We start from the raw sequence: 288358 nt of genomic DNA, 5'->3' as shown, positions 1-288358 counted from the left end.
TATGGGTTGGGCTGTTGTGCAATGTATGTGTGCTGTAGGCATGAGTGTCTGAGTATGACTCTGGTAAAGATGTATCTGGTGGTGTGTGATTGTGCATTGGGCAGCTACAATTAGTTGGGAAGGCTATTCTCCTATGTGTGTGTTACTATACTGCGGTTCAGAAGATGACATTAGAAAGTGAGCTGGTGGTGAGGATAAGCACTAATAGTAAATCAAATGGTATAAAATTAAAACAATTCTTTGTTTTTAATACTAATATTCTAGGGGCTGAGTTATGTTATTTGTGCTCTGAAAAACGGGGATTTGTGTGCCATTCTGTGTGCTAATCCCTGTTTAATAAATGGTGATTTGTGGGCAGAATGGTGCACAAATCTTTGTTTTTTTTGTGCATAAATTACATGAATCACCCGCACAGTGTGTTTGAGTAACACATTTTAACAACAAGAGGATACATATAACAATTAACATTATAACAGTAACAGTGGAAGCAAAGTAAAATTGAGAATCAGACCAAGAAAACAGTAAGTAGAGCAATTAAACTGAAGGGGAGAAGGAGAGTAGTGCAGTATAAGTGAGAGAGAGAGGGAGGGAGGAGTGGGGAAGAGGAGGAGGAGGAAACGGATGGGGTTAAGGGTGAGAATGGGGGGAGGGTTAAGGGGAGGTAGATGATTAAGGAGAAAAGGCAAGGGGGGAGGGGGCAAGAATGAGGAAAAGGTAGAAAAGGTAGAAATAGAGCGGAGTGAGAGAGGTAAGGAGTTCCAGTGCAGGGGGGCTAGGAGATGGAAGGAGCGGAAACAGGATGTGGCACGAGGGGAAGGAGGAACAGTGAGAAGAAAGGGGTCAGCAGAGTGAATGGAGTGGGAAGGAGTGTAGAAAGAGAGGAGAGATAAGGGGGAGCAAGATTGTGGAGAGATTTAAAGACTAGGCAGAGAAACGAAGGTAGTATTGTACTTACTATGTTTTTGTGGAATGAGCAGGTTCCTTTGTAGTTGGTGTTTGTAGTTCAGATGTTGCTGTTTTCCAGGAGAGTGGTCTTCACTGCAATTTTAAAAGAAAGAAGTTAGTAATTTTGTGTGTTTATAGCAGTGATGTTAATTGAGAGGTTCATTTTTATGTCTTTTTAGTAGTATTCTTGTTTGATTTCTGAACAGTGTATGCATGCAGTTTCATTTGACTATGTGCAGCCCTTATATTTTATTTATATTATGTTAGTTCAACATGCTTTGTAAATGAGTAGAATATTAAGTGTCTGAAATTCACTTGGTTTTTTAAAGCTGTGTTATGGAATGTTAGGAGAAAGAAGAAATAATGTTATATTTATTTTTCAATTTTTATTAGGCAAATGGAAGAAACTGTATAGAAAGCATGGAATATATGTATTTATGAAGATGTGGGTAATAAAGTAGAAGGATGTGATTTACAGGTGGTGGTGTTATTGCAGCTGGGAGCATTTCAATGAAAGTGTCTATGTGTGTGAGTGTATGAAGATGCATGACATTTTACTGGCTGTGTGTCATTTTATGATACACTACTAAGTGTTTTTCCACAATTATATTGTCATTTCTTCCATCTTCTAATATTATGATTTTTTAGATAGGTGTGTGTGTGTGTAAAATAAAAATTAGATAGCAGACAGGTGTGGAAGTGACAGTTTATTATAGCAGATGGAAAACATGACAATACGTGCATTTTATAGGTTATACAGGTTGAGTGGCATTTACTCTGTTTATATGCATTTTTAAGAGTTGTACATGTACTGCGCAGATAATATACATTCCTTTAGTTTGTATTCATACATGTGGATATGCATGCAGCTGCAAGTAGACATCTTGGAGACTTGTAGAGTGGTTTTTGTAGTAGGTGCTTTCCAATGATATGAGACGTGTACTCAGAGTGATCAACAGTACATTTGAAGTGCTGAACTCTGATGATGGAGTTAGATGTAGAGGTCTTGGATGTGATTGGTGGATGGTTGTGTTACTGCTTAGCTGTACCCAATGAGGGAATGGCACAGAAAGTAATGTGGAAAGGGTAGAAGGGCTGCCTAAGAGTTACGTGCTCCACGGACACCGCGGCTGTCCGCGGATAGGGCGTGCCAAATGCAGGATTTTCCAGCAAATGCAACATGTAAGTGAAGATGGCAGAGTGTAGTGAAGATGGCAGAGGTGGAGAAAGTCAGGGTGTTGGTGCTTGGAGATATGTTTGTGCATGGTCTACATCAGTAGGCTCAATGCAGGCATGTGGCAAATAATTTTGATGTTAAAGGAGTGGAGGTGGTGTGGAGCACTGTGTCTGATTGCAATGTACAGGGAGTTATATTGGGTTATGTCAGTGCCCTTACTTTGTTGAAAGATATGGAATACTTGGTTCAAGCAGTAATGAACATCCTTCCAAATTGCAAAGTAATTTTTTCTGGATTATACCTAGGGCAATATGGGACAATTGTTTTGTTTTTTGTCCTCAGCAAAACATTGCTAGTTGTGCAATCAACCAAGGCATGTGTGCTTTCATGCTTAGAGCTGGTATGTTCTTCTGTAATAATGAGAACATTGATTCCAATAATGCTGTTAATTTTAAAGAAGATGGTAATTCCTTATCTTTCTTGGGAAATGCTATTCTGTTTTGGAATGTAAGGGTTGCTTTGGAGAAGGTTATGTGAATATTTTAGAAGTAAAGTAAGGAAAAAAAACAAAAATACAAAATAACAGGTGTTTGTCAAGCATCTGCAAAAACCCCAAATAAATGCTCTCCTCAGAGCCTACCGCAAAAGGAAAATGGGGCACACTATTTAAATTTACATTCATCGCGCGCAGATTTTCAATATGTCCACGCACATGGCAGTAGTCCGCGGACACCGCATATTACATACAGGGATTTTGGGGTGGAGAGGCATGCGAATGAGAATGAGCAGAGCAACTGATTGGTCAGTAAAGTTTAGTGGGTGTGTTGTGTAAGGAGAGAGTTTGTCAGAAAGACTTTTTCCTGAGAGAAGAACAGTTAGCTATGGCTGTGTTTCAGAAAACAGATTGTCTGGATTTTGGGAGACTCATGGATACATTGGTTGGAGGTGCATGCAGAATGCTGTGGAGTACCTGCAGATCTTGGATTCCCTCATGTGAAAGTGCACTGGCATGGAGTGCATGGAATGAAGTGGCTGGACTTGGTACCTCTCTGTGCTAGTTTGGAGACAGAGCTTCATCCAGACATAATTATAATTCATTGTGGAGGGAACAGTTTAGGACATGGGTCAGGAATTTCTTTGCAATTTGCGATGAAAGAAGGGGTTGGGCAGGTCATGGTCATGTTACCAAATTCCTAAGTAATATTTTCTCGTATTGAGCAGAGACAAATGTGGCTGCGTTCTTCTTCATTTGGTCCACAAATAGAGAAAGCAAGGCGGAATGTTAATAAGGCTGTTTGTGCATTTCTGAGAGATGTTGGCATGTCCCCTTTCCACAATGAAAATATTATGTTTCGTAGCACATACATTTTTCGCAGAGATGGAGTTCATCTTACTTATGCTGTTAATCAGATTTTTCTGAGAAATGTACACAATTCTTTGCAACCTTTTGTGGAATTACAGCCATCCATTTTGCAGTAGGTGTTGACTATTTCATGTTTTTGAAACACAAAAAACACCACCAAAAGGCTCTTTTCAGAGCCAACCCTTCCTCCCAGAGAAAAGTGCAAAGGTTTTGATAGAGCAGCACCCGAAAATTTTAGATGTCTGTGGACTGTCCGCGGACTTCTAAAAAAAATGCAGAGGGCCCTGCTCCATTTATTTGTCACTTCTATTTTTAGACTGTGAAAGGCGGCTCTGAAAAGAGCCTTTCTTTTTGGATTTTTGTTGTTTTATATTTTTTCATTTTTTTTTTACACACGACAAACTAGGAGAGGAGGGGAAAGGAGGGTAAGGGGGGGCACCAACCACAGGGATAAGAAAGGGTGGGTGGAGAGAGGAAGATGTAGGGTGGGCCTTACTCAGGTAGTGGGCAGGTCTTCTCGTGCTCTGAGACCGTAGTCCCAAAAGCACTTTGAAGTCTCTCCCCCCTGCAGAGTACTGCATCTCAGTACATACACAAAACTGTGACCCTCGAAAGGTAAGGGTCATCAGCATTGTGAATGGCCTATGAGGCAGCTAGAGGAATGCGCTCTCCCACAGGAGTGTCTCTTGTGGTGAGAGGAGTGGAAGCGGAGGATGTAGTAGAGGAACTCAACCTCCTATGCTCCTCACAAGGTACAACCTTACGAACGGCCCCATCGTGGAACCACCTTCATAGTTGTCGTACCAAAGCTGTACGAACCAAGCCTCTCACGACTCAGCACCATTTTGCACTGGTTGCAGGTGACTTTGTTTGCATGCGCCTCGTGTACGTTACCATGAATGGTAAATAACCGCCACACCCAAGACTCATGGTGAGTGCTGGTAGTAGGAACTTCCACTACCTCATCCACCTCATCCTCTTCATCCTCCTCTACATCCTTATGCCTGTTCCCCTCTTCAGGCCCTTGGGGAGGTGGTGGTGTTGGAGGGGATGGGGTGGTGCTGAGGCAGATGTACCACCAGGTGGAAGTAGAGGAGCCATGGATGCCATCAGGTTTCAGCAAAATCTGGAAGATTGGCAGCCAAAGTAGACAGTGCTTTGTCAGATAGCCAAAAGCACAATGAGGATGAGCTCTGGGGTGTGGCCTTTTATAGGGGTGCGGGTGCATGCTTCGCGGACACTCGCGCTGTCTGTGGACAGATCGAACACCCCAAAAATGCTCAAAAAGTTCCAAAAAGTATGTAGAAAGTCAGGGTCATTGTCTGGGACATGTGCTATGCTGAATCTTTACTAGAAAATACTGTGGATTGCCTGAAAAGGTACATTTAAAATGTTCAGGGACCCGGACAGTGTCCGCAATTCAGGACACACGCTCAGCGTGGGTGCCGTCACATGATGACGTCGCGAACATATGTCCGCGAAGGGAACGGGTGCATGCGCGTGGGTGTTCTACGGACAGTGTTCGGATCCTGCAACTATTTAAAAGTGCGACACAAGTGAGATGAACAGTTACGGACAGGCGCGATGTTTGGAGAACTTACGGGTGTGGTGCGTATGTGCGTAGATGTTCTTCAGGCAGTACGGACAGGTATAGTGTCCTCAGGACACCTCCATTTTCATTTAATTACGGACATCCCAGACACCGTATTTGTTCTTAGAATAGTTTCAACTTGCCTGCGAACAGTACGGACAGGTATAGTGTTCTTAGGACACCTCCATTTTCGCTTGATTACGGAGATCCCGGACACCGCGTGTGTTCTTAGCACAGTTTCAACTTGCCTGAAAATAGTATGGACAGGCATAGTGTCCAAAGGACAACGCCATTTTGGTTAATTATGGACATTCCGGACACCCGCGCTGTCTGCGGACACCCCAACTGCCTTTTTCTTTTTTAAAACACAAAAAATAACTGAATTAAAACACATATAATATTTTTGTTTTATTATATATAGCTGTACAATTTATGAAAGAGAAGGGGAAGCAGAAACTGACACAAACACAGGGGAATTGGGGGTTTCAAGAGGATGGATAGTAGGAGATGAAGGGATGGAAGTCTCATCATAATGCCTTTCTTCGTGGACAGGGTTTGGGGATAATTGACTGGGATATGGATAGGGGGGACAGGTGCATGTGGGACAATGGTATTTAATTTTTTCTTTTATTTGGTCCTCTACAAAAATTTTCAAATGGTTGAAATTTGCCATGAGCATGTCCATTTTTTCTTCCATGTGCTGGAGAGTCTTTTCCAATGTATCTTTTGGTGTACTATTTTCAATGTTTGTATGGTCTGTTAAAATATATATATATATATATATATATATATATATATATATATATATATATATATATATATATATATATATTAAGTGTACATAAAGTAATGCTTATTAATTTGGTTATATACAGAAGTGTCTACCATTAGTATCGCTTCCTTCAGACATTTCCTTATGTGGGAAATTCTCCTCAAGCCATTCTAAAGTACTGGACATTTCTGTGAAAAAAAAATATATATATATTACTTTTATTGTATCTAATACATACATTTTTTAAATATATAAGAAAAATGAAGTTTAATTGCTAGCTTCTGGTAAGTTGTATTCTTACTGGTCTGTAGATCTGCTGTTGCTCCTAGTTGTGCAGTTTCTATGAGGTAATTATGTTGGAAGCCTATCTTTCTTCTTTTGGTATATTCCATTTTTAGTACATATGGTATTTAAATGGATGGTTGATGTGTTAGATATATAGGTTCCATTTCATATTTATTACTACATATAATGTCTTTATGTGCTTGTTTTTTAACTTGTACATTGTTCATATGGCATGATATAACAATTTAAGATACCCCTTCAGTTTTTGGGTAGTGTTGCTGTAGTCCACGGACATATGCACAGTCCGCGGACATCAAAATCACCTGCTAGGGGTTCAGTATGTTCTATGTTACATGTATGCAAAGTCAGGGATATTATGCTTAAGTTGTGGTACTAAAAACCTATAAAATTCAGTAAGAAAACATTGTTAAAGGGACATTATGATTAAGTTGCGCTACCAAAAACCTATGAAATTCAGAAAAAAATACTTTGTTAAAGGGACGTTATGGTTCCAAGTAAAACCGAAAAACCCCTGAAGTTCACCAGTTATGGTAAGCTAAGCAACCATAACTCGCACCACCACCGTGCACTGCTAAGACTAACACCCAGGACCCAGAACTTGTAACAACAAATCCCCAGTATATAGACATTTTAAGGAAAATGGACATAACATCACCCAATTAAGATGTGTCATTCTAGAAGTGATTCTCCCCTTACCAAGAGGAGGGGATCTGGCAAAAAGATTGTCCAAGAGAGAACTCCACTGGATACACAAAATGGATGCACTAACACTGCATGACCTTAATGAAGATTACTACTTAGGACCCTTTTTATAATGATTCTCTATATCTGAAATTATCTCCCAGGTATCACATATTACATAATACCCGAGGATAACTACAATCTAAATAAATTAAAAAACATCCTGCCCCCATATTGTGAGCTCCGACCAGGAGACAGACATTATTATTAGAAGCATATCACTTCTATTGAATTAGTCTTGAACACTGTATTACTATGCTGACTCAATTTTTCCCACCATGGGTTGTACATTTTCCATGCTCAATTTACATAGACCTGTTCAAAAGGTTTTGCTCTGAATTATTATCACTAATAAGTTGTGAGAAAACTTATTTGATGTACCTAACAAACATGTTTTTTATCCTATGGGACAACCTTTGAACAAGCTTAATTAGTTTGCGACTACTCCACTAATGAGACAGATAATGTGTTTTCATTTGCCTTTTTAATTCCATTGATGTGTATATTACGTACGATTCAATGATACTATTACCTCCATAATAATATCTTGAATTAATCAGATAAGATCAAGATCTATTGCAATATGCTTTCACGAACAAGGAATGAATCGACCTCTATCCCAACTTATTCAGTTCTCTATATTTAGAGGTATGACTACTCGAAATATTTTTCTATTCTATCCACAAGTCACCGCTAAAACATCATATTTTGCCGTATTTTCCTTTTGTAATTGCGCTTTTTTCTGCCCTATCAGCAGCCACAAGAAGAACTAATAACAAATACGTCACAATCAGCATGTGACTCTTATTTATACAAGTGAAATCATCAGCAGATCAGGTAGTAGTCTCTTGAAAACTAGTGAAGACCTTATTTTTCAGCAATTTGCATATATATAAGAATAACCTTTTTCAGATACTGAGACTAATAGGCCTTATTTCACGGTTACAAAAATCTTTATCCAATTCATCTGCACACTTAAGGCTTTATTACTTCATCCTTTATCTCTTTAAAACATTGAATGTTGAAATTTCCATTTTTCCAATCATAGCTGCACACCTAATACTTAAAATTGTCATGGAAAGCTCACGTTGTTCTGTTTACAAAAGTGATGTCATCAGCTTCATTGACGTGATGAAGTCACATCCCTAATTCACATTCTTAACCGGCCATTTTGGAATCAGCCAAACATCTGCGAATGAGCTGGATACTCCGGGTTCCTACTCGGGGTTCTCCTTTCACTCAGAAGTAAGTACCACAACTATGGGCTCTCTCTTGATCTTAGCCCCCCAAGTATAAGGAGAGCCTTGCTCACTTTATTTACTTTTTTTAGCATCCAAATCAGACCGCTGGCTTGGCCTCATTTGAATTGACTGCTACCTTAAAAATGTGTGTTGACCCATGATCCCCAGATCAGTGTGAGAATATGGGACTCTACATGTCCCTCCCAATTAACTCTCTTTCCAAAATCCCACTTGATACTAAATGGACTTTATCAATCTTTTTTGTCATTAGTGACCATTGAGATAAGTTTGCAGAACTATCTATTACTACCCGAAGAAACTGAATTTCCCTACCACCACAAGTGCCTCAGAATTACTAACCTGACTGAAAATAGATGCATCAAGTATCTTGTATTGGTTGGAGCTTTTTCCACCTCTATTTCTAAGATATTTCCTATTACTTTAATAACAATTGCATAATCTAGTACCATCTCCCTTAATCTATCCTTTAATAATAGGCTCTAACTTTTGGAAATACATGACACAACATGACACAACATGCCAATGAATGTCAGTTTCTACCCTATGAGAACAGCTATGATTAAAGTGGTAATAATGCTACAACTACACTCTGTAAACAGTTTAGGTTTAGTTAAAGAACAAGGCATTGTCTAAGAGAAGTGAATTAAAAAAGAGCAATAGTGCTTAATCATTGGACTAGTTGGTTCAGTCCTTGTTTCCTTTGATATGATTGACTAGAAAATGACCAAATCTAAATTCAACTCATGGTTTTATCATTTCCAAAGAAAAATGACAAGACTGGTAAAATGTAAAGTCTTAAATTATTTTTCTTTTGCTCTCACTGGAATTATTGATGACCTATTATTACTATGTACAGAAAACGTGTAATTTAGCATATCTCTAATTAAGAAATATGTTTGACTGTTTTTTTGAACTAGATTGAAAATCTGAATGTATCAAACGGCCCCTGAAGAAGAGAATACATCTAGAAATGCGTTGGGCAACTTTCCCATTGATTAATACATTTTATGAATAAGAATTAATAACTTGTTATTGAATTGTGATTTATGAATCCATATTTACGCGTGTCTCGTTCCTTTTTGGATGTTACACATGGTAACTATGATGATAACTTTTCTCACGAAGTCTGAACTACATCAAAACTATTACTCAAATTACTTGGCCTGTTTTGCCTTTCACAGTGTGCAGCAGACGGGAGTTCCCTAATTGTGAACGTATCTTTGTGCAGTTCACTATACAACCCATATGCCAGGGTTGATGTTCTTTTCCCCCACACCTTGAATAACCCTAAAATCTACTAGTTAATTCCTTATTAACAACATAACTTTAACTTTATTAAATCAGGTGTACAAGTGGGTGATCTTCTTTTCCCTACATAATTAAGGCCCACCCAACATCTCCCTCTCTCCGCTTGCCCCTTTGTCCTGTTGATTGATGCCCCTTCCTTGCCTTCCCTCCCTTGCCTCGTCTTTCCTGCGAAAAAAATCCCCCAAAAAATATAAAACACAAAATACACACAAAAAAACAGTTCCTTTAGGAGCCACCTTTCACAGTTGAAAAATAGAAGTACCAAAAACAGTTACAGGCCCCTGTGCAGTCTATGGAGTCCGCGTACAGTGTGGCAGTTCCCAGAAATCAGAAAAATGTGTGCAGTGGTGGAATCAAACACATTTCACTCTTGTGTAGGGAAGTGGTGCCTTTGAAAATAACCTTTTTTGTATTTTTAGTGTTTATAATGTTTTATCAATTTTAAAGTAAATTAAAGAACACTGTACTAAACTGAACTACTTCTTTAAAGGTGCAAAAAAGTAGACATTTTGTTTTCCCCGGGTTTTCATGTATTTTTTTTTGCACCAACTGAAGAATGCTCTGTATATTTACAAAAACTGCTTCAAAGCATTTTGAATGTTTTGCAGAAAAAATCTGATTACCCCCATCAATAAGATATACTCCATCTCTGCAGAAAATGTTGGCAATGTCAAAATTCAATATTTTCATTATAAGACATCATGTCAACATCTCCCAAAAATGCACACAGCCTTGTTGACATTGTGCCCCGCTTTCTCCATTTGTGGACCAAATAAACTGGAGCGCTTCCACATCTGTCTCTGGGCAATGCGAGGAAAAATCAGTCTTGAATTCAGGACATTTCCTTCAATTTGACAAATGTCCCCTTCATTGCAAAACGGCAGTGAAATTCCAGTGACATACCCTAAACTGTTCCCTTCACAATGAACAATGATAATGTACGTATGTTTCAATGTGACCATATTTACAAAAAATGGGGGCAAGACCACCCGCTTTATGCCGTGCACTCCATACCATTGTACATAACCAACATCAAATGCAAGATTTTCAGCCACTCCACAGTGCTCAGCATACACCCTCAGCCAATGGATCCACGGGTTCCCCAATATCCATACACTCTGCATCCTGAAACACAGCCATACCCATCTGCAGTCCTCTGAGCAAACAAAGCTTCTGCCAGACTCTCTCCTTGTACAGCACTCCCAGGAAACCTGATTGGCCTATCCCCTGGGCTGCACAGTCCCATTTCCATGCCTGGCATCCTCAAAAGACCCGGATGTGGCGTGTGCCATCTGCGGACTACTGCGGTGTCCACAGACAGACCGTCCAATTGAAGGGGGTGGGGAGGGAAATTAAACACAATTTAAGTTATTGATTCTTTAGTGGTGGCTCTGAAAAGAATCTTTTTTTCAGTTTTGATTTGTTATGGTGGCTTTTTCATTTTTTATTCCTACAACTACTCATATGCATTCTACATCATTTCACAGGAACTTTCTGAGTGCATTTTTCATTATTTGAAGAAAGATTGCATTACCAAAATCAGTGAAAGTCATGCCATCACTGAATAAACTATGTCCTCCATCCCACACAATGTTCTCATTTGGAAAGGATGTCATCCCCACACCATTCAAAAATGAACATACCCCTTTGTTCACAAGTTGCCTTACTGCTGCACTAGGAGGTATGTGTGAAAAGATTATCTTTCCACGTGGAAATAGGTCCATTAGTGCTTCCAGCATATGTTTCAATGCGATCTGGGAAGATATTGCATTGATGTAGCCCAAAGTCTGTCCTCCACAATGTACCACAATGAAATCTGGATATTTGAAAAGAGACATCTTTGTGCAATATGCAAATAAACTCTCCCAGTTTTGGCCAGGCACACCATACCATGAAACCTCTCCCTATCGCCAATCCAATATTAGCAGAAATGCCACACATTTCTGTGTACCTTTTCAGATTGAGCATACAAGAATCTCCCACCATCCACACAGTAAGCCTTCTCGTCTCAACAACCACAGCCATCTTCCCTACACACAATAACTGCTACGCTCTCTTCCTATAAATCACTACCGGAACAACTGGCTAATCGCACAGTCCCCTTTCCATGCTGGCCATCCTTAAAAGACCTAGATGTGGCACGGCCTGTCCACGGGCTACTGTGCTATCCACGGAGCCCATAACACAGAGCAGTCCTTATTCCCTTTCCACTTTAATCTTTGTAGCACTCCCTCATTGGTTACTTTCAAGGAGTCACACAGCCACCCACCAATCACATCCACAAACTCTACATTTAACTCTGTTATCCTAGTGCAACACTTCAGATTTATTGTTGAACTCTCAGAGTACATGTCTTCTGTTACTCACACAAGCACCTGCATCAGAAAGTACTATAACAGTCTCCAAGACTCCTATTGACAGATTCAACCACATCTGCATCTATCAAGACAAAGTACAGGTATGCTTATATTTGCAAAATTATATTTCCAACTCCTTTACAAATGCATGTAAACAGGATTCCTGTCACTTAACCTGCATTAACATACTCAGTAATCATACTCTCTTTTGTCCATTCTCCTGACCTAAAGTGGCAGTTGCTGGATGGTTAAAAAGTGTTCTTTTGATGAGCATTTTCATCACAGTTTAAAAATACATAATTGCAATTCCAGCACCACTGTCTGTTTATTTTTTGTGAAAGAAAAGAAAATCACATGTAAAACATATCTACAGCATATTGAAATGGCAGATCATGTGTGAAAGCTCAATATATTGACAGTGCATGCATACTGCTGATTATAACCCATTATGACCTACCAAGTGTTTTTTTTTCCTTTCATTCTTTCACTTTGATACCACTTCTCCCACTAACAAAGTTACACTAGAACTCTCACAATCCAAACTGAAGACGAACACTGCAAGTATGCTGCTAAAGTATGGCATCTACATGGAATGAAAAATGGGAAAATGCAATGACATATTCATTTTAGCACCATTCCAAGTACAACTAATAAATGCATGTGTTCATTTACAACAGTAGTGTGTGCGATTTCTAAAGAATAAATCAAAGTGATTGGAAACGATTTGTGAAACATTTTTAACTAACACTCAGTGTGTGCAATTGTATTAACTTTGATAAACATGCATACAAATATTCCCCTTTCTAATCTGTATGTGCTTATTGGCTCCTACATTTATCTCTGCATTCTGGGACTTGTAATGCACCTTCCCTAATGGAAAAAGTGCAACCGGAGCTCCCACAATAAAAACAAAAGCACCATCACTTAATAAGCAACATCACATTGGCAAATATGCATGCACTGAGAACATAGTAAACATTCACACAAGTGCCACTTAAAAGTATTGTTCAAATGTTTTCCATCTCCACTTCTTTTTTAATGAAATGAAAAAGTCACACATAGTGCTGCTATAAATCCACAAAACCATTTCTCAACTTTCATGTACAGCCTACCAAAATGGACAGCTTTTAAAACACTCAGCATTTTCCATTTTGCATTCTATAAATATGTCACACTATTTGTGTCATACTTATCATGGGACCAACAGCCCCATTACCAACTGAGCCAGTGCTTCTGTGTCCCGATTCCAGTAGAGTCCTATGGGATTCTACGTGAATAGGGACTAACAGTTCCCGGCATCTGACTTTCCAGGCCAACAGGACTTGTAATGTCCTGCTGGCACCGGGAAGCTAGGTGCAAAAAAATGATTAGGAATTTGGTGGCAACCCATCGGCAGCACTGCCAGGGTTACCACCATACTCATAATGAGGGCCAATTTTATTAAGCTTTTTTTCCAACAACTCCTCCTACATTCAAAAATAAGTCTTCCTGTTCTAGAATTACTTAACCTCTACCATATATAGCCAACAATTTTCTTCTTGTGCATTTACAGTGAAGAGCAACCTCCAGGAAGACAACAATCTGAAGGCTACTACTTGTCACATCCTACAAAGTAAGTGCATTACTGCAGTAGTATTCTTTCTGTTACTCATACAGTGTAGTTCAGATGCATAGTAGCCCACAAAATTCCTTTCGAAACCACAATAAGTATTTGGCTATTGCTCACTATACCTCAGCATGTACACTCTTTCTATGATCACCTAAACGGTACAATGTCCTTTCATTGTGGGATTTTTTTGCAGGGGTTTTTACCTCAGATTTCTAAGCACAAAACTCTGAATTTTTAAGGGGGGTTAGAAAAATATATATATGGGGTGAGGGTGTTCGAGAATAGCAAATATAATTAAAGGGGATTGGGGTTGGGTGGGGAACCTCCCCAAAATAAAATTAAATTCAAATTGTTTTTTCCGTAAAAAAATCTGCAGTAAATACCCCTGCAATGAAATGATATGGAACCCACCTTAACACCATTATTACAACCACTATTATCCTGAAAACATCCTAATGTCCTTACTTGTTCATTAACACTACCACTGTCTTATGCACTAACCCAAGCCCTTCACACAACTACACACACAGCTACTCTTACAACCTTCCCAAACACAAGTATCAACCCATTACACAATCAGATAGCCTCTGTCTGCCATCATGTGCACACAGCCATTCACAAAAAATACATATATACTCCACAACTTTCCAACCTACCCTTTCCATTTCTTTCCAACAGACAGAACAGAATGCCTACTAAAAACCAACTCTGTAGAAAGCAAAGAAGAAATAGAGCCGAAATAAATAAAAGCATGCCAAATACTCATCCACCAATAGCAGAATTTATAGCAAACATTGAAACAAAACTGCTAATACAATCAGTCAACAAAAGTAAACCAGCAACCACTAAAACAACTAGGGCCCCTCTTTGAAAAAAGAGAAAACAAAATAAAATGTATAAAGAAGAAGAAAACTGTTAATGACCCTACCACTATATCTAACAATGTTAACATCGCCACAGTGAAGGATTCCGAAAAAAGTAATTTTACAAAAAAATGTCCACTGCAGTGTACAATCTTATGAAGACATCTGAGAAGTCATGCTCTACCATTAAAAATTACTGCAGAAGACTAATGCTGGAAGCTCTAATTGACAGCGCAATTGTGCTAAACGAAAATTGTTTATATTAATTTTAAAAGAAATGAAACCACTAACAAAATGAATCCATAAATTACAAAAAGTACTTATAAACATCCACAACATCCACAATGTCAACATAGATAACTTTTCAAACTTCTGTGAAGGTGAATGGATTCACACAAGCAGCCCAGAACCACATTTCAATGATGAGGCTTAAACACAAGAACAAAAAAACTTAATTGCCATACATAGTAATGAAATGGTAGAAAACACGATTATTGCACAAGAAACCCTTATCGAAAACACATCTCCAACAAACTTTCAATCAACTGTTCCTTTCCAACCAATCCGTCCAGTCTACAAATGGCCATGCAGCTCAATGTGTAACGTACACCAAAAATTCTTCCAATCTTTACAACAATTGCTCAATCACTATGTGAAAGTGTAAGACAAAATTAGAATACAAACCATGGACTCCTGTCCATTGCACAAATACACTAGACTGCGAGGACATTCATTAGCCTGCTTTTCGGGACCTGCTTGCAAAAGCACCTTCCACCACATCAAATTGTTCGGAAAACACCATTCCACTATACAGAATCTTCTGCAGAGACTGTACTATGCAAAAACTCCAGCTTTAAAACTGCAACATTTTAATAACATTCTCCTACATGGAACAGCCAAAGAACTATAGCACACATCGAAAGTAAATATTTTCGAAGTGAAGATGACTTAGAAAATTCAATAACTTTAGAGAACATTAGCGAAAGCCTTACAAACATCAATCTTCTAACAAACACATACAGCAAAGAAATGGCAAAGTTTAAAAGCACATCTGCTAAAGTACAAAAACAAGTATGAGTGTTTTGTTGCAGAAACTTTGATAAAAAGAACATACACATTGTAGATATGACTTACAAAATAGAGGACACTGAGGAATCCCCAATGGTTCCAGTTAGCTTTACATCTTATAACAGAAAATAAATACAAAATAAGTGGCCCATCAATCACCCTACTGCAATACAAAGCTTGATAATAACCAAATGAAATCACGTGTTGTCACTAATAAATTGCAAATATTCCCACTTCCAAAACCTCCCCAACAGTATGAGAACATTATAATCCAAACAGTACACCAATTTCAAGCTATAATACGGCATCAGCCCAAAACAGCCAAATTGCCTCTGAATTATTAAATTGCATTTGTGGCAAAGTAGTATATTTGCCATTAGATGAACAAAAATGTAGAAACTCTAGGAGTGCAACAGCCAATAGATCAATCTTTGTTTATCCTAGTTAATGGTTTACCAACAAAAGACAAAATAATTTGGCGACAACTAGTAGACTTAAACAAAGTTAGAAAAGCTGTACAATATTTAAAAGAAAACCATGAGTACGACAAACATACAAACATTGAAGAGAACTTAAGAGAAACCACCCAACTAATTCAAGATTCATCATCAACTGGCCAATTTGAATGTGTAGATCGTATTACTGCAGCTAATATTTTGGACCTGTATACAATTGGATGTTGGGTGACTCTGGGTAAACACTATAGTCGTTGCTGTTGGTAGACGTGATCCTCAATACACCAATCGCTCCGCTTTTTACATAGGCATGGCTATAACTTTTTAAAAAAAGATCAGAGTATGGCATATGAATAACTAAAGAGACATTAGTAATACAATTAAAGTTAAAAGATCAATACAGTAAATGACTGCTCATGGAGTTATGTAAGGTAGATGATGATAAAGAGAGCAGAGTATACATGACAGTAAAATAGGTGGGGATATATTAAATGGGTAAAATTACACAAGATATTAACATGGGTGAGAATATACAGGCTAAAATACAGTGCATGGGACATCTAAAACTAGAGTAGGATGGCTTGTATTGATTTTTTTAAACAAGGTTTTTCTTTTTTTCTCCACAAAAGAAAGAAAAGTCTGAAAAGACACAGCCAGAACAGATGAGACTCCCCCCAAATACCTACTGTGTCAATGGCCATGGGCAATTTTCATCCCAGACGTCACTTTACCTATGGGCACAAAACTACTCATACCCGCGGCTATCTGTAGTTCTTCATAGCCTCGACTATAGCTGCGATTATCAGAAAAACGACTGAAAAAAAGCTTTCCTATCCCCCTCATCTGTGCCAGCTCCTCCAACTCCCCAGATGGCCACCTCACCTCCCCTGCCATCTCTGTTACCCCCCACAACACACGTTTCTGAGACACAGTTTTGTTTTGAGATGTCGACTAGTCGAGGCTATATCCGCAACTACACAGACCTTTGTTTTGCAAACTCAGTCCCTGGACCTGCTATAGCTCCCAAATGTCAGTTGGTGTGCTCCAGTAATCTCCCCAGCTCTAGACTAAAGTCATTTGCAATTATTGTAACCTGCAAATAGCTTTTGAATTACTTTTCATTTCCCGTTATCCTCAGCTATAGTCGCGGTTATCTATCGCATCGAGAGAAAAACAAGATGGCGGTCGTGTATTTTCTAAAAAGAGCCAGTTTTGGGTAAATTCCAGAGATTTAGCAATGCCCCCTTCTCTGTCAAATATTTTTAAAACTACAGCATAACATAATCCCAAACTACAAAAAGGCCTCTTTTAAATGCTTTGTGCCCAAGTTGTTTCAGACTTGGTCAAAATTCGTCCAGTGGTTTGAGCTGTGCGCTTTGGCAAAAATGGACCTTGTTTGTTATTGGGAAAATGAATGGGAAGTAGGACGCAAATAGGGCAAACTTTTTTTTTGTCTTATTACTAACTTTCTTATTATTTAACATATCTTTATGAAACTTTGTACTCTGGGGGGTCCTTGTTAAATCCATTACTCAAATCAAAAGTTATTAACAATAGAATTTTAAGGGGTTCCTATGGGAGTCCGACTCACTGTAACTATAGGGTGGTGATCGCTGCCCTAATATATATGTATATATTTGTTTTTACGGGGCATGCAGTAACAGACCTGTAAGTTAGGATTAAGTTGCTCAACCCATAGGAAGAGCACTTTTTGGGTGGCTTATAACTTTCCCTCCACTGGACAAATCCTCACAGAACTTTGCAATAAAATTATATGACCCTTTTAGAATGATCCGATTAATGAAGTTTTGTCAAGGGAGGCCAACGTTAATGCAAAGTTATAGGGGGGTCCCAACATTTTGGGGTTTTCCCAGAAAGGCAATGGCAAAATAATTTTGCTCATGTCCACAGCCCAAACCGCTGGACGGATTTTCACAAACTTTTCGACAGGAGTGGGGAAAGTGTGATTTTGTAAATTTGGTGTAAATCCGTCCAGTAGTTTTTTTTTAGAAATGACCAAAAAGTAGGTACCAACAAATTGGTGATATCTGGGTTCGGTCCATGGACTTACTTTCCTGTTCGCTCTGCGGATAGGCCTCTGATTGGCCCAGAGGGCGATGTGAGGTACACACACAGCTGACGTGCCTGATCATTGGATGGTGAAAAGCATGAGGTGCACCAGATTTTTGGAAACGGCCGCCATGTTTGATTCGTTGATAGCGCCCGTTGTCCGCGAACATCGCAGTAAAATCATATTAAACAACCCCTTTGTACAGAGCCCCACCTTTGTACAGAGCCCCACCTTCCCTATCCATGGTGGCCATCATGGAAAAGGATTTTCCTTCCTACAGTGGGACACCAAATGCGTCCCGGTGCAGGAAGAAAAATCCTTTTTTTTAGCACCCTGGGTCACTGCTTTGGCCTTCCATCACTCGTTGCGGGGGCTGGAACGGGGGATAACGGTACGGAGCCCTCTCTATCCACCTACGCTTTGGGCCGATAACTTGGGATGACGCGCCGTTAAACCCCATTACAGTCCCTGGTATGGGGGATTAACGCTACATTATTCCCATTTGCATAACACAAAATGCTAATGGGAATGTTGGAAAATCTTATTGAGTCTATGTACTTTACTGAGAAATGTAAAGTAGATGGAGTCTATAAGATCTGTTGTTTTTAGTTATATTTTTTTAACTGTGAAAGGTGGTTCCTAAAGGAACCTTTTTTTGTTTTTTTGCAGGAGTGGTTAGACGTAAGGTGAGGAGGGAAAAGAGAGAAGAGGCACCAAGCACTAATATGGATGGGCAGGTGGGCAGGGCAAGATGTTGTCTGTGTGTTACATCTAAGGTAGGGGGCAGTGTTTCTCATGCTCCTCGATTACAACTTCAAAAACACTTTAAAATTGTTCCCCCCTGCAGAGTGGTGTGTTGAAGTATATACACAGGACTGTTGTCTTTGAAAGATATGGATCAACAGCCTCTTTTATGGCTTGCTAGGTAGCTGGTGGGATTTTGTGTCCCACAGATGTAGGCTCTGTGGTTACAATACTGGTTGAGGAAGATGAGGAGGAGGAAGGCAGTCTACTACTTACTAAGAAAGCAACATCCTTTATGAGAGAATTGTGGTGGCTGGATTGGGTATGTGCATCATGAGCTGGGACCAGACCCTAAGCAAAGTACTTTAAACACCTATGACAAGGTTAACTTCTCGATATATGGCACCTTTTGAATTTTAATATTCTGACCGTCAGTGAACCAAACCACCTGTCCTAGATATGTCAGTGAACAAAAACAAGGGGCCCAGACATGTGATGTCATCAGCGATGTCATCAATGACATTTGTGATGTTATCTTTGATGTCCTGGGTGTTAGTCTTAGCAGTGCACGTTGGTGGTGCGAGTTATGGATGCTTAGCTTCCCATAACTGGCAAAGTTTTTTTTTCGGTTTTAATTGTAACCATAACCTCCCTTTAACAACGTGTTTTCATTGAATTTCGTAGATTTGTATTAGTGCAACTTAACCATAATGTCCCTTTTACAAAGTTTTTTCAGTGAATATATATTACACGGCCACGGTAGTGGCCATGTAGTTATCGTTAATATGCTAATCCCATAGGAAGAGCACTTTTTGGGCGGCTTATAACTTCACTCTCCATAGACAAATCCTCACCAAACTTTGCAAAAGTAGTATATGGCCCACTCTGCAGTTGTTTGCAAAGTTTGGTGAGGTTTGGTCCAGGGGGGGCAAACTTATAGGGGGGTCCTAAAATGTCTTTTTTCCCATTTACAGCCCAAACCGCTGGACGGATTTTCACCAAATTTGCGGCAGGAGCAGCGGCTTGATCCTGAAAGCGTGCTTTTGTAAATTTGGTGAAAATCCGTCCAGTATTTTTTTAAAATGACCAAAAAGTAGGTCACAAAAAAATAAGTGATATCTATGTCCGGTCTGCGGACCCACTTCACTGTTCGCTCCGTGGACAGTGTCCTGATTAGCTAATCGTCTTGCGTCATGTCCGTGGACATGCAACGTGTTCACTGATTGGATGGTGAGGAGCGTGAAGTGCGTCAGATTTTTGGAAACGCCCGCCATCTTGGATTCGTGGACAGCAGCCGATGTCCGCGGACATCGCGGTAAAAACATATGAAAAAACACAGCATTCCACTTGTCAAACTTATCAAATAATCTCTGGGGTGATGAGGCGTGATGAGGATGAGGAAGGGATATGGCTGCAAGAAGCAAAAAAAATTGGTGTTTTTTGCCACGAAAGTCCGCGAACAGTCCTGATGTTCGCGAATAGTCCTGTGAAAGTTTGTGAACACCTTGGCATTAAAGGGTCGGTGAAATGCAGTTCTTGGATGGCTTATAACTTTGGCGCCACTTAATGGAACTGCATGAAATTCTCCATGTATATTCCTGGGCTGCTTCTGGGTGAGTATTCAAAGTTTGGTGGGATTCTGTAATGAGGGGGCAAAATTAGAGGGGGGTCCTAAAATAATGTAAAGGGTTATAAATGAGGTGCCATTTGATGAATCCTCACTTAATTTGGGAAACTGATAATACATTTAGATATGAATGTTTTCCCGAAGTTTGGTAGGATTTTGTGAAGAGAGGGCAAAATTAGAGGGGGGTCCCAAAATAATGTAAAGGCTTATAAATGGGGAGCCATTTGATGAATCTACACTTCATTTGGCAAACTGATAATAGATCAAGATATACATGTATTTGCGAAGTTTGGTGGTTTTCTGTCAAGAGAGAGCAAAATTAGAGTGGGGGTCCCAAAATATTGTAATGGCTTACACATGTGTTGCCATTTGACAAATCTACACAAAGGTTTGCAAAAAGATTATAGATCTAGATTTAGATGTTTTCGTAAAGTCTGAATGGATTTTGTCAAGTGGGGGCTAGGTTATATGACGATTGTATGTGCATACATTTGACACTTTTGAAAAAATAAAACATGGGTGGATTTCCAGAAAAGTTGCATAAGGAGCATTGGCAAGGACCTACATGTATGGTTTTGCAAATGTGCCAGTGTTTTAGTATTTGACAAGTGTCATAATGTAGCTACAAAAAATAGCAGTATACCTTTAGTGACTGAGGGGTAGCCTGTGGCCATGGGCAGTGGCCAGATTGTCCGGGTCATGAAATAAGGTCATGATCCAGACAATCTGGCTACTGGTCATGACCACAAGGGATAAAACATAGGATTAAAGTGGCATGTCCACCTGGGACTTGCTTTGTGGTAAAGTTATTCGAAATAAGGATAGATTTGAAAGGGAAGAAAACTGTGCTTGTGGTAATATGGTCATAGGGTTCACTTTTTGCCTTCTGCAGGCTGCTATGGAAAATGAAGAGGGGCCCTGTATGGAACCCTCACCTTCTCTTTCCATGGTGGCCATCCTGGAAAAGGATTTTCCTTCCTACACCTACACTTCCTTTGGGAAATGAGGGAAATGAGGGAAGAGCAACCAAACACTAATATGGAGGGGTAGATGGACAAGGGAAAATGTTGTTTGTGTGTTATTTCTAAGTTAGGGGGCACTGTTTCTCATGCCCTTGATTACAGCAGTGGTGGTTGCTCTTGGTGTGGAGGGATGGCATTAACTGATGCCATTTTAAGATAAATAGCAGTTTTGCAAGTATGTACTGTGTACTAGATTGTTAATGGATAATGAGTAGGAATAGGTGTTGGAGCTGTGCAAGGGAAATTTTGAAGTTGGAAGTTCCTAGATCAGTAGAAAATGCAGTTCTGAACTGTCCACCAAGCAGAGATCTTACCATGAAGTGCGGACGGGTTCTCAGACACGTCATCATGCCGTGCGCCAGCATATGGTCATGTGGCACTGTCCAGAAGGTCCGCTATGAAATCTGATGTTCGTAGATGTCTACGGATGCAAAACTAGTTGAAATAGTTGCAAGAAGTGTATAGAAGTGTTAAAAATTATTCCAGATGATGGGAAATGGTTTTAAGGTGAACTTTGGTAATTGGAAACAAATATTGCTATATTGGGTAAGTATGATATTAGTAAGTTGTAGGAAAATAGCATGCACTGGTAAAAACCCATGAAATTCAATAAAACAACTTTGTTAAAGGGACATTATGGTTAAGTTGGACTAATAAAAACCTATGAAATTCAAAGAAAAAACGTTGTTAAACGAATGTTATGGTTCCAAGTAAAACCGGAAAAACCCTGAAATTTGCCAGTCATGGTAAAATAAGCAACCATAACTCACACCACCACCGTGCACTGCTAAGACTAACACCCAGGACATCAAGGATGACATCACAAATGTCATTGATGACATCACTGATGCCATCACATATCTGGGCCACTTGTTTTTGTTCCTTGACATATATAAACCAGGTGGTTTTGTTCACTGGCAGTCAGAATAATAAAATAAAAAAGGTGCTATATATCTAGATGTTAACCTTGTCATATGTTCTTTAAGTACTTTCCTTAGGGTTTGGTCTCAGCTCATGGTGCGCATACATGGGGAAATGAGCAGGCCTCAAACACACAATTCATTTGTATACATGAAGATCAACTTTAATGTCATTAACATTTTCTTATGATGCAGTTTCTTTTTTCCTTACTTTAGTTTCCCTGTATGTGGCTCTGATTTGTATGCATTGCGGTGCTTCATATGTATTGTTTGTACCAGCACAAGTTCTGTAAGTGCTGTGCAAATATTGCATGTCAGATATAAAATGTGCAAACTGCATAACATCTTATCAGAGAAACAGAATTTCCCTGTTTTTTTCCTCCGACTAACCAATACTCTAGACATTTCAGAAAACACATGAGTTCTACAAACAGGACAATAGCTTGGCAATGACCAAATAGATTCCTCTCTGTGTATGCAATCTACCTATGCAGATAATAATTTAGTGCATGACATTAACCCTCTAAAATCCAAGCAATATTGAAAGTTGGTTTAAAGAGAAAAAACACATAGAACATAAGGATTTAAATACAAAAATAATAGTCCCAATCACTAAACCTTATACCAAAGTCACACCCAGACCCAACTTAAATAAGTGAAAATCTAAATCATAAATCATGAATGAAAAATCATAAGAAACAAAGTCAATCCACCATATTAGTTGCAGTTCCTGCCCACGCATTGCATCACATACGTAACAACATGTTATATCCTGCAACATAGGAAAGCCATAACAAAATAGAGGACAAACCAAACTAGAAAACAGTGTTCCTATCTAATAGTGAACACATTAGGTAAAAGAAGTATGTATGTTTAGATACTACTATCACTATACCCAAATTCATTGTACTTTAGAAGAAATCTCCTAACATTGGATATAGCAACACATATAAAGCTAGCCCAAAAACATGTGCAACTCTTCATCCACATTATGTCCTATTCATTTTTTTTGTTTCAAAGTCAATGATGTATCGTGTTTCTTGTTGACATATTAACCATTCCTTATTGCTTCATCTGTGTCCGATCTCAATTTTGTGAATACCAAAACATCTGAAACCATCAGGATTACCTTCATGAGCTTCTTCAAAATGCTTTGCAACTGGATATGCAGCATCATGGTTCTTAATTGCTCTCAAATACTGCAAAATACGACCTTTTAATTTGCATGTGTTACTCCTGATGTACCACTTGTTGCAAGGACACTTAAGGGGGTAAACTACAAAATCAGAATCACAAGTGATTTTGCTGTTGATCTTCATCGAATGACCCAATACCAGATGTTGATACATTGCACAATTGGGGGTGTACTTACAAACCTTACATCTCATGCATTTAAAAAGATCTTACACAGAATTATTTAACCACATATTCACATCACTTGTATCTTCACCTTCCATAAAACTACTAAGCAAGGTTTCTCTAAAATAACGATGTTTACCTAAACTGATGTCAGGATATTCATTGAGAGCATTGTTTAAATCTTTATCAACCATGATAATCTTCCAATACTTCTTCAAAACACTGCAAATGAGTGATGCCTGGGTACCGAAGGTTAGGAATAGTCATGTGACATCTTTTTTTGTTTTTCCAATGTTAAACCTCACATTATCAGATAATCGGGTGTACCTGTCAAATATAGGGGCCTTAATATATGCTCATTCAATGATCCTTTTGGGGTAAGCTTGTTGAAAACACTGGGCACTTGTTGAATGGAGAGGGATGTTAGAACCTGTTGATTTTCTGTAAAGCTCACTCATTAACTGTTCACTCTCCACTATAATTAATAGTCACATCAGGAAAAACTATAGAACTTTGACTGTGAACTTGAGGTTGTATTCATTATCATTCAGTGATTGCACAAAGCCTCCCCATGCCTTCTCACTCCCTCTCCAAATCATAAATAAATCAATCATTGATGTAGCGAAGCCACACCACAATTTGTGTAGGCTTCAATCTCCTCACGCTATACTGCAAATTGCTCCCAGTATCCCATAGTGAGGTTTGCATAGCCAGGGGCAAATGTAGTTCCCATAGCTGTTCCTTGTAAGTGTCTAAAAAAGTATTTATTAAAAATGGAACACATTGATCGTAAGACATAGGTCAATTATAGCCAGGACCATTTCTGCATGTCGTAAATAGTTGAGCGACTGTGTATTTAATAAAAACTCACAAGGTTTTACACCAGAACTGTGTTGGATGGATGTGGATGTATACAATGATACCACATCCATAGTTGCCAGGATATACTCTTGCTCCCACAGTAAGTCATCTTCCTTAGATAACAATTCTTTAGTATCCTTAAGATAGGAAGGAAAAGAGGATACACAAGGGAACAACACCTCGTCAATTTAGTTGGACATATTTTCAAGTAGTGAACCCACCAAAGTGATAATTGGTCTACCTGGGGGTCTGCTCATGTTTTTATGCAACTTGGGGAGAAAATATATTGTAGGGGTAGTAAAATGTGGTATAAAAAGAAATGTACAATACTCTTCCTCAAGAATTTCATTGGTTTCCCATTCTGATAGAAATGTCCAAACCTTATTCTCCAATTCTTTTATGGAACTAGAGACACATTTTTCATAACATGTTTCGTCATTAAGTTGTCCACTCGCCTCCCGAATGTAATCACATTTTTTCACAATAACAATGTTACGGCCCTTATCAGAGGGTTTGATTGTACATTTTTAACAGTGACAAAGCTTGTACAGAACACTTCTATTATTATAAGAAAGATTATCTCTGTGCTGAATTTTGTTGCACTTTCTTATGGTTTTAAGATCTTCTATAACATGGTTTTGAAAGGCTTCAATATTACTGCCTGATGTCATGGAGGGATTGAAATTAGATTATTATTTCAGTCTGCTTTTTTTTATACCATTCTTCAAAATCAATGGGTACATCATCTAAAGCTGAGTCGCTTCCCTTTTCTAGATGTGCCAGGGCTGACAAAGTGCTAGGTTCCCCAATAGTAATGTCAGTCTTACCTTCTTGTATGGGGGTAGGGGCTTTATAATAAGCATGTATTGCAAACAACATTTTTAGCTATATCCTACATGTATGCCCATCTCTTCAAAATCAATGGATACATTGTATGTAGCAGAGTCACTTCCGTTTTCTAGATGTGCCAGGGCTGGCAAAGTGCTAAATTCCCCAATAGTAATGTCAATCCTACCTTCTTGTATGGGGGTAATATATGTATAATAAGCATTTGTTGCCAAAACCCTTTTTAGCTGTATATTGCATCTAAAATGATCAAAATAAATACTCGTTTGTTCATAGTCATATGAGGCAGTGGGGCAACAATTCAGTCCGAAACTCAGTAATTTGGATTGGTTATCAGTTAGAGTATGATCTGATAGATGGACCACCCTCCTTTTCATGCTCTCTTCAATGATTTTCTTATCCACTACCAAGAGCTCAGAGACCTCCCTGAGATACTGTTGATTGTATTTACTGCCTTCTGCCCCCTCCTTGTTTTTTTCTCCTCACTCTCCCTTGTCCGTGGGTGTAACTTCCCCCTCTTGGTTATTTGCCTGCTCTGCATTTAGCAGACCAGGAGCATTTCCTCTACAAAATGTAGTCATACCGTGGGTTCCTCTTTTTCATTACCAGTGATATCCGACTCTGAGTTAGATGGGCTCAGGTGTCAAACTATCTGTGTCCTTGTCTATAGCGCCTCAGATTAGTGCAGTCTGCCAAGCTGGTAATTTTCAATTGAAAATTCTTAGGAAGGTTCTCCAATTTATTCCTGCCAACCTGCAAGCCCCTGTATTCTCTGCTTTGGTCCTCAGCAAGATTGACTACTATAACTCTCTATATCTGGCTCATCCGGATTGCAACTTTTTCATATCTCAAAAGCCTTTCTGCTGCAATGCACTGTGCGAGATATACCTATAATTCTGCGAGAAGGGGACACCCCTTCTCTGTCAAATATTTAAAAAACTACTGGATGCAATTGCCCCTGTACCACCCCGATAATCGAGTGCCCAAGTTCTTTCTTACCTGGCACCAATTCCATCCAGCGTTGGTACAAAATTGTCTCCAAAATTTCAGCTAAATCCGTCGTCCGTACGAGCCAAAAGTGATTAGCAATTCATTTTTTCGATTTCATATGCATCGTAATACTCAACTATGGTACGGCAACAGCCGCATCATAATATACATATGTATGTCTATAATAGCCAGTGGGAGGAACGCACCCCAGGGACCACAAAAAAAAAACAGTCTTGAAAAGTCTGAGATATAAGTAACATGATGTATTTTAGCAGCAAGCCTCAGGGAGACAGACAAACTAACGGGATTCACCCCTCTAGGTCCTTGATCACACAAATAATAATGTCCACACTCTCAAATAAAGAGTGTGTTTGTCTTTTGTCTATTTCTACATGTAATCATAAAACACAGTGGATTTTTAGCAACCATGGCGTCCCTCCTATAACATCCTAGCCCATAATGTATACTGTTACACACTCACAAATACACAATTTCATCCACAGCTGGAATAGAAAATAATGTGCAATAAGGCAAATGGTAAATTCATCATTGGATAAAAATCGTCAAAAATCCACAATGTCACACACTTAACATCAAAATATCAATGTGTACAATAGCAAGCGACATGAATAAAGTGATCAGTGCATCACTCGATATTCAACTGTACGTCCACATTCCCAGATTGTAACTAAAAGAATACCTAACTTGTGCTGCGCTTGACGATTGGCAACACGATGCCCTAAACCAACTGCATAAAAACACTACTGCAATTTAGAACACAAAGTGCCTAGCCGCTGCCAGGGGTGTTGTCTATCCTCAGTGACACACTAATGGTGCCAAAATGCAGCCTGCAAAAAATCAACCGCCACTCAAAGTGCAAGGTGTGCTCAGCCAGAATGATGTACTCAATCAGCACCTATGAATGAACCATTGCTACAGATACCCCAGAATTCAGTCCAATCATGAATGTAACCAGTAAATTGCTGAAGCTCGACTCGTCCATAAATAAAGTGCAAAGGGAATAACGTGTTGTTACAATGTAGTGCTCACCTTAATGTCCCTTCAACTACATTATATTTCCTTGAATTTCATTTTTTATTCCTTAGATTATAGAATGCTTCCAGGCCACTAGCATGGCATTCTGCTATCGTCTGTCCATTTTAAAACACTACCAAACCACTAGACATGGCCTTTCGCCATGGCCGGTGGGCACAGCCACTCTATTTTAAAACACATGCAACCCATCGCTCGTAGACGTTCATCAATCACAAACTGATTTTGTCCTGTTTTGACAGTGGTATTGTTATGTATAAATGATTGCAGGCTTTGAGAACTCAATGTTTTTAGGCAATGCACAGTGAGATTAAATTATTTTCCATGGACCACACACGTTGGTTAAGCAACGTGCTCCAAGCCCCTTGTTGCATGGCTGGTCTCTTGGTGACTGTTCGGATACATCGTACAACCCCAACTAAGCACATTTAAGCAGCACAGAAATGGGAACAAAATGACCGACTGCAAGAATGACATATGCCCAGGTACTTTCTGCACCCATAGCAAAAATCAAAAGCTGGCACCCATGATATATGTACAGTAAGTGAACATATATCTTAAAGTTAAATATACAAATGTAGTTCATTAGACCTCCCCTTAGAAGAAAGTGTGCAAGACAAAACAGCATTGGACTTTAAAAAAAAGTAATGAACACCAGAAAAATAACCTGAGAGAGGAAATGTTCCAATAAATATGCTGGCAAAGTATAAAACATGCTCATCTTATAAACCCAGAAATCTGTGGTGAAATATTCCCTAGTAAACAAAATCCCAATACGAAACAAGAGCGTGTGGTCTTGTGGGTAAGCATCTGCACCAGGAACAGGACACCATGAGTAAAATCCTGGTTGGCAAATACTTGAGAAAGCTTGCCAACATAAACAAAAACACATGTTTGGGTCCGCCCTCTGAAAAAAAGTTACGCTCTTCGCCCACATGTGTCCTTTACTGCACCCTGACGAGCAGCCACAATCGGAGGTGAATAACTGCACCAGTGTCCACGATTGCAAACTTTCTTGCCATATCGTGGGCAAATACTATTGAGTTACTTGCCCTCTCATCATTTCAGCTCCTCACCATCATGTCTGGCTTTCAACAATACTCTGCTTTATAAAGTTAACTTGAAAAGTACTCCTTCCATAGCGTCACTCAAATATATAAATCCTTATTGAAATATGTTATACAAAAAGTGTTCAACTGCGCCATCCAGCAAAAGGCAAAAAATATTGTCTGAGTTCAAAACTTTCAAGGACTGACAGTAGCAAAGTTTTGAAAAAAAAAGCAGATGCCATGTGTTTTCTTAATGTGTTATGAGAATTTAAAAAATTGAAAACGTATGGCACCACACTGTGGACTGTCTCCCATCCATGTAGTAACTGGGACTAACCCTGCTTAGCTTCAAAAGGATGAAGGGGCCAGACCACTCATGCCAAGTGGTCTTGTAACTTTGTCTCACTTATAAACCACAATACATGAGGTTTCCTTGCTTTGAAGATAAGCAGGGTTGGTTCTGGTTACTGCATGGATGAGAGACCTGGGTCACCAGTGTCTTTTCACCCCCAATGTTACTGTAGCTGTACAAATATCATTAAAAAAAATATATATATATAATATATTGCAGGCTTTGAGAACGCCTAAAGTTTTAAGTTAATGCCCTGTGTGATTACATTATTTGCTGAGGATCATACACTTTGGTTAAGCAGTGTGCTACAAGCCCCTTGTTTTATCTCCGGTCTCTTGGTGACTGTTGTGATACATAGCACAGCCCCAACTAACTGCATTTAATTAACACATAAAAGGGAAAAAATGTCCAGCTGCAAAAATAACATATGTCCATGTAAGTTTGCCCCCATAGCATAAATCAAAAGCTGGCACCCATGAATATATGCCCAGTTAGTGCACATATATCTTAAAGTGAAATATACAAATGTAGTTCAATAGACCTACTCCTTAGATAAAAGTGTGGTACACAAAAGAGCATTGGACTATAAAAAAATAATGAACACCAGAAAAATAACCTGAGCGAGGAAATGTTCCAATAAATGTGCTGGTAAAGTATAAAAGTTCACCTTTTAAACCAAGCAAATTTGTCGTGAAATATTCCCTGGAAAACTAAATCCCAATACGAAACAAGTGCTAGTGGTCATGTGAGTGAGCATCTGCACTGGGAACATGACAACCTGAGTATAATCCTTGCAGCCAAATACTTGATCAAGCTTGCCAACCTCAAAAAACCCAAGGGGCCTCTGAAAAAAGTTACGCTGTCCACCCACATTTGACCATCAATGGTGCACTGAAAAGCAGCTGCAATCAGGGGAAAGTAACTGCACCAGTGTTCAGGATTGCAAAACTCTCTTGCCATATCGTGGGCAAATACTCATGATTAACTTGCCCTCTCATCATTTCCCCTCCTCACCCCCATGTCTGGCTTTCCACAATACTCTGCTTTTTAAAGCAAACTTGAAAAGTACTCATACCATAGTGTCACTCAAATATATAAATCCTTATAGAACTATGTTAGGAGAAAGTGCACAATTGTGGCATTATTCCCCTCATCTTGACTGTGAGACTCCAAATACCAGAATGCAATTCAACAAACGGCAATAAAATGGTCTCTTAGTGCAAAACATTCAAGGACTGAAAGTAGCACAGTTTAAAAAAAATAATTATTATTTGCATGCCCATCCATGCAGTAACCAGGACTGACCCTGCTTACCTTCAAAGTGGGACCGACCCTGCTCGGCTTAAAAGTAAGGAAAGGGCGGGCCCGTTTCTCCAAATGGTCTTGTAACTTTGGCTCATTTATTGGGCAAAATGGCCTGAGGAGGCCTTCCTCACTTTGAAGCTAAGCAGAGCCTGTCCTGGTTACTGAATGGACGGGAGACCTGATTGGCAATCATGTCACTGGCCATGGTCTTTTGGCCATGACCAGTGACTTTTCACCCCCAACGTCATGATAGCTGTCAAAATATATATTTTTTTAAACGTATCGTGGGCATGGAACTACACTTATTCGCAGCTCTCCGTAGTCCTTTGTAGCCATGAATATCAGAAAAACAGCTTACAAAAATGCTTCCTGCCCTCACCAACTGGCCCCTCATCTGTTCCAGCTCCCGGCACTCATCATATGGCCTCCACACTTCCCCTGCCCTCTCTCTTTCCACACACAACACATGATGTTTTTGTGACACAGATGTTGACTATTCGAGGCTATAGCCGAGGCTACAGAAAGCTTTGTGTTGCAAACTCAGTCCCTAAAGCCCCTCCAACTCCCAAATTTCACTTGGTGCCCTCTATCCACCCCCTTGCTCCACCTATAGTCTGATGGAGAGAAATGAGAGATTGAGAGAAAAACAAGATGGCGGCTGTTTCATTTCTAAAAACACCCAGTTTTGGGTACATCCCTGCAATATAGCTATCCATTTTTGAGAAGGGGACCCCCTTCTCCGTCAAATATTTGAATAACTACTCCAGGGAAATTACCCCAAAACATGCATGGATCATGAGATATGTTATAGTATTCATGTCAACGCTTTGTGCCCAAGTTGTTTCGGACCTGGTCCAAATCCATCCAGCGGTTTGGGCTGTGCGCTTTGACAAAAATGTACCCTGTTTGTCTATTGGAAAATGAATGGGAGGTAGGCCACACTTTTGGGAAACTTTTTTTTAACAAAACTTTGCAGTCTGGGGGGGGGGGCATAAGTCCTTAATCACTTTTGAAATTTCTGTCAAATCTGTTGCTCGAATCAAAAGTTAATGACAATCGAATTTTGAGGGGTTCCTATGGGAGTCCGACTCACATTAACTTCAGGGCGGTGATCGCTGCCCCATAATATATATATATTTCACAAGACACTAAACTGGTGCAAAGGCACCTTGCTAATAATGCACTCCGTCGGCTTGCTCCAATCTGGATATAAAAAGAAGAATCATCAACCGAAGTCCTTTAATCATAAATCGCCATGTCCTTGGTGGTGAAATCTGCACAGATTTAACATGTTTCACTACTCACTTGCAGCTTGCTCACTTAGATTATATATATACATATATATCAAAAAACAAACATTTACTCTGTGGCTGTAGCACTCCAAAAAACCACAGCAGGTAATGTGTCAAAGAGTACCAGAACACATGACCAAGCTACCACGTTGTTAAAAATCTCATATTCTTTATTTTAAACACATTGTGAAAACACAGTAAAAAGAGCAAAATACATTGGCTCTTAGTCACATGGCAGACCAGATGAAAAATAAGTCTAACCCCCTCCTGGCAGGACACGCCACACGTTCCGCCCACTTCATGAGCTTCTTCAGGCTTTAAAGCATCCTTTTTCCAGAACAAATTTTCTCTTGTTAAGTAAACAGTTTCGTATGCAGACGTGACTGACTCCTCCTCTCCGTGACTCAAATTGGTGATCACTACATATTATGTTGAAAGTCTCTTTATAACGCCATCCATCTTGGAATGGTGAATTTTGCGCTAATGCTAATGCCTTATTGCAAATACAAAGGCATATTGCCCGCTCATGGGGAATCTCATGACTAGAAATTACTCAGATTGAGGAGCCTGTGTCGCTGCAGTCGTCCACCGTTACTTTATCTAATTCTGTATTCAGAAATGTTATTTTATCGTTTGTGCGCTAAGGCGCTCTCATATTACACAGGACCACATTCTACAACCTCAGTGTTGCAGATGCGTCCTAACATCCCAGGGGGGAACACTTACAGAAGCCAGACTTGCAGCTTCCCAAACCCCTATGACAGTGCAGGTTAGTGCCTGAACGCAACTCTGTGCTGTTATCTGTGTGATCTCCTTAACATTCTAACGCACATGAGTGGATAGATAAGTATCTATCAGTAATTCCATATGTAATCCCATAATCATGATTAGCACAATCTGCCTGATCCTACCAGACCATTGAACTAAAAGACAACAGTAGAGAGCAGCAATCGAAAACAGCCCACCAACTCATTCATATTAAAACTGTATACCATAAAATTCCTGTGTGTGTGTAAGAGAGCAAAACATATAATAAAGTGCAAGTGCAACAATACCATAGTGTCATTATATATTCATTCTTCGTTCCTTACCAAGATGTCTCTGCTTACAGATGCCTTAATATGAAAAGAGTCCATGCATGTAAAGTACATCAGTATTTAAAGTGAAAATGCATGTAAAGTGCTAATGCTGCATTTCATGTATACCCGAAGGGCTCCCATTATTTCAACAACAGCATATAGAAATAAACACAATATTGAACATTATTGTAAAAACACATACATTTCTGAATCAATGCTGAGGCCCTTGGGTCTCAAGGTGTCATATTTGCAGATAAAAGAAGCCTCCAATTGCCTCAACTTCAATTCTCTGTTACCCAACCTTTTGTATTCGGGCACATGGGCCAAACCCAAGAATGACATTTCTTTGATGTTTCCCTTATGTTTCTCTAGAAAATGTCCTGTTAGGGGATAAGTCAGATCTCCATTTTTGATGGCCCTATAGTGTTGCATTATGCGCAGCTTCAGTGGTCCTGTGGTGGAACCTATGTAATGAGGTTCATGTGTGCAAGTAATCACATACACCGCAAATTTGGTGAGACACGTTATGCTTGAACTTCCATGTCAGTCTATTACAGCTGCAAAACAGCTTCCGAGAGATACAAAGCTACACATTTTACAATTTGCACATTTCCGAAATCCCATTTTCCTAATTTGGTTAAAGGGACAATGTGCAACAGTTTCATCTCGATTAACCATACTAGGTGATAGAGTGTTTTTGAGAGTTGGAGATTTTTGATATGTTACTCTGGGTTTCTGTTCTAATGCCTGTGACAGATCTGGATCAGTGTGTAGTACTTTCCAATGTTTTTTTAACTATACTCTGAATGCTTTTCACTTCATGATTGAAACCTGTCACAAATCTAATGACATTGTCCTGCTTCTTTCTCCTTGAAGCTAACAAGCTGGATCTTACCACTTGCTCAGCTTTATGATAACTCTCTGTAACAGTTTCTCTTTTATACCCTCTAGCTATAAATCACTACAAGCTCTCTTAGCTCTAAGAAATTCTCCATAAGGTATGGAATTAATCAATGATGCGGGGTGATGACTCCCCGCGTGAAGAGTTGAATTGGAGCTAGTCTTTTTTCTGTATAGCTTTGACATCAAATTATTGTCCACCACCCTAAATTCCACAACAAGAATGACCAGCTCAGTTCTACTGGACACTGTGCTTAACTTCAGATTAAGTTCATTGTCATTCAAGATGTGGACATATTCATCTAATTCCAACATGGTACCATCCCATATGATAAATAAATCCTCTATGAAACGGTACCATGTGATGATGTGCTGGGTAAACAGCTCCAGTTCTTCTGTCCAAGCTTGTTGTGTCTCCCATATAGAGATTCGCATAGGTTGGGGCCATACAAGACCCCATCGCTGTTCCCTGGGTCTGTGTGTACATTTGATTTCCATATAAAAAATGATTATGCTCCAAAAAAAATCTCAACATCTCAATAAGCATTGTGTGATGATCTCGAAAACTGATAGATCTCCCTTCCAGAAAGAACTGACATGCAGCAATCCCTGCTGAGTGTTGAATCGAAGTATACAAGGATACTACATCTAGGGAGACCAGAATATAATTGGCTTTCTAATTGATGTTATTAAGTTTGTTAAGCAAATCTGAGGTATCTCATAAGAAAGAACTGCAGCTAAGAACAAAAGGCTGAAGAAAGTAATTGTCATGATGCCTACCCCCGGAGCATCAGGCCAGGCCCAGCACCCCCGGAAGCAGGCATCATGTTGGACATCAGTCCTGGCGCCATAGGCGCCAGGCTCATAAAGGGAGGTGTTTTGTGCACTTACCTGATGCAGACCATGCTGCACGCTTCAGGCCTCCCTGAGACCTGAAAGGGACTATTTTTTCATAGGGACTATTTTTTCACTCGGGCGTGGCCAGGGAAGGATACATACCTAGTTGGGGAAGGATACATACCTGGGACTTCTTTGGAGGCTATTTAAGCCAAGCTCAGACAGCAGCTCATGCTTCGCGTTGTTCTGCTTCCTGCTCCTGGACTACAGCCACGCCCGTCTTGAACCTGGAAGACCTGCAAGGAAGGAAGAGAAGAGAAAGGTGAAAACCAAGGATTATTTCAAGCTTCTTACCTGCATCCGGAATCTTCTCGCCAGCATCCCTGAAGGAAGACTTCAATTTAAAAGCATTGCGTTGCTCGCTGCAGCGCCACGCTTCACTCACCTGTCCTGTCCTCGAGACATCTCCCGGCTCCATCGCGGCTGTCCGCATCGGACGCCACATCTCTGCACCTAGGGGAGAGAGGAAGAAACAAAAGGTGAGCAGAAGGACACACAGAAGGAAAGCCTGATTAACAGCCATAATACTTACCGGCTTTTCTTCCACATTTCGGGTCGGCGCAGCCCCGTTGGCAGGTACCGTACCCCAGCCCCTATGGGGAAAGGACTAGAGACATTTCAGAGGAATGATAAGGACATCTAGAGGGATCGCCCTCATTACTACTCACCTCGGCAGGTTAACCCCTCGATGCATCGCCTTCATTCTGCACCTGAAATAAAGGACAGATCACAGGTGAGAAAGACAGCATAAAGGGGGCCTCACTTGAACTTTGAACTTTCATACTTACGGCGCATCGCTCAGGAAAGTCAAGTGGATTTTGCCAGCGCCATTCTGAAAACCAGTGAAGTAACTGGACGAACGCGCGCCCCTGCACCAGAAGCAGGATGGAGAGTTCAACCTTCCAAACCATAAGGTGAGCTTAAACCGGGTTTGGAGGAATAGAGAGGAACGGAGGGGGGAAGGGGGGAGCTAGCACACCATTCTACAGACTGTTAATCCCCTTTCTCATCTGCAGAAGGATATTCCTACGGGCCAAGGAAGCACGATTTGGAGGTCCTGTCCAATCGGTGTTCCGGGTCCTGCGCATCACGCTAGAAGAGGCCGCAGTAATCCAGACTAGATCAGCGCCCCCGTGGGAACCAGGTGGGCGTTACAGTAATCTAAATATTTAGAGGTATTCTCCAATAGGCTCCCAATTGAAGAAACTATTGGACGACCTGGAGGGTCCATGAGGGTCTTGTTTATTTTAGGGTTAAAGTAGATGACCAGTGTGACTGGATATCTATTATTTAAGAAAAAATATTCATCATCACTGATGAGGTCCAACTCGCACCAGTTCTGAAGTTCTGATAATGTCATCCAACTGTCTCTTGGCTTCTGTTTCATATTTGATTTTATCCATAATTACTAACCTTCCACCTTTATCAGATGGCCGGATGGTAATGGTATCATCTTGTTTCAGCACTTCTAAGGCCTTATATTGTGCAAAGTCCAAATTCCTCTTGGAGGATGGGATTTTTGTGTTTAATTTCCGTAAGTCCATCATAACCAGTTCTTCGAATGTGTCAAAGGCACCACATACTATATTGGGGCAGAAAATTGATTTGGGTCTGAATTGACTGGGACAGTTCATATCTGTCTGTATCCCAAACTGTTCATTGAGTGTTTCATTGTCTATAGTTCTTATGTCTTCCTGGTCAAGCGATGCTGATTGATCCAAATTGACTAGACACATGAGTCCCGTGATATCTTTATCAGTAAGTGGAGATATCTCTCCAATCTTGGTTGTCTTTGTTCCTATCCGCTTCTTAACTTTAGTAGCAAAGAATTTCCTGAGTTTTAATTTTCTAGTAAATTTGAATAGGTCAACCCTCGTAGATGTATAATCAAATGTATATGTCGGGCTGAATGTTAGGCCCAGAGAGAGAACAGATCTTTCCACTTCTGTTAAATCTCTAGTTGAGATATTAAAGATCTTTAATTGGAGGTCTTCCTCCCTTTTGGTCTTCCCCTCTGGTTGGAGCCAGATCGTGTGGTCATACTTACTTGCTGGTTTGTGCTGGCGCCCCCGCCTTGTTTTTGTTTTTTACGGCCTTTCCTGCGGTTCCTCTTCCTTACCCCGCATATTGCCCCCTTCCCCTTTTGTCCAACCTGCTGTCTAGATGTAACAGCTGGAACTCTTCTAAAAAATGTAGCTTTTTTGCTGTAGGTTGCTCGCCTTCTAAAGTATCCACCTCCGAGCTACTTGCTTTTTCTGTGGTGGATTGTGCCTTCGATTGAGCACTTGCCTTCAGTTCCATTTTCTGTTTAATGGGGACATCAAATCGTTTGGCAAACGTATATATTCTTCCTTGTTCATAATTAATGCGATCCCTTTTGAACATGTGTTGTTTTCTAGATCTTATCTCGCCTTCGTATCTCTCTAGATTTTCCTCTACTCGGGACATCCTTCTCTTGAATTCATCACCATCCTCCGAGTTAAACAATTTCTCTTCCATTTCGTCAATGTCTTTAAGCAATTTGATTCTGTCTAGTTTTGCATATTTGACCAGACTGGCAATCATCTTGAAGGAGCATGTATTTGTATGATCTGTCCATTCTTCAATTAGGCTCGGATCTATGTCCTCAAAGGTCGGATGGTGAGAATTCTCAGACCTCTAGGGATACGATGGACATCTAAGTACGTTTGCAATGTCATAGCTTCCCACCATTTAGCTATTTCTTTTTTCTTAATTCTCTCCAGTTTGTCCAATTTTTGCTGTACTGTCAGACTGGCTGGTAGACTGTTTTCTGCCATGCCTCCACTGTTGTCTTCTCTTGATTAAAAAGGATCTGGGCTACCGCCCGTCTTTTGGCTTCAATCTGGTCTGCCATGACAAACCCTGAAAGGAACGTATTAATTCGGGCACAGGAAAAATGTCCCTCTGTGTTTGCACCTATTGTGGTAGATCACACTGAGCTGACGGGATAGGTCAAACCTAATCTCGACTGTAATGCATACTGTCACTCCACATATGTGGATGCAGCACGCTCTGCTCAGTGGGTCACTCCCATTCACAACACAACACAAAAAGTGTTTGTGCCTTTTGACTATTTTCCCATAGGTACAGAGAAAATGTATTATTGCAATAAAATTGCTGTTTGTGATTTTTGTGGGGGGCTACACCATGACTCTCTGTGTGTTTCTATACATAGAAATTAGTCTCAGAACAGCAGATATCTCTAGTCATGGGAGGCGGCATCTCATGATTAAATGTGAAACAAAACACAGTTAGCCTTTAAGTGCTCAGCCTACATGTAGCTGGTGCTGCAAAGTACTGAAAGCTGGCTTGCTTTCTAAATTATATCAAAAAACGAAAATTTACTCTGTGGTTGTAGCACTCCAAAAAACCACAGCAGGTGATGTATCAAAAAGTACCAGCACACATGATCAATCTACCACGTTGTTAAAAATCTCATATTCTTTATTTTAAACATATTGTGCAAACACAGTAAAAAGAGCAAAATACATTGGTTCTTACATGGCAGACCAGATGAAAAATAAGTCTAACCCCCTCCTGGGAGGGGACACGCCACGCGTTCCGCCTACTTCATGAGCTTCTTCAGGCTTTAAAACATCCTTTTTCCAGAACAAATGTTCTCTTGTTTAAGTAAACAGTTTTGTATGCAGACGAGACGGACTCCTCCTCTCCGTGACTCAAATTGTTGATCACGTGATCGCTATGTGAAAACAAATCAAAATATCGAGGCTGAGTACCCCAAAAGGAAATACACTGAACACGGGTTACAAAGGAACATACAAAGATCTTTTTATTTTATACTGAAAAGTAACAGAGAAAAAAGGTAACAGATAGCTATCGGCCCTCAGTACAACACAACAAACTCAAGCGTGGTTCAGTGTGCTTAGTGAGAGACGCTGTACGTTAGAATTCGTTGCTCTTTTATACCATTTGCGAACATGATGTCCACCCCTACTATGGGTTAATATTCCTCTAATACATTACTGATCTAGGGTTCATGCCGAGTTCATACCACTATATGCATAGGGATTGCCTTTAATACATTTGCCAACAAGCCTACAGAGTAACAGTGTATTTTAGGATTTCTCATAAAGGTCTTCTCAAACATTAATACAATGTAGTTAAACAAGTGTTCTTAGTTCAGTATTTGGATACATTGTTCTTAACATATGCTCGTGGATTAGTTTAATTGCACGAGTAATCCTTTACACACAGGTCAGCGAAGGACAAGGTCTCAGTTCACGACCCCAACAAGTGGCCTGCAGGCAAGTTACATATTAATTATACACAGAGGTCAAGACGGCCATGTTGTATTTCGTAATGACATCGTCCACCATTTTAACTCACAGGGTGACTTTACAGAGAGAACCTAAAATGGCGGATTGACCTAAAATGGCGGTTTACTTTGATTCTAAGGTCCTGACCTTGCAACACGGATTCCTTCTCAAGTGGCTTATAAGCAGCTTGGCGTAGGCCAATATACATATATTCATTGCAATAGGAGGTACGATATAATTTCCCGTTTGACAAACCCTCCTTTTGGCCTATGCCAAGTGCTAAATCTACTTTGGATCTCCTCGCAAATAACTCCATGCATCATCGTCCATGCACCCTGAATCGCTGTCAGAAATATCTATTGCCATTAGATCATTCGCTAAAATTTCCTTTAACACGTATTCCTTGGAGGTTTTATCTGGGACATACACTTTATGTCCTATCGTACCCATCTCTTGTGCGCAACATCCCCCTAGCATCGAACATATACTAGGTAGACACTGGAACTTAAGAATCGATAAGAGTTATACTTTTACTCTAATGCGCCAATCACTGTTTTGTGATGCATCCGGCGGCACTCTGCTTTGGAACCTGGACAAAAGCAGGATTTTGAGAGGAAAAACAAAGCTAAATAACAAGAATCTGAAAGGAATTGACAGCAGAGGGCTGCAATATTAACAACAGTGTAATATACAAAAATAAATAAGGATTGAAGTGAAAGTAACCCCAAAAATTAAGGGAAATTTAAGAATAAGCTTATTTGGTTATACAGATTAAACTCTCCTGAAGAACCATTGCAAACAGTGATGGGGAAACACGTGTAGAGAGTATTTGGGAATTGGAATCTATTATATGGAAAATTGAAAAACACATTCAATGGATAAGTTCGCATGTGATGCTAACATGTGTAGCCTACAATAAATAAATGGAATATTGGAACTACAAAGTTGACTACTTGCAATTATTAATTTGTGGAATTTTGCTTTTCATATTTTTTATGAGAGTATGCACCGAAAACAAATTCAACACAAGTGGTTGGCGCATTAGAGTAAAAGTGTAACTCTTATTGATTCTTAAGTTCTAGTTTGTTTCTGTGCAGCAACCACACATGGATTAGATAATGACTCATGCTGACAACCTTCTAATTAAAAAAGTGAACAATTTTGACCACATAACTGTCGTCAAGGCAAGCTTTTTTGTTTGCTTGCAAACTTCTTTACTGAATAGGTAGACACTGGATACAACAACAAAGGAACAACAGAATTCCCAAAATGATCAGTAAGACCGAAAGTACCTTCCAACTACAAGATCGCAAGAAGTCCCAGAACCAAGCACTAAGATCCCAGTTTCCCTCGGGAACATGCACTTCTGAACTAAGGACGTGCAGATTCTGTATTGCCTTGAAGATAGTTGGGGAGGAATCTGGCACGAAAACACAGCAAGCGGATCCCACTAATTTACACACTCCACCACGTTCAGCCAGAATGACATCTAATGCCATCCGGTTCTGAAGCGCTACTAGTCTTATCGCTTTCTGTTCTAATGTCATATTATAGAGTATGTCCGTGGTCCAGTTGATGGTTCTCTCCAGTACTCTTGCTAGTCTTCTGATATCTTCAGAATTCGCTATCTGTCCCCTAAACAGCACAAATGATTTTGATACATCTCCCAAGACCTGTGCTGGAGTGTCACCATTCTCGTCCCGCCGTGGGCGAGCCTTTGAAACCTCTACTGTACTAGCTATAAATACCCCAGGTAACAGGATACCTAAATAACAGGTTCCCTGCCAATCCCTGGGCAACCATGGAAATGCTACATTACCACAAAAAAGTAGACAGGTTCGCCTACATACAAAGGTCTGTCTTCCCCAGTCAAATTTGCAACGTTGGCACAACCTCTAAAATCTCCCATTAATTGAGTACCATTCCTCTGTATGCAGAAAGAAACTGAATCGGGGCTATGGTTAACAGTGTAAGAAGGAGGCATGGCATCCTTATTACCTATCAGAGCCATCTTGAAGGAAATCAAAGATTGGAAAGGACGAGACAGTCCATCAGAAGGCCTAGTAGAAGCGACTTTAAGCTTACTCCTATTTGCAAAAAGTGAGCATCCCAGGGGAGTCAGAACACATTTCTCAAAGCTATTCAAATTAGTGCCATCAAAGTTCCCCGAGATGCTATCGTTCCAACGGCCAAAGAACAGTGCTCTAAGAGAAGCATAACAAGCAGTTGTCAAAGGTAAAGGATGAATATACCAACCTAGCCCCTTATCTTCGTGTTGCGGTAAATGTGAGCAGACCCAACAGTTGGACTTATTAAAAATGGCATGCGTGGCATTTATGATAAGTAGCAGAGTATTATTGTCGTACCTTTGTCTATGCTGGGAGTCCCTAGGGGACAGAGTATGCAAATGTACAAAGGGAGTAGGAACAGTAGATACATTTTCAGTCCGTAACAAGGACTCTAAAGGATGAGTTTCCTCGAGGTACCATAAGCCTAAGATAGTGACTATTATAAAACCAAATATTATTATAAAAACACAGCAATACATTTTCGGGGCCCAAGTACTTTGTCCATTATCCCGGTTGGTCACACAATCATTTACAAGTCCCATACGAGTGGAAGCAGTGGCAGGCATTGTAGTCTTCAAACAGAAAACCCCAATGTTCGTTGCTGGCGGCCTCCCGGCCGCGCAACTTCTTAGTCCTTCCACAACCCTAGCCAACAGAATCCCCTTTCTCAAATTTGGGCAAAAACAAGCCCTCGATGATCCTTTCTTCTCCGAATGCACAGCCAAACCATGCCGTAAGTCCATCAGATGCACAGCAAAACCGTGCCGTAAGTGTATTTTCTTGGACGCAGATTGTACCTTGCTTTTCCCGGTACTGATTGCTCCAGAAACAATGCGTCACTTCCCGTTGGAAGCAACGTATCAAGAGCAAGTTAAGATGCCGAATTTGAAACAACAGTTTCCGGAAGCAAAACTTTTGGAGAGTGTGGAGACAAAATGGCAGGTTTTCCAAGCCTTGCGGGCTCAGAAAGATTCTCTGATACACTCTCAACACTATCTACTGTTTTGGGATCATTGGTTGCAGCGTTAGCGAGGGGTTCTGTTTCTTCTGTATCGTGTGGCACTGGGTGAGGACGTTTCTTGACGTGCGACGCGTGGATCCAGTTCTTTCTGCCAGAAACCTGCACCGCCGTCTGTGTGACCAACAGGACCTGGAATGGGCCCTGCCAGCGAGGTGCAAGGCAGGAGGAACGCTCAAATGCCTTGATGAGCACCCAGTTCCGAGGCCATATGCTGTGGCCCGGGCCCTCGTATCGCACAGGTAAAGCCTCTCGCACCAGGTTTTTAGTCAACTGGCTGCAATAATCTGAAAGTAATACATTTTCAACATTTCTCAAAGATCTACATTTAGGAAGGTTCCAGATATTGGCAGGTCTCCCCATTACAACCTCAAATGGAGAGAGCCCAGTCTTAGTTTGAGGGGTTGTACGCATGGCTAATAACACCATCGATAAGGCGTCCGGCCATTTTAATTTAGTGCCGGCACACATTTTAGCAAGCTTGTTCTTGACGATACCATTGTGTTTTTCTACTTTTCCGGCGCTCTGAGAGTGTCTGGCCGAATGTAACCGTTTGCCGATTTGTAATGCCGCACATATCTGTAGAATTACAGCAGCGACAAAATGTGGACTATTGTCTGACCAGATGACTCTTGGTAGCCCGAACCGTGGGAAGTATTCTTTTAACATGGTTTTCGCAGTAATCATGGCTGTAGCATCTTTGACAGGAAAAGCCTCAACCCATTTACTAAGAGCACAGATGACCACTAATACATACTTCATATTGTTGCACCGTTCCATTTCAATAAAGTCGAAATGGATGACTTCGAAGGGGACAGAGGGTGGCCCAAAACTTCCCCTTGTAGTTGCTGTCCCCTTTCCCACATTATGTTGTAGGCAAATCATGCAGTCCTGGATATAGCGCTGGGCAGTTTTCGAAATTTTGTCATTTGCCCAAACTTTCTCTGACATTTTCGTGACTTTCTGGGCACATATATGCGTAGGACCATGGGCCATGATGACCATCATCATTACATAAGCGTCAGGGAGTAGCCATTTCCCTTCAACTATGTCCACCCAACACCCATCATCATCGAGTTTCCCCAAGCCTTCAGCCCACCTCTTGGATTCCTCTAATGTGGCATCGGTGTGGCTATCCCGTACAGACCCAACACCCTACTCCATTGCATAGGCATTTACAGTCTCCCTTGAAACATACATCTCCGTAAAGAGATCGGTATCAGTTTGTCTAGCTATCTGATCAGCAAAAGCATTCCATTTTCCTATGTCATCTGTAATCTTTCGATGTGCTGCACATTTTATGAAAGCTAACTGAATAGGGAGCGCACGTGCTGAGAGTAGTTGTACTATTAGGGAGCCATGCTGGATTTTTGTGCCATGTGAAGTTAAGAACCCTCTCTCTGACCAAAGTCTCCTAAAGTTGAGAACCACCCCAAAGGCATACTGACTATCAGTATGTATGTTTACTGTAAGACCTTCGGAAAGTTCACAAGCTCGGGTCAATGCTATAATCTCTGCGGCTATGCGTGAGTCTCTTGGTTTCCATGACCGTGCTTAATGGGGTGATTACATAAGCAGCTGTGGATGTACCATCCGGAAGTTTGAAGCAGGAGTCATCAAAAAACAGCTCTCCTTGTGGATTATTCAAAGGAGTGTCTTTCAAATCAATTCTACCCTTTGTCTCTTGTTCGGTAGTATACAGACAGTCATGTGACTCTTCATCGCCGCAAGCAATACCTTGCTTGAAAGGTAGGAGTTCAGCCAGATTAAGAACACAACACCTCTTAATTTGGATGTGAGGAGCAAACAAGATCAATTCATATCTCGTCAACCGTGCAGAAGTGAGGTGTTGCGTTTGGGTTCGGTTCAGTACAACATCTACAGATTGAGGTACCATTAGGGTTAGATCATGGCCTAGGACCATTCCCTCACTCCGTTTTACAGAAGCCGTAGCAGCAGCGACAGCTCGCAAACATCTTGGCAAAGCGCATGCTACAGGATCAAGGGCGGAAGAAAAGTAACCGCACAGCCTATTCTTCCCTCCATGTTCCTGCGTTAATACAGCCAAAGCACATCCATCACATTCATGCACAAACAATACAAAGGCCTTTTCATAGTTTGGTGTGCTCAAACCTGGTGCCGAGCATAATGCAGTCTTGAGCAAGTCAAACGATTGCTGGTGTTCCGCGTTCCACGACAATGGTGAAGAAATGCCCTTCTTTGTCAAAGCCAACATCAGTTTGATCACTAGTGAGAAAATTGGGATCCACAACCTACAGTAAGAAGCCATACCTATCAAGGCTCTAACTTCCTTCTGTATATTTGGGACAGACATGCCAGAAATGTGTTTTATTCTTTCAGGCGTCAATCTGCTTCCCTCCTTTGACAGGAGATAGCCTAAATAGGCGACCTCCTGGCAACAATATTGAAACTTTTTAAGCGAAGCTTTGTGACCATCTTTAGCCAGATGAATAAGCAACAACACAACAACACAGTGCCCTCCTTGCAGGAACTTTCAGAGTCTGCAGCTAAAAGCAAGTCATCAACATACTGAAGCAATGTACATGTAGAGGGCAATTCAAGAGCATCAAGCTGTTCTTTCAAAGCCCTACTGTAGATGCTAGGACTCTCTGTGTAACCTTGAGGTGCACGAGTAAATGTGAACGAGCGTCCCCCTAAGGTGAACAAGTATCTACTATACTTGTGTATAGGAATACTAAAGAAAGCATTCTTCAGGTCCACAACACTAAAGTAAGTAGCAGTAGCTGGAATCATGGTCAATATTGTCGTCACATCAGGCACAATTGGAAATTGCGGAGCGAAGACTTTATTAATGGCACGTAAATCAATTATGAAACGGAATGGAATTGCATTATCACCTTTCTTGTACACGGGTAAAATCGGACTATTGCACAAACTTCCTGAAATTTTCTCAATCACCCCGCGATGCACAAAATCGGAAACAATGCATTTCAAAGCTCGCTCGCCCTCAACTGAAATCTTATACTGTGGAATGCGTGGCAGCTCAATTCATTGTTTCAAGACTATTTTAACAGGCTCAATCTGTAAAACACCGACATCATTGTCGTCAATTGCCCATAAACTCTCTGGTACATTAATGAATTCTGGCGGCAAAGGTCAAGTCAAGAATTGCGAGACAGAAAGTTGCTGTGGTGAAATCGTTAAACGCACTCTGTCAGAAGAACCAACGAATTACCACAATCAATTCTTTCAATAGATTCAACCCCAGCAAATTCTCTCCACAATTCGAAGTCAACAGAAATGGACAGTGGTCCATAAAGGGACCCAAAGAAATAGGTACCGGCGAAGAAACTGGACAAACAACTGGTGTGCCATAAAACCCTACAGAAACATTGGTTTGCCTTGACAGTAGAATGTTTGGAACCCGAGAATGATCAATGGAACACTTCTGTGCTCCAGTATCTATTAAAAACAGATGTTTCCTATTTCCCACTACCATTTCAACATAGGGACCTTTCTGATTGACGGGAATAGGTGTAGGTTCCAAACCCTGCTTTGGGCAATCCTAACAAAACAGAATATCATCAAAAGGAAGCTCTTCAGATAGATATGCAGCAGTAGGCTGATCAAATATGTCCCTAGTATCCACAGTCGGAGTCTGATTATCCTGTGAAAAAGGTTGCTGAGGATCCTGTGTAAACTGACCTCTACCAGGGCCCCCTACACCTGGGCAACCTCTGGATCGTCTACCCATATTCTCAAATGTGTTATTTGACCTCTGTCGAAGGACGGGGCATTGTGCACTCCAATGACCCTCTTGTCGACAATAGGCACACTGGTTAATGTTCACAGGACCCAAGGGCACATTCCCTTGCGGAACAAACTGACCTCTAATCTGTGAACTACCCCCTCTGGGGCCTCTAACAATTTGCTGTAATAATACATTAGCCTTTAAATCTCCTTTTCGTTTTTCAACACTATCTTTTTCATTGTTGACACGATTCTCATAGTACTGAGCCATGTGCAGTACTTCTGAGTGGGACTTCGCTTGCCAAGCGCTCTCAGAAGACATAATTTGTGACTGGATGTTGGACAGCAATCCACGCACTTATTTGTCCACAAATAATCTTTTCCCAGACTCTGTGCCTAAGTCTTGTCCGCTCAAATCCGAGAATACCTGTTCAAACCGATTAAAGAACCCGGTAGCAGCACCCTCAGACTTCCCTTGGACACAGGCCATAAGTTTGTCCCAAATAATTCTTTTCTCAGGAATTATGTTTTTCAATTTTGCAATAATTCTATCAGGCAAAGTTAGTATCACCTGGGGCGGTCTTTCGCCAGCTGGCCTTTCTCCATCGAATCTAGTTATGTTCGGCCATGTAGCTCCCAACCCTGGTACGTTGTCTATAGTCCTAACTTGTTTCCACAAATCTATGGGCAGGAGTACAGGAAATAACAAATCAATATCACCTAGGGTGAATACTGATGACTGCAAGACGGACTCTATTTCTTTATAGAATCCTGTCGGATTTTTCCTAATATCAGGAATAGATTGTCTAATAGTATTCACTTCCTGTCTTGAGAACGGGACATGAACAAACTGCGATACATAATGTGTAGGAATGTCCACAGCGACTATACCCGCCGCAGCATCGGCCACAATCTCAACCTTCGGGACAAATGTCAGAGGAACCTCTTTCATAGGCAACTGAGAAGTAGGCAACTCCGAACGCTTACTAAGCAACAGAGCTAAGTCGAGCGCTAAAGCAGTCGAAGAAGTGTCAAGTGAAAAAGCTCTCTTATAAATACTCAATAACTCTGTGGGACAACTAATTTTTCTCTTTACACAATCATCCTGTAGGTACTCTATCATTACCTGTATCACTTTCCTCTGCATTTCTGGCGTATACTGACTGTATGTATCATATACCTCAACTGGAGTTATCGACATATCTGAAATCCATCTAAGCGCGTCTTTCGTACAAATTCGTGCTTCCTCAGATATCGATTTTCGACAAGGAAGGAACCGTTTCTGTACATACATACTTTCCCCCTCGTCACCCTCATTCTGTAACCTTTCCAACTCCTTTCTATAATCAAATAACCTCTCGACATGCTCATTACATTTCTCCACAGTGTCTCTTGAAAACACTAAAGTGTTTAGATCCCTTAACCCTTGAGGGAGATCTGTATTATTTAATTTGCCCCACATTACACTTAAATGAATCCCTAAACATTCAATAAAAACATTTTTCTCAGGAAAATTATCCATATTAAAAAGTGTGGCAAAAACATTAGCTTGATCATCTCTCTCCATACAATGCTTAGCCCATGCAATTAAATCCCGTTTCTTATCTGGCGGTACAGTATTGCGGGTGGCAACCCTTGACCCCGCACCCTGATCGGCTACAAGCGGCACAAGACCACTTGGAAGAGGGGGAGCAGGTAAATTCAATGCAGGTACTGTTACTGGTGCAAAAGGAAGGGGTGGAGGAATAGGTGGAGGAACAGGAACTGGAGGAAGAGGAACATTAGGAGGAGCAGGAACAACGGGAAGAGGCAAAGCATCGGGAAGAGGAACATACGGAGATGCAGGCCTTCGTTCATTTAACAATTTGTCGATGAATTCGTCGGAAACATGAAGGTCTTTAGAAGGATCCATTTTCTGAATTCCAAGTGAGAAAGCCCTATCCATAGTCCTAGTCGACTCAGAATGTTTATCTTGGTCATACAATAATGCTTTTTCGGCGTTTGTTTTATGACGGCGCACATGTTTTTCTCTACTTTTAAGTTGCTGCAACACTTCTTTTTTCCAATTCTGCAAAACATCGAATGCTGCAGGTCTAGCCTTTTTCTTTAATACAATTGACTCTAAATACTCAATACGAGGGATTTCAAAACTACCATTGGTTGGCCACGGAGTTCGGAGGCATGTCTGGTTTGTCTGTGCCAAATATCATTAAACACTGTACTTCCAATGCCATACTTACAGTACATAGTACACGCCGTCAACCCCTCCTGTGGTGCTGGATGGCTAAATTCCAAAGATTGTCTATCACTGCGGAACAATGCCCTGAAGCAGGTAGACAATTTCCAAGGCATATCAAATTATTGGTGTTACCTGGTCAATAATTGTGTCTGCAGATACAATACGCCAAAATCAAATTATCAGGATATTTAAGAATCCGGTCACGACTCACCTGATCAATCCTAAGGAGGTCCGATCGGATTACAAAGAATCTTACCTAACTAATCGTACCTCGTGTTTGGTGATTTCGGCAAATCTGCCCGCCTCGATAAGTCGACCCTCATCAAGATGCCGTCTCGGACCACAAGCTAGTCGTCCAGGGATCGGGTCGTGCAGCGCTGCTGAGGTGTCGTGTCTCGTTCAGAAGGGGCCCCTTATTTTGTCACACCGTCCGATCCCGGTCCGATAGCGTGTGTCAACCTTCGACAATCTGGCATCAATCTTGAGGGTCCCTATTCGGGTGCCAACTGTGAAAACAAAATCAAAATATCGAGGCTGAGTACCCCAAAAGGAAATACACCGAACACGGGTTACAAAGGAACATACAAAGATCTTTTTATTTTATACTGAACAGTTACAGAGAAAAAAGGTAACAGATAGCTATCGGCCCTCAGTACAACACAACAAACTCCATCTTGGTTCAGTGTGCTTAGTAGGAGACGAAGTACATTAGAATTCGTTACTCTTTTATACCATTTGCGAACATGATGTCTAACCCTACTTCGGGTTAATATTCCTCTAATACATTACTGATCTAGGGTTTATGCCGAGTTCATACCACTATATGCATAGGGATTGCCTTTAATACATTTGCCAACAAGCCTACATGGTAACAGTGTATTTTAGGATTTCTCATAAAGGTCTTCTCAAACATTAATACAATGTAGTTAAACACGTGTTCTTAGTTCAGCATTTGGATACATAGTTCTTAACATATGCTTGTGGATTAGTTTCATTGCACGAGTAATCCTTTACACACAGGTCAGCGAAGGACAAGGTCTCAGTTCACGACCCCAACAAGTGGCCTGCAGGCAAGTTACATATTAATTACACACAGAGGTCAAGACGGCCATGTTGTATTTCAGAATGACATTGTCCACCATTTTAACTCACAGGTGACTTTACAGAGAGAACCTAAAATGGCGGTTCACATTAAGGTCAGGACCTTGCAACACGGATTCCTTCTCAAGTGGCTTATAAGCAGCTTGGCGTAGGCCAATATACATATATTTGTTGCAATAGGAAGTACAATATAATTTCCTGTTTGACAGCTACATATCATGTTGAAAGTCTCTCTATAACGCCATCCATCTTGGAATGGTGAATTCTGCGCTAATGCTAATGCCTTATTGCAAATACAAAGGCATATTGCCCGCTAATGGGGAATCTCTTTACTAGCAATTACTCGGATTGAGGAGCCTGTGTCGCTGCAGTCGTCCACCGTTACTTTATCTAATTCTGTATTCAGAAAGGTTATTTTATCGTTCGTGCGCTAATGCGCTTTCATATTACACAGGACCACATTCTACAACCTCAGTGTTGTAGATGCGGCCTAACATCCCATGGGGGAACACTTACAGAAGTCAGACTCACAGCTTCCCAGACCCCGCCACTTAAAGGCTGTGTTTTGTTTCATATATATATATATATATATATATATATATATATATATACATATATATATATTACATGGCCACGGTAGTGGCCATGTAGTTAAGTTGGTGTTTCCATAGGAAGAGCACTTTTTGGGAGGCTTATTTTTTTGCTCTCCCTGGACGAATCCTCACCAAACTTTGGGTCACTCTGAATTTTCTTGCAAAGTTTGGTGACGATTCGTCCAGGGAGGGCAAAGTTATAGGGGGAGTCCCAAAACTTTTTTTTTTCCCCATAGACTGAATGGGACAGCCCAAACCGCTGGACGGATTTTCACCAAATTTGGACCAGGAGCAGCGGCTTGGTCCCGAAAGCGTGCTTTTGCAAATTTGGTGAAAATCCGTCCAGTAGTTTTTTAAAAAATGACCAAAAAGTAGGTAAAAAAAAATTAGTAATATCTGTGTCCACTTCGCGGACACACTTCCCTGTTTGGTCCACGGACAGTGTCCTGATTGGTCCATTTACTTGCGTGATGTCCGCGGACATGCGACATGTTCGCTGATTGGACGGCGTGGAGCGTGAAGCGCATCAGATTTTTGGTAGCGCCCGCCATCTTGGATTCGCGGACGTCCGCGGACAGCGCAGTGAAACTTTGTTCAAAATTTGTATTTAGTAGAGTGTGTTGGTGTGTAGGAGTGTTTGGGGAGGGTGGTGTCCACTCGCGGTGTCCTGAAATGTTCACAAATAAACAAAATGGGGGTGTCCTGAGGACGCTGTCCGTATTGTTCTCTGTCAAGTTGAATGTGTTCTAAGAAAACTCGCAGTGTCCTGAAATGTTCGCAAATATACAAAATGGGGGTGTTCTGAAGACGTTTCTAAGAACACTTGCGGTGTCCTGGAATGTTCATAGGGGGTGTCCTGAAGGCATAGTCTGTATTGTTCGCTGGCAAGTTGAATGTGTTCTAAGAACACTCGCGGTGTCCTGAAATGTTCGCAAATAAACAAAATGGGGGTGTCCTGAGGACGCTGTCCGTATTGTTCTCTGTCAAGTTGAATGTGTTCTAAGAACTCTCGCCTTGTTCTGAAATGTTCGTAGGGGGTGTCCTGAAGATGCTGTTCGTATTGTTCGATGGCAAGTTGAATGTGTTCTTAGAACACTCGCGGTGTCCTGAAATGTTCGCAAATAAACAAAATGGGGGTGTTCTGAGGACACTGTCCATATTGTTCGTTGTCAAGTTGAAAGTGTTCTAAGCCATTTGGCCATGTACCCAAGACTCTATGCCCTGGCCACAACCACCGCAGCATATCACATTCATATTTGCTTATAACTTTGGGTGAAAAACAAATGTATAAGGAACAAAGGTATTAGATACTATGGATGTGATATGCTGCGATGGTTCTCCTTATTAATGTATACTTACTGTTTGGTCTAGTAACCGGAGTACATGTATTTCTTGTTAATTTCTGTGATAAAAGAAAATAGCATGTTAGTATTAGTATTTTGTAATGACTTATTACATTGTATAATCAACATACTTTTTTTTTTTTGGACCCTCATATTTAGTAGGTTACAAATCAGAGTACTGTGCAATTTGCTCCGTTTCGGTTTTTGTTGCTAAAATCATTGGGTCTGTGGGAGAAAAAAAAATCCATGTTGGATTAAAAAAAAAACCTTTTCTGTAATGCTACAGTTTATTTGTTTGTTTGTTTTCAGTGTTCACTTGTTGTTTCTGGCTAATGCTTTATACTTTGGCTTGTTGCGTTTTTTTGGAGCAGTAACATATTATTTATTTGTTTGGATATTATAAAATTTTGGAGCAGTTAGATACCAATTGGTGTATTCTAATTGTCTATTTTTTTGATATATTTTAGTGGCATTGATTTATCTATTTGGATATTGTTAAATTTTGGGACAGTTCGATACCAATTGGCGTATTTTAACTGTGTATTTTTTGGTCTAATTTAGTGGTATTCATTTATCTGATTAGTTGTTGTAGAATATTTGAGCAGTTAGATAGCTTTTGGAGTATTCTAACAGTTTATATTTTTTTTGACGCAATTTTACTTAGGGTTTAAATACAGTTTAGTTATCAAATTTTGGTTTTAAGAACATCAAATAAGCGTTTGTAAGATTTGCTGGTAATCTCTGCTTTAGAGTAATGGTACTATCATTACATTCAAAACATCCACATTTCTTTTTTATATATGCAGTGTAGTGCCCTGAATTGGTTGTGGCTCCTGAGTGGTAGATTATACCTATTGTTGTGAAGGTTTTCTTACCAAGTGATATTTGACCATGTGTGAATCCAGTCAGCTTGCAGTTGTTTTTGGTACCATCTGCATTGTAATGTAGAAGCATTAGTATTATGTATTTACTATGTGTTTGTATTACTAACGTGGACCGATTATCTGAATTGCAGGTAGAGCATAATCTACCATGGTTTGCATTTTGTACAAGTCGCTGAAATGGAATGGATTCACAATTTGCTATTGATATATATATGAAGCGTTCACTGGGGATTTCTTCTTGTGTCACATTGTTGCAGAGAGTGCATGTATGTTTCCACATGTATGAAATCTGGAAGATTTCATTTATAGGTATGTTTTTGTTTTCCAGTACTTGTAGTAAGTACATTAGAAATTCTTGTGGATCTTCCTGTGAGTTTATAGTGAATTTCACCATTCCAGCACAGTAGTCCAATTGTTGTCTTATTCCATACACACTATACGTGTTGTCAGGATTATTTGCTGCATTTCTGTGAAGTACTAACATTTGCAAACACAATGGGTCTGTACTGTGTAAGTAAATGTTGTCAACAATTGGTGGTAATTGAAATAGAATATTCATTGCTACATTTGCGTAGCAACTTACACCAACTATATTTGAGAATTTAAATGGTCCAGGTAGTTCTGTATCTAACTGCTTTTTTTGGAGTTTGTCTTCCTTCTTTAAAGAAGTACCTGGTTTACTTTCCCTAATTGATTCTTTTTTGCTTGTGGAACTTGATGAAGTATTAGTTTCTTTTACTCTCTTCGGAGGATTTGCAGTGACATCCTGTTGCATTTCTGTTTGATTTATTTTTCTTTTATAACGTTTTACTTTTTGTGGAACAGAATATGTGTTTAGGTAGGGGTGTATAGTGAGCGAAGTCTATTGTATTCTTAAATGCAAGGAATATCAGCGTTTATTTTACTTGCATCAAAGTTGATTAGAAATGGACCGTCAAGTGTACCTAAGCGTGATAGTGCTACTTAGCTCATGCCTTCTTTAAAGACTGTGTTACCAATATCTATCATTGCTTTGTCTAGGGTAAGACCTTGTGATTTATGAATAGTGACTGCGTATGCAAGAGTTAGAGAAAAGTGTTCTCTGCGTACATACACATCTTTGAAGAGAAGGAATCTAGCTGTTGAGCATCCTATCCTTTTTACTTCTGAAAGTTTGTCAAAGAGTATATTGACAAACTGAATTTTGTTGTCGCGTGGGTATGTTTGAAAGCCAACAACTGTACCCAGTGCTCCATTCACTAGTCCTTGGTCCACGTCAAGGTTACGTTTAAGCATTACTCTGCAATTTAAGGATAATTTTAATATCTTTTCTAAGCCTGCTGTGTTTGAGATCGATTTTTCTAAACTATTTAGTCTTGTTGTGGCTTGGTCACACATGGGTAGTGTCATACCATGTACATCTAGTTTGTCTGTGGCGCTAATTTCCATGATTGGTTGCATTTCTTTACTTAGCATCATTTCATTGAATTTGAAACAGCTTGCAAGAGTTGGCATTAAGGTCATACAATTGACATTTTTGTGGGCTAATTGTTCCATAACATCTGTAGCACATGCATTATCGCCATAAAGTGCATTAATGTGGCGGGTTTTCAATATTGCTTCTGCTTCTTTAGAAGGTATACCAACTCTGATACTTTTTTTTAAATGTTGGCATAAGTGAGATCTGCAGATTGCCGCATGTTTTCTGTTAATTCTCTGTATTGGAAATGTTGCCAAAGGTTGACATTTCCAATGCTGCCAACAGTTTACGGCAGAGTTTGTGTCCTAATGTTTTAAAAATAGGCTCACCTTTTACTGGTGTTAATTGAAGCAGATCTCCAAAAACAATAATGTGTTTTCCTGCAAAGAGCTCTTCATAGTCTGTTTTGAGTACTTCTTGTAATCTGAGGTGAATCAAAGCTAACATCAGGTTAGAGACCATGCTCACTTCAACTATTAGTAGCATATTCATTTGTTTCAATACTCTGCGTAGTTCCATTGCAGCTTCTGCAGAAATAGTCTAATTTGTTCTGGTGTTCTACTGGTAATAGTAGTAATCGGTGTAATGTAACACCACCTATGTTGTAGGCAGCTAAACCTGTGGGGCAGTGACAACAGCTGACAGTTTGTTGTTTCTCAATTGTTGAAGGAACTTACTAATGATTTTGATTAGGAATGTTTTGCCAGAACCAGCTTCACCACTGACGTACAGTAGTATAGGTTTATAATTATGGCAGGAACATTCTTTATTTTCATGTTTTACACCATGTGCAATTTGTTTTGTTACTTCTTGAAAAATGCTACGTTGCTCATTGTTTAGTTTTGATTGTAGTATAGTTAAGCCTTCTTTATCTTCATACTGACAGATGGTGTTTTCTACTTCTATCATAGCTAATTCTGCTCCCAGTGGTTCTTGGCTTCCTGTTACAGAAGGTTGACTACTGTCAGGAGTGTCCTTATCTAGTTGGGCTTGGAGTTCTTCTTCGTGTTGCTGTTCATTGTGCAACATTGTTTTGCACTGTGTAAAGTTTACATCAGTTATAGTGCTTTCATTTGCTTTGAAAGCATCCTCATTTGAGTCATAGTTATCTAGTATTTGTTCTTCTTTTCTCCATGGTTTGAAGAGTTGTAGCAGGGACATGTAATATACTTCTTTATGTTGAGGAGTCTTTAATGACAATTTGATATGATTAATTACATTTGGTTCAGTGAGTTTAACTAAGCTGCCTTCACAGTTTGTCACTCTATATTTACCTTTTTTTTCATCAGGTTTCATATTATTTTTCTATGTGTAGTTTTGGGCTATGTGGTATAGACATGTTTTCAAAAGTATTACTTCTGTTTGGGTAGTATGTGTCCAATAAATTGTTTTTTAAAATGTCTTGGCTGTTGGGATCACGTTTGGCTATTGTTTCTATATCTTCATATGATTTTAGAACTCTTTTTCTAGATTTAGCTGGACCAAGACTTAGCCATACTATATTTTCAGATTTACCATACAATGCAGTACCAGTTAAACGATCAGCTGCTTCATATGATCCACATTCTCTATGGGTGAGCATTTTTATGCCCAAGCTGTATAATTTCTGAGACACTGTTTTGTCTGATGACAGGTCATTCCAGAGGTCTTGGAGCTCTGTCTTTTCTGCTTTAGTTAAGTATGCTGTGACATATCGTGCAACTGCAGTAGAATTGTCTGCAATGTACTGCACATCTATGTTTGCATTCCATAAGTGGGCAATGATTGCATTATAATCATTGATATTTTTTTCTTTTATTTTTTTTCTTTTATGTAATATGTATTTTTAGGTGACTTACATTTAACACTATGTCTAACTGAAGACATGAGGTTGTTCACTTGACCTGTATTTGTAACTGGTCTAGGGAAACCAAATCGGCATTTGGTGTAGTATTTCCCTTTGTTTTTGTATTTGCGACGACAACATTTTCCACATTTGTGTCTTTGAAATTGTAAAATTTGTGCATGAAGATCATTATTTGTGGCTTCTGATGGAATTTCACAAGTGACATGTAAAACAGTGGCATCACTGTCTTGACCAAATTTAGGAGCATCTTTAATCCATAAAAGCATGTGGATATGTGGTGCTCCTCTGGCTTGGTATTCTTTTTTCCAAAAGAAGTGTTGCACTTCTCCAAGGGGAGGAACAGTTTTATTACAAATAAAATGTAGCATAGCAATGAAGCGATAGTGAAAATATCTTGAAATAACAGGATCCAAAGAACAAAGTTCTCCAGGTGTTAGTATATCTATGTTTGTTTTATTTTTATTTGATATGCGTAGGAAATCATGTAAATCTTCCCATGCATATTCTGCACAACTTAATGTAACAAACCAAGTGGGTTGGCCAAGGTTTCTGATCATACAACGTACATCTCCATGACGTCGAAACCAGTACTCTTTAGTACCACGCATATTTGCTAATAGATTTGTAATATTTGATTGTAAAACCTCATCCTTTTGTTGCACTTTTTCTAATAATTGTGTAGCTGTCATATTTTGAAAGTGTGATCCTGATTTTAATATGTGTGCAACTCCATTACATAAAGTTGCTAGCTCACTTTCAAAGAGTAGGTGGAATACGTATTCCACATTTTGTCTAAATCTGGGATCTTCAGTATACATCCGTAATGAGCGGTATTCTGAAGCTGATATTTGAATAGGTCTATCATAATACCTTCCTCCTTTGTCAGTAGGAAAGAGTAGAGGAAAAGCACGTGCTTCTATACTTTTTTCCCATATGCTGATTGGCGATCCTTTTGTTTGATGCATTTGGTACGTTTCCAGTACATCTTCTATGGTGTCATTAGAGTGCAAAGAATGAATTGTATAATGGTCTAAAGTATTTGATATTGTAGCAGGATCTAGTAGCTCAAATTGACCAGCTTCTTGTGTTTCTTGAATTATTTCAGTTGTATCTTTCAAGTTTTCTTCAATATTAATTTCTTTGTAATATTCATTATTCTCTTTAAGATATTGGAAGGCTTGTCTAACTTTATGTAAATCTACCAGCTGTTGCCATATTTTTTTGTCTTTTGTAGGTACTCCATTTACTAAGATAATTAAAGATTTTTGCATTGGACGTTGCACTCCTAGAGTATGCACATTTTCTTTTAGATCTAATGGTAAATACACTACTTTTCCACGAATACCTTTCACTAATTCAGAGGGAGGTAATTTTGCAGTTTTTGGTTGAAGGCGTATTATTGCTTGAAATGGGTGTACTGTTTGAATTATGATGCTCTCATATAAATTAAGTTGTTGTAGGGGTTTTGGTACTGGGTATAATTCCAAAATATTTGTGATAGCACGTGAAGGAGTTTGGTTGTTGTCAAGTTTTGTAGTGCAGTAACTGCAAAGTATTAAGGGGTCAGTTATTTCGTATTTGTTTTCTGCTACAAGGTAGAGAGCAAATTCAAACCATTTAGAATCTTCATTGTCTTATATTTTGTATGATAGGTCTACAGTTTTTGTGTTACTTTTATAAAAATGTCTACGGCAACATACACATACATGGTTTGGTACTTCAGCTGATGTACTTTTTAGTATTTCTTTTTTGTATGTGTTTAGCAAAAGGTTGCCATGTTTAGAATTGTTGCTTAATTGGTTTAAAGCTATTTCATTCTGTAAATGGCTTTCACTTCCAAAATATTTTTTCTGGATATAGTCAATTTCTTCAAGTAGGTCTTTTGCTGTACCATGTAGAAGGATGTTATTTAAATTTGCTAGTGCTAAAGCAGGACTTTTAGCATAGTACAGTTTATAGACTAGATTTCTTATAGTTGAATGATGTGTTGATATCCTTTTGATATCATGGAAAGTGGTTTTACAAGTAGGTCCTGTAATGCAGGCCAATGAATGTCCTTGTAGTCCTGTGTACTTGCGCACTGGACAGGTATCCATATTTTGCAGTAATTTAATTTTGATTTTGTCTTTGCTTTTTACATATTTATTGAGGAATTGGCGTAAAGATTTGAAACATTGTTTGGGAATGTTACACATTGACGTGCATGGCCATTTGTGCACTAGACATTCTGATTCAGTTGAATGGAGGGGTAAATTCTAAGTTTTCAGGGCATGTTTTTGTAAGGAGTACTTCTTGTTCCATTATGGTATTATTCACTTTTTCATAACCTCGACCACTGCTATGTATGGCAATTGTATTTGTTTGCTTTTGTTTGTACGCTTCTTCATTAAAATATGGTTCTGTGTTTGTAGTGTGATTCCATTCACCTCCGCAGATACTTAAGAAGTTCTTTCTGTTGACATTTCGCTTATTGAGAAGTCTTTTTTGTAATTTAGTTATTAGTTTTGTTAGTGGTTTCATTTTGTTTAACAGTAAAATACATAACTTTCTTTTGAGAAGAATTGCACTGTCCATCAACGCTTCTAAGATTAATTTCCTATGATAGGTTTTAAGCATTGAACCTGATTTCTCTCCTGTTTTTATAAGATTTTGAAGGACTTTGTGACGGTACATTTTGGCTAAAATACTTTTCTTGGTATGCTTACTTTGCACTATATTAAAATTTAAAGAAGTAGTTTTATCTGTAGTGATAGCTGTTAATTGTTTTTTGGTTTGTTTTACATTTTGATAGAGGAGGCAAAGTTTTTGTACTGGAAACATCTTGTGTTTCACTAAATGACTGTTAGCTGTTTTTTTTTCAACTTTTTTTTACAAATTCTGCTAGAGATGGATGCTTATGTTGGACACTTTTATTTTCATTTGCTCTACTTCTGCGTTGCTTTCTACGGACTTGACTTTTGGTAGGCATTCTTTATGGTCTGTTGAAAAAATAAAGAAGGTATGGGTTGGGGGTGTTCTGCAATGTATGTGTGCATGAGTGTTTGAGTAAGATGATAAAGATGTATGTAATGGTGTGTGATTGTGCATTGGGAACTACAACTAGTAGGGATAGGTATTCTTGAATTTATGTGTTACTAAAATGGGGTCCAGATGACAAGAAAAAGTAAGCTAGTGGTGTGGAAAAGTACAAATAGTAAATCTAATGTATACAATTAAAACAGTTGTTTGTTCTATAATATGAAAATTGTAGCGGTTCAGTTGGGTAATTTGTGTGTCCAAACATAGGAATTTGTGGGTCATTCTGGCTGTAAATCGCTGTTTAAGACATGGAGATCTTTGGACAAAATGGTACACAATCTCTATTTTTAGGCACAGAAATAGCTTGTATTAACTTTACACTATGTTTGAGTAATAATACAAATATTATGGTGATATTCTACTTACTTTTTTTCTTAAATTAACAGGTAACTTCTTAGTTCTTCTTTGTTCTTCAAATTCGGCTGCTTCTTTTCAGGAGACTGGTCTTCACTGCAATTGCAAAAGATTCAAATTAGTAATTGTGTTTGTATATAGCGCTGTTTTTAATTTAGATATTGATTTTTTTAATTGAAATCCTCAGCGCCTTCTTCAAAACCATTAAACTAATTTATTTACATAAGATACATTGCATCATTTCAGTACATATGATATGTTCTTAATGAACAAATTGTATTGAATGACTAACTGTAGCAAAAAAAATATCTTTACTATGTCTTGTGAAATTTATAATATACCAGTGAATACCACTATTTCTGTAACTAAGCTGTTCTAGGTAATAGCACCTCAATGTCATGTCTAAATTAAAGTAATTAAGTAAATAAACAAATAAAAACAAAAAATATGAAATTGTATTTTTTTAAAGATTTAAACATAGAGATTGTGCTTGCATGCAATTTTGTTTGAATATATGTAGCATACATATTTCATTTAAAAAATGTTAGTTTAACATGATTTGAGTGTGTGTGTATAGAGAAAGTAAATAGTATAAAGGTTTATAAGTGATAGTTGATTTTAGGAAATTGAAAAAAATACAGTAAATACATTTTACAGATTACACAAGCTAAAAGTCTGTTTGAAAATGTGTTCATCTACTGTACAGAAAATATGCATACCTGAAGTTTGTGTTCATGCACATGGATATGCATGGAGCTGCAAGTAGAAATCTTTGAGACTTGTACAGTATTTCTGGTAGATGGTGCTTGCCAATGATATGACACTTGTACTCAGAGAGATTCACAGTACATTTGCAGTGCTGATCTATGATGATGCAGTTAGATGTAGAGGTCTTGAATGTGATTGGTGCATGGTCATGTGACTTCTTAGCTACATCCAATGAGGGAATGGCAGAGAGAGTGAAGTGGAAATGGTAGAAGGGCTGTTCATGTTACGATATGTCCACGGACATGGCGGTAGTTCGCCGGCATCGGGTGTTACATCCGGGGATTTTTGGGTTCATAAGTCATGCAAATGAGAATGAGTACTGAAAGGGATTGGTCAGGAAAGTTTAGTGGGTGTGTTGTGCCAGAAGAGAGTTTCTCATATACTGTTTTTGCTGAGAGAACAACAGATAGCTATGTATGTGTGTTTTAGGAAAAAGCATGTATGGATTTTGGGAGATTCATGGATATATTGGTTGAAGGTGCATGCAGAAAGCTGTGGAGTAGCTGTAGATCTTGGATTCCCACATGTGGAAGTACACTGGCATGGAGTACGTGGAATGAAGTGGTTGGACTTGCTACCTCTCTGTGCTACTTTGGAGACAGAGCAACATCCAGACATAATTGTAATTCATTGTGGAGGGAACAGTTTAGGACATGTGACTAGATTTTTTTTGTAATTTGCTATGAAAGAAGGACTTGGGAAGGTTATGGACATGTTTCCTAATTCTCAAGTGATATTTTCACGGATTGCGCAGAGACAAATGTGGCTTTGTTCTTCTTCATTTGGTCCACAAATGGAAAAGGCAAGGCACAATGTTAATAATGCTGTTTGTGCCTTTCTAAAAGATTTTGGCATGTCTTCTTTTCACAATGAAAATATTCTGTTTCGTAGTACAAACCTTTTTTGCAGAGATGGAGTCCATCTTACTTATGGTGGCAATCAGATTTTTCTGAGAAATGTACAAAATGCATTGCGACCTTTTTTGGAATTACAATATCCATTTTGAAGTAGGTGTTAAGCATTTATAATTTTGACTTACAAACACCTCCCAAAGGCTCTTTTCAGAGCCACCACTTCCTCCCAGAGAAAATTGCAATGTTTATGATAGGGTAGCAACCCAATTTTTTAAATGTTCACGAACTGTACGCGGACTTCTAAAAAATACAAAGGGCCCTGCTTCATTTATTTTCACTTCTATTTTTTAACTGTGAAAGGAGGCTCTGAAAAGAGCCTTATTTCTTTTTGATTTTTGTTATTTTGTATTTTTTTTGGTTTTTTTATACACGACACACTAGGAGAGGAGGGGAAAAGAAGGTAAAGGGGGGGACACCAACCACAGGGATAAGAAAGGGCGAGCTGAGAGAGGAAGATGTAGAGTGGGTTTTATTTGGGTAGTGAGCAGATCTTCTCGTGCTCTGAGACGATAGTCTCAAAAGCACTACGAAGTCTCTCCCCCCTGCAGAGTACTGTGTCACAGCACATACAAACAACTGTGACCCTCGAAAGGTAAGGGTCATCACCATTCTGTATGGCCTGTGAGGCAGCTTGAGGAAGACGCTGACCCACAGAGGTGGTCCTTGTGGTGACAGGATCAGAAACAGAGGATGAAGTAGAGGAAATCAACCTACTACGTTCTTCGCAAGGTACAACCCTGCGAATAGCCCCAGAGTGAAATGACCTCAGGTGTCGCTTCATAGTAGTGGTCCCAAAGCTGTACTTACCGTGCTTCCTGCGACTGAGTATCATTTTGCACTCATTGCAAGTAACACTGTTCGCACGAGCCTTAGGACCATTCCCATGAATGGTAAATAACCGCCACACCCAAGACTCACGCCTAGTGCGGGTAGTAGGGATTTCCTCTACCTCATTCTCATCATCCTCTTGTTCCTCCTCTGCATCCTCACTCCTATTCCCCTCTTCAGGCCCTTGAGGAGGTGGTGGTGGTGGTGGAGGGGATGGGGGTGGTGCTGAAGCAGGTGCAGCACCAGGTGGCAGTAGTTCAGCCTTGGATGCCATCTCGATGATGGTGTAATCTGCAGGTAGCAGCAAAAATCGCTGTGTTCTGAAGAATAGCCAGAAACACAATGAGAATAAGCTCTAGGGTGTGGTCTTTTATAGGGGTGCTTGTGCACGATCCGCGGACATGCGCGCTGTCCACGGACAGATCGAACACAAAAAAAGTTCAAAAAGTTTCAAAAGGTATGTAGAAACTCAGGATTACTATGTGGGACTTGTGCCGTGGTGAGATTTTATTGAAAAATATTATGGATTAATTGAAAATGTAATTTTAAATTGTTCGGGGACACGAACAGTGTCCGAATTCAGAACACGCAATCAGCGTGGGTGCAGTCATATGATCCGTTCCATGTGATGTCATCTTTGATGTCCTGGGTGTTAGGCTTAGCAGTGCACGGCGGTGGCGCGAGTTATGGTTGCTTAGTTTACCATAACTGGCGAATTTCAAGGGTTTTTCGGTTTTACTTGGAACCATAACGTCCCTTTAACAAAGTTTTTTCACTGAATTTGAAAGGTTTTTAGCAGCGCAACTTAACCATAACGTCCCTTTAACAAAGTTTTTTCACTGAATTTGAAAGGTTTTTAGCAGCGCAACTTAACCATAACTTCCCTTTAACAAAGTTTTTTCACTGAATATAAATATATATATATATATATATATATATACACATATATATGGAGAGAGGGAGGGGGAAAAAGAGAGAGAGAGAGCGAGAGGCAGAGACAGAGAATATCCTCAAAATCTTCTTTGTGGCTTGCGATTGAAAAGCTACATATTTCATAATAAAAGTACCAATTTCCCCTGAAAGCCTATCACATCTTAATACATTAAGTAGAAGAAATAAAAGCCATCTATATTTTACTTGGATAGGCCCATCACTTCCTATATATTTCTTCATGATCCACCAGGCTTTTTTAAGATACTGGGATAGTGCCCATAATGCGGATTCATCTTTAGATTGTAAACAAAGAGATATAGCCTGTTGTACAGTATTCCTAAAAATCAGAAGTAGTAATTGTTCCACAATGTTAAGAATAATGGGCAGCATACAACAAAAAGGGCAGAAGTTATCTTAGGTTTTGATAATATTTGCATTTTTCTGAGTTTCCTATATGCCACTTAACTGTAAATGCTGCTAGGGTAGAATTCCCAATCGAAATTTGTAATATAACATTTTTGCTTCATTGTCCTCCATCTTATCCAGATCCCTTTCATGAACTAGATGGTGTTTTATCTCCAAGTGTCTAGCTAGAAGACCAGTTGTCTTAACTTGCAACACGTTAAATGTATAGACCCATTATTCATATCTGAGTTATTTGGGCTTTAGAGTGGACAATGCTTCCAACGGTAATTGGAAAATATGTGGGCAATCTGATTATGTTTAAATTGAGATTAACAGCCAATTCTCAAACATACCATCCCAACCAAAGGTTTTTAGCACCATCTTTTATCCGCACATACCCTAGTGCTCTCTGGTAGTAAACTAAGTAGTTTGACATCCATAGCTTGTGCGAACCAAGTACAGGCTTTATTTTGGCTTCACACATCACTCCATTAATACTCAATTCTAAGTGAAAGATAGGCCTGGAGTGCTCTTCGGAAATCAGAACATCTTTTTTAGAATATTTATTTCCTAATTCTCCAGACATTTAAGGTTGGAGTAGTCCCAAATCTCTGCCCCATAAAGAGATGATAAATTTGTACATGCGCCCAGAACCTCCAGGGATTGGGATGTTACTCTTCCTTCACAACATCTAAAGAAATAAGTTATAGCTCCTTGTCTCGCTAAGGTAAACACAGAGTTGTTTCCTTGTTTTCCCCAGAGGCCTCTTTCATCCATCGCGATAGCCACATAATCCTAAAGATCAACTCTTCCAGTTCTGTGGTCACCTAGAAAAAGTGCAAAAGCAATTTATTTCTTTTTGGACAATATGAGAAATTTGGTTTTGAGGAAATTGATTTCTAGTCCCATGTTGCTGCATTTACTTGCAAACACTGTTATGCACTTTTGGATGCTGTCTGGGTTTTACTAATCAGAAGGGCATTGTCTGCAAATAGCAGGATACCTGCCTTGATCCAGCTAGTTTGCGAGTTGGTCTATGAAATTTGAAAGCTTGTTTATGTATAGCTAAAATCAACTGCTACCAACCAGGAAGAAACATAGGATCGGGAAATGACGTACAAATAGAAATGAAACACTATGAGAAAAGGAAATTCAGAGGAACTGCATTCTGCTATTTGATAGCCAAACTATGGAACTCAGTACTCAAGGAAATAAGAACCACTGAAGACCACCTAACTTTCAGAAAATGACTGAAAGCTTGCTGATTCAACTCACTGAGACAAGCATAAAAAACGTGCACCTCCACAAACCATACTCTGAGACCAAAGCAAACATGGCACAATACAGATCACAGAACAAGCAAAAAAACAACCACACACTCCAAGCCAAACAGAGACCAACAAATGACTCACCTCCTCTTTTCCACACCTGCATACCTCTCACATACTACACTAGCCCAAAAGGGAAAGCAAAACCACACCCAAGAATGCACAAACCACACACCCACTGCTAACCAAACAGTTGCAAACAAAAAACAACCCAAACAAGGATGCTACCCTTGCGGACACAAGCGCAATGCACACAACAAACCACACCCAGAAATCTGACACGCACAGTCACCTGTTGCTCTTGGTTCTGCACGCATCAACGGAAGAGCACAACTTTTATCCCATCCCTATTCCCTCATTAACCAGCCCCACCCCATTTCTTATAAAGCCCTGTGAGCCCCTAGAGCCCATGCATATGGCACAGGCGTGCGATATAAAAACTACCATGACAGATAAAACAGCACTGTGGCAAGGTCACAGTCTTGTCTGACTCCTCTGTGACTGAAAAGGTTCTGTCATTTCCCATCCTAAATATAATTGCACATGTGCATAGTTCACTGAGCAGGGATGTAGGATGACTGCCAACAGATTTTTAGGGACTCCAATCTCCAATAAGTAGTTCTGTAACTCTCTTGGCACCACATCAAATACGGTGCATAGATCTACAGAGACCATGTAAAAGTTATGATTGCACAAATGTATATATTTCTCATGAAGGACATACAATCAAAATGCCTTATCCATTGGGATGATGCCTGCCCTGAGCATGCTTGTAGGTTGTTTTCTTTTACAAAGTCATCCAATCTTCACTGCAATATTATGCTGTAGATTTTCACACTGATGTGTGAGTGAAATTGGGCAGTAATATGAGGAATCATTTTGATTTCCCCTCTTATAAATCAGGATAATTACTGCACTGCTCCATGTACTCAGTACATCGTTACTTTTTACTATGCTGTAAATAGCTTCTGGTGAAAAGGACACAGATGATCACATTTTATTTGTAAAGTTCTGTGTTAAATCATGACCCGGGACTCTGTTCCTATTCTGAAGGCAAATTGCCATTTCAACATCTTTTTATGAGATGTTGAATTCATAGACATCTGGAATAAGGTTTTTGATGTCCTTTAGTTTGGATGGATCAGGTTTATTTCATAGATGTGGGATGTATTAACCCACTCTGCTATACTGCGGCTTCACTCTGCTATCTATGGTGCGAGAAACAGTAAAATGGCGGCAAAACCACTGTGTGCGCCAAAACCGCATTTTTTTCAACATACAAAAAGATGGCTGCACAACCTGTCACCCATGGTGCGTGTGTGGTGGACCAGAGCCCACACTGCAGAAAATGTGCCAGTGGGCTCCAGGACAAGTAAACAGAGTGCAGAGAGAGAAGCAGTGCTTTGCAAGTGGAACTCCAAAATTTGCCTGTAAATGACATTTACTTTGCTGCTGAAACTTCAAAATGCCTGTACATAACATTTTCCAACACTCAAAATCTTGCTTGGTGCTAAAATTCATTTAATCTAATGAAGCACTGTAAATTTATAAGGTCCTGAAATGTTAAGAGCAAAACACCTTCTCAGCAAAACTGGATTGCCTGTGAATGACAACTCCTGTCAAAAAAAAAAAATCTTTGCGCAGCCACACTGGGCTACCTGTTAGTGACAGCCCCTGTCAAATGGGCTCTCCTGATTAAAATGTAAGGTTATCTAAACTAAAGGTCTGCCGGATTAGCAAACATAAAAGGACTGTTTCTGAAAGGAACACGGGTCTCAGTTGTTTTGATTCCACAGGTTAAATCAAGAATGTAAATTATATATGTTATCGGATGCAACAAATTTGTTTTATCCTGGATTTCAGGTCAAGAAATTAAGAATTAACTTAGGCCGTCTGGGCCTGCAAGGGGTTGACAAACAGGTTTCCACCCACAGGGAGGGCATTGCTCTCAGCAGATGCTCACTGACACATGATTATTGTGGGGTATGACAGACTTGTTCCCAGCGACTGAACAATGGCAGATTCTCCAGGCCAGGAAATGGACGTGTGAAGAGGTCAAACTAGGCTTGCAGAAGGAAATCCCAAAGGTGGGGGCTGCTCCTTGCATCCAGAGACAGACAAAAGACTGACCATTTCTGCTAATGAATATGTAATTAACATTTTTTAGAGATTTATAACTCGCTATCAGAAGTGGTGAAAAATATAAAATGGGCAGATTTGTTAATCTATTTTTTGTCCCTACAGTTGAAAACTTGGTGGAACTATGTAGCATATTCTGAACAGGAATGGCAATATATGTAGTTTTATGGGAACTGTATTTATGCTAGAATTGTTAAACTTTGCACACACATTCCTATGGCAAACGTGCATATTTGTGGAAATTTGGAGACATTTTGGAAAATGTTTCAGGGCGAAATTGACAAAATGCTGCAGAAAGGCGAAACAAGGTCTCACAGCTGTGGGATTTTGAAGAACAGATACTCCATAAAATATGTAATCCTTGTATATGATTTTCGTAGAGGTTGCAAATGTATAAATATGTATTTAGGACAAAATTCGATGTTGATACTAATGGCTAGGGGAGGTTTCTTGAAAAAAATCAAACCATAAACCTGATATCATCTGTCTTTGATCCAATCATCCGGATGCAAGGCGCAGATGAGGCTCTGATCCAATCCCATTTCACAGGGGCAGGGTTAGTTAAGCCGGTACATACACCCATTGGGTGATGTTATTTGACAGGATAAATAGGGACATCTGACAACACATACACACACTCTCTTCTGATTCCAGCAAAGCATTTTGATTTAGCATTCAATATCCAGCCTTCAACATCCTTCTAGATCCAGATGCCAACTACCAGGCCAAGCAGTAGCTGAACCATTTTCAGCTAGGCCTCAATCCTCAACTAATCCTCATAACTCAGTGAAGCGCTGTGGTGGGGGGAAGCATCCTGAAACTATTTGGCATGCTACCATAAATGCTTGCCTGCAGAACTCGCCATCCCGCTGATCTGAAACAAAAAGGGCAGATCCCGTGCAGTCCCAGTGACGGGCCTAGCTGATGTGCTGTCCTTCCCTGATAGACACGATCCAACTGTCCAAAAATCTTAAATCCCATTGGATTGTGAGTATTAACAGGACACTGGAGAACTATTGAATACCTTGCCTTATCTTGTTCCACCCTAATCTCTGAACTATCACTACTTTCATAACCAGTAACAGTGTCAAAATCTTTAGTGCTATCCTATCCTGTCCATTTGCTAAAGCATCATTTTCAAAGTCATTTTTATTTGTGCAACTCTTATCCATAAATCCCACTTCGAGTGTTTGGACTGGTTCTGCCGGGGAAGGCGCTGTTACTGAAGTCATGAATCAGTCTTAGAGCTTACTTCGTCCCAACCTTGTTGTCTAGTTTGAATTCTCTAGTCTTGAGTAAAAGCAGAACCCATATTTTCTGGTTTTAAACTGAAGTCCTTGTCCAAATTTGCGTCTTTATTTTTGAAAAACACCTCTCACTAAAACCTCTATAACTCCCTCACTTTTAAAAATAGAAACACAATTTCAACTCCCACTGATACCTAAGATCGTTGGCTATCTCCACAACTAAAACCAGCATCGCGGAACAGTGCATTTGCCCCAGTGTTTCTTCAATCTCTCATATTAAAAGTTTGCCGCAAATTTGCAATTTCAGCCAAAGTACACGTGTCTTTTGCCCATTTCAAAGTGCTTTTTCCATCCCATCCTGATCTGAAGTGTATATTGTGGTTCATATTATAGCCCATGTATGTTAGGATCTGATTAGTGTTGCTTTCTTTAGAATTTGTCTCCATTTTAGCATTTTGACTATTTTGCAGTATTTCACCAAGTCATTTTCACCTGTAATTTCAAAGTGACTTTTGCCGAAATAAGGTTTTCTCTCTTGTGTGGGAGGGAGGATTGCCTATAACTCTAGACATTGTATTTCATGCTGGAAAACCTGCTGATTACTCACATTGGTGTAGGATTGCTCATTTGTATGTAAACAAAACTTTGCAGGGGTAACATTAACCTAAACGTTATCTGTGTGCAAAACAAGACTGTTATTTTTCCCTGTGTTTTCTATTTTGCCTCCTTATAAGTAAATTTAATTGCTTTGATTATTTCTTAATTGTATTGTCACCCTTTGGGTGATTGCTGCCCCATATACATATCTATAGTAAACCTATGTGTGATTTGAATATTAAAATAAATAAATATTTACCTTTGCAAACTAGCCTGATTCCTGGTTCGGTGTGACCTGGGGGGGATATTTTTAGAAGGGTGTGATATGAGTGGTATATCATTCAGAATATTGAACTTATAGACAAAAATAAATAAGGGTTTCATTTGTGCACTATATGCTAGGCGAGACTTGGGTGTGTGCCTGATTGAAATCCCTTACAATGATATCATTTATTTAAGATTTTGTACCTCGATCAGCAGCATCTTTGAGAATGACATTTCTTGGCCATTTATACTGTTCTAGGTGTTGGACACGAGACAGTCATCAGGGTCATCTAAACATGACACTGAAATTGGGACCAAGTCTTGATTTATATTCAAACTCATCCTGATGTCACATTTCTTTTAATTTGTAAAGAAGAGACACACGTGCATGGTTTCTACGAAGACATGCCTGACAAAGAGCCAAAGTGAGTCACTGCTGCATGTGTTCCTGAATAACCGATGGAAAAACTTCAAGAATATGCTACATATTCATTTTACATGTTTTCTTTTCTCTTTGCACACTAGATTTTGACAGGTTCAAAACATTAGTGACATTCCGAGTGTTTCACTGCTCATGGGAGGGTGTCATGAATTGGATAATTTACCTCCAATTTGAACAGCTCTTAATCCTAGGATATTAGAATATAACTGGGCCATTCCTATTGAATTTGACAGGGATCAATTTCACAAATGTGCTATTGACCAGCAACTTCTCTTTTCAAGCACAAGTGAGTAATATACATAACATTATTTTAACCTTTCAGATAGCATCATTGGGTTACAATTGTCTTCACTGCAAGCCACAAAAGCTTGCTGCAAACAAAAATGCATTTTCTTCTATACGGAAAGCACAGCTAGAGATGCACTACACAAAGGTTTTTTTTCTGACTGGCAAATGTTTAAAACTCTGTTAAATCAATGTGCCCCACTCTACCATGAGTGTGCATAGCCATTTATTTGCCAGTCTCTTGCTTTTATTTTGAATGTACCGTAACAATTCAAAACAATGGTACAGCTAATTGTTAAACACAGGAATTTTACTTTTAAAAGGCTGTATACACACTAAGAGAAATGCATTTACATTTTTTATGTTTAGCATGGCCTTGAAAATTATGAAATAGTGTTAAAATATTCTTACTTTTAACAATTCTCAAACCTGGAAATATGCCATATTGTATCCTGAAGTCACCAAATGAGAAAATGCCAACTCATGCACTAACTCAGAAAGAAGCTGCTAATGGGCTACATTTATAATCTGAGCCTCTACACATGTCCACATCCGCAGATATGACACAAAGATATATGCATCTTATGTATTTAGGATGTGCCTACATAGCAAAAAGACAGAGCTGATGATATTTGGTACTCGTCAAGCAAGAGCCAAGTTAGGAGCAGAATACAAGTCTTTCCTTGTTAAAAACGCTGACATCAAAGTGGCCGCTGAGGTTTTATGTGTACGTGCTGTGGTGCCTCCAGGCTTTCGGCGCTGTAAAAGAATGTAAAAAATAAATAAAATAAAAATAAAGTGAGTGTGAATTATTTGAGACAAGCAGACACAGACCAAAAAACCTAAATTGTTTTGAGGCATGTGGCCATTCTCTACTATTTGGCAAGGTCAGTCACTAATAAGCTAAAATGGGAAACGCAGATCTTTCATTTCCTTGTTCAAAGACAAACATGTCAGTTTATGTGTGCCCAGCTGATAGTGTAACTTTGGTTTTGTTTCAATGCAAATGAAAAAGGATGGCCAGTTGCAACTGATAATATAAATGACACTCATCTGTTAGTATTGGATTGGCTAACAGGGAAACAGTGGTGGACCAAATTCAGCTGAAGGGGAGGGACAAAGCCGGGAAGCCAGGAGCCACTTCTACGAAGACTGCTAGAGGCAGCATTTCTGCAGAACCTGAGGGGCACGGCTTGGAGCACAATAGTTGACCCTACACGTTTTGGCTGCTGGGTACACAAGCAGAGCACTTAATGACAAAACTACAATTCCCATCCATGGGCCTAAGAATTGTCACTTTCTGCTATATTTTACAAATTCTGATGTTTGATGCAGGCTTTAGTATTTTGGAGGCAAACTAAATAACAGGGCTTCAGTGCCTTGGAAACAAAAACAAACAGATTTTAGATGCCTTCACCCAGAGTCTAAACGGCTTAAGGGGCTAACCCCTGGCACTTTGTCAATTTTCCAAATTCTAATTATTAAACGGTTTCAATATTTTGGGGGCTGACAAAGGCAATTTCATTTCTAACAATTTTTTCAACGTATATTTGTCTTTTCCATGGTCGCACCATTAAGAGACAACATGATGCATCTTTGCTAGGCAAGCCTTTCAACTTTTCCTGTCATGCTGAGACAGTTTATTGTGGCACACGTTTCAGCACCACTTCTAAAGATAGCCTGTGGTTCCTCTGGTATTTTATGGCAAGGATATGTCAATCCATCAAATTACATAGGAAGTCATTCATGGCTATAGTAGAATGCTTTAAAGTTTGCTTCTAGGTTGTTCTTAGTTAATGGCCCCATAGAAACCATGAACTTTTCAGCGGTTAGTCTTTTCCATCCAAGGAGTTTATTCAGAGGGTGGTCTGTATAAACCGACCTGACCCTCGCTTGCCAAACCACAGTATCACAATTGTGAGTATGATTTTATATTTTACTGTGCCACAATGGCCACCCACACACCCCGTCATTTGGTTGGAAGTAGTTTTAACATTGTAGAAGTGAATAGAAGAGTATGGTGTTTATCATCTATTAAACTAGTTTGTTGCAAATATTGGGAAATGTATACTATTTTTATTATCTTGATAATCACTACACGAGAAGAAATATACATAAATGCTAAACAAGAGAGTTAGAGCATTCTTAATGTGTTGGTTATTACATATATTATGTAACAAGTGAAGATAGGTCTTGGTTTAGGGATAACACTGTAGGGAAATAATTGATAGCTACTGTAGGGAAATAATTGATAGCATCTTTGGTTCATCATGCATGCCATTCCAATACATATTGGTACATAGATACTGTAGAGTTAGGAGTTAGACCCACAACAATATTGCTGTTCAATAGTAACCCTGCAGGCTCAGGGGGTAGCGGTTTCTCTTGCACTAACACGCAGAGACCTACCTTTCTCCATTGCCCTGCTTTGGGTATGGGGTAATTCTCTGCTGCAAAACCCGCCATACGTCCCAGGTGGGCATTTGGATCACCTTTGAGGTGGAGCTCAGGCTCTGGCATGACATTGGCACACTAAGTAAGGGGTACTAGTGCTAGAGAAGCTCCAGCCATGGAATGAAACCAGAAAGAAAATGACTTGTGAACAAGTGCCTGCAATCCACCAATGACAATGAGTTCAGGCATTAATCTTTCAAAACAAATGCTAATGTCAGGGGAGAAAACGAGATGGACCATAGCCACTGTAAAAATCTTAGAGACGGCTTTCCACATGATCACCCTTCGCTCCTCAACAGTAACCTCTCACCAAGACCCCGATGAGAGAGGGTGTCCTATAAAGACACCCGAGGCGGAACACTCACTAGAATGATAAACTGGGTGCATGCTCGGTCGACCTAAAGTCTGCCCTGTTTGTCTGCCTGCCTTGTCCCAGTCTTCCCTTCCTTCGGGTTTTCTCCCTTTTTTGTGGCTCTTCTGGAACGAGCAGCAACAGTTTTGTAAAAATTTGCTAAAGCAATTATAACCAAAGTAAATAAAAAAAAAAAAAATGATAATTCTGAATGATCCATTGAAGTTTAAAATGGATCCCATGGAAGCCCAACAAATATCTATACATCATTGGAAGAATAAGGTTGTTTTTAAATTTGAAAAATAGATTACTACGACTTGTTCACCTCTGATGATAACCATTCATAGGGTATCGCCTGAAAAAAAAAAGAAAAACGAATGCAAAAATAACAAGGCTGAAAGCACCACATTGTCGTAATCACATGTTTGGGTATGTTTGTGTTTTCAGACTCATTTTATTCTCGTTATTTTTACATAGATTCATTCGTAGTAAATCTGTTGTTGTTGAACTATCTTAGAGTGTAATCTAATGCAACTGATGATTCTATTAAGAAGCATTAGTTGCTCAAGAGAAATTAGATGTTGGAGCAAGAAATTGTGAGGTACCAGGAAAGTGTTTAATCATGATATGCTTAATGAATATCTATGAGTTACTTCATTTTAAATATATTCATCCACATTCGTCGGGCTGTGAATGTACCTCGACATAAGGTTAAAAACGTTGAGTACACAGATGCTGCTTTCAGCATGCATGCAAAATGTCTCTGCCTAACAGCTGCTAATGTGTCAATAAGGAATGTGGAACAAGGCCAAAAGCATAGGTTGTCTACATATAAATGCTAGCAGGATCACTTAGGTAGGAACCACCAATACCACTTAGAGGAGTGTTAACCTTCCTCATGCAGAATCCAATAATTGGACGACCTGACATTATAAAAAAGTATGCCGGGCAGGTACCCCTGGGAGATAGAAATGCATCAGAGGAAGAGAGATGTTCTGACTGTTAAATACACTAGGACTTCAACAATAAATAAAATTGGCATGGAGTTTTCACTCTTTGGGGACTGAAGTGGGATTAGTTCAATAACAACCTCTATAAATTATACAGATGTTCTTATTAGAAAAATGTGTTATAAGACTTGAATCATTCAGTCAGGGTAATATGGATATATTGAACATACTGTAATCAATTGAATGGCAAACATGTTTTTATTATATGGAACATGGTTTAACAAAGAAAGCAGCTGAACATTTCCTTTCAAACCAAATCCATACGCTTATGTTCACTATCCGATGATCTCGCACATTTTGGATTTAACATTACATAAACAGGTTTTCAGATTCAATGGAGTCAAAGCAACGGGTTGCTAGGAGTCCCAAATTATTCCCACTTATTGGCAAAATGTTTTAGGGAGCAATACGAAAATAAAAACACTGTGCAACATATATGTGAACTCTAAAGAGACGATTTAGTCCTGCTTCATGGACTAGATTATATGGCATTATTCCTTATTGGAATACATTGAATAATGACGAATAATGCATTGCCAATCCACTTCACTATGATGCAAATATCTATTAATCTGGACGTATATATTAGGGAACACAGTGCCATAGTGAGTACATAATAGGAAAATAGCTCACCCTGGATAAATTAACATGACATTGCACATTTAAAGCATCATTTAACGTCCAGATTGGGGCAGGAACGAAAACAGAGTAGTCAACTTTATGCTTAGACTGCTTTGTGTGCCGGAGAACAATTGCGTAGTGGAGATCTATCGCTCTGACTCGCTTGGTCCAATAGGTACTGTTCAAAGTGTGACCACGTATCCCTGGGTCTGGACGCTAGATGGTCCAGATCACAGTAAATGTTTACATCCCAGATCAGTTAATTCATCCATTGTTTGTGCCTGAGCACAGCTCGGTCTCCCCACTTCATAGCGATACATTTTCGGGCCAGAGCCAATGCTATTACTGTGAATCTGTCGAATAGTTTAGATGAGCGGGTGGGAGGCTAAGCAGACATATCAGTGGGCCATCCAGCATCACAAGCTGGGTGATTCGGGTTACTGTACCCAAAACCTTCCTGAATACTATACGAGGGCATGACCAGGTCATATGCAACACAATCAGGATCTAGTTGCTTGCATTTGTGGCATGCGCTAGAAGCAGTGGGATCAAACTTTCAGACCTTCACAGGCTTGCAGTAAGCCTAATGTAGAAACCTATATTGCAGAGCCCTATGGATTGTATTTAAGGAATATGCATCTCATTTGCCAACAAATGGTGTCCCAGTACTTGTCATCTATGGGTGAACCAACGGCCAGCTCCCATCTCTTCCTGGCTGCCCCATTAACTCTAGCTGAGTTGATAATGGCTAATTTATAAAGAGTGGAGACTGCTCACAAGGTCAACTTGGTAGATACTATGTATTAAATGAAGGGGCTTTGTTTGGGTTCCTTAGGTATATTTGTGTATTTAGGCCTCACCTCCCCCCTCTGATAGTTATATAGGAGTGCAGAGATGGGGCGTCTGCTCTTGAAACTTGCTCACGGGTATGAACTGCCCTTCCACAAAGAGCCCCTTAAATCTTGTGAATGTTCTTTTATGTAGTTTACACATATTGCCTTTCTTCACGATGAAGGAAAGTCTCTCAGACCCACTCGGGCATATGGCGGGTACAGCACCAATTATATGTAACCTCTGAAGCCCACCTAGTCACTTCCACAGGATCTATAGCGGCCCTGTGAAATACAATGGTAGATAGGAGTATCACCCTGGGCGAGTGTGGAGGGTGGACAGGGAGTCAGCCGTGCCAGCATCTTCTCTAACCAGATAAGTTGAGGAAAAAGGTGATGCCTGAAACTAGTGGATGGCATGGTGTAACATGCAGACCAGGGCATAGATTTCAAAATCAGGTACATTCAGTCCCCCCAGCTGATATAGCATGACCAGCGTCCCTCTTGCCAAAAAATTGAGCATTATGTATAATTAGGGAGTTTAGCAAACATCTATAAGTAATTGGGGAGCAGGATCATCTTGAGCTGGGAAACCCTGGCCATGAACAAGCGTGATCCATTTCTTGGACTTTAGTTGCAGTCCGCGTAGCAGTGGGGCATAGTTAAGTGAATACAAAAGTACAGAGACACTGGCAATACGTATTTAACATTATGCTGAGACCATTTAAATTGACTGCTGTATTCTGCTGGGTATACTGGCTCTGTCAGAGGGAACAATTATGATGTAATCCAATTTATCTGCAACCCTGAATTGGAACCAAACTCAACTATCTTGTCCGCGATGGGTTGTGGGGGTAAGTTGTGTTACTTTCAGAAATTTGAGAAAGACCACCAGATCATCTGCATATAGTGATAGTAACACTGTCAGATTAAAGAGTTTAAGGCCTCTGTCAGCATGATGTTCCCGGTGTATTGGCGCCAGTGGTTCAATCAACAGTGCAAATACTAGTATCGGAGATAACGGGCAGCCCTAGCGCGTGCCCGGACATAGTGAAAAGCCCTCAGATGTAACCCTGTTATTATAAATTCTGGCAGTGTGTTTAATATATAGCAGAGACACTAAAGAGATATAATACACACCCACAACCATCCCAGTAAGGACCTTGAGCATGTTTAGCCATTACAAGGTAACAAATGCCTTTCCAGCATCTAAGGCGGCTGCTAGAGCTGGCACCTCGGGATCCAACAAAGCCATGATGCTGAATAATTTCCTCAGATTATCTCTAGTGGATTACCTAGGAATAAAACCGGATTCGCCATCTGTCAATCGTTTGTGTTTATTTGGAAGAAATACTTACATCATGCATAAACAAAATTAAAAATAGGTCCTTAAAATAGTGTCATCCCATACAAAAGGTTTTTTCACGAATTACAACCACCATACAAGGGATCAAAGACATTTAATTTGGTGTTTCGTTCCATTGCACTTTATGTTGCATGCAAACTCGTTATAACGCCTTAATTGCCGGCATTCCATAGCATATATACTTGTATACAGTTCCTAGGATGAGCAGTTATCAAGATAAAAATGGTTCTCCATCTAGAAGAATATCACTAAGCCACATCGCCAGACAGCCCCCGAATCTTCCACGCTTTACGTATATAGGTGAGGAGTGCTCAGGCTCTTATGGTGGTCTCAACCTTTAGTAGGTAGTAGAGCGCCAGCCGGTGTTGGGCAAAGCCTTTATCTTTAAAAATGGTGACCAATAGCCTTGATCTGAGATGCGAATAAGCTGCACACAAAAAAACATATGAGCCAAATCTTCCACCTCAGTGGTGCACTTGCAATATGGCTGTAGTTGTGGCAGTGCTCATCTATTATGCAATACCTCAGCCAATAATAAGCAGTTGAAAGGAGCTATTGTAACGGGGCGCTATTGTAACAGGGTTTCTTTGTACTGTGTAGTTGCTCTTGAGCAGATGATATTGTATTTTATTTGTGGCGATGATCATGTATCTGCCATTAGTTGGTTTGCAGATCACGCTGGTCAGTTATATACAATTTTAGGCGTGATACGAATTCTTTGTGTACTTGAGGGTAAAGCTCTATGTTATCGCAATAACGATCTGCAAAGCACACTTTTGATGGTTTAAGCACTGTATATTTTCTGCTACCTTTTTCTGTGTTATATTTGCAATCAAAAATTGTGACAGTACAGCATGGGGGTATGCTCATATGCGTAACCAGTGAAATACTAATTCGTCCTGGAGATAACTCGGGCCCAGCGCTTTATAAACCGTGAAATTGGGTGTAGATGTGGGTAGGCCTAAAAGTCTTAAGAAAAAGATGTTCTAATGTTTGTACGGCCTGGAAGTAACAAAAGCCACAGATGGAAGTGCCATATTTCATGGCAAGCTTTAGTTTTAGCCATATAGACTTCCTTAATTATATGAATGTGTTGTATTTTACTTTTTTTCATAAATCGAGTTATTCCCCTGACAGATTGCCTCATCCTAATCTTTTGCTCATCACAATGAGGATCAGGTGAGAGAGAGAGCTCGAAAACGGATGTCCAGATAATCAAAGATTTGGGTTCTTGGTGTTGAATGACCATTACTCCACATGGTGGCTTTTTTTAAGTTTCTTTACCGCATGAACAAACCAATTTCACTGATTTTGCAATGCTAACATGTAAATCTACTGCGTTCATGAATTGAGTATTGCTCATTATTAATAATTGAAGAGCTTTTGGCATGCAGGCAATTAGGATGATGTTGTCTGCGTACTTAATACTGCAATTGCCTTTTGACCTATTTTTGGCACATCAGCGTTGCACTCTAATAGCCCTTCTTGCAAATCATTGATGTAGATTGAAGGGAGCAATACAGCCAGAACACACACCAGTCTTAGCCCCAAAGATGTGGGAAAACTGGGGGTGAAATGGCCTTCCATAGTGCCCCCAACACATGTTTCATTATATCAACCAAACACTTTAGGCAGGAATAGGATGCAAGCATTTTCGACAGTCTGTCTCTGTTGACTTTGTCAAATGAAGTGCTTTGGTCCATAAAAGCTAATTAAATTAGTTCCTTGTTTAAAATAAGGCGAAGATGGCTTCTCAATACAGGTGTAAGCCTTGTCCCATTGTCCCTAGGGTAGGGCGGAAGCCCAACTGTAATGATGATAACACTTGGTTGTCTGTGGCCAATTTTCAAAATGGTTAAAGAGACATCTTCCAAAGATCTTAAAGCTAGTATTTAGCAACATGTGCCTATATGCTTCAGACAACCTCTGTTACCTTTTTTAAATATAGGTACAATTATGCCCTTTCTCCATATATCAAGGATGGCTTCAGTGGTAAATATTGCGTTAAACCAAATTGTCAATACAGGCCCACATCAGTTAATTAAATCCTGGTAGTAATCTGCGGGTATCTTATCTGGCCCATCGGAGCCCTTATGGGCCTGTACATTTATCGCCTTTGTCACCACTTTAATTGTGAAATTCAACTGTAAGGATAGTTCAGGCAGGGGCTTCCCTGTATTGGCTGTCTCTTAATAGGTATCCTCATGGGGTTCCAGCCAAAATTGATTGGAATCATGGCTGCTGCTTCTAGTTCGGACCATGCTATGCTTTATCTAGCTCTATTTTCCTACTAGCAATTTTTTACACGTAGTTCTAGCAGATATAATTTGACTACGCTTTGAGTCAAGGTTTTTTAGACAGTGCAGTACATCTTTTTTGACCAATCTACATTGGTCATTAAACCATCCCTTTTCTGTATTTATTTTCGGGGTTTGGTTTATCTAGATGTCATGAATGCTTCAGTGATATTTGGTAGATGTATTGCAAAAGTACATGAGATTTTACCCAGGGTTGTGTCTTCCTTTAATAGAGTTTGAAAAGACGGAAGGTTGTCAGTAATATGTTCTTATGCATCATTGTTTTAACAATTGTTTCCCATTTAAGTCTTCGGTTGAAGAACCCCTACACTGCAACTCAGTTACATGAGGTATTATGTTGCCACTTATAATATTAGTGTAACAGATCCATTATAGGTTCAGAGCATGATGGTTATTGAAAAGGTCAGGGAGTACCAAACTGTTTTCTTGTCCTCTGGAAACTGATTGAGATTGGAAAATAATCAAATGTTTAACTGCCTCTTTGGCTTCGGAATGTCAGGGCACCTGGGCAGTCATGTGTCCTGCCATTTATTGAGTGCATCCCCGGTCAATAAGCCAATTTTAGGCCCTCACAGCATATTCTGGGGTCAGTCAATTGTTGCTCTGGTATTTCCATCGCTAGGTCTTCTGCCGTTTCATACAGATTGGTCAGTGGGCCATTGCCCAATTTGATGATTAGGTTACACCATATATTGGCATGTGGTCTTTTGTTGTTTTTTTTTTATTAAAAGATTTTCGTTTTGATTAAGAACAGGCAGTTTTGTATCATAATTTTGCAGACTCTTATACATGTTTACAAGAAACAATAATTGGCCTTGTGGGAAAATTAGTTCAAACATGTGTATACTGGGGACATTTTTGTTATTATGATTCATTACCTCATAATGTAATTATGTCTTTCAAAAAGTGGCCATGCCTCAATAATATCTCCCCAGAGCCTTTTTATGCAAAGTTGGTCACAGAGTAATCGTCCAGGACCAGGTTCAATGCAATATGATCTTGTGCTTGGTGAGGTGCTTGGTGTTGGTAAAATGTTCATCTTGCACCTTCTATATTCCATGACAGGATAGAGGGTGGGGATATATGGAAGATTATTTAGCTCCCCTTGTAGTTCCTTCAGTGAAGGTTCAAGTTGGCGCAGAGGAGCAGTTTTATCAGCATTGGTTCACTCGTTTGTAGGTAATGTTTTTCAATCTAGTTTTTCCAGAGATTAAAGAGCATCAAAACGATTCTCTGTGAGAATTCCCCCTAAAGTATTTGTATTCCTGGCAGAGGCCGACACACCCTGTCTTCGGGCCTGCCCACCAAAATGGTTGTTTGTTGGGTTTCCTACGATGTTCCTTAAGTTGGTTTGACAGTTCATAATTGTGGGTGAATATTGGATATTGCTGTTGGGGGATTTCATTTACTATCTTGGTCTTCGCTGTGCTATAGCCTTGATTGGTAATCAAATGGGCTCTTATTGTCTGGTTTTCAAACTCAGGGGGAGGACACAACAAGAACAATGTCAACGGTACTACCCATGGCCTATTTGGTGAGATGGACGATCCCAGATTGGATGGTCTTCCGTATGTGGCATGGTTCATGGAGGCCAATGTTAATACTATACAATCCCCCTTTATGGATCTATTGGTCCTGCCTACCCAGTGCACTCTCCTTGCCATGAGTATGGGCAGGGGGTTACATAAGCCTGCATTTATCCAGTGGGTGGATTTATGTATAACAGATTGTAGATTCTTGACTTCCCTTATTTAGAGGCTCTACTGCAACTATTACTCCAACTAGAGTGGATGCCACCAGTGCTGATTAAATTAACTAGACTCTTGTACTTTGAGAGCTTGAGGATGTAACTCTCAGGTGTGGGTTTATGTGGGACTGGCACATGGGTTTGTTTTAAAGCATTTCCCTTTTTAGTGGGAGAGCCAATGAAAGCCTGGTTTGGATGGCGACATTGTGCCACAGTGGTGGTTTTCGAGATACTACTTATTTGACTTACTACCTTAGGTTCACCTAGATAATGAGGCAGCTGAGCCTTGGGTTTGGTCATAGACCCCCCCCGTTAATTTCTAGCAATTATTTAATAGTGGAAGCATCTGTTCTTGTCATTGCTAACAGATGGTCCATCACGTTTAAAAAGAGGAACGGAGTGATTTTAACATTCTTTTAAAAAACCCATAGTGATTGTAATTGTTATTTCAAAATTGCAGTAATTTCAAGTATGTATAGCCAATTGGCATGTTAGTTACAAAGGGTTTCCTTACATTCTATTGGGAAATGAGACCCAGTTGTTTGCTTTCAGGACAAGGAAAGATTGTTCCATAGTGATGAGTCTATGGTCTGGTGCACCAGGGTGCTCATTTTACCAGTAACCTACATGATTCTATGGGGGCGTTGGACACATTGAACCCCTAGGTACCCATTACGATAAGGGATAGACAAGGGTGGGTAGATGCTAAGGTGGCCCTTCTATCCCTCATTTCATTTCCTACAACTCGAATCGTTTCATCCAGTTTTCCTGAAGGTAGGGATGCATGGTAGACTGGATTTGCCTGTTCTGTGACTACTTAGTGTATCTTTAGGTCTTTTGCTAGTCCCTCACCTTCGATGGAATTTGCTTTCCTTTTCCCCATGGCTGCTTACAGGTTACTTTGAGGATTACTCAGAAGGTTGGCCCGCTTCTGGACTCAGTTTTCCCAAACTATTCAGTAAGCTCAGGCAAGTGCTGTATGGATGGGTTTCATGTGTGAGGAGGGTGGTGTTATATAATGATGCGCAGGTGCAAAACCTGCTGAGCTAACTACATTGTGCACAAGAGTGTAGCTTGCAAAGGCAGGACAGAGGACTGGTTTAGTAGCTAATTGAGGTATGTATTGAGTGCTTGCAGACCTGCAGTATTACAGCCCTATAGCGCCTAGATGGCCAGTCTTATAATACTATGACACTAACTAGTAGGATGCAGGGCATGTAGAGTTTTCTCACAGGGGTTAATAGCAAAGCATATGCTTCAGTTTCCCCTGAAACATTTTTCTTTAGTAACATTCACCCTGCCATCCTCCGTAAACAGGCCCTCATTCGCACGATAGAGAAAAACTGCTCGACACGGGCACTTCTGATGTGACATACCAGAGATTTTGCAGCTGGGCTCCGAGTTGGGAGGGGTAGGAATGCCTTGGATTATTACTGAGTGGGTTTTTCCACCAGCACAAACATGTTTCACACTGAAGGAAAGTTCTGGACGATTGCGTCACTCGATTGAGAACCCAACCTTATAAAAATAGGCACATACGTTGATCAGTAGGGACTCTCCCGTGGGCTTGTGCTGAGTGTGTGGAGGTGCCCAGGCTTTGATTTGCCCCTGTGGCATTCCTTGCTTGTCACCTTCTCACTTAAGGGGTGACCAGAGAAGGAGGGAGCAGGGAGAAAGGCTGATGAGTGGTGCCATCCTGAGATGAGAGGCTGGTCGTTAAGCTGAGTGGGGTCCTAAACGTTGGCTAAAAGGAACATGAGATAAGACTGTGTTCTAAATATCTGATCTATAACTTGCATTTTCTTCCCATTTTCCTAAAATTGCTGCCTGTTTATTCTGTTTATTGTTAAATAAATGCTAAGTTTTTATGCCTGACATGTTATCTCTCTGGCAGGAGTTCATGGCTGTAGCGCAAAGAGCGAACCTGGGAATGGGGGGGGGTGTACTGTGCTAAGTGGGCTGCTCACAGAAGCATGTTTACACCCTTCCTAAAACAGGTGGATACAATCAATTGAAGCGGGACACCCCTCTATTGCTTGAGGAGCTGTCAGAGTCTATCTGCCCCACTCCCGCTCCCATTCATTTCACTGAGGTCTGCTGGCATCTACATTATTGTGTTTCCTTACCCTTGGAGTGACTTTTCTTTGTACGGGTAAGAAGTAAATCCAAGCTTAATAAGTGATGAACAAATGTTTTACTGTCGGCGGGGTCAACCACAAGGCCAGTGATTTTAAAATCAAGAGATCAACAGGTAAAATATATAAATTGATTAAAACCATCCATACCATCCCAAAAGTTTAACAAGCATCAAGATATTTTAGCCCGCATCACTATCAGGACGTCAACAGCAATGTCAAGAACTCGATGCAAGGAAAGTGGTGCCAAATATGTGGGTGGTGGACTTCTAACCCCTGGCTGATTCTGGATCCCAAATCACTGACAAACACACCAGAACAGCAGTGGTGCCCTTAGCCATCCGCGGGCTTCTTCGACAAGGGCTTTAGATGCTGTTTTTGTCCCCAGCTCCTGGAGAGGGGGCGTGGCCTCTGACAAGGCTTCCATATCAGTACTCTGCCCCAAAACAGCAGTGGCACCCAAGAGCCAGTTGCGACTAATCACATAAACCCTATACCACTGAAGTTTTGGGGTGGGGAACACCCAACAGCTTTAGGAGCCACCTTAGTCTGTCTCCCCGACACCAAGTAAACCAAGAGAAACAGGGCTCCAGTGCATGACAAAGTGCAATAGGGTAACAGTGCTACTGAGCACTCACTGTATAACGATGGGTAGCAGTCCTCCATGCCAATTTCATGAGACTCTGTACTTGTGCGAAGTCCAGCAGCAGGCTCTGCTTTGCCAGCAAGGGCTACGGCTGCAGCTGTTCCAGTTTCTATTTTAACAGTAAAGGGGGGTGTCCTAATAGATAGTTTATGAAATCAGTTTTTCTCTATTGTTTCAACATCCTTGCGTGGTACATCAAAACTGCATCCCTATAAGATAGCAATGAAACCATTCAAACATACACAGCTTAAGTCATGTTTGGTTGTTTTTGTGAGGGTTTTTTTTTTAAATTAACCTGTGCTCTTTATCTATTTTTCTTCAGAACCGAGGTTCTACAAACTTCAGGAGTCTAATGACTGACTGCTACATTCTTTTTTAAAACATGTATTCTTTCGGCATAAAACCAATCATACATATATTCAAACACACATAGATAAATATGTTGTGAGAAAGCGGTCTGAACAACAAATCACAGTACAAAATAACATTCACAGACATATCATCAACCCAAGATGAGTGACAAAGAATTGATGCAGTGAATTACCAAAACCTGATTCAAGCTGACAACTACATCTGTAGTGTATGTGTGGCTTTGGGGTCTACATAAAAACAACAGATTCTGTATCTGTGTAGTACAACCGGAGGAGTGCTTGGTTTCCTCTATTGAGCCTGATATAATTGCGTGGATCAATATTATATGGCATTTATAACGTGCCTATGCACAAGTGTTTCCAGGCGTGACGAGGCAAGGGAGGGGAAACGGAGGGAAGACAGACAATGATCCTACTAGGCCAGGTGACATTGAAATTGCGCAAGTGCAGGGGAGTTGGGGGTGGAGGAAAAAGTGCAGGGGAAATGGGGAGGAGGCAGTGCTGTGCATAGGATAAGGAACAAGTTACTTACCTGTAACTGTTGTTCTCCAGCATGGGTCTGGCATGGATTCACGTGCTCATGAATATTCCCAGTCGTCAGGCTGGGAATCCTCAGTAAAGAAAAAATCTGTTTCTGTTCAGTTTAGCTTCTGAACTTTCTTTCTGCTAATAAACAATCACTGGTCTCTTGGTCATACTGCCCCCAGCCAATGACTGCCCTTTACCCAAGCCCCTCCTCTGGCAGCCATCTTCAGATTTGGTAGCACATAAAGTGGCAGTAGGACCATGAGAAGAGCCGAAGAGGGGTTGGATGGAGGGTTTGCATGTCAATCCATGCCAGACCCATGCTGGAGAACAAAAGTTACAGGTAAGTAACTTGTTCCTTCTCCAGCATGGGGTCTGGCATGGATTCACAGGCCCATGAATACAAGAATACATAGCAGTACACACATGCACAACCATGGGAGGTGGCAAGGCTCAACATTAAGCATTTCAACAACTCAACATTAAGCATCTCTTACCTCCTCACCAGGCTCACCTTCAAGCGAACAGGTTGAGCAGCACTGCCTGGCCGACTCTGGACTCCTCCCTGTAATCTCGGTCGACGCAGTAGAATCTCGTGAATGTATGAGTCGACCTCCACGTAGTGGCCCTGCAGATGTGTAGCAGGGGCACACCAGACAGGAACGCTGTAGTAGCAGCAATTGCTCTGGTTGAATGGGCTCTCAGATGGCCGGGCAATGGTCGGTTTTCCAACCGGTGACAGTGCATGATGCAGCCGGAGAGCCATCTGGAAATGGAAGCCTTCGAGAGGGCCTTCCCTTGGTTCACAGGGCCAAAGTTGACAAACAGCTGTGACATCTTCCGAAAACTCTTTGTGCCGTCTACATAGAACTTCAGCGCTCTAGCAACATCCAGCGAGTGCAAAGTCCTCTCGGCCGGCGACAAAGGTGATGGGAAGAAAACAGGTAACACCAAGGGCTTGTTGAGATGGAAGTTCAATGGCACCTTGGGCATGAAGGAGTGGTGCGTCCTCAGCACTACCCTCATCTTGTGGAATGTCAGGTATGGAGGTTTACAGGAGAGGGCCTGGATCTTTCCCACTCGTCGTGCAGAGGTGATGGCCATAAGAAACGCTGTCTTCCACGATAGGGCTCGAATGGGGGACCAATGAGCCTGGTCAGCACCACGTTGAGCTCCCACACCGGGGCCAGAGCCTTCACCAGCGTGAACGAGCGGAACAGTCCTTTCATGAACTCCTTCACCAGCCAGTGAGACCAGAGCAACGACCACCCCGGAGGTCTGGTGTAGTGGGAGATAGCCGCAAGTTGGATCTTGATGGAGGCATGTGCCAGCCCCGCCTTGGCCAGCGACAGCAAGTACGGCAGCACTTAAGGGGCCGTAATCTGAAGAGGGTTGGGGCCGTAATCTGAAGAGGGTTGATCTTCTGTGCACGGCATCAGACAGAGAAACTCTTCCACTTATGTCCATAGCACTCAAGAGTCGAGGATGCCCTGGACTTTGCAAGTACCTCCTTGCAGCCTCTGAACTCTAGTGCTGCAGGAGCCAAGCCTGTAGGTTCGCCGATCCAGGGTCGTGATGTAGGATGGTGCCTCCTTCCCTGGCGAGAAGATCCGTGTCTGTTGGCAATTTGACTGGGGACGCTGACAAGTTCAGGTCTGGGAACCATATCTGCCTTGGCCACGCCGGTGCAACGAGTATCATCCTGCACCGGGAACGTCTGAGTTGACTGTTGAGTCACAGAAGCAACGGCAATGGTGGGAACGCATACAGTAACAGGCCGTCCCAGGGGAAGGAGAATGCATCGCCCATGCTCCCCGGCTGGGGAAACCTGCTGGCGAACCTCCGGCACTTGGTGTTAGCCGCCATCGCAAACAGGTCCATCTGGGGACTGCCCCATATCTGAATAGGAGACCCTCTTGATCCTGCCAAAGCTCCCACATATGGCAATAGTGCAGCTCCATGCTGAGTGAGTCAGCAACAGTGTTTTTCACTCCTGCCAGATGAAAAGGTACCAGGAACATCCCCTTGGCGACAGCCCATTGCCACAGATCCTGCGCCTCCTTGGATAGGGCTGGGGATCTGGCCCCACCTGCTTCCGGATGTAGAACATCGTGGTGATGTTGTTGGTGAAGATCTGTACCACTTTGGGCCCAGAACACGGCTCGGAGCTCCAGGATGTTTATGTGCAGGGACCTCTCTTCAGGGAGCCAAAGGCCTCTTGCGTGGAAATCTCCATGGTGCGCCCCCATCCCTCCAGGGAGGCGTCCGTCGTCGCAGTTTCCTGGTGTTTAGGGGTATGGAAGTCCATCTCCGCTGCGATAGGCGCGCGGGTGCCCCACCACTGGATCGCCTGACGAAAAGTCTTGTTGAGGGAGATCTCGTCTTCGAAGATCCCCGCCACATGCATACAACGGGCGACGAGGAACTTGTGCAGTGGTCGCATCCGCAGCCTGCACAGGCGCACGAGGTAGATGCAAGATGACATCATGCCGAGCAGGGACTTGATGGACCCCACCTTGGCCACTTCCATGGTCAACAGCCGTTGTACCTTGCCTACTATGGCCTTCGTCCTCTTCTCCGACGGAGATGCCAACCGCGCCACAGGAACAGGGCATCCTGCGACGGTACCAAGTGGAACTTTGCAAAGTTGATCGAGAATCCCAGTTCCGTGAGCAGGCAGACTGTCTTCGCTGTGTGGTCGACGGTGAGTTCTCTTGACTTCACTCGGATGAGGCAATCATCCAGGTAGGGGTAAACGTGGATCCCCTGCAGGAGCAGCCGTGCCGCCACCGTTGCCAGGCACTTGGTAAAGACCCTTGGAGCCGATTTCAACCTGAAGGGCAGGGCCTTGAACTGGTAGTGCCGCCCTTGGACCACGAAACGTAGGAACTTTCGATGTCCCTTGTGTATGGGGATGTGGAAGTAAGCATCCTCAAAGTCCAGTGACGACAGGAAGTAGCCTTCCTCCAACTGTCCCAGCATTTGCTGAAGGGTAACCATCCAGAACTTCTGGGCTTTGATGTATTTGTTGAGGCGCTGAAGGTCCAGGATGGGTCACCAGCTGCCGGTCTTCTTTCGGATGAGGAAGTACCGCGAGTATACCGGCGCCCCAGAGCCTCTTTGGGACAAGTTCTATTGAGCCCTTTCACAGCATGGCTCGTACCTCCAGAAGCAGCTGTGGAACGTGGTTTTCTATCCTGGCCACAGGAGGGAAATGGGGGCACTTTCTTTGAAACTCCAGAGTGTGCCTGTGGGCCAGGACATCCAGCACCCAACGGTCAGTGGAGATGGACTCCCTCACCCCCCACGAAGTTCGCCAGCTGGCCTCCCACTGAGGTGTTTGGGTGGGGGCACGACATCACGGCCGGTTCAATCTTGTTTCACCGAAGCCTTGCCACCCTGGGCTCCTTGGTGCCGATGACAGTATCCACCGGTCTAGCTGCGGCCTCTGTAAGCTTCCTGCGATGAGGAACAGGCAGCTTGGTGGTACGACAAACTGCCGCCGAATCCTTTGGATGCACCTTGACATTTGCATTCAGAGGTCCAAAAGGGCAGCCGTCGAAGAGTGCCTAGGGCATGGGCCATCTCAGTGTCCGCCTTGATGGCCTGTACCGACTCGTCCACCGCCTTCACAAACAGGTTGTTACCGTCGAAGGGCATGTTCACTACCCTGGTCTGCATGTCCTGATGGAAATCGGTGGCCTTGAGCCAAATGCGCCAGTGCAGGCAAAGCTGTTGCCCATCTGGTGAACGCCAGTGTTGGCGATGTGCGTGGCCACTGTGATGGCATGGTCCGAAGCCACCTCAACTTCCTGTAGGATTTCAAGGGCCTCCGCCCTCTTGTTGTCTGGGAGGAAGTCCAGGAAGTGAGCGATCTTGAACCACAGCTCCCTGTCGTAGTGTGCCACGATCGCAAGGGTGTTGGCCGCTGAGATGACCCGTCATTCCATGGCATCCAGCTTCTTCCCCTCTCCGTCCGGTGGGGAAGTGGAGGTTGACGCCGTCGTCCCTGCTGATTTCTTCTTGGCCGCTGCAGAGACCACCGAATCCGGGGACGGCTGTGCTCTGAGGCACATAGGAGCCAAGTCTGGGACCTGGTACTTCTCGTACCGGTCCCTCTTCGCAGGTGCCGTGGACTGGTACTTCAGCAGGGACAGTCCTTCCTCCCAGATGTCATCCACTAACGGGACTGAGAGGACTGTCTTCCGCTTGGCCTCCCGATGTTGGTAGAGGTAACCTTCTTTCTTCTGCTCTTCTGGGCACAGCTGGAAAAGCTCTGATGCCCTGGCGATCATGGCATGAAAAGTGCCAATTTTGTTGGGTGGGGGCAGGACAGGGGGTGATGGGAGATCTACCCCGTCATCACCGCCGTCGTCGTCCGTTCCCATTGTCGCCGCCTCCGTTCCCTTCTCATCCCTCGGTGGAGGGGATGGAGGCGACGGCTGGATCCACCTCCGCCTGTTCGGTGGTCTCCCAGATGGTCCAGGCACCGCTGGATCATCCACTGGGGGTAAGGGCAACCTTGTCCTTATCTACATTCACAGGGTCTGCAAAGCCATCGAGATTGTCCTGTGGCGTAGGCATCAGTTGCACCGGGAGTGGCGGCTGGGGCGTAGGGTCCTCCGTTTCTTCTACAGCCCACGGCTCCACCGTTGCTCTCTACGTCCACCTCGTTGGGAACCTTCCAGTAGGTCCTGACCTCCTCGAACTTCTTGTCCAGGATAGCTTTGATGCCAGCCAGCTCATCCTCGGAGGTGGTATTTCTGGGTCTGTTAGGTCTACCGTGCCCCCCTCTTTCTCGTCCCGGGGTTTAATGGGGGTCTTCGATAGGCTGGAAAGATGTTTCCCTCTGGGGTGGCAGGGGAACACTAGGCCCAGAAGTCATCTCCACTGGGGTAGCCACTGCAGGCTTCGCCAGGGCCGCCACAACTCCTTCCATCTAGGCCTTTGCTGGGTGAATCAGGGCCTTCACGACCTTGGGCACGTCTGAGGCCTTCACCTTAGGGGGGAGGGTCACTGCCTCGCCCCCCCTTGGCTTTCTCCATCGGCATCAACCGGGGCTTCTCCCGAAGCTTACCCAGGTTCTCCGACTTCCTTTTCACCGAGCCAGAGCGTTGGCTCGTGGATGATTGCATCAGTGACATTGCGCTCTGCCTGGCAGCCAAGGAGCCTGAACCAACCTCACTCCCGGTGCCCGCGGACTTGCAGTGCTTTGCCTTTTGTTGGTCCCCCGTCGCCAGAGCACCCTCAAAGGTCTTAGAAGACCGCTCAGACTTCTTCTCAACTGCTATCTTCACCTCCAGCCCGACAGCGAGTCGTTTACAACGGTCCTTCATGGTCCAGACGAACATGTTCTTGCAGAACGCACATTCCTCCTCCACGTGCGACTTGTCAGCGTGTAGGAAGTAGAGGCACCAGGAGTGCTCGTCCTCCTTAAAGATGTTCTACAGTCCACATCCTGGGCAGTTCCTAAACAGTTTGGATCCAGTAGGCGTTGAATCTCCTTTGTCCTGGGCCATGTCCGAATCGGGGTAGGCCTCAAAGGTCTTCCAGAATCCTCCAAAAAGTGCAATTCGACGAAAATCCGGCCTTAAGAGGCATAGGAAATTCCGAAATGGGTCCCCGTTGATCAGAAGAAGAATCGGTGGAACTTGAGGCTCGAACTGACTGAAAAAAATAAGAGTAAACTCTTTGAAAAAACCCAAAACACAGTAAAAGCTCGAGAGCTACAGCACAAGGATTCCCAACACTTGAACGTGCGGTAAAAATCTTAAGATAGCTGCCAGAGGAGGGGCTTAGGTAGAGGCCGTCATTGGCTGGGGACAGTATGACCCAGAGACCAGTGATTGGTTATTAGTAGAAAGACAGTTCAGAAACGAAACTGAAACTGATTTTTTCTTTACCGAGGATTCCCAGCCTGTCAAGGAATATTCATGAGCATGTGAATCCATGCCAGACTCCATGCTGGAGAACAGTAAAATAAAGACAGTAAATAAAAGTGCGGCCAGCTGGTGGCAAGTGCAGGCTAAGTGCAGACATTAGGTGTTGTCAAGTGCTAGTGGGGGCTGTAGGGATACAGAAACAGTCCCCTAGTGCATGGGTTGCCAGGCGGGCAGTGCAGGAGTGCACCTGGCGGGTACGAGAACCGGGCCCAAGATCAGAGGGTAGCCAGGTAACCAGTGCAGTTTCAGATTCAGCCAGGAGATCAGCCGGGCAGATGGGGAGAGAATGCAGAAGCAAACAGGAAGGTCATGAGGTGCTTCCGGAACCAGAGATGGTTCTCCTTAAGTTTCAGAAAGGCAGGGAGGCTGTTCCACAGGGAGGCGCTAGCAGAAGAAAGATCTACCACCAACTCGCTGTTTGGAGAAGTGACTAACTCTGAGGGAGTTGGAGGCAGATGAGCGAAGAGCTTGAGAAAGAAGATATTTAGGAAGTGAATTGTAGGTATTGAGGTCCCAGGCCCCAGAAGGTCTTGTGGACAATGCAGAGGGTTTTGAACTTAATCCTTGTCGCCACTGGGAGCCAGTGCAGAGATTTCAGTCCTGGAGAGATATGATCCCTAGGCTTAAGGCCAAGGACAAGTCTTGCAGTCCTGTTTTGGATGAGCTGCAGAGGGCGCAGAGTAGAGGCAGGGAGTTTTAGAAAGAGGCTGTTGCAGTAGTCCTGCTTGGAAAGAACCAGAGCGCTAGGTAGTTTAGGGTTACGTTCTGGTCTATTGTCTGTGCTACTAGTCTCATATACCAATCCTCTAGTCGACGTCACTAATGTTTAGCATGAAAAATGAAATAAGCATGGCCAAGTAGCTTGGGTGTTGGTCTTCGCTTTAGACTTCGGCAGGGGCTGTCCATTTATGCTGCCTTCTTCTGAACTGGATTGGGAGCCCCTTAAGTAGAAAAGGTGCATTCTGAATTAGATGTAGTGTTTCTATGCAACAAATGTATACATTGACTGATTATTTAAATTCAAAGGGAACATAGGAGAAATTAATACAAACAGAGTTGTATTTATCAAAGAACAGGCACATATACTGACCTGGGGTACACTGACCTGGAGCTGAACACCCCGACGTGTCGTGGTGGGTTGAATTATGGTGCATGTGCGCCTTGGATCACTGGCAATCGGGGGAACAATGCTGGAGTGTGTCTCACAGTTCCTATGTGTGGGTCCTAGGACCAGGTAGAAAGCAAAGTGGCTGAGTACTAGGTGGTGTAGCCCAAAGAGCTGACCCATACTAGGTTTGCATTGATTGTGCATAATTTTGTATGCTGTTCAGAAAAAAATAGAGAGGGCTTTATCTGATTGGTTTAATGTTGCACATGCATCTGGGGCTAATGAAGCGAAGAAGAACCCTCTGTGCTGCACAGTTCATGTGGAGATTGACATACAGTATGTCCAGTCTGAGGCTTTGTGTTCCTGTGAGAGATGAGGGTCATCAGGAGGATTACAAAATTGTAAAACGTGCATCAGAGGCAATGTGTAACAGGGGACTGATTCCCAAGCTGTGCGTGGGAAATGCCCTGGGGGGGATCTCTTACCTAGTGAAAACTGTCCATGGCTTCTGTGTTCGCGGCCATCAGGGCTTTGCTGTGGTGCCGGGAAAGTTGTCTTGGTAACCACCAGTTTTGGCAGGGGGGGCAGGGGTGCATGGTCACCAGAGAGGCACAGCATCTCAGTACCCCATGCAGCAGCTTCCAATCTAACAAGCACCCTTTTACAGCCCTTAGTTTGAAAAGCGAAAAAAGGAGAACGTTAGTGCCAATAAATAACAGCATAGGCTAAGGAGCAGAGTCGTCCTACGATTAGTCTCCTGCCATCTATAGACCCAGCAAGAACACAAGCTTCTGGAACTTTTGCGCAGTGAGGTAGGTACGACACTGGCTGTGGTTAAAAAAAATGCAGTTTCGTGGGTTTGTGTGGCACTACCCCTGTGGCTAGTACAGCTCTTTGCGGGCTTGCATGTGCAGCGTGCCTCAGTGCTCCTCAGCTTCCAGCCTCACGGCATGGGGTTAAAGGAAATAACCTTGGGATATGTTAGAGCATAAAGCCACACCAGCATCCCTGGCCCCTTTAGACACTCAGATTGCAGGGTATCTTGGAGCTCTGGGCTTTAAGACCACCATCACCATTCCAGTTAGAAGCGGAAGGAGTCGACATGCCAAGACCTTTGCAAGAATTGTATTATCAATATTGAGCATTTACAATGGCCTGTAAGATCAACAATCGTGCAAGTCTTTATATGGCTTGGGAAGCACCACAATTCTGGCCTCGTTAGTGGAAGGGGGTAGTGTTCCACACTGTAACCCTTCATTGTATACCGTCAGAAATACAGGCCATAATGTCAGCAAACTCCCTGGGTAAAATTCTGCCATGAGCCCATCCGGGCCCGGTGCCTTTCCACATCTGCAGATCAGCAATCGCTGCCCTAATTTCCTCCACTGATAAAGGTAAATTCAGTGGGCCACACCTCATCTAGCCACAGGAGGGTGGCACTGCCCGGATACCCGCTAATCTGCGATTTGGATTTGTAGAAGTTCGACAAGTATAAGAATGAGTAATAATTTGGGAAAATGTACTTAATGCCGGTGGGATGAGGGACATGGGTTCCGTCAGAGTTTAGTATGCAATGAATTTCATTATGCCCCCATCTTGCCTAGCAAGAGAAGCAAGCATTTTTCCGAGCCTATCAGATTCCACATATCTCCTGGCAGCAGACCCGCAGGAGCACATTTTGAGTTCCCTGTCCACTAGCTGGCGAAATATGTCATGTCGGTTTCGAACATCAGTGTTTTCGTTTGCCCACTTTTGGTGTACAGACTCCTCAGACATATTGAGTATATGGTATGTGAGAAAACCTTTTTCTGGGAGTGTGCAGCCTCTCATAGTACATGTAGGGATTAGAGAGACATGGATTCGATAAAGTTAAGCTGTGCGCTCTTGACCACTCCTTAAATATGTGAGCAGTAAAAGAAGATTCTGTATAACTGGCAGCGTTATCACCACACCCTCCAGCTCATCCACTAGGAGCTGGTAAAATTGAATAAACAAGAAAACGGGTGGTGGGTAGGGACCACACGCTCTCATTGACAATACGTTATGTAATAGTCCACAAAATATCTTGATTGAAAGACTTCTTCAAATCATATGTGTTTGCTTTAGAAAAATGAGATTATTCAAGGTTTGCAAAGAGAAAAATGAGTGGGCACCACTTAATAGAAATAAAATTTAAAGTTCAATCATGCTCAGGTTCTATAAATACATGTAGTTCAAAAACAGTTATGCAGGAGCTGGCTGTGAAGAGTATGGAGACACTGTGAATCCAAATATATGTGCAGCAAAAGACCGGGTAAAAATACCAAGTCACACGGCCGCTCTCCATTTCTCCAAACCTGGGTTATAAAGTTAATCCAAGTTCAGCAAAATTAAAAAAAGTAATCAAAATTTGATCCAAGTCTTCCAATAAATCAGTTGTTATTGTGTTGCACAAACAGTAATTTATCGATAACAATCTCAAAATAGAACAGTCACTAATAGATTCTTAGTGAGGAAGCAGCAGCCACAGCTTGTAACTGAAACAGACTTAATATGCCAATGCATTTCGGAAACTTATTTCCTTCATCAGGGCTAGTCTATTGTTAAAAACAATCATATGTATAACCAAAGTAACATATTACAAAAGGTGACATGCCATTACAAAGTCTGTGAATAATAAACAAAAAAAGGAGAGAACATACCATCCAATCGAGGTTACAATGATGGAAGAGTGCCGAAAAGTGTAGGGAATAAAAAGAAAAAATAAGACAAAATTAATGTTTACTTTAAACATGCAGCATGTGTGGCAGAAGGTGAAGCCGGTAAAGTCCTTTACCTGTGTGGTGTGGCAGGTTTCAATGGAAGCAAAGCAGTGTTGCTGAAGTGCTGGATGCCAATAATGGCGTTAGTGTAGTTGTGCGTTGTAAAAGGGGATTGCGTCCCTCGGCAGCTAAATGTAAGGTAAGGCATTGGTTATAAAGATTCTACGTGTGGTAGTGATCGCAAAGATCCTGAATGAGCAGACGACATACCCTGGACTGCACAGGTGGTCATGATTCTATGTAAGCGCAGACTAGAGAAGCCTTTGTCTGCCGCATAGTCACATTAGAGCATTGCTACGGTAACGGTACCACGTGATCATCTCACGTCTAAAGCAGGCGCGAGTCGTTGAGATTCTGCAAACTCTGTTAGTGAGAGTATCGGGTAGAGATATGAGTGTCTAAACAATGAGGCATCCTGAGGTAATACCATGAATTAACATGGAGCCACACAGAAAAAATGAAAATAGGTAATGAAACATGGAAATAGAAGAAATCCTATATGGACAGAAAAAATTGAAGTGAAAGAAAGTAGAAAGGAGCAAAAAAAGGCAGGGGGGATAATAAAGTAAAATGTGAAATATAGGGGGGTATGAGGCTGCATTGTGCGGGAGGTGTCGCCAAGCGGCGGTACCTTGGGTCCCAGACGGGATGTCCAGGAGATGCGACAGCAGCTGGATGTAAGAAGGAAATTTGGTGCTAATAAACACAAAACAGTGAGGAAACGGAAAGATGGGGGGTGCTCAAACATGCACAAAGCATAAATAATACAAATGGTTAAACAAGACAGCAAGTGGTTAAGGAGTGTTAAATCGCACTCACGCCAAGCTAAAGTAAAAAACACTTTAGAAAATGGAATGCTCAAAACGTCAAACATTAGGAAACAGTGGTAAACCATGGGTGACACTTAAGTAGAGTAAAGAATCGGTTCAAATAGGAAATACATCACATTTCAAATGAAGCAATGGTAATTTATTTCTTCGTTCAGACCATTGGGTGTCAGACTGCAGAGTTTGTCAATCCAAAAAGTTTCCCTGCGGTTGAGTCGCAAACCCAAATATTCATGTGGCTTGTTTTTTGCCAGAAACTCGAGAATCAGAAACCTTATTTGTGTTAGGTTATGGCCCTTTGCGACCCAATGTCGGGCCACAGCAGAGTTGGGGGTAGCATTGCGGATACAGGACCGATGTTCATTCCACTGTGTTTTAGCTGGCCTGGTGGATTGGCCCACATAGAACTTACCACAAGGGCATTTGATGCCATAAATGATGTTGGCACTATTGCAGGTATCAAATGTTTTGAGGAAAATTTGCTTGCCTGTGCGTGGATGGTCAATAACATTGCCTTTAATTACCAAGTTGCAATTCGTGCAGTGGAGACAGGGATATGTGCCAGTGTGTTGAGTGATGGGTACTTTCAATGGTGGTCTTGTGTGCACCAGTTCATCCCTGAGATTTCTGCTCCTTGGTAAGCAAACACAGGTAGTTCAATAAACGGGTTCTGTACCCTTGTGTCATTTTTGAAAATACTCCAGTGTTTAATGGTTTTTTTGATTTTGTTGCTCTGCACAGAACATTTGGAGACATATACAGGAGATTTGAGCTCTCTTGGTTTTCTTGGGGGCGGACAACAGTGTGTCTCGGTCTAAAGCATTGACCCTTTGGCCTGCTGAATCAAGTTCCTCTCTCTTGTAGCCACGCGCTAGGAATTTCTCTTTCATTTCAAGCTGTTGTGTTATGCAGTTTTACGGGTCGCTGACAATCTTTTTGACACGTAAAAGTTGGCTGTATGGAACATTCTTGAATAGGCTAGGTTGGTGAAAGCTCAGGCGGTGCAGTAAGTTATTACGGTCGGTGGTTTTCCGAAAAAGTGTCGTACTGTAACCTGTTGTGTTCTTCTCAATCTTGACATCGAGGAATGTAATTTTGTCGTGTGATATTTCTCTGGTAAACTGAATGCGTCTGTCTATGCTGTTGAGGTACTCAAAAAAGGTATCAAATGCTGTCTGAGTGCCTCTCCAAACTCCAAAAATATCACCAATGAATCATGTCCAAAGATGTATGTCTTTGTTCCATTCATGTTTATTGAGTACATGATCAGTCTCAAATTTGTACATGAATAAATTGGCGTATGGGGGCGCCATAGTGGCGCCCATTGATGTACCGGAGGTCTGTAGGAAAAATTGGTTACGGTATTGCAAGGTATTGAAAGTATGAATTCTCAACGATGAATTGGAGAAGAGTCAAAATAAATTATTTCTGTGCTCGGACATCGGGTGTTTGTAATAATAGCCATTCAACTGATTTGATTCCCAAGTCATGCGGTATGGAAGTATATAAGCTCTTGATGTCAATGGTAAACATGAGGTGATTTTGATTGGAGTTTCTGTAGAAAGTGGGTAGTGCCACAAATGTAAGTAGAGGTTTTTTGCATCAGAGGTTGTAGGAAAAACAAACAAAAAAAACCAAACAAAAATAAAAATCGATGCAGACGCCTAGTGGTTGGTTAATGCTGCCCATGCCTGCAACTATGGGTCTTCCAGGTGGTTTAGTCAGGCCTTTATGAATTTTAGGTAATGTGTAAAAGTTCAGGATTCTGGGGTAGTTCTTGTTCAAAAATGTGTGCGTGTGTTCATTGATCCAATACAATTCTAAGGCTTTGTCCAATAGTGCCTCTAAGTTCTGTTTAATGGAAATAGTTGGGTCATGCTCTAAGGTGGAATATGTAGTACGGTCTTGAAGTTGTCTCATGCACTCTGAGTTGTAATCAGCTGTATTCAGGATCACCAAAGCGCCCCCTTTGTCTGCAGGGCGTATTGTTATATTCTTATCTCCGTAGAGCTCCTTAATGAGTTTCATCTCCTGAGATTTGAAATTCTTATGCAGAGGAGTTCTGTAACTGATACGTTCGAGATCCCGAGTGACCAGTTTCTGAAAAATGTCAATAGACGGTACTGTAATGGGCGGTATGAATCCACTCTTTGCTCTGAATTCTTGAAAGGGAGGTTTGCTGGATTTTCTTGGGTTTCTAGTTCTTCAAAAAAGACTGAATTTCAAATTTCTGACAAATTTATAAACTTCGATCTTGGTGTTGAATAATGTTGTGCCGTAGGTTGGTACAAAACTGAGTCCCTTTTGTAACGTCGCCTCTTCTGTCTTACTGAGTATCCTGTTGGAGATATTAAGAACTAGGTTTTCCTTAGTTGTAGTCGTATTTGGGGTTTGTTCCTTAGGTTTCCTCCTCCCCCTGCGGGTTCTTTTGGGCTAGCGCCTAAAAAAGCCGAAGTTGATGGTGTTTGTGCGGAAGGACTGGTTGTCCAGTTAGAACCCTCTGTTGTCTGTTCTGTGGGAGTTTCTGAATCTCTCTGTGTCTCTGAATCAGAGCTAGAGGTATTCTCCGATGGATATTTATAGAGCTTTTTGGGTGCTACTGGTCCATAGTTTTCCATCCACGTATAGAGTTTTTTGTTGATGTAATCATAAGTGTCTCATTTGAATTTTTTGATTATTTTCTGTTCCAACTCGGTTTTGTAGTCCTCAAGTTTGGTATTGATATCTGCCAAAATGATATTGTATTCCTCTTTTCCTAATGAACCAACTAGTTCTTTTTCGATCTCCTGGATCTCAGTATTCAGAGTGGTCAGATTTTTTGAAAGTTCTTGGATGGTCAGTAAAATCAGGTCTAAAGAGCACTTGTTCAAGATGGCCTCCCACTTGCAGACAAACTCTTTACTCTCCTTGCAGAAGGTTGGGCGGAGTTGTATACGCAGGCCTCTAGGGATCCGTTTTGTTTGTTTGTTTATTTTATTTAGTATAGCGCTCCAGACCCATGGGTAAATGGGCGCTTAAGGACAGGTTACATAGTTACAGTATAAAAGCAGTTATACAATTGTGGTGGAAATATGCCATATATGGTATGTACAGGCAGGTAGTAGGAAACAATTCAGAGTATGTACAATATATACATTTAGCACTGAGCTTAGTCTGAGGATTGCCTTCTCCAGAAGCCAGCTAATGACTAGTTTTCTGAAGGATTTGGTCAGTTTAATATTCAGTGGCAGGGTGTTCCAGAGTTGAGGGGCGAGGACAGTGAAGCTCGAGCCCCCCCCCTTCTTTTGGTGGTGAATCTGGGCACAATGAGGCTGAGAGTATTGGATGATCTGGTGATTCTTGTATTTGGTTTAAGAGTGAATTTGTTGGTAAGGTACTGGGGGGCTAGGTGGTTTAAGGCTTTGTAGGTGAGGCAGAGGGTTTTAAGGTCGATTTTTTGTTGAATGGATAACCATTTGCAAGATATTTTTATGTGGGAGATGAGCTCTCTCCTTGGAATATTTAATGCTGCTCTCAGCGCATTATTTTGGAGGGTCTGAAGTTTCTTGATTATAACTTGGTTGGCACCAAGGTAGAGACTCTTGCAGTAGTCAAGCTTTGGTTGTATGAGGGCCCTCGCCAGAATGAGGCAGCTGTTTGTAGATGGAAAAGGTCTAAAGGCCCTGATTAGTTTTCCCGTGTATGCGGTGGCTGAGGCAGTCATATTAACTTGTTTGGAGAGGTTGGTATTGGCGTCAAGGTAGAAACCTAAAGTTTTCATATTTTTGCCAATTGGAATGATGTTGCCATCTATGGTGAAGTTGGAATAGTCGAGGCTGAGATTCTGTAGATTATTGGGGGACCCGACTAGGAGGAGCTCGGTCTTCTCATCATTCAGGCAGAGGCAGTGTGTGGCCATCCATGCCTGAATGATGACGAAGATTTCGTTAATCCTGGTGGCGTCAGTGTTGTAGTTGCCAGTGATGGTGAGGAGTATCTGGGTGTCATCTGCGTAGTTGGTGTAGGTGACACCCAGATGGTCCAGTTTATCAAAGAGAGGCTTTGTAAAGATGAGAGGGTGGGGGAGACGCAGGACCCTTGTGGGACATCGCAGGTGATGGGGATGGGGTCTGCTGCGGCCACAGATGAGAAAACCCTCATGGTTCTGTTGGCTAGGAAGGATTGTATACATGTGACAGCAGAGAGGGAGAAGTGGGCAGCAGAAGAGAGGTGGTTGCAGAGTATTTTGTGGTCAACCAGGTCAAAGGCTGCTGAGAGGTCTAAGAGGAGTAGGATGCCTGCTTTGTTTTTGTCCTTTATGTCATCAATCTGGCTTTTGAGGCCAACAAGTGCAGTTTCCGTTCCGTGTTGAGGGCGAAAGCCAGATTGACACAGGCCTAGCAGTTGATTGGTCTCCAAGTAATGTTGGATTTGCAGGAAGGTGACTGTGTTGATAGGCCTATAATTGGTGGGCATGGCCGGGTCGAGAGATTGTTTTTTTAGGAGCAGGAGAACCCATGACTGTTTTAGGTTATTAGGTACCGAATTGGTTGAGAAGGATAGGTTTACTAGTTTGGAGATGAAGGGGGCTAGGTCTCGCGCAGCATCTTTGATGATCTGTGAGGGGCAGCTCTCCCCTTTACAATTAGAGGGTTTAAGGGATGATATGATTTTTTGTATTTCGGGTTCAGTAACCGGTTTGAATGTGAAGCCGGAAGTATTGCTGGTCGGGGTGGGTGTGCTAGGTATGAAGGCATTACTATTTGAGAGTTGTAATCTTTAGGATTCGATTTTGTTTTGAAGACCAGTGATTTTGTTAGCTCGGGTATTTTGGATGCTGGTGTACCATGGCTTGTCCTTCACGCAGGTATCGGTTGGAGGGTTTGGATTTTCTAATTCCTTCAGGATGGTGAAGAGTTCTTTAGCAGAAGATTGGGCATTGTTTATTCTAACATTGTAGGCTTCTTTTTTAGTGTGGATTATCTCTTTCTCATAGTGGGAGGAAATGGTCATGAGATTGGATTTGTTTTCCCCAGAGGGGTTTGTTTTCCATAGGGTTTCCATCTTGGCTTTCTTTTTTCTAAGAGTTTTGAGTTCCGGTGTGTTCCAAGGGTTCAGGTGAGCTATAGGCTTACCTTTGTGTTGCTTTAGCGGGGCAACAGCATCAATGGCGCTAGTTAGGGCATCATTGTAGGTGTTGATTAGAAGGTTAAGGTCGGCAGTAGCTGGGAGTGTGTTCAGAAGGGGGAGGATCAGTGGTGTGAGGTCTCCGCAGTGATGTTGCGCTTGTTTCTAGTCAGGCAGGCTGGTGCGTAGGGGCACTGTTTAGGGTTAGGATTGTTTTCGTTGATGTCGAATAATATGAGGGTGTGGTCAGTCCATACAAGAGGTTGTGGGGCTTTGCAGGTGATATTGCAGTTGTGGGCTGCGACCCAGTCAATGGTTCTACCTTCCTAGTGGGTGGGTATTGTAACGACTTGGATGAAGTCATGCTCGGATAAGGCGTTAGCCAGGGAGGCAGCAGGAGAGTCGTTAGGGTCATTAAACCATAGGTTAAAGTCTCCTAGAATAATATTTTGGGAGTAGGGCTTGGAATTCTCTGTTATGAGAGAGGTAATGTCTTCCTCGAAGGAACCTATGGGGTCTGGGGGCCTGTATACTAGTTGCAGAGTAATTGTACTCTAAGGGGTGGTTTGTACTTTGATGGTGAGGTGCTCGCAGGACTTTAGCGGGGGGGGGTGATTAGTCTAAGGTCGAGTGAAGATTTGAATATGATTGCTACACCTCCTCCACGAGCATTAGGTCTGTCTGCTCTGAGGATGGAGTAGTTGTCGGGAATAGCAAGAGTGAGGCAGGGTCCTGCTGCTTCATGTAGCCATGTTTCTGTAGTAGCAAGGACGTCAAGGTCTCCTGAAAGGATAATGTCGTCAATTTCGGTGGGATGGGCTACTAGGGATCCGAGTAGTGCACCTTTTAGAGGTGTCGTGTTAGTGGCCGTAGCGCTGTCCTTAGTTGTGGTCTTGGTCACAGGTGCGGTAGGCAACTTGCTAGATGTGGTAGGGAGTCTAGAGCTGAGTCTGTTATTGCAGTCCTGGAGGGTGGGGTTGATTGTGGGGCAGTGAGTTGATGGATTAGGATGGTGAGGGTTGGAGGCAATGTGGTCAGCTTTAGTTATGTTGGATGTGTTGGGTAGGATATTAGTTAGTGTGGCATTAATTTTAGCAGTGAATTTTAACCGTTGATTTTTTAAATAACAACCCAAGGTAATCGCATGTAATTTCCTATTGATTTCTTTACGTATAAGATACTCTAGTTGTCTAATACATTTGGCTTGATCTTTAGGTGTGGTTCCATGTGTACCAATTGACGTTTCACTAATAAGTTCAAGAATCACATTTGCTTCCTCTGTTGAAAACCCTAGGGTTTCAGCACATTTTGATGAAAGACCTTTGATATCTTCAAATGACACATTATTTCAAATATAAAGCGTAAAAGTCAACAAATGTGTGCCTCCACTGCCGTGTGTCTAACAAAGGGTGAGAAAAAGAGCAAAGAGAAAAATGAGTGGGCACCACTTAATAGAAATAAAATTTAAAGTTCAATCATGCTCAGGTTCTATAAGCCACCGATCGTAACAACTTACTGCACCGATCGAGCTTTCACCAACCTAGCCTACTCAAGAATCTTCCGTACAGCCAACTTTTACGTGTCAAAAAGATTGTCAGCAACCCAGAAGACTGCATAACACAACAGCTTGAAATGAAAGAGAAATTCCTAGCACGTGGCTACAAGAGAGAGGAACTTGACTCCGCAGGCCAAAGGGTCAATGCTTTAGACTGAGACACACTTGTCCCCCCACCCACCCAAGAAAACCAAGAGAGAGCTCAAATCTCCTGTATATGTCTCCAAATTTTCTGTGCAGAGCAACAAAATAAAAAAATAAAAACATTAAGAAACACTGGAGTATTTTCAAAAATGACAAGGATACAGAACCTGTTTAGTGAACTACCGGTGTTCGCTTACCAAAGGAGCAGAAATCTCAGGGATGAACTGGTGCACACAAGACCACCATTGAAAGTACCCATCACTCAAAGTCCTGGCACATATCCCTGTCTCCACTGCACGAATTGCAACTTGGTAATTAAAGGCAATGTTATTCACCATCCACGCACAGGCAAGCAAATTTTCCTCAAAACATTTGGTACCTGCGATAGTGCCAACATCATTTATGGCAGCAAATGCCCTTGTGGTAAGTTCTATGTGGGCCAATCCACCAGGCCAGCCAAAACACGGTGGAATGAACATCGGTCCTGTATTCGCAATGCTAACCCCAACTCTGCTGTGGCCCGACATTGGGTCGCAAATCGCCATAACCTAACACAAATAAGGTTTCTGATTCTCGAGGTTCTGGCAAAAAACAAGCCACATGAAGATTTGGGTTTGCGACTCAACCGCAGGGAAACTTTTTGGATTGACAAACTCTGCAGTCTGACACCCAGTGGTCTGAAAGAAGAAATCAATTAGCATTGCTTCATTTGAAATGTGATGTATTTCCTATATGAACCGATTCTTTACTCTACTTAAGTGTCACCCATGGTTTACCACTGTTTCCTAATAATGTTTGACGTTTTGAGCATTCCATTTTCTAAAGTGTTTTTAACATTAGCTTGGCGTGAGTGCGATTTAACACTCCTTAACCACTTGCTGTCTTGTTTAACCATTTGTATCATTTATGGTTTGTGCATGTTTGAGCACCCCCCATCTTTCTGTTTCCTCACTTTTTTTTGTTTAGTAGCACCAAAGTTCCTTCTTACATCCAGCTGCTGTCGCATCTCCTGGACATCCCGCATGGGACCCAAGGTGCCGCCACTTGGCGACACCCCCCGTGACAATGCAGTCTCATACCCCCCTATATTTCACATTTTACTTTATAACCCCCCCCCTGCCTTTTTTGGTCCTTTCTATTTTTTCTGTCCGTATAGGATTTCTTCTATTTCCATGTTTTATTATCTATTTTCAATTTTTCTGTGTGGCTCCATGTTAATTCATGGTATTACCTCAGGAGGCCTCATAATTGTTTAGAAAATCATATCTCTACCCGATCATCTCACTAACAGAGTTTGCAGAATCTCAATGACTCACACCTGCTTTTGATGCAAGATGATCACGTGGTACTTAAGAGTACCGTTACCGTAGCAATGCTCTAACACGGCTACACGGCAGACAGACTTCGCTCGTCTGCGCTTACGTCGAGTCACAACCACCCGTGCAGTCCAGGGTATGTCGTCTGCTCATTCAGGATCTTTGCAATCACTATCACACATAGAATCTTTATAACCAGTGCTTTACCTTACATTTAGCTGCCGAGAGACGCGATCTTCTACAACGCGCAACTCCACGAACGCCATTATTCCATTGAAACCTGCCACACCACACAGGTAAAGAACTTTACCTGCTTCACCTTCTGCCACACATGCTGTGTGTTTAAACTAAACCTTCATTTTCTCTTATTTTTTCTTTTTATTCCCTACACTTTTCGGCACTCTTCCCATCATTGTAACCTCGATTGGATGGTATGTTCTCTTCTTCTTTTGTTTATTATTCACACACATTGTAATGGCATGTCACCTTTTGTAATATGTTACTTTTGTTATACATATGATTGTTTTTAACAATAGACTAGCCCCGATGAAGGAAAAAAAAGTTTCCGAAATGCATTGGCATATTAAGTCTGTTTCACTTACAAGCTGTGGCAGCTGCTTCCTCACTAAGAATCTATTAGTGACCGTTCTATTTTGAGATTGTTTTCGATAAATTACTATTTGTGCAACACGACGACTAATTTATTGGAAGACTTGGATCAAATTTTGATTACTTTTCTTAATTTTTCTGAACTCGGATTAACTTTATAACCCAGGTTGGGAGAAACCGAGAGCGGCCGTGTGACTTGGTATTTTTATTCAAGGTTTGGACAGTGTACAAACATTTTCAGATAAATGGGTGCTTCAGTAATGAGGCAAAAGGGGACTTCTCACGGTCCCCCCCAAGGGAAAGAACTACAAGATGGAGTTACCTCATATTCCACGCTCACATAACTACAAATAATATGCCTTGGACATATGGTTTGAAGGTTTCCCATACTGTCATCGGTTTGTTGCTGGATTGGGTGTTATTGTGGAAGAACTTGGTGAGGTTATCCCTCAGTTCTCATCTAAACACTAGGTCCAACAATTCAGAGGCTGGATTTCTAGTTGTACTGGGGCATGATTTTATAATGTCCTACTTAGAATGTCAGAAACAGCGGCCCCCTCTGTCATCCTGGTTGATCCCAGCCACATGTCCAGTCTAGTATAGATTTTGTGTTGAGATGAATGGAATGTGTATCCATGCGTTGCAAGGTGTTTCCCCAAGCCATGCGTCTGCCAAATTAGGATTGCTACAAGCTTCAAGGATGACCAGAGTACCATTAAGGTGTCCCTTTCCCGGATTCAAAGATCTATTCAAAGGCTGGACAATATGGTGTTGACACCCCACCCCACCCCAAATGATTATATCCTGGCAACACACTGGGTGCACATAGCAAATATTGTTTGGAAGAAGGTGGGATCATCTATATTTGTAACAAACCTTCAGTACAGCTATAGTCATTAAACAAAGATTACCCACCACCATGACATAACAGCTCTCTGGGTCGGCTTCGGCTCTCGCAAATTAGAAATCGATGTTTCTGTGCTTCAGGATCACTACCCCCTTGGAGTAAGAGTAATATCTAGCGAAGCATCAGCGTTCCTCCCCCATTGCTTCCTAACAGGCTCATGTGCACTCTTAGTAAGCTGTGTTCCCTGTAAAAGTATGATGTTGGCCTTCTGTCGGCGCAAAGAAGTTGCATGTTTTGAGGAGCTTATTCAGCTCGCATACGTTCCACACAACACATCTAATAGCTGCCATCCTGGTAGATATGGGCCCTTGTACATACTGGGTGTATCAGAACTGGACTTGATCTTTTCTCACACGAAAAGATATTAAAAAAAGATTGTTTCTGGTTATGTGCCTCTCTCATTATGATCCCAAATAGCTTCTAAATGCAAAACGGTTAGATCTCTTTTAGATGAGGACAAGCATTCATGCCAATCAATACAATCTCGGACATAGTATGAAGGGAGCAGTTGCCATTTCACATTTAGATCATTCTACTTCATTCTATTCAGGACTCACCAAAAAGCTCACGTTTAAGCTTCGAAACTTCCAAAACACCAAGGAAAATCCTAAGTGCATGGAGGTTGAGAGGAACACCTTCTACAAATGCCCTACTCGCAGAAGGATCTTCTGCGAGTAGGACATTTGTAGAAGACAGTCACTTAATTTCATTCTTACTTTCTTTTGAATACGTGGATCATTGACCTCTGACTGATGGTAAAAGCCAACACTTTTGTTCAGACCTACTGCATTATAAAGCTCTACATGCCTTTCGCTGGAGTACATTACAAACATGCTGGACATAAAACAATGACACTTTTTTAAGTGTATCAAAACAAACATTTTATTGTCCACATTGTCATTTCCATATAGGGAAGAGAACATTCCCAATCTGTAAACTATACCACATGTACATTTTCACTTTGTTCATATTATACAGTAAAGAATAGGCAGCTACGGAAAGTGTTATTTTCTTATTAGAGAGTATCCACAGCTCAATATCTGGATAACATTAAGGCCTGTTGTAACTTTGCACCGGGGTAGTGCAGTCTTGCTCCAGAAAGGACACTCAACAAAAACGGAACTGGTGCAAATATATATTGTGGCAATACATTTTTGCCACAGCACACCTGCTGGTGCAAAGTCAATGTCATGCAGACCAAATCTAACTATTTAGATATTTATCTCTTTCTTCATACAAACACACACACACACACACACACACACACACACACAGACATCTATTCACATAATTAAAAAGTAATAAAAATGAGGTTTTAGAAACATTAAATAATCTTCACAGTGCTGGAACATTATGCATATTTTTCTGCCGTTTTAACACGTGTAAACAAACATACTTCTAAAAGAGTGAAAATATGAGGTACTGTACAGCATATAAATTGAAGGGACGTTGTCGGTCCATATACAAGTAATTTCAAATGTGCGGGGACAACTAAAGAAATGTCTGTGGCCTGGTGCACTGTGAAACATCAAAGTTCGTCGTGATTCTTTGTGAGGTCTTCTCCATAATTTGTGGCCTGGCTCCCAACAAACATATTTGAGTTTTCTAAAATCTCATCTCGACTTAATCGTTCATCCTAAAATGAAAGATGCACAAATATTAATTGAAACACAGACCTCATAATTAACAATTTGAACTCAATATAATGTGTATAGATGAACATGGTCAGTCCTATAGCAAGCCTATGAATTAAAATCACTTTACTAACCCTTCCTAAGGTAATCTCCTAAAGGGTGTTTTTATATGTCCTTCCCTGCTGAAATCACATCCTGTTGGGATCTCTGAGCCAGCTTTATCAAGCTTCACTATCAAACCTTGTGCTCAAAGTGTTTGACAGTGTTTTTTTAAGCAGTCAGAGTTACAGTCTACTGGTGTGCTAAATATTTTTTTAACCAGGTCCATCTTCAGCCACTCTATTTATAAGCATTATGTGTGTCATTTTGCCTTGTGTATATGTATAAGGCATTTACCAGATACTGCTATTAGAGGCCATGTTTACACACCATTTTGCATCTGCTTTCATGGCATTCCAACTCACTTCCTGCCTCTCCCCGCCCAACTCACCCTGTTGGGATCTTGGAGCTAGCTTTCTCAAGCCTCACCATCAAACTCTGCCCTTGAAGTGTGTGACTTTTTTTTTTTTTTTTTTTTTTTAAAGGAGTGTAATGAGAGTTCCAGTCTACTGATGTGATAAAAATCTGTTAACCAGGTCTGTTTTCAGCCACTATATGTATAAGCATTATGTATGTCCTTCACTGAAGTCCTGTTAAAAACATGCATTGAGAAAGCCAGCTGTTTTGGCTTGTGTATATCGATTAGGCATTTGCCAGGTACTGTTATTCGATGGCCAAGTACTTACACCATTTTACATCTGTTTTTATGAATAGCTAGTTAATATTACTATGGCAATGGTAGGCAAGGCCCTTTTCTATGCCTACACAAAAGGCCAAACGGTTGCTATTGCTAATGCTTGTATGCATGCTGGGACTTACAGTTACTCACTGGACTATATATCATTGGGCTCTACTGGACTTTATAGGACAGCCCTTTTCGGCATAAAAAAGAAAATGGGCAAAAGAAACATTTCAAGATTTCTCAACATCATGCATTCCAATATTTATCTTACACAATGTATGTACTAAACGTGAAACCAATACCAGGTGTTTGGAAAAGATATTACATTTCCTTTATTAAAAAAAAAAAGGAAAATTTTACTAAACAAACATTCTTTTAACATATTTAAACAATTTAAGAAAATACCAAAAAGCCAAAACGATTGGCATTGCCAATGCTGGTTTTCTACACGTTATGACATCCGGGTCACAGCAATGTATGTGTCAATGGAGTGCTCACAGTACAAAGTGAATTAAGTGTCAATTTACTGAGTGTGCTGTAGAAAAAAACATTTGTTACAGAATGTTTAAGGGGAGAAACAATGCAACAAAACCCTTGAAATTCAGCTAAAGCCACCTTAACTTCACACACCCTGTTGCACAGCCCATGACCACAATGATGACATCATAGAAAGCAATAAAAGGCTGTTTTTGGATGGAATGGGACCAGTTACGAAACAACGTAGCATGTACATGTGTCCACTGTATATGTAAACCAATAGGTTTCTTTTGGACCAACTAGTTGGCCACAGCCAACTATACATGTTTTTCGAGCCCACTAGCAAGGGCCTTCGGCCATGGCCACTGTACATTTTAAAACACAACCGGACCCCTAGCCATGCTGCCCCAATATGTTTTTTTTGGAACCACTAGGTGGGTAGATTTTAAAACCATCTTTCTTACTCACTAGCCATGGCCTTCACCCATGCAAGCACTACTTTGTTTTTTTGTATGGTGATGAATTGCTCCGTCACTGATGGTGCTTGAATTTCACTAACCTTTCTTATAGATGTAATGGCTAAGGAAAAGCACTTTGTAAGAGATCTCTTAATTTAGCCTTGTGCATAGGCTCAAATTGTGCTCCCATGAGTCTTGGAGCACAATGTTTAAGCCCCAATCTGGGTGCAGGTGAGCAACAGGAGGATGATACCTCTGACTCCTTCCACAAAGGGCTTAATCACTGGTACTTTCGATCAGGATACCTTCTGTTGTGAAGTGGTATACCCTTATAATGCCACTAGGTGTACTTTCAGTGAGTTGTAAACTAAACCAGAGTCTCGGAGATAAAGCAGGTAACAATGCGTGTAGGTGCCAATCAATGGGGTTAACATTGTCCCGCTTAAATCAGGCTACAAAAACATTCCACTTGTTATAATAACAGTGTCTTGTGCGGTTTTCGTGCCCAAGTATTTCCATACACCTTGCAGGTAATTGCAAATGACCCAAATCTAGGACTTCAGGAACCATACTGCTAAGTTCAATGTTTGTGGGCAGGGATGAGTTAAGTTGCCTTGTTGTGCAAGTGGTGTACTGGGTTTAGCTTGAACAGCGGCTGATTCGCCATCCTTAGAAGGGGAGGATGCCAGGTTAGTCTGGCCCGCATAGGCGCAATTAGTATTACTGTTGCCCTCTTGTCTAATAGTTTGAGAATCACCTTGCGCAGTAGTGTGGGTCAGGAGAAAAGTGTAAGCAAATATCCTGACCAATTAATCCATCGGCAATTCCCCAGTGATCCCTTCTGTAGCTACCTGGATACAAAGCTTTGGCATTTCTTTTTTAGTGCCGTTACAAACAGTTCCACTATTGGTAAGTAAGCCCGCATCTTGAAAATCTGTGTGAATGCGTTTATTTCCCACACATGGTTTTGCTGAAAAGCCCAGCTCAGACTCTAGGCCAAGTGATTGTCCTCCCCAAGGACATGTTGTGCTTGTATATGAATGCCATTATTGGTGCCCCACTGCCATATCTCCTTGGCAATGGTTGATAGCGTTTGAGAATGCGTTCCTCCTTGTTTCTTTATGTTTGCCATAGCTGTATTGTTGTCTGTGTTGATCAACCCACTTTTGTCGATTAGTCTTGTCCAGAAAAAATAGCAGTTCCATCCTGATAGCAAAGGGCTCTAGGATGTTTATGTGCAATGTAGTTTGTCTTTATGGCAACGTTCCTTGCACCATGAGATCCTGACAATGACCCCTGCCCTCCAACGACCAGTGAGATGTGTTATTGTGGTCTGAATTGTTGGTAGATTGAAGGGCCTGCCTTTTAAGAGGTTTCATTTTGTCCACCGCTGCAAAGCCTTTAATACCACTTCTCAAACCACTACTAGATTGTCCTATTGGCCTGAAACTTGGGACCATTGTCTTGATAGCCTTTCTGTATCTTGTTTAGCCGTGCATTTGTTACTATGTAGATGCATGATGCCATCAAACCTAGCACCTTCATGACCTTTCTTATCGTTACCTGGACTCCTGTTTTGAAGCAGGGGATTAGGTGAATAAAAGCATGCACCTTTTCTGGGGATGTGTAAGTGATAGTTTGCTCCGAGTCTATGACTGCTCCCAGGAATGGTTTGTTCTAGTTTGGTACAAGCCTCGACTTTATCTCATTTATGGTGAATTCTAAGTTGAAAAGCAAGTCTACGTTTTTTTAGTGTGTTCTAAAGGAATTCTGCCTGGGACTCCGGTTATGAGCCATCCATCCAGGTAAGGGTAGACAGGGCTGTTTTTACCATGTGTAGGTGAGCTTCTGCCACCACTAGCACTTTTGTGAATACACAACATGCTGATGCTATTCCAAAAGGTAGTACTTTGAACTGGTAGTGTTCCTTTCCAAGCTTGAATCTTAGGAATCTTCTGTGAGTGGGGAACATGGAAATATGAAAGTATGAATCTTTCATGTTTCGTGTCATTCTAAATATTCACTTTTTTTTTAAAAGGCGGATGACTTCCTGCAACTTTCTCATCCTAAATATTTGCAGCTTAACGTATTTCTATGCTGGCTTCAGGTCGAATACTGTTATCTTCATTTTGTCTTTTTTTGGTACTTGGAAATAAAGGGAATAATGCCCTGGTTTACCTACTCTGGCTTGACTCTCTCAATGGCACCTTTTTGAAGAAGGGCCTCAACCTTCTTTTCTAGGAGCTCCCGGTGTTCCTGCGGCAGCTTTCTGCTGCATGGTGGCAGTTTCTTTGGAGTCCCTATTAGCTCAATACAATACCCCCTCTCTACCCTGTCTAGCACCCACTGCTCTGATGTAATCCTCTACTGTGTGTGGGAGGATAATATTATATGACCTCCCAGCGGGTTGCATTAGAGGGTACGGGAATGCTGGAGTCATTGTTTCGAGGCGGACAATGCACCTCTACAGGTTTGTCCTCTTCCCCAGGGTGTACCTCTAGGCTACTGCCTAGAGGAGGATGGGAAACAGTGTTGCTGTTGCTTTTCTGAAAACCAGCTGTTACTCTGATTTTGTGTGAATTGACATTGTGGCTGTACAAAAGTTTCCAGATGAAAGGACCAGTGGTTTGCTTTTCCCCCTCAAGATTGTACAGACCTGCCTGACCTTTGACTCAGTGTCCTAAGTTTCATGGTCCTCCGTTGCTGTGTCTAACGTTTCATCAACCTCTTTACCAAAAAGGCATGCCTCTCTATGGGCTTGTCTAGTAACACAGTCAGAGTCTAATGCTTAAACCCTGAGCCTCTAAGCCATGCATGACACTTCATAGAAGTTGCCCCTGGAATTTGGCAGCCTGCTGAATCAAGGGTGTTCGTGATTATAGCGTTTGCTCTTTTCTTTCCTTCTTCAAACGTTTTTCTGACTGTTGCCTGCACATCTGTGGGAACCTGTTTCAGTAGGTCCTCGATGTCAGCCCACCGAGGGCTGTAACTGGATATTCATTTGGTTGGGTTAGCGATTCTTAGGCTCTATGTAACATTGGTTGCTGCATTTCTGCCAAAATTATATATCTGCCTACTCTTTATCTGCTGGATATTCTGTAATGGTCATGGGTGTGTTAGTACTCTTTCTAGTGGTAGTGGCCACTAGAGAGTCCAGTGTCAGATGACCTTGTTGTAAATTGGGTCATAGATGGAAGGTCTAGGTTTCTTCTCCACCATTGTGGTAGTGAGTTTTATAGGAACAGATATTATAATAGATGGATTCACTCTCTATTTAATGGCCGATAGGCTTTGAATGCAATGGCCTACCATCTTTTTTATCATCTAATATATATTCTATGAAGTCCTTATCTTCATTTGGTTACTCTGCAAATATATCAAAGTGTTCAGCAGCTCTTTGTGAGAGGTTTGAATATTGGGAATTGTCCTTTGTTGGTAAAAAGGAAACTGGGGCCGGGGGGAGGGCGGGGGTCCATCTCGTCAGCGGATGGCATTAAGTAGTGATCTCTGTCTAAATCCTGAAACTCCTGATGGGAATCAGTGTCTCCAGTGCCAACCAAATTTGCCTGCTCTGCAAAAGTGTTCTAACTGGGCATATGTTCTAGATTTCTTTGAGGGGGGAATTCACCCTCTGGCATACTCCGATTTTTCTTTTCTCCGCTTTTTCTTTTCTTCGCTGTAAGCCATGTATCTAATTATATATAATCCCCACTCTCCCTACTGTACGCCGTGTCGAGTCGCGATTGTGTTAGGTCGAATATGTCTTTTGGCAACTCTGCATTGATGTTGAAGTCAGCAGTCCGCATGCTATGGTGCCTGAAACCTGGCGATAGTTTGTGGGTATATTTGGGTCACTAGACAGTTTCATGGAAAGGTGTAAAACAGTTGTAAATTTGAAGGAGGCAGGGAAGAGAGGTTAGCGAGCTCGGAGAGATACATGAACACAATTAGGGGGAATTACTTGACCATTTGAGGAGCAAATTGGCCTAGGGGCGAGCTAGATGGGATCTTGCTGCAAGGGATGGGTGTTAATTCAGTAGGCGAGAAGTAGTTCAGAGCAAAAGGGGTAGAGGAGAGGTGGTGGATGGGAGGGTGGGGCAGGAAGAGAGGAGGCCTGCGAGTGTCACAAATTTTACAGGAAACGTAGTGAGCAGAGTCATTAGCAGAGCTGAAGGAGGAAATGTATGTTGTCTTGGGAGATGTGGGCAACGTTTGGAAGATCACTGAAAGTTTGCATGGGTTATTACGAAGTGGGGAGATTAGGTTTTGAAGTGGAAGGATTGTGTAGGTTTGTAAAGGAGGATTTGTTGGAGTCCAGTACAGAGGGGAGGGGAGCAAGGGACATTTTGTAGGCTAGGTCTAGGGTGAGGGCTCGGGATTTGCACAACCATCATAGGTCACACTGCATGTTTGTTTTGAGGGCAAGGGTAACAGGTGCTCTAGGGCTGGGAACAGGGCGGGGAAGTTCAAATGCATGCAGGATAGTGTTGGTCAAAGGGAGTCATAAGAACATATTGATAGTCTGAATAAGCATGGACAATGAAAGGGGCATAATAGGTCTTCACATCATCAAGATAATGTGCTCTTGGTCATTGGAGAGGTTGCTCGGGGGGAGGGAGGCTGGAGTGATCAGAGGGAGAGGGGCCAACAGAGAGGTCAGAAGAGGGAAGCAAAGTAGAGAGAAACAAGGCTAAGAGTTCAACCCAGAGTGAGAAGGCTGGTCATAGAGAGTACAAGAAGTGCTCACGAAGATGGGACTTTCATTTCAAGTGGTGGCTGTGGACGGTGTGGGAAAGTTAAAGTCCCCTAGTATGACAACAAGATGTCATTGCAGTGGCTGAAAGAGAAGGTTCAGGTCATGGCAGGAGGTGAATAGGTAATGTCATATATGCCAGGGGCACAACGGTGAGAACCTTATTAATAAGGAAACCCACTTCACTTCTGTTCCCATTGATTCCAACTCACAGGTATCAACATAATTCCAGATATGGTTCTCCTCTGGGGGGTTGAAGTGCTCGGTCAGGAGCCTCAAAGAACTGTTCAACATAACTAGGGGACATGGGACAATAAACTTCACTTTGTCCTTCATGATCAACTCAGAGTCGGGACACTGCATTTATTTGACAAAGGTTTGGAGGGAAGGATGATTCAGGATCCCCACCTTGTCTCAATCTCGGTTGAGGGCCTTAGTAAGACTGCTTTGTTGGTCCCCACAATTGTCTGCAGCTCTTGCGACATTGTCAAGAAACTCACTTCATCACACTCTTTTCATTAACAGAACGGTGTAGCCATCATAAAACAGAGTTCCGATAAATAAACCCTGCCAAGCAAAGCTGGGGAGGAAACAGCCATTATAGAAAACGGGACTATTGCAAAACAAATCAATCTTGTATTTGCATAGTAGCAGAGATGGTAAAATCATATGCAATACAAAAGGGATTGCTTCCTTTTATTCAACTACTAGGCATGTAAGAGGTCCTTGAAAATTCTCTCGCAGCTTTTCCTGGGCTCGGTGTGTTGCGGATTTGTCTTTTTATTCACATGCAGTGTGACCTAAATCTCCATTGCAAGAATAGACAACCACAGCATAGGTGCCATGAAGCTCGCAGTCTGAAGGTCCGGGCTTCAGACAAGAGCCAACAGTAGAGGATACAGGTTGACACCGGCATACCCATTATTGTAGAACACCAGCACTGCAAAGGCAATGGGGGCAATGCTGGAGTTTGAACAGAGAATCTGTTCAATCGCTAAAGGCAATGCTAGTTTAGATCACTTGCTCCTCTTCTTAACTAGTATTCATTTTCAGTTGGCGGTTGCTTGTAGTTTCGGGTACGAGAAGAGAATTATGGATAAATACCTCCCACCACCTACAGTTTCACACGAGGGCTATGCTCTTCATTTGAATGGGGATCAAGACCCATGGTCGACGGAAAGCGCAAACTTTTGGCTGGGGGGTAAAAGGTAAAAAAAAATAATTAAAAAAAAAAAAAAAAACACACATCACCCTTAATGAGTACCCTAGTATTACTGCCCCATTAAAACGCCATGTACAGACTGCACACATTTTTAAGCTATTGTTTCTACAGTATAATTTTCACAATTATATATCAGTCATTGACTGTTCAAAGGAATGAAAAAGGTTTGCTTGCTATCTCCCCAGGACTAATACTTCCCTTCCCCGCAGGCAGTGGAGGCATGTGGTGTTCATGTATAGGCAGCAAGATGCTTAAGAAAACATGTTTACATATTCTGTGGAAGGGCATCACAGGTGCAATGTTGCGCAAGAACCTCATTACCATCAGAAGACTTATTTATACACCGACATGTACTTCCAAACCGTGTATGGTTTAGAAGATCAGTGCAGCACGTGTACCATTTTAACAAAAAAAAAATCCCTCGTTGTTCTGCTCCTTTTTAGGAAGGCTGCTTTTTGCCCTCAAAAAAGACATATGTCCCCTCAAAAAGTATGATGAGCGTTTTAAAAGAAATGTAAACAGTATGCATTTCAAATCTTGGGCATATCACTGCCATGTTCGGTTTTACTAAACACAAAACATGAAAAGAAGCCTGTAAAAAGTCTTGAAAAAAGCAACAACAAAAAGGTGATCTTACAAAGATATGGGCTCACCTTGTCCTGGTCAGACTCGTAGACCAGGTGTCTGGCTTCTGCCTGTGCATGATCGTAGTCTTGCGGGAGAATCCAGTGACGAATCTCCTCTTTATCCATTTTACCATCTTTGTTTGCATCTCGAAAATCTGTAAATTGCTCCCGCTCGCTTGCCACCCAGTCAGGTTCTGGACCGCCTTCTTCATGTGCAAACATGTCCGCTGAGAGAATTTAAGCAGAGAGTATTAAAGTTAAAACATCGCGGAACAGGGGTGCAGGTTCAGAATACTAACAAATATAGATTGCTAATCCGAAGTGCAACAGGTTTTTTCAGATTATGAAAACTCTTGTTCTACGAAAAAAAAATACAGCCTCTAGACTAGTGTGCCGTCTTCTGGTATGAGAGAGTCTTGCTATATAGGTTATCACACTCCCCCATGAAATAACTAAAACAAAAAGTAATGACATTTGGAAGACTGTGCATATGTGTGGCCCCTACTCAGCCCACTTCAAGATCCCAGACATGGCAGCTCACTTTCTCCATTGCTGGGACTCGGTTCTTTAGTCTACACCAGCCAGTGGATATATAAACAAAGTAAGAATGGCAGGAGGGTCAATTGGAGGAAGTGTGCAATAGAACAAGGAGAGGGAGGAGTCATTACCGTGAGTAATGTAATTTTTCAATGTGGATCTTCAGACCAATGAGTAGAGAATGGGTAATCAGAACAGAAAATGCTGATGGCAGAAGCAACTACAGTACTCGACTGGCTCAGGCACAAACACTGGTGAGAATTGTTTTACTAAAGTGGGCCGCTGTTCCAGAGCAGGCTTTCAACATTGTGCTCACAGGAGTCCATCATCATCCAAGCCAGGTTTGTTTGAAGATATACTTCGAGGTACACAGCGCAAGAGTGTAGCAGCGGATTTCTCCACCCCCGCCCCTGCCACCCTCGGAGGTGCAGGGTCCCCTGCAACCCAATGTGCAGTAGGGGATTTGTGCCTCAGCCCTCACCCTGAATAAAGTCAGTGTGATGGCTGGGGCTGTCCGAGGCTGGCTGGTGGCACAGGAAGGGGGTCACTCTGCCTTCCCAGTGAGATAGGAACCAGGAAGCTCTCCCTGCCTGTGTGCAGTGCAGCACCCGGAGGCCTGGAGTATATATATGTATATATATACATACACATATATCAGTAAAAGAACTTTGTTAAAGGGACGTTATGGTTAAGTTGCGCTACTAAAAACCTATCAGATTCAGTAAAAAAAAATGTTTTAAAGGGACGTTATGGTTCCAAGTAAAACCGAAAAAACACTGAAATTCGCCAGTTATGGTAAGCTAAGCAACCATAACTCGCGCCACCACCGTGCACTGCTAAGACTAACACCCAGGACATCAAAGATGCCATCACAAATGTCATTGATGACATCACTGATGACACCACATGTCTGGCTCCCCCTTTTTTCCTTTACTGACATATCTAGGCCACATGGTGTTCTTCAGTAACAGTCAGGAATTAAAAGTGGAAAATGTAGTATATTTGTAGACTTATCCTTCAAGTAAGTTCTTACAATAATTTCCTTAGGGTCCAGTCATATCATATATGAAACATATACATAGGGGAAGACACATGCATGAAAGACAGCAATCCTTTCTGTGCATTAAAATTATCAGTAGAGTTATCAGCACTTTCTGATAGTTCTGTTTTTTTATTACTGTACTTTCCCTGTATATGCACCTATTTTTATATCTTGTATTCACACTACTTTCCTTAGGGTCCAGTCACATCATGCAATATATATACATAGGATAAGTAGCAGCTTTGAAACAGAGCAATCTTTTCTCTGCATAAAGGTAATCAGTTAAGTTATGAACACTTTTTGCTAGTACTGCTGCTTTTTTTTCTTACTTCAATTTCCTTGTATATACTCATATTTGTATGTGGTGTTGTCTCTTTGGGTTTTGTCTATAATAATGCAATTATGTAGTAAGTGGGTTTCATTATCTACTTATCACATGTTTCACAGTATGCAAAAGTCTAATAAGAAAACAGTTATTTCACTATTCAACATGGCAAGCTTATGAATATTGAACTTCTATCATGTATGCTGCACACAATGCCTATGTTTCTACATGAGCACCTTAGTATACTGGATGGACTAATTAGCCCTTGATATTTATTCCAATGATCCATGACACTTTTTTTAATTAACATTACAATAAGAAACCCTTGTACAGACTTTTCATGAAAGGTAAATGCACATGTGATGTAATCAGTGATGTCATCAATGACATTTGTGATGTCATCTTTGATGTCCTGGGTGTGTTTTAGCAGTGCACGGTGGTGGCGCGAGTTATGGTTGCTTAGCTTGCCATAACTGGGAATTTCATGGGTTTTTCGGTTTTACTTGGAACCATAACGTCCCTTTAACAAAGTTGTTTTACTGAATTCCATAGATTTTTAGTTGCACAACTTAACAATAATAACTTTGACTTTATGTACATGTAATATGGAACATACTGAACCCTTTCTACTGAATTTGACTGTCCGCGGACATGTTCGGACAACAGTACCACCACCTAAACACTCTGGGGGGGTATGTGTAATTGTTATATCATAACATAGGAACATTTAACAAATTCACAAAGCAGCACACATACAAAGTATATGTAGTAATACTTAAGAAATGTAACCCATATATGTAACACACTAACCATTCATTTAAATACAATATGTTCTAAAATGGAATATACCAAAAGAAGATCAAGTGGCTTCCAACATAATTACCTCACAGACACTCCACAACTAAGAGCAAGACCAGACGTACAGACTACTCATCACATATCTTACCTGAAATAGTAAGTGCACTTCATTTTACTCCTATATTTATAAACATTCTGTATTAGATAAAAAAAAAAAATTACTTTTTTGTTTTCTCACAGAAATGTGTAGTAGTCTGGAGAGGCTAGAGGAGCATTTCCCACGAGAGGAAATGTCAGAAGATAGTGCACCTAATGGTACACACTTTAATATATAAACCAATTAATAAATATTATTTTGTATACATTTAACATACTATGTTAAAATGTATATAAATACTTTTTTTTGTACAGACCATACAAAAATTGAAGCTACTACAGAAAAAAAAGTGGTGGATAACACTCTGGAACACAAACGAAAAAATGGACCAACGTATGGCAAATTTCACTAATTTTAAAAACTTTGTGGAGGATCACTTAAAACTAACAACAAGATACCATTGTCCCACCTGTACTTGTCCCCCCTCACCATATCCCACTCATTTAACCCCAAACCCTCTCCATGGACCAAAACGTTTTGATGACATTTCCATCCCTTCTTCACCTGATCCCAATTATGTTGAAATCCCTAATTCTCCTGTTTTTGTTTCTGTTTCTGCCCCACCTTCTCAGTCATAAATTGTTAATATATGTCAAATAAAGTTACTTTTTTATATTGTGTTGTAATTAGTTTCAGTTCTTTTTGTTAAAACCAATTTAGGTGTCCACGGACAGCGCGGTTGTCCCGAAATGTTCGTAAATAAACGAAAATGTAAGTGTCCTGTGGACACTATATCTGTCCGTAATGTTCTCATGCAAATTGAAACTGTTCTAAGAACAATCATGGTGTCCTGAATTGTTCGTAAATAAACAAAAATGGAGGTGTGCTTGAGACGCTATGTCTGTTCGTATTCTGCAAAAGTAAATTAAACTGTGCTAAGAACAAACGACTGTCCGTAACTGTTCGTTTTACATGTGACGCACTTTTAATTAGTTCAGGACCCGAACACTGTCTGTAAAACATCAACACGCATGTGCAAACCAATGTCCGTACATTGGGTGTCCTGTGGACGGCTTCTACCTTAGCGAACATGCTCATGAAACAATCATGTGACCGCGCCCACGCTGATCGCGTGTTCTGAATGCGGACACTGTTCGTGTCCCCGAACACTTTAAAAGTACATTTCCAAGTAATCCACAATATTTCTCATTAAAAACTCAACATACCACAAATCCCACATACTAATCCTAAGTTTCCACATAATTTTTGTGACTTTTTGAACCTTTTTTGGTGTTTGATCTGTCTTGCGGACGGCGCGCATGTCCGCAAACTGCGCACAAGCACCCCTATAAAAGACCACGCCCTAGAGCACATTCTCATTGTGTTTCTGGCTATTCCACAGAGCACACTGCATTTTGCTGCATACTTTGCAGATTTTGAGATTTCCATCTCCAAGCAGATGACATCCATGGCTCCAGTATAGCCACCTGGTGCTACATCTGCCTCAGCACCACCCCCACCCCTCCACCACCACCATTTCCCCAAGGGCCTGAAGAGGGTAACAGGAGTGAGGATACAGAGGAGGAAGAAGAGAATGAGGTAGAGGAAAACCCTACTACCCGCCCTCGGCGTGATTCTTGGGTGTGGCGGTTGTTTACCGTTCATGGGAATGGTCCTAAGGCTCGTGCTAACCGTGTGACCTGCAATGAGTGCATAATGGTACTCAGTCGCGGGAGGCATGGTTCGTACAGCTTTGGGACCACTGCCATGAAGCGACACCAACTCATTTCACACAGGGGCCATTCGCCAGGTTGTACCTTGCGAAGAGCGTAGTAGGTTGATTGCCTCTACTTCATCCTCCGTTTCTGATCCTGTCACCACAAGGAACACCTCTGTGGGACAGCGTCTACCCCAAGCTGCCTCACAGGGCATACAGAATTCTGATGACCCTTACCTTTCGAGGGTCACAGTTGTATGTATGTACTGTGACACAGTACTCTGCAGGGCGGAGCGACTTTGGAGTGCTTTTGAGATTATCGTCTCACAGCACGAGAAGACCTGCTCACTACCCGAATAAAACCCACTCTACATCTTCCCCTATCAGCTCACCCTTTATTATCCCTGTGGTTGGTGTCCTTCCCTTTACCCTCCTCTCCTAGTGTGTCGTGTATAAAAAAAACCCAAAAAAAATACAAAATAACAAAAATTCAAAAAAAAAATAAGGCTCTTTTCAGAGCCGCCTTTCACAGTTAAAAAACAGAAGTAAAGATAAATAACGCAGGGCCCTTTCTATTTCTTGAAAGTCCACGGACAGTTCGCGAACATAAAATAAATTGGGATGCTACCCTATTGTAACCATTGCATTTTTCTCTGGGAGGAAGTGGTGGCTCTGAAAAGACCCTTTGGGAGGTGTTTGTATGTCAAAAATTATAAATACTTAACACCTACTTCAAAATGGAGGCTGCATTTCTAAAAAAGGTCGCAATGCATTTTGTACATTTCTCAGAAAAATCTGATTGCCAGCATAGGTCAGATGGACTCATCTTTGCGAAAAATGTATGTACTACGAAACAAAATATTTTCATTGTGAAAAGAGGACATGCCAAAATATCTTAGGCACAAACAGCCTTATTGACATTACGCCTTGCTTTCTCCATTTGTGGACCACATGAGAAAGAACAAAGCCGCATTTGTCTCTGCGCAATCCGTGAAAACATTACTTTGGAGTTTGGAAACATGTTCATGATCTTCTGAAGTCCTTCTTTCATTGCAAATTGCAAAGAAATTCCAGACACATGTCCTAAACTGGTCCCCCACAATGAATTACAATTATGTCTGGATGTTCCACTATCTTCAAAGTTGCACAGAGAGGTAGCAAGTCCAGTCACTTCATTCCACGCACTCCATGCCAGTGCACTTCCACATGTGGGAATCCAAGATCTATAGATACTCCACAGCTTTCTGCATGCACCTTCAACCAATGCATCCACGAGTCTCCCAAAATCCACACAATCTGTTTTTTGAAACACTCAGCCATAGCCATCTGTTCTTCTCTCAGCAAAAATAATATCTGAGAAAACCTCTCCTAGCACAACACACTCACTAAACTTTACTGACCAATCCCTTGCTACATTCAATCTCATTTGCATGCCTCCCCACCCCAAATTCCCCGGATGTAATACGCAGTGTCCTAGAACTACCGCCATGTCCGCGAACATATCGTAACATGGACAGCCCTTCTACCATTTCCACTTCACTCTCTGTGCCATTCCCTCATTGGATGTAGCTAAGAAATCACATGACCATCCACAAATCAAATCCAAGACCTCTACATGTAACTGCATCATCATAGACCAGCAATGCATATGTACGGTGAATCTCTCGGACTACAAGTCTCATACCATTGGCAAGCACGATCTACGAGAAATACTAGACAAGTCTCCAAGATTTCTACTTGCAGCTTCGTCCATATCCATATGCATGAACACAAACTACAGGTATGCATATTTTCTATACAGTACATGAACACATTTTCTAACAGACTTTTACTTCGTATAATCTGTAAAATGAATCTACTATAATTTTTTCATTCTCCTAAAATGAACTGTGACTTACAAACCTTTATACAGTTTAATTTCTTCACACACACACACACACACACAGGCAAATAATGTTAAACTAACATTTTTGAAATAAAATATATAGACTACATATGATCAAACAAAATTACATGCACACTGTATCATCAAATCTCAACGAATAATATTTGTACAAACACATACTTGGTTTTAATTTTTTTAGTTTATATAATTACTTTTACATTTATATAGGACAAGCAGGCTATGACATTGACTCCCTCTTATGTGGAAAAGCAGGCTATCACATGGACTCACTATTACGTGGAAAAGCTTAGTTACAGGAATAGTGGTAAACAGTGGTACATTATGATTTTAACAAGCCATAATAAGATATTTTCTTTCCTACAGTTAGTCATAAGATAGTTTAATGGTTTCGAGTTTAATGGTTTTGAGGAAGGCGCTGAGAATTTCAATTTAAAAAATCTATGTCTAAATTAAAAACAGTGCTATATACAAACCGAATTACTAATTTCTTTCTTTTACAATTGCAGTGAAGACCATTCTCCTGAAAATAAGCAGCCACATTTAAATTACAAACAACAACGAAGAAGCAAACTGCTCATTTTAGAAAAAAAGTAAGTAGATTGTTACCATAATTTTTTGAATTCTTACTCAAACACACTCTAAGGTTAATTCATACTACTTCTGTGCCTAAAAATAGAGATTCTACACCATTCGACCAAAAATCCTACCGTCTTAAACAGTGATTTACTGGCAGAATGGCCCACAAATTCCTATTTTTCGCCACACAAATTACCCAACTCAGCCGCTAGAATTTAGATGTTGTAGAAGAAACCACGGTTTTAATTGTATAGCTTTAGATAAACTATTTATACTTCGCCACACCACCCGCTTATTTTTTTCTGTCATCTGAACCCCAGTTTAGTAACACATTAATTCAAGAATACCCATCCCTTGTAGTTGTACTTCCCAATGCACAATCACACACCATTACATACATCTTTATCATCTCACTCAAACACTCATGCGCACAACACACATGCATTGCAGAACACCCCAACCCATACCTTCAGTATTTTTTTCCAACAGACCCCAAAGCATGCCTACCAAAAAGCAACTCCGTAGAAAGGAACGCAGAAGTAGAGCAAATGAAAAGAAGTCTCCAACATAAACATCCATCTATAGCAGAATTTGTAAAAAAAGTTGAAACACAACAGCTAATACAGTCATGTAGTGAAACAGAAGACGTTTCTAGTACAAAAACGTTGCATCCTCTATCAAAAAGTAAAACAACCCAAAAAACAATTAACAGAAAATCAACTATCACTACAAATAAAACTTCTTCTCTGAATCTTGATATAGTACAAAGTAAGCATACCAAGAAAAGTATTTTAGCCAAAATGTTCCGTCACAAAGTCCTTCAAAATCTTATAAAAACAGGAGAGAAACCAGGTTCAACTCTTCAAACCTATCGTAGGAAAGTAATCTTAGAAGCGTTGATAGACAGTGCACTTCTTCTCAAAAACTAATAACTAAATTACAAAAAAGACTTCTCAATAAACAAAATGTCAACAGAAATAACTTCTTAAATATCTGTGGAGGTGAATGGAGTCACACTACAAGCTCAGAACCATACTTTAATGAAGAAGCCTACAAACAAAAGCAAACAAATACAATTGCCATACATAGCAGTGGTCGAGGTTATGAAAAAGTTAATAATACCATAATGGAACAAGAAGTACTCCTTACAAAAATATGCCCTGAAAACGTAATTTTACCCCTCCATTCAACTGAATCAGAACATCTAGTGTACAAATGGCCATGCACGTCAATGTGTAACATTCCCAAAAAAAGGTTCATGTCTTTACGCCAATTCCTCAATCAATATGTGATAAGCAAAGACAAAATCAAAATTAAACTACTGCAAAATATGGATGCTTGTCCAGTACGCAAGTACACAGGACTACAAGGACATTCATTGGCCTGCATTACAGGACCTACTTGCAAAACACCCTTCCATGACATCAAAAGGATATCAACACATCATGCAAGTATAAGAAATCTAGTTTATAAACTGTACTATGCTAAAAGTCCTGCTTTAGCACTAGCCAATTTAAATAACATTCTTCTACATGGTACAGCAAAAGACCTACTAGAAGAAATCGACTATATCCAGACAAAATATTTTTGAAGTGAAACCCACTGACAAGTTGAATTAGCTGTAAACCAACTTCGAAACAAATCTGCACATGGCAACCTTTCACTACACACAGACAAAAAAGAAATACTAAAATTTGAAAGTAGTTCAGCTGAAGTACCAAACCATGTGTGTGTATGTTGCCGCAGAACTTTTATAAAAGTAACACAAAAACTGTAGACCTATCATACAAAATAGAAGACAATGAAGATTCTAAATGGTTTGAATTAGCTCTCGACCTTATAGCAGAAAACAAATACAAAATAACTGACCCCATACAACAACTTAATTTATATGAGAGCATCATAATTCAAACAGTGCACCCATTTCAAGCAATAATATGCCTTCAACCAAAAACTGCAAAATTACCTCCCTCTGAATTAGTAAAAGGTATTAGTGGAAAAGTAGTGTATTTACCATAAGATCTAAAAGAAAATGTGCACACTCTAGGAGTGCAATGTCCAATGCAGCAATCTTTAATTATCTTGGTAAATGGAGTACCTACAAAAGACAAAAAAATGTGGCAACAACTGGTAGATTTACATAAAGTTAGAGAAGCCCTGCAATATCTTAAAGAGAATAATGAATATTACAAAGAAATTAATATTGAAGAAAACTTGAAAGATACAACTGAAATAATTCAAGAGACACAAGAAGCTGGTCAATTTGAGCTCCTGCTACAATATCAAACACTTTAGACCATTATAAAATTCATCCATTGCACTCTAATGACACCATAGAAGATGCACTGGAAACGTACCAAATGCGTCAAACAAAAGGATCACCAATCAGCATATGGGAAAAAAAGTATAGAAGCACACGCTTTTCCTCTACTCTTTTCTACTGGCAAAGGAGGAAGATACAATGATATACCTATTCAAATATCAGAATATCGCTCATTACGAATGTATTCTGAAGATCCCAGATATTGACAAAATGTGGAATACATATTCCACCTACTCTTTGAAAGTGAACTAGTAACTTTATGTTACGGAGTTGCACACATAAAAATCAGAATCACACTTTCAAAATATGACAGCTACACAATTATTACAAGAAGTTCAACAAAAAGATGACATTTTACAAGCAAATCTTACAAATCTATTAGCAAATATGCTTGGTACTAAAGAGTACTGGTTTCGACGTCATGGAGATGTACGTTGTATGATCAGAAACCTTGGCCCACCCACTTGGTTTGTTACATTAAGTTGTGCAGAATATGCATGGGAAGATTTACATTCTTTCCTACGCATATCAAACGAAAACAAAACAAACATAGATATACTAACACCTGGAGAACTTTGTTCATAGGATCCTGTTAATGTTTCAAGATATTTTCACCATCGCTTCATTGCTATGCGACATTTTATTTCTAACAAAATTGTTCCTCCCCTTGGAGAAGTGCAACACTTCTTTTGGAGAAATGAATACCAAGTCAGAGGAGCACCACATATCCACATGCTTTTATGGATTAAAGATGCTCCTAAATTTGGTCAAGACAGTGATGCCACTGTTTTACAGTTTATTGAAAAATATGTCACTTGTGAAATTCCATCAGAATCTGCAAATAGTGATCTTCATGCAAAAAATGTACAATTCCAAAGACACAAATGTGGCAAATATTGTCGTCGCGAATACAAAAACAAAGGGAAATACTACACCAAATGCCAATTTGGTTTCCCTAGACCAGTTACGTATACAGGTCAAGTGAACAACCTCATGTCTTCAGTTAGACATAATGTTAAAGTTAAGTCACCTAAAAATACATATTGCATAAAAAAGAAGAAAAATATGTCAATGATTACAATGCAATCATTGCCCACTTATGGAATGCAAACATAGACGTGCAGTACATTGCAGACAATTCTACTTCAGTTGCACAAAATGTCAAAGCATACTTAACCAAATCAGAAAAGACAGAGCTCCAAGACCTATGGAATGACCGGTCATCAGATAAAACAGTGTCTCAGAAATTATATAGCTTGGGCATAAAAATGCTGTCTCATAGAGAATGTGGATCCTATGAAGCAGATGATCGATTATCTGGTATTGCGTTGTATGGTAAATCTGCAAATATAGAATGACTAAGTCTTGGTCCAGCTAAATCTAGAAAAAGAGTTCTAAAATCATACGAAGATCTATAAACAATAGCCAAACATGATCCCAACAGCCAAGACATTTTAAAAAACAATTTATTGTACACATACTACCCAAACAGGAGTACCACTTTGGAAACCATGAGTCTATACCACATAGCCCAAACATCTCTCAGCAAAAATAATATAAAACCTGATGAACAAAACTGTAAATACAAAGTGACAAACTATGAAGGCAGTTTAGTAAAACTCACCAAACCAAATGTAATTAATCATATCAAATTGTCATTAAAGACTCCTCAACATAAAGAAGTATATTACATGTCCCTGCTACAACTCTTTAAACCATGGAGAAAAGAAGAAGAAATACTAGATAACTATGACTCATATGAAGACGCTTTCAAAGCAACTGAAAGCAGAATAACTGATGTAAACTTTGCACAGTACAAAACAATGTTGCCCAATGAACAGCAACACGAAGAAGAACTCCAGGCCCAACTAGATAAGGACACGCCTGACAGTAGGCAACCTTCTGTCACAGGAAGCCAAGAACCACTGAGAGACCCACTAATAACAAATGAGGCAGAATTAGCTATGATAGAAGTAGAAAACACCATGTGTCAGTATGAAGAAAAAGAAGACTTAACTATACTACAATCAAAGCTAAACAATGAGCAACATAGCAGTTTTTCAAGAAGTAACAAAAGAAATTGCACATGGTGTACAACATGAAAACAGAATGCACCTGTCAAAATTACAAACCTATACTATTGTATGTCAGTGGTGAAGCTTGTTCTGGCAAAACATTCCTAATCAAAATCATCAGTAAGTTCCTTCAACAATTGACAAACAACAAACTATCAGCTGTTGTCACTGCCCCCACAGGGTTAGCTGCCTACAACATAGGTGGTGTCACTTTACACCGATTACTACTCCTGCCAGTAGAACACCAAAACAAATTAGATTACAAACTTTCTGCAGAAGCACCAATGGAACTCAGCAGAGTATTGAAACAAATGAAAATGCTACTAATCGATGAAGTGAGCATGGTGTCCAACCTAATGTTGGCTTTGATTCACCTCAGATTACAAGAAGTACTCAAAACAGACTATGAAGAGCTCTTTGCAGGAAAACACATTATTGTTTTCAGAGATCTTCTTCAATTGACACCAGTAAAAGGTGAGCCTATTTTTAAAACATTAGGACACAAACTCTGCCGTAAAACTGTTGGCAGCATTGGAAATGTCAACCTTTGGCAACATTTCCAATACAGAGAATTAACAGAAAACATGCGCCAATCTGCAGATCTCACTTATGCCAACATCTTAAAAAGTATCAGAGTTGGTATACTTTCTAAAGAAGCAGAAGCAATATTGAAAACCCGGCACATTCATGCACTTTATGGTGATAATGCATGTGCTACAGATGTTATGTAACAATTAGCCCAGAAAAATGTCAATTGTATGACCTTAATGCCAACTCTTGCAAGCTGTTTCAAATTCAATTAAATAATGTTAAGAAATCCAACCAATAATGGAAATTAGCGCCACAGACAAACTCGATGTACATGGAATGACACTACCCATGTGTGACCAAGCCACAACAAGACTAAATAGTTTAGAAAAATCAATCTCAAACACATCAGGCTTGCAAAAGATATTAAAATTATCCTTAAAATGCATAGTAATGCTGAAACATAACCTTGACGTGGACCAAGGACTAGTTAATGGAGCACTGGGTACAGTTGTTGGCTTTCAAAGATACCCACGTGACAACAAAATTCAGTTTGTCAATATTCTCTTTGACAAACTTTCAGAAGTAAAAAGAATAGGACGCTCAACAGCTCGATTCCTTCTCTTCAAAGACATGTATGTACGCAGAGAACAATTTTCTCTAACTCTTGCATACGCAGTCACCATTCATAAATCACAAGGTCTTACCCTAGACAAAGCAATGATAGACAATGGTAACAGTATTTAAAGAAGGCATGAGCTACGTAGCACTATCACGCTTACGTACACTTGATGGTCTATTTCTAATCAACTTTGATGCAAGTAAAATAAACGCTGATATTCCTTGCATTTTAGAATACAATAGTCTTCGTTCACTATACACTCCCCATCTAAACACATTCTGTTCCACAAAAAGTAAAACATTATAAAAGAAAAATAAATCAAACAGAAAAGCAACAGGATGTCACTGCAAATCCTCCAAAGAGAGTAAAAGAAACTAATACTTCATCAAGTGCCACAAGCAAAAAAGAATCAATTAGGGAAAGTAAACCAGGTACTTCTTCAAAGAAGCAAGACAAACTCCAAAAAAAGCATTCAGATACAGAACTACCTGGTCCATTTAAACTCTCAAATATAGTTGGTGTAAGTTGCTACGCAAAAGTAGCAATGAATATTCTATTTCAATTACCACCAATTGTTGACAACATTTACTTACACAGTACAGACCCATTGTGTTTGCAAATGTTAGTACTTCACAGAAATGCAGCAAACAATCCTGACAACACATATAGGCCCTCATTACAACTGAGGTGCTAAGTGCACCAACTTTACCACCATGGTGTAAACTACCTTTACACCATTGTGGATGGCGGATTTACCGCCCCATTACAAGGTGAGTGGGGCGGCAAATCCCCATTTCCCATTTTCCCTTCCCCATTCCCATTTTTGCCCCATAGGGCATAATGGGAGTGGGGAAGGCGCTTATTACGGCACCGTAAATTACGGTGCCGTAATTAGCACCAAGGTGCCTTAGCACCATGGAACTTAACGCCTGCAAAAAGCAGGCGTTAAGGTGGGAATCAGGCGTTAAGGGTTAACGGTGGCGTTAACCCTTAACGCCTGAGTTGTAATGAGGGCCATAGTGTTTTTGGAATAAGACGACAATTGGACTACTGTGCTGGAATGGTGAAATTCACTATAAACTCACAGGAAGATCCACAAGAATTTCTAATGTACTTATTAGTACTGGAAAACAAAAACATACCTATAAATGAAATCTTCCAGATTTCATACATGCACTCTGTGCAACAATGTGACACAAGAACAAATCACCAATGAGCGCTTTGTGAATATATCAATACCTAATTGTAAATCTGTTCCATTTCAGGTAGATTATGTTCGACCTGCAATTCAGATAATCGCTCCACGTTAGTAATACAAACACATAGTAAATATGTAATACTAATGCTTCTACGTTACAATGCAGATGGTACCAAAACAACTGCAAGCTGACTGGATTCACACATGGTCAAATATCACTTGGTAGGACAACCTTCACAACAATAGGTATAATCTACCACGCAGGAGCCACAACCAACTCAGGGCACGCCACTGCATATATAAATGTGGATGGTTTGAATATAATGATATTACCGTTACTCTAAAGCAGAGATTACCAGCAAATCTTACAAACGCTTATTTAATGTTCTTAAAACCAAAATTTGATAACTAAACTGTACTTAAACCTTAAGTACACTTGTAGTAAAAAAATATAAACTGTCACAATATTCCAAAAGCTATCTAACTGCCCAAAGATGCTAAACAACTAATCAGATAAATTAATACCACTCAAATAGAGCAAGAAATAGACAGTTAGAATACAGTTAGAACACTTTCAACTTGACACCGAATCCATTCTGTTTATTTACGAACATTTCAGAACAGCCGTGTTGTCCGCAGACAAATCGAACACAACAAAAGCGTCTAGCACATAAAAAAAAATACAACATTGCACGTATCTCATACTCCCCCCACCCTCCCTAAACACACCAACACACTCCACTAAATACAATTTTGAAACCAAGTTTCACTTTGCTGCCCGCGGTCGTCCGCGAATGCAAGATGTCGGGCGCCACCAAAAATCTGACGCGCTCCACACCCCACGCCGTCCAATCAGCGAACACGTCGGATGTCCGCGGACATCGCGAAAGCCCCTCGGCCAATCAGGGCACTGTCCGCGGAGCGAATGGAGATATCACTAATTTTTTTGCCTTACATTTTGGTCATTTTAAAAAAAACTACTGGACGGATTTAAACCAAATTTGCAAAAGCACGCTTTCGGGACCAAGCCCCCGCTCCTGCCGCAAATTTGGTGTAAATCCGTCCAGCGGTTTGGGCTGTAGGCGTGCGCAACATTTTTTCACGTTTGTAAATCGTGACATAGGCAAAATGGGGCCACATACCTGTTTTAAAAAACAAAATTAGTCTCACCAGCCGATCTTCATTAAAAATCATCATTTTATTTATTAGGGCGTGAAACTATTTGCTATCGAAGATAGTGCAACGGAGTATGTTAATAATAAAATAATAATATTTTCCCATTCATATAGCGCTAAGAACCGTGAGGTATCTAAGCGGTGCTTATTATTAACCACGGTGTGTGGTGCTCATTTATCGACCACGGAAGGATGAAAGGCTGAGTTTGGCCTTGCCGGGATTCGAACTTGCGTTAGCAAGCTGTGCACGGATGTCAAAGCAAGCGTTGTACTCGCTGTGCCACTTGACAGGCTACAGTGAAGTGGCACAGCGAGTAGAGCGCTTGACCGCCTATAGACCGGTTAAATTATTTCTATTAATCCACCCTGTGTCGTCTGCCTTTTTCAGCGCCCTCTAAACGACAGAGGATCAATTTGGCGGTGATAGTGCGTGGTAGAAAACATTATGCCACTTTCAACAAACAAGTTCAACTTAAGCGGTCTTTAATGCTATGCTATTATAATTATATTTGGTATAAAATAATCTAAAGGGTTACTTACAGTACAATTGCAATTTCCATTGTCTACGAGTGGTGCAGTCCCAAAATACGACTCCGCGTGTGCGAACAATCCTTTGCATAGTGATATAATATATAAAAGTGGTTTCGTTTCAGAAATTTCATCTTTATCTTCTCTTACGTTTTAGCAACTCTCTTTCATCACAATCTCTGTCTGTCAAGGTCAAAACACAATACAACCTTATAGTCCGCTTTGTGAGCCTCTCCGGGGCCCGAGAAACAAATGGAAGCAGCTGACCTTCACTGTGAACGAGCATAAATTCTTACTTTGCAACATTCTGTGTAAAGCCATCTGTAGAAGTTGGTTTTTGCACGCCATGTTTGTATATTGTTTGTGTGATATTAAAAAAAGTTTGTTTAAGGGACGTTATGGTTCTAAGTACAGCCGAAAGACCCCTGAAAATCGCAAGTTATGGTAAGCTATGAAAAATAACTTGCGCCACCACCGTGCACTGCTAAGACTAACACCCAGGACATCAAAGATGACATTGCAAATGTCATTGATGAAATCACTGATGACATCACATGTGTATGTGCTTTTCATGGAATTTGTGTACTAGGGATTATTATAATGTTGCTAAAAAAGTGTCAAGGATATTGCAATAAATATCATACCGTTATTAGTGCTTTCAACGATGCATTGATATAAATAGCATTGTATTATGGGATTCTATCTAGTATACTGAGCTACTAATGGAGAAACATAGCATTGTGTGCAGAGTACAAGATGAAAGTATAATATTTGTAATGTTAATATGTTGAATATTGAAATGATAATTGTCCTGAAATGTTCGAAAATTCACAAAATGGGGGTGTTCTGAGGACGTTATTTGTATTGTGTGATTGCTTAGCTCTATGCAATGAGGGAATGGCACAGAGTAAAGTGGACGCCGTCCGCGGACACAGCGGCTGTTCGTGGACAGGGCGTGCTACATCCGGGTTTTTCCAGGAAATCCAACATGGAAAGAAGACTGTACGGATCAGCCAATCAGATGTCGAGGTTGTGGATTTGTGTTGAAAGAGACTGTGTGGTGAAGATGGCAGAAGTAGAGAAAGTCAGGTTGTTGGTTTTTGGAGATATGTTTGTGCATGGTTTACAACAGTATGCTCAATGCAGGCATGTTGCAAAGAACTTTGATGTGAAAGGAGTGGAGGTGGTGTGGAGCACTGTGCCTGATTGCAATATACAGGGAATTGCACAGGTTTATGAGGATATGGCCACGATGAACAGTCCGCATGTGGTAGTTTTGCACTATGGGGTTTTCCATTTGGGCAACGTCACTGGCCCAACTTTGTTGGCTGATTTGAAACGCTTGGTTCAAGCCATAATGAAGATCCTTCCAAATGCAAAAGTAATTTTTTCTGGATTACTACCTAGGGCAATATGGGACAATAGTTCAGTTTTTTGTCCTCAGCAAAACATTGATAGGTGTGTCATCAACCGAGGCATGTGTGCCTTCATGCTTAGAGCTGGTATGTTCTTTTGTAATAATGAGAATATTGATGCCAGTAATGCTGTTAATTTTAAAGAAGATGGCATTTCTTTATCTTTTACAGGAAATGCCTTTCTATTTTGGAATGTAAGGGTTGCTTTGGAGAAGGTTATGTGAAGATTTTAGGAGTAAAGTAAGAAAAAAAAACAGAAAAAAATACAAAATAACAGGTGTCTGTCAAGCATCTGTAAAAAACAAAAAAAAAACTGCTCTTTTCAGAGCCAACTTCAAAGGGGAAATGGGGCACACTATTTAAATTTACATTCACCACGCTCAGATTTTCGATAGGTCCATGGACATTGCGGTAGTCCGCGGACATGAAAATCACTACGAGGGGGTTAGTATGTTCTATGTTAAATGTATATGAAGTCAGGGATATTATGGTTAAGTTGTGCTACTAAAAACCTATGAAATTCAGTAAAAAAAACTTTGTTAAAGGGACGTTATGGTTCAAAGTAAAACCGAAAAACCCCTGAAATTCGGCTGTTATGGTAACATAAGCAACCATAACTCATGCCACCGTGCACTGCTAACACTAACACCCAGGACATCAAAGATGACATCACAAATGTCATGGCTAAACTGGCTGCAGCAAAATGCCAGTCTAGCCCCAAAACACTCATCAAATTTACTTTGCCAAACAATCAGCAATGCTCTTACATGTCTAGTCTGGCCTACATTGGAGCCCGTCTGGACATGTTTAATTATTCTGGAATGGCACTTTTAATGACAACGCCAATAGGAGTATGTTCTTAGGTCGGGTACTGTCATATATTGGCAGAGCCAGCTTGTGCATGATTTCTTATAGTGCCATTATTAGCATTATGCGCAAAGCAAACATACGCTATTGTTCTTACATTGGAATAATGGCATAGATTGGTGAAACCAGCATGGAAACGTATGAGCACAGCCAGCGTTAAAATGTTTTTTTATACTAGCATATATTGTGGGGACTGGCATGAAAATGTGTTGGGAAATGCTCCAGCGCACTGTTGATGACTTGCATCTAATGGACCTTTTCCCGAGTTACCCTACAAAAGCGATTGCAAAAGGTCTGGGATTGTTAGCACATTTGTCACAGAAAGTATGCTGTACAATGCACCCATTATTCAAAAAGCCCTTTTTCGTTAGTTTGGGATCCCTTGCTATGCTTCGTCGCTCGTGCATACTTTCGGCTAATTTGTACACCCTCCAATAAAAACATTTACCAGCCACCACTTTTCACTGGTACATTGGCATGCCAGGGACCAGGCACCGCCCTGGTTCCTAAGCTAGAAGAAAGAAATACGTTTTCATTAAAGAACACACAGCTTTCATCTAGCGCAGTGTGTACATGCCCTTGTGGTGACATGATCATGGGCATTGCGCATGCCGGGTGGTGCAGGACAGCCCAGAGTGTGGCATGGCCCGTGCTATGTTGAGAAACTTGGGGCAGAGGAGTGGTCCTCAGAATGGCTCGCACAAGGGTCCCAAAATGTGTGTTAAGCAACTGCAGTGCAATAGTGCAAAGTCAGACACTGTGACACTGCCTTGACCTTTAGTGCATGTGCACTGATGCCATCAAGGAATGTCAATTTGCATAGTACTACAACATGCAGAAGGAAATCTAACGTGCAACTGTGAACTCCGATACCCTTTTGCCTGGTTCATTACCTCAATTGATGACAGAGGATGCTGGAGTTATCTAAAGGTCTTTATCTCATCCAAATATAGATCACAGGTCAATGGGGAAAATGGGATCAAATGCCTTGTGGCTGTACAACTAATGTGATAGCATTTGATATGATATGATCTGGCATTTGTAACGCACCTATCCACTAGTGTTTCGAGGCGCGGCAAGGAAGGGGGAATAGAGGAAGGACAGAGACAACGATCTTACTAGGCCAAGTGACATCGAGATTGTGCAAGTGCAGGGGACGTGGGAAGGGGGAAAGGGTAGGGGGCAGTGCTGTACATGGGATCAAAACAATAACAAGAAGTGCGGCCAGCAGGTGGCAGGTAAAAGGGTAAGTGCAGACAGGTGTTCAAAAGTGCAGGTAGGGGGACTGTAGGATTACAGATACAGACCCAAGTGCAAGGGTTGTGGGAGGCTGTTCTGGTGTGCAACTGGGTGGGCAGGGACCTGGGCCCGAAATTAGAGGGTAGCCAGGTGACCAGTGCAGTATCAGACAGGAAATCAGCAGGGGAGAGGAAGAGAGAAGGTAGAAGCAAAGAGGAAGATCTTGTGGTGCTTCCGGATCCTTAGATGGTTCTCCTCAAGTTTCAGAGAGGCAGGGAGGCTGTTCCAGAGGGAGGCCCCAGCCGAAGAAAGAAATCTACCACCAACTCGTTGCTTGGCGAAGCGACTGACCATGAGGAAGTTGGAGCAGCAAAGAACTTGACTAGGAAGGTATTTACAAAGAGTTGGAGGTATGGATGACCCAGGCCCCAGAAAGCCTTGTGGACAATACAGAGGGTCTTGAACTTATTCCTTGCATCCACTGGGAGCCAATGCAGAGATTTCAGTGCTGGAGGGATACAATCCCTGGGCTTGAGGCCAAGGACATGTCTTGCAGTCCTGTTCTGGATGAGTTGCAGAGGGCAGAGAGTAGAATTAGGCAGATTTAGAAGGTGGGGTTACCTTTCCCTTCAATGACCAGTGTTGGAACCCATGGAACATAAACTTGCAGTGGAGTTTTTTTTAATGGTTGTCTGAACTAAACAAGAATTGCAAGGTTCTATCAATGCAGCCCAAAATGATGCCCAGTAAAAGGAGGACGAAGAAAGAGAATTAAGTTCCTCTGTTGAGATAGATACCATCTTCATGCCAAAAACAACAAGCAATATTTTCTAGCATGATCCAGGACGGCAGGGAATTAGATGGCCAAACCATCTGAAAGTTATTACACATCTTTGGCTTCAATGCAACATGCACACAAGGGACAATATAGTGTCAGCCTGCTCGGCATATCCACTTGTATGTTTTTGACAACTGGTACGCGCTTGCCTCAAAACTGGATTTTCTTTAAAGGAAAGTTGAGAGGCAAGTTCTGTTATTTTGCCTTGGTATAGCACCTCCAGCCACAGGCTATTGAAGAACTGTGCGTGTCAGATAGGCAAAGGAAGAGCATGATGGATGTGACTAATCTTGAAGTTTCGGACCTTCTTCCTTGGCGGGTGTGGGGGCGCCATAACCTTTGATGTTCGGGAAGTGAGCCCGCTAAGCAAAACCCTCCCTAGGGGTTTGGGAAATCGGAACCTCACTAGGAGTGACTCCCTGTAAGGGGACTGGGAATCCCATTCTGGTAAGGAATTCACTAAAACTGAGACATTAGGCCTCATCACAAGTCTGGCAGTAACCGTGCCGGTAAAACCGGCAGGTTGTCAATTTTACCAGTGCCTGGCTTGCCGGAAACACCAGGGGATTTCAACCCCGGTGTTCTGGGAAGTCAGGCGCTGGTAATTGTAAATCCCCTTTCCCATGGGGAGCATGGAAGCACCGGCACCGTTTATAACGGTGCCGGTGCTTCCGTGAAACTCTGCAGGCAGGTGCCGTTCCACCCGCCAGGTCTGACCCTGGCAGGTGGGACAGCACTCGCCTGCAGAGTTGTACTGTCCGGTCTGGTAACAACGATGCCAGTTAGCGGCTTACCGGCAAATTTGTTACTGGACTGGCATAGTTCGAATGAGGCCCATTGTTTGCATATATGCGACTACCAGAATTGGCTTTTAAGGTCAGCTGTGGAGCTCCAAATAATGGAGATAGTGTTTGTGAATAGTTGGGTCATGGCAATGTTGGCCTCTAAATGGGCTTGACAGTTAAACACACCCCAAGGAAAAAAAATGAACTCTTTCCCCCCTCCTTGAATGGAGGAGAAGCAATATGCAGAGGTGAGCCTCCGACATACCGATGTCATTGGGAGGCAGAGCTGCGTTGCTAAGCAGAGCTGGCGGTGGCGGTGGCGCAGCAAAGGGCCCAGAAGGAGGACCAGAGGTAGATCTGGAGAGAAGCCAGAGAGAACGAGAAACATGGATGACGAGGCATAGGGCTACGGGGAGTTGTCGAGGACGAGTGGGTCAATCCCAGAGGGAATGCATGACCACGCAGAGGATCTGGTGGGCCTGGAGCACAGGAAACAATGCCAAATCCGGCGAGCAAGAGAGGAATGAGTCCCCCAGTTGCACTATGCAAAACCAGAGAGAACGCAACATAGCAGCGAGCAAAGAAACACTCTCACTTGCAATCAGAAGAGGAGACACAAGAGCTGTGGAGAACACCAGCATCACCGGCTCGAAGCCACTTCACTGGGGCAGGATCTGCTACCGTGAAGGTACATAGGTTGCTCACAGTAGAGAGGGGCTCAGTTACCAGACTTGAAATGGGTGCTGAAATTCAGAATGTAGATCCCTACGAAGGGCAACTAGGTCCAGAGAGGGAGACAGACATAAATAATAAGAGTGGTTACAGCAGTAATAAAAACCTATGATTTGGAATCAGCCAAATGGCTCAAACCCCCTACATACAAAAACCAAGAGAAAGATACTAGGAGGGGAATATACATACCCCTACGAATCAAGTGAGAAACTGGAAACAAGAGAACCGAGGAAGCCAGGAGGGCCATATAAAGCAAGTAAGGAATCATCCCAAGGGGAAACCATAATTAAGCAAGCCTGGAATATCGTGGGGAGAACCCCACGCAGTTGGTGGCGGAAGATTAAAGAAATATACCTTAATCTATGACCACTGAAAGAATGTACCTTTTTGGCACTTTTAACCTTTTAACCTTTCTTTATTTGGAACTCTGACAACTGTGGAAATTGAAACCAGGAGATATTCCTAGAAACACTGGGAGACAGCAGAGTAAAGAAGACTGGGGGCACCTATATTGTCAGCTTTTCCTTTTAAATTGCTTTTGTAGGTGGTGGGGCCAGTTTAGAAGTTAGGGTTTGGACTGAGGACAAGGTTTATTATTTTGATGAGCACCCTTAGTTTAGTTTGTTACGTAGGGCACAATAGGGTCAGCAAGACATTTTCTTTCATTTAAATAAAACTCCTGTAGTAAAAGTATGTTTTCTGGACCAAGTCTTTCTTCTGGTACACAACACAGAACATTCAGTAGTGGCAGGGAGGAGCAAAGTTGGGTAGGGTAGATAGATGGTATGAGGGCGAGAGATAGATATGATGCTGAGGAAGGCATGAGAAAGAAAAGGTGGGGAGGTATACATACAACTGGATACAATTCTATGGGGAGAAGTGCCAAAAGGAGAGATAGCTGGAGAGAGGTGTTCGCCATGCCAGTGGGTATGTCAGAAATGTACTCACCCATCTCGACAAACAGAAAAATAGGTAGCTCATATATTGTCTGAAATAAATGTGTGCAATGTGGTACTATATGGAAACCATTATATCTTGATAGTAAGCTTTATTCGATTTTTATACATTGATATTTTTTATAATATCTATTCTTGAACACAATACACTTTTCTGAAATTTAAATCTCTTTTGTACAATGAAGAATAATGGTTTGTTTTCTATGTGCTACGTCCATTGAATGTTACTAATTATACAGTATTCAGCGTTTTGTAATCTCTTATTAAGCGGCGTCCGAGTTAAGGGCACTACCTACAATTTTTCATTTTGTTGAGATGGTGTAGCAATTGCCGGGTAGGTTTATGTGAATTTCACCTACATTAATAGTGTGTGTCCATTAACAATCAGGCGATTCTCCTTTTCTTGATTAATCATTTTTACCTCATAACAATGAGGATGGCAGCCTCTGAAGTATCATCTTTCACAGAAGAACAACTCACAGTCTATTAGGGTCGTCCATCTTTTTTTGAGAACGGTATTAATGACAACTATACAATGACCAGTGACAGTCTGAGGCCAATAAGGATTTTTTCGAACCCAAATGCAACCATTTATTAAAAGAATATTGGTGTTGAAATATCATCCCCTATAGGCCTACTGGTACAAAATGAACCCCGTTTGCTCTTAGGTGATGTGGAATACAAAACAGCTTTTTTGAGATACCGACTAAATGCAGTAGAGACTGGATCCTATGGACCATTAACACTGCACTAAAAGCTTGCTTAAAAATCGAAGAAGAATGATCTACAACTGAACAGGGATTGCTGTCAGAAATAGCTATCCAGAATGCAAAAGATAAACAGTAGTAAGAGCTAATTAAATCTGTTACAGACAAAAGTGGACAAAATAAAGAAAGATCTTCAAAGTTTCAATAAAGAGAACGTGTATCTCTATTTGAGTGTGGATTACATGGGCCCAGTAAATTGGGGCTATAACATCCAGACTGGTAGTCCAGAGTTTTTGGGACCTAGGAGAAAATGGGGTCACCATTTCAGACATGATCAGATCAGGCACAAGAGATAGACATAGAAAATCTGAGGAAATAGAAGATCATTTTTAGGGAAAGGCAGCTCAAGACAACCTATCTGGGGGGAAGAATCACATATGCAAAATGATCCTCAAAATGTTATGGAAGCTCGACTGCAATCAGACATCTTTCAGACAAGAAGGGTGTACCCGAGATAGTACCTCATTGGCTGACAGTTGAACATTCCGCAATATTCAATAGGAGGACTTGCAAATTATTAAAAATCCCACTGGTCCAGCAGAGTGAGTTCCTTTGTTTACATACTCGACTCAAGAGAAATGCACTCGCCCCAAGGTGACTGGTGACAACATATTTACCAGTGCCTTTTGTAAAATGTTGCATGTTGCCGTAAACACACTTCATATTTGATGCAATGCTACCAAGCATGCACAGCAAACCTTGCATTTGTCAGTTTCTGTCAAGTGTGTTTCCAGTAAATGCAAAATAAGTGTATAACATCCCCATACTCGCCAGCTAGGTCGAGTATCCTTTAAATGGTGCTCGCCCTTCATTAAAACTACTCGCCAATGCTAGTAGGCCAGTAGATTTTGCGAGCCGATATATCTCTTCTAAACAACTCACTGTTAAAGAACTGAGAACCTTAGAAAAAGGCTTAACCTTTGTACCAATCAATAATGACTGAAAAATTGAAGTAGAGATAGAATTACACCAATTTCCGAGGAAAGTTAAATTGTATGATTTGTTTGGGCAGTAACCCCTTTGAGACTTTGTCTTGGCTAGAATTTATGCTCTCTAGACCCCAGTCATCTTTTGTCCCATCATACCATTTGGTATCCAAAGAAGTTCTTACATTTGAAAAAGCAATGTTAAATTTGATGTAATATACAATTCACCACCTAGATATCCAGGTTCAGTTTTGGCAAAAACAAATGGAATATTGTGAATTAAAAAATCAAAATATAGTGTTTAAGAATGCAGACAGGAGTGGAGGAGTAAGTCATATAGGATGCAGATCAATATGATGATGAAGCATTTAAAATCTTGCTAAATAAAAACCACTATGTAATGCTCAATGATGATCCAACACATTCTATGCAGCAGCAGATTTCACAAATTACTAATTTGGTTGCTAAACTAAGGATGTATTAGTAACAAAAGAGAATTTTTAAATCGTAGAAGTCTATGAACTCCAATATTTTATATTCCCCTTGAAGATCCACAAGAATTTACCAGAACATTTGGGTTGCCCTAGTATTTCTTTGCACTGGCCTCTTACTTCATTACTAAAACTCAGGACAGTCTGTCCTCACTCTCCTCTACACCACTCGCTTCTCCGTCACCAGCTCTCAGGCCTCCCTTGGCTGCCCTCTCCCCTTCCCTCCTCTTTCTCTCCCATATCTCCCGATGAGGTCTCTAGACAAGTCTGCTCTATGAAAGTCTCATCCATACAGGTGCTACCTGCTCCTCCAGAACTATCAAGACAAAATTGCCTCCCTTGCTCCAGCCTTGGCTGTTATCTGCAATCACTCCTTTGCCACTGGACCCTTTTCGCTACTCAGCAAGCACTCCCTTGTGCACCCTCTCCTCAAAAAGCCTTCTGCCGCCACCTCCTGTCCAGCTAGCTGCCACCCTATCTCCATTACACCCTTTCCGGGCAAACTCTTGGAGAAGCTGGCCATATCCCAGATTATCCACCCCACTCAAATTTGTGGTGGTCTCCACGACCACCAGTCTTGCTTCAGAGCAGCCAGAGGCACAGAAACTACACTCCTGAACACCCGTGAAGACTTGCTCTCTAATCTCGATACCAATTCTACTTCTGTTCTAATTGTTCTTGACCTTTCATTTTTGATATGGTCAATCATGGCACCCTTCTAAATCGGCCCTGTGATCCTCTTGGATCAGGGACCTGGCTCTGGACTGGATTACCTCCTTACTCTCCAACAGACCTTCCCAGGTTCAACTGGGCCCTTTTCTCTCCTCCATATCACTCTCCTCTTGTGGTGTCCCTCAGGGCTATATCCTATCGCCATGGTTTTTCAACATCGACATTGCTCCTCTAGCCCATTTGATCTCTGCCTTCTCACCTAACTTCCAGTGTTATGCAGACGACACACAGCTCTCCTTCAAGCATCCCTCCTCTGCCTCTCCTTCTTCCCCTCTCATTCCTGACTGTCTGCTATTCAAGCATCGTGCAACGCTAACAATCTCTGCCTTAATGCCAATAAGCCCGAGATCCTACTCATTGGGGACCCAGCTCCCTCCTACACTATAGCCGCCCTCCATCGCCTTCTTGGCCTCCTGTGAGGCAAAAAACGTTGGTGTCATCTTCGACTCCTCTCTCTCCTTCACACCTCACATCACAGACCTTGCCAAGAAGGCCCACTTTTTTTGGTGTGTGTGCGTTTAATACAAATTGTTCATTTACACAAACAAATCAACATTTGTTACACTCTAAAATTGATTATTCTCAATATAAATCTACCTTAAGCAAGGAAAGGGAAAGTAAAATTCTCATAACCTATAATTGCAAGTAAACAAGATTCACTTTTCAAGCACCCGCCAAACGTAAATTCTAATATATATTATTTGCTATCTACTACTTAAGCAAAACCACTAAATTACCATTGCTAAATCCAAAATGCCTTGATCATTTACTTTTCCAATTGCTGCAAAGACTTCAAATAACATTTGAAATAGGGCAATCAACAGTGATAATTGGGAAGATGTCATTAGCAGGTATCATTCGTCAGGACTGTGGATGATGAAAAAGAATAAACCGTTCCAAATGACGTTTCCTTTGGTTAAAACATGCAGGGCACTCCAGTGCCAGATGAAACACACTGAAGTTTATTAGATTCACACATTCTACACTTTCGTAAATCCAGGCCGACACCCAGCTTTGTGCCAACCACCTCCAATGTGGGTAGGCAATTTAGCCTACACTTCAGGTACCATTCTCTATGGTGTGAGCTAGGAAATTTTACTAGATATGGTCTTAGATGAGGGAACGGTAGATACATTAGTTCCTTTCCTTTAAAGAGTGTTTGGAGGGATACAACAAGTCCAAAGATTTATCTCACTTTTTTATTTTGTTTTTCACCGCTATTTCGGATTCAGAGCCCGCAAGGTCAATCATTTTTATAAATGTGTTGCATCTGTTTTTCAATTTTCTTAAATACGGGTTGGTTTTCTGTTTAAGTGGAACCCTAGAGAATTCCGATCGGAATTTTGCAGATTGTGCATCATAGAAAAGCTTCCAATGATGTACTGGGCCCACCAAGATGTAAGACCCAGTTAAAGTCTTATTGCACTGATGGTACTGAAACTGGAAGTCTTTGTTTTAGAATTTTCCCCTCACGTCTGTCAAACAACTTCCTATTTGAGACATTCATAAGCTCACACACGTAAGCACTATAGAAGAAAATTTGCATTGTAAAAATCTATTAAGGGCATCATCGAATATCCGCATAGTTTTCTTTTTACCCTTTTTAACAACGTCCAACAGGAAATGATCTTATTACCAATTCGAGCTCTGTCAATTTCAGTCTGTTTTTTACCGATAATCGGGTACCTCGGATATGAGCTGAGTCGACTTGTTTGATTGGGATGTTATTTAATTACCACATATATTTCTTATTTCTTTTTTTTAGTCTACCATTACGTACGATTTTGTGGGATTTATTTGTAGTGAGTTTTCTATCAAATAATTATTAAGGCCATTCAACTGGTGCTGGAGGCTGGCTGGTGTATACTCCATTAGAATTATATCGTCCGTGAAGATGATGCCCCCAACTTTAAATCCCTCCCAGATGGGAACATAACCTCCACACTCTTTACTGGCCTCCCATAGGTCAGTCAACTAGAACTTAAAAAGAGTTGGTGCTAACGCGAAGCCTTGCCAAATGCCTCTGGTCAAAGTTATTGTTCTGGGTAGGTATCCTGAAGTGTTTAATCTGACCCTAGTTGTATTGTTTAAATATAGAAGCTGAATCGATGCCAGCAGGATGGGATCAATGTCCCATTTTGCCAGTTTGGCCCATAATTTAGCAACATTGTCAAAGGATGTTAAATCCACAGCTGCGACATACAGAGAGTGCCCAGAGTTGGTCCCCACATCTGACAGGCAGGCTTTAAGAACAAGCCCACTAATTATTGTTCTTACATTCTTTCTGTACCCACTTTCAGCTGCACCTCCTCAGACTATCCTTTTCCTCACCTTCCCCCAGAAACTCAATGTCTCAAGAGCTCTGGTCCTCTTCAGGCTGGATTACTCTAACAGCCTCTTCCTTAATCAGGGCAACTCCTCCCTTTGCCCTCTTAATTAATCCAGAATAGGACTACAAAACATATCATTGGCCTCAGGCCCATGGACCGCATCTCCCCAGCCCTACAATCTCTCCACTGGCTCCCAGTTGCTGCGGGGATCAAGTTCAAGACCTTCTGCATCATCCACAAGGCTTTCTGGGGCCCGAAACCCTGCTACATCCAACTCGCTCTCCCTAAATAACTCCCTGCTAGATCCCTTTGGTCTTCTATCTCCAACTCTCAGCAGATCAGATGCTTTTCCAAGCAGAGAGTGGGAGGTAGATCTCTTTTTTCCGCAGGTGCCTCCCTCTGGAATGGCCTCCCTGCCTCCCTCAGAATGAAGCCGGATTGCCTTAAATTCCAGAAGCTTCTCAAGACCCTCCTTTTCTCTTCCTCCTTTCCTCTCCTCCTCCCCTGCTAATGTACCCTCTGTCTCCTTTGGACTGGCTGCCTGGTTCCATCAGATTCTTACAGGGCACCAGGCCCTCTTCGACCAGTCTACCCCTGCACTTGGTCTCCCCTGACCCTCCCCCGATCCCCTTAACCTGCACTTGCCCTTCCGGGCTCGCCCCCCCCGCACTAGCCTGATTGGGTAGGCACCCCATTAATGCCCTTCCAGCCCATACCTTGCACGTGGACATTCTTTCCCCTTCACTCTCTGGATTCCCCTGTCACTGGCATAATCCATGGGCCATTTCCGACCTGACCGGCACTCCACCCGAACACCCCCCACTTCTTGTTACTGCACTTGCACAATCCGAATGACTCTTGGCCTAGTAGAACCATTTATTTGTGTAGACCTGTTCCCCTCCCATCCCTTGTCTTGTCTTGTTGTGCCTTGAAACACCCTTTGCTGTATAAGCACTTTATAAATACCCAATAAGTAAATTTGAAAGAAAAAAAATAAAATATATATATATCTCATGGACACGGTAGCATCCATGTAGTTATGGTAAAGTTGGTGTTTCCATAGTAAGAGCATTTTTTGGGTGGCTTATAACTTCGCTCCCTCTGGACGGATCCTCACCAAACTTTGCAAAGTTTGGAGAGGTTTGGTCCAGGGGGGGAAAAGTTATAGGGAAAAAAACTTGCGCACGCCTACAGCCCAAACCGCTGAACGGATTGACACCAAATTTGCAGCAGGAGCGGGGCTTGGTCCCGAAAGCATGCTTTTGCAAAATTTGGTGCAACTCCGCCCAGTAGTTTTTTTTTAAATGACCAAAATGTAAGGCAAAAAAATTAGTGATATCTTCGTTCGCTCCGCGGACGGACTTCCCGATTCGCTCCGCGGACAGTGCCCCGATTGGCCGAGCGGCTTGCGCAATGTCCCTGGACATCCGACGTGTTCGCTGACGGCGTGGGGCATGGAGCGCGTCAGATTTTTGGTGGCGCCCGACATCTTGCATTCGCGGATGACGGCGGACAGTGAGTTGAAACTTGGTTTAAAAATTGTATTTAGTGGAGTGTGTTGGTGTGTAAGAGTGTTTGGGGAGGGTGGGGGGAGTATGAGATAGGTGCAATGTTGTATCTTTTTTATGTGCTAGACGCTTTTGTTGTGTTCGATTTGTCTGCGGACAACACGGCTGTTCTGAAATGTTCGTAAATAAACAGAATGGATTTGGTGTCAAGTTGAAAGTGTTCTAAGAACACTCGTGGGGTCCTGGAATGTTCGCAGGGGGTGTCCTGAAGACGTCTTTATTGTTTGTTGGCAAGCTCAAAGTGTTCACTCGCGGTGTCCTGAAATGTTCGTACATAAATAAAATGGGGGTGTCCTGAGGACGCTGTCCGTATCGTCCTCTGGCAAGTTGAAAGTGTTCTAGGAACTTCCTTGTGTCCGCGAACATTAAAATGGTTGCAATGCTTGAATCTATGGGTGTGATATGCTGCGATGGTTGTGGCCAGGGTATGGAATGTTGGGTGCATGGCCATTTGGCCATGCACCGAAGACTCTATGCCCTGGCCACAAGCACCGCAGCATATCACACTCATAGTGGCTTATAACTTTGGGTCAAAAACAAATTTATAAGGAACAATGTTATAAGCCAGTATGGGTGTGATATGCTGTGATGGTTGTATTTATCATGTTATACTTACTATTTGGTTTAGTAACGGGAGCCCATGTTTTTCTTGTTCATTTCTGTGATAAGAAAATAGCATGTTAGTATTAGTATTTTATAAAAAGACTTATTACATTGTACAATCAACATTTTCTTCTTTTTTTTTTACCCTCATATTTAGTAGATGGCAAACCAGAGTACTGTGCAATTTGCTCAGTTTCTATGTTTGTTGCTAAAATCATTGGGTCTGTGGGAGAAAAAAAATCCATGGTGGATTAAAAAAACCCTTTTTCTGTTATGCTACAGTTTGTTTGTTTTCAGTGTTTACTTGTTGTTTCTGGCTAATGCTTTATATATTGGATTGTTCTCGTTTTTGGGAGCAGTAAGATATTAGGTATTTGTTTGGATATTGTAAAATTTTGGAGCAGTTAGATACCAGTAGGCGTATTCTGACTATTTTTTTCTCTATTTGAGTGGTATTAATTTATCTGATTAGTTGTTTAGCATCTTTGGGCAGTTAGATAGCTTTTGGAATATTGTGACAGTTTATATTTTTTTACTACAAGTGTACTTAAGGTTTAAATACAGTTTAGTTATCAAATTTTGGTTTTAAGAACATTAAATAAGCGTTTGTAAGATTTGCTGGTAATCTCTGCTTTAGAGTAACGGTACTATCATTACATTCAAACCATCCACATTTCTTTTTTATATATGCACTGTAGTGCCCTGAATTGGTTGTGGCTCCTGCGTGGTAGATTATACCTATTGTTGTGAAGGTTTTCCTACCAAGTGATATTTGACCATGTGTGAATCCAGTCAGCTTGCAGTTGTTTTTGGTACCATCTGCATTGTAGAAGCATTAGTATTACATATTTACTATGTGTTTGTATTACTAACGTGGAGCGATTATCTGAATTTCAGGTCGAACATAATCTACCACGGTTTGTATTTTGTACAAGTTGCTGAAATGGAACAGATTCACAATTAGGTATTGATATATTCACAAAGCGCTCATTGGCGATTTGTTCTTGTGTCACATTGTTGCACAGAGTGCATGTAGGTTTCCACATGTATGAAATCTGCAAGATTTCATTTATAGGTATGTTTTTGTTTTCCAGTACTAATAGTAAGTACATTAGACATTCTTGTGGATCTTCCTGTGAGTTTACAGTGAATTTCACAATTCCAGCACAGTAGTCCAATTGTTGTCTTATTCCATAAACACTTTACGTGTTGTCAGGATTGTTTGCTGTATTTCTGTGAAGTACTAACATTTGCAAACACAACAGGTCTGTACTGTGTAAGTAAATGTTGTCAACAATTGGTGGTAATTGAAATAGAATATTAATTGCTACATTTGCGTAGCAAATTACACCAACTATATTTGAGAGTTTAAATGGACCAGGTAGTTCTGTATCTGACTGCTTTTTTTGAAGTTTGTCTTCTGTCTTTGAAGAAGTACCTGGTTTACCTTCCCCAATTGATTCTTTTTTGCTTGTGGCACTTGATGAAGTATTACTTTTTTTTTACTCTCTTTGGAGGATTTGCAGTGACATCCTGTTGCTTTTCTGTTTGATTTATTTTTCTTTTATAATGTTTTAGTTTTTGTGGAACAGAATATGTGTTTAGATGGGGAGTGTATAGTGAATGAAGTCTATTGTATTCTAAAATGCAAGGAATATCAGCGTTTATTTTACTTGCATCAAAGTTGATTAGAAATAGACTGTCAAGTGTACGTAAGCGTGATAGTGCTACATAGCTCATGCCTTCTTTAAAGACTGTTACCAATGTCTATCATTGCTTTGTCTAGGGTAAGACCTTGTGATTTATGAATGGTGACTGCGTATGCAAGAGTTAGAGAAAATTGTTCTCTGCGTACATACGTGTCTTTGAAGAGAAGGAATCGAGCTGTTGAGCGTCCTATTCTTTTTACTTCTGAAAGTTTGTCAAAGAGAATATTGACAAACTGAATTTTGTTGTCACGTGGGTATCTTTGAAAGCCAAAAACTGTACCCAGTGCTCTATTAACTAGTCCATGGTCCACGTCAAGTTTAGGTTTCAGCATTACTCTGCAATTTAAGGATAATTTTAATATCGTTTCCAAGCCTGCTGTGTTTGAGATTGGTTTTTCTAAACTATTTAGTCTTGTTGTGGCTTGGTTACACACGGGTAGTGTCAATTCCATGTACATTTAGTTTGTCTGTGGCGCGAATTTCCATTATTGGTTGCATTTCTTAACATTATTTCATTGATTTTGAAACAGCTTGCAAGAGTTGGCATTAAGGCCATACAATTGACATTTTTGTGGACTAATTGTTCCATAACATCTGTAGCACATGCATTATCACCATAAAGTGCATGAATGTGCCGGGTTTTCAATATTGCTTCTGCTTCTTTAGAAAGTATACTAACTCTGATACTTTTTAAGATGTTGGCATAAGTGAGATCTGCAGATTGGCGCATGTTTTCTGTTAATTCTCTATATTGTAAATGTTGCCAAAGGCTGACATTTCCAATGCTGCCAACAGTTTCACGGCAGAGTTTGTGTCCTAATGTTTTAAAAATAGGCTCACCTTTTACTGGTGTAAATTGAAGAAGATCTCCGAAAACAATAACGTGTTTTCCTGCAAAGAGCTCTTCATAGTTTGTTTTGAGTACTTCTTGTAATCTGAGGTGTATCAAAGCCAACATTAGGTTGGACACCATGCTCACTTCATCTATTAGCAGCATTTTCATTTGTTTCAATTCTCTGCGTAGTTCCATTGCAGCTTCTGCAGAAAGTTTGTAATAATCTAATTTGTTGGTGTTCTACTGGCAGGAGTAGTAATCGGTGTAAAGTGATACCACCTATGCTGTAGGCAGCTAAACCTGTGGGGGAAGTGACAACAGCTGACAGTTTGTTGTTTGTCAATTGTTGAAGGAACTTACTGATGATTTTGATTAGGAATGTTTTGCCAGAACCACCTTCACCACTGACATACAATAGTATAGGTTTGTAATTTTGACAGGTGCATTCTTTGTTTTCATGTTGTACACCATGTGCAATTTCTTTTGTTACTTCTTGAAAAATGCTACGTTGCTCATTGTTTAGTTTTGATTGTAGTATAGTTAAGTCTTCTTTATCTTCATACTGACACATGGTGTTTTCTACTTCTATCATAGCTAATTCTTCCTCATTTGTTATTAGTGGGTCTCCCAGTGGTTCTTGGCTTCCTGTGACAGAAGGTTGACTACTGTCAGGAGTGTCCTTATCTAGTTGGCCTGGAGTTCTTCATCGTGTTGCTGTTCATTGGGCAACATTGTTTTGTACTGTGCAAAGTTTACATCAGTTATACTGCTTTCAATTGCTTTGAAAGCGTCTTCATATGAGTCATAGTTATCTAGTATTTCTTCTTCTTTTCTCCATGGTTTAAAGAGTTGTAGCAGGGACATGTAATATAGTTCTTTATGTTGAGGAGTCTTTAATGACAATTTGATATGATTAATTAAATTTGGTTTAGTGAGTTTTACTAAGCTGCCTTCACAGTTTGTCACTTTGTATTTACGGTTTTGTTCATCAGGTTTTATATTATTTTTGTATGTGTAGTTTTGGGCTATGTGGTATAGACAGATGGTTTCCAAAGTGGTACTCCTGTTTGGGTAGTATGTGTAAAATACATTGTTTTTTAAAATGTCTTGGCTGTTGGGATCATGTTTGGCTATTGTTTCTAGATCTTCGTATGATTTTAGAACTCTTTTTCTAGATTTAGCTGGACCAAGAGTTAGCCATACTATATTTTCAGATTTACCATTCAATGCAGTACCAGTTAATTGATCAGCTGCTTCATAGGATCTTCATTCTCTATGGGACAGCATTTGTATGCCCAAACTGTATAATTTCTGAGACACTGTTTTATCTGATTTGGTTAAGTAAGCTGCGACATATCGTGCAACTGCAGAAGAATTGTCTGCAATGTACTGCACATCTATGTTTGCATTCCATAAGTGGGCAATGATTGCATTGTAATCATTGATATATTTTTCTTTTTATGCAATATGTATTTTTAGGTGACTTACCTTTAACACTATGTCTAACTGAAGACAGGAGGTTGTTCACTTGACCTGTATTTGTAACTGGTCTAGGGAAACCAAATCGACATTTTGTGTAGTATTTCCCTTTGTTTTTGTATTTGCGACGACAGTATTTGCCACATTTGTATCTTTGGAATTGTAAAATTTTTGCATGAAGATCACTATTTGTGGATTCTGATGGAATTTCACAAGTGACATATTTTTCAATAAACTGTAAAACAGTGGCATCACTGTCTTGACCAAATTTAGGAGCATCTTTAATCCATAAAAGCATGTGGACATGTGGTGCTCCTCTGGCTTGGTATTCTTTTCTCCAAAAGAAGTGTTGCACTTCTCCAAGGGGAGGAACAGTTTTATTACAAATAAAATGTAGCATAGCAATGAAGCGATGGTGAAAATATCTTGAAACATTAACAGGATCCTGAAAACAAAGTTCTCCAGGTGTTAGTATATCTATGTTTGTTTTGTTTTCGTTTGATATGCGTAGGAAAGCATGTAAATCTTCCCATGCATATTCTGCACAACTTAATGTAACAAACCAAGTTGGTGGGCCAAGGTTTCTGATCATACAATGTACATCTCCATGACGTTGAAACCAGTACTCTTTAGTACCAGGCATATTTGCTAATAGATTTGTAAGATTTGCTTGTAAAACCTCATCTTTTTGTAGAACTTTTTGTAAAAATTGTGTTGCTGTCATATTTTGAAATTGTGATCCTGATTTTAATATGTGTGCAACTCCGTAACATAAAGTTGCTAGTTCACTTTCAAAGAGTAGGTGGAATATGTATTCCACATTTTGTCGAAATCTGGGATCTTCAGAATACATTCGTAATGAGCGATATTCTGATGCTGATATTTGAATAGGTCCATCATCGTATCTTCCTCCTTTGCCAGTAGGAAAGAGTAGAGGAAAAACATGTGCTTCTATACTTTATTCCCATATACTGGTGATCCTTTTGTTTGACGCATTTGGTACGTGCAGTGCATCTTCTATGGTGTCATTAGAGTGCAATGGATGAATTGTATAATGGTCTAAAGTGTTTGATATTGTAGCAGGATCTAGGAGCTCAAATTGACCAGCTTCTTGTGTCTCTTGAATTATTTCAGTTGTATCTTTCAAGTTTTCTTCAATATTAATTTCTTTGTAATATTCATTATTCTCTTTAAGATATTGCAGGGCTTCTCTAACTTTATGTAAATCTTTCAGTTGTTGCCACATTTTTTTGTCTTTTGTAGGTACTCCATTTACCAAGATAATTAATGATTGTTGCATTGGACGTTGCACTCCTAGAGTGTGCACATTTTCTTTTAGATCTAATGGTAAATAGACTACTTTGCCACGAATACCTTTCACTAATTCAGAGGGAGGTAATTTTGCAGTTTTTGGTTCAAGGCGTATTATTGCTTGAAATGGGTGCACTGTTTGAATTATGATGCTCTTATATAAATTTAGTTGTTGAAGGGGTTTTGGTAGTGGATATAATTCCAAGTTAATTGTGATAGCACGTGAAGGAGTTTGGTTGTTGTCAAGTTTTGTAGTGCAGTAACTGCAAAGTATTATGGGGTCAGTTATTTCGTATTGGTTTTCTGCTATAAGGTAGAGAGCCAATTTAAACCATTTAGAATCTTTATTGTCTTCTATTTTGTATGATAGGTCTACAGTTTGTGTTACTTTTATAAAAAGTTCTGCGGCAACATACACACACGTGGTTTGGTACTGCGGCTGAAGTACTTTCAAATTTGAGTATTTCTTTTTTGTATGTGGGTAGTGAAAGATTGCCATCTGCAGAATTGTTACGAAGTTGGTTTACAGCTAATTTATCTTGTAAGCGGGTTTCACTTCCAAAACATTTTGACTGGATATAGTCGATTTCTTCTAGTAGGTCTTTTGCTGTACCATGTAGAAGAATGTTATTTAAACTGGCTAGTGCTAAAGCATAGTACAGTTTATAAACTAGATTTCTCATACTTGCACAATGTGTTGATATCCTTTTGATATCATGTAAAGTTGTTTTGCAAGTAGGTCCTGTAATGCAGGCCAATGAATGTCCTTGTAGTCCTGTGTACTTGCGTACTGGACAAGGATCCATATTTTGCAGTAGTTTCATTTTGATTTTGTCTTTGCTTTTCACATACCGATTGAGGAATTGGTGTAAAGACTTGAACATTTTGTTGGGAATGTTACACATTGACGTGCATGGGCATTTGTACACTAGATGTTCTGATTCAGTTGAATGGAGGGGTAAATCGAGGTTTTCAGGGCATATTTTTGTGAGGAGTACTTCTTGTTCCATTATGGTATTAATTTTTCATAACCTCGACCACTGCTATGTATGGCAATTGTATTTATTTGCTTTTGTTTGTACGCTTCTTCATAAAAGTATGGTTCTGTGCTTGTAGGGGGACTCCATTCACCTCCACGGATATTTAAGAAGTTATTTCTGTTTCGTTTATTGAGAAGTCTTTTTTGTAATTTAGTTATGAGTTTTGTTAGTGGTTTCATTCTGTTTAACACTAAAATAAATAACTTTCTTTTGAGAAGAATTGCACTGTCTATCAACGCTTCTAAGATTACTTTCCTACGATAAGTTTGAAGTGTTGAACCTGGATTCTCTCCTATTTTTCTAAGATTTTGAAGGACTTTGTGACGGAACATTTTGGCTAAAATACTTTTCTTGGTATGCTTACTTTGTACTATATCAAGATTTATAGAAGAAGTTTTATTTGTAGTGATAGTTGATTTTCTGTTAATTGTTTTTTGGGTTGTTTTACTTTTTGATAGAGGAGGCAAAGTTTTTGTACAAGAAACTACTTCTGTTTCACTAAATGACTATTAGCTGTTGTGTTTCAACTTTTTTTACAAATTCTGCTATAGATGGATGTTTATGTTGGAGACTTTTCTTTTCATTTGCTCTACTTTTGCGTTCCTTTCTACAGAGTTGCTTTTTGGTAGGCATTCTTTAGGGTCTGTTGAGAAAAATATAGAAGGTATGGGTTGGGGTGTTCTGCAATGCATGTGTGTTGTGTGCATCAGTGTTTGAGTGAGATGATAAAGATGTATGTAACAGTGTGTGATTGTGCATTGGGAAGTACAACTACTAGGGATGGGTATTCTTGAATTAATGTGTTACTAAACTGGGGTTCAGATGACAGAAAAAAGTAAGCCAGTGGTGTGGAGAAGTATAAATAGTGTATCTAAAGCTATACAATTAAAACAGTTCTTTGTTCTACAACATCTAAATTCTAGCGGCTGAGTTGGGTAATTTGTGTGTCGAAAAATAGGAATTTGTGGGCCATTCTGCCAGTAAATCACGGTTTATGACGGGGGGATTTTTGGTCAGAATGGTGCAGAATCTCAATTTTTAGGCACAGAAATAGCATGACTTAACCTTACAGTGTGTTTGAGTAATAATTCAAATATTATGTTAACATTCTACTTACTTTTCTTCCAAAATGAGCAGATTGCTTCTTAGTTCTTTGTACTTCAAATTCGGCTGCTTCTTTTCAGGAGAATTGTCTTCACTGCAATTGTAAAATAAAGAAATTAGTAATTTGGTTTGTATATAGCATTGTTTTTAATTTAGACAGATTTTTTAAATTGAAATGCTCGGCGCCTTCCTCAAAACCATTAAAACTATCTTATGACTAACTGTAGGAAAGAAAATATCTTTACTATGGCTTGTGAAATTCATAATGTACCACTGTATACCACTATTCCTGTAACTAAGCTTTTCCAAGTAATAGTGAGTCAATGTCATAGCCTGCTTGTCCTATATAAATGTGTAATTATATAAATTAAAAAAATTAAAACCAATTATGTGTTTGTACAAATATTATTGTTTGAGATTTGATGATAGAGTGTGCATGTAATTTTGTTTGATTATATGTAGTCTATATATTTTATTTCAAAAATGTTAGTTTAACATTGTGTGTGTGTGTATGAAGAAATTAAACGGTATAAAGGTTTGTAAGTCACAGTTCATTTTAGGACAATGAAAAAATGATCGTAGATTCATTTTACAGATTATACAAGGTAAAAGTCGGTTAGTTTGTGTTCATGCATATGGATATGGACGAAGCTGCAAGTAGAAATCTCGGAGACTTGTATTGTATTTCTCGTAGATCGTGCTTGCCAATGGTATGAGACTTGTACTCCGAGAGATTCACCGTACATTTGCAGTGCTGATCTATGATGATGCACTATGATGATGTAGTTAGTTACATGTAGATGTCTTTGATTTGATTGGTGGATGGTCATGTGATTTCTTAGCTACATCCAATGAGGGAATGGCACAGAGAGTGAAGTGGAAATGGTAGAAGGGCTGTCTATGTTACGATAGGTTACGATATGTTCGCGGACATGGCTGTAGTTCTAGGACACCGCGTATTACATCCTGAGAATTTGGGGTGGGGAGGCATGCAAATGAGATTGAATGTAGCAAGGGATTGGTCAGTAAATTTTAGTGAGTGTGTTGTGCTAGGAGAGGTTTTCTCAGATATTCTTTTTGCTGAGAGAAGAACAGATAGCTATGGCTGAGTGTTTAAAAAAACAGATTGTGTGGATTTTGGGAGACTCATGGATACATTGGTTGAAGGTGCATGCAGAAAGCTGTGGAGTACCTATAGATCTTGGATCCACACATGTGGAAGTGCACTGGCATGGAGTGCGTGGAATTAAGTGGTTGGACTTGCTACCTCTCTGTGCAACTTTGAAGATAGAGGAACATCCAGACATCGTTGTAATTCAGTGCGGAGGGAACAGTTTAGGACATGTGTCTGGAATTTCTTTGCAATTTGCAATGAAAGAAGGACTTCAGAAGATCATGGACAGGTTTCCAAACTCCAAAGTAATTTTTTCACGGATTGCGCAGAGACAAATGTGGCTTTGTTCTTTCTCATGTGGTCCTCAAATGGAGAAAGCAAGGTGTAATGTTAATAAGGCTGTTGTGCCTTCCTAAGAGATTTTGGCATGTCCTCTTTTCACAATGAAAATATGTTTCGTAGTACATACATTTTTCGCAGAGATGGAGTCCATCTTACTTATGCTGGCAATCAGATTTTTCTGAGAAATGTACAAATTGCATTGCAACCTTTTTTTAGAAATGCAGCCTCCATTTTGAAGTAGGTGTTAAGTATTTATAATTTTTGACATACAAACACCTCCCAAAGGGTCTTTTCAGAGCCACCACTTCCTCCCAGAGAAAAATGCAATGGTTACAATAGGGTAGCACCCCAATTTTTTTAATGTTCGTGAACTGTCCGCAGACTTTCAAGAAATAGAAAGGGCCCTGCTTTATTTATCTTCACTTCTATTTTTTAACTCTGAAAGGCGGCTCTGAAAAGAGCCTCATTTGTTTTGATTTTTGTTATTTTGTATTTTTATGGGTTTTTTTATACACGACACACTAGGAGAGGAGGGTAAAAAGGGGGGGGGACACCAACCACAGGGATAAGAAAGGGCGAGCTGAGAGGGGAAGATGTAGAGTTGGTTTTATTTGGGTAGTGAGCAGGTCTTCTCGTGCTGTGAGAAGATAGTCTCAAAAGCACTCTGAAGTCGCTCCCCCCTGCAGAGTACTATGTCACAGTACATACATACAACTGTGACCCTCGAAAGGTAAACGTCATCAGAATTCTGTATGGCCTGTGAGACAGCTTGAGGAAGACGCTGTCCCACAGAGGTGTTCCTTGTGGTGACAGGATTAGAAACGGAGGATGAAGTAGAGGCAATCAACCTCCTACGCTCTTCGCAAGGTACAACCTGGCGAATGGCCCCAGTGTGGAATGAGTTGAGGCGTCGCTTCATGGTAGTGATCCCAAAGCTGTACGAACCATGCCTCCTGCGACTGAGTACACTTATTACAGGTGACACGGTTCGCACGAGCCTTAGGACCATTCCCATGAATGGTAAACAACCGCCACACCCAAGAATCACGCCGAGGGCGGGTAGTAGGGATTTCCTCTACCTCATTCTCGTCATCCTCTTCTTCCTCCTCTGTATCCTCACTCCTGTTCCCCTCTTCAGGCCCTTGGGGAGATGGTGGTGGTGGAGGAGGAGGGGGTGGTGGCGGTGGTGCTGAGGCAGTTGTAGCACCAGGTGGCAATAGCGGAGCCACGGATGTCATCGGCTTGGAGATGGAAATCTCAAAATCTGCAAAGTATGCAGCAAAATTCAGTGTGCTCTGTGGAATAGCCAGAAACACAATGAGAATGAGCTCTAGGGCGTGGTCTTTTATAGGGGTGCTTGTACGCAGTTCGCGGACATGTGCGCCGTCCGCAAGACAGATCGAACACCAAAAAAGGTTGAAAAAGTCACAAAAACTATGTGGAAACTTAGGATTAGTATGTGGATTTTGTGGTATGGTGAGTTTTTAAATGCGAAATATTGTGGATCACTTGGAAATGTACATTTAAACTGTTCGGGGATACGAACAGTGTCTGCATTCGTGATCAGCGTGGGCGCGGTCACATGATTGCTTTGTGAGCATGTTCGCTAAGGAAGCGGCCGTCCGCAGGACACCCAATGTACGGACATTGTTTTGTGCATGCGCGTTGATGTTCTACGGACAGTGTTCGGGCCCTGGCCTAATTAAAATTGTGTCTCACGTAAAACTAACAGTTACGGACAGCCGTTTGTTCTTAGCACAGATTAACTTACTTGCTAACAATACGGACAGACATAGCGTCCCCAGCACACCTCCATTTTCATTTATTTACGAACAATTCAGGACACCACGAGTGTTCTTAGAACAGTTTCAACTTGCTAGCGAACACTACGAACAGGCATAGTGTTCTTAAGGACACCTCCATTTTCGTTTATTTACGAACATTTCAGGACACTACGAGTGTTCTTAGAACAGTTTCAACTTGCTAGCGAACACTACGAACAGGCATAGTGTTCTTAAGGACACCTCCATTTTCGTTTATTTACGAATATTTCAGGACACTACGAGTGTTCTTAGAACAGTTTCAACTTGCATGAGAACATTACGGACAGATTTAGTGTCCTCAGGACACTTACATTTTCGTCTATTTACGAACATTTCTGAACAACCGCGCTGTTGGTTTTAACAAAAAGAACTGAAACTAATTACAACACAATATAAAAAGGTAACTTTATTTGACATATATTAACAATTTATGACTGAGAAGGTGGGGCAGAAACGAAAACAAAAACAGGAGAATTAGGGATTTCAACATAACTGGGATCAGGTGAAGAAGGGATGGAAGTGTCATCAAAACGTTTTGGTCCATGTAGAGGGTTTGGGGTTAAATGAGTGGGATATGGTGAGGGGGGACAAGTACAGGTGGGACAATGGTATCTTGTTGTTAGTTTTAAGAGATCTTCCACAAAGTTTTTTAAATTGGTAAAATTTGCCATAAGTTGGTCCATTTTTTCGTTTATGTGTTCCAGAGTGTTATCCACCGCTTCTTTTTCTGTAGTAGTTTAAATTTGTGTATGGTCTGTACAAAAAAATGTATATGTTAAAAGTATACAAAATAATATTTATTAATTGTTTTATATAGTAAAGTTTGTACCATTAGGTGCACTATCTTCTGACATTTCCTCTCGTGGGAAATGCTCCTCTAGCCAACCCAGACTACTACACATTTCTGTGAGAAAACAAAAAAGTAATATTTTTTTTTATCTAATACAGAAAGTTTATAAATATATGAGTAAAATGAAGTGCACTTACTATTTCAGGTAAGATATGTGATGAGTAGTCTGTACGTCTGGTCTTGCTCTTAGTTGTGGAGTGTCTGTGAGGTAATTATGTTGGAAGCCACTTTATCTTCTTTTGGTATATTCTATTTTAAAACATATTGTATTTCAATGAATGGTTAGTGTGTTACATATATGGGTTACATTTCTTAAGTATTACTACATATACTTTGTATGTGTGCTGCTTTGTGAATTTGTTAAATGTTCCTTTGTTATTATATAACAATTACACATACCCCCCCAGAGTTTTTGTCCGCGGACGGTCAAATTCAGTAGAAAGGGTTCAGTATGTTCCATATTACATGTACATAAAGTCAAAGTTATTATTGTTAAGTTGCGCTACTAAAAACCTATGAAATTCATTAAAAAAAACTTTGTTAAAGGGACGTTATGGGTCCAAGTAAAACCGAAAAACCTCTGAAATTCGCCAGTTATGGTAAGCTAAGCAACCATAACTCACGCCACCACCCTGCACTGCTAAAACACACCCAGGACATCAAAGATGACATCACATGTCTGGCTCCCCCTTTTTTCCCTTTACTGACATATCTAGGCCACATGGTTTTCTTCAGTAACAGTCAGGAATTAAAAGTGGAAAGGTAGTATATTTGTAGACTTATCCTTCAAGTATGTTCTTACAATAATTCCCTTAGGGTCCAGTCATATCATATGAAACATATACATAGGGGAAGACAAGCATGAAAGACAGCAATCCTTTCTGTGCATTAAAATTATCAGTAGAGTTATGAGCACTCCGATAGTTCTGTTGTTTTTTTATTACTGTACTTTTCCTGTATATGCACCTATTTTTATATCTTGTATTCACACTACTTTCCTTAGGGTCCAGTCACATCATGCGATATATATACATAGGATAAGTAGCAGCTTTGAAACAGAGCAATCATTTCTCTGCATAAAGGTAATCAGTTAGGTTATGAACACTTTTTGCTACTACTGCTGTTTTTTTTTCTTGCTTCAATTTCCTTGTATATACTCATATTTGTATGTGGTGTTGTCTCTTTGTGTTTTGTCTATAATAATGCAATTATGTAGTAAGTGGGCTTTATTAGCTACTTATCACATGTTTCACAGTATGCAAAAGTCTAATAAGAAAACAGTTATCATTTCACTATTCAACATGGCAAGCATATGAATATTGAACCTCCATCATGTATGCTGCACACAATGCCTATGTTTCTACATGAGCATCTTAGTATACTGGAAGGACTAATTAGCCCTTGATATTTATTCCAAAGATCCTTGACACTTTTTTTTATTAACATTACAATAAGAAACCCTTGTACAGACTTTTCATAAAAAGTAAATGCAAATGTGATGTAATGAGTGATGTCATCAATGACATTTGTGATGTCATCTTTGATTTCCTGGGTGTTAGTCTTAGCAGTGCACGGTGGTGGCGCGAGTTATGGTTGCTTAGCTTACCATACCTGGCAAATTTCTGGGGGTTTTCGGAGATATATATATATGTATATATTACATGGCCACGGTAGTGGCCATGTAGTTATGGTTAAGTTGCTGTTTCCATAGGAAGAGCACGTTTTGGGTGGCTTATAACTTCGCTCTCCCTGGACGGATCCTCACCAAACTTTGCAAAAAAAAAATGTGGGTCACTCTGAATTGTTTTGCAAAGTTTGGTGAGGATTCGTCCAGGGGGGGCAAAGTTATAGGGGGGGTCCCAAAACTTTTTTTTTCCCATAGACTGAATGGGAAAAAACTTTGCGCACGGCTACAGCCCGAACCGCTGGACGGATTTACACCAAATTTGGGGCAGGAGCGGCGGCCTGGTCCCAAAAGCGTGTTTCTGTAAATTTGGTGTAAATCTGTCCAGTAGTTTTTTTTAAAATGACCAAAATGTAAGGCAAAAAAATGTGTGATATCTGCGTTCGCTTCGCGGACGGACTTCCCTGTTCGCTCCGCGGACAGCACCCCGATTGGCCCATGGCCTTGCGTCATGTCCGCGGACATGCGACGTGTTCGCTGATTGGAAGGCGAGGGGCGTGGAGCGCATCAGATTTTCTGTGGCGCCCGCCATCTTGTATTCGCAGTCGACCGCGTACAGCGCAATGAAACTTGGATAAAAAAAATTGTATTTAGTGCTGCGTGTTGGTGTCTAAGTGTTTGGGGAGGGTGGGGGGAGTATGAGATAGGTTCAATGTTTTGATTTTTTATGTGCTAGACTTTTTTGTTGCGTTCGATTTGTCCGCGGAGAACACGGCTGTTCTGACATTTTGTAAATAAACTAAATGGTGGGGTGTTTAGAGGACGGAGTTTGTGTCATTTTTGTTCGCAAGGAAGGTAAAAATGAGCTATGAACACTCGCAGTGTACTTAATTGTTCGTAAATACACAAACTGGGGGTGTCCTCAGGACGCTGTCCGTATTGTAATCTGTCTAGTTGAATGTGTTCTAAGAACACTCGCAGTGTCCCGAAATGGTTGCAATTACACAAAATGGGGGTGTTCTGAGAACGTTGTTTGTATTGTTCGTTGTCAGGGTGAAAGTGTTTTAAGAGCACTCCTTTTGTCCGCTAATAGTACAATTTCCTAGGGGCGTCAACCGACTTTTTGTCCACTAAAGAAACGATAAATCCGGCTGGTGTGCGCCGACATTATGTGATAATCCTATGACTGGCGCTATTGACCTGGCTGACTTGCTTTTGCGACACTAAATCATATCTCCCTCCCCTAAGCCCGATATTATCAAAGCATTCATATTCCCCGCCTCTCTCCGTGACGTTACAGGGTGCGTAATGAAACGCGCCCAGTCGTCTCCAGTACTACGCGACTTTACACAGAATCCGGAAGACAACACATTATGTCACAACACAGCGCGCCACAATTCGGAATATGAAACTGTGATTTAAAAGCAAACAGCAAGATTGTAAATTTTGTAAAGTACATTTATTTGACATCAAATGTTTAGAGAATATTCAGCAATTTGCATTTGTCTTTGTTGTCGATCAGCAAAAGTTCATGTTGAGACACGCGATGTTCCTTTGCGGTACAGAGAGTGTTAGATCAGCTTACAACTCAATGCGCCACAATTCGGAATATGAAACTGTGGTTTAAAAGTAAACAGCAGGATTGTACATTTGGTAAAGTACATTCATTTCACATGAAATGTTTAGTGAATATTCAGCAATTTGCTATTGTCTCTGTTGTCGATCAGCAAAAGTTTATTTGGAGCCACGCGTTGTTCCTTTGCGGTAGATAGGCTGTTGGTTTATGTTAAAAGCAGTAAATGGTCGCTCTGATAATCGGAAGGTTGCTCCAACAACGAGCCATTAGACCACCCTATTGGTTGGTATGTTGTTTGTAGCCGCTAGTACTGCGTAAGGGCTTGGCGATTGTCCCATAAAATGGTGAGGGTCATGAAGTTGCATATTTGGACCTGCACCTGGCAGTTGAAGACCCCATCCACTGGAGTCTGTAAATCGTGACATAGGCAAAATGGGTCCACATACCCGTTTTAAAAAACATAAATTAGTCTAACCAGCCGATCTTCATCAAAAATCATCATTTTATTTATTAGGGCGTGAAAATATTTGCTATCGAAGATAGTGCAACAGAGTATGTTAATAATAAAATAATAATATTTTCCCATTCATATAGCGCTAAGAACTGTGAGGTATCTAAGCGGTGCTTATTATTAACCACGGTGTGTGGTGCTCATTTATCTACCACAGAAGGATGAAAGGCTGAGTTTGGCCTTGCCGGGATTCAAACATGCGTTAGCAAGCTGTGCACGGATGTCAAAGCGAGCGCTGTACTCGCTGTGCCACTTGACAGGCTTCAGTGAAGTGGCCCAGCGAGTGGAGCGCTTGACCGCCTATAGACCGGTTAAATTATTTCTATTAACCCACCCTGTGTCGTCTGCCTTTTTCAGAGCCCTCTAAACGACAGGGGATCAATTCGGCGGTGATAGTGCGCGGTAGAAAACATTATGCCACTTTCAACGAACAATTTCAACTTGAGCAGTCTTTAATGCTACGCTATTGTAATTATATTTGGTATAACGTAATCTAAAGGGTTACTTACAGTACAATTGCAATTTCCATTGTCTACGAGTGGTGCAGTCCCAAAATACGACTCCGCGTGTGCCAACGATCTTTCGCATAGTGATATAATATGTAAAAGTGGTTTTGTTTCAGAAATTTCATCTTTATCTTCCCTTACGTTTTAGCAACACTCCTTCAAGAGAAGTCTTTCATCACAATCTCTGTCTGTCAAGGTCAAAACACAATACAACCTTATAGTCCGCTTCGTGAGCCTCTCCGGGGCCCGAGAAAAAAATGGAAGCAGCTGACCTTCACTGTGAACGAGCATAAATTCTTACTTTGCAACATTCTGTGTAAAGCCATCTGTAGAAGTTGGTTTTTGCACGCCATGTTTGTATATTGTTTGCGTGATATTGAAAAAAGTTTGTTTAAAGGACGTTATGGTTCTAAGTACAGCCGAAAGACCCCTGAAAATCGCAAGTTATGGTAAGCTTTGAAAAATAACTGGCGCCACCACCGTGCACTGCTAAGACTAACACCCAGGACATCAAAGATGACATCACAAATGTCATTGATGAAATCACTGATGACATCACGTGTGTATGTACTTTTCATGGAATTTGTGTACTAGGGATTTTTATTATAATGTTTTGAAAAAAGTGTCAAGGATATTGTAATAAATATCATACCGTTATTAGCTTTGAACGATGCATTGATATAAATAGCATTGTATTATGGGATTCTATTTAGTATACTGAGCTACTAATGGAGAAACATAGCATTGTGTGCAGAGTACAAGATGAAAGTATAATATGTGTAATGTTAATATGTTGAATAATGAAATAATAATTGTCCCGAAATGTTCGGAAAATCACAAAATGGGGTTGTTCTGAGGACGTTATTCGTATTGTGTGATTGCTTAGCTGTATGCAATGAGGGAATGGCACAGAGAGTAAAGTGGACGCCGTCCGCAGACACAGCGGCTGTTCCTGGACAGGGCGTGCTACATCCAGGTTTTTCCAGGAAATCCAACATGGAAAGAAGACTGTACGGATCAGCCAATCAGATGTCGAGGTTGTGGATTTGTGTTGAAAGAGACTGTGTGTGGAGAAGATGGCAGAAGTGGAGAAAGTCAGGATGTTGGTGCTCGGAGATATGTTTGTGCATGGTTTACAGCAGTACGCTGAATGCAGGCATGTTGCAAAGAACTTTGATGTGAAAGGAGTGGAGGTGGTGTGGAGCAGTGTGCCTGATTGCAATGTACAGGGAATTGTACAAGTTTGTGAGGATATGGCCACGATGAACAGTCCGCATGTGGTAGTTTTGCACTATGGTGCTTTCCATTTGGGCAACGTAAGTGCCCCTACTTTGTTGGCTGATTTGGAACGCTTGGTTCAAGCAGTACTGAAGATCCTTCCAAATGCAAAAGTAATTTTTTCTGGATTACTACCTAGGGCAATATGGGACAATAGTTCAGTTTTTTGTCCTCAGCAAAATATTGCTAGGTATGTCATGAACCGAGGCATGTGTGCCTTCATGCTTGGAGCTGGTATGTTCTTCTGTAACAATGAGAATATTGATGCCAGTAATGCTGTTAATTTTAAAGAAGATGGCATTTCTTTATCTTTTACGGGAAATGCCTTTCTATTTTGGAATGTAAGGGTTGCTTTGGAGAAGGTTATGTGAAGATTTTAGGAGTAAAGTAAGAAAAAAAAAACAGAAAAAAAATACAAAATAACAGGTGTCTATCAAGCATCTGTAAAAAAAAAAAAAAAAAATACGGGTCTTTTCAGAGCCACTATTTAAATTTACATTCAGCACGCTCAGATTTTCGATGTGTCCGCGGACATGGCGGTAGTCCGCGGACATGAAAATCACTACGAGGGGGTTAGTATGTTCTATGTTACATGTATATGAAGTCAGGGATATTATGGTTAAGTTGTGCTACTAAAAACCTATGAAATTCAGTGAAAAAACCTTGTTAAAGGGATGTTATGGCTCAAAGTAAAACCGAAAAACCCCTGAAATTCGGCAGTTATGGTAACATAAGCAACCATAACTCGCGCCACCGTGCACTGCTAACACTAACACCCAGGACATCAAAGATGACATCACAAATGTCATTGATGACATCACATGGCTGGCTCTCCCTTTTTATCCTTTACTGACATATCGAAGCCACATACTTTTCTTCAGTAACAGTCAGGAAGTAAAAATTGAAAAGGTACTATATTTGTAGACTTAGGGTCCAGTCACATCATATGAAACATATACATAGCGGAAGATACAGGCTTGAAAGAGAGCAATCCTTTCTGTGCATGAAGATAATCATTATGGTTATCAGCACTTTCTCATAGTTTTATTTTTATTACTCTATCTTCCCTCTATATGCTCATATTTGTATACATTATACTCACTCTCCATAGAGTGAATGGGAAAAATGTTTTGCTTGTGCCTACAGCCCAAACCGCTGGACGGATTTCCACCAAATTTGGACCAGGAGCAGCGACTTGGTCCCGAAAGCGTGCTTTTGCAAATTTGGTGAAAATCCGTCCAGTAGTTTTTTTTAAAATGACCAAAAAGTAGGTAAAAAAAAATTAGTGATATCTGTGTTCGGTTTGCGGACACACTTCCCTGTTCGCTCCGCGGAAAGTGTCCTGATTGGCCAATCGTCTTGCGTGATGTTCGTGGACATGCAAAGTGTTCGCTGATTGGACGGCGTGGAACGTGAATCGCATCAGATTTTTCGGTAGCGCCCGCCATCTTCGATTCGCGGACGTCCCCGGACAGCGCAGTGAAACTTTGTTCAAAATGTGTATTTTGTAGAGTGTGTTGGTGTGTAGGAGTGTTTGGGGAGGGTGGGAGTGTATGAGATAGGATGAAAGTTGTGTTTTTTATGTGTTAGACGTTCTTTTTGTGTTTGATTTGTTTGCGGCCATCACGGGTGTTCTGAAATGTTCTAAATAAACTGACTAGGGGGTGTTCTAAGGAGTCAATATGTGTCCGTTTTGTTTGCAAGCAAAGTGAAACTGTTCTAAGAACACTTGCGGTGTCCAGGGAGTGTTCGTAGGTGGTGTCCCGAGGACGCTGTCCGTATTGTTCGTTGTTAAGTTGAAAGTGTTCTAAGAACTATTGCGTTGTTCTGAAGTGTTTGTAGGGGGTGTCCTGAAAACGGTGTCCGTATTGTTCGCTGGCAAGTTCAAAGTGTTCTAAGAACACTCACATTGTTCGCGGACATTAAAGGTTTCCCATAGATCATAGTTGAAATGTTTGACTCTATGGATGTGATATGCTGCGGTGGTTGTTGCCAGGGCATAGAGTCTTGGGTGCATGGCCATTTGGCTCCTGCATGGTAGATTATACCTATTGCTGTGAAGGTTTTCTTACCAGGTGATATTTGACCATGTGTGAATCCAGTCAGCTTGCAGTTGTTTTTGGTACCATCTGCATTGTAACGTAGAAGCATTAGTATTACGTATTTACTGTATGTTTGTATTACTAACGTGGAGCGATTATCTGAATTGCAGGTAGAGCATAATGTACCATGGTTTGCATTTTGTACAAGTTGCTGAAATGGAATGGATTCACAATTTGGTATTGATATATATATGAAGCGTTCATTGGGGATTTCTTCTTGTGTCACATTGTTGCAGAGAGTGCATGTATGTTTCCACATGTATGAAATCTGGAAGATTTCATTTATAGGTATGTTTTTGTTTTCCAGTACTTGTAGTAAGTACATTAGAAATTCTTGTGGATCTTCCTGTGAGTTTATAGTGAATTTCACCATTCCAGCACAGTAGTCCAATTGTCGTCTTATTCCAAAAACACTATATGTGTTGTCAGGATTGTTTGCTGCATTTCTGTGAAGTACTAACATTTGCAAACACAATGGGTCTGTACTGTGTGAGTAAATGTTGTCAACAATTGGTGGTAATTGAAATAGAATATTCATTGCTACATTTGCATAGCAACTTACACCAACTATATTTGAGAATTTAAATGGTCCAGGTAGTTCTATATCGAACTGTTTTTTTTGGAGTTTGTCTTCCTTCTTTAAAGAAGTACCTGGTTTACTTTCTCTAATTGATTCTTTTTTGTTTGTGGTACTTGATGAAGTATTAGTTTCTTTTACTCTCTTTGGAGGATTTGCAGTGACGTCCTGTTGCATTTCTGTTTGAATTAGTTTTCTTTTACAATGTTTTAGTTTTTGTGAAACAGAATATGTGTTTAGATGGGGAGTGTATAGTGAGCAAAGTCTATTATATTCTAAAATGCAAGGAATATCAGCGTTTACTTTACTTGCATCAAAGTTGATTAGAAATAGACCGTCAAGTGTACGTAAGCGTGATAGTGCTACGTAGCTCATGCCTTCTTTAAAGACTGTGTTACCAATATCTATCATTGCTTTGTCTAGGGTAAGACCTTGTGATTTATGAATCGTGACTGCGTATGCAAGAGTCAGAGAAAATTGTTCTCTGCGTAAATACATATCTTTGAAGAGAAGGAATCTAGCTGTTGAGCGTCCTATCCGTTTTACTTCTGAAAGTTTGTCAAAGAGTATATTGACAAACTGAATTTTGTTGTCACGTGCGTATGTTTGAAAGCCAACAACTGTACCCAGTGCTCCATTAACTAGTCCTTGGTCCACGTCAAGGTTACGTTTAAGCATTACTCTGCAATTTAAGGATAATTTTAACATCTTTTCTAAGCCTGCTGTGTTTGAGATTGATTTTTCTAAATTATTTAGTCTTGTTGTGGCTTGGTCACACATGGGTAGTGTCATACCATGTACATCTAGTTTGTCTGTGGCGCTAATTTCCATTATTGGTTGCATTTCTTTACTTAGCATGATTTCATTGAATTTGAAACAGCTTGCAAGAGTTGGCATTAAGGCCATACAATTGACATTTTTGTGGGCTAATTGTTCCATAACATCTGTAGCACATGCGTTATCGCCATAAAGTGCATTAATGTGCCGGGTTTTCAATGTTGCTTCTGCTTCTTTAGAAAGTATACCAACTCTCAAACTTTTTAAAATGTTGGCATAAGTTAGATCTGCAGATTGGCGCATGTTTTCTGTTAATTCTCTGTATTGGAAATGTTGCCAAAGGTTGACATTTCCAATGCTGCCAACAGTTTTACGGCAGAGTTTGTGCCCTAATGTTTTAAAAATAGGTTCACCTTTTACTGGTGTTAATTGAAGCAGATCTCCAAAAACAATAATGTGTTTTCCTGCAAAGAGCTTTCTGAGATATTGTTTTATCTGACGACAGGTCATTCCAGAGGTCTTGGAGCTCTGTCTTTTCTGCCTTAGTTAAGTATGCTGTGACATATCGTGCAACTGCAGTAGAATTGTCTGTAATGTACTGCACATCTATGTTTGCATTCCATAAGTGGGCAATGATTGCATTATAATCATTGATATATTTTTCTCCTTCTTTTCTTTTTATGTAATATGTATTTTTAGGTGACTTACCTTTAACACTATGTCTAACTGAAGACATGAGGTTGTTTACTTGACCTGTATTTGTAACTGGTATAGGGAAACCAAATCGGCATTTGGTGTAGTATTTGCCTTTGTTTTTGAATTTGCGACGACAATATTTTCCACATTTGTGTCTTTGAAATTGTAAAATTTGTGCACGAAGATCACTATATGTGGCTTCTGATGGAATTTCACAAGTGACATATTTTTCAATAAACTGTAAAACAGTGGCATCACTGTCTTGACAAAATCTAGGAGCATCTTTAATCCATAAAAGCATGTGGATATGTGGTGCTTCTCTGGCTTGGTATTCATTTCTCCAAAAGAAGTGTTGCACTTCTCCAAGGGGAGGAACAGTTTTATTACAAATAAAATGTAGCATAGCAATGAAGCGATGGTGAAAATATCTTGAAACATTAACAGGATCCAAAGAACAAAGTTCTCCAGGTGTTAGAATATGTAGGTTTGTTTTGTTTTTATTTGATATGCGTAGGAAATCATGTAAATCTTCCCATGCATATTCTGCACAACTTAATGTAACAAACCAAGTGGGTGGGCCAAGGTTTCTGATCATACAACGTACATCTCCATGACGTCGAAACCAGTACTCTTTAGTACCACGCATATTTGCTAATAGATGTGTAATATTTGATTGTAAAACCTCATCCTTTTGTTGCACTTTCACTAATAATTGTGTAGCTGTCATATTTTGAAAGTGTGATCCTGATTTTAATATGTGTGCCACTCCGTAATATAAAGTTGCTAGTTCACTTTCAAAGAGTAGGTGGAATATGTATTCCACATTTTGTCTAAATCTGGGATCTTCAGAATACATCCGTAATTAGTGGTATTCTGAAGCTGATATTTGAATAGGTCTATCATCATACCTTCCTCCTTTGCCAGTAGGAAAGAGTAGAGGAAAAGCACGTGCTTCTATACTTTTTTCCCATATACTGATTGGCGATCCTTTTGTTTGACGCATTTGGTAAGTTTCTAGTACATCTTGTACGGTGTCATTACAGTGCAAAGGATGAATTGTATAATGGTCTAAAGTATTTGATATTGTAGTAGGATCTAGTAGCTCAAATTGACCATCTTCTTGTGTTTCTTGAATTATTTCAGTTGTATCTTTCAAGTTTTCTTCAATATTAATTTCTTTGTAATATTCATTATTCTCTTTAAGATATTGGAAGGCTTGTCTAACTTTATATAAATCTACCAGCTGTAGCCATATTTTTTTGTCTTTTGTAGGTACTCCATTTACTAATATAATTAAAGATTGCTGCATTGGACGTTGCACTCCTAGAGTATGCACATTTTCTTTTAGATTTAATGGTAAATAAACTACTTTTCCACGAATGCCTTTTACCAATTCAGAGGGAGGCAATTTTGCTGTTTTTGGTTCAAGGCGTATTATTGCTTGAAATGGGTGTACTGTTTGAATTATGATGCTCTCATATAAATTAAGTTGTTGTAGAGATTTTGGTACTGGGTATAATTCCAAATTATTTGTGATAGAACGTGAAGGAGTTTGGTTGTTGTCAAGTTTTGTAGTGCAATAACTGCAAAGTATTAAGGGCTCAGTTATTTCATATTTGTTTTCTGCTAGAAGGTAGAGAGCTAATTCAAACCATTTAGAATCTTCATTGTCTTCTATTTTGTATGATAGGTCCACAGTTTTTGTGTTACTTTTATAAAAAATTCTACGGCAACATACACATGCATGGTTTGGTACTTCAGCTGATGTACTTTTAAATTTTAGTATTTCTTTTTTGTATGCGTTTAGCAAAAGGTTGCCATGTGTAGAATTGTTGCTTAAATGGTTTAAAGCTATGTCATTCTGTAAATGGCTTTCACTTCCAAAATATTTTTTCTGGATATAGTGAATTTCTTCAAGTAGGTCTTTTGCTGTACCATGTAGAAAGATGTTATTTAACTTTGCTAGTGCTAAAGCAGGACTTTTAGCATAGTACAGTTTATAGACTAGATTTCTTATAGTTGAATGATGTGTCGATATCCTTTTGATATCATGGAAAGTGGTTTTACAAGTAGGTCCTGTAATGCAGGCCAATAAATGTCCTTGTAGTCCTGTGTACTTGCGCACTGGACAGGTATCTATATTTTGCAGTAATTTAATTTTGATTTTGTCTTTGCTTTTTACATATTTATTGAGGAATTGGTGTAAAGATTTGAAACATTGTTTGGGAATGTTACACATTGACGTGCATGGCCATTTGTACACTAGACGTTCTGATTCAGTTGAATGGAGGGGTAATTCTAAGTTTTCAGGGCATATTTTTGTAATGAGTACTTCTTGTTCCATTATGGTATTATTCACTTTTTCATAACCTCGACCAATGCTATTTATGGCAATTGTATTTGTTTGCTTTTGTTTGTACGCTTCATTAAAATATGGTTCTGGGCTCGTAGTGTGATTCCATCTGTCAAGAAAGTGCGATTTGCCATTTTAAAGGATCTTCAGCCTTGGACGGTATATAAGCATGTACTGGAGTCTCGTTTTGGTGGGCACAAAAGTGTTTCTGGCTCTCTGAATGCAGGTGTATAATCAGGAAAGATAGTAATTTTTGAACCGTCTTATAGTATCTCCCCCCCTGCCCTCAAGTGATTCAGAATTACTTCCCTATCACAGAAGTTGAGGATCCTGACAATCGCTGGTCTGGGGTGGGGTGGGATCCTGGAGGGACCGTGGGCTCTCCTTGACTGCAAAACCCTGCAACAGTTTACCTTTGCCGATCTCCTGCAGCATTAGGTTTTCAATCTAAGTGGTTGGGTCTGGACCCTCAATACCCTCCGGTAAGATAAACATGTGTATATTATTGCTGCACAATCTGCCCTCTGCATCTTCAGCACACATTTCCTGCATAGCAGTCAGGTCAGATACCCTAACCACCAGAGAATCAACAAATCTAGCTTGGCAGGACAGTAAACCAAGCTACCCGAGAACAGCATTGTGAACCAGGTGGCCGCACCCATATTGGAAGGGGGTCTGAAAGCCTAAGAATAGGATGGGCTGGCACTGTAAGTGAGAGCCGGGTGGTGCAATGTTTCTGGGTCCTTAGCCACAAGAAAACCTGTGAAGGCAGAAGGTTTAGTTTGGCAGCATAGTAACCCCAGGTATCCAAGAACCCTACTGAGAGTATAGAGAACATACTCATATTTGAACAGGAAACCTGAAAACTAGAGAAGACACTGAGTAAGAAACAGATAAAACAAGGCTCTGGGACCCCATCAACAAGCCAAGCTGTGAGGAGAGAAAACCTAGCTTGGCAGGAGAGTGAATCAAACTACCAGAGAAGAAGATTGGGTGTCTGGGACCCGCACCCATATTTGAAACAAAGAAGGTCTGAGAACCTGAAAAAGACAGAAATATAGAAGAAACACAGGCTTGGCCGGTGAACGAACCAAGATATGAAAGAACTGTACCGCAAGTCTGGGATTCACATCCATATTCAAAAACAGAGAATATGAGGGTCGGGATCCTGACAGAGAGATGGAAACATTGAAGAAATTCCTGCTTGGCAGGAGAGTAAACCAAGCTAGTTGCAAAACGTATGGCGAGTCCGGGACCTGCATCCACATTATAGTCTAAGAAAAAAAGATATGTTTTATTTATACTACAGGGTTTGGGATTCAACAGGAAAAGACTCTTAGAAACTGTCATATTCCCCTGCATAGTATTTGGCCAGAGAGTGAACCAGACCTACCCAGGGAATCAAACAAGAAACCAGGATTCAACAGGAAACAACCTATTTATGAACAATGGAAAAACCAGGGAAAAGGTGGCATTTAGGAACAGGGAGGCTTTTTTCTAACCTTCAATTTACATTAATAAAGGTTTATGACAACAATCGTGTCACCTCCTTGTCATTTCCTTCCTTCTGCACCCTTACAGATCGCATGCACAGAGTTAATACATCCCAATACAATTTTTCTTGAACGCATGTTAATTGGAGTCAACATTCTATTTGTCTACATGAACATAAGGTTGTGATCCAACCTACGCAGTTGGTACAAAAAATAACTTGGGTGTTCCACTTGTACATTAGCGAGACCAGAGCAGGAGTACTTGTATGTATTGAAAGTAACTTCCCTCTGGACTGAATATCATTTTACACAACTTTAGCCAGAACTCTAGCAACAGTTCACTGAAGTTCAGACAGGTGCTTTTCTAAATTAGCTTAGCTCTATATTTTATTTCAAAGATGCAGGAAAGAGCACTTCCTATAGTTCTCAAATAATGGGAATTTCAAATGTTGGTGAATTTGTGGAAAAATAGTACCATTATAGTACATCTCAAGCCTTTGCAAAAAAGGAGGTGATGTTTGCCATATTGATTTCTGGAAGGTAAAATAATTTATTGCCTTAAACCATGTGCAGTACCCCAAAACTCCAGAGGACAGGACCACCCATTGTGTACATACATATTGATTTCTGTACACTGCCGGATTAGTGGAAGGTCAAGACCCAACCTTTTACAGGCAACTGCATGCCACGGGAGGATAAACTCAAGGAAACAGACATAAAATCCTTCGTCAAGCATGTCGAAACTAGCTTGATTAGGGTGAAGATTTTTACAATACAAGTGTCAGCAGACCCATAACCTAAGAAGATAGTTCATAGCTCTCTCAGCTAGTAGATCACTTTTTAGAAGGGTAGGACTGAAAACTGAATAATCCTTGGGTTCAGAATATTTTCTAGAATAAAAAGGCAAGATCTGCATAATGCAACGTGATCCAATATGGACAGAATTATACCTTGATAGGAACATTTATTGGATTTTGTATACATTTGTGTAGGCTTCATCCCGTATGAGACCAATTGTGCTTTGGAATGTACTCACTATATGTTGAAGCTATGCCTAAGACAACACTGATGTCAAAGCTCTTAAACTAACATCACTATGCCCACCAACAAAAATGTGGGAGTGATTGTACATCAGAAATCCGAATTTATCACATTTCAAAATCTCCCTAAAAAGCAAGCAAGACGTACTTGACTTTCATTTCTGATTTCCCCATTTATGTCATGCTTACCACAAGGATTCCTTTTGTTGATATACTTGAGCAAACCCCAGGATTGTGTTTGTGGCAGGGTGCTTAAGGACACAAAGGCTGTCTTTGGGTAGGCAGTGGTCAGGCGTGAAAGCCTTCCACAGGGTCATGGTGAGCCAAGTCATGTTGAAACCATGCCCAAGAAACCACTGTGGGCTAAGCCCTATTACTTACTACTATTAAGTCAAAAACAACAGTTTAGGGTCTAGTTAACAGATTAGATGTCCAGGTCTACTGTTGGTTCCTTTTTGTTTGTCTTTAGGTGGGGCGCTACCTGCTGCTTTATGTCTGCTTCAAGGCACTTGCACATTTAAAGCAAAACATTATAATGAAAGCTCAACATAATACAATATGACAACTAGCTAGAATAAAACGAGCCCAAAATCATATTTTTCCCATAAAACTCCAAAAAGGAGTGAAGGAGTATACATGCAAAACTAAAAAGTTTCTTGTTAGCTTGCACTTAGCTTTGAGAAAATACACATTGATCCCAACTGAACAAGACATGACATAGAATGGTTCTATAGCTTGAAGGCATGGCATGGCATGGCATGATAACCTATCACAGTAGCATACAAAGCCTGACTGAGTGGAGCACTTCAAAATAAGAGTATGGACAATAGAACAATATAGCTTAGTGCCATGGCAATCAGCGGGGATACAAGTCCAATAATTATAAAAGCAATCTTACCCAGACAGACACACATGGAACCTTATACAGGTTCCCATGTCTCTGATAAATCACGTTGTAGAGGTAGATTGCTATTTATTGACAGGAGGCACAGCCAAGTTGGCAGTTGTAAGATGGCCGCCAATATACAAGACATTGGTGTCCATGGCAATGTATACATTGCTCGCATACACTGCATCACTGGCTATGTAAATAAGTAACAAAGCTAGATTACTAAATATCACAGCATCCACGAAATCACGGGTGTTGGGGACAAGCAACTCAGTAGTAATGTTCTTCACCTCGATCCTGCTCCAGGATCGAGCACTTGCACGAATGTTTCACACATTATGCAGGCAATCATGGGCTCATTGTTTTGCCAATAGGCCTGATGAGTCACAACAGAGAGCGCCTTCATAACCCGCTGAGGCAAAGATAATCAGGATCTGCCCCCGACGCAGTTCTCTTAAGAGGGTAAGATTGCACATCCTATACCCATCAGTTTAGAAGCAGACCTATTTCAGCAGAATAACTCAAATAGTCATCTGTTTACATTGACAGAAACATGTGGCACGCAAAAGCAATTGATGAATGCCAGCCACCACTTTTGAACTGTTCGCAGTTCAGATGCCATAAGACCCACGCTGTGGCACCTGATTCTTCTAACACGGTAAGACCATGGTCTGATCTCCTAGTAGAAGCGAAAGCCTTGAATTTTAATTTTAGAAACGCATTAATTGTTTTTGAAAAATTATGTTGTAATATTCTTCGGAACCCCTCATACACGTCTACCACATATGTCTCTGTCCATTTTTTCACTGAGCGAACAGGCCTTTCCCCACCACTATCTGTCTCGTGCTGATGAAGGCCTACAAAACAGCAGCTACATAGTACATCTAGAAATGGCTAAAACACAGTCGTGTCGACTCTTTGTCCCAGTGTCCAACACATACACTGTTAAAATTGTGCAATTGGCTACACTTCAATGAATTTGTACTTGTGTCCCCATGTTATCCTTCACTAATTGAAGGTTTTATATAGGTCTTGTACTATGATCCAAGCGAATTATCTTGGGCAAACACCAATGTAGGATGTGTAGATACTGTTTTTGAATTGATGAATGTCCTATAAATATGTTCTAATATAAATATCATTTATGTTGTGTATTAAATCTTTGACAAAAGGAAAACAATCCAGTCCATTGTGTGAAAATCAGTAGCAGTGAATGCATCGGGTTCAGTGACCCTGTTAATTACTTTTTTTCATTTATTAACCCACCTGGCTACAGCAGGGCCGTAACCAGGAGCCCTCGTTTTTGATAGTCTGCAGATGAACTGGCCTACTGCTAAATATGTTACCAGTTTAATGGTAACCACTGCAGAGTGTAATTTGTTTTCTGAGTTTGAGAACATTCAGACATGTAATTGCTCATTTTACAATAGCCGGTGAGATAGCTCAGTGGGTTCAGCGCTCACTGCTGCGATGTGTGTGTGATCTGCAGGTTGCAAGTTTGAATCCGGCAAGGTCAACTCAGCCTTTCATCCTTCTGAGATTGAAAAAAAAAAGAGCACCAACACATGTTGGGTGACATATGTATATTTGTTCTATATAAACTAATGAGCTTAAGCATAACTGCCAAATAATAACACACCATTATCATTTGGCCTGGGAAGTCTCCTTGCATGCACAGTAATTTAGTAATATGGACCTATTCACACTGATATTAATGAAACATATGGTGATCCATTCTTGTATGCAATGTATAGCACATTACAGTGATAAACCATATTTTTCATAGTGTACTTAGGAACAATGCTATGTGATGTCACTTCCAGTTTTGTCAAGGGGTGAAAGCTGTGCTCCATCGCTTCCTGTGTTGTCACTTCAGGGTGGGGTCAAATGACAATACGTCCTGTGATGTCATCAGAGGTCAAGGGTCATGTGATGTCACTTCCACTATTCCTGGCATTTTGGTGAAATTACGTCCTTGCCCCTTTAACTCGCCAGATTTTGCTGAAAATCACTAGGCTCCCACCTCCCCTTGCCCCCAAACTTGGGTCTTCCTTGCTGCACGGATTAATGGCCACTGCTGCTACCTGGCTCCAACGAAACCTGCCTCCTTTTCTGGACTGCTTCCAAGCATTACTCGGCCACTCCAAAACCCTCTTCACAACTAGTCTGTTACGTGCTGGCATGCTCCAGCGGGGATCCAGTGCTTAATAAATGACCTATGCCAAGGCTTGCCCTAGACCCATATCCACTCAGCCAGCCAAGCCCCACTGGCTTTCTCACTCAAGAGTGTTGAACACGAAATGGAATGCCAAATAAGTCTGGTGCCTATGCGTCATGTCAGCATGGGTTATGTAGTAGTTGCAGGCTTGTGCTGTCTGGGCAAAAATAAAGCTCCAACCACTTCGGAGTGTCCTCAGGCACCTCATCACATCAGCATTTAGATGATGCTCATAGAAAAAATATCCCTCCACGTTACTCGGGAGCCACCTCCCTGAGTAAAGAAAAACAACTGCCATACAAAATGCTTTTGAGGGTTTGTGAGTCAGGTGCCCGACATCACCCGTGTGGAGCCCCAGGACTACTTTCCTCAGCATGGCTCTGGTTCCCTATATGCTGCACATGCACACTTAGAAATGTTTTTTTTAAAACGTTTTTCGGCTTGTGTTTTTGCTCTGGGCACCTGGAAAAGAGAACCCTGCGTGCCTTGTAATTTAAAACATCACCATACCTCAGGTCTTGCATTTAAGAAAAAGAAAAGGGGGGAGTTGACTGTGTGGTCTCTGGCCCTTTGTGCTCCTAGAGAAATAACTCCCATCTAGACAAGGAGCACCACTAGGCCACCCCCTACCCGTGAATGGGTCCCAGTATGACTTCCGAGGTCAGCAGCAGGCCGATTGAGGCCAGTCCTCTGAGTTTTGCCCATTTTATAATGCAAAACAAAAAGGAAGGTAGCACCATCCGCCCTTCCAGCTGCAGTGAATGCACAACCTCAGCAGTGCCAGGAATAGCCCTTCAATGACAACCCACCACAGCAGATCCAGATCCATACAGCAGATCTATCCTACCAATTTCAGGGAGTCCACAGCTGCAGCCAGAACCAACCAGAAGGAGAAAGAACATCCGTCACCTAGAAGTGTCCCTGCTTTTACCACCAACAACCTGCAATAATATTCTGCAGGCATTTATTATTCTGTATCCAGCAGCTAGTTTTACATAAAACACATACATCTCTGTACACTATTATTTGTCATTTGGGGGTGGGAGGATTTTTCTTACCCACAGTATGTAGCAGGCTTTAAGCCAGAAGAAAGTTATGTGTAGGATTTAGCGATCCAGAGTGAACTGTATTTGAAGTCCAAACACCCTGTTTAAATAGAAAATGTGGTCTTGGACTGACTGCATAAGGCAAGGAGGACAGGGGGATTATATCAAAGGGCAGTGAATCATGAATAGTATGTGTATGCTTTGTACATTTACTGTACACTGTCTTAAGTGAGCAACGACCTAGTGTTGCCTCATAGTAGTTAAAGGTTATATAGTTCAAGTAGGTTTAAATATTCCAGTACTGCATATTTATTGATAATCATTTCACTTGCATATAGAATCTTCTAGGAAGGGTTTTGGTAGGAACGATTTCTGTTTCCTGCACCTTTCCTTCCATTTTTATGGACCACCAAACCCTCTGCTTTTTATTTTTGAATCCAACCTACTTTTTTTCAGGGCAGTGAATGAAGCCTTAAGTTTCACTACAGTCTTTTGCTCATCTGTTAAGGGGAAATTGACATGTCCTTCAGGCTGGAAACATTGTTTCCCTTAGCCTTGATACTGATGTTACTACTTTGGTAACTTTTGTAACTTTTATCATTGTACAAAGCATCTTACAATGTAGTATAAGGGGGTACACTTGTATGTATACCCTAGACTAACACTCTGAAGATTTTTGGTTACTCTAGGTGTGGACAAGCTGGTGGCAGCAGTAACTTTTTTACTATTTCTTGGTGCTTTTAGTTTAAGCCTTACTGTGTTTGGCTACTAACTGTGGCTAGAGACCAAACATGGCCATGCCACAAGGTTTTTCACTTGTCCTTTGGCCATCTGGTCTTTTAGCCTTCTTCCTGGTCTGTGAGGCCAGGAAAATCCTTATATGGACTTCCAGTGTAATAAACAGTAACATCCATTGTTTTACTTACAAGGCGAGGATTTAACCCATATCTTTTCAATTCATCAAGACTTTTTGAATAAAGACTCAATATAGGTAAGGAAAAGCTGTAGCAATATCTACACTATGATCCGTCTGCAAGTTCATATTTCCATTATGCAGAGAAACTTCTCAATTTGTTCTTCTCTCTCCCTGTGTATTTGTGCATTTTCTCTTATTTTTCCCAACCATCCCTCCGTTTCCCCATCCCTCATGTCTGTGGTACAATGACCAATGTGACATCAATGCATTACAAATATAAATTGGATCTTTTAAATGATATGATTTGGACATACTGCAATGATTAATGTACAATGAAACTGTATAATGGTGGCATGTCTTGTTTGGATTTTTCGTTTTGGTTCTTGGGTCACTCACATTGGCCCTCATTAGGACCCTGGCGGAGTGGGTTTCCGCCAGCGCTAATCGCGGCGGACCCGTCCGCCGTACTACGAGTTCCCTTAGCGCCATGGAGGTTTTCTCCGCCTGGTTTTACCGGGCGGAGAAAACCATGGCGCTAAGGGACCTCGTTGTTAATTACGCCGTACTTTACGGCGGCGTAATTAACTCCTTCCCCACTCCCATTATACCCTATGGGGCAAGAATGGGAATGGGGAAGGGTAAAATGGGGATTGGGGATTTACCGCTCCGCCAAGGTCGGCATGGGGTGGTAAATCCGCCAACCCCCATGGCGCTATCGACGGCTTTCCGCCGTGCTTCGCGAAATCCGCCAGGGTCGTAATGAGGGCCATTGTCTTGAATGTGGATGGCTATTATCACCATGTTTATGTTACACTCATTTTGGAAATGAATCATAATTGATGAATTCACATTATTATAGTTTGGAGACTGGCGCTGATTTGAGAAAGGTGATGTGTTCGCCGAAACACATGTCATCACAAAGGGCCACAATTTTTTGAAATACGAATTGCCATTCAATAAAAATTTGAGTTGTGTTTCACATGAATCACTGTGCAAAGTTTTTACTTTCTGTGGTGCAAGAATAAATATGAAATAAATATAGTTTGGAGACAGCGCCAGTCTCCAAACTATAATAATATGAATTCATACCTTACCTATTCCAGTGACTGGCTTGTGGGATGTTTTAACCCACAAGTCCATGCCCTGCAACATTACTGTGCACTGCTTGCATCAGACACCTCAGAATGCCGCTGGAATGCATTATGTGTGCTAAAATCACCCAGAAGTGTGCAGGAAAACCCGAAAAATAGGCTGCCAATCCACTTTTGCCTATGTCAGCGGCAACACAGGAGACCACTGCCAAAACCTATCCTTTGGCTGCCCACAGTGTAAAATTAAACAATTTGAAAAAGCAGTCCTGCATTGCAAGTGAAACACAGGGCGGTTTAAAAATCCGTTTTTCCTTGGCTGTGGAAAGTGCAAAAATCATGGTTCTCAACCATTGTGCTCCACGAATGACGACCGGCCTGCAACACCTATTAATGTTACCATGATGCCTATTCTACTCCACGCTGAACTGCAAGCGTGCATCGCAGTGCACGAATAACTTCGCTTGACAATGCCCCCGGCATTGCTTCGATGCTGCTCGGCACGCATGCTAAGACCCCTCAACGAGTAATTGCTTAGCCTCTTCTCAAAGGCAATTCACACAGATCCTAGACTCCTGGTTCTCCACCAGAGCATGGCTCGGTCAATCGTTCACTCTACCGATGCCCGACGCCTGAACTTCCATACATACCCGAGTTCATCTCAGTATCGAGCTTGTTGTTGTGACTAATAACTTTATTGTAGCACCGAACCCACTGCTGTGCCCTGCATATTGCCACGCCGCATACCTGTTATTCACTAAAACAGCCTATTAGCATGCCCTGCCACCTGCATCCAGTATCAAGCTCATCTATGGGCCTCTTCCCCTCTTACCTAATGCCCATCGCTGAGTGCCCACTTTTACCTCTACTTAAGAATGTATGATCAGTCTCTCGAACACCCGCTATACCATTTTGCAATACTATTTTTAACCCATGTGCTGCCCCACTGCATATTTGCCATTTTGTACGATTTTGAATTTAGGTGCATATTTGCCATTATTTACTATTTTGAATTTAGGTGCATATTTGCCATTATTTACTATTTTGAATTTAGGTGCATATTTGCCTTTTGTACTATTCTGAATGTAGGTGCATATTTGCCATTGTGTACTTTCCTATAGACCTACCCATACCCAGATCTAACTAACTCAGCAGCCTAGGCTGCTCTCCAAACTATCTCCACAAATCCAGCCTCCAGCACCACGCACCCTCGTAGCCATACTATGTTCACCTGGCTTACACTTATGTTCCCTTTCTGCGTCACGCTGGACAATGTACTCTGTACATTGTGTAACAAATACCATAGCCTACATGAACGGCCTAGCTAAACTCACCTGTCCTAGACACCACCCCATACCGTGCCCCACACCCTTCCTACCACCACTGCCCCCCTTCCCGCCACTCACCACCTGCCCTCTACATCACCCACCAACAGACTCCCCTGCTACCACCAAAACAGCCCACAGCCACCTCAGAGCTAGCACCGAGCCTAACCACACCAAGCCTCTTGCCAGCCCCAACCTCCGGGGCATACCCCCTCTCTCTCTCCCAATCTCACAGCCCGCAGCAATAGACTAGGCACTAGACTCCCCAACACAACTAGCAAGCCCACTGCCAAACTCAATTCCAAAACCTACAAGGAACACAAGGCACCCAACAAAGCCACGCTAACCCCCCCCCACTAAAAGGAGCATTACTCAATGTCACAACCCTTGCTGCCCACCCCACAGAAATAGCCGACATCATTCTCACCAATGACCTAGATTTCATAGCCTTAACAGAAACTTGGCTTCATGAAGCATCCGGAACATACTTATCTCTAGCCATCCCAGACAATTATGGCATCCTCAGCGACGATAGACCCAACGCCAGGGGAGGAGGCATAGTGATCATCTACATATCCCCCTTAGACTTCAGATCAGCCTCCTCAGTGTCACTTACATCCTGCGAGCTACTCCTAGTCAAGTTGCAAACCTCCCCCACAAGTACAATCACCTTCCACCTCATATACAGACCCCCAGGCACCCCTGGGGTCTTTGAATAAGACATCACATCCCTCATTGCTGCAAACTCCAAGCCATCAGCACAAATCATTATCCTCTGGGACCTGAACTTTGGTTACCGCGACCCCAAAAATGCACCTGCCGCATCCTTAGCCAACGCCCTAACAGAACACGGCTTCGCACAACTCACTGCCCACCCCACCTACCAGAAGGGCAGAATCATCGACTGGGTAGCGACCTACAACTGCAACATGCTCTGCAAGGACCCCCAACCTCAGACATGGACGGATCACCACCTCATCCTCCTTCAGGTCAACACCAACCAACCATTACCCAAAAAAAGCCCCTTAGCACCAGCCTGCCCCACCAGGAACAAACACAATATTACTGCTGAAGCCCTAATACACTTGGTCCTACCTACCCTCAACGCACTCCCAACCAATGCGGACCTAAACCTATCGATCGACACCTTTAATGACTCCATGGCCAAGGCGATGGATACCATTGCCCCTCTGAAATTGCGCAAAGTCAAATCAAGAGCTCACCTGAACTCTTGGTACACCCCCGAACTCAAGCTACTCAGAAAAAAGAAAGCTAAGTCACATCTCACCTGGAAAACCAACCCCACCACGGAAAACAAATCAAATCTCACAACCATATCTTCCCTATACAAAAGAGATATCATTTGCACTAAAAAAGAGGCATACAACATCAGGATTGATCAGGCTGGATCCTCCACTAAAGAATTATTTAAAATCCTAAAAGAATTGGAAAATCCAATCCACCCGCTGACACCTGCTTAAAAGACAAAACTTGGTGCACCAGTATCCAAAACGCCCTTAACAACAAAATCATCACCTCACTAAAACCCTCGAACTTCAAAGGGGACAGCTGTCCCGCCCAGATCATAAAGGACGTAGCCAGAGATCTATCCCCCTTCATCACGAAACTATCAACCTATCATTCCTCAATAACTCAGTCCCCAGTAATCTAAAACAATCATGGGTTCTCCTACTCCTGAAAAACAATCTCTAGACCCAGCCATACCTACTAACTACAGACCCATCACCACAGTCCCCTTCCTAGGACAGAGTCGCCTACCTCCAAATTCAGGAATACCTAGAATCCAACCAACTGCTAGGAATACGCCAATCTGGCTTCAGACCTCAACACGGAACAGAAACGGCCCTTATTAATCTCAAAAGTCAAATTGATGAAATTAAAGACAAAGGCAATACTGCAATCCTACTCCTCTTGGACTTCTCAGCGGCCTTCGACCTGGTCAACCATAAAATCCTCTGTAGCCACCTAGCCACTGCAGCTCACTTCTCCACCGCTGCAGTCACATGGATACAATCCTTTCTGGCAAACAGAACCATGTGGGTCTTCTCATCTACAGATGCAGCAGACCCCATCCCCATCTCCTGCGGAGTCCCACAAGGCTCCTGTGTCTCCCCCACTTTGTATAACATATTTACAAAGCCACTATTTGACCAACTGGACCGTCTGAGTGTCACCTACACAAATTAAGCAGATGACACCCAGATACTCCTCACCATCACAGGCCACTACCAGAAAGACATCACCCGGATAAACAAAATAGTCTCCTTCATTCAGACATGGGTGGCCTCCCATGGCCTCTGCTTGAATGATGAGAAGACAGAGCTTCTCCTTGTCGCTCTCCCAGCAACCTGGCAAAACTGAATCCCAACTACAACAACATCGCTATTGATGGTCACACCATCCCCACCACCAAAAGCGTAAAAACGCTTGGCTTTTACCTTGATGCCAACTGCAACCTTTCTAAACAAACTAACATGATTGCCTCAGCCTCTGCCTACACCGGAAACCTTATCAGGGCCAGCAGCCCTTCCTATCTTCTAACAGTTGCCTCACTCTTGCGAGAGCCCTCATACAATCTAAACTGGACTACTGCAATAGCCTGTACCTAGGTGCCAACCAATCAATTAACAAACTACAAGTACTTCAAAATAATACATTACGCGTAACACTCAACATCCCCAGTCGTGAGCACATCTCCACTGCCAGGAAATCCTGCAGATGGCTCTCCATCCAAAAAAAAAAAAATAAAAAATAAAAATAAATAAAAAAAAAAAAAAAAAAAAAAAAAAAAAAAAAAATCGACCTTACCTGAAAACCATCTGCCTCACATACAAGGCTTTAAACCACCTAGCCCCACCATATCTCACTAACAAATTCACCTTGAAACTCGCCACTAGATACTCCAACACCTTATGCTTGCCAGTGCCCAGATTCCTCTTAAAAAGAGCTGGAGGAGCTAGCTTCACAGTACTTGCCTCCCAACTCTGGAACACCCTACGACTCAACATTAAAACCATCAAGTCCTTCCAGATCTTCAGGAAACATGTTATCGGTTGGCTCCTGAACAATGAGTAGCTCCACCATATGCTCAAATAAACTCTGCAAATTGTTGTATTTGTAACTCTAGTACCTCCTAATATGGGCGTACCCCTTCCATTGCTCAAACATGTCTGTACACTCTGTAAACTGCTGTATTTTGAAATTTTGACATCACAATTATGTAACCGTCTTCTTATGCGCCCTTCTACCTCCGGGTTTGGAGCGCTATACAAATAAATAAAACAAACAAACTAACAAACATCACAAAAGATCCAGCATCCTTGGTGGGTGTTCAACATCAATTTATTTAAATAATTCACAGAAGCACAATGTCATCAGAAACATATTTATCAGAAGAAAATCCACCTTCAAAGATGCTTGCTTGAAAGAAATATGTCAAAAATGGGCGTAGTACCGCTGCTCGCCTGTGTCAGGAACTGGCGATTACTTAAACCTGTCATTTAAACCGATACATTGAAATCATAGTATGAAAAGGAAAGACTTGCTATCAGAAGCAATAGAGGTGGATATAATTCAAAACTATATTTTAAAAAGGATGGAATTAAGCGATTGGTGGATATATTTGTTAAAAATATAATTTGTATTTAGGACAAGACTATGTTGAACATGGTGTTAAAAAGTTAAAGCCAGCCACACTGAGCTTCAAAGACATTCCACACAAAGGAATCTTTTCCCCTGTGCTCTGCTGAGGATTGGACAGGCAGGTGTGAAAGGAAAAGGGAGGAGCACTTTGGCCTGTTGCTCTGAGTGGAGACAAAGGACTCCCTTGAACTGAAAGGAAATGCTAATTTGGGGCGTCAATAGAAACCAGCCCTGGCAGGAAGAAGCTCAAGTTACTCTCTGGCTCAGCCAAGACCTTGTAGGCAGGCCCAGACTGAGATGTGGATTTTAAACTGGAGAAAATATATGTTTGAGGAAAAGACTTATAGAAAATTGTGCCGAACTGGTAGAAATATGGAATTTAGTGTTTATTAAAATGAAAATATTGCTCACAAGTAGAAACTACTCTGGAACTGGTGCGATATTCAGAGACAGAATTATCAAAATATGGACTTTGTAGCAGTTGTGATAATGTTAAACATATGAAACTTACAGGAATATGCCCAGATGGTTTGTGCATGTATATAAACAAATTGGTATAGAACTGACACTGAATAACCGACCAAAAGCGCAAAAAGCTGTCATTTGTGAATCAAAGCTCTCCAGAAGATGGGACTTTGACAGACACATGCCTTAATGAATCTGTAATGTAAATATGTAATATTAGCAAGTTGGGATATTATAAATATGCTTTTTGTGAAAAATAAGATACCGTACAGAAACAAAGGGGAGGGTTTTCTCCCTGGACCATAAACAGGACACATCATGACACACTGTTGCTTCTCAAATCAGGGGAGAGGAAATTCTCTGACCCTTCGGCTTCTTAGAGGGTTGGGCATAATATAATCAGCCTACCCAACCCCTGAGAAATACATAAATAGGGACTGTTGAGGGCACAGAAACACACACACATTCACCCATCGATCGACTGGCGTAGCACTCTGCAGGAAGAACCCAGATCCAGACTCCAGACCCATATCCAGACTCCAGAACCCTGAAGAAAAAGGCCCAATCCAAAAAGCTGAACCCTTCTCAGCTGGCCTTTAAAATCTTGCAACCTGATTTGAACCCCTAAACTTCCAAGGGGCACAACTAATCCAACAGCCTGGCTGAGCTGTTGTGCTGCTTCTGGCCAAGAACCCTTGCTAGAACCCAGAGATCCAAACCAGTAGAGCAGAGCTGTACCCAGAACCAACCTGTCAGATCCAGTCCAGGAGGCCGTGCAGACCAGAGTGCCTTGCTGAGAGCAGAACCAAGCGCCTGAGACTTGTCCGGTGGCAAGCGAATTCCAGCCAAAGCCTTGGCCAGATCCTGACGGGCCTATTCCATTCCAAACCCATAGTTGTGAGTATTTAGCCTAGAACTGTCCATAGCCATCTCTTAGTCTTAAGTAATCCTATCCAACCCATTCCAACATATCCAGAACTGCATTGTAGAATCTCTTGTGTCTATCCTGAATCCTTCCATCATCCATATAATTCAGTGATAATTGTGTTGATAATCATCTGTGTGCTAATATTTTTCTGAAGAAAGTCAAGTGTCTTGGTGGACAAATGTCAGAGCGGAGGCGCCGCTGTTCTGGTGGCTGGCCGTTGGGTATCTTGCATCTTCATAGCCCCTTAGTACAAGCCCATCCTTGTTGGTAAATCTTCAAAAGCGCAATCTCATTTGTAAAATCTTGAATCTTTTTCTGAAAAATCGACCTTTACTAAAACCTCTGTAACTTCTGACCCGTACATGCTAGGAACAAAATTTCTGTAATCGCATTTCTCGCGTGCTGAAAAGTTTGCTGCGATTCTGCATTTGGCTCAATTTCATTCCATCTAAAATTGCTATTTCTTGCATGCAACTTCTGAATTCAGTTTCCTATCTATTAGTCATTCCAACATCAGTGCTAGTGTCTACCTGAACCTATTCAAAGCGACTCACTAGTTTTGAATCCCATTTAGCGAATAAAAATCAATTTTTAGCATTTTTCCCATTCACTTCAAACCACATTCAAAAGCATTTGACATGTGTAAAATCGTTCCTGTTCTCTAAGTTTGCTGGGTGAATCGGGAGTGAACTGCATTGTTGATTGTATATTCCTGAAACCTGTGTGTCCTCATTCCATCTCTTCATATTGCATATTAGGGGGGATTGTGTAGTAATGGGGGAAAAGTGTGATTACATTGTCTTTGATTGACTTCATATCAAGTTTTATTTCTGTGCTGCATTACTTTCATATCATTGCATTTCATTGAACCCACACAAAGTTATTCTCTGCTACATTATTCTTCTCACCCATACTCCTATCGATTAAAGAGATTGTTGATCATTGTCATATCAACCATTGCTAATCATTGTATAACTATTAATAATTGTGATATCTAGATATTGTTCATATTCATAAAAGTATGATATATATATATATATATATATTATTTTAATTCATCAAATACATCTTTTAACTTTGCAAAACAACCTACTTCTTGGTTCAGTTAGACCAGGGGGGGGGAATTCAAAGAGAGGGGTGTTATTAAGGGTACATCATCCAGAAATAAAATAACTTTTGACATAGAAATATATAAATAAGGGTTCCAGCTGGGCATCTCACGCTAGTCATTGACTTAGGTGGAGTGCTGGGTTGAAACCACTTACACTATATATGTATCCTATTATTAGTGTTGTGAGATAATTCTACCTGATATTTATTTATGGTCAAACAACACTATGAAATATGACTATTTTTATACATATTGTCTAAGTGAAATTTGTGACTCCCATCATGTGTACTCTTTGTGGACCCTTTACAAGCTCACCACCTCTTGAGACATGGCACTCGTCACTGCTACTTTGAACTGGTTTGACTACAGCTGCACAGTTGTACCTGTCACAATATAGGTTGACCTTCTGTACATCTGTCCCCCAGGCCAGAGTATAGAAAATCAGTCTTAACAGGTTTCATTTAGGGAAAGAGCCACTTCATTTTACTGTTAATATGTTACTGTACAGAAAAGAGATGATGCTTGCCTTCTGCAACGCCTAGTGTTGCTTTAACTAAAAATATAAGTAATTCCGGCGAAAGCAGTTTTAAATCATCGTTACTCCATTGTATATTCATTCATTTACTGAGAGGGCTATAGATTGTATTATGTTTATTTGCATATTGCTTTTCATTTATGAGCAGGAGAATCCTGGAGTTTGTGCCTAAAATGGCTCCAGGTAGAGGCACATGTGTTAACAGATACTTTTCACACAAAGCATCTGCATTCCACTGCAGGTACAGCACACCCAGGGCTTTCGAGGGTACCAAAAGAGATCAGAAATGGTCTACGAGCAGTGCAATCGGCCACCTGTTTTTTATCATCATACAGGTTGCACACGGTACGACGTCCTTTCATGGCTTGCATTTCCATCCCCTGTCATTTTAACATGCATATTACAACGAATATGCTCATCACATTTTTTAGGGGGGGGTGGGAAAGGGTAGATAAGGGTTTGGGCAGGTAGGCAATAGCCAAGAATAAGTGTGGAAGGAGGGCTTTGGGGGATGGAGGGTGTACCCCACAAAAAGAAAAATAAACTATGCACATTTTTGTTGGAATGTACACATTAAAATGACAGGGGATGAAATTGCAGGCGATGAAATGACATGGAACCGTTGCACACACACAGGGGCTCATTTTGAGTTTGGTGGTATCTTGGCAGAAAATCCACAGAGATACCCCTGACGTTTAATAATGTTACAGCCACTTGGTCCGGCGGTATTACTGCCAGATTAAAAGTGGTGGTGACGGTGTTAGTCCCCATTAGGACTCTATGGAGGATTCCGGAGGAATTACTGCCAAAATCTGGTGTTGGATTTACCTCCAGCTCATAGTTGGTGGTGAATCCTCCAACTTATGGCCAAACTCAGTTTACTGCACCACCCAAATCCTAATGAGGCCCACAGTCTACACTTGCAGCCACCAAACATCACCAACACCATTGCTACAGAGTAGAGCGAGAGTAAAGCAGTGCCAGAAAGCGGACTTTGTGGTTGACATTATAACTGAAAATGTTGTGCAACCATCGGCCAAAACACTAAAGTTATTTCTCATTACATCACGGCAATGTAAATTAATAGTGGCTTGCTTTACTATTTTTCTCCCAGTCAGGAGTACTGTATCATGTCACATGTGTATTTCAATTTCAAAACTCGGTTGCGTACTGATCTCTCTTTCCACTACAGCAGAGGAGTTGGGCTCTATTTGCGCTACTTTCCTGGCACAGTTGGGCTACATTTAGGTTGCCCTACAGCTGATGCATTGCCTGTTTGGAGGTAGCCTCTGCTGCTGCTCCAAGGCCTTCTCCTTTCTAGAATCCCTCCAGCTACAATTCTGTCTCTTTACTTTGCCTGTCCCCGATACCCTTCCTCCTCTCTTATGCATCCCATTCCTCCTCTTTTGTGCATCCACCTACAGGCGAGCTCCCCGCGACCCCTGGAGCTGTATCAGGTTCTTTTTTTTCCCCCTTTACCATCTCAACATTGCATCTGCAATTTCATTTCTTCTTGCCCTCCTCGCTCTCGCTGCCTTCTCCTTCCTAGCCCTGTTCCTGTCTCCCTCCACCCTGATTGGCTGGTTGATCTTGAGGAAACATGGCTAACCAACGCCCAGGTCAGCCGGCAAAGGGCCAAGGCAAAGGGCCAAGGCAAAGGCAAAGGGCCAAGGCAAAGGGCCAAGGCAAAGGGCCGCTCGCCTCTGGGCAGCTTCCATCCTGTTTGCCCCTGGACATCTGAAGCACCCTACAGCAACAACTAAGGTAACGTGGTACTGGCGCTGAGCAGATCCATTACTGTGGTCAATTAAAGTCCTGCCACTTCTTCATTACTACCCTCAAATCAGAACATTGTGCAGATTACCATGATCCACTCCTAAAATAACTTGAAATAAGTACTTAGAGGGGCTGACAATGTGTCACGCATTCATGTATTTTGGGGGACAGACAATGTGTTGTAGGAGATGTGAAAGTTGGTCCATTATGTTTGGTCAATGTAGAACTTAGACGCAAACCTGGGTTTGGGCGATGTGTTGCACTAAGAAATGCAAGGGGTAGCCAATGTGTTGCACTGAACCTTGGGGCACTTAGAAATGTGAGGGTTAGCCAATGTATTGTACCTTAGCAAACAGTGGCATCAATAACAAAGCTCCATTTGAGCCTCAAGGTACGTATAAATGCACCACTTCGGTGGACATCTGCTGCAGGCATCGGCACCCACATGCATGCATCAGAATGCAGCAACAACAAATTCAATCTAGATAGGCACATAGCGTTCTTGCCTCCTTAGACCAGATAAAGCCTCAACACCTCTGCCATTAGACTCCAGAAACGACCTATGACAAAATGCAGTCCAGCTGGACACAATCTTTTGCACCTGCAAACTCTTGCGACCTCCCCAAACACCAGTCCACATGCCTGATCTCTGAGTTTACTTACTGGAGCCCAGCCAGCCCACCAAATTACTTACTTATCTGGGGTAAATGCTGTGAGACGGGCATGGTTTCAGGATATGACACAGACAACAGAGTGTGAATTTAACAATGGAATCTTTATTAAGTATCAGGATGGGTGTAATGCCTAGCTTGCCCTATAACTATGGAGGGAATTGCCCTACATAAAGAAACTAAGGAAAGTCTATGTCCAGAAGTCCAGATCAAGAGTCTGTATGTGCCAAAGCCTATGCTTCCCCTCACGTCTATTACAGAAATGTAGTTTAGGGTTATTCTAAACTCAAATAGCATTCAAAAGAAAGTCTGGAGCAGTGTCTAGCACTGTCTGCAAGTTCAGGATACAGTTCCAACAATTTTAGGTTTCAAATGTTCCTTCGGGACTAAAGGGTTCCCTTTCCCCGGGCATAAAGTACTGGTTCACCAAAATAATGTTCCAAAAGAGCTCATGGCTCCTTTTCCCAAGCTTCAAGCACAGCTTCACAAAATCAATATTCCAAAAGAGATTGGGGTTCCCTTCCCCAAACTTCAAGCACTGGTTCAGAAAAACAAGTTTTATTTGGTTTCAGGCTGGCTTTCACACTTATCTTGGATTTGTTGGGGTTTCATGGTCTAGACACAGTTCACAGGCCACACGGCCCACCCATTACAAGTCACACAACCAGTTGCCTTTAACCAGCTTTTTGGCACCTTGGCAGTTTACAAATACACAGAACTTCATAGATTAATGATTTGGCTTCTTGCTACTTCTTTAGCTCTCTTCTTTGTTGGCTTTCATTTACAGCTTCATTTTGCTCACACTTCACTGGCAACCCTCGGCTGCTCATCCACAGCTTTCTTTCACTTATTCACAGTATTCCACTGTGTTGCTTTCCCAATGTTCTTGGTTAATCAGATGTTTGAACACGTACCGCTCAAATGGGACCTCTCTGATGTGTTTCTACAAAAACCCCTTTCAAACATTTCATTCCTTTCAGTTAGTTTCTCTACTTCAATCAGAGGCTTTCGAGAATGTGCCGATTGTACGTGACCACTCTGATACAATGTAATTCAGTCTTTCTCATACGTTCACTAGGTTTCTCGCATTCCTTTGAAACTCACATGTCGCAGCATTCTTCTTCTCGGTCTCTTCATTATGATGCTTTCCAGGACTTGATGTCAGGGTCTCACTGCCTGCCCTGCAGACACCCCTGCATTGATACTTCCAGAGTAATCAAGCATTTCTCGGCCATAGCGAAGGGACCACAACTTTCCACGGCTCCCTTCTCAAGCTCCCTGGAGACAAAAGCTCCCTCGCCACACAATGTCACTCGCTGGGCTCTGCAGTCCTTCAGCGGCCCAGAGGCCCGTTCTCCTCTGGCTTCTCACGAGTCAGACATGCCTTCTTCTCCCCTCTGCTGCTTCCCTCCTCCTCTCTTGCTGCTGCCAAGCCACCTTTCTATACACCTGTAACCCATCAATGGGGTTCAGGTATGCTTCACTTGACAGTTTTTACTCGAATACAATTAAGCCAATTACTGGGAAATGCCCGACCTTCAGCTCTGTAGTTTTCAGGTTCCCTCTTCTCTGTCCCAGTACTAGATTGAGGTTTCCAATAGGAAGTGTGCATTACTCTTAGTTGTCTCTTCCTCCTCTACATCTCTTTCATCTGTTGACATACCCACATTTAATCAGCCAACAATAAGAATCTGAAGAAATGTATATCGAACCCTACCATGCAATGAGGATTGCAATGCATAATTGACATGAAACCAATCATTTATATAAAAACCTATGAACTAGACCCTACATTGTAGTAAATGGACCGTTGTCTCTGTCAGCCTTTTCCTCATTGTGCCCCACTTCTCTGAGTGCACAGAGGTGGCTGGAAAAAGGCAAGAAGTACTGGGTCTTGACTGTTGATTCTTTGTTCTACTTCAGTAGGTAAATCCACTCTTCTCAGATCTTTCAGTGAACTAAACCTCTATCCATCAATGTCTTCAGAACAGGGCAGTCAGGTTAGCACTGTACATGGGAAGACCCTATCGGTCGGCCTCTATTGATATAAGTTGCGTTCTGAATTAATTAGAAGCTTGTTTTGTGTATTGGGTTTCCTGCATGAATGCTTGCCGAGAGAATGCCTGATGGAATGTTATGCCTGTGGAATGTTGTGGTGTGAGTGCCCTTGTAAGCTCCATGAATGGTCAGTTAGAGTGAAACAGCCTGTGAGAGAGGAGGCCAGTGGATGTCTTGTGTTACTTCCTACTTACCCATGGATTTACATGATGCATATACCTTGTCACTGGAATTTAGTAAAGAAGTTCACTTCCCATACCCAAGTATCAGACCATTTAATTTCACCCTGCAACTAAGCTCTTGTTCAAAATCCATATAAAGCACTACACAACCAAAACTGCAGTATATTTCTCATCAGGGGTCTCCAGATATTGGATTGCATACTAGATAATATGTTGGGATGGAAATAATTGGCCTGCAGAAAGCATCACAAATCCCTTACTTCCATGTTCACTTGCCAAACTCTGATACAATCATTACTTGGTAATATTCACTGTCACGCTTAGCACACAAAATCAAGAAACTCCATCTACAGCTAAACACCAAAAAAAAAAAGTAGGTTAGAGCGGAAAGAAAGCTTTTTCAGAAGAGCACCCAAATACCTGACTTGTATAGGAGTCTATAAAGCAGGCAAAAGGGTATGTAAAAGGTCAAATTAGTATGCATTATTCAACAAATTGACCAAAAAAAAAATCAATACTTGTGATATGCATAACTATATAGTTCTAATTGCCAAACGTATTTAAAATTGTGATCAGAATACTAGTACATTACAAAGAAACATAAGAAAGCATAGTACAGCTCTACAACATGTAATAACTTCTAAGAATCAAAACAAAGATCGGAACATATGTCAAATTAAGTATGTATCAATTTCTAGGTTGTATTTTCTTGCCGATGACTGGTTTCCTAAGCGGAAAGCCATCTAGAGTCTCACACGATGAACAACAATACCATTTCCTTTTTTACAGTGAATTAATCACTGTGAATATCAAAGTTGCTGCCTTGTTTAAGAAAAATGTTCTTCAACCAAATAGCTATGACGGTAGATACTTGTCACTGCATGCTGTGAAGAATAAGCAACTCTAATTCAAGTAGCACATTTTACCATCTGCTCGGGCAAGGTTCACAAAGCACACATTTTCTTTGCGCATGCATTTAATTTAATCAAAAGCATTACATTGTTTATTTTAATAAGTTGGCATGTCCTGTCAATTCGATTTTATCATAATTGTTCATGCAACATACTGAGCGCTGGAATAGTCCATTGTGCTATGTATAGAACTGGAGAACGCAGCGTTCACACAGTAACAAATGTTGACAACTACCTCGTAATTATATGTAGGTAATGTCACAGAATGAACTTTAATTACTGTGGAAAGTGTACTTCTCTATTATTTTAGTCGTACATGAAAAGCATTCACATTTGTGACTAAATAGAATTTATAATGATTAGAAAAAGCCCTGTCATTAATTAACATGTGTACACTGTTGCTGATTATCTATAGGGGCGCGATTCAAAAAGGTAGTTCGAACCATGGGGGATTTTCAACGTACTTCCTGTTTTCCCCACTTCCAATAGGGCACATTCTATTTAAACAGATGTATACCTTAAATAACAGAATGCCGCTCATTCTACTGCTGTGCAAAGGACCATTCGGGAACAACACTGAAATCAAATGGCTTTTCATCTCTTCATTACTGAAACCACTTTAAGAACACAAGAACCTGTCATTATGAAGAAAGTGCAGTGGGAAGTCCGTTCCAGTAGCCATATGAGATTGTGCAAAAACAATGTACACATTTGCTTCCACTTTGCCTTTGTGGCATGAGCAGCGGGAACCCTAATAAGTACTAAGTGTGACTGAAGTTTGACCAGAAAAACATTGCGATTGACAAAAGCCCAGTTGCACATTTTAGATACATGTTAGATTTTTTCATATATTCATGTCCGTTCCGCTTCAGATCATCGTACATAAAAGAACACAATCTGAACCATTTTCTGGTGTGTTATTAGGTTAAATTAAGGGATATACAAACAAACAGAGTACTGTAGCTGCACTGCGCTGCAGAAAAGAGGGCACAAATATGGCGTCTCAACAGTTAATCCTCAAAAGGGCACAGTCTCCAAAAGTCATTTGGTACAGCTTAACTTTCGCGATAATCCAGTACTTACCAATGTATTCATCTTGATCCACAAATCCATCACCATTTTTATCTATATCTTCCAGCGTTTCCTGTCGAAAAATTAAAAGTGGATAAGTCATTCATACGGATTTTATATTTTTCGAAACTATCAAAACAGAAGGGCCCATCAGACATGCAGGTCTGCCAAGGTGATTAGACGGACTGTAGAAAAGATCACAATTTTGTTCTGAATTTGCAAAGTTGCTGGATGTGCGCCTTTGTCCAAGCAGTCATTTCTTAAAATGTCAATTTCATTCAGAATTTGCACACTTTATTTCGAATTGCATGGGTAGGTCATGTGAATAGTAACAACTGGGGGGACATGACCAACCCCCACATTGGGCCATTTGAAACAGGTGATTTTGCACAGCTGAAGACCTTGCTATCCCAAACCCTTAAAAAAAAGTGTCATTCTAACTACACATCCCAGAATTAATTCAAAGGGGGGAGGGGGGGAATGAACTGGATGCCCTTCTGATGCATGTCCACAAAAAAATGTTAGCTCTGTAGACTGTATGAACACTGGGCCTATCAGTGCTTTGTGCTAGTATATAAACTGCCACCCCCCGCCCACTGTTCTCCTTGTAGATTTGCACACTGGCACTAGAGTTGTTGCTTTGCTTGATCCTTCACTTGCCTTCAGCATATGGCACTGGACTCAAGCAGGCAGGACAGATTCTACATTCAATTTGAAGTATCCAGAGCAATGGGGTGAGATATTTCTCAGCTCTCCTCGATTTGTGACACCATCCATGAAAGCATTCCTCCGTCTCAACTCAACATGACAAGGGTCCTAATGCGCTCAGACCTGGGAAAAATGGTAATGGCGGGGTTGTGGTGAGGTGGTGGTCTAGGCCATTTTTATGCCGATATGTATTTTAACTTTGTCATTTTCAAAATGTTTTTGTGCCACTATCTTTAAGAATGTAAATGAACATGTACTGAAAGAAATCAACAGCGCCCACTGAACGATGTCCTGTTAGGGTTACATGGTCAGTGGTGACTCCAACATCAGACCTTAATAATACACCAGGCAGATGGTAAACACGCTATAGTGATTTGATCAATATGCAACCTTTCGGCGAGTGTGTGTGTTGGCTATGGCATTTTGACAAAAGAAGTACAATGACGTGGGCTTTCAGACCTCACATGAGTGACTTTTCTCCCTTTAATGGGATAAAGCGTTATCAAAACAAACTTTTATGACTGATCGCAGCAAGGTTTCACGATGCCCATGCCATGTGGTTCCAAAATAATGCTGGTCGAGGCCGATTTTCAAAGTGATGACCTGTGACTGAGCAGCAAGCTCATTGCTCAAAATGTGCATTTTAACACTTCCACTAGTCACTCTTTCATTCAAGGCGATGAACGAGTGAGCGCCATAAAAGACCAAATCTGCAGCCGCCTTAGATTCCTGGAGGATCAGCTAAAAATGTGCAGAGACAAGTTTCAAAATGCTGACAATGTATGACCTTTAAGAAAATATGTGTTAAGATTAGTTAACTCCACCTGCTTTACCGTGATAACCATGATGTACAGTCATTTGGCAAGAAGGTTGTCATACCGCCATAAAAACAATACCGTGAAACCCCTATGCGATAGTATGCAAGGCCAATTAAAACAGCAGGTCTTCAAAATCAAGAACCCCAACCAAACCAAAGAAAAACAAGTAGAGTGGAACAACCATAGCAACTACAAGCTGGAATAGCTATATTTTCTTTCTAGTTATGGTTAGCAATATAAATTAGCTTTCACAATATTTAAATGCTATAGTTCCAGTCAAAGGGTCTGGTTTAACTTCAGAAGCAGTTTTCAAATTTCAATACTCCCATTGGAAAGGTGGTAATTCTGACAAGCTATTTGAGAGCAGTTTTTCACAAGCAAGGGCATTTGAGTGCCAATTAAGAAATCAAAATAAAATAAACAAGTTAAAAATAAAAGGATTTCACGTAAGGCTAGAAACCGATTAATGGAATTAGTGGTACTCTATACTGTGTCCGATCAGTACTGTACATCAACTAGTAGTAAGTTGAGTCTTCATTTAATTCAGATAACAGGATTGCAATTAACACCGTTAGAAGATTCCATTCCAGATCCGCATTCCTCGCTCTGAGAACATGATGCAGAAGTGAAACGCATAGTAGACTGGTTGGAAATCACAACGATGATTGACTGTACAGTTCTAACGGAAGAAGGGAAACCTACGATTTAACTTTAACCTCGTTGTAAAGTGACCACTTATTCGTATAATAAACATATATCAAACATAGCTCACCACTATTTGGGACACGATTTGTGACAGCAGGGTGCTAAATTAAAGTTAAAGTCTCCAACCTTTACACTACATGCTTGTGAAACTTAAAATTGTCCAAAAGGATTGGAAGATAGTTCAGGCATTTGGCCCAGTTCATTCTAAACTTTGCTGGAACTACCAGAACCGGGTCTGATTTGAGACCATTTGAAAAGGTGCACACTTGCCCACTGCTTACTGAAGTGAAATAAACAAAACCAATGCACAGAGGAAATCACTCCTGGTGTAGCTCAACTCAATTGTAGGGCCACAGGTGAAATGTTGTGATGCGAGCACATGGGAAATATCGTTATTACACTAGATTGATGAATATTTAAAAATGGAGTAGAACAAAGCTAAGAGCCTACTAATGCTTTCTACTGGTTTCTTAGTTATGAACTTCATTAAAGTTTAGAATATGTTAGGCTTTATATTTGGGTTGCTTTGCAATTTACTAAAAAGGATGTCTCAACCTGGAGTGTGAAGGTAATAAATGCCAAATCATATCAAGGTGCTCTGTAAAAAAATGTAATTGTATACATCAAAACCAATATTAACGAAACCCCCAAATCAACTATCTATACCAGAGATTATCAACAAGAAAAAAAAGAAAAATGAAAAACAAGAATACAAGTGTAGTCAAAATAAATCTAGCTCTCCGGAGATCAAACACAGCTTTAAAAGGATAACAAAATCAGCCTGAAGACAGATTGATTGAATGGATGGTTACCAATTGGGGAGAAGCTGCCAAAGGAACAATTAGAAACTGCAACTCAGACAAATGTATAGACTTTCAAGACATGAAACATCGCTCTTCAGAGTTCCCATAGACTTTCAGAATACTCCAAAAGAAAAACACCAAATTTTTGGCAGACAGGCGATAGAACCAACAATGCCAACTTGATGTCTTTGCAGTACTATTTAAGTTTGATTTGAAAGTGCAGGTGGTCAGCCACAAAAAATAAAAATGAAGGTCCGTTTTCCTCCCTCATTAAAATGTGCATTTTCAAGATGGTAATATAATGAATGCCATTGCTGACTTGCTAGATACCTATTTTTCTCCGGGCAACATACTGTCCTAAAAATACTCAAAAACATTACATATCTTAAAAAACGGTGGCAAACAAAAGATGTAATAACATGGGTTGACAAATGTTCAGGAGCTATCATGAGCTAGGGTGAGGACAGCAGCCCACAAGATGGCTGCTTAAGTACCCAGCTGCATGTCCAAGCTCCACATAAGTTGGTAATCTCAGCAGATCCCCCCTGAAAAAGATCCAACTTTCTATGAGTGCTCCATAATGCACCAGGAGGAGGCAGAGACCTCCAAGAGTTGCAGCACTGTGGTTGTGATGCATTAGGTAGGACTCTAAACCCTCTGTGGCCCTAGGGGAGAGAGTAGAGATGACCAGTGGAAGAAATGTATTGGGGAAGGAGGTGGGTGGAGGGCCCCTGCAGGCGATGGACGCACCATGGATAGGGTGCAGAGCTGGTACACTAAGGCTGTCAGCCCTCTAACTGCAGCCCTGGTAATTGAGGGAGCTGATGCAACCACACTGGAGAAGCCCTTCTTCCATTACTATAGCCACCATACTTTAGAAAGGTTGGCGGTCATCTCGGAAGTGACTACATGTACATAATGTACATGTAGGACCTGTATATGGGAACATGGATTTTTTTTTAAGAGCCTAATTTGAGCTAACACAATCTGAACAGCTACATGGATAAACAGATTGGCGTAAAGGTGTTGGACACTACTGTCCCATGATAAAGAGCAACTAACTGTTGAAACGCCATTAAAAAAAGCACTACATTTGAATGAAAAGATGATGAAACCAACACCCATCCATAGCCCAGTATTCCCTCCCCCCCCCCCCCCCAAGATAGATGAACCTTGTCAGAATGACCTCAGCATTGTCTTGGCTAAACGGCATCATTCAGAAAATCACGCCATCTATTGATAAGCACAACCAGGAGGACCAAGATGAGATGAAATGGAGTTTCAGTGGCATGAGCTCATTTATAGGGCAGTTAGGACACAATGAGGAGAATATCCTCTCTGAAAAACCATGTTGAGAGCATGGAGTCTTTTCATGGCAGGCGGTTTGAAGTGGAATCCAGTGTCATTGAACTGGAGAACAGAAACGGTCAAAATAACATAAGATTCTTCAGAGTGCCAGAAAACATTGAAGAATCAGACACTGTGACTTTGCTCTATGTGCTACAAATTACTTTCTCTCCCCCACTGGAGATACAAAGGCATCCTGAGTTGGCTCTAGAACAACCACCCAAGAGTTGAAGCCCATGCCTTAAACATTACACTTGAGGAGCTCAGATCTTGAAAGAAGTTAAATTAAAAAAAGGAAGAAACAAATTACATCTTGAAGCATGTCCAGTATACATAACACCTCTCCAGATGCACAATGACTAAGAGGAAACCATTTTGTAATATGGAGCTTCATGGTTGAGGCCTACATCACGGCCTCCTGGTGCCTGCAAAAATGGTAGTCAACTCCAAGTGGTCTCTCCAAATTCTTCAACAACACGGCAGCCCTCTGGCAAATCTGAGAGGTCTCATCTGAAGATCCCATGGGCATGCATCCTTCCATATTGTCTGTCCAGGAGGCCGACTGCATCGCCGTTACTGTATGGGACTAGAAGGAAAGCCATCTCGTTTTAGATTTCAGAAGGTTACAACTTTGAGACCAGGTTCTCTTTACAAGGCCACCATAACACACAAAATGTGAGAAGAAAAAGGCAAGTCCAGATCTCCCTTGAAAATGAACAACTGATCTACTATAAGGCTAGGTACCATATTGAAAGGACTTTTTGGATGTGGGCACCTGTGGCGATATGCACAGTTACTAGTATCTGCATAGTTATTATTCGTTTGATTGAGGGGACTGGGAAGGCAGTAGTCTCTGTTGCATCTCCCCCTCTGGGGCCAATGATGGGCTTCAGATTCATAGGGTGTTTTGTATGGTTGGTAATTCGATTGCCTCTAGGGGTTAACCTTGCTGCCTTGCTGTTGACCACCACGTGGATGCACAATATTGCACCAAGGTGTTTGCATATTTCTCATTCATTGTTTTGTTAGAAGGTGCCAATGTGCTTATTCGGCTTTGGTCCCATTCCTTAGATGAGCATATGAAGGAGTTTGAAAGATGCATTATACCCCATGAAAATCTAAAGTCTGCTGGTTAATGTTATTACATGGAATGTTAAGGGTTTAATATTTCCTATTAAAAAAAGGCACTAGGTGCTGTCTTGTCTGAGGAAATTAGAATCTTATTTACTCTCATCTAAGAAACTAACGTTCCTGGAAAATAGGCTGCCAGGATTAAGGTCAATGGGTGGGCCAATTCTATTATTCTGAAGCAAAGGGACGAAAGGGAGGTGTTGCCATATAGTAAAACATTTGGTTCCCATTTCCCAAATTGTAGATAAGATATTTTGGAATGCATGATTGAAAACATTTGTATAAGATCCTGAAAATCTATGGGCCTAACCAAGTCAATCCTGGGTTCTGGTGCAAGTTAATCCAGGTAATGCAGAGGCTAAAAAGATTGTCCCTTCTAATTGGTGGGTATCTTTATTTACCGTTATATACCATTCCTTAGGAAGTCACACTGCATGCTCATACCACATACATAAACCTTGTAAGCAGTGCTCAGGGAAATCATTTAGCAGATTTTGGGTCTAAACAAACCTGAACTAGAATACACCCGTCTGTCACCCATACACTCCTCATATTCTAGAATCAACTGTAAAAGGTGGATGACACACGTGTATAGAGCTCACATCTTGCCACTTTTAATCTCAGACCATGCCACAATTGTCATATCTATGGATTGTGGGGAGCATCCCATCCAGAAATAATAAATGGCACATTAAAGATCTTTAGTGATCTAAAAAATTCAGAAATTCAATTGGGCAATTTCACGGTGTAATGTTGGTCATTTAAATGAAGATGAGGCTTCACCAGTAGCAACAATATGAGATACATATAAACCAGTCCTGAAGCACAGAAGACCAAATTAGAAAAAACAAAACAAAATACAGCTAAGAGTCTCATGTCCCATAAAAGATTATACAAACTCGCCTACCCACAGAGAAGGTGAAGGCTCTTATTGGTGCAAAACTTTAATATAAACAAAAAAGTACACACAAAGCTTCCAGAACACTTCTGAAGTACCAATCTAACGTTTTAGTGGATGCTAACAAAGGGGGATCCTTACTGGCCTCCTATTTATTGTTATTAGAACCCTGTGTGTGGGAGTTGGCCCATAAGGAGGCTAGAAATACAGGTCAATATTCCTCATCTAGCCTGCATTCCAGGTCACCTGATCGCCGGCTCCCCAGTCGGCAATCTTCCCCCCACTGCCACCGCCACAGTCATTTTACCCCCAATCCCTACTTGCCCGTTTGCCACGGAAGGGGTTGCTGCCGCAGCTCCTGCAGCTTCTCTCCTTGCTCCGTTTGGCAGCCATGGAAAAGGAGAGGGGCTCTGTACAGAGCCCCATCTTCCTCAACCATGGCGGCCATCTTTGCACAACATTTTCTATCAATGAAAGGGACGCTGCACACGTCCTGTTCTTTGAATGACATTTAAAAACAAAAATGTTTTAACGCCCCGGGTTACCGCTTTGGTAACCCAGGGTGCTAATGGCTTTATTAACCAGTTCCACAGGCTATATTGGGGGTGACGTCCCGGTGCACTCATTAAAAGCTCACTCCGCTCAGGCCTTTAATTCAGGCTGCCCTCCCGTTACCCCGGGTATAGCCCGTGGAACGGGTTAATACTGCCATATTATTTATAAATCAAAAGTAAGAAAGTTGCTGCTCTTAAGGTAGGATTTTCTTTTTGGAACACTTCACATTTTCTTTGGATGATTCATATGGATTTGTCCCGGGAGGATAGCTCAGCGGCAGCGTGCGCGTCTTGGAAGCAAGACGACACGAAGCAACAACAGGTTCGATCCCCGGGTCCGCGCTTAGAAACCTCTGGGTGTTTAAGCGCGTTATAAATACGTAACTAAGACAAAAAAAAAAAAACAACTACGCAACTAAGAAAAACAAACAATTCCTGTAACAGCGCCTCGATGCCTGCGGGCTGTGTGAGCGCTTTATAAATGTAAAATCAAAATCATAATAGCAAACCTGCATGTCTGCCAAACAAAGACTACAAGCATTTGGCCTGGTTTCAGTTTTATTTTTTGTTTTTAGTCGTAACAGTTCCAAAACCTAGGAGATGCATAGACTGACATTACTTTACATTCTGGTACTTCTAGTATTCTCTTTATGATTTGGAAAAAAAACTAAAATACTAAGTTTGCTTAACATGTTTATATAAGTCTCATATTTGTCAAGTAGTTTCATGAATTGATTTGCACACTTTAAGTCATAGAGTTTCTAAAGTCCAATATTAACATCCATTTGTACCAACCCAGGTATGCACAAGTACCTCAGATTCATAATGGGCCCAAAACCCAGTTTCTCTGTTAACCGTTATAGCTCAATTTGGCATACCTGCCAAATTTCTGACAAAAAGGTATGGGTTTTGTGTTTTGAGGGGCTTTCGGAGGAGGCAGGATGCCATGTATATGTCTTATGCCATCTCAGCCTGTGTTGGATTTAAAACCAAAGCAGGACTTCTCTCACTGCCCCACCTTTAGCGGTGCCAATTAGTGAAAGTGAAGAGTGTTTACCTATGCTTCGATTAACAGCAACTTCCCAAAGAAGATGTTATTATCAACACACAGAGCATAGAAAGAAATCGAGTAAGAGGACACAAAGCATGGACTAAGTGTGGTTGTAAAAAGTAAATCCCTAAAGAACCTTTCTAACCTTTGTCCCAAGCGCAAATCTGAGGTAGACCAACATTCCAGGAAAGGAACAAGGCACAGGAAGAAGGAAGTGTGGGAGATAGACCCACGTGATAAACCATTGCGAGCAGTTGAGGGTGTGACAAATATGAAATTATCAGGCTCTCAAGTCAGGGTAGCCATCAAAGCTCATTTGCCTTTATAGAGAACCTTAATATTTTTTTTTAAACTAATAGAAGGGAACTTTGCTTCTAAAACAAAAAAACAAACATTACACAGCTTGTTAAACCAGCACTGTACAATCATTTGTAGCCATGAGAGTTTTAGTGTGGCTATACTTTGATTTTACTAACCCAGCCAATTTACTAACTATGTAAAGTGGTCTCTTCCTAAAACCTATTCATTATTCATACAATTTTAAGAAAACTATTTATATGTGAAAAAAAGTTACAGAAAAGGCCAAGCACAACATTGGTCTTTGGAATGGTTTGGACACAGGACCGAAAACAATTTAGAAGAAGAATCGGACACCCAGAGTGGCCAGGACACAACAGTTCTATCATAGGCATGCAACACAAAAGTAACATACCAGAGTCAAGTAACTGAAGCAGCAAGCTAGGAAGAACAAAATCCATAATATAAATCGTGTTGGAGAAATTGATAGCCAATGAAGGGACACCAAGATCCAGAGCTCCAGTTAGCCAGTTCACATAGAAGTGCCTTTTCCATAGCAGCACGAGCACAAATGTTTTTGCACGGATGATTCAATGGCTATGAAAATTGAACCTCAGCCCCCTCCGCCCCGCAGAATCTGGAGTCAGGGACTCTAATAGAGGATTTCATTTCAGACAATGATCTACTGACTATGGAATACCAGAAGGGTGTGAAGGTAACCCTAGTGGCCTTCAGGTCAAAGTTTGAGGAAACCGATCAGTGCATGATACTGTCTCGGGAGGATAGCTCAGCGGCAACGTGCTCGCCAGAGGAATCCAGGGGAAGGGAAGAACCCCTTTAACTGGTAGAACTTTGTTGGTTTCTTTTACTCTTTGGCACTTTATGTTGGAACTTTGGAAAGGAGCCGATTAGCTAAAAGACATTTTCCCCTTCACACTATGTGGAGTTTAGTGTGCGAGGGTCAGGATAGGATTTTGGACACAGGACAAAGAGCTTGTTGTTTTGGACATTCCGACATGGACATTCATTAGTTTTGTTGAGGCTGGGAAACCCCTCATGGAGTTAGGGATAGGTAGGATTTTCGGAAGCCTCTCTAATTGTATCAATAAAAGTCTTAAAAATCATCATAATGCCACTGTGTCCGAGTCTTACTCTTGATCCCTTAGACCTCAGAGAACATCTATTATGGAAACATGTATGAAGAATAAACCAGGATCTGCTACTGTCTTCCAGACACTGTAAATACCTCTTTAAACGAAATATCCCAGTCAACTGGTATGAGGAGGATGATATATGGCGAAAGAGAAAGGCCATGCAAGACAGGAAGACCTAGACGTAGGCCAGGGTAGTCCCAAGCATACATCACACACAAGGAGGGAAGAGACTGGCGGATAGAAAAGCCTGTGAATTACAAAATGCAGCTGTTACCTGTTGCAGAGAGTGTTGGACATGCAGCGTCCTGTGACCAGAACGGAACGTGGAGCTGAATCAGACGTGGTGCATCCTGGAGGAGAGGGAGCAGGAGACATGACCACAAAACAAGAGTCCCCTAAACAAAGACAAAACCACTCCACAGAAGGTGATCCAGAACCTAAAAAAGGTACGGGAAGTACCATATGACTATCCTCGACAATGGGACAAAAAGGAAAGCATCACAGAAACAAGAGAGAGAACACAGATGACACAGGGAACCAACCTCGAGCCGCTAAAAGCCACAGTGAAGTTATCCCTATGAGCCCAAGGTAACAGGGAAAATGGGAGATCCGGGAGGGGGGAACAGATAATTAGGAGACCAACCATACACCTCCCAGTCAAAATAAAGAGACTGTGATACTTAACCCAAAATGAGTGAATGCAAATCATTATGGGACCACTCATACTTGTCTCAGTCAAGCCAAAGAAATACGCATAGTGAAACCTCAGAAGTAAATCAGAACCAATACTGGAATATTCAATCTTGTATCAGTTAATTACAAGAAAGGAAAATAAAAAGAAAGACTTATAAATGTGGAATAACTTTACCATGGGAGGAGAGAAGAACAAATCTCAGTAGAGATAATCAAAGAGAGCAATCAAACCCAAAAAGACAATCACCAAGAAAAGGCAAAGCAAAGCCAAGTTCTGAACGAATTGTATATGCAGATCAAACAAGTCAACAGGGACTATCTGAAAATCAACTACTGAAACAGAAGTTTGAAAGAAGCAAATAGACCACAGGAGAAGGGAGTTATTCTCCTGTCTTTAGTTGGAATTCTAGTGGTAGGGTCAGTTAACCCCAGTTTCAACCGTGGACAGATTCTGTTAAGACATTCACCAACAACTGACAAGCATGCAAGTTACTTTTGTTAGGTAGGCATGCCTTATAGGATAGGGAAAGTTAAGCCTTTTTTCTTTTCTTTAAGAAACCTCATAGTGAAATGGCTTATCAGAGTCTGCGTCCTTCTGAACCACCACACTAATCAATTATGGAGAAACTCAGAATTGGTACTGGACTTTGAATAGGTAGAAAAACAGTACAATACGTTTTTGTTTTACTGTCCGACAAAAAGAATTAAAAGAGAAAAAGCACTAAAGGACTGCTGGACTGAATATCCAATTTCACATACAGCATGTATGACTGTTGTCACCAATACATTTGAAACTAATCACATATGTAAACATTGGATTTCTTCTGCAAGTCATACTCAATGTAAATTGAGGGGTCTCTATGATGATCTCTTGAGAACATCAAGGTGGAGGCACAGATGCTATTGTTTAGGTTATTAGAAGGTAAACAAAGAAGGTTAAAATACAATATTATGGAACAAACGCAAGCAGGTTTGAGTGCTTGCTGTTCGGGTGATCAACCACAACACTAGGTCAGCTCTAAGATCAGACACATTCCTTTCTTTTTGCTTAACATCCAAAGAAAGAAAATACATGGTCTAAAAAGGAAATGCAGTGTTAAAAATGTGTGCTACTTTTGATGGCCCCTTAAAAAGAATCATTGTACAGAATGGTTTATTATGCTACATCGTTGACTCAAAGATTTTAATTTAGTCTACATTCTTTTGTATTGTAACATATGAATATATATGTGAAGCAGGTTTCATACCAGCACAACAATATCTTTCATGTGCTCAAATTCTTCTGGATGAAGAAACGATGTGAACTCTTCTCTGGTGGCAGCCATGTCTCCATCTAGGTCTGCCGTCTTGAATCGTCTTTCATCGCGAGGCATCATTTTCTTAAAGCTAAATTGGTCATTCCCATCTTGAAATTCTTCAGGATTTGCTATTGGTAGATTACAAAAACGGTTGAATTAGTTATCAAATAGAGATTATCCCAAAAGCTGTAATAAAACAAGTGTACTAATAATAGAGAAAACTTGATGGTTTCATGAAAATACGTTTTCCATTTGAGAGTGAGAGTGAAAGTACATTTATACTGGTTGGCTATGCATGCACTGTACATTCGAGAAATTTAAATTTCTTCCAACTTTAAGACAGCTAAACCCAAAATATCACGAGAAATGTTCTGTTTTTTTCCGATAAGGCAGATTTTTTAAACTGGTTTTCTACTTAATAACTTGACAGCACTCTTAAAGACAGATATTAGAGGTACACTAGTGTTAATTAGTTTCTCTGTGGGTTGTGCCTCAATTGTGCCTCTAAAAAGCCTCAGGATACAAAGGGATCTTCATCAGGTGGTTGCTGTTCTAAAGTGATCGACATTTATCACCAGAACATACAAAATGATTTAAATGGACGGAAAGGCACATAGGCACAAAGCTGCTACTGTTGTACGTATCTACTCCACCATTGCTAAACTCGGTATCTGCAAGAAATATTTTGGTGTGGCAAGTGAAAACACCACCAGGGCAGGCCTCTCAGTGAATGTGGGCCTAATCGTCCAGGGGCAAAGGCCAACAGTATAGCAATAATTTGTATTTGTATTTATTGATTTATAAAGCGCCTTACACCAAAGCGCTGTACAATGGAACAACATAGTACATAAACAAACAATATAACAGTTGAACCAACTACATTATGAATCAGTCAACAAAACAGTGAAAAGAGCAATTAACTGAAGGGGATAGGTAGAGAAGGGGAGTGGGAGTGGATAGGGGGGGTGGTGGAGAAGGGTAGGAGGAGGGAAGGGGGAAGGGTGAGAGGGGAAGGCAGGAGAGGGGGAGATAGGGAGAAAGTAAGGAGGGGGGAAGGAGTTTCAGGGAGGAGAATGGAGGAGGAGAGATTTAAGGGAAGTGCGGAATGAGGTGAAGGTGGGGGTAGAACGGATAGCAAGAGGAAGGGAGTTCCAGTGTAGAGGTGTTAGGAGTTGGAAGGAGTGGAAACAGGATGAGGCACAAGGGGGCGGAGGTACAGTGAGAAGGACATGGTCAGCGGACCGAATGGAGCGGGAGGGAGAGTAGAAGGAGAGAAGGGAGGAGAGATAAGGGGGAGCAAGACCATGGAGAGATTTGAAGACAAGGCAGAGCAATTGAAACTTAAGTTGGGAGTGAAAAGGAAGCCAGCCAAGGTAAGAGAGAGAGGAAGAGATGGAGTCACAGGCGGTAAGGAGACAGGGTACGAACAGCAGAGTGGTAGATGGATTTAAGAGGGGCGAGATGAGAAGCAGGAAGTCCAAAGAGTAGGGAAGAGAAGTAGAAGAAGCAGGGGATTAAGAGCTTGGTAGCGTGGAAAGTGAGAGAAAGACGGATTTTGCGAATATTGAAGAGGTGATAGCAACAGGTGCAGGAAGTGAGGAAAATGTTGGGAGAAGGAGAGAGAGGAGTCAAAGAGAATGCCCAAATTACGAGCTTGAAGAGAGATAGGGAGATTGGAGGGGGGAAGTGAATGAATGGGGGAGGAGAGGTAAGGGGAAGAGAGTTAGAGGGAAAGAATACAACTTTGGTTTTGTCAGTGTTAAGAGAGAGAAAGCGGGAAGACATCCAGTTCTTAATGGCAGTAAGGCAGGAGGAGAGTTTTTGGTGAAGGTCAGACGAGAAAGAGAGAAAGAGTGGCGTGTCGTCAGCATAGAAGTGGTGGGAGATGCCAAACGAGGAGATAACAGGGGCAATGAGGGAGGTGTAATGAGAGAAGAGGAAAGGACCAAGTACCGATCCTTGGGGTACACCGTATTCAAGAGAATAGGTAGGAGAGGACCGGCCACCCAAGGAGACAGTAAAGGAGCGGGAAGAGAGGTAAGAGGATAACCAGTCGAGGACAGAGCCTTTGAAGCCAAAGGCAGAAAGAGTGTGAAGGAAGAGGGGATGATCGACAGTGTCAAAGGCTGCAGAGAGGTCGAGGAGAATAAGGATAGAGGATTGTTTGGCATGGCGAGCAGAGAGAAGGGAGTTGAGAATAGAGGTGAGAGCAGTTTCAGGGGAATGTTTGGGATGGAGTTAGTAACAAAGGATGAGAGCTTTGAGTAGGCAAGGCGCTTGAGAAGCTTGGGAAGGAATGGGAGAAGAGAGATATGTCTGAAGTTAGGTGAGACGTGGATCAGCAGAAGGTTTCTTCAGAATAGGGATGATCGTGGCATGTTTGAAAGCAGAGGGAAAGGTAGCTGAGGAGAGACAGATGTTGAAGAAGGAGGTGAGGTAGGGGATAAGAAGAGGGTAAATCTTAGGGATGAGAAGGGAAAAGAGGGTCAGTTGGTGCGGACGTGGGGTGGGCTTTGGATAGGAGGGTGGAGACTTCAGAAGGAGAGACGGGAGAGAAGATGGACATGCAGGAAGAGGGAGGGGGGAGGAGTAGAAGTGAAATCTGAGGTGGTGTGGATTTTTTGGCAAAGGGTAAGAATCTTAGAGGAAAAGAAGTTGGCGAAATCAGAAGGGGAGAGTGTAGAATTGGAGGAGAGATCAGGAGTGGGGGGAGAGAAGTCGAGAGAGAGTTTGGAAGATACGGCGAGGGTGAGTGGCTTGAGATTGGAGTAGGTTGGAGAAGAGGATTTAGCAGAGGCAAGACCAGAGTCGTAGAGTGTGTGGTAAGAGAAGTAAGAGGTTTGGTTAGAAAGCGAGGGAGTTTTGAGCCAGAGTCTCTCGAGACGTCAGACAAGGCGTCGCATAGAGAGGAGTTGAGGAGTAAGCCAAGGTTGAGAAGGTTTTTGGGTTGGGGCAGAAAGGAGAAAGGGGGTAGAGTTGATCAAGGGAGGAGGAAATGGAAGAGGAAAGGGAGGATGGAGCGTCATTTGCAGATAATAAGGAGAAGTCTTGGAGAGTTGGAAGAAAAGAAGAGCAAGTGTCAATAAAGAGGGAGGGGTCAAAGTTGCGTAAATCATGCCGTGAGTAGATTGGAGGGGATGGGTTAGGGGCGGAGGAATGTGAGAGAGGAGAAAGGGAGAAAGAAAGTAAGGCAGAGAGATAGATAGGAAGAGTAGAGACAGGGGAAGAGGGGTAGGAAGAATTGAAGAGGAGGTCCATGGTGGAGCCAGAGGAGTGAGTGGGGGAAGGAAGGAAGAGGGGAAAGGAGGTAGGAGTCAAAGATAGAGAAGAGGGGAGAATATTGAGGGGGAGAAGGAAGGTGGATATTAAAATTGCCAAGCACAGATAGAGGAGAGGGTGAGGGAGAGATAAGCGAGAGAAGGGGATCCAGGTCTTCATAGAAGGAAGAGAGGGCCAGGGGGACGATAGATGATCAGGAAAGAAATAGGGTGGGGAGAGGAGAAAGATTTGTAGAGTAATTCAAAGGTAGGGAAAGAAGGGAGAGATGGTGAGGAGGAAGAGGAGATGTACTTGGGGTGGTAGAGGAGGCCAACGCCTCCGCCACGGCCAGTAGCGCGAGGGGTGTGAGAAAAGGAGGAAGAGGAGGTGGTTAAGGAAGCAGGGACAGAATGTTATGGGGGGGGATCCAGGTTTCAGTTAGGCATAGAAAATGGAGGTTGAGGCGAAGGAACAGTTCAAGAACAGCTGCAGTGTTGTTGCAGATGGATCTGGCATTCCAGAATGCCCTGTTCAAGTGATTGGAGTGGCGGGAGGTAGGGGGGTATAGAAGGTTAGGGTGGTGAGAGTGGGAAGAAATATGACAGGAGGAGTGTGGGGGGATAGGGGAGAAGGCTGGGCATTAGGAGGGAAAAGGAGAGTAAAAGGGAGAGGAGAAGGAAGGTGTAGTGAAAAGGGGGAGGAAGGAAGAAAGGGTGGTGAAAAGGAGATTCGGAAAATTGCATAACAGAGGGCTCAAAGAAGGGATGAGTAAGGAAGGATCGTTGCTGTAGAGTCTTGTGACAGTGAAGACAGAGATCAGTTTAGCAGTTTCAAGTAGGGACAGTAATCAGGGGACCAAGTTAGGAGAGAGATGGGGAGAGGGTAGCAGCAGACCAGGAGCAGAATGGAGGGGCACCTGACACAGACAGGTGAGGGTCAATGGGGGGAGGTGTAGGGACGGAGTGGAAGCGCCAGGCAGCAAGCAACAGGTGATGCCAATGGAAATCACAGGCGATGGCAGAAGGAGGACCAGAGCCAAAACAGGGTCGTAGACAGCAGGCACCCAATACTGCAGGCAGTCCAGGGCTAGAAGGTGACCACAGGCAGTTGAAGGCAGGCTGGACATAAAAGAAGTCGTAGACAGCAGTCGACTGATACTGCAGGTAGTCAAGGGCCAGGAGGTGACCATAGGCAGTCGAAGGCCAGTCAAGGGGGAACCAGAGTGACCTCACCTAGACCTAAGCAGGGGTCAGATCATCAATAGGGGCATTGGTGGAGGGCCCAGGCGGTTGGAGTTGGCAGATGGTGGTCACGAGGCTGGGTTGAAGTACCAAGTCAAGAATAGTGAGAGCTGGGGGTTCCAGATCTTAGAAAGGGTCAGTGGTGGAAGGGGCCGGGGTGGTTAAGGCAGGCAGCTGAAGTCAGGATGATGGGGTGCTGCCCTTATTCTTGGGTGGGGAGGGACGAAGGCACTAGGACTCGAATGGTAGTGGGGGTAAGTGAGGAGTAGGGATGTGGGCAGGCGGACTGAATTTGGAGTAATAGAAACCAGTTGTTGAGGTGGGTGAGTAGGTAGTGAAAACTAATACAATTGCACCCAGACGTGGGCAGGGAGGGCAACAGGTGGAAGGAAGGAGTAATAAGGAAGTCTTGGTGGGAGAATTCAGGCAGACATGGTGGTCAGACTGATGCGGCGAATCTCCAGACTACTCTCGCTCATGTGTGGGGTGGGGGGGCGTCGCAGGTGGCACCAGGCACAGTTGAAAGTCACCAGTGGAGGAAGTCAAGTAGTGGATAGCACAAAGCAGGGATCCACCGTAGCTGCACCCACACTTGAGTTGGGAAGGCCGCAGGCGATGGGGCCAGGAGTGGTGTGGGCGCCAGAGAAGAACAAAGTCAGTCAAGGAGGGAGGGCTGAAGCAGCGATGTTCCATGGGTGAACCCGCACCAGAGCGTGAAGGGTTGCTGGTGGCAAAGTAGGGTTGGGATCCTAAGCAGCCACACTTGGAGGACTTCAAACATCAGAGGCAGTAGGGCTGGAGCCGGGATCCTGAGTAGCCAGCCAGGAGGAGCCAGGCTAGTGAAGGCAATCCCATGCAGCCAGAATTTATTTCAGACGGGGCGGGCCAGTGGCAGCAGCTCAGAGATGGCAAAGAGGCACCCCAAGCAGTCACGGTCCTGCCAGGACCCAGAGGGTCAGTGTGAAAGGTGGATCGCCCAGGGACAGAGCGGAGGCGATCTGAGCAGCCCTGATCCCGCTGGGACCCCACGCAGCCACCCTCGTCTCCAGCAGTAGAGGACCACAATTAAGGCACCCAGATTGATTGCAGGTGCTGGGTGGCACTTTTGTGGCCAAGCTCACCCAAGAATGAAGGAGGGCCGCTGGCAGCGGGACAGAGTCAAAACGGTGGCTCCCTGAGCAGGCACAACACAGCGGCAGGGCAGGCACCAGGATTGAGAAAGGCGCCGGGTGACACGAGGAGTTGGAAACTCACCGCAGTTCAACGGAGCTCCGGAGGAGACAGGATGGTGTTGGCGACTGCAGGCGCCGAGTCCTCTCACGTACGAGGAGGGCTGCCGGTGGCGGGAGGGAATCAGGAAGGAGGGACTCCGAACGGCTTCACCCCGCAGGGACCCCAGCAGCCGGAATGGAGGCGAGACGGTACAGAGAGCACAGGAGGCCTCCAACAGCCATGGCCCAGTCGCGACTCCGGACGATCAAACACCACAAGTGAGGTAAGCGACTGGACAGGACTGCTGCAGGTGCTGGGTGAATCCCGGAGGCAGAAGAGCACACCGCAGTCCCAGCCGTCTGCCGAGCAGGAAGGATCACCGCAAGAGCCAGGCTGGTGGTGGAGCAGGAGGAGGCCTCACCAGGGGGGGATACAGAAATAGATGAAAGCGGATCCGATTTTCGTCGGGATCGCAGATGGAGGAGCCCCAGGAGTAGGGTAGCCGGAACGGAGAGAGGTAAGTATCAGAATTGCTCTTTAAATTGCTTTATTGTTGAAAGATTCAGCCTGTTGAGAGGAGGCGCCGGTTCAGGCTGCCGGCTTCTGCACCCCCTAGTGGTCATGTAATATGCCAACTTGACTAGGCATGAGGTTTTGTTTTAAAATTATAATACACACATTTTCTGAAAATAAACTGTTTATTATTAAATACACTGGCTAATGCATGCTTGTGAAATAAGTGATTTGTCTTGTTTCTCAAATGTGATTTCATTTTAAAATGATTTCCAAACTGTCCCATTTTCTGAATAATCGTCCATTTGGATGCGTGCATACACAGACCTGAACACAATTATCAAATTTCCACTGTGTTCAGCAGTGACCAAATAAACTACTCCGTAGAGATACAGAATGCGCCTTAACCCTTGTCCTCCAGGGTACAAATATGACTCCTTTGACTTTTGTCCAATATCATGCACACCACCATGAATGCATTTTATGTTGTTTGTATTTAAAATAATTTCGGTCTCAAGGGAAAGTGTCTAGTATTGGGTCTCCTGCTTAGTGAGCGAACAAAGCACTAAAACCTGAGGAGAGGGGGCATTACCGGTCGGGTAAAGTCCCCGGTGTATGTGAGGGGTCAATAATGCGGGACGGAGAATGGCTTGTAGATTTCTCAAAATAAGCCATGTTATTTAAGAAATTATTTAAAGAAACTGCCTTGCTTGCCCTACTCTACAGAGGAATTCCTTGCCTACTTTAAAGGCTAAGGGAACATTCTCTAGCATGGGAAAACTGGCCCTCACACTAAACAAACATACAAAGGAAATTATATAGCAACATAATATAATAAAACATATTAACACAATATCTGAATGGCCTTCTCCTGTCCTGGGTAAGATTCCTTCCTCAGGCTTGAATGTTAACTCCAAAAATGTCCAGCAAAAGAAAGGTTTTTGAGCCAGTTCCTGAAAGTTCAAAGTCAAAGCAAAAGGTCATCACACAAAAATCCACTGGTAACAACTCTTGGTTCCTGGTTGAATAAAATCCCCTTCCAACTTCCAGAAAAAGAAATCACACCAATGGTAATCCTGGTTATGATCGATTGTCTCTTCCTTCAGATAAATGGCTGCAGTTCAAAAGAATCACTTCTTCAGTTACAACTCTACTTTTAATAGATGTGTCAGTATGCTGTCTCTGGGCTACAGCTTTCATTTTCAATATCCACACTTCTACTGCTGGTACTAGGAGAACAGTCACCTTTGTCCCAGAGTATGTTACTGCTTCAAACCCCTTCAATATGACATCTGCCAACAACCTCATACCACCACAGTTCAAGTATTACTACTACTGCTCAGTACTTTTGAATTATTAGGTAGATTTTGACAAGACACTCTTCCTTTCAAATGCTTTCTTAAAAGGGGCAGATGCCTCTCCCGCCTGTCTAACTACCACAAGCACAACCTGCTTCTGCCCACAAGTCTCGCTCCTTTCTATCTTCAGCAGTCTTTAGCACCACAGGTTGTAATTTACTTCAGAATATTCTTCAAAAGCATGTGCTTCCCATCCACCTTTGTGCCAAGTTTCAGCCCAGGTAATTACCCAGAAGCTTATGTGCCACTCTCTCACCTTCAGGTAATAATGGTGTATGTGTTTCTTAGGTCACTTGACTTAACAACTTCACAGTGTAGTTAGATAGCTCTTTAACTCTTGGCAAGACTGGTTTCACTATGAAAACGATTTGCCTCTTAGCTTAGGTAAAGCTTGTTCTAACTCTTCAATACTTTACAGTCTCTACTTCTTTGTAATCAAAAGAATGTCACTTCTGGCTATGGTATGGAGTTCAGTCTTTTAAGTGAAAACACAATTAGGCACATGTGATCTGTCTTTAAAGTGGAATTCGAGGTTTGAAGTTGAATTAAGAATTGACTCCTGCGTAACAGCAAAGGATGTAGTTCGGACTTCCTTTGGGAATTACAATTAGGCACATGCAACCTCTTTTTGATGGAGCGTTCACTCTCATCTTTTAACTCGTATTTAGTCAAGGTCAGGTATTCGGTAATGGGTTAGAGAGCATTCCCTCTTGCTAATTAGGGACACATTTCCACTCTGTTAGGTAATAACAGTCTTTAAATGCTTCAACAATGGTATTAGCTCATAACGCGAGTATGAATCTTTAGTGTTATATGCGAGTGCTACAATTCCATTATTGGTAAGAGTTTGGATAGAACTAACAACTTTTACTCACATTTAGCAATATGTGAGTTACTTAGGAGCTGGCTACAGTTATTGGCAAGGCTCGCGCAGTGTATTTGAATGCTGTGCTTCAATCACCGGCTTCCTAGACACTGGTTTTGCCGGTTGCACGGCTTTCCCAACTTCCTCTATAACTTCTATTACTTCTGGCTCAGTGGGGAGCCACATCCTTCTCCGGCACGGGTGTCTCCGGTTCAGCTACTTGATTTGGGAGTTTCTTTTCCGCCCGAGACCCTCTGCTTGCCTTTTGCTTCTGGCCTTAGTCTCCTGCACATTCACAGCTCTGCAATCACGGCAATAAGGCTCAAAAGGTGGAAAACTGTCTATTGCACGCCTTCTGTTGAGCAGCCTCTGAACTTAAGATTTTGGAAGGACAGTACTTTACACTTGCAGGTGAATTCTGCTCTCTCCATGTTCCGGCGTCCCTTCTGTTCTTCCACTTTCTTGTGATTTGCCAGCCCCGTGCTTCTCCTCTGCTACTATAGCTACAGCCAGCCTTCCAGCTCCTTCTGCTTCTCCTTTCCTGTTGGGACCTTTTATGCCTCACAGGTTCAATGATTGTCTTCAGGTGTGAACTATTAGCCATAATTGACAGACTACTACATCTATATGCTTCTTCAGCCCTCATTCTCAGTACCTCTAGGATTCTGGGACAATTAGTTTCTTCCACTAAAGTTAGGTTTTTCAAGTTCTGAATTATTTGTAAGGGTATATTTAATTCCCTTAAAGCTTTTAACAGAGGGGTAATGAGAATTAGCCATCACAGAGGAAGATGGTTTAGTGAAGACAACATTGCCATAATCCTTTACATTGTACCCTTGGGATGGAAGACGGTAATTAGTTTGGGATATCAAAAAGGATCTTTTCAGTATAGTTCCTTCTGATTTCATACCCTTGGTGTTTACAACTCTAGATCTAATATGAGGTTGAGCAACATTAGAATGAAAATAAGCCATAACCTCTTTAGGCACAGTGCTAACAGTCTTCCTGTCAGAGGAAAGATACTGTGTCTCATCCCACGGAATCTCTTCACCACCCTGGGCCATGTCTCCTCCCAGGTGATCCTCCCACAGTACATCACCCCCAGGGCTGGAATCAGGAAGAGTCTGCCTTCCCCTGGCCACCTGGGAGGAGATGTTAGGCAGGGTTTCAGTGTGGGATCAGCAGGAATCTTCACAGGTGATAGTTACAAACCTGAGCAAAGCAGGGGCTTTAACGTAGCCCCGGGGGCATTACCAGACTTGCAATGCCCCCCTCCAAGGTTCTCTATTGCTATTAGTACCCTGGCACATTCTACCAAGCTACTAACAGTATTTTTACTTGAGTTGAGAAAAGGCGTGTCAACAGATTCTCGACTTGAGCAAAAAAAATGACCACCATGACTCAGGGAACAGACTATACTTAGCCCCTTCTCCCTTTCCATGGTGGCCCGACGAAGAAAAGGATGGAACTCTGAGGGACGTGGAACTGCGCACCTTGGCAGGTGAGTCTTTGTCTGGTTTGTAACAATCTGATTGTCCCTCGCCGGGTACTAAATATCAATAATTAAATTGAAAATCAATTTGTCAGGTCTAAGATAGTGATTGCTTATCAGTTAGCAGTGAGAATTTTCCAGTTATGTTATTTGAGATTTGTACAGTGCCTACTGCCATTGTTATGGCTTCAAAGGGGTGTGGGGTCGAAGGCTCTTTGGAAGACCACTGTCTGTGCAAACATGAAAATAAAAGAGCACTACATTGGGTGGGGGATAACCAGCCTTAAGTCATAGAAATTAATTAGAAATATGTTCTCCCCTCAACCCCCATTACTTAGTGGTCTTTCTGGTGCAGCACTGTTGGATGACTGGACCCTCTTCAGTTTAAATACATCCTGTGTTGGGGAGTGGGTGAAGAGGAGGGGGAGAGAGAGAGAAAGCGAGAGAAAGACATTTATAAACGCACCTGTACACAATTGTTTATAGGCACGGAGAGTGAGTGGGTAGTGGGAAAGAGGGGGAGAGAGTGGGGAAGAGGGGGCGAGGAAGGCAGAGTGGGGATGGATATTGAAGTGCACCAGCGCGAGTGCTTGTACGTGTTCAGTGTATATTGCGGAGACAGCATCATAAAACGAATTTACAGTAGGAATGCTTGCATATATTGTACGCATGACATTAGGAAACTGTTTTACCAATGATGGCATAAACTGTGGGCGCAGGTTTCATGAATATTTTGTAAAGAGCTCCCGTTTACCATTCGTGACTGCTTAGGTTATTTGGGCATCGCTTGCTTCTTTGCCACTCACTCTAATGTGGGGGAACTATTGATGCTCCTGCACTGAAAATATTCACTAGTCGCCACTGAACTTGACTCAATAGGAACGTCTCTGGGCCCTCAAGAAGCACCCTCCCCCCCACAACTCACCTGGCACCAAAAGCTGTCTCTGCTACAATGGCATTTAACCACTCCACTGATGTCGTATATCATGCTCTCCTCCTAGGCAGGAGCGGCTCCTCTTCAGAGACAGCGTGGCAAGCTATGATAAATACCTTTATGGACATGAGCTGTTGCAGCCCATACAAATGATGGGGTATGTTATGGGGGAATTGGCTCTGTTTTTCAGATGCTTCTATAATGATATGATATGGTATGGTATTTGTAACGCGCCTATACACAAGTGTTTCAAGGAGCAACGAGGCAGGGAGGGGGAACAAAGGGAAGACAGACAGCGATCCTACTAGGCCAGGTGTCATTCAGATCGCGCAAGTGCATGGGTAGAGGGGAAGGGAAAAGTGCAAGGGGAAAGGGAGAGGGGAAAGTGCAGTACAGGGGTATTAGAATAACAAGATAAATAATAAGGGCCAGCTGGTGGCAAGTGCCAGGTAAGTGCAGACAAGTGCTGGGAAGGGGGGGCTGTAGGGATACAGAGACAGTCCCGCAGTGCAGGGGTTGCCAGGGAGGCAGTGCAAGGGGAGAGTGGTTGGGCCAAGGACCGAGATCGGTGACAGTGGCCCAGTTGCAGATTCAGTGCAATTTCAGTCAGGAATTTAGCAGGGGAGAGGGGGAGAGAAAGCAGAAGCAAAGAGGAAGGTTTTGAGGTGCTTCCGGAACCGGAGATGGTTCTCCTCACCCTTCAGGGAGGCAGGAAGGCTGTTCCAGAGGGAGGTCCCTGCCGCGGAGAGAGATCTAGCCCCAACTTGTTGCTTGGAGAAGCGGCTGACCCTGAGGGAGTTGGAGGTGGATGAGCGAACAGCTCGAGAAGGAAGATATTTAGGAAGAGAGAGTTGAAGGTATTTTGGCCCCAGGCCCCAGAAGGCCTTGTGTATAATGCAGAGGGTTTTGAACTTAATCCTCACAATTGTTCATTGGTGGAGTTAAACATTGTTTTCAGATGTGTTTCTTTGTCACAGTGTTTCCTAGGTTAATGAATAAAAGTCGCAGGACCCACATAGTGCGATGTAACATATTTGCTGGGTGTCCTACTGACGATATCAACACCTAAGGCACCTAAGGCACTAAGCCAATACCAAGTGCCCCACTGGATACAATTTGAAACAATCAAAACAAAAAGGTAATGCAACATTTTAATGATCGGACTTAGTGGATGTCAAAGGGAAGGAGGACTCCAAAAATGGTAAAAAGCATGGGGTCAGTGCTTTTGTGTTAGTCTAGAAGTAACCACTTGTTTGGTCTCAAGACATGAGAAAGTGGAAAATGCACTTTGATATCATGTCCAGCGAACAGCAATGGAGACTCACACATGCAAACCTGGTGGCCGCCATTTTTTTTTTCCATGTATATCAAAGCAGGGGAAATCCATCTGGATACCGAGGCCGTAGCCCTGCATCAAAATCAGATGTTTCCCTTCTGGGAGCAGATGCAGTGCTGTTTCTACTGCGTCTGGGGAAACCTGACCAAAATGGCTGAGAGGGAGATGCACACGAGGAGCGATGGTCTTCGCAAATGTAGCCACTTACGAACGGTTTTCTAAACCATTTACAAGTCCATCCAAAATGACGATATTTATGTAGTTCTTCCACTGACCGAAAATAATCTGGGTTTAGAGGCTGATCTTAAATACTAAAACAGTCTTGCTAAAAACCGTACATACAAGCGCGGGCAAACATGCCTAAGTAGGTATGGGTTAGGGCGATGTAAAGATAGTACTAGATAAGGCGTTCCCGTTAACGTTTGATTAGATAGTTCTTATACAGAAAGAGCTGAAAATGGTCCTTTGCGTTACATTGAATATTGCATGACTCACTTCCCTCTGATAAACAAGCTGATAGGGGTCCTAAAAAGCTAACATGACGACACGAGGCAACTTGTACGAGGTCACCAGGCACTAAATTCCTTTGACTGCAAAAGTGTAATTGACCTGCTCACCCACAAAAAATAAATAATCAAGCAAATAAAAGGAAAAAGAAAAAAAGGAAATGAACCAAAAAAATCTCAAATTTGCCATTTTCTTTAAAACATTTTCTAAACATGTTGTGCTGGAAGAAAAGTAAGATAGGGGCAGTGTTATGAATTCATTGGTACAAATGATTAGCATCTGCCATTTATCCAATTAGATTAGTTGTACCTGGTGATGCATTATTAGGAAGAAATAGTGGAACAATGTGCTTTCTAAAAAGCATTCCTTAAAACAACCAGATGCACAGTGCACGCAAGTCCTCACGCTGGACTGCATTATCTACAATATTGTCGACAGTTGGGCTGGTCCTTGGGGCATTGCTCCTAAGCCAATTTTAGCCACAGCAGGAAACCTAATGCATTCAAATGAGAGCACAGCAATGTTTACCTAGGTAATAGCCGTATGTGGCTTGCTTGTATTCTTCCCAGGATATTTTGTTGTCTTTGTCGGTGTCATAGTCTCGCCACACTTTTGCAACATTTTCATAGATGTAACGCTTCTGAACTCTTCGGATCCAGCTTTTCAGTTCATCTGCTGTCACATAGCCATCTTTATCAAAATCTATCCTTTCCACAATTTTTCTGAAAAAGGAAGGTACAAATAATCAAAGACATACACAACATGATTACCATTAAAACATCAGACCTGTTTGTTCATTTTCGGGTTGTGCATATGTTCCAAACTTAGTAAACTCCTTCATAAAAATCAATAAATACATATTTTTTTATTCCCTCCTACCAGCAAACATGCCAATGACTCTATTTTAAATGTTTTATTTTATTTACATTTAATTTGTATAACGCATAATCACATTAAATAGTACTGCAAGTCTGTATGACTCTTATCTTAAGACACGACGTACAGCAAACAATTCATACATGAAAACACAGTTCCTTATTCATTCCACATAAGAAAAGTCATTTTGTCACTAGGGTGCCCGTTTTACATACTTTCTAAAGTGCACAGGTTCTCCAAAGTGCTTCACATGATAACCGATCTACTCAACAGGTTTCCTTCCATCTATTCTGATGGAATCATGGATCTTCATCAGGGGATACCACCCAATTTTAAAAGTGATGAGACTTAGTGATTTAACAGACCACTGTTTTGTAATACTACACACGTCTTGTACATATGTCTTTGTTGTATACATCTTAAATGTACAATCTGCACCATAGTGGCATGTTCCATTCAAATCCACTCATTCATAATGACTATTCCTTCTTTAGAGTCTTGAGCCTGCATTGCTAATGTTCTCTGTGTGCCTTTAAAAACACAGTATGTAACATAATAAATAAGTGTCAAGTATTTTGAATTGTACAACTTTCAAAGCTAAAGGACTATAAATGCACTCACTTTATTGTATTCCTCTTCTGCATTGGAGGGAGTTATTTAGTCTGCTTGTATTCTGCTGAAGAGACACCCCCTTTTAACTGCGAGCTAATATCTGCTTGAAGCTTTATTAACTCTAAAAAACATACTTTTCGGCGTTTCACAGTCGGATCCCCTTGTATGTTTTTTCTCATTCCAGGCTCAACACGGACCTCAGTTTAAAACTACAAGAACAAACACACGCATCAGGTACCACCCAGAGTATGGCTACACGAGCGTCAATTTACGCTTACTCTATTGAAACTACTGCATGCAACGTAGTTGGAATCTAGGGACTGTATTCTCCTACTTATAGGTAGAGCTTATTGTCTCTGTGTAGACTGTATTATTCCAACGTCTGCCGCTTTTGTCTCGCACTGCATTCCGTCAGGATGTAGTATGTTTTTGTTCTTCCTGCATTATTTCAGCTGGGTGCGTACCGATATCAAAGTGTTGCAAAGTTCTTTTCTTTAATTGCTTTCAGGCATCTACTTCTTACGATACAAGAGTCAACTCACAACAATTAGCTGTTATATTGAGCTCCAGACAGTTTGATTTGGACACATTACAACCATTGTTGGTTTTAAAAAAGAAAAAATATTTTTAAAAATTCTTCTTTTTTTTAATTGGGAAATGGACAATAGTAATTAATCCACTTCATGTTGTATAAATACTCAGCGATTAGAAGATAATGCTGTGCCATTCTATACATTCATTTAGGCCCCTCAAAACATTGTAAAAAAAAAAACAAACAAAAAAAAAAACTCTTGTTATTTCCTTAGCATCCGTTCCTTGTCTGTACCTGTATCACTGCCCTTCTTTAGTTCATACAAGACAGTCAATTTCAATGTCTCTGCTGTGTGATTCAGCGCAGAAAAATGCTCCACTAAAAAGGGCCAACACAATGTTATTTTGTATACAACTTTTGTGTTCAGTCCTTCTCATCCTGTCCTTTCTTTCTATCTTCCCGATATACAATGACTCACAAGAATGGCAAATGGTGTAAACCACCATTTCTGAATTACAGTTCATAAAGGATCTTTGACGCCTCAGAGTAGCAAAGCCTAAATCCACCTCAATGTTTCTGTGCGTTTGGTCGCAAAATGTACTTTTCCTGCAATGGGCGTGCCCCTCTAGTTTTCTCATCCTCCATAGCTGGGGTATGTTTTTCCATTTTTTTAACTTTAATATCGATCCTCATTAGCTGGTCCTTCAGATTACTACTTCTTTTAAACCCCATAACAGGTGGTTCTAATGGCCTTCTGCCACCTCAAGACCTTCCACTTTCAGGACTTTTTTGTATAGCATTAAATCGACACTAAAATGCTGCTCACAAAGACCAACTTCTCAGTCTTTTTTTTTACTGTTAGCATACTCAAGAATCGCTTCCCTATTGTTGTTCTTGGCCCTTTTATATGCATTCTTGACCAGGTGTTTAGGACAGCCATGTTGCAATATAACATCACTTTCCATGATTATTCCCCAGGAGACCACTATGATTAATCTGATGATGCAATTACTCCTTTCCCAGCGGTAACCTCGCCCGATGTTCCCAGGGGATGGCAGCCAATACCTGATCATTACGCTGGGGGCGCCTATATGAGCGAGGACGATATGGAGGGAGTTGACCCTCGGGAGTGATACATCATTAGACGAGACATGGTATCCCCCCCTTTTCATTTTAGGGATATCCCTTCCATTTCTCGTACCTCGATTGCTTGTCATGGCTCCCTTCATTCATTCATGGAAGCTACTGAGAATACCTTCCTGTGTTCAATATATACGTTTCCAAGAACTGACCACCATTTCCATGCATGAGAAATTACTGTGACGAGAAAGCTGAATGGAGTAGTGAGGTTCCGCAAGGATGAGAAGCACAAGATGCGCTGTAGTGGTTTCGAGTGCATAATAGGTGCCGGGACATTTAAAAAAACACTAACCAGTTGACAGGGTAGACACGCTGATTGAGGAGGTTTCGCCCTCTCGGTGTTGACCAAGAGACCACTGAGCCAAGAAGTCTGTGTATCCAGCTGGATCAGGTAGAAGGCAGAAGACAGAGGACTGCAAGAGCGGGTTTGCCATGTAGAGACTACAGGAGGAAGGAACGCAGAGACTTCTTTGTGGCCATGGGAACCTAGGAGCATTCTCAACACCACTCAAAGACAGAGAGGCTCAGGAGGCAACCAGGTGCTGCAAAGGACATGGAAGCCGCAAACGAGCCTGCGAAGTGTAGACTGGGCACCACACAGCTTCCTGTTCACCACAGAGGAACCAAAGAATGCTGAGGAGTCCTCCAGTGAGTAACTGGGATGCCGTGGCACTTCTGCTATGCTGCCAAAGAAGGATAAAGGACAATAGAACAAATGAGAGGGAATATGAACCCCAATATAATCAGAAAAAGACTAATAGAATGAATATGAGAAACATACCAATTTGGAAAGTCCTGGCAGGAGAGCATACCAGGCACTTCCAAATTTAGGAGTGGGTAAAGCAAGTCAAGTCATGTTTGCACATATATTAAGCAAAGCACATGAGCAAGCCCTGGCAGGAGAGTACACTAGGCAAAGTCAGGTTGGCAAGAGTGTAAAGCAAATTAAAGTGACTTACATGAGGAAGTGCTGGTAGGAGAAGATGCCAGGCAGAGTTTACCTCGCTAGCCACACTTTGATCAGCCTCAGAAGGACGGGGTGCACATCACGTGATGGTCAGGAATATTAACTAGTTAGAGAAATGTATTATGGTGACGATGTACCTGGTAGTCAATCAAATACTTTCACAATGAGGATGTAGCAGGTCACAAAGGAGTGTATTTTAGATAAAGTGTGGCCAATATGGTAATGGACAATAGAGGATCATTAGAATGGTTTATAGGTGTTAGCCAAACGGAGTGAAGGATCATGTTGTAATCTTTGTTATGCATAGTTAAGTTAATTTTCGGTTTTCCGCTACAAAAGCTGTAACTTCTTTTGGTGGGGCAAGCTCTGTTCTGGTTCGGTTCTATGGTACCTTCTGATACTTTCCGCATGTTACTAAATTGTTTTCCTTGCAAACGGTGAATCGTTTAGTTAGCCTATTTTGGATTGTTTTCATCGCTCAGGTTTTGGGTCATTCCCTTACACAGCCCAGGCCTAACCCTCTAGAAATGGAGGTTCACAGATACAGTACATACTTTTCATTAATGCCAATTGACAGATTATTTTACACTAGATTTGTAAAAAATAAATAATCTTCATATAAGAAAAGGCAAAGAGGAACAAAGCAAAACACTTGAAGATAAGTAAACGTTGTAAAATAGAAGATGCCATGACATATCCGGTAAGTGGCAGTTTTAGAGAATTGTTCTAGCGTTCAGTATCCTGGCAGAGAAGTTGCACCCACCTCCGAGTCGAGCAATGCAGGCACAGTCAAGCACTGCAGGGAGATGAGGCATTTGAACAGGAACTGTGATTCAATTCAGGTATCCCCAAATGTTCAGGGGAAATGAGCACCACTGCGAGTCCTTTTGGTCTTCTTGGCTATGCAGAGCTTTGCAGTGTGATTGTTTGGAGTGCCAAAGGATGATGCCGCAGAGTTTCAGTCCTTCCTCGAGTAGCAGGATATCTAGATCTCAGGTTCAAAGATCCAGCTGTAGACCAGGTGAGTGGCTAAGGCGGGGCTGCTTTTATCCCCTTGAGAATCAGTGGATGAACACTGCACCCAATCACACACCAACCACCATTCAAACAGAGTGGTGGTCAGCCAATTGCAGGCCATCCCATCCAAGCAGACCATGAATTCTGGGAGAGTCTGACACAAGAAATAAATCCACACTGTCCCAGACAGGCCTCTGTATATGCAAGTCAGACTGGCTTAAAGCTAACTGCAGCCCCCAATAAAGGTCTACTTCCTCTCGTGCATACAGATCGGGACATGGACTAGTCAAGCGACCCCTCAGATCTTCTAGTGTAAACAAAGACCATGGAGGAGGGGTCAAAAGCATGCTTTCAGGCTAAATGGATTCCAACTTGTAGGCCCATGTTACACAGTTCAAAACTCTAAAACCAGCCTAGTCCCATGACTAACAAAGAGAGGGTACTCTCTCTGCGAGACTATGGGTACTTGTGGAGTGCCCCTATCATAGAAGTCATACAGTCTCTTGAAGGCAGAGCACATAAGACACAGAGGCACATTCTCATTCAGGCTTAGGGTGAAGCCTTGCAGGGAGGAAAACAAGTTCAAAAACATGCAAGGCCAGCAAAAAGTACAAAGGACTACCACATGTGGTAACAATTGAGCTTTCTGACTAACAGTAGTGGGTACACTTCCTGCATATCAAGCTCAGTTGTGATCATAGTCATGCATGTGCCTCAATCCCAAATGTACAGGTCCTTGGGCTAGTGGCCTTAAATGTCTTCTATGAACCCTGGTCCGCTCCATTCTCATTTCACCCCTTCTTCTGCCACAACTCGACCAACGTTTCCACTGTTAAATAACTGCTAGTGGCTCATACGCTACTTTTGCCAGGCGTGGATAGCTGCTGCAAGCAGTGATACTGTGTACAGTGCACTGAAAAGAGAACGCAGTCAGCACACAGGAATGACTGCAATGATTGCACAACGATGCAAGCTGTGGACAGGGCCTCCCCAGACCTATTATTCTACCATCTCACGATTCTACCCATTCACAAGCAACTTCTGAAATCTGGGCTCCAACTAGAAATATATAGTTCTGGTGAAGCCCTAACTATTTCCTGAAGTACATGTTCCCAGCAAGAACTCGACTCAGAACCATCCAGTGCCTTAAATGGGAGAAGACATCAAAAGCAATACCTGAGGTGGGGCTTAGGAATTTTAAGTTATATTATCTAATATTTACACTGCACCCGTTACCATAGTAGTGTTCTTTACAGAGCCTCGTCTTGTACAAAAAGTGGCATAGTGTGACCATGCCAGGGTGTTACCCGCCTTTGTGTATGGAAAGAAAGAGCATTGGGGGGGAAATGGTGATAGCAAAGAGAAACTAGACAATAGAACGACCATAATCAGAGATGAAAAACTATTGGGATGAGTAGGGGGCCGGTTATGGTTGTCAAAGTAGGGATGTGTGTTTCTCAAATGTGATAGGTTATTGGTAAGCATGAGTGTGGGACTCTGGAGGGTACAACTCACGTAAGGGCAGAGTTGTATTGTGTAGCTAAGGAATCTTTGAAAGATGTGTTGGTAATGTAACTAAAACAGTGGGCTAAAAGGTCTGGCCAAGTTTTTGAACTTGGCACGAAAGGGAGTAAAATCCAGAAACAAAAGTTAAACATAACTAAGGTGTATCATTATTATTGCGATCTCATCTTTTCAATAGTTCAAGTATTCATGCCTACCCTTTCGAGTTACAATATGGAGTTTGAATTATGCAAAATAAAATCCCATCGAGTATGTGAATAACTTTTTTTTTAGCTCTAAAAATAATTTTACTCCCAACTAAAACAAAAAAAGAAATAACAAAAACATTGTATCTGTATTCTTGCTCTTTTCTGTTCCAGAGTCACAGAAGGGGACTGCTGTGCCTGCTTGAAATGCTCCTCACCTCCCTGGAATCCTACATTGTCTTTAAGAGGTCCACATGAGAAAAAAAAAAAAAAAAAAGAGAAAAAAAAAAATCACATTTCGCTCAATTACATCTACTTCCATTTTGAGTCAAAATGTTTACATTTTCAAAGGTTTGCCTGATTCAGTGTTTCAGCAAGATTTTCTTCTTAAACATGTGCGTTTTCTTTTCCTGAATGTATTTTGCTGGCACACTCCTGACTTGCTCAACTTTTAGAGCCCTGTATCCCCTTTCACCAAATATTTCTAACCCTGCCGTTTCCACAGGATGCCCTTTCCTTTCCCAGCCCAACTTCAATTTCCCCAGCCGGACATTACTTAACTTCTTTTCATCACCCTCAGCCACCTGCATACTGCCTCCCCCCTGCCCCCGCTCTAGTTGAACCACCTTTAGATATGCCCTAGGAGCAACTGTGCATGCATTTTTGGAATGTCAGATGTGTATTTGTTCGTTTTTTGCGATCTACATGCCAGTAACTCTGCCCTATTCACTCTCTGAAACAATCCCTTGTATTTCCTGGTCAAAAGGCCATCATAGTTTTTAACTGTCCACATCCTTGGTTGACACAAGAAGATGCAATACTCGGTTTTAAAATGTTCAAAGATATATGGGCACCAGTAAAGAAACAATGTTTTATCTTCAACAGTGGAGTGGTACAGGCTGGACCTGGTCCCCCACCGACACGGCTAAATAGCATTTTTGAATTAGGGCCTGTTTTTTTCACCATGTATATTACAGTCCATTAATGGGAGTGCATTTCCCAGGAGCCAAGACCTATACCCGCATACTCTATTCTCTCGGTTCCCCAGATGAAAATTAAAACCTCTTTTCCTGTTAAGCAAAAAACAACCCTGTGGCACTTTTAGACAGAGGTAAAAGTTTTGTCGCAATTTGCGGATAATAATAGCAAACACTTCTTAGTATCCAGTCGATGAGGTGTTTGACCTCCTCGATACCTTCTCGTAGCAACAATCTGCAAAAGATATTTCCAGTTAGATCCTAATACTTAGCCCCTCTAGTACGGACCTTAAACATGCAATTCAAAGCACCATTAAGCCTGTCCAACTTAAAGTTGAGCTCATATAACCTGGTCACTTGCCAACACTACAAATGTATCAATGAAATGTGATAGGGAATCAGCCATTTGCCCTTAATGTGAACAACAACTAGCAACAAGACCCCTTCAGGAAACATCCATATACCCCCCTATAAATATGAGTAACCAGACACTTAACTGGCCAATGAAACCGCCCTCCCTTTAAGCCTCTATGTCCAGTCATTCCTTATGAAGAGACTAAAATATGCAGTTTAACCCCTCAACCGCACAATGAGCTATGCATCCGTCCTCATGTACTTGCTGGGAATAGCGCACTGTGTACCCACTGTCATTTTGATACAATGCTGTTATTTCGCTGCTAATTGTACGTTATGTCTGCACGCTCCACTGATTTTTGCTAGTGAGAGGATTAGAGCTGGATACATGTAGAACTACGTTGCCATGTGACGTTCGCTGAACAGCGCCAATAAAACGTTTGAACTAACACAACAACAAAAAAATTAAAAAAATCTTTCACAAAACGTAATAGGCTCCTAGTAAACAGAGTGGGTCAGAATATGATGGAGACCTCCGGGGGGAGAAAATGCTTTACTAGAAGGGGCAAAAATAGTCAGTGTATGTCAATATCCAACCAGCGTGCCCTTGGCAATGGCCGAGCAGAACATTCCACACAGCTCTTTTCTGGAGCATCCCCTCTGGGGGCGAAACTATCCAAGATTCAGACATGACTCGCGAACACCATTGTAGCAACCATTTACTTAAGTTCCCCTTGTGGAAATAAAGACAGAAGTAGTTATGGGTCCGTATGCTATGTTGCTTTATTTCTCAGCTCACTTTCCAACTACCTGCCGTGTTTGTCGCTTATGCTCATATTACAGCAAATCATTATTCAATTGTGTTAAAGCAGCAATAACTCGAGAAAGGGGGCACCTTGCGTTTAACGAGCATTTTGGTGATACAGTCCTAACGCGATTCTCAGTCCACTAACTCCAGTGTGGCTCCTTCCCACGAGAGTAAACGGTGCCGAGCGCGAGCTGCCAGGAATGTCACTGGTGCCCATGCATTATCTTGCATCGACCATTCAAGTTGGAGATTGTAGCCATCTGTTCTCTTGTTGCATCAGCAATTTATGTCTGCTCTGAAAGGGATCCCCGAACATCTATTCAGCCCCTCGTCTGCCTGCACACAATTAGTAATTAAGGGATTGTTTGGCTATCACCCGACTGATATTGCTTTATCTTTTTCCAAAGTTTGAAATGACTCTTGTTCCACCCTACGAGTGGCTTTATCCCTTTGTCTGCAGAAAGACAGCCGCTGACAGACTTTGTGGTTGGAGCCAGCCCACTTCGAGCAGGCCTACATGGCAACCATTTCAGAAAAATGTCTTTACAGCAAAGTTCCAGCAAATCCTTTCGCACACAAGTCAGTAAGTAACCAATGGTCGGTCAGACCAAGATTTAAAACTTTTAAGATAGCCACGTTAAAGCTAGCATTTTTCTTGTGATCAGCAAACATACATTACAATTGTGACTTTATATACCAGAGCACCTGTGTGTATACTCGTGACTTATTTCAGTAGCGATAGTGACATTTGTGTTGTAGAGGAGACCTTGTTGTGCACATAAACAGCTGCGTTCCTGCTACTCTGAAAATTATGTTCTAAGATGTTCAACGAGAATTGGGGACACATTTGTCTGGTTCAATACAGTGACAATAGACACGAGTGTTTATAAGAGGCATGTCCTAGGTACATGGAACACTGCAAAGGAGGGGTGAAGGGTTGGTGGTGGGGGATGGGGGGGGCATTTGATTTTCAGACCATTGGAGCCTGCGAGTATGGAATGTCCTTTCGGAAGCGTAAAAGACCCTGTGTAATTATCTACTACTGTGACATTGCATCCCCTCCCTCACAAACATTAGGACGCACAACGCACCTACACCAATATCAGCTTCTCAGTGGCAGACAGCCAAATGAGATTGCTGGCAGGCAAGAGCATTGGGGGATACTCTTCCCAACTGGGATCAGGATGGGAATATGGCTACACCAGAATATGCAGAGGGTCTAGCTAACAGCACCATTTGGCTCAGATATTGTCCCGCGATTACTCTGTAGACCTTTGTGAGGCTATTCAGTTTATGTCTCAGAGTGGTCTTCTTCCACCGAGGTCAATGCGTGGGGGGTGATTTGGTAGGTCAGAAGGAGGAGACAGACAATTGTGTGCCATGTTCACAATGATTTTATTCGAATAATAAGACAATGCCTAACTTTCCTTATGTTAAGGGTTTCCATACTGAGCGCAAATAAACTAGGGTGCTAGACATAGGTTGTTAAGTCCAAAGTAAATAGTTTGTCCCCAGTCCAAAAAGCTAAGCTATTCTAGCCCTACAACGAACACAAACAACAAAAAGACCACGAGAATGACTGCCTTCTCCTGGGATGCTTTTCAGCAGAGTACCTGGCTATTCCTTTTAATAGCTTTTGGGATCTTCTCAGGTCCTTGTAGGCTTGTTCTCTGTACTCTGCAGACTTGCTCTTCACACTGAGAAATGTATCCGTTTGACTCTTGCTTAATAGAACAAATATGACTAGCTTCAGTATGATACTGACACTTCTGTTATTCTTTCCAACTAGTGGGACAAGTGTGCAGTGTCTCCGAGTGAGCTTCACTCTTCTGATATCTTCTGATATATTTTCCACTCACAGGGATGAGTATGCAGGATTTCAGAGGGATTCTCTAGGCCTTGCTCCGTGGGTCTCCCACTCTCCCCTTTACCTGTAGTGTCAAGTGTCTGCAACACCAGATCAAGTTTTTCTTCTCTTCTTTCCCGTATTCGGTCAGGATGCTTCTTTGGTTTTCTCTTACTCATGGAATCCAATACACTTCGCTGTGTCTCCGCGGTATCATCACAACAGTGGGTTCTCTGGGTTTCCCTCCTCTGCCACCAACTTCTTCCTTCTGTTCTAAGTTTTAAAACCACTTATATGTACAGACTGCCTCGGGTCTGTCCCTGGCGTCCAGCTTCTCTGACATGACAACAGGAGGGCGGTCCTTCGACCCGGCTTTGATGTTCCACCAGGGACTTTTACCAGCTCAGTCTTCTTAGTTGATGGGGCAGCGCGTCGCTGTCACTGGTTCTCTGTGGCTGCTCTCAAACGCATGAAGCAGTGTCTCCCTTAGTTTCCCAGCCTTCTCAATCTAGCCAGTTCGAGACTTCGGGCTTCACTTCCTACTTCTCAGAGTCCACCTCTCTTTATGGCACACAACTGGAGCTTTACCAGCTTCTCAGTAAAGTCCTTTGTGTCTTTGATGCATTCATCATACCTCTTGTTAACTTCATCTGAGTGCTTACTAGGCAGGTACTATTCCTCCTACATTCTTGTTCATCATAGTACAAGGTTTTTCTTCTGGTATGAGATTACAGTCGTACAGGTAAGAGGAATCTGAACACTTGTTAGCAGAGCAGCGTTGCGCTATGGTGGATAATATGAAGGGAGTTCCTCATGGGAAAGGGAGTCCTTCTCCCCAACAGGGGTGTCTCTCCTTGGGAGGTCCCGCTGACTGCCACCACTGGGGGAGATTATTGCATAATGGGCTCACCTCCCTATTCTCACCGGAATGGGCTCCCCACTTGGGGAAAGTGACTGAATCGATTCGTCAGAGGGAGCACACCTTATTTTTCAAATTGAAAAGATGCAGGCGAAATGTGTGGTCAGCCATGTCTCAGACTAAACTTGAGCAGGCAACTGCTATAGTCTAAAATGGATTGGAGGCGCTTGGATGCACTAAGCAAGCGGTCTAAGAGCAACCATTACAAACGGCTTTGATTGGAGAATGTCCTTCCATGTGAAAGGAAGCCAGCGAAAATATTAAATGTTGCCAAAACATGCATCCAACCCCTTATAAGATTCCTACACCAAATAGAGACGAGTTGGCAGATTTCTTTTTAAAAGTCACAAAATCTGACTGCGTGCACATTTCTGGCCAGTTATGAGTCTACACATCTCGTTGGAATACCACCAATAGACAGTCAACTCTCAAAATTGTGAACTTGCAGCTGATCCTATAACTGCCTCTCTAGTGAAGGAAACATTGAGCTTCCTGGGTCCTGGATGGCTCCAGATCAATACATCAGCTCCATTGGGTGATTTCCCAAACTACTTAAAAGTGGAGAAAATGTGTCCTCGGAAAACAGTATTGGATGATCATTTTGACTTCAACAATTACCAACCCACCCAATGCCTCTACTTCTTTGGCTAAAACAACTTAGGTGCACTATCAATGCACTGAATAAGTACATTGCAGAGATAAATCTGTCCAGGGAATACCAATCAGGCTTCAGAAAGTGCAGCAGCACCAAATCTGTCACCCTACCTGGTTGTAGTGTACATTTGGCGTACCCTTCACAAAGGGGAATGATGCCTCCTCATCCAATTTGAGCTCTCAGCAGCATTTGATACAGTGGAACATCCACCGTTACCAGACCACAAAATGTGCTCTCACCACTACCTATTGGCGAGTGATAATTCTTTTGTCAAGAATGAAATGGTGTTGCGTTTTGATGTGAAGAGCTAGCATTCATCGAAGGGGCAAATGGCGTATTCCCAGATAGTAGCTTTCGACTCGCGCATGGGCTTGGCTTGGGTGTGGCTAGAAGCTGCTAATTGGACTAAATATTCATGACAGTAGTCGGGGCCCTCATTTCCATGTCAAATAAAATATGGGGCTAGTAGTCCTAAACAAATTGCATACTCTATTGATTTAATCAACAAACACTAACTCGTATTCCAATCGGTGTGTTTTGATTGTAATATCATCGTTCCTACATAAGTCTACAATATAAATAATGAAGTGCCCATTTGCTTAAGATGAGAAATGGCATTTTGTACAATGTAATTTTCAGCTGATAAATGTAGCCTGTAACAGATAACATAAAAATAAGATGAAGGGAGATGTTTGTACCCAGACACCTCCCTCCGACCCCCCCACCCCCAAAGTCTGCTCCCGTTTTTAAAGTTGATTGTTTAAACTTCCCAAAAGCCAAGCTGCGATCACAAAGCACGTACAAGCGTGTATGGGTCAAAGCTCTGCTTGGCATGGCACTATGTGCTCAGCGCCATCATGTGAATGCAATGGTGGGCCTATTTTGTAGAAAAGCAGATGACACAACATCTTGCTAAACCTTTACACATGGACACTGCAGCTTGCATTTGGGGCCAAACCATGGAAACGTGCAGTCAGTATGCCTTTAGGCACATGGCGATAGGGAGAACAAAGAATCGTGTTTTGGAGGCTGTTTGACAACTACTGTAGCTCTTGCACACATGGCGATTCCAGTTATCCAGGAGCAGTGTTCAGCTCTTGATCATCAAAACTCCATTTTGATCCCTGTACCATATGGTTCCTTCCACTGTGCTATGTCCACCAGTATGCAATTCAACATGCAGCTGCACACCTGACATCAGGCACATGCTGATATGATGACATGGGAACGTACCAAAATGTCGCCACGATTGTGGTGACATTAAAAATACTGCACCCTTGCGCAGAACAAAAATGCTGAATGCTGACCATCATTACACCAACTAAGAGGAGCAGAGATATCCCCCACTCTCCTTATTCAGTGTAATGGGGGCCAGGGTGTCCCCTGCTTACATTAGATGGAAGTCGAGGACAAAAAAAAAAAAAAAAAAAAAAAAAAAAACAAACACCACACAAAAAAAAGGAACATGCAGCGCCAGTTCCGACCCACCTTAGTGAGAGAGAACTGATGCCACAGGGATAGAGGAGAGATGGCGGCACACACAGAAGTGTGCTGCTGAAAAAGTAATGGATGGTGTTAATACACCCAGGTCTCAGCATAGCATGCAATGCACAAATGAAATATTTATTGTGTCTATAGGTTCAATATTCTGAGTGACATACCACTCATATCACACCTTTCTCAAAATACCCCTCCCCCTGCCCCCAGGTCACAATGGAACAGGAATCAGGCTGGTTGGTGAAGGTAATATTTATTCAATTATTAAAATTCAAATCAAACAAGTTTTAATATATGGGGCAGCAATCACCAATGGGGTGACAACACAAATCAGAAAGTAGTTAATGCAGTTGAATTCCCTTTTTAGCAACACAATGTAAAACACAGGGAAAATAACAGTTTTGTGTGGTTTGGAAGATAGCGCCTAGGTTAAAATTTAGCCCTGCAAAGTTCTCAACTCACAAAGAAGTAATTCTACACAGATGTAAGTAAGCAGCAGGTATTCAGGAATAAAAGAACAGTGTATAGGGTCTGAATGCAATCTTCCCACCCCAAACAAGAGAAAAAAGTTTTAGAAATTGACACTTTTAAAATGACAGTTCAAAATGGCTTAGGAAAACAATGAAAAGTGTGCAAAAATCCTTAAATTGATATAAATTCCTATGGGAGCAACACTAAAGATCCTAGCAAACATAAGCTATCATATGAGCAACACTACACACTTGAATGGGAGTTTGGAAATACTTTGAATGGGAAAACACACTGGAAAACTTGCAAAAATGTGAATTCTCACCTAATTTTCACTATGCGATTTTTAATAAAAACTGGTCAAATACTTTGTGATGTGGTCTTTAGTTGTGGATGTAGCTACGGGTCTTAGGTTGAACTCAGAGTTGAAATTAAGCCTTTAGCTTTAAAATTGAGGAAGTTATGCAAGTTTGAACGAGAGGCATTTTTGAAAATGAAGGTGCGAAAATGAAAACAGAAATCAGTTTTGACAATTGTGCTCTAAACTAGGGTATTCAGGCTGGTTAACAATTTGAAACAGTACACTCCAGAGTGGTCCAGGGAAATCAACCCCAGCACCTCCGTGTCCACCTTAGAGGACTCAGTCGGATTACCTGTGGGAGAATTTAAGGGTTAGGGATTTCACAAGAACAAAGGACTTTAAATAAATTATTACTAGCACAATAAATCAAAGCAATGTTTCAGGACTGGTGTGACACTATTACAAGTTCTTAAGTTAAAGAGAGATAGGTTGAGAGTGGGGATAGGACAAGGTAAGACAAGATAGGAATCATATTAAACCATAGCCTAATTTATAATTACAGTCCATTGTAAATTAAGATTGGACCGTCAGGTTCTGGTCATCACAGATCGGGTCTACAGGCAGCAGGGCACTTCTTGCAGAATTGGATCAGCTGGGCGGTTCTGGTCAATTGGGCTGGCACCTCAGACTGGATTGGATTGGCCCTTCTGGTCACTGGACACTGTAGATCAGCGGTATGGCGAGTTTCAGCAGGCAAGCATGAATGGTAGCAAGTCAGACTGGATCAGAATTATTTCCCTTAAATTGGATGGTTCAGGATTTGGGCCTAGCTGAAGAAAGAGTTCCGCAAATGCTGAGGTCTGGGTTTTGCAAAGTAGTCTGGAATCAGGACAAGATGAAAAGTTCTGGAACAGGAGGAAGAAGTCAGAACTAGAACGTCACACGGAAATCCGGATGTAGTCAGTCAATGTTGTGATAGGTAAAAGGCACTTGCCTTTTTCTGGTTGGAAGACAGAAAGGGCTGTCATATTTTATGATGTGACTTGGGAACTCCCAGTTATTTGGACCAAATGTTTACTTTCCCACAAATACACATTTCTATAATTATTCCCTCTAATAAAATCAGCCACATACATTACATATTTTGTGGGTTACATTTCCATCCAACTCTCACGTCAGTGAGAGCTGGGATTGTCTTTCTGTGGGATTTTGCCAATTTTAATCATAAAGATTTGGTCTAACAATTCCTAATTCGGTACATGTCTGTGCAATCACCCCTAGAACATGGGTATACAATATTAGGTTTTCAGCATTAATAGTCATTGCGCAATTAGTGTTTTTGTATAACTGTGGTTCCTTATGCAGTACAGGGTTCAATCACGTCTTCAAAGAGCATAAAATTTGATTTACAACTACCAACTTTTAGATTTATGCTCCTGATGTGATGGGCTGTGCTGTGTCCGTTTCCTCTGAGCCACGCTGGATGATCTGTAAGCCTTTCACTCTCAAGGATTCACTGGAAAATAAATGGATCTAGTGCCAAACAGTTGCAAAGCTACATTTTAAAAGGCATTTTCGATTTTCAGGACAATTATGCTGCCTTTCTCCATGTTGAATGTAACAGGACCCACTGGCATACTCCTGCAGTGTGAATTCTGTTTTTACACCCCCCCTTGACTGTGTGTGGCAGGGTGTGCAGCCTTTTGTGTTTGTGACCCCAATGCAGTTTTGTAGATTTTTGCGCGCACAGGGATTAGCACATCCATTTCTGGCTGTTTCTTTCCCCATTTGTGAAGTGATGCAGTGGGGCACATTTGAATGGGTCAAAATATCCCACAGCGGGAAGTGGGTTGCGGGGCACAGTGATCTAAGAAACCCCACGCCACAATGGAAGTCAGCATTTTGAAACTTGACATTATTTGCAGCGCAGTGATCACAGATCTGATGGCATCACTGCAATGCTTGCACTGTGTTAATGGATCACAATGGAAGCCTGTAGCATTTTCAATAAGCCTGTCCAGCATACAAAGCCCACATCATAATTTCCCTTAAATACCCAGATGGCAAACTCATTATCTGCATATCTAGAAAATGTTCACCACTGTGGAAAAAACATATTTTTTACCCTAGAAATTCCAAGCCTCGAGAAACAGCAAACCTTAAACGAATCATCAAAAAACACCTCAAATGCAGGAGCTAATCCAGCACACCCTCCCAATGTCTCTCTGAAAATAACATATAGAAACGCTGAGGACACTTGTGTTTGTCCTTCCTCACAAATCTTGGCATGCTTCACCAAGTCTCATAGATAATCTTGCCCAGCTGTTTTTGCAGACCTTCAACCTTCACCTGTCCCTTATGAGCTATTGGCTTAACTGATATAGTATGGTGCTATTTATCCAAGGTGTATGTGGCCTAACTGCTGTAGTGTCTTTGGGAACCTTTCTCACCAAATTCAAGCAGCTTCTCTCACTCGGTTGTGCGCTTGGGCCGCATTTTCTCTGTCCGTTTCCGGTCCCTGCTCCCTAGACCTTCCACTTTCCAGGTGTAAGCTTTTGGTTGAATTGCTCCTTACCCCTACCATGTCTTCCAGGATAGATGTGCCCTCAAATTAACTTCCAACAGTTCCCTGAACTTTCCTCATCCTTTCTTGTCCTCAACACACCTATTCGATACTATTTGCACTTGCAACTTACTCATCCAGGTTACAGGACCCAATTTGCATCCAAGTGCATGGACAGCACTACATAAAACTAAAAAATAAAATACTAAAATACTAAAAGTGATTCAGAACATATGGAATTCAGGCATGAAGTTGCAAGTTAAGTGATGGATTGTTGTAAAATGAAAATGCCAAGGGTTTTGTCAAGGCTCGGAGGGGCTGGGGGGTTGGGGGGGAGCAGTTCGGCGTCCACCAGTGACTGAAGTTATTAGAACATGATGGGAAAAGTAAAAAGTTATTTAATCGCAGCGACAGATTCTTGCACTAGCTCAATTGGTTGCTCAGCCAAGTGTACACCATCATGTACTTTGGGGTATAGGAAAAAAAAACTCCAGGGATTAAAACACACAATAACGACTTGCATGCATGTTTTTGCCCCATTCACTTTGCACATGGGGACAAATACACTAAAACAATATACAAATAAGGGGGTGTAATGCATTAGAACGGATAAAATTCCTTTTGCCAAGCATTTTCTTTTTAAAAATATTTCAAGAATAGGAATGTCAATGACTTACACTGTTAACGATTAAGGAGGCATTCCTCGGAAGGGTGCCTGTGCAATAGCACAAATATGAGAACAATTGGTGATCCCGTTTATGAGTGTGTGAACACAGTGGTACATAGACCTGGGACAAAACAAACAAAAAAGCAAAGGCCGTGCGTATATGAAAATTGTGATTCTAGTCCTGCTCTTAACTGGGCAGGACTGTCCAGCTAGGAAAAAGGTTAGAGCAAAGGCAATAACGTTTCCTTTCTATATGCACCCAGTGACCTTGAATGGTGCTTCGCAGCAGCGGACGAATTGGGCCCGGAATGAAACAAGCACCACTACCAGCTTAGTGATGAAGGATTCCATAGGGGCTTGATAGTATTTTGTTTGTTTTGTTTTGTTTTTATTAGTTCACATGGCTACTCATAACCTTAGGCACATGCATGTATAAAAAGAAACAGTTAACACATCATCCTTATTATTCTACACAATATAAAATTGTATATGGTATAGTATAGCTCTGATCCTAAGAAATTCAGCCTCTAGGTGTGACAGACCCTGTGAGGGCATACTACGTGTAGCTTATTTGAAGTTTAATACAAAATAATGTAGGTATTCCATCTCAGAAAGTGACCCGATAATCAGACCTCACTTTTATAAGGCTCCATGCGGAAAGTGTAGAATAAACAGCACACACATTTCCTCTGCCCCCTGCCCACTTCTTGCAGACCAAGCATTCACAGACTGACTATTCAGTCAAATACTCTTGTCACAGCAGTCAGGATTGGACCCTTACAGAAAGCCTGAAATGGACCACAGTGAACATTTACTATATAAGGGGGTGGATCCTCTCTGCCCTCTCACCCATCCCAGGGGGACTATTTGGGATGCCCTGCTGTTGGAACAAGGCCTGCCTGATACCTGAATACTGGTAACTAGGACTCTGCCCACTGGTAGAGGCAAATCCTGCAAGTGCTCTCTGGGAACCTTCCTGCACAGAAAGGTCAGAAGAAGGACTTAACTTATCTTTGGAGGTTCTGGATTGGGTCTCATGGCAACTCAGGAATAACTTTGGTCTTTGGTTTCCATCTTGAGCCGCTTGTACGCTACGCTGACCAAGACATCACCAGGCTTTTCCAAGCATCTTGTGCCAAGTCCCGTTGCCACTCGTTGAACCCCACAGATTGTTGAACCCTGTCAAACCACTCACCAAACTGATGTTGAATCTCTGCCGCAGAAAGATCCCAGACTCCCAAATCGATGTGGTTGAGCCCAAAGAACAAGGCTGAAAAGTAGCGGTTCTCCGCTCTGGCCTGGTTTTCAGGCCCCTTGTGTAGTTTAAGAGCTCACTTTTTACTTTTCTAAAAGACATAGGGCTTCATTCAGAGTTGGGCGCAAAAGGGATTACCGGCACCGGTAAGGACACCGGTGCCGGTAAACCCTTTGCGCCCTATTCCGAGGTCCCTTAGTGGGTCCCTCCTTTAAAACCTGGTCTGACCAGGCTTTATGGACGGTGCCCATTAAGGGACTTCTGAGCTAATAACGGTACCGCAAATTGCGGTACCGTTATTAGCTACTTCCCCATTCCCATTTGAGCCCTTTAGGGGCTCAAATGGGGAATGGATTTTTCAATGGGGACTTACCGGTCCCACAAAGGTCGGACTACACCAGTAAGTCCCCACTGAACCAAGTCGGAGTCGGTACCAGTATGGGAGGTAGTCATGGCGCAAATAGCGCCATGACTACCTCCATACTCGGAATGAGGGCCATAGACTTTGAACATTTCTGCAGAAACGATTACCAGTCTACCCAGTCTTCAGCCAGAGAGTGCCCATTTTATCCACAAGACTGTTTACTCTGTCCTCCTTTATAGGGATGGGTTTTTAGTATTATTTTTGGTAGTGTGTTGGTATTTTTAGTTTAATTAAAGACTTATTTATAGAAATTGGATTTGACATTTTATTTTAGTATCAGAGTACTGTTTTAGCTTAGACAGTTCTGTGCAACAGCTGGAAAATAGGGCAAGTACCTGGGCATATGATCGAAGTACTTGGAAAATGCCTATACACAAGCCAAAACATTTGGATTTGCCACTGCTGGTTTTTAACTGGACTTCAGATGTGAAGACACAAATCCTGCTTATAAATCAAGTCGCTGAAGGCATACTGGTTTCGGAAATGTGTATTACACAAGCAGCGTATTGACATGTGCAATTAAACCACGGAGGCTCATTACCAAGTTTGCCGGTATTCTGGTGGTAAATATGCCAAAATACCGGCAAACAGAATTACTGGTACCCGCCACTCAGTCCGGTGGAATGTCCACCGGATTACAAGTGATGGTAGCCGGTGTAACTCCCCATTTTATGGAGTCCCGTTGAACTCCATGCGGGATTTTGCCAGTATTACAGGTGCTGGTATTACCTGCGCCTGTAATAGCAGCGATTTTTGCCAGTAAGGTGGCAGAATAACCTCCAACTCTTAGCTGGAGGTTATTCTGCCACCTCACCGGCAAACTTGTAGTTGGCAAGTGTGGTAATGTGCCCCTATACGTTTTATACACTCCACCTAGGTCTACCGTATGCCTCAACTTTTCTCGTTTAACGGACCACCTTGTAACCTGGTCCCTCATTCTCTTTGATATTTATCTCATGCCATTTAATGTATATGTTTGATTGATTGTATGTACCTTGTGCTCTGTGTAACGATAGGTAACCATGTTGTCCACATGATTATGCGCCCAGCTACCTGAGGTTTCGGACGCGCTCTATAAATAAACAAACTAAACTAAACTAAACCGGCACGTTATTACTGCACCGGTCAAATTGTAATAAGCCCCACTAACTCTCAGAAGATTGCTTTTGTTTGAGGTTACTACTGATGAGAACTAGCACAAAGATCTCGGGGGCGGGCGGGGGGGTTCTGGTGAGGTGTGGCATGCTATGGGTGGGAGTGGTCAGTGGAACTAGCATTGCCAGGGGCTGTAAATGGATGGTTAAATAACCAAACAACACCTGTAGGTTCTGCATCTCCCCTCACAGGTCATCTCTCTCCTATCTTCACTTCCCATGACAATAATCTTGGCAAAAAGGCAGCGCTTTCAGCAGCACCCAATAGCCAAAACTAACAAGCATATTACCTTCTCACCTAAAGAGGAGGCAGAGCTACACAATCCCATTGTCTGCTCTCACAATACAGATAAGAATTAGTAAGAAAAGTGAAAAGTGAAAATTCTGCAACATTAAAAATGCTACTTAAAAATGATAACCACAGGCGGAACCCTGCAAAGAGGCGAGTGGAGATGTCCTTTCAATAATTGCCATGTACATTTAAGTTACCTTTTTACATCAGCATAGTTCAAAGAGTTGTAGCAGAGCAATAAATGCCAGCTACGTCTCCTTGTCCTAGCAATGTCCTTGGTTCCGTATATTGGTGCGTTTCCTTCTTTTTTCCCTCTACTGGGAGCCGTCTGGGAACTAGGATGATGGTTGGAGATTGTAGCCTTTTGGGCACTAAATGCTATTAGCGTATTTGCAGTGCTAGACGCGAGTGGTGGAATAAGATATCCAACATGAAGGTACACTAGAAGCCGGAATACTATTTCTTGGGTTACAGCACGGTAGAAACAAATACTAAAGCATGTCCACGCTTGGATCAGGTGATGTGCACGTGCACGCCCTGTGAAGGATAGCTTCCAATAGGAATGTGTGCCGTTGTGACATGGATGGTTAGGAGTGTCGGTGGATGCCACCATTTAGTAATCAGGCTAGGCATTCAAGTGTACGTATGAATAAGGTGGTTGCTCAGATGGTGGGCTAAGGGCGCCATCGAGAGATCATGTTGCCCTCATCATGAGTTAGCATCTCTAGTCGGTTTCATATCCAGTGACCCTTGCATTCTCCACTCATTTCCTACGGCGTGCTCAATAGGGGAAGCAGGCTTAGCTTACGGATACTTGCACAGAGAACCGACATGATGGTTTATACCTGCCCTTGGAGGTTTCCTTTGATGGCTCAGTATGGAATTGTGAGGATTCGCACTTGGACTTTCCATTTGATTCGATGGTTACTGGACGATGTTAGAAATCTGTTTTCTTTGGGAGGCTTTGGGATTGCAACATTCATCATCTGAAAGCGAATGGGACACTCCATAGAGCTTTACACCACTTATAACAAGTGGGTGCTTATATAGTACTTCTCAGACAAATATAAACATGCAGTGATAACAGTGGTGACTATTACCCAACTCATCGTTACCCATTTGATTAACTTTAGAAGGAATGTGAAAGTAAGCGCATCCTAATTGCCTCGTACTGAAAGAAGGTTCCAGTAGATTACAAGATTCATACACAAGATAGTGGACATGATGGGAGTATTTTAGTTCCTCTAGGGAACAAGTACTCTGCAGAGGAGGAACATGATTCTTCAGCTACGAGTCCGGCAAGATGATATGGATTCAGGGGTAGCCAGTGCCTTATATGGGACGGTACTATCTAGTTCTGACTACCACCCACTGCTTGAAGTGGCCGGGCCGGGCACCGGCAGGCTCCAAAGAGTGGGGCTGTGCCAGGTCCCACCACAACATTGACAGGACACATTATCCTGCTGCAGCCACAACAGTAGATGTACCCTCCATTTTCGAGTCCGGCAAGCAGACAGAAGTGTCAGCCAGCTACAACTGTGTACGCACAGCACAGAACAGCCCAGCACAGCACAGCACTTCTGTCAGTCACTGTAATTTCCTCTTGCGACACTCCCCTCCCCACAACCCCCTCACGCGTGAGTAGTACCAAGAGGCGTCCTTTTACCCTTGGCAAACCTGGGGACTCCTTGCTATTTTCTAGGTTTATAAAAGATGGCTTGAAAAGTACAGTTCAAGCCTTATTTTATATAGCTTTGCCTACGGACAGACGCCTCCGACTTTGTCCATTGTCAAAGATTTATAAAAGATGGATTGAATTGTGTACTTTGAGCCATCTTTTATAAACACAGAAATATGTAACATTTCTATGGTTTATAAAAGATGACTAGCATAGTACACAAACCATAGTAAGGTACGCATACAAATATATTAATGCTTACATGCATTTTATACATTTGTTTGCGTACCTTGTTATGGTTTGTGTACTTTTTAGGCCACGCCCATCCCGCAAAAGCCAAGCACCCAAATTAGTGCTCCCCCTCGATTTCTTACCCCACTTAAAGAGCTGGTAGCACCACTTAGGTTTTGAGTACTGTAACTTCTGCTCATCATATCACAGTACCAGTGCTCAATTTCAGGAACGCTGAAAGGTCTGATTTGAAGGAGAAGGAGTTTAGCGGCTGTATGAACTGTTCTTGGAGCATCCAGAGCTGACGGGAGATCAGTGTCATGTGTCAGGTATTGTGGAGCTCCATCCAGTTAGTGGCATGTTCCCAATGCTATACATCATTGTATTCTTATTCATATTCTCAATCTCCCTCCATCACGTTCACTCTCATTGTGTCTCCCCCTTGCATGATCTCTACTCTTATCCTTCCTCTCTCTCACCTGTATCCCCCCATTTCAGCAGTTAAGTGTTGTGTCTTGTGTTCCCTGCCTTGGTCCTGCATGTATGTTTGCCGAGAGATTGCCTGATGGAATGTTATGCCTGTGGAACGTTGTCGTGTGAATGTCAGTTGGAGTGAAGCAGCCTGCGAGAGTGTAGGCTGGTGGATGTCTTCTTTGTACCTTCCTACTTAATTACCCTTGGACCTACCTGATGTATATACCTCGTCACTGGAACTTTGTAAAGAAGTTCACTTCCCTTATCTGAATATCAGATCTTTCATTTGAAGCCACAACATTTAGCCTCCTATAGCTCACCTTCTGCGATCGTGCTCTTCCTTTTCACAAAATAAATTTAGCTACCCTTCTTTCTGCACCCCTTTCCCTGCTTTCCATCCCCTCTCCCCTTGTGTTTTCCTTCACCCAGTTTAAATCCCTGCGCCCCCTTGTGGGTCTTCTATAAGTAAATCTGCCTGTCCCTCTCCCGTTTGGCCACCTCTAGGATACGCTCTCAATATGTAAACTCCTGTGTTTTTTATTTGTGCTCGTTTCTTATGCACACTAATTTTTCTTTCCGAGTGTGTCCCTCTTTAATTTGTATTTCTCCCGTTTCTCTTTGCTCCATATTTTGCTTTTCACCCGATTATGGAGGACAGTACCTGGCGTGTGGATTGTCAGGCTGGCACTACCCTGTGTGTGCCCAGGTGTAGTGATGGTAAGGACAAAGCACCCGAGTTACGGGAAGGAGCGTTAGGGGGGTACGCCTGATGGGTGAATGCACTCTATGTGGGTTGGTAGATGTGTGTGTTGGTAGATGTGTGCATGATTTGTGCGGCAGGGATCACCATAACCAATAGGGGTGTCGGTCTCCGATGTGTTGACTAGAACCAACGTCGGGAGTGGGGGGTGCGGTTGATGTGGAGAAACTGTATAAATGCTAGGGTGTGGCAGGCAATTGAGTGGGATAGTACATTATGGCCCACTCTTGCCACATAGGGCGATAGTGTCGGATTGTGCAATGTGTATGCCTCCGGGCGGATGGGAGGGGCATACTCCACTAAAATAATCTACCGTGTGCAGGCCCATTCCTGCAGTAAGCACTGTGAGGGTTTTAGATGCTGGGCCAAGAGTGTGAAAAAAAAATGTCATACTCACACTATGGCGAGTACCTATCCCCTTCCCCTCTCCCCTGTTTCAAGCACAGGAGGTTGTGAAAGCGCAGAAGAATTGCATACAAGATTTTTTTAGTCAAGGTTAGCGAAAGGACTCGCCTGCCTCTCAAAGTCAGAAAGCAGAACATGAATACAATGGAAAATAAACAAAAAAGTCACATGCAGACACAGCTGGGAAAAAGCCACACACTTTCAGGAGTAATGCAGGGCACGAACTTTGATGTACTCAACCCTTCCCCAGAAAAATGGAAATCTCAGATGGCATACATTTCTGGCATCACATCGCAAAAAGTCACTGCAATTCAAAACAAAATTAATATAGCCTTGTGTGTATTCTTTTTTTTTCTTCCAATGGCAATTATTTGTCTCCCACAATTCCCCAAATCAGGTCGAGCAGGGACAACTCTAGTCCCCCCCCACGCGTACTGTTTAACAAATCACTCATATAATTACCCCACGCTTTATTGCCTCCCAGCTAAATGGTTGATTGGAGAAAGTAAAAAAGGAGGTGATGACTATGAGTAGTAGCTTCCCGCCAATGACAACTGCAAGATGGCTTCCATGATAAGTGCATGCCAAATATTTCTGTCTTCCGTGACACCGAGTAATTAAATAGCAAACACACAAAACGACTGCATATTAATATCTGAGGATTTAAGGATCAGTTCTAAATAACAGCTGCTAAATGTAAATGTGCAGTGAATGAGTGCAAAGGCGCGTCTCTGTACAACGAGCTGGGCCTCTGCCAGGCATCTAATCATCTTGACTGGAAAGCTCCTCCTTAATCCAAAGCAAAATTCAGCCAACTAGATCAGAAAGGCATACGAACAAGTAAGTCAAGACATGTGCTCTGTGTTGTTAAGCCAATGTTCACTGGCACATGCATTCCTCTGGCACCTTACAACGTGCAGTGCAATGCAAAAAGTTAAGAACCGACACAAAGTAATACCTTCTGGCACAGCAGCCCTCAATGGCATGGTCAAAGATGATGCTTATCCTCAGTATCTAGGACAATAGGCGAGTCTTCTTGTCCTTCAGAGTGAAATGCTCCAATCACCATGAAATTACAGTAAATGCCAATTACCCCTCCCCCCAAGCCATCCAATTTCGAAAAGCTGTCAGAAGTCGTTTTAAGCCTGGATCCTACTATCAGAGCTTGCAATCAAAGAAACAAATCGGCTGGCTCCTAATCTGATTTATTATTGCCTTCAAATTCTCCTCTCTATCCCATCAAATTTTACACTGCACTGGCCCCAAGTACCTACAATCCGGCATCAAGACTTATCAAATCGCTAGGGACGTCGATTCATCAGCGCTCAAGTGGTCAACCGTGACTGTACAGCAAGCACCAAGACTCTGCAAGCCTTCCCGCTCATCCAAAGGTCTACTCCATTATCAGAAGGAAGCGCACAATTCACTATTTCCCCAACTTCTGAAATGCCCACTATAAACACCTACAGCCTATTGCCCAATGTTACCTTGCTCCCCCATTATAGGGTGACCAGATGCCCCAGTTCTGCCTAGACTAAGTCCTGTGTTCCCCTACTTCAAGATCTTTTTCGTTTTTCTAATTTAAAAGCTCTGTTCCAGTTTTGGGGAGAAGGTTGTGGGCCTGCCCATTCGAGTTTTGTTCAAGAGTACTTGCAAGAGCGCATACAAATTCATGCTCACACTCTCTCTGCGTCTGAAGTGGTTGTGCTGTTGCCAGCAGTTGCAAGGAACACAGGCAGAACTGGCAAGCCAATCAAATTAATAAACTGATGATTTCTCTAATAGTTTGTCAATTCTATAGCAGTGGTGCCTGGGTGGGCTCGAACCAGCAACCTTTCAGTCACCAGCCATGCGTAGCAACACCCTGCATTAGAGACCAGCATCCCAGGGAATACCAATATCAGTACAGTTTATATCAGGGGAATATTAGTTTATATTAGTGCAAGTCTCCACCACTGCAAAGAAACCCCAGTGATGTGACTGTAGTGCTATCTTTAGGTTAGTGGCCGATCCCAGATTTTCATTTTGAAAATCTGGTCACCCTACAAAATAGCTCTGTTTTCTCGTCTTTTAGTGACCTATCTTTGACATATACTTTATACACAACAAGCAAGCACAGTGCAAATTGTCAGAAGCCTTCTGCCAACTACGCATTCGTCTGCTTAGGATTCTTGAGGAGAACATATGACCGAAGTCTCTCCCCTCAGACAGAATACGGCAGGCTGTAGGACACTTCATGCGGAGGCTGTGCTACCACAGGTGCGACAAGGTTGCAGACATTGCAGTGCAGACCAACAGAAAGGTGGTATCTGGCCCAATCTCTGTTAAACGTCACTCCTAGCCTGTGAACTCTGAAAACACTTCTCCCGTCTGTGTGTCGCATCGTTTTTCTTTTATTGATTTTTACAAACAATACAGCCTTATAGGCAGACAGGGGTCCATTATCGCGGGATAAAGTCCTGCCACCTACTTATGGTCCTAGACGAATCAGAAGTTTGGGAAGAGTAATTATCCCTAGTGATAGATTCATTCTGAGGCCAATTCCACTCTGTTCTCTACCAGTTGTCATCGGTCATAGACCATACAGAATATCCTGAGTGGTGAATTTTATAGAGCTCGCAGGAACTGTAACAGAGATTCGGACTTTGAACGTGAATGTACACTACTTTCTACCAGATTCAAACAACGTGGCTATGGTTACCAGACATTCCAGTGATCACATCAACAAAAGTCTAAACAAATATCGTATGATGGATAGATCTATTACTTTGGAGTCTAGAAAGCATGCACCTCGCCATCAATCTACTGTTCATCTGATAACCAAGTTTACCAGGGACTCCAAGCATCTTTATCGGATATTACATAGGTACTGGGACATCTTACTACTCGATATCGATATCAGATGCTACTTAGCAGACAAGCCGAAGCTTATATTCACCAGATCAGAGACAATTCGGGACAAAATGAGTCCCTCATTTCTGCAAAACAAGCCTATAGATCCCAAATCAAGTTCAACATGGTTGTTCCCAGTTTCAGCCTTTCATAAATGTGGCAACTGTTCAATGTGCAAACATGTGGACAATAATGTGATTCAACAACTCGATATTAATGGGCAAAAAGTTCAGATTCAGGACTTTATTAATTGCAGAACCACCCATGTAGTATATGCTTTGATATGTGTTTGTAGCAAAGTATGCATTGGTTCCACCATCAGACAGGTACGTTTCAGAATTCGTGAACATCTGGCCAGTTTGGGTAGCCAGGACACTAGATTGCCCTTGGCAGCACATTGGCAAGCCAAACATCAAACTGACAACAAAGCTGACATTCGCTTTGTGGGTTTAAGCAAGGCCAAGTTAGGTAAAAGAGGGGGTGACATCACCCGTAAATTGAGACAAATGGAAGCTAAACTGATTTGTTCTCTTCGATGTACCATTAAGGGCCTTAATACCGACGATGAGATACATGTTTTCTTATAACTCATTAGAATATACACATTCAGACACAATTACGCTTTCATCCACTATCTACACTCAATAAAGCATAACATGTTATGATTATTCTCATGTTATGATTTTAGTTCCTCTCGACAAGATAACAGCTGTCTAGTCTATTGAGAGACCACAAGTCTACAATACTATTCCAACTATAAAGTTACTATTACAATGGACATTTTAATATACATCTATAACACTATTTTGGGACTGTATTTAAACTGGACTATATCCAAGTTGGATTGCAGAATTTACTGTAATGCATTGTTGATTTAGCATGTATAATTTTGATTGTATTCTCCGCTTAGGGTAGCTGATGTGGTCATTGACCAACACGTTTAATATAGATTTACAATACTATCTTAGATTGTATTCATAGTTGGATTGTGCCCTAGTAGGATTTTACAATTTATTGTTATGCATTGTTGATTTAGCGTGTATAATTTTATTCATCGCTTAGGACAGTAGAGGTGGTTACACACTGTATCACACGATAATTTGTGCAGTATGCATAACATCGAACTTTGTTTCATTGCCTATACTGTGACAATTAAGAAGATTCTATCATTTTCTCACTACACTTGAGAACACGTACATGTTACATTTGAGCGTGTGTGTCAACATGACCAGACCGCTGTGCTCCACTGCCAATCTTATTTCAAAAGCGATCTATATTTATAACACTTCACTTTCCTTTGAGACATTAACAATCCTCCCCCTGTCAGGCACCTTTTCACATTCAAACACTATTCCCTTTGTATAGACACTACATAAACACACCTACAGACACTTAACACGCATGCGCGACTCCGACATATAGAACAACTACAGAGCATGTCCATTAGAATAACGCAACCTCTGTAGCACATGCGCAATGATATTTATTATTCTATTCTCGTCTCCTGCGCATGTGCAGCAACCTATTCTTTTTGGCCCGTCCATGCCGAACATTATTTAAACTGGAATCCTTGGTGGACCCCTTTTTTACGCGGAAGCCACTCGAATCGGGATTTAACCCTGTCACAACGTAAAAGGAGTAGTTTAGGACAGTAGTTACGCTACTAGATCATATCCCTTTATTAGAATGATATGTTTACTAATACAGTTTATCTGAACTATTTGACAGATTGCTACTTGACAAATACAAAGGCGACCAGCAGTATGCACGGATAAATTATTTTGTCATCATCAAATTTTCGACTGGATTTGTTAACACGCATAAATTGCACGAGGAGTTAATTTTCTAATTACCTGTTACTCAATAATGTGCTAAAAAAGGGTTATGCTTATGGACCTCAAATCTTTTAGCACACATTCATGTGGTTTCTACTATCAGGTGCAAGTTGAGAGTGGGGCACACGCACTGGTGATTTGGGGCACACATGCCAAATTACTACCTATATTCAACATTTTCACTGTTTTATACATTCTAAGTAGTATACTGTTTTCTTTTCTCATGTTCCGTTCGTGCAAAACCATACTGCCTCACATCTGATTGGGCAAGTTAATATCATATTATGATGTTCCATTGCAACTGGTCATTCACCTTTTGCTTATGTTCTCTATATGCTGGGCACAAACAGACCTGCCCATTTTATGACCAGAATACGCAGCTGGATCCCCTGCAGTTCCAAGTAGATTTGTGTCTAGCGCACGCACCGGGCTTTGGTCTGTTACCCTTGATTTCTCTTTGATAAATCAGATAGTCATCTGCCTTTCAGCCAGAGGATGTAGAATCGCAAAAGGTGGTACAACACAAACAGCAGCTATAGACATAGGCCAACATTCTTTATATTGGAAATGTTAAAAATAAATGCAAAAAAAGGTGCACTTTGATTTAGGTTCTTTTTTAATCATTACGTTAGACATAATGGGCATTTACACTTTCTCACAGATTTTCTGGTTTACCCCATGGACGTTCCTTTTTTTTCTCTGAAGAAATGTGAAAACATTGTCCGGTTGTGAAACATTTTCTGAAGATTGGACTGCCTCTCAAGAAGGTTATATGCACTTTACATTTTTAGAAGCTGACAGCCAGTGCAGATGACCGAAGAAACGACTAGCATGCTCTGAAAGTGGAAAACTGTTCGAAAAGAGACATTAGTGCTCAAAATAGGCTGATCCCATAGTCGAGACGCCAAGACGCAAAGGAGTAAAACCAGGTTATGGGGTTGCACGAAGAAGGAAGTGGACAGAATAATATATTAGAGTATAGTGCCCTCTTGACGAAGGCTCACAAAGCAATCCTAATTCAATTGTGTCAAGATGCACTCAATATTTCTAGTACATATAGTTAATTAATGTATGGTGCTGAAAGAGAGGCATCTAGCCACACCTTCTAAACTATTGAAAAATTAAACTACAACTCCTTTCACGAGGATTTGTTCTCCCACACTCCACAACGAGCTTAAATGTTCTTCCAATATAATTTTGTGAAATAGTATTTAAAAATAATTATTATAAATTCCCCATTTCTTTCTTCATTCATACATAGGTTTACCCCAAATGCTTAATCAATGATAAGGTCCACAAAGTCATGTCTATTTTACAGCAATTGCTATTGAAGTCTTATATTTTACATCATATCACAAAATTCCCAAAATTTCCAAAACCAAGATATGATCAAATTAATACATGCTTTAAAAGATGATGGCATTTAGTAGATGTCAACTTCACATTAATGTCTGTGTTCATTTGCATTTTCACCAATTTAATCGATACTGCAATCATAGTCCAACGCATTTCAAATAACATTGTAGTCTTCATCAGGGAAATTGTCCAATGAAATTTCCAAAAAATTAATGAAATATGTTTTATCAATTATCTTGTCCTACTTGTATCTAATATAGAGCCTTAATTAGATCCCATGGTCCTGTATAGATAGAAAAAGATGTCCTTAAGTATACCTATTTCTCATAAGGATAGTTAATGTAACTGGCCAATGGGTGTAGGTCCTAGGCTATCATCTTCATGTGATCTGTGCCAGAGTAGCAGACTGTTGACATAATAAAGAGACCCACCTGGTGCACTTTTAAAACTTGCTGTTAATTTGTATTTTGACCACCTTCAGCCGCCCACACTCTCACTTCCCAGCAGGATCAGAGAGCCACGTGCCCTAGTCGAGAGTAACTGAAATCCCCTGTGCCCAGAGTCCACTCCATTCAACCAATTGAAAGCAGCAGCTGCACGGCAAGAGAGATCCTAGAAACTATTGAATGATCATGTTACTCACTCCTCACCATACGTCATGAATTCAACAGGGCAGCTGGATAAGGGGGTTACATGTTTGTCATGTCTGCCACGTCCTGGCTTACCCTCGTACCGGACATACCACTCATCAAACAGCCAAGGGACAATGCCAAAAAAATACACTAGTTATCACTGCACTTCTAGTATGTATTCAAGAACTAGTGTAATTTGTAATGGACATTACTTACAGAGTAGGCAATAACAGAGTGAAGGCAGTACTAGTCAAAGGTACCATTGCATAAGAGCATTGTTCAAGTTAGGTATATTTGCTGACGAAGGGTAAGAATAGAAACATGACCTAGGGCACAGACTGGATGACATCATATTGATTAGCATTGAGAGCCTGAGTCCAGAATTAACAAATTACATAGAGTGGTCATGAGGGCAGAATGCAGTAAAGGTGGCTCAGCCAGTTCGTTTGGATAGGAGGGTGGAAGGTGTTGGGGGATGCCCTTACCATCTCTAGCAGATGGAGTTTAAGCCACGTTTTGAAGAATTCCACTCAAGAGATGGATGTGATGGCAGAGGACAGCATTCCAGTGGAGTGGGGCAAGGGGAGAATAGGAGTGAAAGCAGGGAGTAGGCACTTGGACTGATAGGTTAAAGTGATGAAAAGTGATAAGCAGAGAGTTAAAGCGGGAGAGTACACAGATTTAGTCAGTGAAGTAATGGGAGGGACAAAACCATGGATGGATTTTAAGACGCGCAGCCGGAAACTTAAGAGCAATTTTACATGGAGAGCCATTCAGCAAGCTGACAGTAGTTGGAGGTGGATCTAGGAAGATTGTAAAAGGAGAGTGTCACAAAGTTGAGGAATTTGTTGAGTGGAGAATAAGAGTAGAGGGGTAGACCAAAAAGAAGGCTTGCACAAAGTCCAGTTTGCTGAGACAAGAGTACAGTTGAACGGTTTAGTTGAGCGTTACATCACATGTGGATGGATTTTAAAAAAATGTAGGGAGTTGAAATCCGACTGTGGTGGCAGGGGCATAGTAAGCTGAAAGTGTTTAAAGTTGCTGTTAAACAGTACCCCACAGTTGTGATCCATGGGTGGGAAGGTCAGACAGAGGCGTGTGTTGGGTTGGCATTGGAGACAGGGAGAAAGAAGACTCATCTTTGAGGAGTTGTGCATAAGGCAGTGCAGAGACATCCAGTGGCAGATGGCAGGCATTCAGTCGGTTCGGCATTCAGTGATTGCAGGGGTGAAGGAGGGGGAAGGAGAAAAAGATCAGAGCACTGAGAGCAAACTGGTGACTGTTAAAGCCAAAGTAGCCAATGGGTTTGCTGAACGAGGAGAGGCATAGGGTGAAGTGGGCCTACGAGGACTGATCCCTGAGAAACATTCATGGGCAACAGAGTCTGGGAGGAGGTGCTGGAGTCCCCAGGAGACAGAAGAGGCAGTCAGAGACCTAGGGGGACACCTAGGCTAGTAGTGTTCTTGAATCCAAGAAGGAAAGGATTCTGAGGGCAGAGGAAGGGATGATGAACTGCATCAAAAGGTAGCAGAAAGGTCTACAATGATGAGATCTGAGGAGAGGTTACAGTGGTGAAAAGTGGTAAGAATTGTTGGAGGGGGTTACAGCAGTCTCATTGCAGTGTTTGTACTGGAATCCAGATTAGAGGGTGCCAGCAAGTGAGTGCACCTTGAGATAGTGGACTATGTGGTTGAAGACTATGCTCTCAAGAATTTTAGAGCATGAGGGAAGGAGCCAGAGGTCTTTACAAGGAAGTGATGTTGGGTCAGCCCTGGATCTCTTTAGGAGAGGTATGACTGTTTTGTAATGAAAAGGGAGAGGGAAAGGGGATGAATAAGGTGGACAAATGGCAGGTCTAGGCTCCTTAATGTGCGGTGCAAAGTGAATAATTGGAGCGCAGGATGGGTTGGCAGAGGGAAGAGTGGGTAGAGGTTCTTTGGGGATGCAGGGGAGAAATGGTATAGAGAAGAGAATGTGAAGGGAAGGGGTGGGAGAGGTGAAAGGGTGGACAGGCTTTTTTTGATTTAATGGGGACGTAGGAGGCAAAGTCATTGATGGAGAGGGTGAGGAGTAAACATAGTTGTTCTTGGGGATGGTAGAGAGCATGGATTGGAGGATCCTTGATCGTTTGTGAGAGGAAACAAGGATTAGTGTAGTAGGATGATTGTACTGTTTCTATAGCTGTAGTCATGGTCAGTAGGGTCCTTTTAACCAAAGAAGAGGGTGTGGTGAAAAAAATGGATCAGCTGTGTAGACCATGATGGATGGTTGCCCTCAGCAGCTGAATGAATGGGGAGATCCAAGATTAAGGACGTGGGAGGTGGTAAAGGAACAGTCTGTATAGTGTTTATTGAATGGAAAGACGAGTTGAATTAAAAAAGGCGAGATCAATGGAGTGAGCAAGTGGAGGAGATAGAGCTTAGATTTTGACTTGGTCAAAGCAGGCGACCAAGGAGTAAAGCCTACATTTATGTATAGCGATAGTTGAGGGAGCGAGTGGGTGAGTTGGGAGGAATGGAGATGGTGAATTGAATAAGAGTTCTTAGAGGAGGGAGGAGTCAATTGTGCAAGATAAGATTGGGATATTGAGAGAGTTGCCTTGGGTGTGGGTTGGAAGGTTACGTAGGTTAACTAGTGAGTTGCTAGAGGGAACGGAGTCAAGTTGAGATGTTGGCCCTCAATATATTGGAGAGGTTGAGGTTGCTCATTATAACAGAAGGCACATCAGCAAGGAGTGTTTCACATAAGCTGTCAAGAATAGAGAAGAAGTGGTTGAGGGTGCCCGTGGGTAATAGGAGGACAGCAAGAGCGGTGGGAGCAAGGAGTTGATGTTTTTGGAGAGACTAGGGGAGTTAAAGAAAGGAGGGGGAGAGTTGATGTGAATGGCTGCAGGGTGGTAGTGTGGAGGGGGAAAATCAGGTGTCAGTGATAGCCATCCCCAAGAGTTTGGGATGATGGGAATCAAAATGATTAGTGAGACATTTGTTTTTTTGGAAAGAGATTGGGCCTTCCAGAGATCCAGTTCGAGGTCAGCAAGGAGGTAGATGTGCAGGAGGTACCAGCTGAAGTAGATGGAGGAAGGTGGCTAGGGTAGAGGAGGCCGAAGTGGGTGGGATGTGGGAGAGGGGAAATAGACAAAGTAGCAAATAGGATGAGAGTGAAGGATGAGGAAAATGTGAGTGGGGAGCAGGAGTAGAGGGATGGAGTGGGCGGAGAAAGATGGGGCAAGAGCAATAAATAGATGGAGTAGGACTTGCACATGCATGGTAGGCATGGAGTGATGAAGGATGTAGCAGCGGGGTCACAGGGTCTTAGTAAAAAATGTATGCTGTTGTGCCCATGTTATTACTCTAAAACTTCTTTCTGACACATAATATGAATACCAATAAAGCCACCCACAAAAATGAAACATCTCTTCCAGCACACAAAAATTAAACATCAGAATGCTACAAGTCTCCAATTAATTTTATATCGGAGTCCCTACAAATGCATCCTAACACCACAGGCTCACAAGCATTCCATCTGTACACAAAGACCGTAGGTGCGGTTACCAACCACCTAGAAACAGACCTGCACACAGCACCAGAGTACTTCAGGACTGCATGCATCAACACAACAGCATATCTATCGTGCACGTTAGTTCTGTCCATACTAACAAAACTCAGAACCCTTCTTTTTTTCAGAGCCTATATCGCCAAGAGACCGTGCAAATGGCATCAGAGCACGGTATACATGCCAAAAACGTAACCCAGGTTAATCCTAGGTCACAGAAGCTCTAGCACTGAACAGACCTTTGAAAAAAAACTTGACGAAGAGTTGCACTAATGCCATGGGACAACTTCTAGTCAAGATACAACAAAAACATACTTACCATGTATACATATTTCCTCACCCTGGTGTGGAAAACATAAATGTTTAGGTACTTAAAGATATACGGATAAATAGGAGATGTGGATAAATCTACACATGTGGCCATTATGTTTGGGTAGGCAGATGATTCCATGTACATTTAGGGCTGAAGATTTTTGAATTAAAAAAAAAGAAAATAGAAGAAGAGGATACTAGTGGAAGAACATGAATTTCAAATTGACAATTTTTGGAGGTAAAAATCAATAAAACTCACAGAACAATCCAAGAAACAACCCATATAAAATGGAGCCACCAAGTGAGCCAACCTCACCATACAACCAAAAAAGTCAAATAAGCAATACAATTCTCAGTCAACGAGGAATCCAAACGTTTGAATAGCACACGTTCTCAGTTGTAGCCAAACGGTGCCTTTAAGACAGGAGCGACATTGCACTAAATCTTACAGACAACAAACGCCTTCTGGGGTACTAACCAGAGGTGCGAAGTGCAAGAGTAGAAGGTGCAAGTGCCAAGGGCAAAAAACAATTGGCCCAAAGTTTTAAAATAAAGTGCAGGCTGAAGGTACCACCATCTTCCATTGAAATGTAACAAGGATGTGTGAAACTAGTTTGAAATACCAATCAAAGCACATACATCAATTCATGTGTACATGAATTAATTTGTACTGGGGAAGTTATGAACGTCCCTTCTAGTCGATGTATAATAAACATTAAAATTACATAAAACCACAATGGCTGCATTGTTGGTCACGTATTTCCGGTAGAGGTGGGAGAGCCTGGCGAGGCCCGGGTTCCAACAGGGGCTCCAGCCCGACCCTCCTTTCGGGCCGCTATACCCGGATGCCACTGGCCTGCCACGGGCCCCACCATGGCTGCCCAGTGAACAGGGCAACAAAGAAAATAGAAATGCCTTTCTTTTCATATTTGACCATTTCTTTTTTACAGTGGACTATTCTTTCCATTTTGCCTGCACGGCAAAAAGGAAAACAAATGCCAATTACATTTCACCATTTCTTTTCATTTTGCCTTCGCAGCGTGTGCAAAATGGAATGAAATACCCATTTTTTTCATATGTGACCATTTTTTTCCATTTTGGAAAGACAGACGTCATATGAAAACAAATAAACGTGGCCCTGATGGTGGCTCACCGAGGCTGCGCTACATTTTTTCCTTTTTCTGGGGGAGCCAGGGATTTCATTGGATCGTCACATGGTGGTCCCCTAGAGCCAGGCCTGAACCCTGGGCTCAGCCCTGGCTCGCCCCTGGTTTGGCCCTACCCATGAAATCCATGGCTCCCCCAGCTCTAATTTCCAGCAACATAGCATACAGAAACTTTGAAGTTTACCAAAATCGAGGGTGTTTTTCATCATGTATTTTTATCGCCACTTTGTCAAACAGCTTTAGGAATCAGAAGATTTGTTAGGCAAGATTGTATGCAGTACCCTTTGGGTGCACTACAACTACCCTGACCTCCTGGCAATAGAAACCCACGCTTTGGTACAAGTCTGCACTACACAGGTTGGTAGCGTGTGGAGCAGCCAAGCTCATCTCAAGAGGGGTCAATGTGAACTGTAGGGGAGTTACACTGAGATTCACAGTGACACGTATTCAAATAAACTCTTACACACAAGGTTTCTTGATAAAACAATTATTAATGCATTTATCAGTCAGTTAGAGTAAGCCTTCTTTAGAAGGGAGCAATATAAAACACCTCACAAATAGATTTCAAAGCACACACTCTTAAGTTTCTAAATCAGCAAGTACCCTTTTGGGATGGCCCACATACACAACCTACACCCTCCGGTGACTTCAATAGCTAGGGTGCTGGGGACATTAATGTATCACTGTTGCATTTAGAAGAACTTAGGAATTAGGTTAAAGGGAAAAGGTTATAAGAACATACAAGAGATCACAAATATTCTTAAAACAGGCAAATACTTTTGGATCCCCCAACAAGAGGTATTCAATGGAACAGGTAAGCCAAGGTCAATGGGCAAAAGTCTATATGAGCTGAAGCACTTCTTTGCAGGTAAGAAAAGTCATTTCACAATGTTTGTAGAAGTCTTTGAAGAAAAAGAAGAATCAATGTAGGGCCACAAGCTGTTAGATTTGTGAGAAGTAGAAGATGCAAGAAACTCTACAGCAAGAGGTGTCTCAGACTTTACAGTACCTTTGGATTGAAGAAAAAGTGCAGCAGATGACTTCTGTTCCTGTGCAGCTCTGCAGATCTCACTTTTCCTGGGCCTCATTCGTGGGGACAAGAGGGAGGACTTCTGGGGACTCCTGCACTGCAATGGGACAGTCACCACTCACAAACCAGCAAAATTCAAGCAAGTGGCACTTTGGTGTTTCAGCTCCTCGCGACTACCGCAAATAGCACCACTGTGGTTCCTGGCTGCCGAGATGGGGCTTTCCTTGCTTCTGGGGTCCCTCACTCTGTTGAGGGGGCTCAGGCACGTTCAGTCCTGCTTCCTGGGAGTCCAGAGTATCTTCCTGGAGCTCTTGGCCAGCTTAAAAGCAATGCACATGAACTGGTGTTACTCTCCCTGGCTATTCGGTTTCCAGCAGCAACTCTGTGGGATTTCAACCAGCTCGAGGGGATGTCCAAGTGGTTTACTTTGGAGTTGATTGGTCCCACCAACTCACTGGGAGAAGTCATCCTGGCAGGAGCTTCTCTGTTGATACTAAAGTGGAGTTTCAGCACAGCAGCAGGGCTTCACCGGGCAAACCAACGGTCCATGAGTTGCAACAGGTGCCTTCTTCAAGTTCTCTTTCGATTTCTTCATCCAGTGGTCGACTGCCTCCCAAGCCAAAAAGCCTTGCCTTTTATGCAGCTTGCTCCCAATCATTCCAGCCTAGCTGTCAGTCACCCAGCAGGGTGGCTGTCCTTGCCGGACAGCCAGCTGGCCAATCACCGAAGAGTGCATTTGGGTCTCCTAGGAGACTAAGCACAGGGAGTTTGGGCACCTCCCTCACTTCCTGCCCCCGCCAGACACCCTGGAGCCACCAAAGACAAGACGAACAAAGGGACCAAACCTGGTTTGTAATGCAGAGTAAATCTCAAGAAGGACCTTTTCACAAAGAAATGGCAAAAAAAAGAAGACCGGGAACATTTTGACAAAAATGGCACCCATGGGTGTTTTACCGTGGCTGCAAACACAGGCCGTGGTAAAATCCCATAATGGTAGTAAAAAGTAAACCACTGCCACCATCCATTCCCAGAGAAAGGGTAACAAAAATGTTACATGAGAAGCTAGACAAAGGGGATACTAGGTAACCCCTCCAGCACCCTATTGTAAGATATTGTGTGCTGGGTCTAGAAAGTTGCAAATGTAAGTAAAGTCAATTTCACTTTACTGCTCTGGGAAACTGTAGTTTATCCCAGAGAAGGTATTTGAACCTTGGGGAAATCTGAAAGACTTCCCTGTGTCACTGCACTGAAGGTGCTGTGTGACACAAGGTAAAAGACGATGCCTATGTAGAAAACACAACCAAAAAAAAAAAAAAATAAAAAAAAAAATAACAGTACTAAATCACATTAAAATACTTGAGAGATTGGGAAAAAGGATCTCACTCTCTCCATCCAGGTTAAAAAAAAAAAATCAAGCCCTCAAAATCCAGCAAAGTTGCTCGAGGTCTCTAAGGCAGAGGGAATTGGCACATTTCTGAGAATTCTCCCTAACAAGATTCAATGTAGATATGTGGCAGGCATGATGGGTCAACCAGGTGCATTATTGTGGCATTTGGTTAAGTTATTTTGGAGAGAATAGAGACTTTGCTTTAAATGGGCTGCTCTTAGACAGCACTCAGGGCCAGCACTTCTAATTTTTCTCAAAATGGAGTACAGGACTTCTCCAAGTTGAAGGAGAGTACTGGTACTCAAGTAAGTAAATGGGAAGGGAAAAATGAAAACGGCAGCATAGCTCCTGCAGCCTCTGCTGTGGGAAACTGCACCCGGAGCTCCGATGCCCTTCACCCCCACGAGACAAGCAAGCTTGGATGTGGTCCTTAACAGCATCATCATTATTCTTCATCAACATCAGTCTGGTTTTAGATCCGCCCATGGTACTGAAACTGCCATGTTAGATTTGCAGACAGAAATGTACACATAGTGGACGATGGAAAAGCCGGTTTGTTAATGCTTTTGGATCTCTCGGCGCGGTCGACCCTGTCGACCATGCCAAACTGCCAAAATGCATTCAGGAAAGTGGGAACTGTTCCTCTAATTCCGTTAAATGGTTTCAAGCATTCCTAAGCGACAGGAAATTGAAAATTACTTGGTAAAATACATCTTCTGAATCAGAAAAGATCACTTGTGGTGTCCAACAGGGAGCCTGTTTGTTGCCCGCTCTTTTTAATGTATTTTGTAGATCATTATGCAACCTACTTGAGTCCCTGGAATTGTACTTCACAAACTATGCGGACCATACTCAGCTATTATTTAGACTAAGGGGAGACCATGATAAGGACACAAAATTGATTACGTCTACCTATCGAAAAATTCACACTTGGATGATGCACAAGAGCCTTTGTCTAAATGGCCAAAAGACAGAACTCCTGATCTTCGGCTCTTATAAAGCAAGAAGTAAACAGGGGTAGCCTATGAAAAGTGGTGCATTGACCAACATGTGATCCACACTGTAAACAGCATCAAAACATTCGGGGTTACTATTGAGGCAACTCTTAGAGCTGATGCCCAGGTTGCCAATGTGACAAGAAACATTCATTACCACAGGCTTATTCGCTGAATAAAACCGTTCGTCTCAACAGCTAATTGCACCACATTGGTAAGAGCACTAGTCTTATCAAGATTAGACTATTGTAACAAGCTACTGGGTGGAGCAAGTAAACACTGCATCAAGAGATTACAGATCTTGCAAAATGATGCAGTACGGATGGGTAGGGGTGTAGCTAAACCCGAGCACATCTCACAACACAGGAGAGCTCTATACTGGCTTCCTGTCGAAGCCGGAATGGAGTACAAAATGAATGTTCTGACCCATAAATGTTTGTTTGGTGATGCACCTAGCTACCTCAAAATATACGTATTTCTGTACAAGCCCCAGTCAGAAATACTAGGTCTAAAAACACTATGCGATTGCAACGACCAAGAGCATGTCGCGTGAAGAGAAAAGAAAGTTCTTACCCATTCAAAGCTGCAATAGCTTGGAATAAGTTGCCTACAGATCTACGATGTGAGAAATTTACTGGCCTTTAAATAAACTATGAAAACCAATCTTTTCTGCTAATTTAGTACATCATGGCTCCTTATGGGACCTTATTGCTGCATTATTCAAGCTTTGTTTCGCCACGCCTTGATGCCTGTGGGCTTTGGCACATTACAAACGTATAAATAAATTAGGCTGCCAGGCCACCTGCACAAGTTAAAACAAAGGCTGCATCAGCCAAGGCATTCCAGGACGGACTCACTCATGCCATCAAATAGGATTCCCCCTGCCATGCCCCTCTGGCCTTCTCACCTCCGATTTCTTTAGGGCACTTCTAACCATCAGATAATCCGTATTCTGAAAGCTGGAAATAGAACAGATGCAAACTTAGATTTAGTCAGTAGCATACAGACCACGTGGCTAAGGGGGCAGCTTACCCCTGCACAGGTCTCCTGAATGCAGAAAATGGAAACATTTCTGAGAGGTTCAGGACTTTTATTTTGTTTACAGCTGCTTCCTCAACCAGTGGCTGTCATAAAGCATGCACTCATTCAACAGGCATCCTGGCGGCAAACTTTTCAGACTGTCTTTCTTTCTTTCTAGGTACGTCCAGCAAATTGTTCAATGGAACTACTCACCATGGGCTCTGCAGGGGAACAGTGCCAGGGCAGGTGTGAACACAATCTCTTTGGATGCCACATCACATATAATAACAGCAAATATGTGATTTAAAAACACAACACGCAATAACCATCTTAACACTGACAACCGCCACCTCTTTCCGCAGGGCAGCGCATGGTGGTGAGGGCCTACCCCCACCCCACTGTGTGCTTCTCTAGGGGGCGGGGTGATACCAGGAGGCAGACCCTTTGTCACTGGCCTAAACTGCCCCCTGATCGGCCCCCTCCCTCCCCATTGCCCACTCCCGCACCGGGACCCCCTGTGGGTGTTCACCAATTATGATGGGGGCATCCTACAACCTCCCCCACACACTATCCCAGCTCCGGAGTCTCCCGGAAGGGGATCTCGGTGTCCACATGGTCCTCCCCCACCTGCAACCACCACCTCCCAAACTCCAAAATTCAAGGTGGGTGGGATGGAAGAGGCACAACGATGCCGGTGGGCAAGTCGGCAAGGGTCCGGATGGCGTGAGCACATGGGGCAAAATCCCCAGGGTGAGGCCGAGAGCTGTGTCCCTTTGCCTCCTCTTTATAGGGGCCTCTCATACCACTGCACCCCCCCTGCACCCACCTGCCGGTCCAGATCCCATTAAGCCGGCCTGACCTCCTATTGGAGAACTAGTTTCATCAGGGGTCCTCGGGAGGCCACCATCTCACTCTGTCTCACCCAACCCAGCAAAGGTAGGTCCTTTGCCTTAGTGGGCTCTGCAGGGGTCAATGCTGGGGCAGGAGTGAACACACTTGACACAATCTCTTTTGACGCCACTCGGCCAAATTCCTATTAAACACATCACATATAATAACACCAAAAATGCTACTTAAAAACACAACCTGCCATAACCATCTTACCACTGATGGTGACCACGACCCCCACACCCAGGGTGGTGCATAGCGATGAAGCCCTATCCCCTGCCCACCATGCCCTCTCTGGGGGGGGGGGGGGCAATACCAGGACGAAGACCTTTTGCACCGACCCAAACTGCTCCCTGATCCAACCCCCCCCTCAACTCCTCCACCGCCAGGACCCTCCAGTGGCTGTTCACCAATTATGATGGAGTCCTTCGTCCTCCCCCTCACACTATTCCAGCTCCAGAGTCCCCAGGAAGGGGATCTCAGTGTTCACCTAAACCTCCCCCCACCTGCCACAGGGGCACAAACCCACCGGTCCGTGCCACCTCCCAAACAAGACAATCAGCTCTCACTCAAGGAAATCAATGAGACTTACTGCCATGTAACAGTAAATAATTCCCCACAGACATATAAACACTTTGTTTCTATCAGGTTATAGTCCAGCATAACGTGCTAAGAGCCGTGACAAAGTAAACTGTTTGCATGCAAAGAAAACAACGCAGCGTTCAAAGTTGCACAGAAAGTAATTTGTTCACCCACCGAAAATCCTCAAGAACTTGCTGTATAACCCAGCAGCCCGCTAAACCCCCGCAACCCCCGTATCCACACACAGCTACAGGATGGGACACAAGACGGTATCAGCAACTATACAATCCCTGCTGAGCCCGCTACTCCATCCATTTTCCCTCTCTGCTCCCTGCATCATCCCCAAAACACTTAAGCGACACGATCCACACCACTGCGACCACCTCCCAACCTCCCCTTCACCCCCCCTGCACCTTACCTCACTGCCTGCTGCCTCCAAAGCCGGCTCACCAGAAACCTCTGTAGTTTGCTTATTCGGATCACCGACACAGGAACAGCAGCATCAAGGCGGGCAGGCAACGGGCTTCAGGAAGTCCAGAAGGCACAATGATGCCGACGGTCGAGTCGGCGTGGGTCCGGATGGTGGGAGCATAGAGGCACTAAATCCTGGAGGGCGAAGCAGATAATCGTGCCCCTTTGCCTCCCCTTTATGGGGGCCTTTCATGCCACAGAACCCCCCCCCCACCCAACACCCTGCTGGATAGGAGCCTGCGAAGCAGGATTCGCCCCTACTGGGGAAACAGTTTCATCAGGCATCCTCTGGGCGCCACCAACTCACTCCAGCCCCCAGCCGCCCACCAACCTGCCCAACCCGGCAGTCCCTCAAAGGCTGGTCCTGTGCCTTTGTGAGAGCAGCATGAAGCAGGACAGAATGCACCTTACAGTCTGCCTCTCAACTACTTTTGGCAAACTTGTTTTGTTAGCAGAGCCTTTCTTAGCTTTGATTGTTTAATCAATTGTCACAGTGATGGGACATTCCCAAATGAAAATACTCTGCCACACTCCTCAAGTTACCTCCCAAATAGTCTGATACCAAGACAATTAAAGTGAGCAACACAATAAAGCCCCTTTCCAACATTCAAGTATACCCATGAAGTCTACCAGTTTAACATTAAAGAATAAGCATCTGCTTTGTGGAAAATCAAGTGTTCATAACATCATGCTTATGAGCAACCTTCAAGTTGTGAGAACAATTCTATATGCCCGATTTACCTTACTACACAACTTCTTCTAGTGTGCGTTTTAAAAGTACAGTGTTGTAAACAAGAGGAGGTTTTTTGCTTTCTAGGACTCGTAGTTTTCCAGTCAGTATGTGGAAATGAATCCAAAAATATAGTGTCCTGGCTTAACATGGTTCTATTAGGACTGACATATTGCCAGGTTACTTTACTATGTAATGTGTGCATTTTGCAAGTAATATCTCTAAGGATTATTGTACTCCTTGAAAGTCAAAGGTTCCACGTTTGTACCAAGTAAAGCTAAAAAAAAAAAAAAGAACGTGTAAGTTCTTAAATTGCAAAGTGGGTTAAAATCTCTGCTTCACTGCTTGACCAAAGCGTGTGTTACTGGGCAAATAGTTTCTCACTGTAGATCAACTGCAATGTAAATCCTCAAGAGCGACAGCCCTCAAGAGTGGCAGAATCCACACACTAAAAAAAAAAAAAAATGCACGTAGCCCATCCCACACAATGTGAAGCATTGGTCTACCCCTACACCCACAGAAATGACAATATAGTTACGCACTTGGCAGTAGACATGGCAAGCAATGCAGGCGTAGACTTTTCCTCAACAACAACAACCTCATCTCCTCTAAAGTTTTACAGATGGTTTTATTTGACGTGCAAATGTTGTGTACATGATGCATACTTGTCAATTGATGACTACAAGCACATGGATTTATCATAAAAGGCTCTTATGGGGAGGGTGTAACTCTTGAACTTATAAGACAGTTGTTGAAAATCTCAAGTTTCACAATGTCAGTTGTGAAATAATTAACCATTCCTGGCTTTAAGGCTCAAACCAAAGGGAAATAAATTCTGTTTAAAACATTTTTTTTCACATGTACGTTTGCATGCACGTGTGTGTGTACGTGTGTGTGGCAAGGTGCAGTTGGAGGCACTGAATGAGGCACTGGGATGCATAAATGGGGTAGCAAGGTCATTTCTTGAGACAGACTACAGGATTTTATTTTGGCACCAGCTGCATAAAAAGGTAGGCAGTGCTGGCATATACTGTTCATACAGGTTTTTTTTGGGGGGGGGCTAGCAGCATGGACATGTGATTACAGAGGCAATGTTCGCATGTATTGTTTAGAGCAGTTTCCTTGCTTTCTTTGCACAGAAAAGCCATGAACGTAGGACAGCCCCCATAATCTGGTTTGGGGAGAACCTGCTTGAAAGTGGGGCAATGCTGGCAGAGGGGCCTCCTGGTTATGCGTTGGGGACAGTCAGCATCTACACCTGGTACAAAACGCTCCTGTGCACTGATGGTGAAGTGGCATCTATTGGAGGGTTTCATGCGTTGTCCTGCAGAACCTGTGTGTTTGAAGTATCGACATGCTCACACCTTGTCTCACACTGCCTCCAGTATGTCGCATGCCATCACTTCGAACAGTAGCTCTGCCCAGCTCCACTACATCATGTTTCACTACATCCAGGTCTGGCCGGTAAATGGGCTTGCTGATCACCCCACTCCCCCAGAACAGAGCAGCAGCAGGCACCAGATCCCCGTCTGTACCAGACACATGAGGCACACCTCCGCTCACGTCCTGACCTGAAGCCACTCGAGTCAAGGGGTGCAAGTTCAGCGAGACAGTGTTTTGGTATCCATCATGAACCAATTCTGGTTCTACCAATATACTGCGAAGATGGACTTGTCAAATCCATCCTCTCCAAACAGGAGTAGGCCTACCCATGGGCCACAGACTGGCCCGCCAGTGAACATGGGATGAGCCTATGTGCACTCTGCTTTCTGGATCCGGTGTTCACGGCGTGAACCGGGGTGTGGAGATTTGGAACGGAAAGAGAGTAAGGGGCATTGAGTGGGTTTAGAGGGACTGTGGAAGTCAGGGGGCATCAGGTGGGCTGGGTCTCAGACATAATGGGGGGATGCAGCCCCCCCCCCAGAAAAGAGTACAGATTAAATGGAGGTGAGTGGGAGTAGGAGGGGCCAGGAGGTAGGAGTATGGGATTCAATGTAATGTGATCCAATGCCGTAGAGAGGTGGGGGGGGGGGTTCAGTGGTTGGGGGAAAAAACAACTATTTGTGATGTCCAGATTGTATTCGATCAAATCAGAGATTCCCCCAGTCGTGTCATTCTGGATCGCTGGTCTGCAATTTGCAATGTTTGCATGTCTGGTGCTGTGCAACCAGGTTATTTGCAATGAGTTGCCACTTTGTGGCTAACAAATATTTGTGATAATAGAAAGGGGTGGAGAGGTGGGGCAAGAAGTGTTCAGGCAGGTAAATTAAAAAAGCACACAGAGCAAGTCACGAAGAGCGAAACATGAAGAGTGAGAAATAGTAAGTGGCACACATAGAAATTTAGTAAAATGGAGAACTATATAGAGGAACGCTGAGATTGATGTGATGGGTAGGCCTGGCAGGGCCCAAGAGCAATTACCAGACCCTGCTGGGGCAGACCCCTGCCCACTTAAACCTAGACAGATGCGTACCTCCACATCTTTTTTTTCCATTTCAAGCACCGATTAAAAATAATTACATTTGTTTGGCAAGAGAGAGGGCAAGATGAGCATTGCTGTTGTACCTAGCTCACACGCTACAAACCAACTAGAAACCTTAGATCTGGTTCTGCACTCCTCATGATCCCCCCTTACAACCGCACCAGAATGGGGATTAGCTGCCTTGTCCGTCCATGCCCCCACCATCTGGCACTCCCTCCCACTACATATCCACTGCAATGAAGACTATCTCACCTTCAGAAAGCCCTCAAAACCTGGCTATCCCCTATGGCATATGATAGAAAGACTGTCTCACTGTGCTGGCTTGAAAGTATTTATTGAACACATATAAATGGCTGGGGTAACATAGCCCATCTAAATAATTGGAGTAACTCGGCCAACATGTGTGAAGACCCTTTGGGTCTTTCTCTAGGCTGTACATATTACAGCATTAGGACGTATTTATACATCAAATATACAAAATAAAATAATTGATTTACAAAATAAAAGAAATGAATCCAGCAAAACAAAACAAGAAAATGAATGGAAAAAACAAAAATAGGACAATCAAAAAATCCCCATGGATGCACATAAAGAAAAATGAAGGGAGACAAAATAAAATTTAAAAAAACAAATAACAAAAAAAACAACACATAAGAACACATTGGAATAAATGTTCATGCACTGGGTTCATGCACTGGGATTTGCAAAAGCGAGAGAGGTGACAAAAACTTTGGTTTCGTACATTTAGCTTATCTACAAAATTTACGGCTATGGTTTAAGGAAGTTGCCAGAGCCAGTGTCCAACTGGCGCGAACGTGGGAAGTTCCACACAAGCCACAGATATGTGACTCAATTGGAAAATGCCTGGGTAAGTCATTTTAATGAAACCGTGCTGAAGCACCTAAAACAATAAGGTGAAAATGTATGCAGTGCCACACAAACTGAAAAGATTGCCTAAGACTAGAAAAGCCAATCATGACCCTATTGAGAAACAACATGCTACCACGCATCTGAAAAGTGCAATTTTCCACCACCGGTAGTGTACGTGATTTCAATCCGGCACACACCCAAGTCAATGCCTAGCGTGTAATGCACAACTGAAATCCTTATTTATTTTTGTCTAAACGCTTTTTATTCTGAATGATGTACCACTCATATCACGCCCCTCTCCTGGACCCCCCCAGCCCCCCCCCCCGGTCACACTGAACCAGGAATCAGATTGGTTTGCAAAGTCCCAGAGACCTGCTTTTAAACAGTTTTCCCCCATTCATTCCAGCCTGGCTGTCACTCAAACAGCAAGAAGGCTGTCTTTGCCAGACAGCCAGCCAATCACGCCAGAGTGCATTCAGGTCTCCTAGGAGACTAAGCACAGGGAGTTTTGGGCAGCTCCCTCACATCCTGTCCACCCCAGACACCCTGGCGCCAGAGGAGGGCTTCAGCACTGAAGCCCGCCAAAGGCCAATGAACAAAGTGACCAAACTTGGTTTGGTGGGCAAAGACAAACACAAGAAGGTCCTTTCCTAAAAGAAATGGCGAAAAAGATGACCGTAGTCTGTTTTTACAGATAGGTCTTGGGCGCCATATTGAAAAACGTGGCTGACCCGATTTTTAGCTACCGTTCGCTGTCTGGAAATATCATGGTAGTTTGATCTAAACTACTTGCACCAGCCATTTAAAGTAGGACAGGGTAACATTTAACTGTTACATGAGTGTTTTGACTAGGCTAGGCAACCCCTCCAGCACTCTACAGGAAGATAGTGTGGACTGGATCTGTAAATTTAAAGAGACTAGTAAAGTCAGTTTTACTTGACATGCTCTGGCAGACAGTAGTCAGTCCCAGAGAAGGTATTTAAACCTTGGGAAGTCTGAAAGACATCCCTGTGCCACTACACTGAAGGTGCTGTGTGACACACAGAAAAAGATATGCCTCTGGAGTTGTTTTGAAACTCCATAACCAAAGAACACAAAAGTAAAACACACATCAAAATACATAGAAGAGTGGGAAAAAAGGCTCACACTCTTTCCGGGTAAAAAACAAATCCTAGAAATCCAGCAAAGTTGCTGGGGGTCCCAAAAGGTAAGAGAGATTAGCACATTCTTGAGAATTCTCCCTAACACAGCCACAACAGAAACGAACACTACAATGTTACCTGTTGAGCCTCAAGACACTTTGAAACTAACAATGCAGAGATGTGTCTAAACAATGGACAGAACCTGTGTTAGAATACATTAAACACGTACATATTGTCCTGTGTCCTAGTCTCACAGTGGGCGGAGCACTGGTAATTTACATTTCAACCATCGCGTATCCGATATATATATATACATACACACACACACACACAAAACGTAAGCTGGCATTGGAGAGCCACTAGCCGCCATGATGGGATGGTAACCCAAGCATTTACTTGCATTATGTATGTATTTATTTATTGTGCATTTGTAAGGCACTTATACATGAAAGACAGAGGCGGACCTAGTAGGCCTTGTGAGCATTCAGACGGTGCAAGTGCCGAGAGAGAGAACTGATGAGGAGTGGTGGGTAAGCGCTAGGTGTATCCAAAGGGGAATTGCTAGGGAGTGAGCAGCTGTGCGTGCCTAGGTGGAGTAGTCAGCCGCTAATAAATAAATAAGTGCAGGCCTGTGGTGGCTTATGTCAGTGGGTGCCAAGGCAAAGTGCTGGGAGGGGTGGAGGCTGTAGGCGATTGGGTGTGGGCGGCCAGGACCCAGGAGGACTCACAAGGGCCCTAATCACCAATTTCAGCAACTGTGGGATTTAAGAGAGGAGGGAGGAAGTGAAAAGGCAACACCTGAACAGTAAAGATTACCGTAATCATCTAAACACACGATAATAAAGGAGCGTGATAAACTGATTGATTCCATTCTAATTTCCGCCCGAACCACTGCAATAACACAGTGAAACCTGATCTTCCTCGAGTCTGTTAAGCAGTATTGAATATATAAAATGGCAGAAGCTGGCCCGTGCAAGCCGCTGGCCGCCATGTTAAAGTAAACAATATGGAGTTTTAAAACACATAGGAGCGAACAAGCACAACGAATGTAAGTGTTGGGCCCTATGGCAACCAGAAGCTCCAGCCCTCCCCGCTCTCATTCTTCATAGCAGCATATGCCTCGGTCACAGTTTAGTTAGCATCCAGAATATAACCCGCAGCAAGGTAAAGTAGACCTCGCAGAACAGTCAGGACTTGGAAGCGGCCAGCAACAACAAATGCAAATCACAGAGTGGAGGGATGAGGACAGACTGTATACAGTATGTGACGATTCATGAGGGTAGCCTGCTTATTCCACAGGAAGATGTATTGGCATACCTAGTATATTGCACCTAGTCCAGGTATTGCTCCTAGGGGACTCATGACGTGAGCCTGGCTGTTGCACTTGGAAATTTGTGAGGATGGCCAACGAACTGCGCAATAAGACATGTTGATATTGGACTAAGAAGATATATGATGAAGGCCCGATTATTGCACCTGGAAGACTTATTAGGATGACCTGTCTATGGCACTTGGAGGACTTTGTGAGGGTGGCCGGTCTATTGCACCTGCAAGATTTAGGAGAGCAGCCTGCCTATTATACAGTCGATCTGATCACACAGCTACACCAAAGACAAAGCCCGATCTGTGCCTTAAGGCACATATTCGCACAACACATCTGCCACAGGTACGGCTCCCCAGTCCCCACCCACATGCATTAGAATGTGCAGATGACCTGTAACAAAATTCTGGACACATACCGAGTCTCTTGCACTTGTGCACTTTCCTGACCTCCTCAGCACCCATCCACATGCCTGCCCTTCATGGGTAGCTTACTGGAGCTCGGCCATCTCAACTAACTCCCTATATTGGCCAAATGCACACACGCATTCTAATCCTTTGACAATTTTCCCATTACTTGGACTTCAGTCCCCCCGAGGACGTCCCCACACAAGTGCAACGAGGACAAGTGAATGGGATAAAGGCGCTTTATAAATGACAAACTACTACTACTACTTAGAGGCTAATTTGGTGAAGGAAGACACTAGGTTATGGGGACAGATAGGACCAAAGAACAAAGTAAAGGACAGTAGGAGTGGCACTGCTAGGGACCAGTAGAGAGAACCGGCTAGTAAAGGAAAAAGATAAGGCGTGGTGAAGAGGACATTAAGAGAAGTCGTAAAGCGCAAGGCTAAGTGAAGTTGATTTTCAGGACGGTAGGCTTCTACAGATGGTTGCAGCTGCCAAGTTTATTGCATTACAGTAACTTGTAGGAATGGTTAGCTCTGGGTTTTTATGTAAAACAAATAATGCTGGGAGTTGTCTTGGTTATCTCAATTAAAGAAACTGCACTTAAGCACTATAGACCAATCATTTTATTGTTAATTGAAAACCCAGGACTGCAAAACGGTGTCAGGCTGGCATGACATCTAAACAGCACGCGTTTTATCTCCCTCTTCGCCCTGCAAAGGCGTGTGATGAAAAAAAAAGACAGGTAAGAAAATGGTGGCAAAGGAAAAGTGTGCAAGTCTGGTGCGGTGTGGAGACTTCGCCTAATGCATGCCGGTACGAAGACCCGTGTAGCTCACCCTCTTGGCGAGGACATCCTTTCACGTATTATAACATTATTTTAAAAAGCCAGGCAACTGCCTCTGGCGTTACCCTCCATGGAGACAGACTGAGGGGCATGAATGAAAGGGCAGCACTGCCGCCACCCTAGAACACCCGAGGAGCATTTAGAATAGAAAAAGTGCATAGCTGACCGCATTCTTTCTGCTCTACGAGAAGCGAATACACCTCGATGGGGAAAAACAAAGAATAATACACAGAGTCAAGAAACAGAAGCGTGTTTTCGTAAAGGTTTTCAATGGCGATATAGACCTGTGCCCACTTTCTTATGAATGGAAAGCACGCTCATGCACCCCAACAGAAATGATACTGGAATACTCCAAAACATCTCCCGATTCAAACCCTGCAGTACACGTAGTCAGCATCTTTTTCGATCATCTTAAACATTCTCTGGTGCGATGAAACGCGTACCCCGCCACACCCAATTCTGATACTATACGCGATCGGGACGCAGGGCTCCGACTGTGGCTGCCTCCAGGGGGCCAAAAGCCCACGCCTACAGCGTCTGCATCGCCCCTCTCGCTGGCTCTGCTCTCTGCCACGTTATCACCACACTCAAGGGAGACTCCACCCTGGCCCACCTTAGAGCGCAACTTCTCTCTGCCTGGATTTGCACTGTCACCTTAATAAAAACGTCAATGTTTGCTACTAGTTCAGGGCCATGGCCAAGCCCATATTCAAAAGGATCAGAGGACGGCACTGCCACATAGCTGTGGTATACCATATCCTACAGATAAACACATTTTGAACAGCTTAATCACATAACTACAAAACAATACATCGTTTAGCTCAGAATATAACCAACTGCGATTGCAACGTGGGCATTCAATCATTACCACACGAGGGTCGCCAGGTGACTCCCTCCCATCAGGGCAACGCATTTATTCCTAGGCATTACTGCTGCACCCCAGCGACATCAAGTGCTTAAGTCCAATGTGTTAAGTTAAAATCAAATAAGACTAAGGCCCCGGAATTAAATGAAACGTGACATGACATCATCCGATCGCCAAGCAAAGGAAGGATGTCTCCCACCACTGAAATGCACTGGATGAGGACAATGAAAGTGTATGTAACTTGGTCCTTTTGCGGTACCAGTGCGGGGCGTCTCTTTCAGACGTACAGGTGGCGTGTATCCTTACCCTAGTTTATCCCTGCTTTCCTCCGGGCTTAGCTGGTCGAACGTCCTGGAGTCCTCCCTGCCCAGGAAGGCTTCGTGGTCGTACTGGAAGCTCTGGTTGTCGTCGTGCAGCAGGTCACGAAGTTCCAGGTCCGGGCGGATCCTGTCCCTGCGGTGCGTGGGCTTGCTGATCACCCCGCCAGTACAGAGCAGCAGCAGGCACCAGATCCCCATTTTTACGCGAGACGAATGGGGCACACCCCCTCCTCGCGAGCTGACCAGCAACCACTCGAGCCGAAGGGAGAAAGTTCCGTGAGACAGTGTTTATAAAGCTCCCAGGGTAACAATAGCGCTGGTCTCAGCTTTGCCCCCTATGCATTGAACCTCGTTTTCGAAGCCGTTAAAATATCTTCATCCCGAATCTCAGGCATGCACAACTAGCCAGAAAGCTACTCCTATCCACGTTACACACTGTGCAGAACTTCACCAAAGTTTTGCCCTTCTCGGACTCAACCAATCCGTGGCATGTTGACAGCTAGACTCGAGGAGCGGGCTCGGCTGTTAGAAGGATTGCTATTGGTCAGCTAGGAGGGGCCAGGACGCCACGTTGCAGCCGGGTCGCACGCACCGAGGAACAGCACGAAGAACATGAGATGCTGGTGTAAAGTTTCGTACGAGGTGGCAGTCTGCTAGTTCACTGCCTGGAAATTGCAGAATAGAACCGTCAAGTGCTAGCATTGGTGCACGAGCCGCGCTGAAGCACCCTGCAGCGTGACTGTCGACGGGAGGTCTCCCATGTGATACACATTGAGCCAGTCTTGACTTTCCATCCAGTAACACTTTGCATTCGGGGACATGTAGTTTGGGGTGTTTGTCATTGCAATTACTGGCTTACAAATCCCAATGTGTATATCTTTTCATTGTAAATTGTGTTTTTCCAGGGATAGCCGGTGCCAACAGCGACATAGGCAGGATTTCATGGGAGAATGGACCTGCGCCAGAGACTTAAGGGCCTCGGTCGGCCAACCTCATCAACACAAGCTGATATGGTTATTGCATTGAAGTGTTTTCGTTTGCACGCTTTGCTGACTAGGTCGAAATATGCCCATGTATAGTCTATTGCATACATGTTACTCAAATGTTTTAAAGTACCATTCCTCCAAGTGGCCCCCTGAATATTGCTAAGAGGATTTCCCTTGTTCTGCATAGGGGCGGAAACATCCTAGTTCTATGCACATTTCCAAGCGTTAAGTATTTTCCCCACAAAACATTAATTTTTGTGTAATTTCAAAGCAATAGAATACAAGAGAAGACAAGGACCTTTGCTACGGTATAGAAGACAAATAGATCAGAGCCTAGAGCTCAAAGCAAGGAGGGGAGATATTGTCGACTACGACATAAGTAATTATTTGCCTTATCGTGCCGCATCTGCTGGCCTACAAACATCTACATTAATTGACAGATTACTTTCCTTGGTCATGTATGCCTTTTCAATGTATGGAGAACGAATTCTGTTTCTGGTTGCAACCTGTAGATCATGGCTGGAGCAGACTACAATTGTAACGCTTTCCAATCAGAGCAATAATGTGAAGGTGTTACAGTGCACATGGCTGGCACTGTATCACAACATGCATTTCTTTATCTCAATTTGTGTAGGCCTTCATTACATTCTCTCACCTGCTTAACATTGGCATACCCAATATTTATACATTGTTAATGTTTTATATAGTAACCTTATGTTTTGTAATTGATCACTTCTCCCTGCTTTCTTTGTTTTTTAACTGAAAAAAAAAACAGGGACAACAAACTATGATATATGATATGATATGAGTCATTTATAATGTGCCTGTACACAAGTGTTTCTAGGCACAACAAGATAAGGTAGGGGAGACAGAGGGAGGACAAACAAACGATCTTACTAGGCCTTGTGTCATTCAGATTGTGCAAGTGCAGGGAGGAGAGGGAGAGGAGAAGTGCAAGGGGGAGGGAAAGGGGAAGTGCAATCAGGGCAGCATTTCTCTAAGAAGTGCAGGCAGGCCAGCTCAGCTCTGGGTAAGTGCTAGGAGGCAGGGAACTGTAGGGTTACAGATACAGCCCCAAGTGTGAGGTAGGCCCAGAGGCAGTGCAGAGGCTACTGGTTGTGGAGGAGCCTGATTTCCATGAGATTCTGAGGGTAGCCAGGCAACTAGTCAGTGCAGCAGACAGGTATGTCAGCAGGGGAGAGAGAGAGAAAGCAGAAGCGAAAAGGAAGGTCTTGAGCTGCTTACAGAACGTCAGGTAGTCCAGCTGAAGTTTGTTAGGGGCCGTTCCAGAGGGAGACACCTGCAGAGGAGATAGAATTACCACCCACTCTCTGCCTGGAGAATCCTCTGACCCTCAGAGAGTTGGAGGTGGCTGAGCAAAGGGCTAGATAAGGAAGGTATAAACACAAAAGTTGTCCTGGACTGAACCAGTATATTGAATTACTCAATGAAACTTCTGCAAACTGCTATTACTGCATGTGCATAAGTAAATTTTGTGCAGAGTTTGGAAGCTGAGGTTGGAAGCAGTCTGTGGCAGTCACCGTATGGTCAAGTCTGCTCTCTATCTCTACTGTGCTTGTGGGTGGACACAATCTACAAAAACCCACCTCAGTCCGCGGAGGGGACGCAGAGTTTGGAAACTGAGGTTGGAAGCAGTCTGTGGCAGTCCGTGGAAGCACGGGGAGCGGAGGCTTCCCCTGACCTCCCGGACACCATGGAGGAGGCTGGGCGGTCCTTGCAAGCAGCCGATTGAGTCGAGAGGACTCAGTCTTGGACCTGAGGAGCCCCCTGAAAAAACCTACACGCCAACGCCGACCTGTTCCCGCATCATCTGCAATGGCAGCGACTACACAGGAACTCTCAGGTATGGGCCTGCGTGATCCTAAATGTTCGGAAAAAACTTTAAACATTGATGTCACTCTCCCTAGGGGCCCACCCCCTCTCCTAGCATCTCCCCCGCAAAACCATCGGGCAGACCCCCAGAAGGAGAAAACACATGCGCCCCCCCCGTTGGGCAAGAAACTCCCCTTTCTCCCTCCACTGTAGAGAAGCCCCGTGCGGCCAATCTACCGGACAGAGGAGAGGGGGCAGTGGGGGCTCTAAATGGTGGGTTGTTCGTGGTCGAGCCACCGCAGCATCCGCAGCCTTTGAGTCCCCGTCTGGGAGGAGAAGCATCTGGGAAGACTGTGGAAGAGGTGGCGAGGGAGGAGGGGGCGTTGAAAGTGAACCGAATCTGGAGGCCTCGGAGGGGGGAACGAAGGCGGCCGACGCCGGGGAAGTGTTCACGCTGCAGGCGAGCCTCACGGAACACAAAGCAGACGTCGGGGGGGGAGCCACGCGCACTGCTTCCGGAACTACAGCGGAGCTGCCCGCTAGTTTGAATGTAACAGGCAGCGAGGAGTCCAGGGAGGCTCTTCAGGTTGAACAACGGGCGCCAACAGAGACTGTAAATACAAACTCCCTAATAAATATTGCCATAGAGGTCTACTCTCCAAGGTCATGTCCCGACCTGAAGAGTCCGGACACTATGACAGTAACGGACAAATCGTTTTTAGAAGAAAGTATGAATATTGGGGAGAGTCCAATAAAGGAAACAATGATTGCGGAATTGAGGGATGAACTTGGTGACAGCTATCCCCAAAATCACGTTTCTTTGCCTGCATGCAACAAAAAAAAAACATGTGACTCGAAGAGTCCAAACACAATGATTGTCTTGGATGAACCTTTTCTAGAAGAAAACAAGCAACATCAGGAGACCGATAAAGAAGAACCAGTAAACACAGAAAAGGAGGTTGATTTCAGTGATAACAATCCCAAAAATATTTGTCACTCACCAGCACCTAATAAACCTCATGGGGCTGGGGTGGGGAAAACAACAAGGAAATTGCCATCAAACAACTCTCCAACGAAATCGGGTCACAAACAAAGAGGTAGCAAGCCAAAGTCACTACCAGCGATGGGAAAAACGTCCCAGAAAAACACGTTTGGTGTACAAACTAAAAGAGTGGTGAGGAAAGCCGTATCCAGACTAAAAGTGAACACGCATCACGCAAACTCAGTAGCCACATTTTTCAAAAAACCATCGATGGAAGAACATCGTCAAATGGAAGAACTGTCAGATGCCGAGTTGTTGGAGGGTGATGTTTCCCATACAAGTGACAGATCACAAGAGCTGAGGTTCTTATGGTCAGGGATGAGAACGGACTCTCCACGAGCAGTCCTAAAAACAGGAATCCGATATTTTAAAGATCCAGTACTTCAGGGGAAGCAGATTAGTAAGAGTCTGCCCCTACAAAACAACACACAATTAGAAAAAATACATGAAAACACTAGTGACATCTCCGTGGTCAGCCAGAAGCAACTGGCAAAGGGAGCACCTCCACACCAAACGTAGTCAATATACATGACAGTAACAATGAGCCTGATCTACATATACTGAAGGAGTACAGTGGGTCGATAATATACAAAAACGACCCAGTACGAGGTGAGAGACTCACAAGGGACTCATAACACGAGACCCCATCCGTTGAAAAGGCCCCGATAACTTCAATAAAAGAAAACATCCTACCTCAAGTTAGAAATAATGCAAGGGATCTGACACTGGACGTTTTTTAATCAAGAAAATACATTAGAAAAAACATTAAACACAGAAGAGGAATTTCAAGCTGAAAAATCTCTGAGGCCCAACGATTTTGGACATTGCTCTATGCCCGGTCCTCACCTGAGATCCCCCCCACAAAATAGAAGACGTCTGAATGGGGAAGTGAATAACGAGAAAAACACACCAACACGTAATAGAAGATCCTCAACCGTGATTACTGATAATGAGAAAGAACCAACAACAAAAACACCTGACATTATCGCAATAATGTCAGCAATAAACATCGTAATGAACCTCTTCTGCAAACTGCATGAGTCCATACATGACACTTTAAAGGACCAACTAACCTTGGTGCAATGCTCCACACGAAAATGATCTATGTGGAAGGTTTTATCACGGCTATGGGATCAAAGGGGGGTAGCCCTACACATCCAATAGCTTATTAAACAGAAACCTCAGACAACAAAACAAAACAGAAGCGACGAAGCATACCCAGCAAAACAACTCAACCGCCACTCAGACTGAGGATACACCTAAAGTAGCCAGGAAAGAGACGGTTAGAGAGGAAGGAAACCAGCTGGGTGAAACCCAAATGACAAAAGAGAGTGAGATCGCCCCTCGGAATGTGTGAGAAGAACATAAGAAAGGCCCCCAAACAAAAGTAAGAAATCACCAAGGGGGAAAATCACACGGTGCAACAACGAAACAATCTACAAACGGGTGTGTCGTCTTGACCCTGGAAAAAGACGTGCTGATACGACGCCTGTCGAGGGTGTAGGTGTAGGAGAGCCTCAAACCAAGGCTCAAAGAGCGAAATCCCAAAACGAGAACCCGGAGCAAAGACTACCCAAACCACAAATATTGGAACAAACAATATACCCGCTTTTTGCAAATGACAAAACGAATGTAAAAAAAGTTGGACACAGAGTGGTTACGTTAGAAACAAAGTTACTCCATACGGAGATGACAAAGGAGCCATCAAACTCCCAGAACAAAATAATGCAGTCAAATGAACAAGTGAAAAAGCGAACAGTGTTCTTTCGAGAAGTAGAGCCCCCAACTGTAGAAAAATTAGACCAAGATTCGCCCTTAAACAGACAACAAAAGGAGATTGAAGACCGGGAAGAGAGCATCGATATTATGGATCTGTCGGTCTACTCCGTTGAGAGTGGGGACCACGAATCCAGTTTAGAGATGCAACAACTGGAATGTGCGACAAAAGAACAAGGAGAAAAAAACGAATGAAAACGCAGAAATAGACCAAAAAAGCCCATTTCTCACCTTAAAAGAAAGGTGTGACAAAGTTGCTGGGGCACCTACGGTTAGCAAAAGGGACAAAACGCCATCAATAGGAATAGAAAAAAGATGGACTGACTCCAGAGAGAAAGAATTTGACCCATGGGATAGGAAACACAGGAGCAGTTCATTAAGTACAAAAAGACCTATGAAAACCCAGTCCTGGGAGGAAGTCAAATCTGTTAATAAGCCAAAGAAGGAAAACATTAAAAAAAAAACTCAAGAGACTCAAGCCACGAGAGAAACCCAAGAAATAAAAGAAATAACATTTCAGAAAGTGAGAAAGATGCTTACATACCATACAGCAAAAACATTGGGAGTGAAAGGTCTTTCAAACTTGAACGTGTGGGAAACATACGAGATAAATTGATATTGAATAGGAAGAACATAATGGCCATAATGAAATGTATACCAAACCTGAGGCAGATTAATTCTGGTGACATCAGATTTGTGGAATTCAGCACCTCGGGGAAAAGAGACTGTGTCTATCTACACATCCCCTCTCCATTAATTAGAGCAATGATAACAGGGTAACTGGAAAGTTTCCAAATGCTGGGATACGACTTGTGTGAGTGCCATTTAAGAAGCCAAAAACTGCAGCATGGAAACAATAAACTGGAAACACAAGAAAACAGACAGTCAAAACAAGAGAAGGTGCGGGCTGTTAAGGGACTTCAATTCAGCACCCCAATTAAGTCAAAGCTTGGTCTGGGATGCCCAAGGGAAGCCCTTATTTATATATTTTTATGACAAGTTCATGGATATGGATGATAAACCCTTGTATAATGCCCATCTCTTTGAATCCCCCTGACCTCACTGAGCCAAGAAGTAGGTTTGTTTTGCAAATCAACCGATTTATTTGAAAATTAAACAATATATATAATCACACTTTTATAATAAATTAATATTTGATAACACACTTATGAAGATAATGTTGATCAACAATGGATCCCAGCACACTTTTTTTATCAGCTAGGAGTTCGTACCGAAAGGATAAAATAGCTGAGAATGCTTTATGGTTTCAAGGAAGAGTAATGGTGGAAAGGAATGCAGTACAGAAATAAACTGATATGGTTTCAACAAGAGATAATATAATCACTTTTCCCCTTTGTGGCAATTCACTCCCCCCTATGCAATATAGTAAAAATATGCTAAAAATGATTTTAATTCCCTATAGGCGATTCGGGGTAGGTGGCAGCTACTTTGAATTAGTTCAGGTCAACACTATCAGTGATTCATGAGGGATTATTAGGTTGAAAACGGATTTCAGCAGTGCAAGCAAGAGCAGCTATATTTTTACAGGTGTAGAAATGAGTCAAATTGCAATTCTTGGCACTTTTTCCGAGTGCGTCGAGCTCGATTACGGAAAACTATAACGAGTAGGCTTGTTGGAAAGCTATATTCTTAGCTTTAAAATGAAAGTTAAATCTCGTTCCTAGCACATACAGTTCCAAAGATACGGACGATTTAGTGGAGGTAGATTTTCAGAAGTAAAATTAAAGTTTCAGAATGACAAATGCGCGGTGGAAGGTTTTGGATCAACAGGATGGACACACAATTCTATGATGCAGTTCTAAAGAGGTTAAAATAGTTTGAATTAGATTATTTTAAACTAAGAGATTTGTTTTGCACAGTTCTGGATGAGTACTCACACTATAAATTTGAAATAGGCCGTCAGGGTCTGGTCAGGTTTGGGCTTCACTCGCCACAGACGGTCTTTGGTACTGGTTCTGAATACAGCGGTCTGGGTCAGCTCTGCTCTGCTGGTCTGGATCAAGTAGATTCTGGATACAGCACTGCTTTCTGGGTACTGGCACAGGGTTCTAGCCAGAATCAAACAGCACAGCCCGGCTGTTGAAGAATGGAGTTAGGTTGCAAAAGATTTTGATGCCTGCTGAAAAAGGATTCAGCTGGAGGTTCAGGCCCCTCTACTACAAGTTCTGGAGTCTGGATTCTAAGTTCTGGTTCTGGAGTCTTCTGGATATTGTCTGGTCCGGCAAAATACTTCGCAAGAAATCAGTTTGAAGTGGAAAGTGAATGTCCCTGCCTGGGTCCCAGTGGCTCCTTTTATGTCTTTAGAAAATGGGTGTGTGCGTGGGCATAACTAAGCCTGCCCCTCACAACTTATCATTGGCCAAGTTCTCCTCTCTCCCTTGATTGGGGGAAGGAAATGGAGTGTCATCGTGATGAGGTACGTTTATGGGTCAGAGGATCCTCCCCTTGTCAATTTGCACACAAATCTATTTTTGATCCAAATGCATATTTATCTATGTACAATTTTTCTAATATTATATGTCCACTTAACATATTTTCTGTAGCACCAAATCATCCGATCCCTGTCTTTGTAAGATGTCGTGTCCACTTTTGACACAATTCTGCCCTTTTCATCAAGTACACAACCTCTAAACCTTTCCAGAATTTACACACACATGCGCAAGGAGTATGGGCATCAGATGATAAAGTGTCAGATTTTTAACATACAGACATTTGGAGTAATACCTTATTTTCCGCTACTACCCCCCAGAACATACCACAGAGTCCTAACACCTCTTAAAATGTGCACAGAAAAATCACAAGAATAAATATTATTATATAATTTTGACAATTTCGTACTATGAATTATCCATCTTTTTAAAATTATGCTCTGGTCCAGATGGGTGTGGTTTAGGTTCCAAAGCACATGGGGGGATTTCTGTCTGTCCCCACCTCCAGCTCAGGTGGCTCCCAGGAGCACTGCTCCTCCCAGTTTCTTCCAAGAGGAAGCCATTTACGACCCCCCCCTTAATTTAACATTTGCCTGAGCCAAGGAAAGCTCATTGTTCTGTTTCCTGCAGCCCCAGGTACCCCACCCCTAATTCAATCAGAGAGGTGTGATCTCCTTTTGGTGGTGCAGCAGAAGGGAGGCCAGGCCTGGGAATGCAGTTGCTGGACAAGATTCCACTCCTGTCTGGGGTAGTTGTCAGGCAGAATTCAATCTCTTCAAGCCAGGCTTCAGCTAAATGTCACTTTTGTTCCCAGTTTTTCTTCATTCAAATCAAACTTACAATTTTTACACATACAGCTAGAACGCATATTCTAAGTTCACAACTATGACATTTAAACAGTTGCAACCTATGTGACACTCAAAAGTAGGTCACTCATTTATTTTAAACATTTCGATTTTAGTGGTTTTAAATCCAATATCACTTAAGCTGCTGACATCCACCGCTCAGCCAGTTGTGTTATGAAAATTATTTTACGCTCTTCATCTTTCCAGATTTTGTATGCACACAAGACTACATTCTGCCAAATGTCTGCTGGTGTTCAGTGAGATTTTTGAATATCTTGCAATGTTTAAAATAGTCATTTTTAGCTTGCATTTCAGAGAAACAAAGGTGATTTCAAAGCGCTTTTTGAGCTAACCCGCACTGCTGTTTTTCCTTTGGCACCACGTTTCACTCATGGTGCTTCTGGCCCATCACGCTCGCACTGGTGGGTGGCAGGTCAGGCGACCATTTTGGTGTGTGCAAAACTGCGCGGTTTTCCTGGATTCTGGCGCAAATGTGGGTTTTTCGCCATCTTGGATTTTCTAAGCCTACAGCACCAAATGTTGTAACATAATAGTTCAAACGTGGGTCAAGATACCCAACAGGGCCCATTCCAAAGGACCCCTATCTAGATCAATCGAAAGGTCGATACAAAAAGAGGTAGAGTCCACAAACTCAACGCAGCTCGATACTCAGGAGAGGGCGACCCGAAGAGGAAATCCTACAATTGTTGAAACGGTGAAATCTCCATATTTGGACCCTCTGAATAATGGAAGACACCCCAAGGGTCCTCTTCGGAGCCTGACAATAACATTTGCACAAGAAGACTTACCCAGGGAAAATGGACAAACAACCACGAACACCCCTAACGATAAAGAACAAGGTGCTCTCTCCAGATGGTCGTGGATTTTGAAAGCATTAACTAAGAAGAGCTAGCCATTCAGAGAAGTAAGGGAGTGCATGGATCAAGTGCATGGAGGAGGGTCGGAAGAAGGGAAAGATACCATCGTAATGGGAAGTTGGAATACTAGAGGTTTCAGTCACCTCTTGGCAATAAGCGACGTCAATCTTGGGGATTTTGACACCTTATGTCTCCAAGGGACATGGCTAACTAACAAACCCTTTTTGGAGGGATATGAAACCTTCCTATCCCCAGCAACGCGTTCTGGAAAAGGCCGTCCATCGTCAGGCTTACTGACAGCCATCAGATCTGGAGTAGGAATCTAACATATAAAAACGGAACTGTCAAACTCCCATTTCCAAGTATCCGTTCTAAAATGGACAAAAACATTGACGGATACCAACAACCAAAAAATTGCAAAGGACGAGACAGTGGTTTTGATAAACACCTACTGGAACCCTGCAGCAATCAAGAATGAAGACTTCTTGAAATCAGTAGACAGCATATTAGAAATAACACACTTAGAATGGGCGCCCAAATTTATTATTCTTTGTGGGGACCTTAACGCGGTCTGCCCTAAAAGTAACATTGCCAATGGTACAATGAAAAAAGTCCCACTAAATATGGTCTGAGGCCACCTATGGAAGGAGGCGATGTCAGCATGGGATCTTCACAGTTTAGAAACATTGATGCTCAGCAATGGCCTACTAATCCCGACATGGGAAAGAAACAACCAGAGTGCAAATTTAGATCACATATTTGTCTCAAATGAAATGCTGAGGATTATGGTTGATTTCGAGGTGGTGAAAACATCTAATAGTGACCATAACTTATTAAAAGTAAAATGGACCAACACGAGGAGTCCCAGGCTAAGGATGGTCTCCGAGATTGAGGAGTGTAAAGGAGGTACAAGGTTAAGACTGTCGGCAAACGCAGTGGAAGAACTAACGGGCACTTATACTACCATATGCAAATTAAAGTGGCAAAGGGGGTCGAAAAATGAAAAAGATAACATTGATTACCATCCACTGTTAAAAGTTTACGAAAAGAAAAAAAAAGTGTGGCCACACCGCGAGATAAAAACCCACATACACAAATTTAATAAATGCATTGTGGAAGAGAGGAAAAAACTAAGAAAACTTAAACGCTTTGCAAGTAAAACACATACTCCTGAGATGGCGAATCAAGTAAAAGTCGCGGAAGGACATACAAAAGCTGGCTACGGCATCAAAGAGCAGTAATTGCCCAAGCAGACGCAGCCGCAATGCTGAAGACGGTATGTAGCAGGAAATCAAGAGACTTTTGGACCTTGATAAGAACAACGTCAGGGATCCAAAAAAATCCAATAAACAATTTTGTTAGAGAAGATGCTTGGATGAAGCACTTTAGAAACTTATTCCAGAAAGTCGGGTGGCATAATCCAACAATTCCAGCAACCTCTAATACCTCTTGGGTGACAACGTGGGAGCGGGACGATATCAAGAGAAAACTGGTTCGTTTGAACAATTCAAGGGCCCCCGGGCCAGACGGCATCACAAACGCCAACATAAAAGAACATCAAGAAGAATGGGCTGAATTTATCCATGAGGTTATAAAGAACTGCTGCACACTACACAGATCCATACCCACCTCATGGACAACTGCAACTATTGTACCAATCTATAAACATGGACCAAGAGAGGAACCCAAGAACTATCACTCAATAGCACTCCTCGACGTTGTCGGGAACATTTTCGGCTCATTACATTTGGAAAACTTTCAAAAATGGGCAAGAACCTCTGGCAATGAAGACCCTCTCCAATCTGGGTTTGTGAAGGACACTGGGACGGCTCTGAACATCTTGCTGCTAAGCATCTTAAAAAGTAAGATCCATGAAGGAAGTCCAAAAATCCATCTGGCATTTGTTGACCTGGTCCAGGCCTTCGACCAGGTCAACCGGGAAATCTTATGGGAAAAACTAAGAGCAAAAAGCTGCCCGGAAGTCATTTTGGAACCCATTAGAGCTCTTCACCAAAACACTTCTATTAGGGTATGCTTAAACCGAGAAGGGCTCCTTTCAGAACAAATTCCCACGGCCAGAGGAGTAAAGCAAGGGTGTCCCCTCGCCCCGACGCTATTCAACTCATACCTCTGGGATATTAAAGATGGAGAACTAGAGATCCGCTCATTTCCACCGACAGTAAGAAGATCTAAGATCTCTAGACTACTTTATGCAGATGACCTTATCTTACTGGATTACACACCGATTGGCCTTCAGCGCCAATTAAACGAGCTGGCAGTCTATATAAAGAAGAACAACTTGGAAATTAATAAAACCAAAACCAAAGTCATGACCATGGAAAAACACAACACTCGTACCAAAAACTTCAGATGGACCCTGGAAGGGGAGAAGATTGAACAGGTGAAGGAATTTAAGTATCTAGGGGTGATTCTTAGTAACAACAAACAAGAGTGTCCAATGCAAAAACATCTGTTGGAAAAAACAAAGAAGCTCGCAAGTCAGGCCAAAGTGATAGACGGAAGATTCTGTCAATTCACAACAATTCCCTTGATACAATTCTACAAGGGAAAAGTGGTTCCTTCCCTAATATATGGCGCAGACGCCATGCTGATGATTCTGCGGAAATTCTGGAAGCGCATTGAAGGGCTCTTCTGGCAAAGTACATTGAACTTACCAGCATCAACGCCTGTCCCAACTATACGCCAAGAACTGGGCCTACAATCTCTAGAGTCGATGGTGGTAAGAAATACAATAATGCTACACAGAAAGATGAAAATCAGCAAATGCCCAAATGTAGCGACTATTATCTGCACCGAATTCGAAGATCAAAGAAGTAACCTACTAACGAACTGGGTGAAAGAAAATCAAAAAACACTGGATGAGATAGATAGTTCTGAGGAAGAACTAATACAAAACCCAGACAAAGTTAAACAAAAACTGTGGGAACGAGACTGGATTCAGACGACATCTCTGGAAAACAGAAGCAAAGTAATAAAACATCAGCCACCAACAACAAGGAGCATAAATGATATGTCGAACTATCTAAAAAAGTTCCCAAATAGATGTCTGAGAAACATGTTTCTGCGTTTTTGAATGAACCTCCTGCCAACAAATGAAATCAGAGCGATGAGAAAAATCTCATTGGAAAACAGCTGCCGTTTCTGTAAAAAGAAAGATCAAATTGAGTCTCTGCGACCCCTGTTATTGTCATATACAAACTTGATGAATCTGAGAAGCAGACACTTTGCACACATATTCAAAGAGTCGACTATATGTGGAGAAGAGGACTGGTGGAACAGACTAATAGAGGGAGATAATACCTCTTATGTGATTGCGGTCTCGCAATTCTTTATGAACTTGAAACTCGAAGATCAAGAATGAGACCTAATTGAGAGCCCTTCCTATTCTTCGTTAGATCGGAAGGGAGACTGATCCCCTGTCTTGTCCCCCATGTTTACAACCAGCCCTGTGCCAAGGAATCTTTCTTTCTTTCTTTCTTTCTTTCTTTCTTTCTTTCTTTCTTTCTTTCTTTCTTTCTTTCTTTCTTTCTTTCTCTCTTTCTTTCTTTCTTTCTTTCTTTCTCTCCCCAGTCTTTCCTTTTCCTTCAGTTGGAACGGACATATTAAAGTGGGAAAGGATGGGAAATTTTTCATTTTCTTGTAAACATATTTTTTGTAAATTGAATCAAGTAAAATAAAAAAGAAAAAGAAAATGTGCACCTCCAGTACGTGTGGCAAGAATATAACCTAGGACCCCACACAGCTAGACAAAACCATGTTGTAACAAATTACAAAACAGTTTATTAAGAGGTACAAGACAAAAAACCACCAACACTGACATCACAAACGTATACAATTGATCCTATACCTTCATGGCTAAAATTCTCAAAACATGTATAAGTGTGGTTTAGACAAACAACATTTCATAAAGTGAAAAGCATCTGTTTACACAAAATATTCATATGTATTACATACAAGTTATACATTCAACAAATTTAATTATGTACATGAAAATCACTGAGACGCATAGTCCACATCCCTAGTATAGTGAACACCACTAGGCTCTCAAAATGAGATATGCCTTAAAATATTAATTCAGTGGTTGCATCCTAGCACTAATAATGAGACCAACTAGATGCCTAACAAAATGCAACACTATATATCTATTTTTACCAGGTCTATTGCAAGAATAGATCGACCAGCTGCTATGGCCTACAATTGTCCTAGTTTCAACTCTACAGAATAGTCTTCCTCCAGGCTACTGTGCCCTCCAACCTTGCGTTCAATTCTACGCAGGTATACAAGCTGCAAAAAACAGACAAACAAACACTAATCAGGCCACTGCACCTAAAACTATAGAATTGGCCCAGTGACCATTACCACACATTGGTGAAAACCAAATCAACATCACCAAACCATAGCTAAATCATCACCCTGTGCAGGATCCTAGTGACCGTACGACCAAACATGCATTTCACTAATTGCATAAAGCACTACTTATTCACTAACAGGATTCAGACCATCATCGGTCAATGCCAATCAATGGCTACCTGATATAAGAGTTAATATTAGCAGATCTTGCTTCATTCTACGTGATTGGAGACTTAATCAGGTCCAACCTTTGCAACAGCATTTGCAACCTATAGTAAAGGTAGACAAGCCATACATACAAAATATTCAAATTCAAGTTAAGGTATTGAACCTTTCGCAAATGCAAAAAAGCAGAAATGACACAAACACAGAGCCACTGTAAATGCTGCTCCCTTGTTGTAATTATGGACAGCAGTTAAGGCACAGTACTCATGTGCATTCATTGAATGATTGTCGCCTCAAAAAGCCACCCAGAATATGCGCCGCTTTCAAGCTCCTTCATCTCACACGCCGCATTTCATGGCGACAAAACCATAAGATTTTCTAGTACAACTGCAAGAAAAGAATACAACCAGTGCAAAGCGTCACGTCCCATTTTTGTCTATAATGGCATAAATAACTGCATCAAAGCTGTGTATGCCTCCATTCATTCAGAGACCTAAATCAAACAATCATTGCCCCCAATATATTCTTTCTAGCAGCACTTACCAAAGCTTCAATGCTGTCAGAACCCATGTATGCGTGGCACCGGGCCAGCGCTCGGTTTTGAAAATTTATTTTTACCGTCATGCATTACTCATGAACACAGCTGAATAGATCCTGCATACACCATCTCAATAAACGCATATGCGATTTGAGGGAAAATTTACAATAAAGGAAGGGCCACATTCACTACTCTATGTTACCAAAAAAAGCCTGAGGCCATCTTATCAGGGCATACTCATACAGGCCAATATGTCACTTGACGGCTCCTAGTATGATCCATACAGAAATGAATCACTGTAATGGCCACCAATAGAAAATAACTTGAGACATCTTATACAATGGACATGTAACTCGGCTAACAATCTAAATCATTGCCTAGAGTTGTATATTTCTCAAGCTACACAAACAATAGAGACTGCAAAGTAGCCCCAAAATATCAACATTACTTGCCCCAATTATGCAATAGGCAAGGTAGCTGGAAATGGAGCAAGAATGTGACCAAGACTCACCACAGGCAATCATCTTACTCCAGATGAATATGTGGTCACTCAGACCTAGACCACTGTGCAAATGGATCCATTGTAATAGAATTAGCCCAACGTTGTTTACATTATCCCTATCTCAGAACACTATTCCACTCCATGGCCTCATTGAGACCAACCAGAGTCTGTAAATTATACATCCAGTGGGCTTCAAGGCTAGCCAGCAATTCTGGAAGCTACCCCTACTAACATTTCTGTCGACTTTTTCAATAAAAAAACACTTAAGGTCCTTTTCACTATGTCCAGCCTCTACACAATGATTAACCAGTGGCGCCGAAATGGTCCCTGTATGTATCTGTGAATGGTGTTCTGTACTTCGGATGTGAACTGGTTTCTGGGTCTTACTTACATAGTGAAGTTGACAAGGATATGTGATCATGTGAATGAAATTGCATGATTTGCAGTTGGTATGTTTACTTAATTTCCAGGTTTTTAAATTGTAGACAAAGCCAACCATGTTTTCAGGTAAAATTGCAACAGTGCACCCCCGCTGGGATGATGACCTTGCACTGGTGGTAACCCCAAAAATGTTCTCATGATGCCTTGGCTTCTGTTGTCTTTACGTAAAGCACTAACCAAGGAATGACACAAATGGATCCCGTTCTTAAAAGCAAACATACGTCTTACCAAAATATGTTTAAATATTTGCAAAATGTGCCAGTTTTCCTTGATTATATGTTGAATTTTATTGTTCAGTGGGCGGAAATTGGTCACATATACCATACTTTCTAGCTCAGGTCTGGGTGTATGGATCAGTAAATGTTCATGATCCTAGAATCGGGCCCTTTTCATAGAGCGTTTAAGTACATTTTTAGAATAACCCCTTTTAGACAGTCTCTCTGTTATAACAGATGCTTGTTTATAGAAATATTTAAGGGAAGAAACTGATTGAATGGAACATTTTTGCACAGGCTCATAGGATGTTGACTTTTAACATTAAGAATAGTGTTGCGATCTGCAGCTTTTCGAAATAACATGATATAAATCTGTACATTTTTAGCTCTTAATAATTGATCCAAAAAGGATATTTGTTTTACTGTAATTTACCTATGACATTCAGATGTTCACTCAAGGTATCAATCTAGGTCAAAAACACTTCCAAGAGGGTAAATCTCTCTTCCAAATAACAAGGATGTCATCTATATATCTCTGAAAAATTATTAAATTCGGCAGAAATATATTCGTATCTGCCCAAATAAATGTTTTCTCGAAATCCTCAACAAACAAATCAGCTAGTCTGGGTGCGAAAGCTGCCCCTATAGAAGTACCTTTGATTTGTTTAAAGAATTTACCCTCACACAAAAAGTAGTTCTCTTTCAATGCCTGTGCAGACAAATCAATAAGGAAGGGAGTTGGAATCCTCTGCGGAGTAGGTTGTGCATCTAGAGCGAGAGTAATGACCTTCAAAGCCTCTTCCTGAGTTATATTTTTGTACAATGACACAATGTACAAAGTCACAAACCATTTGCTTGTGCTGACAAATGTTAGATCTCCCACAAGATTAATCATGTGGCATGAGTCCTGCCCATAGATATGCCATAATAATAATACATTACACGGCCACGGTAGTGGCCATGTAGTTATAGTTAAATTGCTAATCCCATAGGAAGAGCACTTTTTGGGCGGCTTATAACTTTGCTCTCCCTGGACAAATCCTCACCAAACTTTGCAAAAATAGTATATAGACCACTCAGAATTGTTTTTGCAAAGTTTAGTGAGGTTTGGTCCAGGGGGGCAAAGTTATAGAGGGGGGTCCCAAAATTTATTTTTTTTCCATCGACTGAATGGGGAAAAAACTTTGCTCATGCCTACAGCCCAAACCGCTGGACGGATTTTCACTAAATGTGCGGCAGGTGCAGCGGCTTGGTCCCAAAAGCATGCTTTTGTAAATTTGGTGAAAATCCATGCAGTAGATTTTTTAAAAATGACCAAAAAGTAGGTCACAAAAAAGTAGTGATATATATGTCTGGTCCGCGGACACACTTCCCTGCTCGCTCCGCAGACAGTGTCCTGATTGGCTAATCGGCTTGCGTCATGTCCTTGGACATGCGATGTGTTCGCTGATTGGATGGTGAAGAGCGTGAAGTGCATCAGATTTTTGGAAATACCCGCCATCTTGGGTTCGTGGACATCACAGTAAAAACATATTCCCCTCCTGGGAGGTGAGGGGTGATGAGGATGGGATGGGATATGGCTGCAAGAAGCAAAAAATTGTGTGTTTTTTGCCGCAAAAGTCCACAAACAGTCCAGATGTTTGCGAACAGTCCTGTGAAAGTTCGCGAACACCTTAGCATTACAGGGTTGGTGAAATGCTGTTCTTGGATGGCTTATAACTTTGGTGCCACTTAATGGAACTGCATGAAATTTTGCATGTATATTCCTGGGCTGACTCTGAGTGTGTGTGCAAAGGTTGGTGGGCTTCTGTCATGAGGGGGCAAAATTAGAGGGCGGGAGCCAAAATAATGTAAAGGCTTATAAATGAGGTGCCATTTGACGAATCTACACTTCATTTGGCAAACTGATAATAGATCAAGATATACATGTTTTTGCTAAGTTTGATGGGTTTCTGTCGAGAGGGAGCAAAATTAGAGTGGGGGTCCCAAAATATTGTAAAGGCTTATACATGTGGTGCCATTTGACAAATCTACACAAAGGTTTGCAAAAAGATTATAGATCTAGATTTGTTTTTTTTTCGTAAAGTCTGAATGGATTTTGTCAAGTGTGGGCTAGGTTATTTGACGATGGTATGTGCATCCATTTGACACTTTTGAAAAAATTAAACATGGATGGATTTCCAGCAAACTTCCGTAAGGAGCATTGGCAAGGACCTACAAGCATAGTTTTGCAAATGTGCCAGTGTTTTATTATTTCACAAGTGTCATAATGTAGCTAGAAAAAAATAGCGGTATACCTTTAGTATATGGGCAGTGGCCAGATTGTCCGGATCATGGAATAAGGTCATGATCCGGACAATCTGGCTACTGGCCATGACCAGAAGGGACAAAACATAGGATTAAAGTGGCCATGTCCACCTGGGACTGGTTTTGTGGTAAAGGTATTCGAAATTAGGATAGATTTGAAAGTGAAAAAAAATGTGCTTGTGGTAATATTGTCACAGGGTTCTCTTATTCCCTTCTGCAGGCTGCTATGGAAAGCGAAGAGGGGCCCTGTATGGAACCCTCACCTTCCCTTTCCATGGGGCCATCCTGGAAAAGGATTTTCCTTCCTAGACCGGGACGCCGCAGGGTAGATATCAGGCTTAGTGGTCCCAGAAAATAACAATCACTTAGGAGGTGGGATCAGGCAACGTATTTTATGCATAGTATGTAGCCCTCTTGCCTCTGAAGAAACGGTGGGCTTCCCATCCCTTTTGGAACAATGCATTTTGTGTACTTTGGCTAAGTCCAGATTTTGAAAGCAAAGAGATCTCCAGACTTTATAAAGTGACATTTTACTTTAGAGAAAAGTTGGGTAGTGTGTTTTAAAGCTTTAAATGTCAAGCAGAGATACTTAACATATATGCTCAGCCTTAGGCAGCCAATGGAGCTGCCTTGAGGCCTTGGAAATAATGCCGTTCCTGCATAGCTTTAGAATCAGTCTTGCTGTAGAATTTTGAATTCTGTTCTGCTTCAAAAGTGTTTTGTTTGGGATGCCAATGTAGTTTGAACTGCTTTAGTCCAGCCTTGCTGAAACAAATGCCCCCAACAGCACCACTTTGTGTGGAAAGGTGAAGTAAGGGAATCTTTTTCCAGGATTTTAAATTGAAAGAAACATGATTGATACATCAACAACTTGCAGAGGCAAGCAAGGTTTGGTTTTCATCCAGATACAAAGATGTTAACATCACTTATATCATCACTTAATTTGCTGCAATTACATCACTGGAAACTAGAGCACACTGATGACAGCCATGGCACGTTGCCACATTGAATATAGAGGCTGAAAAGCATACTAGTTAAGCAAAGAGTTGGGGCTCTCTGCACTGAATGAGGAGAGTGTAATTGCATGCAGAGGTCATAACGACATATTCTGTCATTCCAGTGAAAAGCAATCTCAGAAATAAACACCTGCAAGTGACATCAGAGAAGGATTTATCAACTATGTCGAATTTAGCAGACAGAGCAAGAACAGGAGGATCCTTTTAAACCTACCTTTTTTTTCGAAGTACTGGCGGATATTTATCAAGGGGTGCAACAGCGTGACGTAGTGGGGATAAAGTAGGCTTAGTCAGTAACTATTTTAGGCCTTGCACAATAACTGGTCACTTGAGAAGGGGGCTGGTTTCATATGGCGCTTTTAAACCTTGCACAATTTACACATTCTGTTTAGGTTTGCAGTAGTTTGCATATATCTGCATAGGTTGCAAAGCACTTAGTGATTTACAGAGGCCCCTTTGACAGCACAAGGTCTAGAGAGCCTATTAGATTGACCTTTATGTCTTCCCTTTGTAAAATGGCAAAAAGGAAAGCAGAGGGATCTTTTGCCCAGGGTGCTTAAAGAAATAAAATCTCCAAAATGTTGGAACCAATTAGTGCGGTTAATCATTTAATCTCAGAGATTAAGGTTTAATGAACGACATCGAAGATATCGATGCAGTCAAATGTACAAAAAGAAAGGATAAAGCGAAAAATGCAGGCCCAACCACTGGTAGTAGTTGTAAAGGGTCCTACGAATGTGAGATCGAACTGTGTTGCTCTGTCTGAGAATGCAGACCCGATAGATTTCTGTGATACCAATCCACTCCCAAAACAGAACTTCAATGGGCACACCAAAAGGATGGCCAAAAAGTTAGATTTGCTAGCCCCATTTGAAGTCTTGCATCTCCCACGGCAAAAGGGAGGCAAAAACGATGTTTTCCCTATTAAAAATAATTCTATAGCCACGGGATCTGAGCGGGTGGATATTTTCGAAATATATATATAGACTCTACCACCCAAAGCAGGTCTGGACCCGCACCTAAAGACATTCCCAAAGTCAGTTCTAATGGCCTCCCAGTAAACAACTGGGGTGGGGACTAGCTGTTTGGAAAGGGCAGGGCAAACCCTGGCGGTGGTACACAAAGTTTAATTATGATCCCAACAGCAAGTCGTTTAGATCCACTCCTAAAACAAACATCCACCCTAGATACCACCCGGCACTCCGCAGGAACTGCTTAGATTAGTAAAGGAACCAACGGGGAATCTGACTGTGCGCAGGTAACACAGGGCAAAGAAAGGATCCAGCTAAAGGGGAAACGAAAATGGACTGTCTTGGCACCACAGAAGCAGCGAACAATCAAGCTGTGCCCAATTCAGACTGAGCTTTTTAAGACCCCTGAACACAGTAATAAAATCCCCAGTTTAACCTCTCACAGGGTTTCAATGGCCGAGACAGTGAGAGAAACACTTGAAACCAAAGTAGATAATAAGATAAACTTATCAAACATATTAAATGGGGAAATTAGTGAAATTAAACGTAACCTGGCATAACAGAGCAATCCCTTGGCTTTTAAACCCTCACAAAATAACACAAAGGAGGGTCCAGCAGTGAAGTCTATGGTGAACTGCAACAAACTCCCGGCTAGTTCTGCAGGCAAAACGCCTGAAACTGCCAGGGCCCCCGAGTGTACCCAGGGGAGTGCTCCTGGCTCACAATCAGGGGGCTATGTGAGCTGAGTTCATGTGAAGAGATTCCCTCAGTATCAGCATTATGAGAGTAGAAAGGGTCTCTGCCTGACAGGCTCCAACCTGATACCAATGAGAAAATCCACCATCCCTAATCCAAATGTATTGAAAGTGAACAACCAGATTAGTGATAACCGCCTTTGTGTGGTAATGACTAATGTTCTTCACTTAGTTGCTGGACAACATGAAGATTGTGAGAGCCTGAAAAACAAATGCTCACACTGGATTAGGTATATAAAGGGGTGTCTCGGTTATTGAAAGCGATATTTTGTCATGTCAGAGGGGCAATACACCAAATACACATTGGGATCACATTCAAATGTATCTTCGGTCTTGGGATCTGGTAGAGGGGCTACTGAGTATTGACCGTAGAACTTATCCCACAAATAAAACCAGAATTGTATTATGATCGCCAGAATATTTATGTCTCAAGGGCCCATCTAAAAGTATATACAATTGGGCATTGAAATACCATGACCCAGTGCACAAATATGCAGTAAATGAGCACCATATTACCCAAAACCCCAAATTAGGTGAATTTGAAGATGTTGAGTGACTGGGCGTAGAGAACTATTGTAGCAACGATGTGAGAGGGATCATAAAGCTGATTTCTTGGAACATAGTGGGATTAAATAGAGTGTTGGTAGATATGACATGGAACTCCTTTATAAGAGGTTTCAATGTCATAGTGCTCCAGGAGACTTGGGCAATTAAACCTGTTTTTCTCCAAGGTTTTCAGTCTTTCTGTGTCCCTGCTATAAAAAATTCAAAGGGCAGACCCAGTGGAGGATTGTTAGTCTGGGTAGATGTTCCACTTGGATGGAGGGTTGTACAAAAAGAAAATGGGCTCTCAAGATCTCCAATCCCTATCTATTACTACTGGGGAGTGGGAGGACATTCTTCTCATGAACATCTATAACAGGCCCTATAACACTCAACAAATGGAGACACTAGCCCTCCTTAAGATCTCCTTAGACCAAGAACATGAGTATGGGTGTACAGATAGGCTGATCTTGTTGGCCGGAGTTCTAAATTTGCAAATAGAATCAGTAGGAGTTCTTGCTGGCCTGTGCGAGGACCAGGATATTGCTTGGGATATCCAGGAAGATGTGGCAGCAGCCCCAGTGTGAATAAATCAGTACGCAGTAGAATCTGCTTGCCTATTATATAATCTAAATTTAAGTGCTTGTAATGGTCGAACCTGAAAGGATCAACAAGCAAAGAAAACATTTATAGGGCACAACGATTATATTTTGATTTCAGCAGCAGACTGGCCAAGGGTAACCAACTTCAAGGTACAAAATAGAACAGAGAACGACCATTACCCGTCGGTAAGGGAAAGAACGACCCACGCTCCTGGAGACCAAGGCCCAAAATAAACCAACCGTTGGAAATAGCCGGCCATGCATGCAAGTCTGTAAAATGGGCTACTATTCTTTAAATGAGTCAACATTATCCATTTATGCTGCTATAATAGGTGAAATTGAGGACATTTGTGGCAACAAGGCCAATGATTTGTCAATCTTAGAACTGTACAATAATCTAAATAAGAGAATACTTCCATATATCTCGGTTACTGTGGGGAAGGTAAGAGAGAAGGCAAAAGAGGGATGGTTCGATGAGGACTGCCACAAGGTATTGATTGTGCTGCAGCGAAAGAGGCGGTGGATAAAGAGACTCAACGAGAAGCCCGGTTAGAGTAAACAAAGTTAACTCAAAGGAAGAAAAAGGAA

At 41.9% G+C, this 288358-nt stretch overlaps 1 protein-coding gene across 1 annotated transcript; it reads right to left on the bottom strand.

Annotated features, from left to right (window-relative positions):
• Positions 1–103893: 103893 nt before the first annotated feature.
• Positions 103894–266058, bottom strand: RCN1 (reticulocalbin 1). Its single transcript, XM_069623559.1, has 6 exons — positions 265521–266058; positions 214380–214573; positions 201085–201263; positions 189691–189751; positions 113017–113216; positions 103894–104674 (listed from the first exon to the last, which is right to left on the bottom strand). The coding sequence occupies exons 1-6, from the start codon at positions 265730–265732 to the stop codon at positions 104567–104569; spliced, it is 954 nt and encodes a 317-aa protein (XP_069479660.1). The 5' UTR covers positions 265733–266058; the 3' UTR covers positions 103894–104566.
• Between the last annotated feature and the right edge of the window lie 22300 nt (positions 266059–288358).

This window comes from Ambystoma mexicanum, chromosome 11 (assembly GCF_040938575.1).
Source record: "Ambystoma mexicanum isolate Mex_15411 chromosome 11, UKY_AmexF1_1, whole genome shotgun sequence".
Taxonomy (NCBI): domain Eukaryota; kingdom Metazoa; phylum Chordata; class Amphibia; order Caudata; family Ambystomatidae; genus Ambystoma; species Ambystoma mexicanum.
This window is presented reverse-complemented; position numbering and strand designations above follow the sequence as displayed.

Excerpts from the sequence above, each read along its gene's own strand:
- RCN1 (XM_069623559.1), bottom strand. The coding sequence starts at position 265,732 with ATGGGGATCTGGTGCCTGCTGCTGCTCTGTACTGGCGGGGTGATCAGC. Across the intron at positions 214,574-265,520 it reads GAAAGCAGGGATAAACTAGG|AAAAATTGTGGAAAGGATAG; the intron begins GTAAGGATACAC and ends TTCCTTTTTCAG. Across the intron at positions 201,264-214,379 it reads CACATACGGCTATTACCTAG|CAAATCCTGAAGAATTTCAA; the intron begins GTAAACATTGCT and ends ATCTACCAATAG.